The 288,358-nt window shown below is 42.5% G+C and overlaps 9 protein-coding genes and 1 long non-coding RNA gene across 17 annotated transcripts in view; 3 read left to right on the top strand and 7 right to left on the bottom strand.

Annotated features, from left to right (window-relative positions):
* The window catches only part of p3h1 (prolyl 3-hydroxylase 1), a 12,196-nt gene extending 641 nt beyond the window's left edge, over positions 1 to 11,555 (bottom strand). Inside the window, exons 1-15 of the mRNA XM_047584261.1 lie at positions 10,759 to 11,555; positions 8,280 to 8,432; positions 7,142 to 7,331; positions 6,909 to 7,040; positions 5,862 to 6,001; positions 4,996 to 5,085; positions 4,840 to 4,892; positions 4,620 to 4,747; positions 4,400 to 4,527; positions 4,205 to 4,300; positions 2,701 to 2,851; positions 1,555 to 1,672; positions 1,395 to 1,470; positions 494 to 634; positions 1 to 137 (exon numbers count right to left, since the gene is read on the bottom strand). The exon at positions 1 to 137 is cut by the window's left edge and continues 641 nt beyond it. Coding sequence (XP_047440217.1) covers positions 1 to 137; positions 494 to 634; positions 1,395 to 1,470; positions 1,555 to 1,672; positions 2,701 to 2,851; positions 4,205 to 4,300; positions 4,400 to 4,527; positions 4,620 to 4,747; positions 4,840 to 4,892; positions 4,996 to 5,085; positions 5,862 to 6,001; positions 6,909 to 7,040; positions 7,142 to 7,331; positions 8,280 to 8,432; positions 10,759 to 11,220 — 2,195 coding nt within the window. The 5' untranslated portion in view covers positions 11,221 to 11,555. The remainder of the gene's footprint in view (positions 138 to 493; positions 635 to 1,394; positions 1,471 to 1,554; positions 1,673 to 2,700; positions 2,852 to 4,204; positions 4,301 to 4,399; positions 4,528 to 4,619; positions 4,748 to 4,839; positions 4,893 to 4,995; positions 5,086 to 5,861; positions 6,002 to 6,908; positions 7,041 to 7,141; positions 7,332 to 8,279; positions 8,433 to 10,758) is intronic.
* A 2,088-nt stretch (positions 11,556 to 13,643) lies between these two features.
* Positions 13,644 to 17,281, top strand: c4h1orf50 (chromosome 4 C1orf50 homolog). Its single transcript, XM_047583548.1, has 5 exons — positions 13,644 to 13,812; positions 14,995 to 15,110; positions 15,205 to 15,291; positions 15,407 to 15,538; positions 16,793 to 17,281. The coding sequence occupies exons 1-5, from the start codon at positions 13,764 to 13,766 to the stop codon at positions 16,976 to 16,978; spliced, it is 570 nt and encodes a 189-aa protein (XP_047439504.1). The 5' UTR covers positions 13,644 to 13,763; the 3' UTR covers positions 16,979 to 17,281.
* A 517-nt stretch (positions 17,282 to 17,798) lies between these two features.
* On the bottom strand, positions 17,799 to 22,207 carry ap5b1 (adaptor related protein complex 5 subunit beta 1). The gene is made up of 3 exons (XM_047583546.1): positions 21,878 to 22,207; positions 20,317 to 21,111; positions 17,799 to 20,011 (listed from the first exon to the last, which is right to left on the bottom strand). Exons 1-3 carry the CDS (start codon positions 22,013 to 22,015, stop codon positions 18,101 to 18,103), a joined length of 2,844 nt encoding a protein of 947 aa, XP_047439502.1. The 5' UTR covers positions 22,016 to 22,207; the 3' UTR covers positions 17,799 to 18,100.
* Positions 22,208 to 22,657: 450 nt separating this feature from the next.
* Positions 22,658 to 29,549, top strand: nuf2 (UF2 component of NDC80 kinetochore complex). The gene is made up of 13 exons (XM_047581784.1): positions 22,658 to 22,934; positions 24,771 to 24,845; positions 25,136 to 25,212; positions 25,366 to 25,427; positions 25,683 to 25,780; positions 26,152 to 26,225; positions 27,449 to 27,542; positions 27,630 to 27,692; positions 27,774 to 27,911; positions 27,991 to 28,131; positions 28,680 to 28,855; positions 29,032 to 29,167; positions 29,258 to 29,549. The coding sequence occupies exons 1-13, from the start codon at positions 22,812 to 22,814 to the stop codon at positions 29,363 to 29,365; spliced, it is 1,365 nt and encodes a 454-aa protein (XP_047437740.1). The 5' UTR covers positions 22,658 to 22,811; the 3' UTR covers positions 29,366 to 29,549.
* A 192-nt stretch (positions 29,550 to 29,741) lies between these two features.
* cfap57 (cilia and flagella associated protein 57) lies at positions 29,742 to 39,711 on the bottom strand. The gene is made up of 21 exons (XM_047581783.1): positions 39,416 to 39,711; positions 38,952 to 39,265; positions 38,597 to 38,856; positions 38,062 to 38,236; positions 37,834 to 37,986; positions 37,590 to 37,726; positions 37,336 to 37,501; positions 37,117 to 37,230; positions 36,829 to 37,041; positions 35,727 to 35,900; positions 35,458 to 35,619; positions 34,306 to 34,461; positions 34,018 to 34,111; positions 33,745 to 33,935; positions 33,488 to 33,661; positions 33,164 to 33,322; positions 32,242 to 32,385; positions 31,254 to 31,370; positions 31,009 to 31,143; positions 30,340 to 30,483; positions 29,742 to 30,257 (listed from the first exon to the last, which is right to left on the bottom strand). Exons 1-21 carry the CDS (start codon positions 39,570 to 39,572, stop codon positions 30,084 to 30,086), a joined length of 3,513 nt encoding a protein of 1,170 aa, XP_047437739.1. The 5' UTR covers positions 39,573 to 39,711; the 3' UTR covers positions 29,742 to 30,083.
* A 1,135-nt stretch (positions 39,712 to 40,846) lies between these two features.
* On the bottom strand, positions 40,847 to 63,140 carry efcc1 (EF-hand and coiled-coil domain containing 1). Its single transcript, XM_047582727.1, has 8 exons — positions 62,406 to 63,140; positions 60,889 to 61,304; positions 51,210 to 51,358; positions 49,564 to 49,699; positions 46,831 to 46,987; positions 42,877 to 43,035; positions 41,767 to 41,836; positions 40,847 to 41,608 (listed from the first exon to the last, which is right to left on the bottom strand). Exons 1-8 carry the CDS (start codon positions 63,081 to 63,083, stop codon positions 41,475 to 41,477), a joined length of 1,899 nt encoding a protein of 632 aa, XP_047438683.1. The 5' UTR covers positions 63,084 to 63,140; the 3' UTR covers positions 40,847 to 41,474.
* A 159-nt stretch (positions 63,141 to 63,299) lies between these two features.
* On the top strand, positions 63,300 to 77,272 carry cfap92 (cilia and flagella associated protein 92 (putative)). The gene is made up of 16 exons (XM_047582306.1): positions 63,300 to 63,380; positions 63,966 to 64,234; positions 65,102 to 65,368; positions 65,525 to 65,727; positions 65,944 to 66,163; positions 66,252 to 66,338; positions 67,191 to 67,316; positions 69,059 to 69,243; positions 69,353 to 70,182; positions 70,305 to 70,499; positions 71,690 to 71,963; positions 72,043 to 72,207; positions 72,356 to 72,532; positions 72,792 to 72,942; positions 75,161 to 75,372; positions 77,103 to 77,272. The coding sequence occupies exons 3-16, from the start codon at positions 65,110 to 65,112 to the stop codon at positions 77,262 to 77,264; spliced, it is 3,246 nt and encodes a 1,081-aa protein (XP_047438262.1). The 5' UTR covers positions 63,300 to 63,380; positions 63,966 to 64,234; positions 65,102 to 65,109; the 3' UTR covers positions 77,265 to 77,272.
* On the bottom strand, positions 77,266 to 92,473 carry acad9 (acyl-CoA dehydrogenase family, member 9). Its single transcript, XM_047582728.1, has 18 exons — positions 92,198 to 92,473; positions 91,872 to 91,965; positions 91,676 to 91,777; positions 90,230 to 90,336; positions 90,052 to 90,152; positions 89,146 to 89,224; positions 88,402 to 88,573; positions 88,245 to 88,318; positions 88,073 to 88,148; positions 87,460 to 87,530; positions 87,250 to 87,369; positions 86,012 to 86,140; positions 85,520 to 85,599; positions 83,896 to 84,022; positions 83,735 to 83,812; positions 80,513 to 80,641; positions 78,129 to 78,201; positions 77,266 to 77,831 (listed from the first exon to the last, which is right to left on the bottom strand). Exons 1-18 carry the CDS (start codon positions 92,375 to 92,377, stop codon positions 77,731 to 77,733), a joined length of 1,893 nt encoding a protein of 630 aa, XP_047438684.1. The 5' UTR covers positions 92,378 to 92,473; the 3' UTR covers positions 77,266 to 77,730.
* A 4,611-nt stretch (positions 92,474 to 97,084) lies between these two features.
* iqsec1b (IQ motif and Sec7 domain ArfGEF 1b) lies at positions 97,085 to 275,732 on the bottom strand. 7 transcript variants are annotated; one of them, XM_047582022.1, is made up of 15 exons: positions 274,970 to 275,732; positions 183,972 to 184,025; positions 115,501 to 115,780; positions 112,130 to 113,382; positions 111,350 to 111,511; positions 110,341 to 110,463; positions 108,886 to 109,052; positions 108,297 to 108,436; positions 107,733 to 107,762; positions 107,444 to 107,569; positions 107,256 to 107,355; positions 106,167 to 106,328; positions 105,906 to 106,082; positions 104,689 to 104,738; positions 97,085 to 102,610 (listed from the first exon to the last, which is right to left on the bottom strand). In XM_047582022.1, exons 1-15 carry the CDS (start codon positions 275,245 to 275,247, stop codon positions 102,038 to 102,040), a joined length of 3,675 nt encoding a protein of 1,224 aa, XP_047437978.1. In that variant the 5' UTR covers positions 275,248 to 275,732; the 3' UTR covers positions 97,085 to 102,037. The 7 variants fall into 7 exon arrangements, with proteins under 7 accessions (XP_047437978.1, XP_047437983.1, XP_047437981.1 ...); XM_047582027.1 differs by lacking the exon at positions 274,970 to 275,732 and adding an exon at positions 218,739 to 219,049; XM_047582025.1 differs by lacking the exons at positions 183,972 to 184,025; positions 274,970 to 275,732 and adding an exon at positions 158,557 to 159,768.
* LOC125006206 lies at positions 130,195 to 131,379 on the bottom strand. Of its 2 annotated transcripts, none has more exons than XR_007112545.1 (2): positions 131,204 to 131,379; positions 130,195 to 130,981 (listed from the first exon to the last, which is right to left on the bottom strand). It is a non-coding gene; the product is annotated as an uncharacterized LOC125006206 (long non-coding RNA). The 2 variants fall into 2 exon arrangements; XR_007112544.1 differs by having other exon boundaries at positions 130,195 to 130,911.
* Positions 275,733 to 288,358: the final 12,626 nt, after the last annotated feature.

The following is a 288,358-nucleotide window of genomic DNA, read 5'->3' as shown; positions in this document are numbered from 1 at the left end:
TGTTTTTTATCCACTGGCTCCTGCTCAGCCTGGGCAGGAGCTTCTGGTGCGCCGGTGTCGGCCGCCTGGTTTTGGCTGAACTCCGAATTCACAGGGGTGGAAAACATCTTCAGCATATCCTCGGCTTGGATTCTCTCCTATAGGTCAGAGGGAAAAAAGCATCTATCAGACTACTACAACCATATGTCTTTATCAGGGGGTTCACAACCCCTAGAGGGTCCGCTGAGGTACTGCAGGGGGGGTCGCAAAATCTTTGGTTGATTAGACATTTTTATATATTTTAATTTTGCTTGAAATAAAAAAATATACATATTTACTGAACATTTTCTATGGTCATTGTGGAGAAACCACAACAGAAAAACACACAACTAAGACTTTTTTGGTTTATGAAATTACTCATCTTAACATGAAAACAAGAGAACACGTGGATAAACGGATATTATCGACCCTAACCCTACTTATACTAGCACCAGTCAACAGTATTCATCCAAACCTTCTCTTCGTGAGCAGGATCCAGGGTGAACCACAGCGCGACGGCACACCTCTGACCCTTGGTGACGGCTCTGACGCCGTGGGGGTTTTCTTTACCCGCTCCGAACGCGACCACACGGCCGCACTGCGGACGCACCGTAGCCTGGAGAAGACCAACAAAGAAGTCAGTGTTTATGTTAAACGATACGGTGGATTCATAAAGTGTTCGGACCGCATAGATTTCAATTTATTCATTCGGTCATTGGTATGTGGGAGAAAGATAAACACAGCTCCATGACTGATGAGGTGATTGGGCTACAAAGCATTTTAAAGGCTCATTTTACGTATTTAAAGTACGTAGACGCTGGAATATTTAAGTGAGGGCCTTTTACATACTGACAGATGCTGGCAATAAAATTCATAGGCTCGTTAATAGTGAATATAAGACATTTATTTCAACATAGTACATCCGACCCATAGGGTTACACTGTAGAATCTCTGGTGTATCTAACATGGCGCCTATTAATAAGTTGGCCAAACTCTTTCTAATATACGGCTCTGCTTCCTACTAAAACAGTGCAACCTCTAGTGGGCAAATTAGGAATGGCAGTTAATTGTATTGAAAATTTGCAGCTAATGCAAATTCATCCCACAGGCCAGGAGGCCCACAGGACGTATGTTTGACGCCCCTGTTCTAAGGGATTTAGTCCAGGCTTTAGTTGGACGACTTTAGAAGAGTTAGAGACTTGTCCTGAAGCCACTCCAGTGTTGTCTAGGAGTTTAATGGTGGTGCCAAACATCTGGTGTTTTCTGACCTGTTTCTTTTCTGTCCTAGATTTCAGTTTCCCCTTTGCCCTGGGAGGTTATAAACGGTACATTGATTGTATTTTTATGCTTCCAAATGAATGAAAAGATATATTTACCGTGACTGTTTTGGCGTCCAGCTCGGTGAAAATGAACTCTCCTCCTTCGAAGTCATCATTTAAGTAAAGGATGGCGCTGCAAGACAAATACATCAAGATGTGAGGTTGGTTGGCGCGAATAAGGAGGGAGCACGGCGTGTTACCGTGTGCGTGGCCTCACCTGTAGTCTCTGTGGGTGTATGCCGGAGGTTCCTTTATGCACTCGTTGATCTCCGAAACCAACACACAGTTGTCCACGTGAACGGGGTGACTCAGGTCCTGTCGGTCCTCCTGCAACTCTGAGCAAGCATCAGTGCAGACAGACGTTAGAACCCGTCCATGCCGTGGTCAGGTGGACATTCAGCTCATTACTTTTGGTTACACAGGAAGCAACTCCCTTCTCACAGACTTCATTCAGCTAAAAGTTTCTTAAGTGGCAAACATATGCAGCATTAAACACCAGGCTGGTGAACATAGTGGAACATTCAGCATCATGTGTGCATAGCCTCTGTTTCAGTTAACTACTAACGTCATGTATTAAATATCCAGTGTCTGCTACTCTAGGTGTGTAAAAGGCAGCTGTTTTTGTGTTGTCCTCTGCTGCCCCCGAGTGGTAAAAAACTATGCATGCAGCTTTAAATCTTTGACACAAATTTGATAAAAGGTTTCTTCTCTTCTTCTTTTGGTCAGAATATGCACCTACATACAGACACACGTATTTATCTACAGAAAGATTAGAAGATAATCAACAATATAAAAGCATCACATGAACTGAGCAGTAAAATACATGTTACAGTGTAACAATACATTCAGTATGTGGGTTTTTTAGGCAGTTAATATAATGTTGATGCATGTGCAAGTGTGACTTTTTTGAATATGTTTCATTTTAGTTGATGTGACATAATGGTGACCACGCGTTGCCATGTCAACCAACCTTACTCCATAAAGACCAGTAAAACCAATTTTTCAAAATATAAGCCAACGTTTCCTTGTAACTGGTGGAGGTAGAGCGTAGTATTAAGGAAGTGGGGACACATTATATTCATACAATCCATGGTTTAGCCATTAAGTAGTTAAAATCGACTTAAGTTAATAAAAGCCTATATAAATAAATAAATAAATAAATCAAATACCTTTAAATATGAGACACAAAAACATGCTTCCTAAATTTAAGGCTCTGCCCATTTTTCCTACTAAATAAGGCAGCAACTGTTCTTGTCGACAGACACCATACATCACTGTGATAGTTCATTACGAAAGAACAAGAGAGAAGACCAACCACCGTAATACAGTCCTTAGGGACAACATCAGAAAACAATCTGCTCACCATCGATGGTGGAGCGACACACCAGGTGGGAGTAGGAGAAGTAGAGCGGCGTCTCCAGACGGAAGTAGGACTCCAGCACCTTCTTCACTTTCTCGCTGAGGTCGAAGAACAGACGAGCGCTCTTCAGAGGAACTTTCCCCTCCTGTCCGAGCTGTGAGAGGCAGAAACACGACGTCAACAACTGGCGCAAGGACAGAACCGCTCAGAGTCAAAGTCATTAAATGTAAATACGCATATGGAAGAGTTAGCGTGCCAAAAACACTTTGAAGTCAGAGCGTCGACGAAGTTTACTGGTTTAACATCTTAATGATTTAGCCACAGAACTAAAGACTGTATGCAAAGACGGATCCCATGACAGTTCAGAATCAATCAATATATCAATATATATCAGGGGTCTTCAGTGTTTTTCAGGCCAAGGACCCCAACCTACTATATGTGTTCTATATTAAACTCTGCCTACTGCAAATTATAAATATATATTATTACTTTCATTTTTGCATTCAATATTAAGCTATTCAAATAATACACAGGTTCATATATTATTTTTATTATTTCAAACATGTGCAACAGTAGGGTGACAGATTAAGAAAACAATTGGCAGATTCAAGTTACAACTACAAACATAGCTAAATGTGGTGGGGACAGTGAATCACCAAAACATTTTGGCCTCAGTAGTTGGCTGATGAGAGCTAGCTGCACTGTTAGCTTCTCTTCGGCTAATATTGCAGCATGTGTCTGGGATTTCACCTGGGGACTGAATAGGCTCTCGGTCAATTGCGGACAGGAACCTGACAGAGTCAGCGTGTAATATGCGGCCTTGTGATTGGCTCAGCAGCGAAAGGGGGGGGGCCTACTGTGTCTTCGATTGACAGGTCTAGTGTGGCGCTCTTTTATCGCTGAATAAGTGAAGTGCTGACTGAAAGATAACGTCTTTTGCCTCCATTTATCCCTTTACTAAAACTTTAAAAATTAAGAATTGTGGGTGAAAATTTAAAATATATATATAAAAATGTCTAATCAACCAAAGATTTTGTGACCCTCCCTGCAGTACCTCTGCGGGTCGTGGACCCCCTGTTGAAGACCTATGACATATATCAATTGCTCACTAGTGTCTGGTTTCATTATATGTCTGTGAAGGTTCTCAGTCATCCAGGTCATGGTATACCCAAAAATTAATTGGAAGTTGGAGATGGAAATTAATTGCACCAGTTACTGATCTGCTGGGTTACACCCCAGGGTTCCCAATTTAAACCTCAAACTTCCCACTAGTCCCATAGAACTGCAGAAGCTACTTGGATGAGTGGCAAACGTCTTCTCAAAACTCTTTTTGTTTTATTATAGGTCATAAGCCCCACCCCCTCCATGTTAGTGCATGTTTTGCTTGCTTGCAATTTATGCCAAGATCACAGGATAGCAGCATCTGTTTCTACTAAGATACTCAGGCTTTAATCAATGAGAGGAGGAGGATACGTCTTATATCTTTATACGAAGTCTATTTACAGACCTTGACAGCCTTCAGGACGGTGACTCCCTGGAACATCTCATTTGGGGAGTGCGGTGATGGTCGCCCCCGGTATCCGTCGCCTTTCTGAGCAGCTGCCTGGGGAAATCAGAGCGACGTCAACCCACCGACATGACGAGCCGACACGCACAACGCGTACACACAGGACGCAAATACATTGATCAGCGGACGACTCACGTTGGAGAGGCGGTGCAGCTCCCTGCACTCGTCGTCGCTGATCACCCCGTCCAGCAGCACCCGCTGAGTCCCATTCAGCTGCTTGGACATCATGGTCACCTGGATGTTATCGTACAACAGAGCGCCACCTACAGCACACACAATTTAACACTTAGCACGGACGGTTTGGCTGCAGAAGACAAATGAATATCGGTTCTGTTGAGTAAATCATGCCACTCACCTTCCTGTGGCACTATAATCTTGGCCATTTCTGAAGAATCCTTCTTCTTGTCCTCAACCAGAGTCTCAATCTCCTTCATTAAGTTTCCTATCTCCTCCGTGATCCTCGCTGCAGTTTCCCTTTCGACCCTGAGACATAAAGAAAGAAGACGGAGGACGTGTTATAACTAACGGCGAGTTAAAGCCCTGCGGCCTGACTGGGGCAGGGTCTTAAACCTTACTTCTGTTTCTCTCTCAGTTTCTTAGGCATGACGTCCTCGGGAGTCCACGGGTCCTTAAAATAGAAAAGGAAATTCACAAGTTGAGCAGCACATTTATTTATTTATGCAGAAATAATGCAAAATTGGGAAATGATGGGAAGTGGTTTATTCACTCACTGGGTCGACAAAGGTGATACCAAAGGCTTCATATCCAAAGTAGAGCAGCTCTTTCTCCAGGAGAGACTGCTGCATGTACTGTTTCACGACCTGGGGTTTAAAATATGCAGGATGAGACCACAGCACGGAGGAAGCTCCTGTTAATTACCACGAACACCATCCTATAAAGACTGATAGGAGATTTATAGAGGGCTTCTGTCATCACCGAGATGTTTGCACACTAAGAGGAAGATCTGCAGATGGAACATGTGGTTCATTTATATTTTTAATTTTGTATGTACGTGGTATAATACTCTGTCATTTTTGAAGTCTGTTTAAGACCCATGTCACCTCCGGTTAACAAAAACACACGACATCATAAGATTTGAGATATTTTGTCAGGTTAAAATCTGACGTGACATGTCTTGATCATTTATTATTCCGTGACAGTTTGATATGAATGAGGATAAAGGCAGGATATAAAACCACGCTTTCTTTTTAAGTTAAAAACTACACCTGAAGCATTTATAACAGCACAGACTAGAAAGGACTTGTAAAAAAAGAAAAAGAAAAGAGAAATCTGCAGCCCAGGTGATAAGCACTTAGTCCTTAGTGCTTATTGATGAGCCCAATAAGCCACTGTAAATGGTGTATTATATAGACATTTGGTGGCCGGGGCAGTAAAATTCATACTTATGTGTTCTAGATAACCATCGGAGCCTTTTTTAATGCCTCTTGTGCCCTTGAGTCCATTTGAGCTCTAATGGAGGCCATTTTTCTGCCAGCACACATCGTGCAGGCTGATTTACTGCTGATCGTTACAGAGCAAGATAAAAATAACTGCTCTCACGGGTGAATGTACGACTAAATATAGTGTAAATCTGTACCTGTCTGGCTGATATGGGTCCGGCCTTGTCCTCACCCAGCACGGCAGAATAATAATTCAGGTTCTGGATCATCACCTCGTCTTTGGGGTGGAACAGCAGGTAGGTCTTGGCGCACTCTATGGCCTGCTCGTACTTCTCACCTGGAGAGAGGAGACGGCGGAAGCGATTTTGGTTGACAAAGTGATTCGGTTGACAAAACATTCGGTTGACAAAACATTTATTGGACGTACAGGATATCTACCTCCTCTTGAAGACGACTATTTTATGACCAGCAGCTAAAGTTCAGATATCATTTGGTTTTTAATGGTGGTGTCAAATTTATCATTTTCTTTAAGTTGCCAGTGGAGATAATGAAATAAGGGCAATAAATATATACATACAATGTCTTTTTGTCTATAATTTTAATGTGAGTTAACATTTGATATTACTATTTTGTCTTTTCACTAGTGGTTGGGAGTGTTTTTTATGTCCCATTGTGACCAAACAACTTCCCTTTGGATCAATAAAGTCTACCTAGGCCTATATGTAAAGTGATTTCACGGCAAACCAAACCTGATCGACATCTCTCTCATTCTTCAGTGTGAAGTACTTTCCGTCATATTCCTTGGTCTAAAGCTGGGTGCTGATGGTTGTTATGTAAATGTTTGTTATCACCTGATGTAAAGCTGTATTTTTGCATTTTCAAAGACATCTGTATGTTACAGGTGGTTTATACTTCTGTGTTACATTCACATAGAAGCTACACCGATAGTGCAGAAAATGAGCATTTTTATATGCACATGAAAAAAACGAATTATTGCCTTAATCCAACTTTAACTGGACAACTTAAACGCATGTTAACATGCTACTTTGACTTAAATCGCAGTTCTTCTTATCCGATTAAGACACCCAGATAATGCAATTGGAAATCAATTTTCTCCGGCATGTATACGCTTTAATCTGAGTTTAACTAGACAAATCGTGTGCACATGCTCCACAACAGCAGCGAATAAGAACACACATTCTGCACACTACAGGCTGTTGTTAAAGGGAAGGGCTGAGACTCACTGTTGTAGTAGGAGAACTGCAGGTAGTTGAAGTGTGAGGGCAGGAAGTCTTCAAAGGGCTTCTCTCGGCCAGGGGTTGTAGCTAGGTCCACCGAGCAGTGCTGCTTACAGTTCAGCACCTGCATGTAGTGGTCTGAGCCACACAATCACATTTAGACAAACTGTAAAATGCACATTTTAATTCTCACGTCTGTGAACATTTTCTGCTCCAAGTCACGGTTGTTACTGCCTCACCGGTCATGGTCTGGAACAGGTCCGCGCTGTACTCCATGTAGTTGTATCCATCGTAGTTGTAGGCCCCCTCACACAGAGCTCTGCACTCCTTATCGGCCGTGAAGAACTCCTCCAAGGCCGCTTCGAAGTGCTCGGCCGCCAGGCCGAACGAGTCGTCGCTGTAGAAGCTCTTCCCCAGCAGAAAGTCAGCCTGAAGAGAGAGTGTGTTTCATATAAAAATGTCATTTCACATCAAGTTAGTCAGGAAAGCAAATTAATTCAAGGTTAATGAAACTGATAGATAATGGTGCGTTCCATTTATACTCAGAAGTTGGAATTTCCAATGTTGGAATTTTCAACTGGAACGTCCCCGAAGTCGGATTTTATTCTCAGAAAGTCGTAAAATCCTCACTATCCACGAGCTGAGCTATCAAGATGGCCGCCATATGTGTAAACAGTTTTTAGAAGCTCCTGTAATATTCCGTTTATTATCACTTCTGATTGTTTTTTGTTGGACTAAACCGACTACACAGACAGTGTTTTTCCACATACATATGTTGAAATGCAACAGGAAGTGTAATTTTGTAGTTTTCCATGTGTTATATCGGAACTACAAGTCCATGTCGTGCTAACAACGGCTAAAACCAATAACCTGGTAAAACCAAAACAGTGCGAAACACCATCGTGGAAAACTGTGATTATAGTGTATTTTTATTTACAATGAAAACTTTTGGACATTTTTATAAATTTCTGCCTCGTGTGGTCTTGTAGTTTCATCACTGTAAATAATTCTAGTAAAAAACTCATGAGTTGGTTCAAGTTATCTGTTCCATTTACAACATTATAGCAATAATATTAGTTGTTAATGTCAAGGTCTTTTTTTTTTTTTCTTTCAAACTTTAATTTCACTCTACACACCAAGTTTCACCCAAGTTATATTCAGACAAGGCAAGAGCTTTCATGGATGCGGCCATCTTGTTTTCAGACTTCTGTAACTGGAATGCCAATAACTCAGGTGTGACGTCATTCCCAGGTCCGACTTCCACCCTCAGAGGTAAAAGGAACGCACCATAACTATAGATAATCTCCTCCAGACTGACCTGAAGGCCATTAGAAGCTAAGTGGCGTGAAACACATCAGAAAAGGAGTTTGCTCTCACCATGTGTGGCCTTGCTTCCAAATCTTTGAAGTCCTCCTTCTGAACTCCTGCCATCATCTTGTAGTACTCCAGGTTCTGTCTCATCTCTATGTGATCTGGGTTGGCCTGGAAGAACGTGTGGGCAGCCGCCACCGCTTTGTCCAGCTTGTTGATCTGGAAACCACAGAGGCGCTCATGTTATCGTCTCCAAATGAATTCACATAAGAGTAACGACAAGGCCAGTTATTTACTACTCTGTCAGGAGCATAAGTCAAAAAACAAGCACCACACAGAGTCCTGATATGTCGCTACCTTTCCAGAAAATAAATACCGACATACACAATGGGGAGGGTGCAATTAGTGATTTGCTGATTGGTTTAAATTTATACTAATTATTGATGTAAATTCACTTTCATTCATATGTAAAATACACACATACACATGAAATATACACCCACATGTGTAGTTTATTTTTATCATCACTTTATCATGTATAAACCACAACCACTTTCAATACGACAAATAAGAAACACTGAAAACATTTCGTATTTCAATATGTGTAGTGAAATTATGGAACAGACTGATGGGGGGACTAAAGCATGAGCAACTTTAAGCACACAACAAACAAACACATGGTGTTCACCAGGTACAGGGAGGAAGGACGGTCTGAATATGTCTAGATATACATGAAAAAAGAAAAAACACAGGAAGTAAATGAAGGATCAATTAAGCGTAAGTAGAAATTGTTCAATTTTTTTAGTTTTAGTTTTTGGTATTACATGTTTGAAATACAGCTTTCATTCATTCATTAATCTACAGTTTTTGTCACTTTGTTCTTGTATAGTGGTTATTTTGTTGCCTGTTGTCTCTGTCCTGTTTAATTACTCTTTGGTCACTAGTTTTCTTCTCGTGCTCTCTTCTTGGCTTGTGTAGCATGTAAATTTCTCCAATAGAGATCAATAAGGTATTATCTTATTATAAAGAGGCGTGGAACTTTGAGTAACATTTATTTTAGTTGTGGTAGAAGGTGAGGACTCAGGTGAGACTCGGGTGCTCTATTAACCTCATCATCTTTTGTTCATATACACTAGGACGACTGGTTGGTGCCACCTGCGTAGTTGTTTTTGGTAACACCTCTTAGTAGAAAAGGCAGCTGAGCCTTATGTTTCCTTCAGTATGAAGAAGTTTATTAGCCATGCCTAGTTTTGTTATATTACTTTCATTTATTTGGCATAACCACATGTTCCAATCCTTCCCCACTGTTTATGCTTCAAGCAGCAATAAATTCTGTTCTTTACATCCAGACTCGTCTAGACTCGTCCCTAAATTCCCCTCGACCTTCCAATGGACATGGCAACATATATTAATACGTATATGCATATATGGAGTCCACAAAGTGTTTAGAATTTAGCAGTAATGTGGTATATTTGGTATTTTTCCCAAAGCTGACTCTGGGAACTTTGCACAAGAATTCCAGAGCACCAGGAACTTTCTTATACCTGTGCAAATGGCAATAAAGCCTTTTCCATTATATTCCATCTCTGCCTGTGGTAGGGAAACTACCGTAGGTACAATAATCATTCATGCACAGCAGCAGTATTTGATGTATTTATATTTCATGTCCTGTTTCTTTCTGCATGAAGATTTTTGTGGCAGATTAAATTCTTTCAGCTTTTGTCACGGTGCCTTGAAGTTCTGTGTGAGGGTCACTTTGCACAACAAACTTCACAATTAGACAAAACCTGAATATGAAACCGTTTAAACGTCTTTGTGACCAATTTTGTCCCTTTTACAGATTCTTTTGCACAATAATCTGCTTTTTTTCACTGCCCACCTTACACTAATTTCCTCAATGTCCACATTCACCGATCCTAGCAATTATATTATATTCCAATTTATTATGATGATTATTATTATTATTAGCATTTTTGAAATTTCCTGCCCACACTGACTGTCAGAGTGCTGTATATTCTTTCAAATTTGATACTGTCTTTTATTGTTTTTATTGTCCTTTTATATTTCGTACGTGATTCTGCGGTACGGTAATTTCCCATACGTGGGATAAATAAACGTTTCCTTATGTCTTATGTTTAGCTGAATAAGGAAAACAAATGGTTTGAAATGATAAAAATAACTTTTTTTCTTATCCCACATCATTTTCCAGACAAAGTAATAGCCGGAGCATTTGAAAGTCGCACTTCAGGCCTGTAAAGAGCAATCCCCAAATTCTACGTCCTCACGTCAGACTCCACTGAAGCTGACTCCACCTAAAGACGTGGCACGGCTCTTTTAGTTTTGGGGGGTTGGGGCATTTACAGGACTCAGCTCTGAGTCAACTCAGAAACGACACCATTAAAAAAAAAAGAAAACGTGTCAAAGTTTTCACTTTGTGTGAGTTCTTGCGTAACACGAGAACTCACATCTGTGCAGCGTGCGATGCATTTCCAGCGGAGTTGCAGAGATTGCAGCTTCACTTGTAACTCACAGCATAGCTCCATACCTTAAAGTAAGCGGCTTGTAAGTAATTATAGGGGGTCCTCTTCTTGAACTCCAGCTCCACATCTTCACCGACTAGGTGCATAGTCTGTGAACCCAGCTTCTCCGTTTCGCAGGACTTCACGCAATCCGCCCGCTTGAGGATTTTCTGGAAGAAGCCCAGATCGTTCACGGAGCCGGCCCCCGGTACGGGTACTCCGAGGCCGGGTAAAGGCTCGCCGAAAGCGGTCTGGTTTGCGCAGCTCAGCCGGCACTGAGCCTTCACGTTGCGCACCGTAGCTTTGTTCCTGAGCGCCTTCTCCATGTTCAGGATGACCGACAACCAGTCCCCCTTGTAGTAGGCTTCCACCGCCGTGTCGAAGAGGAAATCGTAAGGCTCCAAGACCAAACGATTGCTCAGAGTAGTGTCCGATGCGCACCACGGCACCATAACGCAGAGACATACGAGCGCATAACGGAGCTCCATGGCGTTCAGTCGTCAGGGCTCTGCAGCGGGACAAGAGCCTGGATCTGAGCTTGGGGAGCCGGGACAGAGAGGGATTGCTACTCCTTCTGTGTCTGCCTGCAGGAACTTTTCTGTAGGTGGGGTTTGGGACTTCTCAGCCCCCGGTAACACGCCCATCCCATACAAATGCAGCAGTCACTATAATAATGGCCCATAGTACGAGTTGGATATAAGTAGAGGACGATGCAATGTCATCATGGTGAACTTAAATATAACATCAACATCTGTCCCTATGATTATCAACCCATCAGGGGCCTAGTGCGTAAACTGTTTGTTGGGCCCTAACAAACCTGGAGGGTTCATTATTGATGCTGCCAAACACAAACCAAATCTAGGGAACATAATCACTATTACTCACTATGAAAATGCTGACTTTAGAATATAAACAGGGTTAATTGTAAAAAGAAACAATAACTGCGAAGGTGCATAATTGCTGTGTTACAGTGATTCTTGTAACATGACCTTGCCTGAGGTATTCTTTATGAAAACAAAACGGAAACCAGAGGACAAAAAACTACCACTTTACAAGAAATCAGTTCATACTAGATACCTGGTGTAATGAGATCTCCCATGATAAGCAGTGAATACGAGCCAGAGGCGAACTGCCTCTGCCTGCATAATTATTCTGTTCCTGTAAAGCAGCAACACACTGGAACAAATTGATACAACAGTTGTTTTATTATGACACAGTTCATATGCAGATGTCTGTATTTAGTCTCTGTGAGATGATTATTTTTGGTCCTGGTTTAGCTAATATTTAGGATAATCATTTGTTGTCATTTCTAGTCACTGCGGTCCATTGTAGCACGATGAGTCACACAAAGAGACTTTGGCAAATTCCTATTGTCAAATACTCAGAAGGAAGCTGCAAAAAACTGCTAAAGAGAAAACAAAAAATCTTAAAAACAACTAGATTTCATACTTTCAGGCCTGTTATCCGTTTGGTGTTACATTAGAACCCCTTTCTCTAAACTACAATATTATAAAAGGCTTTTTATGTATGTACTTGACAGCTCATTTTGTAAACTAATGATTTGTCTCATAACTGCCCTGCACTAAATCTTCTAAACCTTCATCAAAGTTATGGTATTCCTGCTGAGTTTAAAGCAACTGAGAGAACTGTTTTAATTTTTTAGTTTTATTGATTTCTATTGAATTTAGCCGGTGGGCGAGGCTAAATAACAATTAAATAACAGATCATGCTGCTGAATGATCTTTTTCTCATGGTGTTTCAGAATAAACTTTTATAAATTATACTTCTATCATGCATACTTGTAATACAAATGCAACATCGGTGCATGGTTATCCAATAACATCAATGGGGAGTGTGTAGAGGTGGTTCAGACATTTAAGTAACAGGATCTTCATCTGGATCACAAACTGGATTAGTCAGACCCGTCTCTATTTCCTCGGGAGGCCAACATTGTTTAATACCTGCCAGAAGCTGCTGAACATGTTCTACCAGAGCATTGTAGCTAAAGTCTCAGTCCAGAAGAGTGCAGTCTCTGGCAGAGGGCCTGAATTTGAGGATGACACATACCACCCCGTGAGGGCGAGAAAGATGTTTTATATACCCAGATTTGTGCCTGTATCTCATCAATCTCTTGCTGTGATAGTAGTTTTAGATTACGGATGTTGGAAGTCTGGGCTAACAGCTGTTTCTTTGTTAGCCTTGAACCTTGTGGGTTTCAAAGTATCCATTGCGCCAACATTTGCTGCATGCATCCCGTCTCTCTGGGATTGCTTGTGTAGTAGCATTCCAACAACTCTGTGTTTTCCACCCTTGTACAGCATGGAGGAGGGTGACGCTGGACGCTGGACCTCACTGTTAAGCCTTTAGGTGTCGTAGCCTAACTTAAAATTTAATGAAACATCGGTGAAAAGAGGTGCCCACTTGAGAACCCCAATGATATGTCGCATACTGCCTACTAGCATTGGCTTGTTAGCTGGTGTGTTCATGTTAGTTGCTAGTTGGCAGCTGGCTGGTCAGTTTTCAGTTGAACTGTGCTTCTAAATGTGATGTGGATGTAACATAACACTGAAACCTAGAAATATACAGAAACTGCACTTCTTTTTCTTAGTCATTCATAAAATGTTTTGTGATAGTTTAGGTCATTAAATGTAAACACGTGCATGATGTTCTTCTTTGCACTAAAACAACTGGGGGAAAAAAATTGGATTTCTCATTATTTATAGGTTAATGTTAATACTGTAAGTGTTAACAGTGTTAACTGTAAGTGTTATAACACTGTCGTGGGATAACAAACTAGGCTGTACGTGCCCCCTGAACTAAAATTATTTAGTTTCTATGTATTTTTAAACAGGCACAAATCCGGGCTACTATTGTAGGCTAAACAAGGGGGTGGAGACTTAGGACCCACAGGAAGCTCCGGTATTTTTAGTCAGACGTAATCAGCAGGTTACAAAATCGGCATGTGGAGAGGCTGAAGTACGGTTGCATTCACTAATATCACCCGAAAGAGCAAAAACTGAATGAGGACAACATGGACAAGATCGTCAGTCTACCTAACCAGCCGGACAAAACCACCACAGGTGAGAAATAAACCCAGTAAACACGAAGTTGTGTTGTGACAAAGCACAATAATGACGATATATTAACCATAGCACTATAACACAATATTTACCAGCATGCTTCCTGTATTATATGTGGATATAATTACTTGTGGGTTATATATCTGTGGTTTAAAATACTGCACAGGTTAACGTTACTGTAACAGAAAAAAAAATAATCGTGTTATTGGTCATATAACTATGTCATGTATGATACGTAACAGTGGCTCTGGCTGTTGTTATACAAGCATGTCTTGGGTTGGGCCTACAACAGTATCATTATCTACTATCTATAAAACAAAATACTAATTAAAAAATAAATAAAAATAAAGTATAATTCTAGGTTTGGGGTAGGAGGACGAGAATGTGCTGTGGTTGTGTGCATTGGAGAAAAGTTAGAGAGGGAGAGTAACCCGCAGTTTATGCTTCTGCGTTAAGTTGACGCAGAGACCCTAACAACGTAGCTGACGTGCACCTCCCCAGAAATCTACTTGAGCAAACAACAAGAGCTGTGATTGCTCCACTTGGTAGTAGCGTGTTTCCTTGTTAGCATTTATGGCTGCTTCTCCAGCTGCGCAATTTTCGATTTGATTGTTTTAGATTAATAAGGAATCGGTAAGGTTATCGGAGGAGGTTTGGAGATACAGACGTTTGTGTGACTTCCAATTGTTGAAAGTGAAGTAGGAAGTAGAAGACAAAACTGCCAAAAACCACAGCGCTGACTAGTGTTTGGGTGGCGTTGTTACAGAGCGAGGCAGACTGATGAGAGCTTAAGTATAAATGGTTTCCACTGCATAAGTTACGGCGTCTAGGTCCCGCAGTACTATAAAAGAACCTTAAATCAGTGGGCATACAAGAGATTGCAATTATTTCATTTAAAAATTAGTCTTTTGTATAATTTTCACATTTCGCAAATTCATGCTGCAGGCTAGATTAAACCCTCTTGTGCTCTGTTCTCTCTGCTTGGAATCCATCCCTTTCTTTCTAGATTTGACGTGTAATCTCAGAGTACTGGTTAGTTTGTGGCTGAAAAAACAATTGAACCACTTGTGCAAAGGAGGGTCAAAAGGGTACTGTTACACAACAGTAGCCGCGATAACATTTGTAGCAGCAGTAGTAGTAGTTGTGATTGAAGCTACATAACTGCACAACTCCTCCTTGCAGTGAGTTTGGTTGAGAGCAGCAGCGCTCCCAGTGGTGTGGAACTGGTCAGCGCCTACCAAACCACCAGAGTAGGAGACCCCACGGACCTGGTGGCCCTAGCATCACAAGTACAGAAGGTGTGGACTTGAGTTTTTTTCTTCTTATTATTATTATTAACTGTCAGATTATTCTGGTGATAAGTTTAACACATTTTCTTTTCTGTGTTTCCAGGGAGATGATTTCATAAAAGCCAACGCCTGCAACAGACTGACGGTCATCGCGGATCAGATCAGATATCTGCAGGAGCAGGCGAGAAAGGTAGGCACTGCGCACAAATTCATTGTCGTCTTAACATGCAAACGCAAGCGCAAGTGGATTTTGGGAACATTCAGATCTGCTTGTTGTTGAATTGCGTTTGCTTCTTTCCCTCTAGGTCTTGGAAGAGGCAAAAAGAGACGCTGACCTCCACCACGCTGCTTGTAATATTGTCAAAAAGCCAGGCAACATGTACTACCTCTACCTGCGGCCCTCTGGACAGAAATACTTCTCCATCATCTCTCCTAAGGTTGGTGTTACACACTGATCGGAGACAGGAGAAGTGAATAATTGAACATCTCTGTGACCATTAAAGTCCTGCTTGAGAAAGTTGACCCCAGCCCATTCACTATGTGATGTTACTTACAAGTAGGACTCACTAACCAGACTAGGCACCCCCATAGCAAAGACACTCCTTCATGACACCACAGGACACCCTCAGAGGATCCATGTCCATTCTCGGATGAGTCACCACAAGGGAGAGCTACACAATATTAGGAAGGTGGTCATAATGTTATGCCTGATCGGGTATTGTCACTAGCTTCCGCCACCTCTAATGTTACGTCATCCCATGTGAACAGGGTGAGTTGCCAGAGTGCTATCAGTTATTTAACAGGCCCACGGGGGAGAGTCGCTTAAACACACATGAATGCCAAACGTGACAGAGCAGGCCTGTGAATGTAAAGCTGATGTTTAAAGTTCAAGTAAAACCAGAAGGGAGCTGATAAGTTACCAGGTGTCCTAAACTCAGGCACTTCAGTTTGGAAACGGGTGGTTACAGTGTAACTACATCTGTTGAAGAAAAACCAGGTCCAGGTTATGGAGTCATGGAGAATTGTAAAAAGTTGAGTGTGAGACTTCAGGTGCTTTTATGACCGAGAAATAATGAACGCAAAGGAACTGGCTGTAAGTGTGAAAATCCAAAACCAGCCTAATTGAGATAATATGAGTCAATACACGTCCCCCTGTCTATCCCAGTTAATTAAAGATTTTTGTCTTATCTTCAGAGTTTCTCAGACTGCTTCAATCAGGCTGGTTCTGGATTTTCACACTCACAGACAGTTCATTTGTTTTCACAGCTACATCTGTTTTGAAAAAAAAAAATCTTTTCACTGGTAATGAAATTTCAGGAATGTCGCAGTTAATGTCGGGGAATTTTGAACTAGTCGTATATCATAAAATAAAACCTTGCCAGTGGTGGATTTAGAAACGCTTTTGAAATATGGCTGCAAATCCTAGTTGTTCCTGAAGTGGAAAAAATCAGATGACGCCTCCCTGAAGCCGCTGAAGGAAAAATTCAACTTGCTTTTCAAGATATTTTGCTTCCTGTTACATAAGACCAAGTGTGTCTTAACTGCTGCAAAGACATTTAATTCCTACAATACGAACAATTGGAAACTTAAAATTCATGTGACTTCCTGCTTTGTGGTTCCTTAACTAAGGACGTCTGTAAGAATGCACCAAGTGTCATCGTGTCTTATCAATCTTCTCCTCCTCTTTGAAGGAATGGGGTTCAAGCTGCCCTCATGAGTTTCTTGGCGCGTACAAACTTCAACACGACATGTCCTGGACCCCGATAGAGGAGGTGGAGAAACGGGACGCAGAGATCGCCATCATGGACAAACTTCTCAGCCAGCAGACGGCCTTGCCTCCGTACGCAGGACCTAACTTCAAAGGCCTCTCTGAATGAAAGACTGATGGGACTGGGTTGAACCAGGCCCAAAAAAAAGGAAATGGGATTTTACAGAGGACACATGGTGGAGGGAACTAAGTCTTAATGGACATTAGAAATCCAGACATGGAATTGCTGTTATCAGTGTCGTTCTCACACTTCCTGGAGTGAATTAGTTTTCATCTGCGAACATATCAGCTGCTGACGGACACTTCTACTGAATAAAGTTTTAAATATTTTTGCTCGAGAAGCCTCATAATGGTCTTACCATTCAGGCAACATTCAACACAACAATTTAAAGCTGTGCAGTTTTCTTTTTCAGTCAGTGCTTCTCGGTTGCTGCGTTTCCATTCCCCCTAGAAATTACCTAAATATCGCAATAAAAACTGGTAATAGAAACGCCTACATTTTGAAAAACCTCTCAAATATCGCAAAAACACACATGAGGGGGTTTTTCAGATGTATGGATTTAAAAGTTTATCAAAAACTATCAAAAATGCAATGGAAAAACTTTTTTCCCCAACAGGGGGTCATGTGACCAGTGCATTTGTCTCGCAGGATGAGAGTTTAAGCATTATCGGATATCGCGAGACTTCATGAGAGTTGCAGCTCATTCTCAAAACACCTTTCAATGGAAACACGTACAAAGCGAAACTGACTTTATGGAAATTTCAGAAATATCGCTTTCATTTTGAGAAAAACTGTAATGGAAACGCAGATACGCAGTTAGGGAAACTACGAGGTACCACAACCAGTTGTTGACCAGCAGGATGTGAAGCTGCTGTGTGACAAATAAACTAGAACAACTAAAGGTCAAAAACTTTGACGAATGCCTTCGATACGTCTACAAAACTTTAATTTTGTATGTAAATGTTTTGTTCGTCTGTCAAGTGAGATCCAACTCAAATAAATGAATCATACTTTGTCTTGTAATTATGAATGTAGAAAAAAAATCTTTGCTGGCAGTTGAAATCAGTTATTAAGTGACAAAATATTAAATTTCACACATTTCTTTAATTATTTTAATTTAATAATACTTGAAGTCATTTAAAGTGCAGAAGCTTCATTTTAAATCAACAAAAATTAGATGTTAAAAATCAGCATTTATTTATTCATTTATTTTTTAAAAAAGTATCTTGATCAGTCGAGAGCGTCCTCCTGTGACGACGTGACTCTCAGCAGATAAGAATTAATGTGAGGCAGAAGCTGCCAGTTGTCTGTGGCTACGTCGAAGTGCACGGCGTCCTCCTCAGACCTGATCTTCATCAGCACGTGGGACCGTGGCGGGAGGAAGACCAGCACCTTGGACTCTTCTTTCTGAGCGGGGTCTGACGCGAGGTAAGGGAGGAAGTGCTCCTCCACCAGTTTCCTCACGGCCGCCTCCTTCAGCTGGCAGCAGAACAGACTGGTGACACTGTCCCCGCTCTCGGAGCAGATTTCACCCCACAGCCCGTCGAACACGCACAGCCTGCTGCTCCGCCCCCACGTCCGGGGTACGGGCGGAGGCGTGAAGGTCTGCTGGAAGGCCACCCGGATGTCCGGGAGGGCGGTGTGCCAGGAGAGCCCGTCCTGCGTGGTGAAGATGGCGCTGGCGCGGAGGGTGGTGGGGTGCGGCCGTATGGGCTTCAGCCTCAGCCGCACTACGGGCGCCGGCCTCTCTCTGAAGAGACACGGGACGCTGATGTCCTCCAGCTCTTCGTAGTGATCGTCCGTGAGAATGAAGTGGATGCGGATGCTGAAGAGCTGGTCGAAGCGGGAGTCGTGAGCCTGGGCGTGAGACAGCTCGTACTTCAAGGTGATTTCCGAGGCGAAGCCGGGGTCGCTGAACTGAGCTCTGTAGGCCTCCAGCGCCGCGTTCGCCTCCTCTGGACAGTTCCCTCCCTCCTTCCCGTTCGAGACCCCTTCTTTCGTTTCCCGCCGGGCCTCGGTCAGCCTGAATATCCCTTCCTCCGTCTGGTGAACGGTCAGCATGGTCGTCAGCCCCTCGCCCTCAGCCAGCACGCAGGAGAGGGATCGCTTCTTGATCTGCCTCTCTCCCTCCGCCGCCCCCTTCGCCAGCACCCCGGCCAGCTTCTCCCGGGACAGCGTGGTGAGCAGGGTGTAGTACAGGCGGGCGTGGTCCTGGATGTCCGTGTCCCCGTAGCGGCAGGCGAGGTGCTGCAGGACGTCCGCCAGGGGGATGAGCAGCGAGTCCAGGCCGGGGTGAACGAGCAGGCGGCGGCAGACCCCGAGCAGGCCGTTCCCCAGGCGCCAGTTGCCGCTCACGCACACCGAGGAGGGAGGCGACAGGATGATGCCGGAGAGGAAGCTGAGGGTGCCACCCTGGCGGATATCTCCTTCCTCTGCCACTCGGGCCAGCATCTTGAGGTGCCAGCTGAGGTCTTGTAAGGTGAGTTGTCCGAGCGGCGCCTTGGTGATGACCCTCTGTAAGGCTTTCAGCAGCTCCACAGCCCAGTTGGACTCGGGCAGCTTGTCCTGGGTCTGGTCGGCCAGGTTGATCAGGTGTGGCGCCAGGTGGGTGTGGCGGAGGTAAAGCTCGCACAGCTGCTCCGTCAGGCTCGTGGAGTAGCGCTCCACGTGGCAGAAGTAGAAGAGGAAAAGGAAGGTCGCTCTGAAGAAAGTGACGACGAGCTCCCTGCCTCCCCCGTTCTCCACGATGCGCAGCAGCGAGGTGAGGTGCTCGTGGAGGTAGGCCAGCCCCCGGCTCTCTTCCCCCTCCGCGTCCTCGGCCTCCTCCAGGCAGACCAGGGACAGCAGGTTGAGTCGCGACAGCAGGGTGGCGCTGCCGTTGAACACGGTGGGCACCAGGGCCGACGCGAGCCGCGGGGTCAGCAGCACGGGGAGCGTCTCGTCGTCGACGCTGCTGCTGATCGGCCGGTTCTCCGGAAAGTGCAGGATGCAGTCCATGTAGAAGAGCTTCTCCGGCACGCTCAGGAGCGGGTGCTGGGAGAGGACCACCAGCCGCTTCAGGATGAAAGCCTCGTCCTCGGCGCTGAACAGGCTGTCTGTGAACGCGCACTTCATCAGCAGAGTGACGTGAAGGAGGCAAATCTGTCGGGAGAAAGACAGAGCTCTGAATTCTGGAAACATTCAAATAATACAGGAAGTGCAAAATTCCACGGCACACTTTACACAATGTACTTACTCAGTGATATAACACATATATTGCATACTTTTCCATAGCTATCACCGCTGTCTCATTCCAAGCATCATGACTTATTCTGTTGTTTGAATGGCAGCAGGTAGCTTCACAGGTTAATTATTTATCTTCTGCCAGGCTACCACCAAGACCATCAATCACAGCTCTTTCTGAGGGAGGTGCATGTCAGTTAGATGTGTGTTAAATTGAAACAAACCTCTGCAGTCCCCAGCAGTCGCAGCAGCTGAGTTCTGAATATGCCCGGAGTAACACCAGGCACCATGGCAACCACCTCGGTCAGGCGATGTAACAGCGCAGCCTGACACAGAGGAGTGAGAAGGTAGGACTCCTCCAGCAGGGAGGAGAGGATGGAGCGCAACTCTTTACAGTCGGGTCCCGTCTGGAGTGTCGGCACTCTGCCCATTGGTCCCAGGATAAGAGAAGACAGTATGGCTGACTCCTTGTTATTCTTAACAACTGAGTCCTGGTCTGCTTCCCATACAACTGACGTATTTCCTCCCAGGATAGCTTTAAGATGCTCAGCGCCTGCTCCGGTCTCCTGAGTGAGCTGATACACAGCGTTTCTCAACACCAGAACGTGGAGGCCGGCAAAGTCCTGGTGGAGCCTGGAGGTCTCCTGCTGCCGGAGCCCGCCCAGGAGCTCGAGGCGCTGGGAGAGGAGGCCGGGGCAGCAGGCCTCCAGCTCCTGCAGGCAGCTGCAAGCGGTGGCCCGGAGGGAGCGCAGGGCGCCGTCGCCGTGGATGTCGCCGGCGTCCTGGGACACCTGGAGGAGCAGGTCCAGGAAGTCTTGGGACGCACGGGAGCGACCGCTCACGCAGGACGTGCAGACGAGCACGGAGGTGAGGGCCAGGAGGAGGTGACAGCGAAACTGGAGCAGCTTGGGAGGGCACTGGGCGAACACGGACATGAGCTCCAGGGCTGTCTCCTCACCCACAGAGTCGGAGGGGCACAGCAGAGTCGGGTGCTCGCACAGCGGGGACAACAGGAGGACCTGAGGATGGGAAAGGACAGAGGATGAAAACATTTGTGCAGGACTGCATTTATTTAAATTATAAATTACAGTGATACAGACGTTATGTGCAAATTGATTCCAGCCACAAACAACATTCAGTCTTGTGTGGAAGTTAACCTAATGTACCTTTACGTGACGTTTAGATTAAGATAAAGGTAGCGACAATTACCAGACAGGAATAACTGCTATTCCAAGGATTCACACAGTTTTAGTGTGAGCGGTGAACATAACACAACACTGAGACCCAGAACTAAACAGAAATTGCACTTCATTTTCTTCCTCTTCCTTCCTTCTACTTACATTTTCATTTCATCCATTTTTGCACCCAACTCAGAGGTTGCACCAGTTACTTTATGTGTATTTGTCATGTGTGGTAGTCTATGTCTAACATGGTGCACCATAGGCCTTTGAGGAAGAACAGTTCAATCCTGTATGTGTGTTGCACTTATCAGAAATTACAATTAAGTTGACTTTGACTTAAGAAAAGTCCAGTTGTGCAATACATGTTGTATAATAGTGCAGTTAACTGAATCTGAGCATTTTCATAATATACTTATTTGAACTAAAACAAAGGGAAACATTTGGAGTTATCGTCATTTATAGGTTAATGCGCTATTGTGTTACTGGTCTGGGCCGAACTGGGCTGAATGTGGCCCCTCAACTAAAATGAGTTGAACCCCTGGGTTTACAACTAATCATTATTATGTACACGCAAATATTACGTGCGAAAACGCTTTTTTTTAACCTTGACATTGTAACTGGCTCTGTCATCTCGGACTTCACGGAGCAGGTCCGCCAGAAAAGCCTCCGCGGTGGTCCCGGAGAGGAAGTGAGACGGGCTGTGGGAGAAAGCTGAGATCCTCTCGACCCACTTCTCCGCCATTGTCACTCAAATGCGAAACTCTGGCGGCCCGCAGGTTATCATCTCAGGAGCAGCCACATCCACCGCACCCGGGACAGTTCAGGTAAAACAACTCGCTCCTCGCTAACATCCAATATCCACGGTGGTTGTGTTGGTAGCGGTGAGGAACAGTACTTCCTTGTTGTGTCACGTGTTTCACACTCAAAAGTCACATGACCGCCCCCATCGACCCTCCATATCTATTATCGCCCCCTGCTGTTTCGGACGATCCAGCTCTAGCGGGATGTCCCATCAACAATCAGAAATCTTAGAGCCACCCATGAGGGAAAAATGAGAGGAGGTAGATTTTTTTCATCATTCACTTCGAGAAAAAAGTCGAAATACAATCTCGAGAAAAAAATCGAAATGCCGTGCAGACTGTTAGCTCACATACCAGTTGCCATGCCAACCGCTCTGTAAAGCGGTTCCGTGGGACAGAGAGATTTGCGAAAAAATATAACTTGAGATTTGCGAAAAAAATATAACTTATCTATCTATCTATCTATCTATCTATCTATCTATCTATCTATCTATCTATCTATCTATCTATCTATCTATCTGCAGTTAAATCACGATCCAGTTGGGGGCGGTAAAGTATCTCTAAGCTGATTTGTCAACCAACGTTCTAAACCAACGAGGAAGAAGAAGACGAATCGTCCAATCAGACGCGCCGCCTGAAAATCAACACGGAAGTCTTTTTTGGGCGCCAATTTGAACGCCCCTCTCTGAACTTAAAATATATTCTTTGTGTTTTTCGTACCCACTGTAAGCGGCGACAATGGCTGAAAACACCTTCCCCGTTTACACTGTGGATGCTATAGTGAATTTCTTTCGAACTGAAGTTCTCACCGGCCAAGAGGCGAAACACTTCACGAAGAGCGACTTGACTCCTCATCCCAAGGTAACGTCCGTGTAGACATCGGCTCAGTCAGTCAGTAGAAAACCAGAGGCTACCGTTTTTGGACTAAAATCGGACACTAATAATAAAATTTAAAAGTATTTTGTGGTTATATATAAAACTTAAGTCCAACAATGAAAATTTCAAAAGGTGTCCGTACTTTTTACAGCAGTTTGTATGTTTATAAATGTTTGTGACGTTAAATGAGAGCAAACAAACAAACAAATAAACAGGGGAGAAGACAACACTATTATTTGTGTATAGATGTATAATTATACATTTATAATATATCTATCTATTATATATTGCCTATTATATATATTAATATATATATATCAATTATAATTTATTTATTTATGTATATTTACATATATTTATTTGTGTATATACATATGTATGTAGTCGGAGAAAATTATTTATATATCCTAATTTATTGATATTTGTGACCAGCTAGTATGTAATGATTTTTTTTTTAATTTATTTATTTATTTATTTTTAATGATATTTGTTTTTCTGGTGAGATATGGTGGGATAATAGAAGGTGCCACTGAGATATTGAGATTTTTGTTGTGTCTTTTCAATTTGGGAGGACTGTCTTTTCAGCGATTGATTGAATTTGGGCTGTTCATATTTCAACTGCAGAGACGTCTCCTAGCAGACATATTATCTGACATATTAAAGTATTAATATGTGCAGAGCCAGATGGTGTCAAAGTAATCATCTATAGTGTTTGTCGTGCAGTGTGGACAGATGTTATTTTCTGTTCAGTGCAGAGTTTTGTGACACTGAGAAGGTGTTGATGTAGCTGCGTATCCAGGTTGTAATACTTTAATACTTTACTTTTAATACTTGTAATTCCTTTTCCCCAGATTGTGGAAGTTTATTGCCTGTGTTCATTAGGTGTTTGTATATCGCTGAGTAGCTAATCTTTTGTTTTATTTGATTAAACAATGGGGTTGTTAACAGTGTGTTATTTATTATATTAATTTTCTCTTTAAGACACTGTTTTCGTTGTGAATATTGCAGAAAACTGTTACTGCCAGTGTTATATTGCTGTTTTAGTGTAATATCATGGAGAATGGGGTGAGTCCTGATTGAATATGAATGTTTCAGATGTGTTATTCCTGCTCTTTTCCACGACTGAAAAGATAGGACTAGTTTGTGATTTGGAAATCCGGATTGTGCCAGACTGGGCTAAGTTTATTAGGGGGATGTGGAAAGTCCTATGATTTGGTCGACTTCATTTTAAATAGATGTGTGGAAAAGAAGATAATGTGTTGTAGTTGGTTCCAGTGTAGTAAAACACCACACTGGAATATTTCAGCTTATATGAAACTTTGCAGCTTTTACATTGAGTTGCCTTCCAAAAGGCTTTTAAAAGTAAAGACATACATTCATTAAGTTGAATACTGGCTAGACAATAAACTGGTTCAGCTCTGTTCACAAGGCTGAAACTTTGGAAGATGCTCACTTGCTTTAACTAAGTTGCAGCAGAAATCTCTCAGTAGAATATTCATTAGCCTCTGTTTCAATGTTCATTGAATTATTTTAGTTTTCTTTTGTGTATTCCAGCTGTATGATAATGTATATTTTTGGGTTTTGCTGCAGTTAAATCTTCTGGTCATTGTCCTAATTAATCAAATAGAGTTGAGTGATTACAAAACTTCTACTATCAATGGAGATCCATAATAAAAATAACATTTAGAAACAGGCCTAAAGTCAGACTGGCTTTAAAAAAAATCTAAAGTATGAAGCGTCTTGAATGGGTCGTATTAGATGACCGACTGTGTTAGGATGCTGTTGATCATTGAAGCCATTATTTTTTTATCACTCTCACAGCCAGAAACCGTTCAGACCCTCTACATGAGAGTGCTGCATCTCCTGTATCGTTTCAGGCCCGAGTGTCACTCCATGGTGAGTACTGCATCAGACTGCTACACATCAAATAAAGTTTAGGACACGTCAGTTCTCCTCTCTTTTTGACCATCTCTGCACAGAACTTCTCACATCATCTTCTAACATTCCTAGAGGGAATCAGTGACGTCTTTTCTATCCAATCTTCTTTATCAGTTCACAAAGGAATGTTTAATTTTAGTTTTTAATTTTCCAGTCTCCAGGTATTTATGCGTGATGCGATGTGAGACATGTTAGATGCATTCAATTTGACCTCATAAGGCCTCAATTTACCTTTTGTTCTCTAACAGGTTCCGCTTTTGGAGAACATTCAGTTTCCAGTCTATCATGAGGGGGCCACTGGCATCATGAGCGTCTACACACGCATGTAAGTTTTCATCCTGTCTGTGTGTGTCTGTGTGTGTTGTGACATGGAGCGATCATTAATGACAAGTTAACAGATGTGTTTCTTGCTGTGTGTTGTTTCATTTATTTTCTTTTAAGAACTCTGTGTATGATCCTATTTTATTTTTAATTTTAGGCGGCAGTTCCTGCCTATGTGCTTGGTGTATGATTTTTCATTGAATGACCTGCTTGCTCCAAGTAAGTGTGTGTATTGTATTTGTTTTTATCATTATTATTGAGTGAGACGCAGCTGATTTTCAAACTATTTGATTATTTTCTTCGGTCTAAACTGTCAGTAAATGGTGATGGATAAATGCCACTCGTAGTTTCCCAGGACACATTTATACGTCTTCCTTTGTTTGATATTTTGATCATCTTGATTCCCTACGTTAATGCTACAGATTAATTTTGATTCCACATCATTTACCACTGAATGTCTTTGTTTCCGCTCAGAGAAACAAAGGACTCTGACCATTCTGAGCGCCATCGTGAACTTTCTCCACTTCAGGAATCAGCGGATGGACGTGATGTTGGAGAAACAGGCCAAATTTGTACGTACTAACATTCCACATAAGTGATAACAGCTGGAGTGGCCTTATACATCTTGGGGGTCAGTGGTTTTAATATTAACTGTGCCTAATTTTAAGAAATCAGCCGCAGCACAGAAGCCAGAAAGTATTTTTAATGAGCATGTTACACGTGAGAAACCAGAAATGTTGATGTCACTGGTTGAATAATTTTGCTTGTAGATAATTAAATTTATCTGTTACACCATAAAGTTTGTAGCTCATCATCACTGTATCCTCAAAACTCACCATAATATCTCCTTGTTTTTATTGTATTTTATTCAGATCATCCTTCAGATTACAGTGGTAGAATAATCTGACGTCACTATACTGACTAACTTTTTATCTGTTGTCAGAGAGCAGACGTGGACAAACTGCAGGTTTACACACAAGGCAACGCAGAAGCAGAGAAGAAGATTGAGATGCTGACGTAAGTTTTGGATTAGATGTGTGTTTTTGTTTTATTGCCATAAAAGCTCCTTAATTCTGTTCTTTTAACTACAGAAAAGTAACGAGTCCTCGGACATTTCTTCTTGCGTTATTGAATTTACAGATTTTCTTTTTGTGATTTTTGAGCAACTGTGTGAAACAGAAATAAATCGAAGTTTTGAGATTCTGTATGAAGTCATTTAACCCTTTAACACTCTGCTGGGTCGTATAAGGGGCGGCAGTAGCTTTTTGAATCAATCAGAACTCTGTACACGAGTTGTGTTTGAGTAAATGCTGCAGTGCAATAAGTAATTTTCTTCTGATTTCATAGATATCGATTGATGACACTGAAATCACTACATCTAATGTGGACAAAGTTCTGCATGGATCAAATATATTAAATTATAAAAGATGTACCAAATCCCAAGATGACATACTATGTTTTTTGATAATTATTGTCTATAAAACAGATTTATATTTATTAATTACATTAATTTCAAACATCTTTTTGAATTTAGAAACCGAAGTTCTTGATTTTAACTTGCCACAGATGCACAAGTTTACTCCTTTAACTGTGAAGCACCTACTTCAAAAATGAGTTCTAACCTTTATAATTTTAAACATCTGAGTTCCCCTAAGTCGTATCAACTTCCTCTGGGTGAGAACATTTTCTGAATGCAGCAGAGAAGTTGATTGTTTTGTGCCTTAAAGAGTGGTTCTTAGTGCAACGATATCATTAAAGTATTTAATTTAATAAAGACTCGGTTTGTTGATAAAAGTCACTGTAGGATTCAACCAACAACTTCTGTGTGTCAGCTTTGATTACTGAAGAACAAAACCACTTAGAGTGATTCTGACTTTTGTGATAGAAACTTCAAAAGAGACCAAGAACATGCATGAGCTCCAAAATGTTCATGAACAGCATTAAATTTACTTTGGGTATGTCCTAAAAAGACATTTTTTTTTGCATAAAGGCTGGAATGATAATTAATGTGAATGAAAGTTTCTCCATAAGGATCGACTTCATTGGCTCTGATGTATTTCAGAGTTTAAACGGTCCTTGAACTAAGCACATTCGAAAACCCAACACACTCTAGACATTACACTCTGAAACCCAATGAGACAGAGTCATTTTGTAAGAACGTGTTTATATCTAGATCATCAGTAGACATGGGAGATAAATGTTTGCACACTGAGCCACAGGTTTGTCTCTATCTTCTTCAGGACCATCCCACCGGAGCAGCAGGCCGAGGCTGACGAGTTGGCGGCGGCTCTCTCTGAACTGCAGTCCACCACCATGCATGAATATCAGGAAGTGGTAGGTTGCGCTGGAACACGGTCACAATAACAAACCACGCTTCTACGCGCGGCCTCGTCAAAACCAAGTGCGCTTGTTTCCTTTCAGAATGCCAAAAACGACAGCATTGCAGAGTGGAAAACCACAATAGCGGAGAAGACGCAGAAACTGGTACGTGACCGTGGTGTAAATGTACTGGGTTTAAAACTCTACACGAAGCCTTTTTACTGAAAACAGACACGTGTGCGTTAGGCTCAGATGAAGGTGGACATCATCAGCCTGAAGGAAGACGTCGGCAAACTCAAGTCTCAGATCGTTGAGTCTCCAGAGGAGCTGAAGAGTCAGATGGAGAAGATGAAGGAGAACGTCAAAAACATCAAGAACTCCATAGTGAGTGGAACCGAAACGTCCCCAGAAGCTGTCGTGTTGGCATCAGATGTCTTCATTTTCATTTTTTCATATTTGACAGGAAGAAACGGACGAGCGTGTAGTGGAGCTTCAGAACATGGTGCAGGGTGTGACTCACACGGACGCAGAGATCCAGCTGATGTACGGCCTCCTGCAGGACATGGAGAGCAGCATGAACAACAGCAAGCAGCGGCAGGAGGAGGTATTCATCGCTTCATTACCACTTTATCACATGTGTTTTTTTTTGTAAGTATAAATGGAGGTTTGAGACTTTAAAAAAAATCAGCTATGTTACAGAAACCTTTTCCCACTGAGTGGGACATACATTTAAAAAAGCTGAATATTTGCAAATTATACATGTGATTTTGGGAGGATTAAGTTTGTAATGGACTTGGAGATATGAGAAGACACAAAGAGATTAAGAGGCTCAGTAGACTTCAAAATAGTTCTTCCCTCAGATTCTCTATTTGTGACAGATGAAGTGAGAAATCAAAAAAAAAGAAAAGATTGCAAAGACCCTCTGAGGTAGAAAAAGTATTAAAAGCCTTAATTTCAGCATGGTGAAACTGGTTAAGAACACATGGGCCTGCTTGCGGCCATATTGGCCTTCGTCAGGGTGTAGCAACAGGAAGTAGACTAATAATAATAATAATAATAATAAACACCAAGAGAGAGAGAGACACTTTTTGACACCTCTGTGTTCTGCAGTACGGCGTTCAAAGTCTTTTGCTCTGTGTTTGATTTCCCCAGCACCAGGATCTGAAGGCTCAGTACGATAAGAAGCAGAAGGAGCTGAAGAACCTGTGCATCGAGGAAGGTCAGCTGAAGCGAGCTCTGGGCATGAAGCTGGACAAGGAGTGCAAGCAGAACATCAGCAGACAGAAGAAGAGGGAGATGAAGGAGCAGCACTACCAAGATGTGTTGGGGTATTTACTTCAGTGACATGACTTCCTGTCATTTGCACCAGATGTAGAAAAAACAAACTGTAAAATTGTCAAACATATGTCACTTAGCTGGGTATGTGAAATTAATTTCATGTGAAAAAAATCGGTAAACCACTCAGCTCTATGTCATCTTAGCCTTTTTCCTGACTGCTCTGCAGGCAGTGTAACCAAATCCACCAGAAGCGAGAGGAGATGGCCGACAAAATCCAAGAGATCTCCAATGAGACGCAGCAGCTGAAGTCCAAGATCAAGAGCCTGAGGGACGTGTGCAGCAAAGAGACGCAGAAGGCTCAGGTAGTAAAACCACGTCCCTGCACGTCTGATTCACCGCACACAGCTTCACTCGCTGCCTGTGGATAACGTGCTTTACTCTCCTGTGTCCAGGCTCTGTACGACACCCTGTTGGATTCAATGGACGAGCTGCACCAGAGGATCGAGATGCGCATCACAGACCTGAAGCTAAACGTCACCAAGATGTCGCCAAACTTCTAAACTTTATTCGTCGTTTTTTTACTCCTACTACTCCAACTAATCGCCTTCTATCTCTCGCCTCTTCTTACCGTTGTAACATGTTGCCAATTTGGCCTAATATTTAAAAAAAAGTTTCCATATTAAAAGTGAATGCTGTAGTTGTCATCTTTGACCTTTGTAAATAAAACAGTCCAGTCACAAACTATCTGGTGATGACAGAATCCATATGGTGACTGACACCTGTTTGTTCTCAGGATGTAATACAGTAAATTAAATCTACAAATATTTTTCTAGGTGAGATGTAGATGTAGTTTTTTTTTTTAGCAAATATGGGACCAAACTACATTCATATCATTTATATGCTACAAAAAAACACAACACATATTCTCTTTTATCATTTATAAATACCTTCAAAGGTTTATTTAGATTCAGATAAATACATCTGCATGACATCTTGATGAGAGATTCAAATAAAAAGAAGAAAAAAAAAAGAAAAACGTTTATACCAATCAAAAACCAACGTACACACACAAGGTCATTTTATTTTAGCTGAATAATTCCCAGAACTGATGGAGGAGGTCATGTTTAATACTAACTAATATTCAAATTAAATGATCTGATAGTATTTTCTACCAGATCAGAGTCGTTCTAATTAACAGAATAAGTTTACATGTATGAACTTCACCAGCTTTTAAGACGTCGCTCCGTATCCTCATTGCTCGGACGTCGTCCCTGGAGCTCAGGCGACATCTTCCTGTTTGCGCTCCCTTCTGGGACCCAGGTCTGAGCTGGGCCGTAGCTTGTAGGACCTCTTAGAGGCAGCGAGCTGAGCTTTGTAATCTTTAGCCTGGATCTTCACCAAGTGCAGCTCCTTGCGCAGTTCATTGATTTCAGTGATGAGAGTCACATTCTCCTGCAGAGGCCACAGTCACTGTTATGATGCTGTTTCACTCAGGAAGCAATGGAGAGAAGCCGTTCAGGTCATGAAGAGTTACCTTCATGATCTTGACGTAGACTTGCTCGTGCTCCTCGGTAGACTTGGCCAGCCTCATCTTGAGACTGTTGACGGTTTTCTCCAGGTGATCTCGCTGGTGGTCAAACGCCTTCTGAATATCATCGTCGACTCTGCTTTTCTCCACCTTAAAGACACCACACGTGGTTAACAGCTGAACTCAATGAGCTCTGCTTTAGTCTGGGTTCCTACGCAAGTGTGGAAAAGTATGGAGTTTAATTTTATAAATGTCCAGGTCTGGAAAAGTGTGGAAGAAGAAAACTAGTGTATGAAAATTATGAATGGAATGAAAAATATGGATAGATCCTTTTTTTTTAAGGCGCTTGGCAGCACAGCTAATTGTCTGTGTCAGAGCACACAGTCGGCTACATAGATGATCACTTATGGGTGATTCATGTGCAACTTACAATAAAAAAAAATGTGCACTGAATTTATCTGGGTTTGTTTTCAACTTATTTCTATGAGCTACATTACCCAGTTACAATCTTCTGGAAATTATTGGGTGACATAACAGCATATATATTCAGATTAATGAAAACAAATGATTAATTCCATCATTTATTTACATGATTTTTTTACTGAGAAGTCTGGAAATTAAGGTCTGGAAAAAGTATGTAATTTTGACCTTGGTTAGTACATGAGCCCCTCTCACCCTGTCAGTCTGTGGGACATAGCGGGCGTAGATCCTCTGAACGCTGTCCTTCAGTTTTCTCGGCTCCTGGATGAAGCTGACACAGTTGTGGAGGTCGGCCTTGAGCCGCTGAAGATGTGACTCCAAATCTTTCACCTGGTCACAGAAAAGACGTTAAGGCGAAGATTTGTGTTTAACACTAACTGGTGATTACATTCAGCTTTTGTGTTGAATGATTTTTGTGTGGGTGTTTTGTATTCGCTGACTTTCTGCATCTCCTTGTGCATCTCTTTGTCCCTGGTCCTCAGCTTGAGCCTCAGGTCGGAGACGGTGAGCTTCAGCTGGGTGTTGCTCTGGTTGATTTTTACCAACTCCTCCTGCAGCTGTTACACAGGACAAACGGCACATCACTGTCATCGCCACGGCAACGTCTGTACCAACTATACCAACTCTAAATGACCACGTTTGCCTCGTCTATAATGAATGCATCATTTAAATATTCTCAGAGTAGGTTGGTAGATAAGTAAATAACTTCAGAGGCTTATGGCAGCAACACAGTCTCACTGGAGCCAGAGGTTCAAATCTGAAAGTTTCAAAATCACCAGTTAACCTAAGGAACATGTTTTTTAGACGGAGGGAAGAAGCCAGAGTATCCAGAGGGAACCAAACATGGATACAGGGAGAACATGCAAACTCCACGCTGATGCATTTGAACCCACAACCTTCTTGCTGTGAGGTGTCAGTGGTAACCACCACATGGGTTTCAGAGAAGGCCAGGTCAACAATGAACAATCATTCGTCATGTGATTGTCACAAGGCATATTCTTAAATTGGACTAAATATAGCGTAAAGTGACTTTTTCAATATAGACTGCACAGTTTTAATGTGATTTGATACCCACTAGAAAGAAGAGAGCAAATGAAACGGTGCCAGGCTCAGCTGGAGGGAAAGAGTCACAGAACACATCAGAGTGTGACGAAGAAAACCTGCCAGCGAGCAGATTCACGGAGCCAGTTACCATGGTAACCAGTCTCTGTTGAAGATAAAAGCAGTAGCTTCCCTTATGTCGGGGTCAAACTCGTAAGTTGTCACAAAATCTGTGTGAGCTGTTTTAGAAGTTTTCTAAAGTTAGTTCTAAACCGTTACCAAATTGGTGACTGTGAATCTTAATTAATGCACTTTATGATTGTAGGAAAACAGGAAATCCACTTTCTGTTTCCACTGTATAAAACGCGCAGACACACACACACACACCTGATGGATCCTCTCCTTCTTCTTACTTATGTCGTCTTGCTGAGGCTCGCTCTGCTTCTTTAACTCGCTCAGCTGGAATTCAAGAACAAACTTCAACTTCTCCAGCTCCTGGTTCTTCTTCTTCAAGCCGGAGATGGTGTTATCCTGCATGTGCACGAAGGAGATATCTTTACTCTCAGCTCGCTTACATAAAACATCCTGTGGAGCCATTTATGCTTAGCCTGGAAAACCCTCAAACCGCTAGGAGGTATGTTTCACCATGTAAAACCCTCTGGTGAGGAACTTTCAGAGGACCCAGGAACCTTTGGGGTTACATGCTGCTAAATGGTCGGAGGTTGTCTACAACAACAACGTGTTATGTCCAGACTTTTGTAATGTACTTTTGTAATGTTTGTGGACTAATTTGCTTAATCTTTCCAGGGTTTCGAGCATGCTCCATAAATGCATATAACAATGAGCATTGATCAAAATGAAAGTTCCTGGTACCAACTCATACTTGGTCCATAATCTAGTTTTCTGCGTCAACCTACACAGTCACATCATCAGGTAAAGTGAACATGTTGTGGAGAAATGTTTAGGTTTAAAAAGGAAATCTGACACAAATGTGGAGAGACACTAAAAAAAGACCCAATTTATGCCTTTGAAAATGAAACCTTGATATTAAATACTTCTTAAACCTTCTTTTCTCAGGAAGCTTGAGCCTGAAGAGGGCTGGACTGGACTCCAATGCACTGCACTTCAACGTATTCATGTTTATATACTTGTCTTTGGCTTTTAATTGCCCCTTGGAGATAAATAAAGTTATTTGAATTTAATTGAATTGAACTGAACTGAACTGAACTGAACTGAACTGAACTGAACTGAACTGAATTGAATTGAATTGAACTGAGTCGTCAGTGAAATGAAATGTGATCTCAGCCACCTTGTCCTGGCTGGTCTTTTCATGACCAGAGATCTGCCTCTTCAGGTCCTCGATGTCGCTCTCCAGGGAGCGGATCAAGCCCAGCAGCCTCTGTCGCTCCTGCTTCAGCGTGTTTATGTCAGTGCACCTGTCGTCAATCTGTCTCTGTAGAGTGTAGAACTGTGACGCACACCGACACGAACAAACACAAAGAGCAGGAAACGACACGAGGAAAAAGATGAAGAGTGAGAAATCAAAAATGACTCCTCCATCAACATAAACAGAATATTATGTTGTTGTGTTTTTGTGATGATAAATTCAGAGAATAATATGAGCTTTGGTCACCTTTTGTGTCATGATGCCAGTTTTTCCCTTCAGACTCGTGTTGGTCTCCTTCTCAGTGTGCAGTTTCTTCTCATACTTCATTTGGATGTCGTGGATCTTCCTCTCCTCGTCCTCCTCCACCTGTTTTATGATCTCTTTAAATTCACAGATCTGCCTCTGGGCATCCTCCTGGTGCTGAACAAAAGAAACAGCAGGACGGAATCAGTGGACGGGAGAGAAATAACTTTAACCTTTTCCTCTCGCTCCTTTGGACTGACCTCGACCAGGAGCCGAGTCTTCTCCTGCAGCTTGGCTTCGTACAGCTGAGTGAGCTCCTCCAGCTCTTGGGTTTTGCTCTCCTCTGCAGACTTCAGCTGCTCCTCGTAGTCCTCCTGCATTCTCTGATGTTTTTGCTGAAGATCCAGAAACCTCTCGTGTTCAACGATCAGCTTCTGGCTGTAGATTTCCTCTGTGTGTAATAAAACAAAGACTTCTCTGTGATTCCTGGTAGAAACAAACAGTAGCTTTGGATTGTGCTGACCTCTTCTTACCTAAATCTGTCAGTTCTTTGCCATGTTGTATGGTGACCTGTGCATAATTTTCCCTGCTTTCACGTTCCTGCTTCTCCATCTCTGTCTTCATGGTCTATAATTGCAGATTATGTCATGAGCAAACAACAAAGGTTTTAAGTTACATGATTCATCAAAGGCAGAAAAAACTCCTGCAGTGAATCAACAGAGTCGTCTTAACAACATACTGCAACATGTAATAAAATAGATAGTCGTGATAATAAAAACTAGCCACGTAGATGCTGAATATATCTGGATTGGAGCTGAGACCTCTTGTGTCTTTTTCAGGGTCTCTATCTGCTGGATAAACTTGTCAGAAATCTCCTTGAGCTTCTCGTTGTAGTTCATGTCCTTCAGGCGGAGCTGGTACTCGTTCTCCATCTGTAGCTCCTCCAGACGCATCTTCAGCTCCAGCATGTTCTGATTCTGAAACACAGGAACAAAGGATTATATGATTCACATTTCTAAACGGTCTTCATTCCCAACCTTTACACACCAGTTGTCCCTTTTGTTGCAGATGAGCAAACTCTCCCAGAATTTGGTAAAGTGTCCCCATATTTCTCCTGAGCAGATGACGTCTTTTTGTGACTAAATTTACATTTACATCTACATTTTTGCTATATTGTATGTAGCTAATGAGGAACACCTCCACACATAAAGTCCTCAGTCAGCTTGCAGGAACCTACAAATTCATTCATGCCGATAACCATTAGCCTCATTAATAATCTGTTGTGATGACCTGCCCCCAAACTGGTGCCTGTCTGTATTTTTTTTGTGTAGTTTTTCACCCCAGGGAGACAACAAAGTTTACTAAGACTAAGAACCCTCTCGCTGTAAGGAAACAGTGTAAACCCCTGTGCCGCCTCTATAGTGATCGCATCATAGCTTTTAATTTTCCTGCTTGTTGGAACTGAGTAATTGTTCCGTTACATATTTTCCCTGGTACACTCGGCTACTTAGAACAGTGTGCTCAGTGAAATTTAATTTCATGGAGAAAAGTAAAATGAATTAATTTAACATATATGGTTCAGTAAACAAATGTAAACAAATGTAAACATGTATTTAGAGCATTAGAACATAAATACTGATTCAGGCACTTGTCGACATTATCACATTAGAACACTTCTTTGTGGTACCTAATAAAGCATTTATGCTCAGTGTTCATGCAGAGGTGGACCTTACAGACCTGAGAATGTTTCTTGATCTTCTCTGATTGGCTGGGTGAAAACCACATGCTTCTAAACCTCACTGTGCTGAAGTTACCATATATGGTTCCTTGCCCCATAAAGGGTTAAGCAAGTGTAGTTGTAGTGACAGGCTACAACAGTAGGTTCCTGTACAATAGCCCATTCCACATTATGGACAGGGAAAATGGTGGCATGCATCTAAGAACAACACAGACACAGATACGTAAACACACACCTTCTCCTCCAGGTCTGACTTGGTGACTAGGATCTCCTCGGTGTGGACGATCTGCCTGTTGCTCTTCAGCCCTCGACCCTCCTTATCGATGATCTTCCACATCATCAGACACCCGTCTTCAGACACCGTCAGCAGGAAGCGATCGTCATACGTGATCACCATCTGAGGATGCACAATGACAGGTCATTAGTGTATTTAAATGTCATTCAAAGGATGACATGCATGTCTGCTTCTCTGTTAGCTTAGTGTACACGTCTACATTTATTCACCTTGGTGACGGGGCCACAGTGACCCTGGTACATGATCCATTCCCTCTGGAGGGGTAACGGGTATTTAATGGCCCTGACACTTCCACTGGAAGTTCCTGTGAAGACAACCCTGCCAGAGTGTGACACGGCGAGAGCAGTGTGAGCCACCTCATCAGCAGGAACCTCCCTGAGGACCTGCAGAACCAACGGGCAATAATAAAATACACACTCAGTTTGGGAGATAACAGGGAATTCATTTTTTAAAATGTATATACAGTATGTTCAAATACATATTTTATTTATAGTACATAGCACAAAGCATATTTATGTTATGTTTATGTTGTTCCACAAAAAAGGTTTTGTTCCTTTTGAGTTGTGATAGTGATGCATTACAGGATGTATGATTGCATGATAATTTGCATCTTAACACGTGGTGTTGCAATACAATTTAGAAATGAATTAATTAATATTTTCTATTATTTATTGAAGTGTCTAACTTTGCAGGTGGTTATCAAATGTTTAGGCTGGAATCTTAGGTCCTTAATCCCTAATGCTTCAAGCATTCAGCGTGAGTTTTATGTCCTTACTGAAAAACTTGTATCCTGATTTTTTTTTTCTTTTCTTTTCTTTTTTTAATTTAAATGTCCAAAAACACAATTTATAATGAAAAATAAAGATCATTTTTCATGCCTACAGTACAGTCCTACTATATTTTGAAATTTCCACTTGCATACCAACTAAAATAAAACATCTTACAACTGTAGTCCTTCAGAGTCAAAACTAACCAGGTCTGGTTTGACTATTTAAAACGCTTAAAATATTATATATCTCCTGATCCTGTGTTACACATTTTAGCCAAATTATGTTAACCCAAATGTACAATGGCACTAGTTCGCATTCATATAATGTCATGTGACTTGTACAACTGAAAAACCTAATCAAAACAGTAACCTAGAGAGTGAATAACATCCTCAAAAAATTCTCAGGTGCAGCTTTGCCACATTTGATGGAGCAGAAACACAACAAGTTGTTTTGTCTGTTTTAATCATACATCTTTACCTCTACCTAAGGAGACAGAGATGTGATGATGGTTTCGTAGGTAAGATAGATAGATGTCAGTTACCTGACAGTCTTGGATCTCCTTTAGTGTGAGATCTGTTCCCACGGCCAGAATGGTTTTACAGTCGGAGGAGAAGGTGACATCAGTGTAGCTGCAGGACTTGAGGACGCTCTCTGACTCCCGTTTGCCGTTCTGCGTGTTCCACTCGTACACGGCGCCGTCCATCCCACACGACACCAACCGGCTGTCGTCCAGGCTCCATTCAATGCCACGTACCTACACACAAAAGAAATGTATTAAAATAGAATATGGCTGTATCGTCAAATATGGTTATGGACCTTCCTGGCTCACCTTTCCGTTGTGGCCTTTAAGGTTGAGGATATTCTCAAAAGACGTCACGGAGTAGATGTGAATGATATTTCCATTGACGGCTGCAAACATGTGGCCACCGTGGCTGAAAGCACACTAAAAGTGGAGAGTAAGAAATAGATCCTCAGAGCTGAAGAGAGTTTTCTATAGCAGAGACGTTATATTTATTACTCACACTATCAGTACACATAAAGTATCTACCTCTCTGCATCCGCGCACAGTGAACTCCTTGAAAGTACGGAAGTCATCGATGACCAAGTTCATCAGCCTGAGTTTGTCTGTGAAGCCCACCAGGACGAAGAGGCCAGTGGGATGCAGAGCTACGCTGTACGCCTCTTCCTGGAATTCCTTGTACAGTTCCAACACTCTAGTAACAAAATCTAATTAATGAAAGAAGATAAATACATCACATGACACAAGACAATCTACCAGTGGGCCTGCGTGTGGATTTGTACTTCGTCTCGTAGTTCCAGATGCGGACGGAGCGGTCCAGAGAGCTGGTCGCTATGAGAGGCTTGCGAATGCAGATGGACAATCCGGTGATGGAGTTGGAGTGGAAGGACTGGGACAGGAGCTCAAAATGCGGCCGTTCCTTCAGACAGACAGACAGAGTAGTAAAGTTTACATCAATTTGAAATCAAATTGGTGCAAACGCATGAGGAGGGAGGAGCGGTGCAGGTAGATATGACCGTACAGCACCTTGTTCACGTCCACAGAAGACAGGCTGATGCTGTACAGCTGTCCTCGGTCTGTGCTGATGGCCAGCGTCTCCTCTGCTGGACTGATGCACATGGTGTTAATCTCCTGCATTTCTTCTGGAGTCAAATCATTGCTGCACAGATCTGGAGGGATCTGACACAAAAACGTCCGTATGTACACAAAGCTTCCAGTTCCACAGTGGCTTTGGTTTAGAGCTTTAATACTCACCTGTATCTCCCTGCTCTTTCGGTAACTGTCCTCCTCTGTCTTTTCAAACAGACAGACGGTGCCAGGACCCATGGAGCAGGCAAAGCCTTTGGAGTAGGAAAAGATGGCTGTGACGCGAGGCACAGTCAGACCTTCATTCACATCAGCGTCTTTGATCTTCTTCATATCAATTTGCCTGTGCAGTGAAGCGAGAGTTTTAATGAAATGGCAGTTCTGCAAACACATGAGTCCAAGATGTAATCACTCATCCCCTTAGCTCTTTGTTAAATTAACAACCTTGGCCTTTATGGATTTTAACTTGGGAGAAAAATACATGTCTCATCGAAAAGCCAGGATGAGACTTTAAATTATCATAATGAGCCTCTTAATCGTGTGTGCAAAACTCTCCAACCTTTGAAAACGAACAATTGGTTGCATTCAACCTGGGCCCAGATCCCAGCTTAAGGTCGCATCTAGCCTTTGGTACACATTTATTAGATGTAATCTATATGTTTATGCTAAAATAATCTGTGGAGGAGGTGGTATGACCGCTGACCTGTGAGGTTTCCCCTGCACAGCCTTAGAAGTCACGCTGATCTCTTTTCTCAGGTCTCCAGACTCGAACACCAGCAGCCTGCCCGTGTCCGTCCCAGCGACCACTCTCTCCTCTGACATCCAGGCGTGGCACAGGAAGTTGATGGACTCCACTTTTGCAAAGTTGCTCTGTTTCAGGGCTCCTTCTGAGTAGCGGAACAGCTTGAACACACCAGTCCCACTCACACAGAGCTGCGTATTGTTGTAAGGGTTGAAGCTGACCTGAAGGAACATAATCACAGGGACACATTTAGCTGTGTGTGTGCGCTTGCACATATGAAAGCTGCAGCTGCATTGATGCTGCACATATGACTCACCTGGGTAATAGGGTTATTTGAGTTAGTGGTTTTAACTGTTGCCAGGACTTTGTGTTTTTCCCAAAGCCAGAAGATCAGCGTCCAATCTGGAGCCCCTGTTTGTCCAATCAGGTATTTGGAATCGGGCGAGAAAGCCATGCACACAAACTCTTGAACAGGTGTGTCCCCTGCAGTCAGAACTTTCCTCTTTCTGCCCTGCTCATGCTGCAGGTCCAGGACCGTGATGGAGGCCTGGTCACCACACTCCGACACCGCCAGGTAACGCCGGTTGGCACTGATTGCGAGGTAACGCATGCCCCGACTACTTTCTGAGCCTTTAGAGACAACACATACGTAACTTAACATCAGGGATGAAAACAACATTAGGCACCAGATTCCTTAAGAGAAATACAGTGAGTTTGTTAAGTGTGAAGTTGTTTGTTTTAAGTGTCAAACCCACAGCTTGACAGCAGAGCGCAGCAAACCTGAAATGAACCGCTGGCATCTTTGGACGGTGTTGTAGCACACACAGCTGTTTCCACTGGGGAAGACGACCGTTTGCTCGTCGAAGAAACACAAATTGTTGCTCACACCTGCCCGTAGACCGAAAATGAAGTGCGGCTGAGCAACTACAGAAGCCATTTGTAAGTTGTCAATTTAGTTTTTAATCTTAGACGGACCTAAAAAATATATAAATAAATAAATAAAAAACTACAAAGACTGCCAAGACAACTTCCACTTAACTTATTTCTTTTAGCTAACAGTAGCTTTGAACGGCAGAAAGGAGCACACGAGACCGAATAAATGTTTATGTGCTCCTGTGGTTACAGTCGCTAGGCAACGCCGAAAATCCCGCGAGAACTTGAGAACTAGTTTTAAGTCGTAGACTGCACTCAAAAAGTATTTTTTTTTAATCTTGCTTTATTTTAATAATCTTGAACAGACATCAAACGACGTCCAATCCAATCATTTTCTAATATATATATATACCCATGTCTTTCTGCAGAATATTTTAGCTAGACATAAATTGGTCAGATATGTATGTCGTCGCTAAGCAACGCCGAAAATAGTTTGGAGTCGTAGTTTTTTGCCAATGTCGTAACATGTCATCCGTGGACTGTGTATGACAACAAAACAATATATATATATATATATATATATATTCATTTTATTTTGCTTTATTTTAATTATCTTGAATATACCTACTACCTAATAACGACATTTAAACCAGCCATTTAAAAAAGATTCAATGTCTACAGAATATTTTTGCTAAACGTAATTGTTTGTCTGTGGTTTAATTGCATCTATTCTCAGGTCCAATTAAATGATAATGGCACATAAAATACTTTGCCCTATAATATCAAAAAAACAAGTTTTAGTCTTTTAGTCTGCTGTTAGCATCTCCTGACAGTTATATTAATGAACTCTTGTCCTACAGACTATATCGTCTCTGAATAATAGCTCTTTAAGTGTGGTTTACAGGTAATAGTTATTTGAGTTAAGGTTACATTTATATACTAATAATTTTTGCACCACTGAAGCAATGAAATGAAACTGAAAAGTTTTACCTACTTACCTATAAAACACAGTTACTGTGTGTTGCCACAAGGTGGCACTGTGTGTGTATTATTCATTAAGTGCACACGTAAATTTCTAATACATTGTAACTTATTTTCAATCACTTTCTATATCAGTATTATACTATTAATGTTATTATAACCTTAATTTTTATTTTAACAAATAAAAAACTGAAAAAGCCATATCAGAGAAAAATTATGTGCCAATACATTTTTAATATGAATTGACTAATACTACACTATCTTAGTGATTTTGATAAAATATCCTCCACCGACTTGCTGTTGGGAACTATGTGGCACGGCCGACATGTGGACAATGAATAACGAAGCAGAAACATGTTTACTTTCAGTATTTACAAATTTGCAGTGGCTTTTTTTTTATTGGTTCAGTTCATGTGATGCATTAGACAGCGACAAATTAACACCTCAGCCAGATAGAGCATATATAAATCTGTTGATGGTCGCATGATACTTCCAGTTAACGAGGACCACCGGAAAGAACCGTGAACCGAAGGTACACACCAAATGTGGCCTCCGGCAGAACTGGTCTAACGTAGCCTTTCCATCTGAAACGCAGGCTCGTAGACTGAGATGTGGGTTTCTTTCGGTTCCAATAATCCAGGAGTGTTGTTCACCTGCTGAGAGATGTCTATACATTTCACAGAGCACTTTACAATTGAGCTTATTTCAACATTTTTCACATTAGCTTTTGTGAAAAAAACAACAAAAAAATATGTAAAAAGGAATCCATCAAAATGTTTGTGCAACAAAATATATATGACTAAAAAACTTCATTTGTATTTAATAACGCTCTACAATAACTCGAGACTAACATCCTTTAACAGATAATAGGTTAGGAGGAGGATATAAGATACAATATGATACACTATACACATCAATTAGCTTGATTTTGGACAACTGTTGGGTTTTCCTGACACGGGAACAATGCGTCAGGAGGCAGTCTGGTTTAGCAGGAGATGATTAGGGCATTGAGGGACTGCTGACTCTGTGTCCTCTCCAAAGGTCCACCAGCAGACAGTATCTCACAAGCAGCCAGTTCGTGATAGAGCGCGTTGAGCACCTCCAGAATGTGGGCCTTGCCTGCGTAAAAGCAGAGCAGATGTGAACTCGGGGGGGGGGTCGTCAAGAAACCCGATGAGAGCTTGATTTGATTCCTTGCCCTGAGTAACTGTAAATTTTCATTGCTGCATTTCACAGGACTTGTACTGATCTTTATGGGGCGCGCGAGCTCTACTAACCGTGCTGTGGGTCGCTGCAAGACTCCAAAGTGCTGAGCAAGATTTTCCCGAGAGACCTCCGAGAGACGTTCTGAAACGATGAAAAAACACAGTGATGAAAAAGAAAAAAGAGAAAAAAAACGACTTTTCTATCCGCAAAAGCTTTCACACATGTGTGACAGGTGACGTTAATTTGCTTGCTGTCCCACTGTTGGGATTAAGGAACAAAAGAACGGACAAAAACCCTCGTTCGTGTTATCTTATCTGAGGGGTATTTGCTCACTCAAGAGGTCAAAGCTTTTAAAGGCATTTGAAAGTCAAATCACTAAGTAAAGGCAGTACGGTCGTTTGTCCTCTATCAGTCTGACCAGAAAATATAATTCCAGTGCAGAGTAGGTGGATTTCTTGTCACTTTTGCATAGTTTTTCAGTTCACATGACTTTTTCATTGTAATAAAAATGAAAATTGTATAATTTGGGCTAGGGCCGGGTGGTATGACCATGCATAATACTGGTTCAGAGTGGAATTAATGCAGTAGATTGACTAATGACAGACTATCTTACTGTGAGTATGATTATATATATATTATTATATATTATATAATAATCCCACACTAGTAGAGACACAGGTTTGCGTGGCCCTGTATTAGCGCTGCCTGCTGATGTGGAAATCCAGGGACATAAAAAAAAAGAATTAAATGTCATCAATGAAATGAAGAAACAGGGGAAATAACGGTTTCATTTATTTTGACGTATTTATTCATATTTAAACTACTATATCTCTAATGTCAACAGCAGCACCATTGGCTACCGTAATAACTGTAGTCTGTGGGCAACATTTTTTTCTCATTCATAAAAAAGCTAAAATTAGGGACATTTCCTGGGGCAACTTTAGCCAGGGGACAGGTCATCCAAAATGGGGACTGTCTCTAGAAATCAGGGACGTCTGGTCACCCCCAAAATACCCCAAAGTACTAATTTTTTGTTCTTGTTTTGGCTAATTTGGCCTCAATATGGTAAAAAATCATGTGGACTACCTGCACAAAGCTTTGGCCTTCTGGAGATTTTTAAGTTCAAAAATCCCACCAGAATTAACCTCAGCATGAGTTTATGGTCCAGAACTATAACTAACCAGGTCTCTGAGCTGCTGGAGGAGCTGCAGGATGTCCACGAGCTTCTCCTCCACCAGCGACAGGCGAACCCTCTCCGTCTCCAGCATCTGCAGCTCCAGCTGGAGCAGCTCCGTCTCCTCGGCCTTCTGCTGCAGCTCCTGCATTAGGGAGTCCTTCATCTGGGAGGAAATAAGAAGAGTCAAAAACAACGGAAAGTGATCTTACTTTACCCGGCAGAGCGAGGACACATTTACATTTGGTTTATTTTATGCTGCTCTTTTAAAACATCACCGAGAACATTAGAGAGACCAATATTTTGTAATGAATTTGTGAAATGTAATCAGATAAGATGCGATAAAACTGTACCGATCCCAAAGCAGGCTAAGACAGTGTGAAAATACAAAAGTTTGATCAATAACAGAAATATAAAGTGATAAAAAACTATATAAAAATATAATAACATTAAAGGTCCAAGAAATAATAATTAATATTTAATATAAACGTGAGAAAACAAGTACGTGAGATGTACTGTATTGGATATTGCAGCACTGCAGCACTTTCAAATTGTGTTTTTATGTACTTTTAATTTTTTTATTTTGGTTATTTTCACTTTCCACAATTCATTACACAACTTAACATCTCAATCTTTGACCAAAAAAGGATTTAGGCAGAAACCCGAGGCTTACACTATCCTATATAATCAATCCAACTGAATATCTAAAGAAAATACAAAAGTCATATAAACTTTACAAATATAGAAAAACTAAATCAATTGCTTTACCAATTGCTATTGCTATTATAATCTTCAATCTCCTCACATTGTTAAATTGTTATAGAAAAACATAACATGTATTGTTTTATGACTTTGCTGTAAAGCACTTTGTGTACAATTCAGTTATTTTAAAGGATCATACAAATAAAATTTGACTGATTTGTATTTCACTAATGAGAAAACAAATATTACTGCTAAATAAGTACATTCCTGAGATGCACGTGTTGTCCAGAGGATTTATTAAAGTGTGGAGGAAACTCTGCAGCAGCACTAAGAAATGTTGACTTTAAAGAGTCTGACTGTCGTACGGATAAAGAACCTCCGGTGTCGGTCTGTGTGCAGCAGAAACTGACTAAATAGCCACCTAAGGTCCCAACAGTCTCATACGGAGGAGTGAGAAAACCTGTGTTGACACCAGAGTGAGTTACTCCAACAGTTTAAAGACCGGCTGTGTCTCCCCAATGGAGATATTTTTACGAGTTTCCACATTTTTTTGTGCTTGTTAGTTAGGACAATATTTCACAGTGTGAAGGTTGACACCGTGGCAGTGGTGGTGTGCAGGTACACAGGCTGCAGTCAAGATCTGTAGCGTTTCATTTGTTGTTTACGGCAAACAGAATCTTTTCTTCGCTCGCTTCAGCCTTTAAGGCGGTGTGTGCTCTTTTGTTTTTTGTTTTTGTTTTGTGTATGTGTTTCAGATCAAGGCCACATGCATGTACATGGACCAAGATGTGGTTCTTATCTGATGCTTGGCTACACAAGAGCATTCAGATTGGAATTTCTTTTAGATTTGTAACCCCTCATTCTTTGTGTGTGTGTGTGTGTGTGTGTGTGTGTGTGTGTGTGTGTGTGTGTGTGTGTGCGCACCGCCTGATGTCATCATTCAGCCTGTCAGAAAGATTTCGTACGCATGCAGCACACATTGCAGTAAAACCTTCTCACGTGTGGCCGTATAAAACCACAAACACCGACCGACGCCGATCCAGATCCGGCATGTCACTGACAAACATCAGCTTGATTTGTCAACGCCAGAGGACAGGATGTGACTAAAAACATCGGCAGTGGAACCTTTCTGGGAGATTTCATAATCTAAAAGTTTCTGTTGACACGCTATAGACTGTGTAAAGATGAACAGCTCCTCATTAAGTGAAGCCAAAGCAAGAAGAGCTCCCCCTGGTGTCTGGCTGCAGTATAGGTCATGAGCTCCCCCTCCTCCATGTTAGTGGATGCGACCTGAGCCACACTAAAACACTAAAATACACAACAAATATTTTTCTTTTTGGATGGTTTCAATGTGGTTAATGTAATGTTGATGTATGTTCAAGTGTCATTTTTTTTGTATAAGTTTCACTCTCACACCATAGTCTGTGCTGCAAATAGGATCTCACAAATCCTGCTATGGTTGGTTTTATGCGTGTGAGTGAGCACACTGAATGTACTCACTTAGAAGAAGCCCATTGTATTGTCAGTGTTTGTTGGACAGTTGTTAGAGCTATCTCCACTAGAGAAGCTCCACAGGCTCGTCATTGTGCTACATGTCGTCATCAGACGGCTTCCCAGAAGCTTCTCCTAACTTCATAAATTCACGTTCTCCTATTTTCATAAATTTACCCTCCATCTTTCCAAGTGACTTCAATGAAAAAACTATGCCTTCACGAAAACTCAGAAAACTCGACTTCCGATATCATAGCCTTATTTTTTATTTTCTAAGCAGTAATTTCTGAGTTTGAAAACTGAGAGCTAATTTTTTCCCCAAGTTGTCTTGAATGCAGCATCAGTTGCAGCTGGATCTCAACCAAACTTACTAAGACTCACCCCCACCCTGCTTCTGATTGGCCAGCGATGTTAGTTTGGAGAGGGAAAGCTGCGTTACTCTGATTCCATTGTTAGATGAACTCGACTAACTGCTCAAACTTGACAATATCCCATACCATTTTTTTTTTTCTATATCTTTATTTTAATCATGATCGAACGCAACACCTCGGAGATTTGACGTGGTGCTGCAAAACTTTAAGCCCTGCACAATACTGGTTAAAAACTGGTGAAATAGATGAAAACTGATGCTGAGCTCATACCTCTGGCGCCCCCCTTAAGGGGGTGCAGACCCCAGGTTGGGAAACACTGCCCTACTAGAGTAACCAATCTAGGTGGTTAAAGCACTAAACAACGTGTTGATCTAATGTTTTGGCTAATTTTATATGTGTTTTTGAACAACTTTTGGGCGGGAAACCCGAGCTTTTACACCCTGTACAGGTGGCCAGTCTATCACAGAGCTAACGCAGAAAGAAAAACAACCATTCACACTAACATGTACACCTACGGCCACATCAGAATCACCATTTCTGAGCTGAGCAGCAGGCACAGGGAGAAACATGCAAACCACACACAGAAAGGATTCGGACCCAGAGGAGAAACTGCCACCACTGTGCCACCCACACATTAAACAACACGTCAAGAATAACTCTTGCCGCCTGTAAAAGCAGCCGGATAAGTCACTTTTGGAAACATTTCACTATACGGGCCTGCTAAATATCTTAATACAGAGTAAATATAGCTGGTGTAAATGCATGTTGAGGCTTACGGTGAGTGCTGCCTGCCAGACGTGCTGGAAATCCCTACAGTGCACCTTTACGTCATAGCGTATTAAAGGACAAAGGTCTCGCCCCACACATCCTGCACATAAACAAAGTCTCACAGTAGGGACTTTGTTTGGTTTGAACTTTTCCTCTGCGAGGGCTGAGATGTTCTGGGAACACATTATGTCATGGGTCCCCTTCTGCACCGTCTTCCTGTGTTGTGAAAATACTACTCAACTGTAACGGGAGAGCTTTAATTCATGATATTTCTCAGCGTTATGCGGCAACAAAGGGGAGTGTTTCTGCGGCGAGCTCCAGCGAGGAACAGCTGCAATCACACCCACACTCGCAGAGTCTGGAGGCTCCGGAGCCGCCCGCTGCAAGTGGTTTGGTCGGGTAGAAGCTGCAGAATCGTACCATTTGCTGTGGCTTCGCCTTTGAAGCCCTCCACTTTCATAACAACCTTCACCCGTCCCCTCTAATCCAGTTTAACACTGTGCACGCTCCGCAAAACGACTTTAGGATGTAAAGCAAAGGCCGAAAACAATGTACAGACAGAACCTGGTCGTGTGCACACATGCAGACGGAGAGCGCTGCAGAAGCCCACCCTGGTGGGTTTTTTTTACCTGGTCCATGTCTATCTCTGCTTGGCTCTCCTTCAGCTCCAGCTGCTTGTGCAGCCTGGTCACTCTCTCCAGGAGCTCCAGCACGGCGCTGCAGCTCTCCTCGCTCCTCGAGCTCCCGAAGTGAGACATGAGCTTCTTGAATGCCCTGTCGTCACACCTGGTCAGGAAGACCGGAAGATCATTTAACTGCTGTTTTATAACGATCTATGCTTTGCATCTTTAATACAGATGATTATCATCATTATTGTTCTTGCTCATGAGACACACACCCACATTTTTTCCATTTCTACATTTTTGTTGTTGTTAGTCACCGTTCATTTCATGCAGTCGTATTTTCTGATTTTATTATAAGCACTGTTTCATTATTGTTTGTCATATTTTATGTGTTTTTTTTTTTTTAAATTGCGCAAAATAAAAAAATGTTAAAGAAAAAAATTAAAGACATGTGTGTCATAAGTCTATCAGGCTGTAAAATCTGATGATGAATGTTTGGGGAATGGTGTTTCTCAACGCTGCATCTCAGGGCAAGTCTTTTCTGAGAAGCAGTAAATACACAGGCCCCAGTTTGCTGCATGTTATTCACATTCTCTAATTGCATGGCAACCTTTTAGCGCACTGCTACAAACCAGCACGGTTGCTTGTTTGTTGCTTTGTGCTGACATAATCACTTTTACATGTTTCCATCCTGTTTCGGATCAAATATTGATCGTATTATTTTTGGTGAGTTTTATTCTTTCTTCTATCAATGAATCTGAATTTCTACGTGTCTGTCTGTGTACTAGTGTTCTGATAGATGGCAGAGAACCCGAAAGGCTCATAAGTCTTGAAATAATAAGCTACAGAAAAAGGCTAAAGGTCATTCTGTACTTTTGACTATTTCCCTTATTGCCTAATTACTTCCACATTGAACAATCAAATGCATGAAACGCACACTTATTAAATGAAATCAATATTCAGTGGACTGTGAAATTAACCGAGAAGCAAATCTTTATATCTCATTAGCTTTTTCATTTATTTTTTACTCACCCTACTTCCCCACCCTACGTGATTCTCAACCGGGGTCCATGGGTCCCTAGTGGTCCGCGGTGTAATTGCAAGGAGAATATAAAATATCATATGATCATATGACATTTATAGAAATAGGATTATTCTGCTCAAATGTGAGTGAGACCTTCATCTACATGAACTACAGAGGGCATAATTTTTTCTCTAGTTTCATCTGTTTCACCACAGTAATTTACTGTATTTTATTCAGAGATCTTTGTTACTGAAAGTTACTGCATGACACTATTAATACAAACTTAACACGATCTGCATCTATTTTAAATGATGAGGCCTCTACTGTTTCAGTGGACAAACACCATTCATTTCTTAATAATGCTCTTATTGTAAAACATCTGCAGGAAGGAATATCATTAACTATCAGCACTTAAATTAAAGGGAGCCCTGACTATAGTTACATGCAGGCTTCATTAGATTAATGTTGGTGTCAATCATATTAATGTGAGTCAGAAAATGTCCTTGATGTCTTTGTTTTTCTAAAATTTGAAAATACTCCTCGGTCACTGCTGTTGTTTACGTCGCAGTGCATTCTGGGTAATGACGTCAAATGTTCCCTCTGCTCAGTTTGGTCAGTTTTCTGGTATCGTAGTTGTGTCTTGTCTATTCAGCCTTTTCAGTTTGAACCTCAGCGCCCGAGCATTCACGAGGAGGAAAACACGAATAATAATCACAAAGAGTATTATCCTGGGGGTCTGCTCCTAAGGGTAGATTAAAAATATGAAGGGGGCCCAGGACCCCGAAAAGGTTGAGAACCACTGTTTTAGCTAACTTCACCTTCGATGTATTTCTCAAAAAAAGCCCAGACAATCCCACTATGCACTACCTGACCGCACCAAAATGATCAAATGATTAAACTAGTAACTAGCTAGAGAAAGAACGAAGCAAAGCGTTTATTTAACCTCTATTTAAACAGACGGATCCCACTGAGATCTGATCTCATTTTCAAGCATGAAACTTACTGTACATATAGAGAGCTGTATATATAGTCTTTAGGAATCTGTGACATAAACGCAACTTTAAATACATGTTTTTATACTTCCTAAGTCCTATTTATCCCAAATACCTTGGAGAAATTAAAAATACATTAAACAAAAGCTCAGGTCTCAGGAGATTAATATATATTTTTGTGTTTGATCTTTTTCTCTCTAGATCGCCACAAGTTTATTTATTTATTTATTTTTTTTATTGTGGTCCTGTTTGATAAATTCATTAACATTCTATGTGTTTAATATTCAGTTCCTCTCTCTGTTTTTCCAGCGTTGCGATGATGTCACTTCCTCTACTAATTGTAAACACCTGTTTAAATCAAGCAGTTGCTTGCAGGTGCACTCAAGTGTTTAAAGGAAGTCACACAACCATTGTAAAATGTAGACTGAAACAAGACCCAATAAACTGAACTTAAATGAGTTTTTACCATAAATAGGCAACTTTTTCCACAATAACTTTATCCACTGGTGTTACTTTAGTCATATATGTAATGTGTGCGACTTAAACATAATAAATAAATTCTCAGTCTTTGTGAACTTTTCGCTGACATCCTGTGCATCTCCTGGGGGCTAAGCCTCCCCCGTCCTTAAAAACCTACTGACGCCCCTGTAGACACCTACATGCAGTATCCTGTACGTGTATCCTTTTATCTGCTGGGTGCTTTAAAATGTGGATGTACTGTACCTTTCCCCACAACACGACAGTCTGGTCAAGATCCTCTTCACCTCGTCCACCTGCTTCTGTTGATCCCCCGTCCACTTGTCCTCTTCTTCGTCCGAGGCGGCCTGGCCCTCCACTGAGCGAAACAGCTGCTCCTCCACTAGACACAACACACCATCTGCATTACTATAATCATCACCACCGGTATTATCAGCGGCAGGAGGTCGAAGCCGGAGGTGCAGAAAAAGTCTAAATGTTCAGGGTTCAACGGGGTTATCCGTCTTCACCCGTGTGCAGTAAAGGTTTAGACGTTGTCATAGCCCCAGATTGTGCACCGAATTAATTAGAGTTGCAGGGTCGAGCATTTCAGAACAATAAATACACAGCGTTTAAAACCAGAGGACATTTGACAGCACTTAACATTGGCAAACAACAATATACTGTCCATGAAAATACAGTTTCTAGGGGAGCAAAAACAGTTGTTTTGGGCAATATCTCAAAAAACTCCAAAAATTACACTGCTTTCATGGCGGGAATGCGTGGGTGTTCGGTCGGATCAGGTAATTATTACGCTGCAGAAAATAACAATAAAATAAACGGAATGAAAATAGTGTAATTCAAAGCAGATCTCCGGTGGAGCGGCTCTCAGGTTTCTCTGAGAAAACGTACAATTTGAGAAAGGGGACTCTGTGCGCGTAACAGGCTGCATACATGCTTTTTATCCAGATGGTTAAAATAGTGGTTAGCGCTGCCTCACAGTAAGAAAGTTGTGGGTTTGAACCCACTGGCCCACTCTGCAGTTTGCATGTTCTCCCTGTGCCTGCGTGGGTTTTCTCCAGCTGCTCTGCTGACAGACAAGCACATTAGGTTAATTAGTGACTCTAAATTGGCCGTAGGTATGGAGAGTGAATGGTTGTTTGTCTTTCTCTGTTAGTCCTGTGATAGAGTGACTCAGCCTCTCTTGATAGATGTACCCTGCATCTAGGTTAGGGGTAAGTCCCAGAGCCCCCTCGAAGGATGAGCGGTAATGGATAGCGGACAGATGGTTAAAAGAGTCTTTGCGGATTCTGGAAATACCTTCAACGTCAGGATTAAGAGGGTACTGGAGGGGGGTTGCAAAGTTCATTTTATTTTCCCCCACAAATTTAAATTAAATTTATTATTAATTTTCTTTAAATGCACATTAACATGAGTCCAACATATTTAGGTAACTGGATAAATGGAGGCAGAAGACGTTATCTTTCAGTCAGCACTTCACTCATGGTTTCACACAGAGTCTCACACTAGACCTGTCAATCTAAGCCTCCTGTGCACAGTAGGCCCCGCCCCTATTGCTGCTGAGCCAATCAGGAGGCAGCAAATTACACGTTGACTCTCAGCTGCTAACTCTGCTAACGGGCCATCCTACTGTTGCACATGTTTGAAATAAAAAAATATATATATATTTGTACCTGTGTATTATTTGAATAGCTTAATATTGAATGCAAAATGATAATAATAATTTATATTCATAAATAACACTAGGTCGTTTAATATAGAGCACATATAGTAGCTTAATCTCTCCATCAGTTTAGGGGTCCTTGGCCTTACTGGACTACTGTCTCCTTGGTCCTGAACTAAGACTAATATCAGCATCACGTTCTGCTCTTGCGAGTGAAAACATGTCTTACTCTTGTCCGGGGTTGTCACCGCGCGTCCTGTCGGGGAACAGCGGTCGTGCTGAGTGTCCAAGCAGCACCTCTGGCCCGGCCGGCCGCTGACGCTCATCTGCTGCTCCGTCCCGGCGCTGCCTGGGAGTCGTAGTTTTGACACTTCTGACCTGAAAGAGAGCGTCGCAGGGTCAGTGCGTTGCTGCGAATGTCTCCAGCCAAAGGGTCTCAAACTTCAAATTTGCACAAATGAGAAAAGTTCAGTCCGAAGCAATTGCCAGCATCAAAGAGAACATCTCATGTAACACGAGGGAGTGTGCATTACGCCACATCTACAACCGCCATGATAATTTTATAGAGGCCTGTGATGTTGTATGCCAAATCTGGGTGGGGTAATTGAAGCCAGACATTGTATCTTTAAGGCATTTTTTACAGTAAAGTGGGTCAGTGGTAGAAATGCCGCTTTAGTGTGCAGGAGTTCACTGGCAAGATGTGAGGTAAAAGCGCAGTGAATGGGAATAAGTCACGGCTACATGTCTTTTACTTTTCAGATGAAAAGATACATAATTCTTTTTATTTTATACACCATGTATGTCCTAATGTAACGGTCCCGTCGTTCAAACGTTCCCCGCTGATAAAAAAAGCCTAAAGCTGCAGTTTGGGGCGGATCAATCCTTCTGTAATGGTTTGAATTTTCTAGGTTTCTTCTGCCGTCTGCTCTTTTGTGTTGGGGGAAATCCGATAGGGGGCCTTCATAAATCACAGAATAAGTGTTTCCAGATGATGATGTCTTGCCGAAGGGGGGGGAGAAGAAAAAAAAAAAAAAAAGGGAGAGAGAAAATCTCGAAAGATTTTCAGCAGCCCAACTCTGAAAAAAGAAAAAAAAAAAGTCACAGAGCACTCATGCTTATATCCTGTTGGCACGAGGCAATATATGCTGTAAGACTCGGCATCTGTGCACTACTTTAGCTTTCTTTGTGCAACGCCGAAAGAAAAATGACCGACTTCGCCGAAGATCAATAATTGCGGCTTGATTTCAGGCGATTAATCAGAAAGTTTTGTTTAAGTTACAGCGGGGGAGGAACGAAGGAGCGAGCTCCAGCCGGACCGACGTGTCCGAGGATGCGCACACAAAACTTTGCCTGTTGCCGTGGAGACGCCCGGACTCTGGTATGAGCTGGTGCAAACGCTTGCTCAAATGCGAGCTTCGGTGTGACTAATTGCACTTTAATTGACAGCGGCCTGGTCGAGAGGCCGCAGCCTGTGTCCTGTAAATTTCAGCTTCTGGATCAGGCCTCTGACGTACACAGAGGTTTACAGTGATTTTGTGTCTTTAAGTGGCGTCTTCTGACCGTCACATGAAAGCCATTTCGTTAAACGGCTACAAATGAGATGCGCGCTGGTTTGGGGAAGGCTCAGCGCCGCGTGATCTGACAGCGTGAGGCATCCCGGCGTTTCTGGTGGCCGGTGCTGACTGTGTGATTTCCAACTGGATGAGAAGAGACACCTGAAAATAGTCCAGGCTGGATAGACGTCAGGCTGCGGGATGCAGCAGACGTAATTGGATCATGGCTCTTGCCAATGTTCCAGCATTATGTGTTTGCCCTGCCAAAATGAAAATATCTATTCATTAACGTATTCTGCTCCGAGAGAGAGAGAGAGACAGATATATGTATATAGAGAGGGAGAAAGGGAGAGAGGGTAAAATGTGTGATATTGTGATATATCAATTTGTTATGTGAGAGGAGTGACAAAGCCCACACACAAATCACTCGCTGCAGCTTTACTGTTCTGATTCCCGCTCACTGCTCGAATCCGTTTGTTATTTCCAGTGAATGGAGTTTGGATAAACCCTCCGCTTGGTGCTGCGCCTTCCCAGCACCAAGCTGCAGACAGATAAGATTAGATTTGAACTCTGTAAACTTTCTATTGGAATACACAGATACACGTTGAATAAATCAAAGGAACTACCTGTTATTCATTAACAATGAAGCCAATTAGACTGAGCTTTATGGAGTGTGTCAGTTTTTACTGAAAGGGTTAATAAGCCACTGACTTCTCAGCACCAAACAGCCAAAAGAAAACAAGTAGGTCCTAACGGCACATTTAGCATCTTAACCTCCTGAGACCCTGCGTCCTCATATGGGGACGTTATGTTTTAGGTGTGTGTCAGCTTGTTCTGCTTTATTTAGACCTGTTGTCTGCCACGTACCAGCAGCCAAGGGTCAATAAACTCTTTATTTATGCTTATTAACTTTTCTAGTTTCATATGACAAGAAAATTTGACAAATTCACAAGTCCTCAATTGGACTTCATTGTTTTCGATTCTGCTTTTGCATTAAAATAAACAGTTTTTTTTCACATTGGTAACTTAAATTAAAATACTGAAATACTCTCTGTGTGCACATCATTTTTTTTCAAAAACTCCTTCCAATTCAAAAATGATGCTTATTTTTTCATAATTCTTGAGTCCTATTAATCCCAAATACCTAAAGATCTTAATCTTATGTTAAAGAAATTAAAACACATTCCAAACTAATTCCAACAAATTTATCTCAAGGTCCAGAAACAAGACCTAACAAGGGAACCCAAAAACATAATTGCGTTGTGCAAATAGGCAACTGCACTCCAATCAGGCATAACATTATGACCACTTTCCTAATATCATGTAGGTGTCTCCCTTGTGCCTCCTAAACAGTTGTGACTCATTAGATAATGGACACTGGCCTTCTGAGGGGGTCCTGTGGTGTCTGGAAACAGGATGTTGTTAGTTGAGGGTTATTAGTTGCTATGGGTTGAGGGGAGGGGCCTCTGTGGATTATTCCACAGGTGATCAGTTTGAGATGTAGTGACTTTAGAGGCCAGGTCAACACTTTGTGCTGTTCTTCGTGTTTTTTTTTTTTTTAATTTCTTCCTACAGCATTTTTGTGTGTCTGTGTCATTGCTATGGGGTGGGTGGTGTCTGGTCTAGGTGGGTGGTACATGTCTAAGTAACATCCACACTAATGAACGCCAGGTCCAAATGTTTCCCAGCAGAACACTGTATTGTCACAACGTTATTTGTTTGTCCTGCCTGTGGTTTTAATGTTGTGGCTGATCGGTGTATATATTCGGTGTATGGCATAAATCAGGCCAAGAATCAAGGCGCAGTTTAGCTGCATACATCTGCAGGAAACTTGAAACAGACCTCGTAGCTTTTGTGGACACAGTGTACATGTGGATCAGATAGATAGGTTAATCAGTTTCACATCTCCTTCTACTCTTTGTTATCAGATTCCTGTATCAAAGGCAGAGTTTGGCTCATCTCTAGCAGAAATTAATCTGGGAATGAGCTCAAAATGAAAAGAAAGTCTGAACTGAATGAAGCAAAGTAACGGAATGAGAGAAACCGAATAATGTCTGCGACTATCATGTGGCACATGACTACTAGATTAATACTGGTTTGATATTTATGTTCTTGGCAGTGGAAACGCTCTGGCGGTATCGTTAAATACATCCAAATAAACAAACTGAAACAAGAGCATCTGGGCTGGTAGGGTTTTCTTGATGTTTCAATCCTCATCCAAGTAGCTTCTTCAGTCCTGAAACGACCAGTGGGGATTTGGTGTTTTTCGAGAACAAAAGAAGCCACATGAATGAGTGGAAAAAACGTCTTCAGGAAACACTGTGAACCCGGTTACCCTTGTTTCAGCTGCTTTCAGTTTTTAGTACCATCACCTGGACGTCTGAGAACCTCCACAGACATGTTTAATGCATGTGGAAGAATTCCTTCATTCCTTAGCCTAATGTAGCCTAATTGCCTGTGCATTCCTAAAGCCACACATACAAGTAAAATGTTACATCGTCAGGGCATTTTCTAATTAATAGCATCCTGTATTCTCTTAGCAAGAGTTTAGAGGCTTTCTTTAGGCCTGTGGAAGCCAGTCCAGCTGTTTATTGTTAGAGCCAAGACACACAGAGTCCTCCCAGTGTTTATCACAGCGTAGCGCTGAAGTGAACTTTCCGTCAACACAACTCCCCCGTCGCTGTTGACCCTCCTCCACTCCCACAAGAGCAGTTTCCTCTTCCAGGTGTCATTGGTCAATGACAGTCTCTTTTCTCTGCTGAGGTTACAAATGAGGGCACGTTGTAAACCTGAGCCTGAACTTGAAGTTCACCGCTTGCCTGGTGCCCTGCAGCATGACGGAGGCGGGTGAGGGGCCTTGTTGACATAGCTGACAGTTATTAATCGAGTCCTCTTGGGTCGCAGGCTCCCAGTGAGGTGGTTTCAAATGAAGAGATACAAATAAAGCAGCTGCAGTGTTGCGATCACTGGTGAGAACCATAGACTCTACAGATATGGACCGAGTGTCCCCACTTCCTGGCGTATTTTCTCTGGGATACGGACGCCGCCATTATTCAGCTTTGGAGCCATATTGATGCCCCGTCCCACACTTCCCCCAGACTCACCTGCATTTCTTTTAATTAATACTTTGCTCTGCTCTACCTCCACCAGTTTCAAGGAAATGTTGGATTATACACTGAACGTATTTTTAAAAATAGTTTTTACAACTCTCAGCTTTGACAACCGCTCTCGCTTTACGGAGCAGTTGGCATGGTAACTGGTGGTTGCCACATCCTGTTTCTATAACAAACTTTTTAAAACGAAACTTGACACAAAAATTGACACTTGAGTATGCATCAACATTAAAATACATGTCAAATAATTTTTTAGGCAATTAATATAGTGTTTTAGTTCAACCCAAGTCCCACCTATTGTGTTTTTACAATTCCCACTGGCATTGAGAGCACCAATGGAATGGTTGGCATGGCAACTGGTGTCAAATCCTGTTTCTATAGAGTCAAATAACTACCTAAAATGAAACTTATACAAAAAAAAAGTCACTTGAACATGCACCAATATCATATTAACTACCTAAAATGACAGAACCAGTATTTTAGTGTTTTAGTTTGGCCCAAGTCGCAGCCACTAACATGGAGGAGGTGGAGCTTATGACCTATACTGCAGCCTGTCACCAGGGGGAGCTCTACTTGCTTTGGCTTCACATTAGAGGAGCAGGTCTGGTCTCCACATTTAGGCTGCATCCGGATCCGGATTTTTCAGTGACTGGAGTCACACCTTTTTCAATCCAGGTCCCAGGATGAAAAAGACAAATACGGAGCTCGTGCGGTCTCTTGTTTTCATTTGTGTGGAGCCCCTGGCGTCTCATAACAACAACAACAACAACATCAATGGCGGACTACAGGCTTGTGACGGTGCTGCATCAGGTATTGAACCTTGTTGGGTGGGAAATATACACTGATGATGCTTCGCCACAACGATGAACTAAAAAGGATTACGGACTCTAATCTGGACCGTACGTTTGTTGGAGTTGATGTGCATGCTCTCCCTCTTCTTCAGCACCACGCATAGGCCTAGGATCTGCACTACAGCCTTTCTACAACTAGATTCGGTTTCGCAATGGATCGAACTTTACGGGAAATTCTCGAAACGACGCCAAGGAAAACTGGAGAGAAAAAGGTCGCTTTGGTACGTGTGAACGTGGCCTTAATTCAAAAACCAGTGCCTATAACACTTACGTAAGGTGGTCAATCTTTCCTAAGCAAGCAAGAGAAACCCCAAAGTCCAACAAACAAGGATATTAAAAGCAGAAGAAATATACAGGGAGATCAGTCCAGTGATGGTGGGTGGCATACGTTTCTAAGATACTTTGTGCGGGATACATTTCTGCTGATCAGCATAACTCCAAACCAGACAGAGGGAGAGCAGGGCAGCAGTTCAACGTGGAAATGAGTCCACTTGGCAGTGCAGGGTTTTGAGGGCCGTTCAAGAGCAACAGTAAGGCAGAGGCAGCAGAATGCCCCGGCCCCAGACATGCCCTACTGTGTCCCTTTGACATCATTTAAAGGGTAGGGATGCCGTGGCAGCACCTGCTCCACACAATGCTGCGGCTCAGATTGTGCCGGGTCGGATAAATGCTCCGCTAGACCCTCCTCTCGCCTGCACTCTCAGGCACCACGCAGGGAGCATGAAAAGGCTCTGAGATTACGCCTCCCCTGGGACCTGCCTTCAGAGGGCCAGGGGTTAGCGCCACACGGAGAAGAAGTCCGCGGGCGTGCTGTTAAAACGAAAAGTGAGTTTTAAAACTTGCTCTCTCAGGACACATGTTCTTGGGTATTCTCTCAAGAAATCCTCAAAACTACACAAAGTGAGTCAGGAATCAAGGGGATAATGAAACTGAATGACCAAAGTTCATGTTTAATGATTCTGGCTCTCCCCTCCACGTCTTTTCTCTGGAAGACAAATAGAAGGTGGGAACATGAATGAAGCAATTCCTCTCTTGCGAGCCTCGGAAAACATGTCTGTCATTTCATGAACAAACAGCTGAGTGTTTGCTCCTTCCTCCAGATGGTACTCCGTCCACCCCCTCATTTCTTTTTGTTCCTCTCGGTGTGTTTCCCATTGTCTAATCATTCTGGCCCACAGAGCTCTATAGACTACAGTGACTGATTTAGGTTCCTTTTGCCTTCTGGAGCTAAAAAGAATTAAAATTATCATCTTGATGGTGGTGGTGGTGGTGGCGTTGGGGGTTGTGGTGGTGGTAGGTGGAGGGTGGGGTGGGGGTCCAGCTGACCCTCAGATTGCTCTTGCAATCCAAAGCAACCACAGACATGTTATGCAACAACACCCACACACACCTTGAGTTTCAAGCCAATACATTTTTTATTTTTCAAACTGACTTCAGCCGGGATGATGATGGAGCGCTGAAAGGGGATTTTCTACATGAGAAAACTGACCTTTACCAAACGCTAAAAAACAGGAAACTCAATCAATGTGGAAATCACACACGGGGGAGAGTCGACAATTTCAGGAAATTAGGTTTCGTTGTCAAGATTTACTTGGAGAAGCCTGGAGAACGCTGTAACGATGATTGTACGCTGAAGATGAGGATATCAAAACCGAACCGTTAGTGGTTAGATTGGCACAGCGCATTAATGGGAAAACTCGTAGCCTGGCTTAACCCCGAGCCAACACAACTCACCCCACCCAAATAATTCTGCAGCATAAAGTTAGTTTGGAGTCGCTCCATTGGGAACTGATTATACTCCAGCAAAGACCTGCCAGGCCAATCAAATCAGCCTCATAATGAAATGTAAATGGAGCTGGTATTTTTATAAGAATTAAGTCTGGCTACGAAGCCTAAGAAGCTCTACAGATCTTTATTTATACAGAAACATTGAACAAAAGAAGAAAAAACGATATAATATGCTACTTTAGCCAGGTCCACGTGTTTCTCCACGTTAACCTGCTGCTGGCTGAAGCTGCACATTTATTCTTCCAAAAGACTTGTGGTTTGAAAGCTTTCTCGTTTAATTTCTTATTACATGTGTCCAGATCTGTTTTACGCCCCACCTTTGTGTTTTCCCTCCTCTGTGAATGCTTTCTCCACCCTTATTAGTTTCACTTGTGTCTTGTTACTCTTTCGGTTTCCTGTGTTTTCACTCTGGATTCCATCTTCGCCTGTTCCCTCATTTATTTTTTATATGACCTGGCTGTTTTGCTGTTTTGAACCTGCCTCCTGGGTCCTGCATTTGGGCCCTTCTGTTTTTTTGAATTGAAATAAACTTATAAACGCGCCACTTTTTTTTTTTTTTGTCTTGTCCGAGGCGAAAAACAAATTTAACTCACGTAGTTTCAGAGCAAGACATCAAACAGGAAGAAAAGGCTGTCGTATTCAAATCTTTAAACTTAATAACTCACCTGACACATTCAAAAACAGCATGATAAGAAGTAACTGAGGAAGAGCGGAGGCTTTCTGTTTGAATATTCATGGGGCATGGTTGCTAAGATCCATAGGATCAGGGGTGCCTATGTGGTATTGTTCACTTGGGAGTGGAGTGAAAGAAGGGAGCGGAGATTGATGAAAACAGTCAGTCTGTTGAGGTTCTCGCTCAATGGAGCTCTCTCTTGCCTTTGTGCTGTTGAATTATTTGCCATTAAGGCATCAATGGAAGGGCTGTGAAAAGACTTTGGAACGCGGTCTGCATAGATTAGCGGAGTTTAGGGTTAAAGGAAAGGTAATGTTGAAAATTTAGAATCACCTAGATGCCGGCAGTAGTGTGTCTGGATGTCCAAGACGAGGCTCTTAAGACTAATATATAACACGATCTAAGAAACCTGCAGACGCTGGTTATATGGCTAAAGCGGAGACAAAAGAAACAGAGGTAAACATTAAACCAGTGGCTTTGTACTTTAAAAGTCAAATTACGCCCTTACTTCCACCTAAATGAATAGTTCTCAACGGTGGCGGAGCTCGGGCAGGACCAGCCCGCCACACACGAAGCCTGTTCAATAAACTAAAACACAACAAGGCTGAAAATTGGAATAGTGAACCACATCAAGCCTTCATAAATAGCATGGCAGAGCCGTGGAGGCATGAAGCCAGAGGTAAACACAGTCATTTCACTCTACTGCAGGGCGAATTATAATTCACTATGGTTGATTCTAGCCACAAAAGGCCCCCTAATGCAAGGGCCCTGCCAAAACCCACCCGTGTTTCTCATGGTGAAGAGCCAGACGTTTGTTTTGCTGAAGGTTTGACAGCTGACTGAACCGAGCAGGTAGGGTTATGTCTAGTCTATGTTGTCTCCCTGTGAACTTCAATGCATCAACCTGCTGAATGTATAAAGGCACCGTTCCCATCCCTAAAAGATAATTAGTTCTGATGGATCATCTCAACCTCTGACCAACAGGAATTTTGCAAAGCATTCCTTTCGCTGATTTTCTAAATTTTCTGTACTTGGATGCAAATGTTGGTATTGTTGTCTGGGTTTTTCATATTCCATTCATATTTTTACATTTAGTGTTGTGTATGTTGTGTCCTCACTGGCCCACCTCCCAGCGTGTCTCAATAATCGAGTTTGTATGACGTTACGTCTGAAGTCAAAACCCTTTTTATCTGTGCCAAGGAATGATATTCACAGCCTCTTCTCTGCATTAGCAGGGCTTAGTTTTGAACTAAGCAATTCATGGGGTTGTAAATAGCACAAACAAGTGGGGCCGAGTGGTGTGACCAGGAATGTATAACATGGTATTTTTGAAAATTGTGGAACATTTACAGCTCGGAGAAAAAAAAAAGTTAACTCACTGAAATTAAGTAACAGGGGCAATTACAGTGTCATCTATTTTGACATGTTTATTCATATTTAAACTGCTATGTCTGTAATGTCAATAGCAGAGTGACTGGCTACCGTAATAAATGTAGTCTGTGCGCAACATTTTTTTCTCATTCATAAAATGCTAAAATCTGTGTTATTTCTGGGGACAGGGGACAGGTCATACAAAACAGGGAATGACCCCACAAATCGGGGACATCTGGTCAGCCTAAAAAACTCAAACAACTGACACGGCTCCTTTTTTGGAACAAGTGCTCGTTGTTCAGAGGTTTTCATCTTCACCTCGCCTTGCTGTGATGGAAATGAAATTACTTGGATGAGTGGCAAATTGTCTTGAAGAAACCACACAAGTCCAGTTTGCCCTTGTTGCAGCTTGTTTTTTTCATGACCCGGATGAAAACCATAATGTTTTGTGATGTCCTGCTGAAAGTCAGGCTGTGTCTTACCATACCACTGCCTAACAGTTAAAACAAGTAGTATCTGTTGATGCTAAAATGCCAGATGTGAGTGGGGTTTTTTTTACCTGTAGTAGAGGAGCTCTGATTCCAGCTGGAGGACGTGTCTCTGCAGTGCTGGCACGTGTCTGGCCTTGGCTTCCAGTTCCTTCACTTTACCCAGACCGCTGAGCAGCGCCTGCCGGGCCTCCTCCACCCTTCTCCTCATCACCACCTGCTCCTTCTTCAGGACCCGGTTGCAGTCCTCCAGAGCGGTCACGGCCTCTTTAGAGCTCCACAGTTCCTGCTCCAGTCTCTGATTACACAGCATGGCCTCCTCCACCTGGCGGTCCTTAGAGCTACGCAACAGTTCTATCTCGTGGATAATGTTCTGCAGGCTCTTCAGGTTGCTGGTGGCCGCACTTTTCTGGGCGGCTTGTTTCTGGCGGGCGACAAAACAGCCTTCTTCTGGTTTATGTTTGGAATGGCTCTTCCACAGTCCAACCTGAGGAGAAGGCAAACGGGTTACCCGGGGACACTAGATCAATGAAATATGCTGAAATATGCATAAGCAAGTGCAAATGTAACCAATGGCTAAATTAAGAGATCACTTCAAAAGAACTGCCTTGGGGTTATTCAGGATGTAACGATATCTCTACCTTCTAATAACAGCAGTCATATATCATTTATCAAAGATAGGGGAATTCTCATGTTCTAATACCATAAAGTCATCAATAAAAGATCACAGACTTTTGCACCATTCTTTAATCTGGCACCATATAGCTAATGTTTTACTACAACTTTAATGGATGCCAGATCACATAGACCAGTTATAAATCATTTAAAAAGTTGTGAGATAGGCATAAATAGGTTGTGATCAGTAGTTAGTTTTAAGAAAGTCTTCAGAGAGTACCAGGAGTTTCTACATTGTGTCTGCAGTTATAATGCAAAGGTAAAGTGATGCTGTAATAGCAGGGTGATGAGTTTAAAAGTTGTAATGATTGCCTTAATTAAAGCTAACGAACACGCACTTATTTATACTTATAGATGTGATGGATTGTCATAAAAAACGGATAAAATATGTATGGATTAACCTTCTCAATTCTTTTGTTGCCAGGTTGTTAATCCTGAAAACCTGGGTACCTCTTTCTACTTGTGAAAGGTTTTAACATGCCAGTTGCCAGGTATGGCTTTATTGTCATTTAATAATGCTTTATACATTCTTTAATAAAAGCTTTGGGTGTTGGCGCAGCGGCCCCTTCTAGGTTGGTGAGAGGGGGGGAACCCAGGGGGTGCCCCTGTTCCCTGATATAAAGTGCTCCGCTACTGTGCGTTTTCAGAGGCTTGGATGAGCCAACTAAATGTCACACATAATAAAAAATAAATAAATTAAACCACAACCGACTTAACCCGCCCAGCAAAAATACTCATGTGCGTCCAAACAACGTCTAAATTTGGTTGAAAAGTGAACACAACACAATTTTCACCATTTTCACTGACCATTTCTGGACTAAATCAAGACTATGACGGACCGACCAGATTTAGCCCAAAAACCAACGTCCAAATGACGTCTGGTGTTTGGTGGGAAACCTCCAGTACCCCTCACCTGCAAAGCCAAGCAGCGGGCGTCGCTGCTCTGGAGCGCGGCTCGCATGTCCTCAATCAGCTCCCTCAAACTTGCGTTCTCATCTTCCAGCTTGGTTATCCGGTCCTCCGCTTCCTCCAGGGCCACGATCTCCTCGTAGCACTCCCTGGTGCAGGAGCCGTGCCTGCAGCCGGAGGCGTGCCGTCCCTCCGGAGACGGAGAGGAGCCGCCGCTCGCTCCCACGGACAGCAGCTTCTCTCGCCGCTTCAAGGGGCTCCTCAGGCGGATCTGAGTCTCTATGTGCTCGCTGTCCTTCCCGACCAGCAGCCGGCCGTTCTCATACTGGCACCCGGCTTTGGTGCTGAAGTACCCGCACAGTTTGGCGTGGAAGTGTCTGAAGCTGAGCTCGCTGGGTAAGTTTTCCAGCACGCCGGTGCATTCCGTGTCCTCCGACTCTTTGTTCAGCCCCAGAACTTCACACAAGATGTTGAAGTCGTCCACGGGGATTTTGCCTCCTCCTTGATAGTCCATATGGTGGAAAATCTCCTGCAGATATTGGTCCAGTCCGGTGGCCAAAACTATAATTTCGTTTTCCACCCCCCGGTCCAGTCCGTAATGGTAAGCCAGAGTGCTGACGATCCATTGCGTCCTGCGCGCTGGTCGGCTGTAAGGATCAAAGGAGTCTAGGGCATCCATCATTTGTTCTGAACAGCATCATATTTCCACAAACCGAACAGAGTTGTTTGTTTCTCCTTGCGGCATCCTGTGTGTGTGCTTGTGTGTGTGTGTGTGTTTGTTCCTGCTCTTGCTCTGTGCAGAAACCTGGAGCTGACTGGCGGAGCTGCAACGAGGCGTGCGTTAAAAACAGAGCACATTTGAATTTAGCACTGCCCCCAAAATCCACAACCAGGGGTCCCGGCCAGGACTTCACCAACATACACATAGCCTTCTATAACAGTCCTCCACTGCCGTTTGCCTCGGTATAATTGCCACCAGGTGTGTAAACTTTTGCCATTCACTTGGGTAAGACCTTGTTAAGATGTAAGATACCCAAGAGACTAATAGGTCCTGCAACAGAAGTATGCTGCCTTTTTTTTCTTCTTCTTCCAGTTAAGAATTGTAACAGTACTGGCTGTGTGCTGGGTAATGCACGCTTATATGTGACTTTTTTTTTTTTTTTTTGCAAAGCTTGAACCCTCCTTTGTTCTCCTTCCTGATCATCATTTTTAATTACCGATCCGCGTTTTGTCTGCAGCTTTATTTTATAGATATTTCGCTGGTTCCTGTTAATTTTTCAGTAAATACAATAAATGCAGTTTCAGTTGCTTTTTGTTAGTGTATTGATTCATTTCATTAAGATAAGAAGATTATTTGTCACATGCAGTTATACAAACGGTAATGCACAGTGAAGTGCAAAGTTGTATTTGCAGCCATTATTAAAAAGTATTACAGTATAAACAAAATAAAACATTAAAATAGAATAAAAAAATCTATTTTAATGAGTGCCCTGTAAAGGGTTAAGATTCTACTCCTTTTTTTCTTCTTTTTTTTGCTTCACTAAACTGATTTACTTGCCGTCAGTCCATACAGTTGCATCAGTCTGACGCACAGACGAGAAGTGAATCCAACTTCTCGCGTGTTTTCTTTCACTGGATGGGATTCCTCCACTGCCGTGGTTACCGTGGTTACCGTGGCGACGCGTTGTACCATGGACCACACATAGGCCGAAGTCATAGGCGAAAACTACTTCAGCAACTTCAACTTCACTCACACTCACGGCATGAAATGAAACGAGTCGACAACATTAAACTGCGACATCCAGTTCTCCAGCTGAAGTGACAAGAAAGAAGGTATGAACCAAGTGACATTTAAGTTACTCTGCTGAACTCTTAGACGAGACTTTGTCAGCGTTAAGCTAAATTGACTTAAATCACTTCTGACTGTCCGGGGACGGATCCAATGTTCTCTTAATATTATTATTTATACAAAAACAAAGCACACACACATACACAGTGGCCTTGCAGATAATTGTCAGCGATTGCCTTGTTTTGAGATTTTCCACAAGTTAATGGGCCTAATAAAAATCTAATTTTGAGAACACAAAATAGTTTCTTTTCCCCTTTTAAATTACTCAGTAATAATTATGTAGGAATATATTTAACTTCATTTAATTTTATTTAGCTATAACTTACGAATTGTGAGACAGTAATTTACTGCATATTTCTAGTAATATACTGTGATATATTCACAGTAATTTACTGTGACAAGATCTATGTCACAGTAATAATTACAGTATTATATTGCAAATATTATCTATCTATCTATCTATCTATCTATCTATCTATCTATCTATCTATCTATCTATCTATCTATCTATCTATCTATCTATCTATCTATCTATCTATCCATCTAGCAATTAAATTGAGTCAATTTAAGAAATATTTGAGTCCCTCAGTCTAAACCAGTTTCAAAACAGGTTCCCACCTTCACATAACAAGCAATAAGAATAATAAGCGGAGATAATTATTAAAATTGGATTTTGAAATTAAGGCGTTCGAAGGGATTTTGTTCCTGTTTCTCCTTTTCCTGCCAAACATCTTACTTTCAAGTGTGGATTTTTCAAAGGTTAACTAATTGACTTGTTGTTTCATTTTGGCTACATGACACACACTTTTACCAGCAACAGCACTGCTTTTTCATTTTCCATTTTCCTACAGTGATTATTATGGAAAGTGCTACAGAAGAAGCCGACCCCATGGCCAGTGCGCCGGATAAGAGCCTTGATCTTCCACAGCGAGAGTGTGACGATGGAGAAGTTGCAGACAAAAGGCAGGAAGACGTCCTTGTACCGGAGGCTGACTTGTTGTCTGAGGAACAGGGACTGGAAACTAGGTCAGTTCCAGATGAGGATATCACAGCACAAACAGATGACGGCTCCTATTACGTCACATGGAGCGTTTACATTGCCCTTGCTATCCCACAAGGTATGTTTTTCATGTCAAACATGTGACACAATTAATTCATTAATACTGGAATTAATATTAGCTGCATGGGAATCTCAGTACTATAAAGTAAACAAGCGGAGATTACAGCTAAAATTTTATTATTGGTCGGATTCATAAACTTGTGTCCTGTTTCAGGGGAAGATGTTGACGCTTCGGAAACTCCTGAAAAGGGAATGAAAGCAAATAAAGATTCAACCACTGGTTCGATGAAAGCACATAAAGCTCAGAGCAGCTTTCACATTGAATACAAGTTATTACCGGATGACACGGAGACAGCCAAAGTGGACGTAGTAGTGTTTGGTCCTGTCGCAAAAATGTACAAAGCAGATGAGTGCAAGGTAATATCGACCTAGTACATGTATGTGTGTCCACCTATCTAATGAAAAATTCATAAACATCCTGAAAGAATAAACTACAGGGTGTAGAGTTACAGTAAATAGTTCCCCCCTATTTGCACAGGAGTTATTTTCATGCAGATGTCAAACGCGCTTCAAAAGCTCCTGCTGCTGAATGAAATATTTGTTTCCGATGCGAAATGTGGATTGTTGTAACAGATTCTGAGAACGTGGCGCGAAGGAGATCAGACGTGGGTTGGCTGGTCCCAGAATTTCAACGTCAGAGTCAACAGGGACACGTTGATCAGTCTGCTCCCTCGGAAAATCAGACTTCAAATATGGAACAGCAAGGATAAACTGTCCAGCCAAGCCGGCTACGAAAGACTCAAAGCCCTCAGACTGCCTCAGGATCAGTCTGAAAATGCAGCAGATGTGTGCGGTGAGCGTCAGTTACTTCCCCCAGCGTGGCCCAATCACTGTACGTTTTGTGTTTGGCTTTCAAATGATATGATATGTTTTCTCTTAAGGTGAGATCAAGACTATGGTGAACAAGCTGAGAAGCATGAGGGAGAAGAAGTCAAACGCATCTAAAGCCTATCGCAAAACAGACAAAGGTGATAAATTCAGTTGAGAGTAAATTTAGCTTAGAGCTGGATGTATATTACAGTATTTATTTGAAAAATTCTGATGGTATTACGGTACTTTTTTTTTCTCATGCATAATAACATGTTTACAACAGTTCCTACTGGTTGAGAGAGTAATTAATGCATTAGATTGACTGAGGATGGACTATTTTATTGTGATGATGAATAAATATTGTAGAATAATCCCACACTAGTAGGAAAACAGGTTTATATGGCCTCGTGTTAGAACTGCCTGCTGATGTGGAAAGAGATTTCATTTATTTTGACATATTTAGTCATATTTAAACTGTTATGTCTGTGATGTCAGTAGCAGCGCAACCGGCTACCGTAATAACTGTAGTTGTAGTATGCACGCAACATTTTTTTTCTCATTCATAAAAAGCTAATACTGGGGACATTTTTGCAAACAGCTTTAGCCGAGGAACAGGTCACCCAAAACGGGGACTGTCCCCAGCGATCAGGGATGTCTGGTTACCCTAAAAAAACAAAAAAAAAAACTAAATGACAGCACCTTTTTTCTTCTCTTCTGCCACTTCCTTTTTCGGACCTTTCCATCGCCACTACGCCCAAGGGATGCAGTTGCACCATGTGTGTTTAAAAGCGCTACATTGAAAATGATCTATACTAAAATTCATATCATAACGAAAAAAATACCAATATTCAGTATGAACCAGTACTGACCAGCCCTAATTTATCTCTTCATTTTTTCCAGTAATGAAGTTTAACAGCACAATGTATCCTTGATGCATATTGTTGTCTGATGTCTCTGCCTAACATCATGCTGATGTACAGTAAACTCACATATAAATGTTGTTTTTATAGATGGGAATCTTGCACCACATCTGAAAAAAGGTCCTGAAAAACACACAACAGAAGTCTATGACCTTGAGGACATCAAAAAGACTGGCACAGCATCAGTTGAGATCAACCCAATTTGCCTGGTGGCTGGTGAGTCAACCATTGCGTTCATAGGAATAGCCTCAAAAGAAGCTACCTGCATGTAGGACTCTTCATTATAATATAAATACAGTACATGTACAGAACATCTCCTGGTTGTGAGCGGCTCAACCCCAGAGTCACTCTCGTCTCATTTTTACAAGGCCGAGCAGATAAAATCGCAGAGTAATTCACTTTGGAAAAAGCAAATGAGATGGAAGTGGAGGTAATTGAGACGCTGTGTGATGCTGTCTTTTACAGTGTGACATTATTACTTTCACTTCAGTAAAGGATCTGAATCTGTCTAGCAGAAACCTGGTTCCTCTCCAGTCGCCGCCTTTCATATTTATATTGCAAGCCCACATGGTGCAGCTGTGACAAAGGGGCTTTTCTTCTCTACACATTACATACTCGCTTACTTTCTGAGGTTAAGGAGTTGCTGTAATTGAGTTATAGTCATATGATGCCCTGCAAATGTGGAACAAAGCTGTTGTAGGGCAGTCATTTCTTTTCAGATATACTCAGATGACACCATTAAACAAGTCTTTTCCCTCTCAGGCAGTGCAGAGGTGCAGCATGATTCTTTAGCGTATATCCAAGTTGACAATTAAAAACTTACAGTGTCGCTTAAAAGTATTTGCACCACTTGGAATTTTCTACATGTCTGCACAAAAATGTCTCTAAACATGAGCAGATATTTAATTCTGAAAGTGAATGAGATCAATCAAACAAATGAAATGGAAATATTAACATATATTTACTTGAAAAAATGCATCATGTGCATGTACATAGATCATCTGTGAGGTGCCAAAGGAAGTGAACCCTTGTTTTTAATATCTGCTGTGACCCTCCTGTGCAGCAATATCAGCGTTTCTAAAAATTTCTAGTAACTTCTCATCAGTCGCCTATAGCATTTTGGAAAATTCTGCAGTCCAGAACTACTTCAGGCCTGAGATGCTGGTGGGGTTTCTTCAAATAAACTGCTTGTTTCAGGTTATTCCTCAACATGACTTGGCCATCCCCAAAAACATTCATTTTGTCATTCTTTTCTTGTTCTTCTTTGTAGAATGGCTTGTGTGCTTGCTGCATGTTGCATTTTCCCTTAAGATTCAACTCAAAGACATTTTATTTTAGCACTCACTGGTATGAATGAGAATTTAGTGGTCCATCAATAATCACTCTGGCCCAGAAGCAGCAAAACAGCTTTTCTGCAAAAACAAACAAACAAACAATCTCGAATTTGGCCTTAAAATTAACTTTTAATCCTAGTAGTGCACTTTCTTTCGCAAGTCACAGATATGTAATTACTTTCAGGACTTGTGTGAAAATCGAATGATGTTTTGAATCGTTTTCGTGCAGAAGTGCAGGAAATCCAGATGGTTGCATGAACATATATAAATGTTTGTAATTAGCAATAAAGTCAAAATACAGCTGTGGATGATAAATGAAAATTCTGGGGTTGTTACAGTTCATCCTGTGGAACATTGAACGTCTGAGCACATGTTCACAGCTATTCCAACAGTTCAAAGCCAGTGTGAAGGTTATGATCACAGAGTCACAGTCTTCAGAATTCATGGACGCCTTTGCAGATCTTTCTAAACCTTTCTTGAGGTGCTGTATGTCAGTCGTGGACCTCACTGCTACGTCTTGAGGCTTGTCGCTAGCAAGATTGATACGATAGCAAGGTTTAAACACTCAGACGTCATGTTATTCATTAAAGGAAACGTTTTGTCTGTTATATCTGTGACGCCCAGGTGACACCTCATTGACTGAACGCTTCCTGGTGTGTTCTTCTGGTGTACTGGAAGTCATGTGCAACATTTCTCTGGATAAACCATTGATGTCAGACCAGCTGAAGACTGAACTCAACCCTCTGGTCATCACAATTGTGTCAGCCACTTCAATGCCTTCATCCCCTGTGCCCTTCCACGTCTTACAGGTGCAATCTTGTGAACTATGTGAATACATTTCCCAACAAAATGTAGATTTTCTGATTTTATGCAGTGGATTTAGCTCTAGTCATTCTGTGTTTTTGTTTCTTTCCTCAGGAGAGATGCATGCCTGTATATTGCCAGTATAAGTTCGATAACTTCGAAGCACACAGGACCAGTTACCACAAGCATGATACTGACATCTACTTCAAAGACGTCAATGTGATCCTGACCGGCTTGATGAATCTCGAAGAGCTCCAAGAGTTCTTCTCCGGTCCTCCGCTGGAGATAGAGGTTCATGATCGTGACAGAAAGTCGGACGAAGCAGCAAAATCTCCCTCGTCATTGGGCAGTGGCTCAGACAATGCAAACCAGCGCCGTGCGACATTATTAACAAAGAAGATGGCGGCCGTTAACACTCACGGCGTTGCGTGCCTAAACCTCTCGGATCTGCTACTTGGAAAGAAAAGCCTAGAGGTGTACTTACCAATTAAAAGCCGCCCTCCACCTCTGCTGCTGGACAGGGAGCGAAGCCGATTGAAGAAGACGATGACGGACGCTGCAGCTCCCGTGCCACAAGGCCATTATTATGACGCCAACTCTCAACTGAAAGTGAAGGCCGAGATAGCTTACCCACTCAATTGTAAGACCGACGCTCCGTTCGGGCGCATCATTTACCAGTTTGCATTCAACAACTCCTCTGCGATGACCAAGCTGAGGTCAGAGATCCTCCAGATCAACGCGGCAGCTTTCCATCTGGGCTCACGCTCACTGGAAAATATACAGACAGCCCTATCAAATTACAAAATGAATTTTAAGCACGAGAAGAGCAAGGATCTGGATTTTGTAACAGGGTTCCACGTGCTAGATACAAGGACACACATCTTTGTTCTTGAAGGGCTGCAAGAAAAAGCAGTGAAGAGGCTTTGGGAGGCTGTACCTATGAAGTAAGCCCACCAATGTTATCTTACCCCAACAGCCGGTGTTAACTCTTCACAGCTGAGCCGCCTATTGGACAGGAGTGTTTAGGTTACAATGAGAGTCTTGTAGTTTGTGTGATGTTTTGCAGGCTAAGCGGGAGTGAGGAGGAGCATGTCATAGTTCTCTACAACTCCAACCTGGGTTTCTTCAGACGCATGTACGACTCATTAGATGTGGGCTTGAGTCCTGTCCACCTATGTGAGCCTCTGAAGACCATCATGAGAAAGCCTCTTATCTACATTCGAGGTGTGCTCCCTCAGCCCTGCTTCCAGGCGCTGTCCAGGTACTCGTAAAAGGAAATAATTGCAGCGGTATTAAACTCGAGATGTTGCATGTTCTAGCACATGTACAAAAAAGTTGATAGTAGCACCATGCTGTCGTGTTGTGAAGCAGGTCTGGCCCATAAGCCGCTGCAGCAAATGCTCCACTGTGTTTGCTATTAGCCAGGTTTGCTGCTCTATTATTTGGTTCCGGCCAGGTAGCATACGTTTATCAAAGCTGTTCACTGAAAACAGCTGCAGACTGAGGTAAAGGAGAATGAACCAGAACCGTGAACCCGACGGACATAAAACCAAAACAGTGAAGTGAAAGATGGTAAAAATTATCTCAGACATGACGAGGACTTCTGGGGCTAGATAATTCACCTCGGGTTTACCACCATGACCCCCCACAGACACTAGCAGTCAAAAGTTTCTCCTTCAATTCAATAAGGAAGTGTGTCCAAAAGTTTGACTGCTAGTGCATACCTCTACACATTCACCATAGTATGCTGCAGTTAAAAAAAAAATACTCAGACTATATTTGAAGAGTTTATACTGCAGTGTGCAACAATAATTTAACAAACTGAAAACATATTCCATATTCTGTTTCACCTTTTCCTCAACTGATTTGCATGTTAGAAACACGGTACAGTGGTGGAAAAAAAGTGTTGGCTTTATGTAGACACGAAGCACGGAAACAGAAAAATCTGTCTTTTAATAAAAAACAAACAAACATGGCCTTCATTAGTGGATCACTGGTATCACAATTTCTTATGTATTTTTATGGAACTAATCATTTTTAATTGTCCAAAAAAAATAAAATAAAAAATAAAAAAAATCCACCACTGTAGATGCATGGCTGCTTGTAATGGTAGGAAAAATACGTCAAAAAACTTCCAACTTTGTGGTCTCAGCTCCACCCAGTGACTTTGAGGTTGTTCATGTGTGATTCATCAGTGCTCATGCAGATACACACATAATATTTATACAGACATTAGAAACTGTAAAATACCTTGATTCAAGATTCTAGGTACCTTAGTAATAAATAATAATCCTCATGACTGACACCTCATCGATGTCTCAGTGAGTGAAGGTCTGAAGATCCTTGGGTGAAGAATCGAAATTATCACGTCAAATTATTATAATATAAATTTTACATACTGCACTTATTTTTATATTAAAATGAGCAATAATCACATGTATTTTTCCCTAGGTTGAGCCAGCTTTGTCGAGTGAAGCACCTCAAAGAGGTGGTGCAGTACAACCTCTTCCCCTCAGCTGACATGATCCTCAGCCTGAACGAGGAATATGGCACACGTGTTGAACAGTGGGAGCAAAAAGCCGGAGCAAACACTGAAAAGGACCTGATCGCTCTACCTGTCAGGATGAAGAGACACGCACCGCTCGACACGCACAACAAAGACTACGACAGATGGAAACACAACAGCCGGCAGATGGCACAGCAACACACGAAGAACTTCATCCAGGTCTGTGTTCCTACAGCGAATGTTTCCACCCGAGTTTGATTTATTAACAGAGCCACTCATACGTGTCAGTATGTTCCAGGAAAATGTTGAAAAGGTACACGAGGAAAGCGAGCAACTGCAAAAGCCAGACGCTGCGGTATTAAGGATAGAAGAGTCTGGAGGCAAACCCGCACACAACTACAGCATCCAAACCTTCAACTCCAATGAGCAAAACAAGGATCTGCTCCGTACAGAGATGGCCAAGGTTTGTACAGATGGTTTTACTGCTGAGTGTTAATGGAACTTAGACAGCAAAGAGGGAATACATTGACACTTAGAAATATACAGAATGTCACATCTTTCAAGCTGGTACATAGATGAAGATAATAACGATGTCTGTGTGACCGTCTCAGGTGCCGTGGCGGAGGTTCACCTACAGTCAGCAGTACCACAGCGCAACGGTGGATCCCGGAGATGTGACTTTAAGATCCGACTCCGCTGCTGCCTCCACAGTTTGGGTCACGAGTATGAACAAGCCCAAAGTTCACCCCAGACATCCAGATGAAGCTCGTGTGGAGGAACTGAGGAAGGTGACTTCACTTTACTGGCATTCCCATGGATCTTAGAGCAGGGACAGCTTCTTTTTTTTTAACTAGTATCTTTAGATTGGGTATTGAATAGCGCGTAATATGACGTGACTAATGATATTAGTCCTGCCGTTGCTTCACACAATTATTTACTGTCCCAGAGGCAGTAAAGATAATGTTCTAGGAGTATTTGAAGCATCTGGCTAATCTCCACAGGTATCTGATGATAGTTTGTGTTTGTGCTGCTTCATCGCACTTACAGCCATGGAGAGAGAACGTCCTTCATGCCAACACTCTGAAACCCACACTTTCACGGGACATGTGGGCCTGGGATCAACGCTCGATGGACTTTCAGCTCTGCGGCAAACCGACCTCATTCTTCAGCACACCTCCTATGACCATTCATCTCACTGGTATGGACTTAATTAGGGAACTTTCATTTCTGGAGAGTGTAAGAACAGCTACAGGAAGACTAAACAAACTGACTGCAGCAGCAAAAACGCAATAACCTCCACTAATTGTCGACAGTCCATGAGTTGTTATATCTCTTGGGCTTCTATAATCTCGTTCTCATTAGTCAGAAACTCCTGCACAAGAAAATGTGTTTGCAGTTGTTGTATTAAGACATAATAGGTGAGCAAAAAAACAAGCAAACTTGTACCAATCAAGTAGCATCTTGTACTGTTGAACCTTCACAAAGCACAAGCTCCTAAGCGGCAACTTTGATGACTTGGAGCACTCTTCCTTTAGAGTCTCACTGTCTCCTGTAGTGGAAACTACATACTTTTGCTCCATTTGTGTGTCTGAACTGCCAGGATATTTGGTGTCACTGAGTGATAACTGCTTTATTCACTCAGCTTTCTAAAGCAGGTTACGACAGGCAAAACCCAAACTTGTCCACTAAAGCTCCTCACTAGACGTCTAAATTTACCAGCGTGTCATCAAGCAATAATGTGCCAACGTAGTTAATACTTCTGCAGGCCACATGGCAGAATATGGGACAAGGCTGCTCCATGGCTTTTCCAGGATTGTATCCCAGAGTGCTGAAAAACGCACCCAAGAGTTACGGCTAAAAGCAAATTAGCACACACCATTACAGACAATATGTTAATGATCTTAAAGGTCTTAAAGGTGCACTTTTCTCAACCTTAGCTACGTGTGTTGTTTACTGGTAGTAATTTAGATGCAATGGATCACTGGGATCATGCATCCCAGCATGCCAGCAGGTTGTCAGACAGAAATAAACAACATCAAATGGAGCCAGTTAACTAAAACCACAACATAGCACAGCACTCAAGGAAGGTTTTACACATCACCAACACAGGGCTGCGTCTTTACTTCGTTTTTCCTTTCAGAACTCACTACATGAGGGAACCATTTCTCTACGGTACAAACAGTTTTTTCATTAAGCCCGTGATCTTTCCAGCTAAAAACATGATGCAATGCATTCCTAGTTACTATATAATCAGAAGTATTAACTATGTTGGACCTGACAGATGCTCAAAACATACAAGATGAAGAAACGCACATATATTGATATTCAGAATTAGAATTTTGATGGTGTTATGGCTGACGCAACTATTTGGGCCATTAATCGGTGTAGAGGATTTAGTGCGTCTTTTGGTGTGGTTTCACATTGTCACTTACTGAATGCTCATCTCTTGGTTTTGACCTCTGGCTGCTGTAAAAACTATGGAAGACCAATCTCTAAAGCCAGTGTAGAAAGTGTAGAAATGTGTTGGTACATACATAGAGACCCCTAAATCTTACATCTTAAATCCTAATCCTAAATCTTCCACATGCTCAGAGTTACAGACAATAATTCCCTAGGTTCGTATAAATACATATATATTCAACAACCCATTGCAAATCTCAGCAAATCACATATAATATTGTCATATTATACCGATTATAACTTGTCAAAAGTTGACAGTAGTACCGTCTGGGCTCTTGGTCATTGTGCCATTTGCCTGGTGAAGCTCTGGGAGGATCGACACGTTCACTCATTTCAGTCTAATAAAGATTTTATGGGAGCTCTGACCCACTTTCTCTGTTCTTGCCACGCAAACCGTGCATGTGCCACTTGATTCCCTTTTCATGATTGGTGAGTAAACCAAGCTCATCTGACAAAAAACTGGTACCATTTAGTCTCTCACTGCTAAAACTGCTTTCTTTAAGGAAGAAATAAAAAAGAAATAGAGCATACCACGGCTATTAGACACTAGGCAGTACCTAGCACCTAGAAAAAATGCACTAAATTTAACAGTCTAAGCAAATCCAAGAGTGGATATTTTCCTATAACTGTCTGGGCTCAAGCTTTTTTTTTTCACCACTGAAAGCCAATATTGATATGTTTTGATGGAAGCTCCAGATGGTTGATATTTAAGCCACTATAAAAGTCGTTGCTGCAGAGTAACGCACTCCCACACCAAACTGAGGAATAGATTTAGCCAGCAAGGAACTTAATTTATATCAGTGGGGTACGACAGCTACCTCTGAGTGTCCTGTCATGCATTTCTCTCACCGTTGTGTAAAAGTAAAACCGCCTCTTGTGTTGAGTTTGTCACTCGTACGAACGTTTCAGAGGCTTTTTGATCCAAGGACATAAGTGGGTGTGCTGTCGATCCTCAGGAGAGTCTCTGCAGCAGGAGCAGCTCCGAGCAGCCAGAGCTCAGTACGACCGCTGGCTGAAGAAGCTGCTTCCTGGAGGCAGCGACCCACCAGCCGACGGCCCCGTCCCAGAGTTCAAGTGTCACATGAGAGGACACTCTGAGAGGCTTCAGGATCTGCTGAAAGACGAGCCAAGGAAGTATTCACTGAGGAAAGCAGGCATGATGCTGGAGGTACACGGCTACATGTGTAAAACAGATAAACCGTTCGATATAATGAAATACAAAGCAATCACACAGACAAAGCAACACCTGAAACTAAAACCGAACATTACAACCTTCACCATGGAGGATTTACTGCAGAGCTGCTGTATTTAGATGGAATTGGAATTTCAGCTACGTGTACATAGATAGATACTTTATTTATTCCCAGGGAAATTCTGTGTCTAGTACCTTCATTAGTTTCTTTCTGAGAGCCATCACCACCCTGAACTCCCACATGAAACAATCTACGTAATATAGGATGTGCAGTGACAAACTTCTAGCTACATTGATGCTATTGTGTCTTGTACTGGCTATTCTAAAAACTTTGTGCAATATGTTTACACTTTTACAACTGCTGCTATAAAAAATATATTTTATTTTATAATTTCTTTATATTTTAAATGTTTTTAGTATTAGTAATTTGTAAATCATTGTAAATAACACCTTCTTTGCACTATTTTGTATATACTTACTAGTGAAAAGGAGAAGCTCTCCGATCTCGTACACTGTATAATGACAATAAAGAGCATTTTATTCTATTCTACACAGAAGCAGATATGAAAGATATTTAAGTTATATAATAAAATAAATATACTGTATAATGCTGTGTAAAACATATACAGTAGGAGCAACAATGAGGCACAAGGAGGCGTTGTCAAGTTTCCTCAATGTGTCTGTGGCCAGAGACAGGAACCTGTCCCTGAATGAGGACGTACTTCCACTGAAAGAGCATGAAAGTACACATAAGTACTTTTAACGAATAAAGACTGGATGTTTATCATATAATTATTTTACAGAACACAAAGTGATGCAGTTGCCTAGAAGTAGTGAAAATATATACTAAATATTCATATATAAAACTCGTACTAATCAATATTGTGTGTCAAATAAACCATACGAAATTTTAGTTTGCAGTGAAGACAAAGTTATTAGCCTCCTTTGCCCTCCCAGCTTTTCATTCTCTTTCAGGTTTGGTTTTATCAGTTCATAATTTCAGTTTTAATTTGTTTAATTCACTCATGAACTACCTTTTCTGCTGCCAGAGGAACATGAATCAATCCCACCAGCAAAAAGTGGTTGAAAAGACATTGAAAAGACGTCACTCATGTGCGTCTAAACAACGTCTAAATTTGGTTGAAAAGTGAAAGGTGAAAAGCTGTCACTTTCATGTCGTTAAAAAGACACAACACAATTTTCAACAACTATGACGGACCGACCAGATGTAGCCCAAAAACCAACTTTGAAATCTCGTCTGGTGTTTGGTGGGAATAGATGCAGCTACAAAAGCTAGTTTTTCTGTATTTGATATTAGGGGTGGGTATTGGCAACGACTTCACGATACGTATCACAATACTTGAATTACGATACGATACATTATTGCGATATCATGATATATTGCAATATTCTACATAATTCACTGAGAAATTTTAAATGCAGCTTAAAATACAGGTGCTATATATGCACCTCAGATGACAGTGATAATTTAATGGCGAACTGAGTCAAAAAACATTATTAATCCAAATGATCCACTTCTAATTTATTGCATTTGTAGAGAAAAAGCGGTGGTGGACGTGTGGAAGTCATTTATGATCGGCCCAAAACATGATTTTTTTTTTTTAAATCGATATTGTATCGGAAGAAAATGTATTGCAGCGATATATTTTTTTCTGCTATTCTACTGCTGTATTTTTCTGTCGCAGCCTTTTCCTCAACTCTCAGTGATGAACTTGGGTGAAGGCGCAGCGGAGGAAAGGATGAGCGTGGCTCTGGCTCCAGGCGACTGCACAAACTGCAGCCTCAGCAGCAAAAACAACGTCATCCCCAGACACGCCCCTCTGCCCAGCAAGTGCCACCACACGTGAGTTCAAGTTCAACCGCATTTATTTTGAAAAAGTCATCAAACGGTAGACACCGGAGAACATAATTAGTAGGTCTGTGTGCTTCCTTCCTGCAGCAGATTTAGCAGGCCGCATTCGTTCCTGTACAAGAACAACGCGCCGCCTCTGACAGACGACGAGAGGAAAATCTTTGCTTTACAGAAGAACGCGTCCAACACGAAGACACATACTACACAGCCTTATCGGAGCACCGCAGAACCAGGAACCTACATAACCAGATAAGCTCATTAAAACTGATGCGAGTGCAGTAGTTCATTGTAGCACTAAGGTTAAAGAGCACTGGGGATGCAGCTTCATGAGGCCTGGTATCCATTAATCTCAGGTGTTACCGTGAAGCCGTGGTTAATAAAATAAACCGCTTAATGTATTAATTTAATGTACAAATAAGTACAAGACCGGGAGACTAAACGCTACAGTCCCAGAGGAGACATCAGTATGTTCTTTCAAGAGGGTGAGAGCAGACGTAGGCTCTGTTGTCCAGGACCTGCTTGGCGATCTTCTTAATGTTGGCATCGTCGTTCTCAGGAGAGTCTGGAACACATTGAGACGGTGAGAAAAAATGAGACGCTTTAACAACATTTTTATTTATTTATTTTTTTATCAGTCTGGATCATGTCACTGGTTGAGTCTGGATTTCGTACTGTATAAGGTCATTAAAAGCGCCGTACAGTGTGAAAAGGAAAAGCAGCGGGGTTTTCAAGTGTTGGTATGCGGGCTTCGGTGTGGAAATTCCGCAAACACATGCAAGTCTTTTGTACCGAGATGTTGTTAAAGAAAAGCAATAGCGCAACAGGGCTGTTCTCAATTACCATTTTGTGTTGTACTTACGTTTTTGCAACTGAGTCATCCAGTAATTGTTCTTGAAGAAAGCCTCGCTGCAGAATGTGCTTGCGAGCAGCACCTAGAGGAGCGAACACACACACACACACACACACACACACACACACACACACACACACACACACACACACACACACACAAGGGGGTTCATTCATGAATCCCACGGGAAAACACGCTCGGGACAAATGAAAGCTAAATACGTGAGGCCGCTGTAAACGTTTGTCACCTAAACAGCTTGAACCTGTTCACCACGAAAAAAAGGACAAATTGATGGGAACCAAGATGATTGATGTTTCTTAATGTATGCCAAACACGAACCAGTGCATGAAACTCAACATTTTTTTATCTGTAGCTACAGAGAAAAGAAAAACTGTGGGAGAAAAACCCGGGGCCGGCCATCTGAAACACAGAGCAATGTTGCGAGAAAGGATAATAGAAAACACTCCCGGCCTTCTTTCATGTCTTCCTGGTAAGAGTTAGTTTTGCTTTGACCCTGTTTCTGATTACACACACACAGGACCGTTGTACAGTTAGCGTTTACATTCTGCCATCCCGTGTCCTTCACTAGATCTGCTCTGAGGAAAACCAAGCCTACGCCTCCATAAAACAGCAAAGTGAAAGTAATAAAAGTCACCACCGACCCTTTAACAAATCAAAGCGTGAGCTGATAAAAGGCCTACTTTACACATGTTTGCAACTAAAAAGAAACCATAAAATAAGAAAGCAGAATTAGACGTGGGGCTGGTCTCATGGCTCCCACTAGATCCCAACTTGCTGCTGTAAATGAGAGAATTAAACGTGTGGTGAAATGAGTCTGATAACGACGCGGATTTGAGTCTTTCTGCGTCGTTAAGCTGATGCTACACAAAAACTAATGATGCAATCAAGTTAATATTTTAGATCAGGGGTCTCCAACGTTTTTCAGGCCAAGGACAGACTGATATAGAGATTAAGTAGGGACCCGTAGGGACATTTGTGGCCTCGTGATTAGCAGCGATAGGGGCGGGGCCTACTCTGGACAGGAGGCTTAGATTGACAGGTCTAGTGTGGCTGTTGAGAGTCACTGAATGAGTGAAGTGATGACTGAAAGATAACGTCTTCTGCCTCCATTTAACCCTTTAATAAAATACGGTAGATTCATATTTAAAGAAATTTTAATTTCTAAGGGGAAATTAAAAAACATATAAAAATATCTAATCAACCAAAGACCCCCTGTGGACCCCCTAGAGGCCGTGGACCCCCTGTTGAAGACCTATTTTTTAGATAGTTTTGGTCATAACCAAGACTGATTTGAAAAAAATGCCCCAGAACCCCCAACATTACTTTTTGGAAAATAAATAATTTTTCTTTTTTTTTTCCAAAAAACAAACAAGCAAACAAACAACAACAGTGACTTTAAGTAATCAAACTGGCATTTAAAGGGTTAAAATCCTCAAAAATTATTACATTTTTGGTAGTTTAGTAAAGTGCTGAAGCAGTTTAAGAGATTTATGCAGGAAAAAATATTAATCACTTAAGTTTTTATAGCAGTTTTTTGACAAGGATGTTTATGTCCACTAAGGTTCCAAGAGAGTAAATTAAACGCATGCCTGAGGCTTAAGGAAATGGTGATAGGGGACGGTATTCGACTGCTAACTGGCTAAATAATTTAGAGCACGAGTAGAAGAAAATACTAATAAATAAAACACAAAACAACTGCAGTCAATATGTTGCAAGACAGAAGCGACAACCTAAGCAACCAACATGGCTTTTAATATTAATATCAATATTAATACAATATAATAGAATAGAAACAGCACAGTCCCTCAATCTAGGGATGAATTATTAGAGGAAATTATCACACATCCGTGTCGTGTACTGCATTAAATAAGAGTGCACAGTCTGTCCACCTTAATCAGATCAAATAATACTCGTTAATATTCAAATACAAACTGATGACAAAATGCTGCTACGCTACGTCTGGCAATTTTCTCCCAGCATCTACGGCTGGAACTTCATGATGAAGAGCAAAAAGAACCTGAACAGACAACAACGTGTCAACAGTGATGACACATTATGGTTTTTATCTCCAGCTGTCTGCAGCCAAGTGGCACATGATACTATTATGGTATCAGAAGGCTACTGAATTTATATTATACCCGAACACATCATGCAATTCTCTTATTTTCCAACAATATCATAGTACAGTATTGATTGAGAACTGTAGCCTATATAAGGACAGGACGACTGATGACTGCTACATAGCTAATGATGTCAGAATACAACGGTAGAGCAACCTTTTGGTTTTAGGTAGTAACTAATCTGGCTGGTGAATAACTTTAAGTTAATTTCAAGCCCTGTGTGTGTGTGTGTGTGTGTGTTACTGAACACACCTCATGGTCGTGATTTTTGAGGCCGATGCTGATGGAGCGGCTGGCTCTGGACAGGACGGCTGTCATGGCGTAGAGGTTGATCAGCACATCTGCTACTCTCTTCAGGACGAGCTGTTCATCCACTATGGTCTGTTGGTGGAATAAAAAAAAAAGATTAAAAAAAAAAAACACAGGGGCACTTCAAATTTCAATCATCTGCAATGCCAGCAATTATTAAAGCAACCCCTACTCGGGTTTCTGTAGTCTGACGGGAAAAGATTGGCGATTTGAATCATTTTCCTGCGAACGCGGAGCCAGAAGGCACTAACGCAGACTGCTCAAAGGGAAGCTTAGGAACCAGTCTGATTAATTACTTCCTGTGTTTGGAGACCACACAGACACCAGAATTATATCTGGGGCAATATTTAACCTCTATGCTGTGCATGTCTGTGGGAACAGGGCGATCTTCTCTCTTGGCAGGTTCAAATCTTTATGAGGATTAAGATGGAAACCGAGCTCTTGGTAACGGTCGCTCATAATAACAATGGGGCCTGAAACTCGTGGAAATAGAGCTGTTGAAAGTTTAGGAACACTTACAACTAGTTGATGCATCCGCTTCCTAAATTTCTAATTTAAGTCGACAAACACCACACAAATGTTCTTGAGGGTTTAGCTCTTACGTCCTGTAGACAGCCTGTGTAAATATTTAGACCAAGTCATTTATACTTCGCGAGAAACTCAAGTGGCAAATTCCGGGGAAGTCCTCAAAAGCCCCCCCACCCCACCCCACTGCAGCACAAATCACACGCGCTAAGAGGCACTTTAATCATTATTTACGGATGTCTATCAGTCGTTTTGACAAACGCATCCGTCGGATCACACCGTTCATTCAGCACCCACACACAGTGTGAAGTATTAGCATCTGGGAGCTCACGGAGATGTAAATGGACACCACAAAAAAGAGACACAAGAAGAAACAAAGCCAGAAAAAAAGTTCTGTGCGGTTGATGCGTTGAGAACACAGTATAAAGACGGAAGGGCAGCTAACGCAAGTAGAGCTCCCCCTGGTGTCTGGCTGTAGTATAGGTCATAAGCTCCGCCTCCTCTATGTTAGAGGATGGGACCTGGGACAAACTAAAACTCTTAAATAAATGTCAAATACATTTTCTTTTTCCAAGGATGTCATTTCAGGTAGTTAATATGATGTTGATGCACGTTCAAATTCATGTTTTTGTGTAGGTTTTGTGTATTTGACGCTATAGAAACAGGATGTGACGTAACGGCGACTACTAGTTGCCATGCCAACCACTCCGAAAGGCCATCCCACTTTAAGTAGATGTGTAGTGAGCGTATGATCCAACATTTCTTTTTTTTTTTAAACTGCTGGAGGTAAAGGAGCGCAGCAGTATCTCAGACTCTGGCTAAAAAGTCACAAGATGGTGTCGCCCGTCAGCGGCAACACGCCATCTCCATATTTATATACAGTCTATGGCTGAGAACAAGCCTTTAAAGATGCAGTATATGGTGAAAACTTACCTTAATGATGCAGATATATCTTAACAGATAATTCTTGCCAGTTGAAATTCAGTGTTATTTTATTATTTTCTTTGAATTTGACAAGTTTGACAAGATCAAGAACTTAGGAGGAATTTTAAACAGATTATACTCTTAACAGTGCACTGAGCGAATAACTCCCGTCACTTGTGAGTACCTGTGTTTATCATCTCTTTGTTATGAAGGTTTGCTGTGCTTTCTCTCCGGTCTGAGTGTAATGTTAAGACAATTGGGGGAAACCGTGGTCAAAAGTACAAAGACAGCAGAAGGAATGAAAACAGAACGAGGCTTTAATGCTTCTCTGAGGTGTCCTGGTGGCACGGTGGTCAGGGTGTGTACCGTCTAATTACAAACTTCCTGGTTCTGTCCTGACCAGATACATTAACTCCCCCTCTCTCTCTCACACACATGTTTCCCGTATGTGTCTACCCAACTATCCAGAGTGTGTGTCTGTGGGGTCAGCAGAGCTTTTTAAAGATGTGGATACGAGCTCGTCCACTGCAGCATGTTGTGTTTTTCAAGTATTTCATCAGCAGGTTCTGGCAAATTAGCTATTCCTGCTTTGTGAAATAGAATTAGGTTTTATTTTATAAATTAAAAATAGAAACAAAGTGCACAGAGCATCAAGTTTATGGCATTTGAGTGAATAATTGTGCATCATGAAAATAAATTATGGAATTAATTGTTTGTTTTCATTATTCTGAATTCATATGTGGTTATGTCACCAAATAATTTCTAGAAGATTGTAGCTAAGTAATGTAAGTAGATCATAAGTTAGATAGATAGATGATAAATTCAGTGCACTTTTTATTATTTTTTTATTCTAAGTTGCACATGAAGAGATGAACAACCTGATGTTACAAACATCAAATAAGTATTCAAATACTTTTTAACAAGTAACTAAATTAAGTCAAATAGAAAAATAAATTAATTAGATATTCATAATTTTATCTTTTAGAAAATTGAACAGTACTAACAGGCTGGGTAACATTTCATTTTCATTTTCAGTATTTTTTCAGACCAAGGAATTTATAAAATCATATTCCACACTTGTCCATACTTTACATACTTGTGTAGGTTTCCTGGAGGACACAGTTCTTATATGATCTGCTTTTCTGATCGGCTGCTGTAGAGGTCGCCAATCAAATTATTTAGGAGGGAAATCAGCCGATAACGAGTGGAGCACTCTTAGTGATGAGACACTAATAATAATTTTGTGTTTCCTCTTAAGAAAAATGCTAAAACTTAACAACTTACAATTTCCGCCTCACATACACATCAGTGTGTTCATTCAACTTTGAGTGTGTGTTCACTTCGCACTTTGAACTTAAATGTTCAAGGTCTTGGCACACGCTCGAGTCCGAGCGCTGGGAGCCCTCTGAGGACGCTTCTTGTGTACTGGATCAAAACACAGTGTAATGACACAGGAAGTGAGGATTTGGAACGCTGACCCGTTTCCAAAACGTTTACGGCTGCTTTGGGAAAGCTATGATTACAAAAGCACAGTCTGAGAAGAAATGGAGAGAAACACTCTGGAGCAGATGTGTAACAGGCCGACACCACCTATCACCACAGAACGACTCGTACGTTCAGCCTTTGAAGACAAATGGGAATTTTTGTTCGTACGAATTGGAAACGTCTGAGAAGGAAAGTCCCACAGCTGCTTTTGGAGAATCAATCAGTTGTTACCTTTCCGTATCTGTAGAGCAGGCTCTCCACCGTCGCCCCGAACAAGTTGACGTTCTGCTCAAACTTCTTTGCACTGTCCTGCAAACAGAAAACATCTGAGAGTCTAGAAAACAAACCAGAGCGTCCGGAAAATGTTTGTCTCCAAGTGTTTTAGTTCTTACTTCCAAGCTTGGATGCACAACGCCGTCTTTTCCAGTCAGGCCCAGATCCACTGAACCTCCGAACGAGGTCCACAGCTTCTGGCCGACCATCCCCAGAGCAAGGCCTATGTTCCCTTTCTTCATCTCTCTGCAGGCAAACAAGAAAGACAGAGGGAACTCAGACAGACTATTTACACAAAGTCGGCCTAGTGTCACCTGAAGAACATTCTCAACAGGACCTTTTAAAGCTTAACCGTACATTTATCACATGTAGACTCGTTTACTGTAACAGTGTCTTCACGGATCTAATTAAAGAAATAATTCAGAACTCTGCTGCATTAATCCTCATTAAGACCAACAAAGTAGATCAGTCCAGTTCTGAGGTCGTTACTTTGGCTCCATGTTTGCCAGAGCCAGAGATTAAGCAGTTTCATCTATACATGAAACATATTCAGGGTTTAAAGTAAAAAAAAAACATTTATTATCATTTAATATTAGTTATTATTATTATTTTATCTGTAGTTAAATTTACTCGCCATCTTTCCAACAACAGTGACTTCAATGAAGAAACGGCTGCTCAGTGATGCCTTCATGAAAACTCAGAAATTCCAGACTAGCGACACCATAGCGTTCACACTACAGGTTAACTTGGAGGAGAAAATAACATAATAATAAGTTTGGTAAATCTTTACCGTTTGCTGAACATTACTATATTTGCAGCGACTATTTTTAATTTTGTAAGCAGTAATTTTTTATTTGAACAACTCAGAGTTCACTTTTTTCCGAAGTCGTCTTGAATGCAGCATCGGCTGCAGCTGGATCTCAACCAAGTTTTCCGAGACCCACCTCCACCCTACTTCTGACTGGCTAGTGATGTTAGTTTGGAGGGAAAGCTGCTGACAATATCCTGCGTTAATATTAATTTTCTAAATGTTGATCATTTTTTAAAAAAAATTGCGATCAAACACCACACGCTGGAGAACCAGTACTGATGGTGAACTCAGATCAGACGAGTTTTGGCGTAACCCCTGTGACCCCAGGTTGGGAACCAATGGATAGATTTTAAAAGTACTGCATCAGTGACCTGATGCTCCACATATCTGGAACAAACTCCCAGGAATCTGAAGATCAGCTGAAACTCTCAGTGTATTTAAATCAAGACCGTTCTCAGCTGCTTTTGACTAAATCAGTTCATCAATAAGTTTAACTCAAGTGCTGCACCGTAAATTTTATGTTAGATTTTATTAACTTCTGGTTTTAATCATACATTTTAATGAATTGTTTTAATTTTAAATTTGGTCTTTAAATATTTTTTGTTTGACACATTGTTTTAATCTGACACATTATTACCTCATGACTTACCTTACACACAAGTACATGAATAATGTGGCTGTGAGTTTATAAAACTATTCAAAAGGCTGCGTTAAGAACTCAGAAAAACTAAAAGTTACCCCAGTCAATATTTGTTCCACCTAAAGTCCAAACTTCCCACTTTTCCAGTGACATAAACACACCACATTTGTAGAAATACTCATGAATAGGATTGACTATTTTTCTATTCATTTAATGTTCACTGCACATTTCCCACTGTGGCATAAATTAAAGGATCATCTAACTGTCGTTATTTATAGATGTATCGTCTTACTTTATTTTCCCAGTGAGGACTTTGCCAGCGTACTGCATCCCAGTGAGGGCCACGTACATCCTCAGGATTTCATTGGTTCCCTGTAAATGGACGACAGAATTAAGTTATACCATAAAAAACACAGGTGTGTGTGTGTGTGTGTGTGTGTGGGTGGAGGTGTGTGCTGCAAAAAAACAGGGTACCATGCTCTTTCCATAAAGCACCAGAGGGCCTTGCACATGGAAAATCACATTAAAGAGAATTTCCTTTACACAGTATACACAGAAAAACACAAAGAAATGACTGTTGAACAAGTCCTGTCATGGTATGAACTATACACAGCTATAAATGAAACTGAATTTAACTTTACAAACTTTATCCGTTTGTGCCACCTGGTGTTCAGATAGACAATATTACTATTTGAACAAATCAAGTACAGTTCAATATACTTAGAAATACATGATAAGAATCAGTCTAATGTAAAAAACTACGGCCATGATCATGAATGAATACCTCAAAGATGGGCAGGATGCGACAGTCCCTGACGTAGCGCTCGAAGGGGTAGTTCTTCGTATAACCCAGACCCCCGAGGACCTGAAGAGCCTCGCTGACACAAATCCAGCCTCCCTCCGAGCTGAACACCTGAAGAGATGACGAAGAAATCAAACTTTATTCATACAGCACTTTTCATACAACAAAAAAATACAGCCCAAAGTGCTTCACACAAATAAAAACATTAGGACAGGAAACAAAATCAAGAAGCCCATATATACACATACAGACACATACATGTGCACACACACTACACATACACAGACACACACATGTACACACTGACACCCATTATTAGTGCTGGGCTGTATTATTGTGTATTGTTTTTCAGTATTTTCATCTTTTTGTATGATATCATTTGTTAATATACCTGCCTACCGGTGTGTTTGATCACCAGGGTTCAGAACGCTGCACCGCAAGACACTGTTTCAGACTGGACCATTTTCAATGTAGCGCTTCTAAACACACATGGTGCGACTGTGTTACTGTGAAGGTGTGGTGAAGATGGAAAGGTCCAAAAAATGAAGCAGGAGAACGAGAAGACATGAGCCGAAAAAAGGCGCCATATCGGTTGTTTTTTTAGGGTGATCAGATGTAACCGATTTCTGGGGACAGTCCCCATTTTGGATGACCTGTCCCCTGACTAAAGCTGTCCCTGAGAATGTCCCCAATTTTAGCTTTTTATGAATGAGAAAAAAAAAATGTTGCACGCAGACTATAGTTATTACGGTAGCTGATCGCACTGCTATTGATGTTGCAGACACAGCAGTTTAAATATGTTTAAATGTGAATAAATATGTCAAAATAAATGAATCCGTAATTGTCCCTGTGTCTTCATTTCATCTTGACAACATTAAATTCATTTTTTTGTAAATGTCCCTGGACTTCCACATCAGCAGTCAGCGCTAACACGGGGCCACGCAAACCAGTTTTACTACTAGTGTGGGATTATTCTACAATATTTAGTCATCATCACAGTAAAATAGTCCATCCTTAGTCAATCTACTGCATTAATTCCTCTCTCAACCAGTAGCAAATGTTGAACAAATGAACATGTGATTATACATGAAAAGAAAAATACCATGATGTACATTTCTCTTTATCCAGTAAAAAAAGGTGATAAAAGTAAAAACAGTTGGATAAAGGTATTAAAATAACCAATAACATATAAATAAGATTAAAATGAGACGACTGCCAACCTTGACCATGGCTGCCTCCAGAGAGCAGTCCGGTAGCCCGGGTCGGTCCATCATCCCTGCGGTCAGGTACGCCATGCTCTCCATCACAAAGGAATTAACGGCCATCAGCGCAAACTTCTCCTGTGGTGACAAAATAAAAAAAAAAAAACTTCTGACCACCAGACCGAAAATTGCACCAGACTCCAACAATAAGAGCAAACTTAACCGTACCTGGATCATACCAAATTCAGTCAGGCTTTTGTTAAACTGCTTCCTGGCTGCAGCGTACTCAGCGGCCAGTTCTAGAAGAAGAGGAAGAAGAAGAAGAAGAGGAAGAATAAGAAGAAGAGGAGGAAGAATAAGAAGAAGAAGAAGAGGAAGAATAAGAAGAAGAGGAGGAAGAGGAAGAATAAGAAGAAGAGGAGGAGGAAGAAGAAGAAGAAGAAGAAGAAGAGGAGGAGGAAGAAGAAGAAGAAGAAGAATAAGAAGAAGAAGGAGGAGGAGAGAAGAAGAGGAAGAGAAGAAAAGAAGAGAGAGAGAAGAGGAAGAATAAGAAGAAGAGGAGGAAGAGGAGAAGAAGAAGAAGAAGAAGAAGAAGAAGAAGAAGAGGAGGAAGAAGAAGAAGAAGAAGAAGAAGAAGAAGAAGAAGAAGAGGAGGAGAAGGAGGAGGAAGAAGAAGAAGAAGAAGAAGAAGAAGAAGAAGAAGAAGAAGAAGAAGAGGAGGAGAAGGAGGAGGAAGAAGAAGAAGAAGTAGAAGCAGAAGAAGAAGAAGAAGAAGAAGACGACTTAGACTCAGACTGACTTTAACGATGCACAAGGAAAATGATTCTAGTGAGATTTTTACCTATGAGTTTTTTAATCATTCCAGCGGATGAACTGCCCATACTGAACCTCCCTGAGTTCAGGATGTTCATGGCAATCTGTCCCAACACAGAAGTTTACAAGTTTACCTCACAGAGACAGAGACAGAGACAATCATTTACAAAACTTGAAAAGAAGTTTAAAATAAAACTTACCTTGAATCCACCGCCTACTTCTCCTATAACATTCTCCAACGGCACTGGGACGTTATCAAATGACACCTCACAAGCTAAATAAATAAATAAATAAATGAATAAATAAAAGGTTTAATCTCAAATGTCATTAAAAAAAAAGTGTTTACGAAGCTCTTACTGTTTGAACCCCTGATGCCCAGTTTGTCTTCAGGTTTGCCGCTGGTGATTCCCCCAAACGCCCTCTCCACAATAAAGGCAGAAATCTTGTCCTTCTTCACACCGTCCACCTCCACCTCAGTCCTGGCGAACACCGTCATGATGTCTGCGAAGCCTCCGTTTGAAATCCAAATCTGACGAAACGAATCGAAAGACGAAGGACATTCAGTCAAAAATAGAATATGAAAGAGAAGAAATCAGGAAATATTCAGGGCACGTTTATTCAGAGGGAGGGAAGATAAGAGTTTAACGGGATAGTTTTATTTTAAGAATGTAAACGTGAGAACAACATGGACAAGATTTTTGGTTTAAACTGTCTGAGTGATGAACTGAAACAATGTCCAAACAAAGAGCAGTTTAAGAAAAAGTATAAAAACATGTTGTTGTTTTTTTTAACAGTACAAGGATGAGATAAGTTAAAGATTATGACGGTTGACATGTTGTGATCATTATTATTATGTGGAAGTGGGTTAATTATTGATGACTTGTGTAACCTAAAGGGGTGGGACTAGATAAGTTTCATCTTCCTGCCTCTTCCCTTTCGAACATGCAAAGGACAAACTTATTTGGTTCTTTTTGATTTGTAGTCTTTATTTTTTCATATGTTTAATTACTTGTTCATGTTCAAAATGTAAGAAAATAAATAATCTGAGGCTAAATGAGTCATTTTAAGACGTAGGTTTGAAGCCTGCTTGATTGTTCTCACCTTGGAGCCATTGATCAGGTAATGTTTCCCGTCTTCAGACAGGGTGGCACGCGTCTGAATGGAGGCGGCATCACTTCCACTGAAATAATCAAAGACGAGTATAAGTGAAGGGAATCCAACCGTGTTCTGTGTGGACGCCACTGACAAACATGACTTTTAACGTGGCCTGGTCATCGTACAGTCACGACCTTTGAGCAGTGACTCCAACACTTACTTTCACCTGGACAGTTTGTAAACAATGTGATGTTTTTTGAGGGGCGGGGCTTAACTGGAGGCAAAACATCTCAAACAATACAGACGGTTAGCTTATTTCAGGAGACTGTTATGGCAAGAACGGACGCTAAATAGCTAAATTAAACCCGTGAATAATAACCATGTAGCCTGACATAAGTCATTAGAAGCTCTGACTCTGTTGAGGCTTTTAAGAAGCACCTTAAGACCCATATTTATTGTTAAATATTGAGTGTTAAAAGCTTTTTTTCTTGATTCATTGACGTTGATCTGTATATACACACACACACACACACACACACACACACACACACATATATGTGTATATGTACTTCTTAGGTCCTACTAATCCCAAATACCTAAAAATCTTAATCAAACTGGGGCAGATTCCAAACAAAAGCTTGGATCTCAGGAGGTTAACTTGTTGAATGATGAAACAAAAAACTATCCTGGGAAGATTTAAGACACTGTTGTGACAGTGTGTAAGAGTGATACTACACTCCGCGGCGTCCTGATGTAGAAATGTCCATTAATTAAGTTTAGCCGGAACATCTGGTGGTGGGTTATGAGGTGAACATGACTGTCCAACATAAACACAGCTGCAGACTTTACCGTCACCACACAGTGAATGAGACAATGCAAATAAATAACAGGACGGGGTTCGTGTGTCTTTACCTTCCAGGCTCCGTCAGACAGAAAGCAGCGACGTGTTCTCCTGAAGCCAGTTTGGGCAGATACTTCTGCTTCTGGGCTTCGTTCCCTGCGATCAGAATCCCCTGAAACCCCACACTGCCGTTAGGAAATCACCTCAAACTACTGACATTTCCGGAAGAAGCAGCATTTTCTTTTCTACCTTCAGCCCGATGGCTTGATGTGCAGCCAGGGTTACAGCAATAGAGGCGTCTAATGAGGTGATCTCAGCCAGTCGCGCGTACATGGTGTTGGACAATCCGAGACCACCTGGACATAATGACACAATGCCTTCAATTCAAAATGTACTAGACTAGAGGACTTTTTCTGTGTTGCATGGATGTCGCCGTGATAAGAACATAGCTCATGTTGGTTGTCTGAAAATGTAAGCAATTTCTTTAAAGCTGAACTTCAAGACAATGACATGACACAGGAGACTGTAACTACATCAAATATACTGTACAAGCCTATATATAGTTTATATATGCAAGATGTCAAAATTAATGTGTTAATAACATGTAAATTCCTTTTAACTTCTCCTCTTTACACATGATTAACACACACACATTCTGTTATTATGACCTTGGCCCAACTCTAGTTTGGACAACAAGGAAGAAAACAGCATAGACTGTATAAATATGGACGCGAAACAGCTCCTCTAAAGTGAAGCCGAAGCAAGTAGAGCTCCCCCTGGTGACTAGATGCAGTATAGGTCATAAGCTCCACCCCCTCCATGTTGCTAAAACTGTAAAATACACCCAGAATTATTAATTATTATTTCAGGTAGTTTTTATAATACTGAGTCAAATTCAGGTGGTAATTTTTGGATATATTTTGTTGTACTTAGTTATTTGACGCTATAGAAACAGGATGTGACATACAGGCAACCACTGGTTGCCATGCCAACTGTTCCGTAAAAAAGGACCCGTGGGGCAGTGAGAGTTGCAAAAAAAATTTAAAACAAGTACAGTGTATAATTCAACATGTCCTTGTGACTAATGGAGGCAGATCAGTGTAGTAGTACTAATTAGATAATGAATGTAGTATTAATTAAATGGAAACGCGAGTCAGTCTGGAGGAAGTTTGGATTGGTCATCAACAACGCAACGTCTCGTTGCTCTCGGGTCGTACTGATCAGGCTCTGGCTCCGGCTCCAAAATTGACCGTATCTCCATACACATATTAAAGTCGTCAAATGTTTGCACTAAAGTCCCTACGGTGTCTGTAATGACAGTACAGGCCGACTATTTCTTTCCCCCCCCCAATATGGCCTGGTCTAGTTCAGTATGTTAATATTAATGTGGTTATTGTAGCTCAAAGGGTGATAACATTCATCATTTGCTCAAACAAATGTTTGTAAGGACAGATATTGGCTCAGTTTGCTCTCAGCAAAAGACAATGATGTCAAAATATCTTTATTATTAATATATTTATTTGTAGGATAAGCTGTAGTAGAAGATGAGATGAGATATATTTATTTGTTTCACTACAGTGTCCTTATGTATTGCAGTCCCTAAATAGGCCTTCCAGGACACCGTATGAATTCGACGTGCATGACACACAAATGCAGTATTAAAGAATACAATAATCCAGGATGCAGACATCTCACCATACTCCTCAGGAACCATGATTCCAAACAGACCGAGCTCCTTCAACCCCTTCAGAGTCTCTGGGGGGATTCTGGCTTCCTGGTCAATCTTTGCTGAGTCAACTGAAAGAATAATGTGTATATATATACTGCACCGTGTCATTTTCAATGTACTGAATTACTCAGAGGCAACAGATTCCTAAATTTATACTCTCACCTTCCTCATTGAAGAATTTTTCCACCGGTGCAACCAGCTGCTTGAGCTCCTCCAGCTCTTCATTTCCAATTTCTGGATAAGGGAAGACTTCAGCCTGGAATGCATAGAAGAATCAGAATCAGAAGGAGACAGGTGAAAGGTGAAATGAGAAAGGAGATACGCGTCTTCTCCGCGTTATAAAACAAAACAAACACGGGTTAGCATAGGTGGTGCATAGTTTAATTCACATTCATATTATATATATAATTTACATTTATAAGAAAGAGAAAACATTTCCATTAGTTTACTCCACACCCAAAACTTAAACGACGTTAAATTTGCGTTACCTTGTTCACCTGACCCAGGAATAAATCCTTAGCGTACGCGAGGTTTCTTGAATGTGTTTTAATTGACCTCCGCTGCTGAAGCTGTAGCGCTTCTTTCCCGACATGCCTCACACGACAGTCAAGCAGACGCTTTCCAATTCGAAAAGTTCTAGATAAGTCGGTAAATCTATTTACATTCATGGTTCCTTGATTATGAAAATCTCTATTTCGCGTACCCCAGCCGTGTATTACCGCTGGATAAACACACAACCTTTCACCCGTTTCTGTCGCATGCTGATGACGTCTAGAAAGATCCGAGAGGCATTCAGGCCCCTCGGAATCAAGGGACGAGTATGAGAGAAAAATCGTAGCCAACTAAGCATGAGACTGAAACCGTGATACAACAAGTGGACTGTAATTTGCTTTCACTGATAAACTATTCTGAATATCTGTGAATACAATGCGTGTCATTCTCAATTTAATTAATTATTTTTTAAATATTATATACTGTATATGTGATAATATTTATTACAATATTTCTATGATTCCGACGCTTATTCTTTAAAATGTAAGACCGTGATAGTAAAGTTAGTCACTAAAAAGTTTATTTTAATTGTTTTCTGCACTGTCTATGTTAAGGACGAGAATTACAAAACGTCGGAATCTCTTTACGTAACGCTTTTTCATATTTCCCGAGAGCCCGTGAACATTACATAGCAATAATCCCAGTACTCCGCTCGGTGGCGCAATGTGCAAAGGAACAACTAAACTTCTAAGATAGGATGGAAAAAGAAAAGTGCACATCTTAAACTAGTTATTGTGGATGCAAAATATATGCAATAAATTCAACGACCACCAACTTATTAAAGAGTTATTACAAAAAAAGTAAGTGAAAAAGAAAGAAAGGGCCAGGTCACTTGCACTTTTGTAGTATCCTATTCAAAGTTATGGAACATGTCCTCATGACAAGGCTTGATACATTTCTACTTACATTAGATAATCAGTTTGGTTTTAAAAAGAAACATGGTATAGATATGTGTATATTCACTATAAAGGGAATGACTGCAAAATATGTGAGTTTGAATACCATTGTATTTCTGTGTTTTAAGATGCCTCTAAAGCCTTTGATGGTGTCGAGCATGGGAGATGATTTCTAAAACTGCTGCAGAGAGGGGTCCCAAAAGTCATACTTGGGATATTAATATACTGGTGCAGTAACCAGACAATGAGGGTGAAAGGGGTTGTGCAGTACTTCCCCTTTTTCTGTTTCAAACGTTGTATGTCAAGGTGTATTATTGTCCCCTGCCTTATTTAATGTGTACATGAATGATTTGTCAGTTCAGTAGAGTTTGTGTACTAAGGGCTGCCTGGTTGGTAGCTCTCTCATTAATCATCTCATGTATGCAGATGATCTTTGTTATTGTTAGCCCACAACAGCTGGTTCACAACAGCTACCTAAAGTATGCCCACAATATGGTTTTGAGTATGACATTAAATTTAATGTGGAAAACAACAAGATAACGATAGTTATAAGCCGGGGAGATTAAAAATGTATTTTATTTGTGTAATACTCCACTCATGGTGTGTATAGAAGTAAAATATCTTGGTCGCATATTCTCATATGATCTTAGAGACAAAGATACAGTATATATATATATACCACCAACACTGCAAACTATATGCTCAGGCTAATATGTAACTTCACAAGTTCAGTGTGTGCTCTTTTAACAGTATTCCTTGTTTAAAGGATGTTTGTAGACAGTGTGATGTTTTTTGGGGGGCGGGGCTTAGCTGGAGGCAAAACATCTCAAATACTATAACCTGTAAACACCAGATGCCATATTTCAATGCTTTGGCAAGAATAGATGAGGAAAACACATATTTTTGAGAATATACTAATACACCTACTCCCAGAGACCGTGAGTATTATTTTAAAAAGTTGACTCTGATGGGACGATATTCACCGACCCCTACACTCTGACTCACTGGATGGATGATTTGACCAAAGGACGAAGCATTTGTCAAGTGAAGTCTCTCCTGCAACAATATTACAAGAAGTGGAATAACTGTAGAGGGTAAATGAACGTAGTAAATGCAACTTCTGCTTGGACACCACTGAAACACACAACTAACTTTGCGTTAGCTAGCGGTTAGCATTAGCATTATTCTGTAACAAGAATCTCCCAAATAATGATTAACTTATTCAGCCACAATTTATTCTAACCCATAACGTTATCCGGGCTGAAACTGATGATGCCTTACACACTGTATTAATCTTATCTGATTTGAAGTGTGCACGTTGGTGATTGTCTCACGCCAATCTCTTCTTTTAACCGCCTAAGCAAAACCAAAGTCGTGTACGACTGGCAGCGGCTGGTGTGTGATAAAACTTCAAGTTAGTGTTTGTAATTTTTCAGTTTTGCCACCAAAAACACAGCAAGATGACGTTTTCACAGTTGACCGTGTCAGTGTTCGCCTCAAGCTTCCCTCTGTTTTGCCTCCAGCTAATGTAGTGACGTCACAGTGACGTAGGCAAAAAAAAAAAACGTCACACTGTTCACAAACTGTGAAGGGGTCTACACTGCTTATTTGTGGTGTAGATATAAGAAGAGCAGCTTATAGAAGCTTACAGTGTTACCTATAATGACTCTATGAGGCTGTGGATGCAGATGGTTCCTGCCAGTTACTACTTTAGTTTGTTTTAGTTGTTTGAGAAATTTAATGGGAGGTTCTCCTATATATCTTGAAATTTTTTAATGTCCTTATTCCGTTTTAGTCTACTCGAATAAGAAAGAAAGGAACATTTTGTGCTTGTGTGTCTGTGTACTCCTATAATACAAACCATTCTTTGCTGGAAGGAGAAATAAGCCTTTTACCGGGTCCCTCTTAGCCGCATGATGACGTTGTCCTGCTGACACTGAGGATGTGACCCTCAATGCCGGGCTCTATTTTTAGCTCCAACCTCAAGGGCCGGACAGACAAACAGGGCAAACTGTCACTCAGACCACCTGCCACACTCGGGCAGCCTGCCAAGGCATGCTGGTTGCACAAGTCTGAGAAAAGAATACGAGTTGTTGCCGCTCTGACCTTCATCGGCTTTGACGCTTCCACAGAATTTTGCCACATGGAAAACAAAAACCTCGCTGTCCCTGCTGGCCTCCTCCGTGTTTCTCGACAGCTAAAGAGGGAGTAAAACACAAACATGTATGTATGTAGCTGGTGGGCAAGGTCATGTTGCTGCTGCTGAGGACGCAGATGTCATGTATTGTTTCTGGGAATGTGGGGATTTTAAAGGGGAATTCCACCAAGAGTTGAGGTCGTTTTAAATGTCAGGGGGGGAGTAGTTTGTACTCATCACATGTTTATAATATCTCCTGTGACATTGTAGCTTTCTCACATCTAAGAATAAAGACCAAATGATGTATTCAGGGTATTATTTATATATATATAAACCAAGGGAAAAGTATGTTGCTTATCACATTATAGAAACGATTTATAACCCACTCCCACTGTTAATAACTTTTGGAGGAATTACCATTTTGCAAAGCCACAGTTTTTTGTTGTAGATGCGATATTAGTTCAATAGAAAAGGTAAAGTAGATCATCTTAAAGAAAGGAAAGAAACTATTTTGTCCACATTACAGCTGTCACTAGTCAACTATGAAACAGCTGTAGATCTGCTCCTTGCAGACCTACATCTAATCCTTGTCTAGTTCTATTCTTGGTGGCTGTAGCTTAGCACCTTATATTTGGAGTACACTCTCTTCTGTGCACGGTATCTGCTTTTTTTATGTGCTTAAAGTTTATTTCATGAATCTTGATTATTGGGAGGCAGCCGTCCAACATGACACTTCTCTGTCCTCGAACGAAACCAAGACTGAACTCAAACCTGCACAGAAATCAAATGAAAAGTCCAAAGACTTTCAGACTTCATTGTCTACAGTAGAATCACTTACACCATAGGTCTTCAACTTCAGAGGGGTTGCAAAATCTTTGGTTGACATTTCTTATATATTTTTTTAATTTCCCCCACAAATTTCTTTAAATGCACGTTAACATGAATTCAACAGGATGCAGAAGACATTATCTTTCATTCACTGAGTCACACAGGAGCTCAACTTCACACCGTTTCACACGGAGCGTCACACTAGCCGAGACCTGTCAATCTAAGCCTCCTGTATTTACTGTAGGCCCCGCCCCTGCCGCTGCTGAGCCAATCACGAGGCCTCACAGCATGTCCAGCCCCCAGGTTAAATCCCATACGCAGAAGAGAAGCTGATCAGCCAACTGGGCCTAAAATGTTCTGGTGATTCTCTGTCCCTGCTGCATTTAGCTGTGTTTAAAGTTATAGCTAAAGCTTGAATCTGTCAATTATTTGCAGCCTAATGTTGCACATGTCTGAAATTATAATAATAATAAAAAGAATATTCAAACCTGTGTATTATTTGAATAATATTAGGGCCACTGGTTGGAATAGGGAAGCTTTCTGTAAGATTTCTAGGCTCTCTTTAAGTTAGAAAGGTTCTCCAGTTGTCAGGCTGCTTAAAGTTTTGTGGGTAGGACAATATTAATGTTTGGCTAAGTGCTGATACGACACTAAAAGCAGCGTTAGGTAGAAAAGCCCGGAGGCACTAAAGCACTAAATTGCTAAATGCATGCACTATATAGTGTCCTTTAAGGAAACTGATAAAGAAATATATTCCAGCTCACATCTCTTGCTTCTACAACCCTGACAATACAAGGCACCACATTTTATAGAAGCCAAAATGACCACTGCACGATATGTAAGTATTCAAAGCATAAAAGTGCAGTGAGTAAGTGAAGAAGGTTTATAACAACGTGCTTCCTGAACCTCTCCAGTCATTCAGGTGAGACCAAGACATACGAGTCGGGACACTCAGAGGCAGCTCGGGTTTTTTAACTGTATATCATTTTATTTTGCGTTCTCAACATTGTCACAGTACTAGTTTTACATCAACAGGGTTTTGTCTACTTAGAAACAGAATGCATAATAAAATAAGAGCACTCCTCCCTTCCCTTTGACTTCAAAAGTGGACTGTGAGTGTGAGAAAAACGGGAGCATCACAGGAAAAGTCAGAAGCAGCGTTTAACCGCGTAACAGTTGTTCATCTCTAGATCCTATGATAATTCAGTCCTGTCGGAGGCAGAGAGAAGCAGTTTAATGATTATGTAAAGATCAGAGGGGAGCAGGAATGCACCTTCAATGTAACTGTCGACATTGAATAGTAACAATAATAATAATAATTATTAATAATAATAATTTACAGGCTATATACATATGATTCTTATTCTTAAACCACCCACCTGCCCTTAACGCGTTTCCTCTATTTCAACGTCGTTCCTTCATCAAGTTACAATAGATTTCCCTATTTACACTCAGCAGTACACTGCCTTTGTCTTTATGCTGTACAGTGAAAATAGAGCTGAAATGCATGCCGGAGTAGAGTGACACGAGTTTCAAAATGAAAAAGACACACTAACAGGCCAGAGATGATCTAGATGTAAACAAGCATCAGTCAGAGGAAACAAAAGCTACGCTGAAGGTTTAGGATCAAGCGTGCGGCTTGACAGAACAAAAAGTACAGTTACAAAAAAAAAGTGAAGAAGAAGAAGAAAAAAAGAGAGACAGTAGGCATCAATGGCATGCAACAAAGCACCTCACATGGGATCTGGACACGTTTTACAATAGATCAGTCTTCTAAATGAACGGGAACGAGTTAAAACTCTCTGATGAGACGTAATGAAGCTAACGTTGTGCCTTGGCTGCAGTCTGCACTGTCACTGGATAAAGTCTGTTTAGTAACCAGAGTCTGGACTGAGGACAGAAATTATTTGATCATTTGCAAGATTGTGGTGGTCGCCAGTACATGTGTTATTAAACTGGTTTAAAATGTAATGATGGTGTAAATATTGGCACTGGGACGTGAAAGGGCTGTGTTTGAGAAATTCAATATATTCAATTCTACAGTACGTTACAGTACATTAAGTACAGTAAAATATATTTTAAATCATGACAAACATATTTAAACAGATTCTAATCTGTAAAAACCTTATAGAGGTTACAATAGAGGGTATGGACGTGACGTCACAGCTACCGAAGTCTCCATGGTAACGGCCACTGAGTGACAAAACGTGACAGTTGAACATGGAGATTAGCAGCATTAGCTTGAATCATAGACTTTAATAGCGTCTAAATTGTAAAAAATAAAAATTATGATGAATAACTGTTTTGCGATTGACTGAACCAACAGATTTGAAAATCAGTCGGAGATATATTTTTTACGGATGTAAGTAAATGGATCGCCGCATTACGAAGAAACACCTGGAATCCAGGTTCACATTTAGTGTCAGATAATATTAATTTATGCCGTATTTATTTTTTTTATTTTTATTTTTTTGATGAAGTCAAACCTTAAGTTACTTCTTAAGTTGCGTTCTGGAGGGCTGTCAGATAAGATTGTGGATGTTGTTGTTGTTGTGTAGTTAGTGCCGACTGTAACTATTTAAGTTCCAACAATAAATAACAATAAAATAATAAACGGAATATTAGCGACCACTCCTCGTCATCCTTTTAACGCTACAGTATTATATGACTAACGTTACTTCTCAGTAAAGCTCTTAGCGTTAGCATCATTTATTTAGTTACATTTATCACAATGAAATGACGTAAAACTCACTGAAACTGAAGCCAGTCGACTTTTCCAAATCCATATTACCTCGTATGGATCATTATTGAGTCCAGTTGTCCTTAATTTGATCTGATAATCCACATTTTTCCTGGTCTCTCTGTATTTACTGACACATTTTACTGTGTTTTTGCCACTCAGGGGGCGTGGCCCCAGGTGGCAGTGACGTCAATGCGTACCCTCTATTGTTAGGTGCTGATTAATGGAAACTAAATGCTTTATGAATCATTAACAGTAGCTTTTATGAGTTCTTTAGGTTGTTTAAATATACCTGACATATTGTGATGACATAGGCTCCTCCATCATCTCATGAGAATCACGAGAAAAAAAAAAGAACTCAAAAAAGCTATCACATCATAGACACTATGGACTTTGCTGTTTTAACAATATTTAGGTTGCCAGGTTGTGCACTTGTTTTTTGCAGGTGTTTGTACTCCTCCCTGTATTCCTCCTGAATCCTGACTGACCTGTAATCGGTTTAGTTAAAGGTCTGAAAGTTAACCAGAGTTAATAATCATGCAGCGTTAAACAAACAAGCGCCAATTTAAACTTTTAAACCGAGTGCTTTGTGTCTCTGTTGATCAGCGGACAAGTCGATGTCCGTATCATCCTCTGTGTGTGCTTGTACCTGCGTGTGTGTTTAACTTGTGCGATTACAGACCCACTCATGTAAATAATGCTCCTACTAGTGGAGGATAAATACTTAGACTTGAGAAAAAGACTCAAAATCTATTCAGCGATAATGTTTTAAATGCAAATTCAATGGATTACTGGATATAAACTTCAATGAGAACTAAGTATCTTATACTATAATTGACTTCATACTGAGGATAAACACCAGACAATTTCTTTTTCAGCACATGGCAACTCAGAAATATGTTAGAAATGTATTACTGATATTAAACTCATCAGTTCAGAGTGTAATTGAATCGAATCGGTTACGACTTACGAGCCATCTATAAAAGGTGTCTTATTTGGAAAGAATACTGATCTATTGGTATTATGTACGCACCACTGACAGAGACAGAGACAATGTGAAGACAAGAGAGGACACTCAGTTACCACTTTGATTTTCAAATGACCGAGCACATCTTTCTCGTTGCGTCGACTCTAAACGCCGGCAAGAACGCTCCCCCTCGCGGCCGTGATAAGACCCGGTTAGAACTACGGTTGTACACTAAGATCCAGTAAACTACTGCACTGCATGTGGATCAGAAAAAAAAAAAAAAAGATACAGATTTGGTTATCGTCCAGAGCGACACAAAACACGTAGTTGACTTCAGTTAGCTGTAGTTGAAGAACTATTCTAGCATTCATTTTAAACAACAGTCAACTTGTAACACTGATATAGTTTGGAAATACACAATAGTCTGAAAAGAGCCTCAACATACACCGTTACATGCAGTCACTGTCTGTGTTACATTCTTTATTAGTGTGAAAGGTCCAGTCCTTCCAAATCCACGTGGGATACCTGCACTTCACTGAAACACAGAGGAAAGGATGACGAAGGGGGGAGACAAAACTAATAATAGTGAAACCAAACAAACAGCTACCAGATTGTAGTTGCTCTAAAACCAAAAGAAAAAAAACAAACAAAAAAAACACATATTGCACAAGTAAAAAAAAAAAAAAAAGCATCTGATAGTCTTTAAGCAGGTACATACATGACGTCTGCCACTGATATCAACTAAGTAGAACAAGTGCTGTGTCTATTATCACTCTGAACAGAAGAAACGCTCCGGCCGTCCTGCCTCCGCTCTCTCTGCACACGCCGCAGACACTGTGCGATGGGATGACTCAGAAGAAACAACCAGCCGCCCCGTAATATGTCAGAAAGATGATTGATATAAAACTGCCATTTGCACGGGTGCCGTCGCCATCGCAGAATGATAATTAGTGATTTGTTTTTTTTATGTACTGCGGCGTCCGTGTGGCTCAGAGGACAACGTCACGGTGTCGTCTCGCTGCTGAAGAGACACACGGTGAAGCCGAAGAGGGACAGAGCACGCTCAGCCAGCTGAGAGCTTCCACCGGTCGGGGCAGTCGCGTCGCCGTTTTCCCTGCTTCCCCCCTCGACGACTCCTCCAGCCTCCACGCCGAAAATCCTCGTCCCGCAGAGCAGGTCTGAAGCTTTCCCACTAGGTTGCAGTAGAACATTTCCTATTCGTATTGTTTGTTGGACTACAAAAATAGTTTAAAAAAAAAAAAAAAAATCAAATAAAGCGAGGGTGTAGGCGAGCAGCCGTTACTGAAGGGCGGACATTCAGAATTTCATCTGCTTGCTCAGCGTGTCGCCGCAGCATCGTTTTTTTTTTTTTTCCAGAGCAGGAGAGACGACTCCGATCAGAACCGATGAAAAGTGCAGTGGATGAGACTGTGGGCAGGCCGGCGCGCACCGGCCATGAACAATCTTCAACTGAGTTCTAACTCAAAGGCAACCATTTACAGTAGTATTCCAGCGTACAACTGCCTGACTAATACAAGCTCCGATTGGTTTCTTCTTAACAGTGAGAGTACGGCACCTGTGTGCGAGTATAATACTGAGAGTTTTACTTGATGCCGTTTGTTTGGTAATAATAATTCGAACGATAACAGCTGATATTATTATTTTTTTTTTACAAAATACTATGCACAATATACATTTTCTTTTGTGACTAACTTATTAAATGCTTGAATAATTGGCACATTTATCACTGCTAACAGAGATATCACAGTGCACTGTGAGCTACCGCTACATTAAATACTTGTACAGCTACTGCCGAGCCTGACCGCCTGCCTGTGGATCCGTTCAGCCGACAACAACCCTCGCACTGGATAAAATCACTTCTTCTTCTTCTTCTGTGTAATATTAGGAAGCGAGATATTTGATTGTGTTCCTTTAAAGTACTGAGGAGAAACAACAGTAGTCGTGGTCGTTGTGCATGCTCTTGCGTTGCCGCCTGTTGCTCCTGCAGCAAACAGACTTGTGACAACTGGAAAAGACGTGTCGGATGAAAAAGAAAAAAAAAAAAAAAGCTGAGGAGGCACGGGATCTCGTCTGGCTTTTACATTCCCAGACCAGCGATGCACAGTGCGACCGTCTCGTCAGCCGTGACAGCCAAAAGAATTCGAAAGAAGTCCAGTCAGAGTGCGCGGGGAGGCCCCCGCGTGGCCCTCACACCACCGTGCTGATGCCGCTGTGCTTGGGCTTGGTGCTGCTCTGCACCTGGGAGGAGGATGGCGGCGGCGGGCCGTGGTGGTGGGGGCCGTGCGCGGGGTGGGGAGGGTGCGCCTGGTGGCTCCCGTGGCCGCCGTGCTGCGCGTGAGGGTGAGGCGGGTGGGGCGGGTGGGGCGGGAAAGGCGGCTGCTGGCTGCCGTGCGACGGGGGCGGGTGGTACTGGTGCGGCGGGTGCTGCAGGTGGGCCGGCGGGTGGTAGTGGTGGTGGTGGTGGTAAGGCGGAGGGTTCTGGGCCACGTGGCAGAACTGGGCGTGGTGCGGGTGCATGGAGGCCGGCGCGTCCGTCTCGGAGCGGGCCGTGTGGTGCAGGTTGGAGGGGTGCGGGGTGTGGGAGATGAGGGTGGGGTGCGGGGACGGTGGGGTGGGGCTCGGGGACTTCACCCGCCTGGTGCCGAACAGAGATCCGAGCAGCGAGGAGGAGTTGGGCAGGGACTGGCCGCTGTGGCGGGACGGGCAGTCGCGGCTGGAGGGGCCTCTCCGGCGCATGTGGGGGCTGCTAATGATGGACCCCTGCAAGAGAGACGAGAGTCAGATCGCAGAAACAAAAAACAGGGGATCCAGAGCACCTCGAACAGCTGAAACTGTCTGCTTGGCTAGAGGGATGTAGCTGACACGCACGGACGTGGAGACTCCGCCGCAGTGTGCACGGGCCTTATTGAATTCTTTTCACCGCAACGCCGACTGCATGACCAGCTACAGCTGAGCCCAGATCCCCCGTGATTGGCTTGTGTTGCCTTGTGGAAAAGTGTCTCCATTTCCTTTTCCGGTTCACTGCCTTTGTTTGTCTACCCATGCTAACGTTTCATGGTCGACTCTCTCTAAATAGTCCGGAGGCTGAGTTTGCCGAGCCCGTCAGAGCCTGCGGTATCTGCACTGTCACGAGCAGACAAATAGCCTCATGCGGATTTATACGCTGTTATTATGTGGTTTTCACAGATAACAGTGAGTTCTCTACTTTTTTCGCTCGACCCCGCTGTGGTGCGGGGACAGAAGCCGCAGCCTGTGGACTGGACACTTGACATATTTGCGTCTGATTTTTTTCCAAATTTCCACTCAGCAGGACAGACAAACAAATTCACACTTTTATAAAGAAGTCAAAGCTGTGCAATGCGAACTAACAGGATAAATACAGAACAATTAAAGGAAAAGAAACAGGTCTTTCAAAGCCATGCATAACATGCAAACGAAACCATTCACAGAAAATTCCAGCATCTGGTTAAACCCATAGAGCGCTACTACTTGGTTGCTTTTAGGAGAAGGAGACGCATGGTTTTTCTTTATTTTTCTTGTTGTTGGGTACTGTACATCAAACCTGACGTGTTTTTATGACTCTATGATTCCTTTTAAATGAAACAAATGAGGGTAAAATAAACTAATAGGTGTATTATATGTTCAACTCAATGTTGCACATGCAGCCTGAAAGTGCTAGCATCCTACAAATGGAACACTGGCCGTAAAAACATTACGTTTAGCTTTATAATGAGTATCGATGCAAAATTTTCCAACAAGAGATGGTACTGGGACCAGTTTTCTTTCAAGTTAATTATGGCAACGGTAGCCAGCTGACAGCTAGTTGGATTAAAATGAGTGCATTTCAGGTAATGACCCATATGTTAAAAGATGTTTTTAAAGATTTACCGCCTCAGTAAGAACTAGCGTCTGTAGACCATGGGTGATTTAAGGAGAACTGCATGAACAGTTCATTGAAATCAGAGCTGCTCAGGTTTATTGTTTACTGTTTATTGGATGGATCCCCATTAGCTGCCGCCTTGGCGACCACTAATCTTCCCGGGGTCCACAAAGGACATAAAGGTTCTGCTCTAATGAGAAATTTTCCAGCTTCCTCCTTGAGTTATCTGGCATTAGCGTAAATCTATGTAAAGCTGGTAGAGCGCTCGTGGGACAGAGAATCCCACTGAGCTGACTGACTTCTTATTGGTTTCCACAACTCATGAAAGGGGTAAAATAATCACATGCCTTGGATCATATTCTGATGGTGACAGTCAGAAAGCAAGTTTGAACCAGCATAAGCGGAAATTAGAAGTACTTCCTCAAAACCGCACTTCAGCGCAGTACTTGAGTTCATGTACATGTTGCACTTTACACTGGATAAGTGCGACAGCGAAAAGAGAAAGGGTAATAACTTCTTGTCAGGGTCAGATGAAGGAAGGGAAGGAAGTGATGTAATTGAATCACTTCAAATTGTGTTAGCATGCAGTAGCCGGAACAGACGGAGCGCAGTCGGGTTCACTGTGAGTTAACTGAAGAAGGACAAAACGCTAACCCACTACTACGCGAGTGAGGATGGCTCGGAATTAAGAGTCTAACGTGAACGGAGAAGCCCCAACATGAGTCAGTAGTGTTATTAGTGGTATCATGCTGTGTACTGTACATGAAGGGTTTAACGTGCCAGCCACAGCGTCATTCTGGTGTAGCCTGGTGCATGCACAGCGGCCAAGGTGTTCACAACAAAAACACCACCAAAACAGAAAAGAACACTACAAAGAAACATTAAAACAGGGATTTGTAGTCCGAGTGAGAAACATAAAGTCGGAGGGCAGCCCCGGCATCAGTTGCGTCCTACTTACTTCCATATTGCTGTCTAGTGATCCTGCACTGCTGCGTCTCCCACGCTTGCCTGCCCAGGACATGTAACATGACAGATTAGACACACCTGGTTAAATGTGGAGGTGCTCTTTTGCCTATTACGGGAGGAAACTAACACGCTAAGGTGGCACGACTACCCAGCAGCAGACTCTCTATGAGGCAGAGGGAGGCGGAGAGGACTAAAGGAAAGGGTCCTGAACAAGGTCAGTCAAGGTTTCTTCAGGCGGCTACACCGCAACTGCTGGCAGGGGACCTTACCATCAGCAAAATAACTTTAATTCAGCTGCATTAATTGGATGCTCCAGCAATTTAGCATTTCACGGCGGATGAGATGAAACACTCCCAAGAGAGATTTAAAAAAAAAAAGAGGAATGACTGAAATCGAAACCCAAGATATCAACAAGTTTTAGGCCTGAGTCATGCTTTCCACAATCTAATGCAATTACCTAGTCAGTTAAAAAACTGGCTGCCTTCCCAAACCAAGTTTACTCCGAAGACTCCACCGTGACAGCATAGTGATTATTAAAACAAAGCTTAAAGGCCTCCGAACAACCGAGTAACCTTTCGTAAGACTGCACATCTACGAAATCTGCAGCGTTGTCCTTCGAATGTACAAGAAAGTCTGCCACTTCTTTGGATGGTTGCGTTTAATTCAAAAACCATCAATGACGCCGAGCAAAAAACAAACACTGCAGTTCATTCTCTGGCCTTGCTTCACTAGTCTCAGGTCACTGGATGTGTATGTGCACAACAACTCTTCGGTGTGGAGGCGACACTCTGCGAGCTGCCTGAATCAACAGCGTAACATTAATTCCTCTTACCGCTAAGACGCTCATATTGATCGCACTGACCTACATAGCGCTCCTACTCCTCCCCAACCCCCCCTCTCCTGTGGGTGCAGGATTATTAGTTGATAGCCTCTAGTAAATTACACCTGGGCCCATTAGTAAATGCACCCATCTCTATGTCCTTACTTCACCTGCCCAAAGACTCATTGCATTGGCGGGTCAGTTGCCTTGGCTACCACCCAAATTGGAGCAGCATGGGAACAGGAAGGGGGGGCTTCTTCCAAACCAGGTAACATCCAGAAGGAGCGAATAGTATCATGTCAGGATCTAGCTCTGGTAAACACTATACTCTCTCTAGCGGGGGGCTAAGACATGAGATAGCAAGTTACCCCGGCAACCCTGGACTTTACCTGCATCTGAGAGGTCACGTAGGGAGCTGCTGAGGGCCGTTCTCTTCAGGCCTTCACCGATGGCATAGCTGTCGTCGAGGCTAGCTCGGCTCAGATTGCCGTTTCCTGTGTCCTTCTTTAAACTGGAACTCTGGGACATGCTGGGCCTCACCACGCCCTTCTGTTTTTCCAGCTCAGCTGCGCACAGGACACATACGCAGAGTTAATTCAGTCTCTTTGGTAACTTAAGAATAAAATGTAGTTTCTGACACTTGTACTTACATTCTATCCGGTACTTTTCCATCTCTTGGACTTCTGCAATAGATTCTCGCAAATCGTCAGTGAACTTTTTGCGGTCCTGAGGATTGGGTGCATTGAAGTTGATGAGGACTTTGATGTCAGCTCCAGGAATGGCTGAGGTCAGACGGACTCCATTGGGATAATCTAAAGAGTGACAACACGTAAACACATGTCTGCATGAAATGTAGGAACGTTTAAGGTAGTCTGTGCCACTTAGTATTGTCTTAATACAGCAGCTGATAGAAAGGACGCTAGAGTTGTAGGGTGTAAGCACTTCATCATAGAACAACTAGTTATGTACAAATACGTTCAACACCGTCTAATGTCATCATACTTCCTGCGCTTACTTTTTATGTTGTATCTTAACCCTCTCAGTTTTCAACCTCCACCCACTCTGCTCCATCTAACCCTAACCCTAACCCTGAGTCTCATGCCCCGGGTTCCTCTACCATCATCTATCTCCCGTCCCTCATAACATCCCTTTAACCTCACATCCCTTCTAGCCCTCTCTTCCCATCCCCTTTGACCCCTCTCACATCCTGTCCACCAATAAACGTCATTGCATCAATTAAGGCAAAGAAGTTTGAACCACTATCACTACTCCACCTTTGGTGTCAGACTGTAGCAGAATGAGTGTGTTCATTCAAAAAAAAAAGAAGCTTAAACGGGTTCAGATGGTACAAACTAGGCAGTTTGTAGCAACATGCTGCAACATAAGCTGTGTTTCCATTATAGAAACGTTCTCATGGGATTTCCCCTTCTGGTTTATTTTACAGGAAGTCCCAGGGAGATTATTTAACCCATAAAAGGTCCCAGCTCAAGTCAGACTTTCTAAAGATACAGTTAGAATGAACTGCCTCATGGGCCAGTTGGAGGGAAATCTCAATCAGCAAGAGAGGGGTTGCGTTTCATAATAGGATTCAATAGTCTAATCAGTTGAATCAGAAATACTGTCCAAGCGCATACATAGTTACATAGATAAAAACTGAAAGAACACAAACAATTCAATGTCTGTCCTTGGGACCAAGGGTGCTGTTGCCTTTATAAAAAGCCTATGCTAATCCCACTTACACTGGTTCTCGAAGAGCAACACTTGCATGCCATATAGCGAGAAGGACTGTCGAAAACTGTAGGTCACAGAGTTCTTCTTCTTCTGGAAAATTTTTGTAACCTGCGACAAAAAGCAAAGCGTATTACGCTTTTTCAATGGTATGCTTATGTTTTTTCTCCGTGCGATAAAAGAGCAATGTCTGCCATACCACGAGCAGGTCATTGAAGAGGAAGATCTCTCTTTGGTGCAGGCCCAACTTTTGTGGTTTGTTGGGGTCGGGCACTTCAAAAAGTCGACAATAACAGACCAGTCTACGGTGCGGTAGGGACAGCACCTGCACAATATAGCATCATTTCTGAGTCAGTCTCTTGTTACTTCACACAGCTTTCAACATGTAATTTTACACAGTCTAACATCTGGTCCTTAAAGATTTGGAGTATGCTACAAATGTTCCCACCCAATGGTAAGATAAAGATAAGAGACAGATTTATACTTACACAGCCTAGGCCGTGGTGTAAAGAGCCGATCTGTAGATTGAGAAAAACACACAAGAAAGAATTATATGTCGAGGATATCAGTGAAGACATATAAGATACATCAAATAAAGGACATCACCAGTAATGTTCAACAAGAAGTATGGGCCAGACTAGCCCATTTTTAGTTGTGTCGACCTTAACGGCCATGACATTGTCAAGATCATTGTGGAATTACTTTTGTTTAGAGGCCATTAAACGACAGAAAGGAATGGAGCAGTTATAAATAAATGCCTTCACGACCACTTAGTGTGAAGCGGTGGCGAAGCTGGTCAGTCAGAACATTTTTATTTTTTCATTTTTTTGACGCTCGGGGCAAAAGACATATTACAGTCATTCAGCATGAAGGTCTCTGGCCCTGAAGAATTGAAGTGTCACACAGTGAAGGAAGTGAGGGCAGGGCGCTCTCACATTTCTGCCGGACATGAATGAGCCAAGCACTCATGCTCATTTTGGCTCCTGAATAGAGAGGAAAATAAAAGCAGTCACACTCTACATGCGGCAGCCCAAGGGCAATCTCAGACTTACCGGCTTTTTGCCAACAATCAGTTTTTCCACTTTCTGAACCTGGGACACGTGGTCTTCATTTGTCTTGAGCTCTCGCTTGCGAATCCTCTCATATATTCCTACCAGCATCTCTCTGGGGATGTCTTCCCCATCATCCACTCCTGTCACGGGAGAAAGAAGAAGGAGTAATGATTACCTCACAGATTTATAAGACCCCTACATTTACCTGCATACTGCTGCATCTCACAGTGAGGACAGAAATGTCCTTCATGAAACCACAGAGGACGGCGCATTTCTCTTCCTATCAATACTGTACTTTAATTACTGACACTCCAGTAGACAGAGAAATTAGTTATTTGTGCCATAAAGCCTTTTGCTAATACCCACAGAATTTGTTGAGGGCAACCACAAACTTATTTGCTTCAACAGCAAGCTTTCTTGGCCGCGACTTACAAAAAAACAAATATGTTATTGACACAGCAATTAATCAAGGCAAGGTGCATGCACAAACCTTAACTTGAGGTGTACAGAGCAACAAAGTAATCCCTGAGGGATGCACTGCTTTTTGACAGCAAACTGGCTGTGGTGCAGAAAAGGACAGAAAAAGTACCTCGAAGGTTCTTGACAAAGTCCTCCAGCTTCATCTTCCTCTCGGGCTTGACGTTGGGACTGTACATGTCAGTGTTGAGGAGGATGATGGCAAAAGCCAGGATGAAGATGGTGTCGGGGTTCCTGAACTGTCGCACCACGCCCGGGTTGCAGATGCAGTAGCGTTGGCTGCCAGGACGACATCAGACAGTAAGTAAAACTGAAAAGCTCAAAGTTAAGTTATTCCACCATCAGCTGTTTCACCGCCTTCATCCCTTCCGTTGTGCCCCTTCTCATCCATCCACTTCAACCTTTCTCATCCACCCCCTTCAACAGTTTTCATCCAAATCTTCCCATCCACCCCTTCAACCCCTCTTGTCCCTCCATCCATTCCCCTCACATCCTATTGACGAATATGCCTTTTTTTTGCATCAATTAGACTTAGACTTAGACTTTATTTTGCATCAATTAAGGTGTTTGTTTCCAGGACAAACCCATCGCTTTGGCCCATTTGCAAAATCAGCACTCACTCTGGAATCTGTGCACTAGCCAGAACCTCTTCTCTTAATAACAGCAGAGTGACCCAGCAGGCTAGCAGGTAGGCTAACTAAGACTATAAATGACTTTTAAGTGTCATTGTGGGCTATAATATCGAAGTAGTTTGTAATCAAGACCCTGAACATGATAAGAAAAAACAAAACAAAGAGAAAGCATCAATTTGAAGACTTCCCTTCAATGCAAAATAAGCCAGTAAACTTCCCTATTAGCAATTAGTCCCACTTCTGGGCAGGGGTGTCAGCGTGGTTCCCGACATTACCACTGAACACTACTATCTGCTCTGTAGTCAACAGTTAAACAATGCTTTACAGCCTCTCATAACAATGACCCAGTACCAATAGAGTTTGTCAATAGAGCCTGCAGCTGTCAAACAGGCTATTGTGAGTCACCATGAAGTCAGCTTGTAATCATATCTGGCCTGGGCTGCAGGCGTCCGACAGATGATCAGTTATCGCTGTCTACACGGCGTAAAAGTGACTCCGGTGTTTACCGAGGCCGAAATGTCCTTGCTCAGTGCTGATCGAAGCAAATTCTCTGTGGGCATGAAAGCACCTTTCTACCGGAGGTTAGGGAAAGTAAATGAGGCAGAAAGCACATCCATCAGTGATCCCGGGTTTTCCTCAACTTTTACAACAATTTTTCTATAAATTTGTTTTCCCACTGATGCAGTCGAATAAAGTCTGGACCTGAAATGGCTTTGTACTTCACCTTTGTTCGAGAGGATAATGGTGAAGTGGCTCAACGGCAACTTGTGCTGTCGACTGATTGTACCTACGTTGGTGGTAAATGCTACACACGGCAACAAACCCCTTCATGACCATCCTGTCGCATGGTCTGAGCAAAACCATAATTCTATCCCTTCTGTTGGTGAAGAAGCAACATAACTTGCATTCTCTAAGCGATTTCCCAAGTTTCTTACCTGTAGGCCTCTATGAGCCGCTCAACCTTCTGGGCTTCTCCCTGGACTCTGATGTGCGCCTGAAATTTCCTGAGTGCCTCGTCCAGCTCCATAGCTGAGAAGTCCATCTCATCCACCACACAGCTGGTGAAAAACACAAAGCAGCATTAAGTTTTAGGCTAAATTCAACATGGCATACACCAATTTTTAATTACGTTTGAATCAATCAGGGCTGGACGAAGCTCAACATCACCTGCATTCGAAATAAGTAACTGAGGCTAAAAAAACAAGCCAAAAGAGGCTAAAAGGCCATTGTCCATTGAAAGTTCTCTCTGTTTTCTTTGTACTTTTACTTTATTAGAAAGACATGAACATTTTTTTTATTCTCCATCGACAAGAGAGAGGGCTGTGTTTCATCTCTCCAGAGCCTGTGATACCTTGTATGTCAGGATTTATAGATTTTCTCAAGGAGCCCTTTAGATATGCCTGTCAAACTGACACTGGCGGGCCTTCGCTGGCCTTATCCTCCTCTGAATCTCAATGGACTCTGTGTGATAGCGATAAGCCCATCCAGTCAAACGGATTAAATATATGGGGAATTTCAATGATGCAAATGCTCAGTACTGGAAAAAAAACATAAAAGGTATTTATGACTTCCTTTATTTGCTAAAAAGCACTGAACTACTGTATCTTTATATTTATCTGAGCATCACAGCAATTTCCTGAGCGGACTCTATTTCTGTTTTTTTTTTTTTTTTTTTTTTTTTTCCCGGATGTAACTTGAGTCATTATGTTGTTCTCAGAATCTCCAAAGCTTGTGTGAATGTGGGTAGATTGCAAACTGCCAACCCTATTTGCAACTAAATGTGTATTTATGTCCCTGGGAGTAAATTAAAATTCTGTGCACTGGCATAGATGGCGAGTTAAATCAAAAGCCTGGAATGATGCTGCTGCACACACACACACACACACACACACACACACACAAATGCGCCACAGAATATACAGATACGAAGGGCTGCAAACTCACTCGAGGACATCCCGGTTGAACTGCTTCTGTCTGTTACCCAGGAACTCGCCAATCATCTGCCTACTCAAGCCTTTCCTCTGCAGCAGGAAGTGGGCCACACCCACCGGAGTGTCTGGAACAAAGTTTCGCTCTATCAGATACTGGATGCCTTTCTCTGGTTTCCTAGAGACATGGCGAAATTGAAAGAGAGAGAGAGAGAGAGAAAGATGGGGGAGGGATATGGAGAGAGACAAAAATGGAAAGCGTGAGGACACGGTCCAAATCTGTGATTATAACACTGCACTCCTGCTACTGATCAAATGTGTGTCGGATGAGGAAGAGGATTTAGGGATGCAGAGAGGGAAGGACAGGGTGAGGGCTGAGCCCAGAGAGGAGGGGAAAGACTTCTCTCTGCAGCGTTGCTCGCAAATGATTAACAGAAACTTAATGGCCTGCTCTGAGAGAAACCAAATCCACAATCATCTATGATTAAATGAAATCACGCAGGCCGAGATGAACTGCTCAGCATGAAGCAGAGCAGAATGAGTCCGGGGCTCGTTTGCAACTTAAGTAGAACAGTCACGTTTCAATCAACATATTGCTGCATATTTATTATATACTGGAGATTTGTGTTGGGTCCTTGAACTAGAAACGTTCTCTAAATCATTAGTTGTGAACTGCATCTAATTTACATAACCTCCGGTATCAATCTTCAGGCGTGCAATTTGTGATCGTGAAAGTTCGAGGACTAAAAGTCCTAACGGTGCATCAGATGACTCTCGTGTAGTGGACTGTACGTACTTGTTGAAGAGGTTTAGGCCTATGCGGTAGTGCCTCTTGCGAATGATGTCGTTGCTGAAGGCAGGCGAGTCCCAGCTGTTGCGGGTCTCTTTGTGGTACGTCTGCTTGCTGAGCGTCTGCTCCCTCAGGCTGTCCCTGGACGAGGACTCGGAGCTGCAGTTGATGGTGTCATTGGAGTTGGATGTGCTGTTGATGCTGTCGTTGTCGCCATCGGAGAAATCCGACTCTGACTTGCTCTGCCGGTTCGCCGTACCGTTGATGGCCAGGTGCGCCTCCAGCTGTCGGTGCCGATGGCGAGGGGCGTCCTCTTCCCTGGGAGGTCCCCGAGGTGGCAGGCCGTGGCTGATGTGTTTGGGGCTGCTCTGCTGGTTGCGGTCGTAGGCGTTCTGCCTCTTCAAAGAGCTGCGGTCGGAGCGATCGCTCAGGTCCACGGAGCTGTCGCTGGGAGGCTCTATGGTCAGCAACGGTAGATGGTCGACTCGCAAGCGCTGCTCTTGGCATTCTAGGGAAGGCGTGCTGCGGCAGCTGGTGTCCGTGTCCCCCTTTTCGTCCTTGTGAACCAGGGACCAGTAGTCCTGGGAGGAGTTGAGGGAACGCTGGCGCAGGTTGGACTCTGTGCTGGAGGGTCTGTCTACGGACTGAGACAGCGTCAGAGGCGGCGACAGCTCCTCTTCGTCGATGTAAAGGGTGACGTCGCTGTAAGATGCCGTCATCTCGTCCAGTTTGCGGTGCTCCGAGGCGCCGTGGGAGGGTTTCACCTGGCAACTCACCTCCCTGTCCATGTCCTGGTGACCTCTCCCCGTCTCTGACTGACTGTCTTCGCCGTGTAAGCTGCGGCAGTTCAGAGCGTCATCTATGGACTCGGCTAGAGATTTGACCTGCCTGGAAAAGGCATCCTCTAGTTCCGTGATGGCGTCTGTGAAGTCGCTCTGCGTCGTGGGGGTCTTGGCCTGCACCCCCAACTCCCCACCGTGCTCCGACTGTACCAGCGCACCGATTTTGGTGCCATCGTCTGTTAGCGAGACCTGCTTTCCCTCGAAGTAGGAGCTGTGGACTTTTTCAGGTCCTTCGAAGGAAAACTGCATTCTCATATTGGACAGGACAATCCGTCTGGACATACGATTCTCAGACATAGAACTTCTCAGACGCTCAAAGTTCTTGTTCATTTGGTACTGGCGGAAGGCTGTCTGGATGGTGCGGGCAGCATGCCGGGTTATGAAACGCCCCCCATATTTACGCTCTAGCATCTCCACCTGGAGGAGGAAAGAGTAGGGAAAGGTGGGGTGAATTTCCAAAAGACATACTGCAAATAACAACACTGGGTACCTATGGCAATACAGCAGTGATGTATGATGGAAGATGAAATGGTATTTCTTCTAGACCTATTTTAATATCAAGTGTACCTCCTTAAAAGGTTGCAGGAAACTGAGTTAGGTAGCTAATTCCTGAACTTTGTGGAAACAGTAGTTTGTCATGTGCAGTCTTGTGATAAAGAAGCCGTAACATAACCTAAGAAAACGCTCACGCTTAACACATGTGATGAGAAAAGTCAGGTGTATATGTCCTCCTGCATGCTGCTGTAAGCTAAAAATGACTGAAGTGAATTGCACTTGCCCTTTCTGGCACTTTTGCACACTGACCTGAATTTCCACCTTTAAAGTCACGGTGTGAAATGACACTAATCAGGTTTATGCACGACGTGAGGCCTGTGGAGGCACTTTAAGTTGCCACATAGAGCATGACAGAGAGATTCACTGCCAGGCTACAACTGTTATTGCTTTACAATGGGCTCCTGGGTTCTACCCGCGCGGTCGCAAATGTGTGGCCCCGAGGCCGGACTGGACCACTGTTATTTCAGGAAATTGAGCCTAATGGCAGGTGGTCGAAAGCGGTGGTTTTAATGTCCTTCAGAAGATGTGAGGATATAATGATGAGGATGTAAATGTGTTAGACTGTTTTCAGGAGGTCTATTACAATGGCAGTTTAATATAATATCAAATAAGTAAGTAAAGGTTGATCAGTAATAATATTATATATAACAGTGGCATCAGGTTCCAGTTCACTTGGGGAGATTGTGGATTTAGCTGTTTTATAGCAGGTTCCCATTGTTTCCTGTTGCTCTGTCTGGGTGGATCTGATAGATTGACTGATAGATAGTTGGGATCAAAGTCTAATTACTCCTAGGTGTGTCTATTATTGTCCATTGTTAGTACCATTTGTTGTTTTTTTTTGACATGTGACAACCTCTTCTCAGTAGCTCCTAAAAGCAAGATAACAGGGAAACGTGATGCAATATACAGTATCTCGACAATGTGGGTGTGTTGTTTTAAGTCCAACTACTACTTTGGCTAGCTTAGACACGGCTTAGACAAATTTAGGCAAAGCAGTTGATGTTTTCATGAACATTTATCCATAAGATTCAAGAACTAATCACAAATGTTTCGTGTAAGACTGGAGACATGATTGGCCCAGCAGATTTTCATCCTGACGTTTCTTTACTGTACGACACACTGCGACAAAGCAACCGAACAACAAACTTACTGCGCAGTAAATGGATATCTGCTTCTACTCGTGGTGCCTTTGTCTTATACGAACAAGATGTCTCATCAGGGAACCCATAGTGAATTCATACCAAGGAGATGGTTTGCATTTACATCTCATCAGCACATTTCTCCAAAGTGCTGATGTCGTGTAAATCAAACACTGTCCATTTGCATCTCGGTTTCCCCGATCTGGATAACACCTCTAGCATTTAGCTAAATAATACTGGATTTTGTGAAGCTGTTTCTTTGTCTGTGTCTGTGCAGCTCTGTCATGTGTGGTACGGAAAAGATTAAGAGGACTGAACGATCATTTTACAGAATACTGCTCTCTACTTAAAGCTGAGCAAACAAGTGAATGCAACCAGACTGCGCAACGGCAAACACGGTTCAAAAATAGCCACTGTGTTACGCACTCAGCAGATACAGAGGATGCATTAATTTGTAGTTTGAACAGTTTTTTGCTCTTGTTTTGGACCCCACCCATCTCTCTCTCTTTAGCCGCTGACTGATCCACTCTGTTCTCCAGCTAGCTGCTGTTTGCTTATTCTTTGGCATGATTCATTATCAGAGGTTTGCAGTGAGATAAGGTGCCCTGCTGCTGCCAAAAGTACTGGACAACCAAAACATTAAAGCCCTCAGTGTCATAGAGGGGGACTACAAAGTTGTGCGATAACTCTTCTGAGTTTACCATTAAATAAGAAACTAAAAACACAGAGAGTTGGAGGCATAAAGTTTCCTTTTGGCGTTCTATATCAGGACATATAGAAAATGTATTCGGAAAATATTTCTGTTCCTATTGTTTAAAGCCTTGTGTCCCGGCGCTCTCACCTGCTTGTCCTGTAGGTCGGACGAGAGCTCATAGCTCTCTGACAGCGAGCGGGAGCGCTTGATGGCCTCCTCCTCTGCCTGCTTGCGGAGGATGGACTGGGAGTGCTGGAGCTTCGGCCGGCGGGGTCGCAGGTGGCCCGGCAGCAAGATGTGCCCGTAGAGCTGGCTGTCCAGGTGGTCGGGCCCAAGCCCGCCACAGTGGGTCACTGGGACGCAACTGTAGCCGCCGCTGGGGTCCAAAGAGGCGCCCACCTCGCTGCCTGGAGCATCACCTTCCACACTGCAGTACAAAACACACACACACAGAGCACACTGACTTAGTCTGCTGAGTCATTTTCCTGAGAGCGCACACTGCCCTGTGTGTCAGCAACAAGGAACACGTGACAGATGGAAAATGTGAACTTTGGTACTGCTGGCAGGGTATAAATACGAGTGAGAGAATTTATAGCAGCAGTCTGCCTGTTACACATATTCCCTTTACAGTGCAGAAACCACCCCGGGGCCATCCGAAACAACAGCCACATCTCGACTGGAGAAAATGAAAAGCCTATAAATAAATTATGAGTTATAAAGAGCCACAAAAGGCTCAACAAATACTAGAAATCAGTACAATGTAATCAGCAGCGCAACCTTTCAGCAAAAGCGACACAGTGTCAGGAACGACTGAAGCGTACCTTTGTTGTTAAGATGTAAATATTTGTCTGCACTCGGCAGCACAGTCGCCGGCCCGGACAGCTGACTGGATAAAGCGGCAGCGTTGAGCAACGACTGGCTGCAAGCAGCTAAATGTCAACCACAGATCTGTTCACTTCCTCCGCCTCGCTTACCCTGTTGAGAGATTGCTGGGAGGCCAGAAAAAAAAACTAAACTGTATGCTTTGGTAGTGGCTACAAAAAAATCAAATGTGTTTTACTAGAAAAAAAAGGCAGCACCCTGATCTGGCTGCTTTTTGAACTGAATGAGTGAAACAACGAACTGTCCCTCTTCACTGACAGAAGATTTGATTTTAAGAACTTAAGCCTCTTTTTTTGTGCAGAGGCAGGACTGGGTGCCAATAAGCAGATTAGATTCATATTATACTGCATACAGGCATTTCAATTAAACTCTTTAAGGTCTATAAACTAGAAGCCAGCTCAGCGGAGAAGAACTGCTGACGTGAGAACAAGGATGGCATCTGAATACGTCCTAAATCAAGATGCACTGCCCACACAAGACGCACACTTCATTTCTAGGTCAGTAAATCTTGAATTGAGCTCCCCAAGTTACTTCTTATTACACAAATCATTAAGTATGGGTGTAATATGAAAGGACAGAGTCACGCAAGACTTACATCAAGGTGCCTGGACTATAAATTCTTAGTACACTGAAAAAAGTCGATCTAAGAATATGCAATTTTAACATAATAACGGTAAAAAACTAAGTTTATGTTTTGATTTGTCCACATTTGTTCAATCACAAGTCATTTTGATTTGTTTAACGAGCTATATGCAAGTGGCTCAACAAATCTTGTAGACACATAATTTATTTGTTGTATTTACTCTGCTAAACTGTGCCACGATGCAGCTCTGCAAAAAAAGAAATTGGAAAACGTGGGAGACTGGAGACTTCAAGGTAAGAATTAAGTTAATGTTTGTGATATAGTTGGTTAATTACTGTAGTCCTTCAGGTTTTATATTGCTGTGGAAATGAATAAGTAAAATAAGTGGAGACTCTTAATGTAATTTGGAATTAACAATAGCAAGTGGCTTCAAAAGACTTGTTATGTGAAACTACTGTTAGCAAGTTGTTTTAAAATGCTTGATTTATTTAATTTTTAAGCTAACGTTTGCAAATGACTAATTTAAAGCAAGCAAAGATGTGTTTTTTTTTGTCCTCTACGTAACGTTAGCTTACGGAGCTAACACCGGTTAGCCGTTAGCAAACGCCGGTTAGCCGTTAGCTAACACCGTTAGCTAGGGGTTTTAGCTGTAAGTCGGTTATGCATTGGTAAACATACAGTGCTCCATCTACTTGATAAAAGTAAGACAACTTTTGGCATCATTTCAGATCAAACAAGAGCAGTCTTTGTTGGTACAACATTAATTCTGTAAGTGAAGTCAATTTACTTTTGCAGATGATGTCAGTTTACTTTTACAAGTTGACTTTACTCACAAAAGTGAGTTGAAAAACTTACTTTTGCCAGGAGTGAGCTGATAATACTATATTATTTGTGTGGTTGTGGAGACAAAAGTTGAAAATCAACAGCCAGATTTCCTCCGCTTCATTTCCTCCATTCCACTTTCAAACAACCTCTTTTTCTTTATAAGATCAATATCGTTTCATTTTGTTTTTCATCAGCGTGATGGATGAAGCGGCAAGCAACAGAAAAGGACGTTCATCTAGAGACCATCTATCACTGCGTAACCCCGTCAAATATCCAAACCTCTGTGGGGGAATGTGTCAGAGTCAGATAATAAAGGCTTAAATAAAAGCTTCAACAGGAAAGAGATTTGACGGCAGAGGTTCATAGCAGCAAAGTATGAGTCTGTCATCGTCCTGTACCAACAACATACCAGAATGTGCCATTTAAATCAATTTATATTTAATCTGTACCATTCATGCAAGAAAAAATAATCAACAGGACACGAAAAGAGAGATTTTGTGACTTTTCTCTAATCCAATCTCTCCCCATATATAGATATATACATATTCCACCGGGTTTTATGCACACAATTTGTGCATGAAAAACTGATTAGCGGCTGCGCTGAGGGGATGTTCAAAAATGATTAAAAGCAAAGTGCAAAACACTGCAAATAACCGACAGCATCCTGCACATTCATGGCAGAGACAATACAAAAATAGACAAGCTGTAACCAAAGCTCTGTAGTGGTTCAATGGCACTTGACTGGAATAGTACCACCAGCTGTCATGTTTGTATGACACTCGGCATCCATTCTTTTATTCTCAGAAATTGGATTCAGCTTTGGATGGTAACCTTGCAATTCTCGAACCAGGAAGTGATTACAGTATCAACACCTGGATGCTGTGAAATATCTGTAATTCCTCTCCTTAACTGAGTAGATATGAAGTAGAAAAGAAAAGACCACAAAGTCCTACGGTGTTACTTTGAAATACTCGACTTCTGTTGCCTTACAGTCAAGTTACAGTGAAGTAGCCTGGACATCGTCTGTCATGGGATAACATCTCTCATTACAGAAAATCTTTCTCGTTCCAGACTGGACGCTTTGGAGCTCAACGTAAAAACCCCCTTCCGCATCTCCGTTCACCTCCCCGTGGATCCTCAACACGTTTTAATTTTAAAGGGAACTAATCTAATCAGACAGAGAGAGTCCTTTAATTAGACAGAAGGGTGGGCCGTAATACTTCTGCTCCGGCAGCGGATGTTTAATTGGAAATATCCATTTGATTAGATGGAAGAAGAGCTTAGTACGCTTGAAATGTGGCTCTCAGCTCAAAGCAATAGTAGGAGAAGGGCTCCAGGAATTGAGACTGAAAGCATGATATCACTTGAGGCTTTTTACGTCATCGGTTAGCCAGTTATTAAAGTTAGTAAACAGGAGGCTTTGCACTGCAAAAAGGACACTTAAAAAAAAAAGATGAAAAAAACAACTTTATATTTTCAATATTTATGAATGTACTCTAATACCGCACAATAACACAGAGAGAGATGACACTGGTCAGAAACGCCAAGTGGGGAAAGTTCTTCAATCTGCAGCAAGTATTTATTCAGCCTCGTTTAAAGTTTATTCCCTTCTAAAAACCATGTTTTAAAGCAGTGGAAAAATTCACAAAAAGGTCACAGGAGCTGAAGTCCAGAATTTTTACTAGACATTGACACAGACGTCACTCTGAAGCCACTCGGGCGTCACCAGGAGGAAAGACAACGCAATAAACGACTGTAATGAAATATGTTCAGAATATCAGAAGAAAATGTGCTTATCATTCATTCTCTCACATCAACACAAAACTAGAACATACACAGATCAGTCATAACATTATGACCACCTTCCTAATATTGTGTAGGTCTCCCTTGTTGCTCCTAAACAGTTGTGACTCATCAGAGAATGAACATGTGTCTGCTGACGGTGTCCTGTGGTGTCTGGTGTCTGAGGTCCTGTGGGTTGAGGGGAGAGGCCTCTTTTTGTGACTCATCCCAAAGATACTTGATCCGTTTGGGATCTAGTGAATTTGGAGGCCAGGTCAAGGTTGTTTCCTAAACCGTTTTTGTGTGTATCAGTGGTCATAATGTTGTGGTGATCGGTGTATGCCATAAACCAAAGTTGGAGGTAAGAGTTCTTCTTTTTGGAGTACATAATACCGTACTGTTATCTATAGATCTGTATGCAAACTTTAGACCGGTAGCCTATAGATGAATATCATCTGGTTACTGTGTAGTGAACACACATTGCAACTACTTACTAAGAGGAACTTTACTACCTGCACGCAGACTGCTTTTGTGTTCTGGAAGAAAATCCCTCTTATTGAGTTTTGTGTGTAAGCTGCTCCCACTCAATACTAACCAGCGTAGCAATCTTGGTTCTTATCAGAATATGAGTCCGCTAACAGTCCATTGGGATTTCATTATGCGGTGTGCTTCAACCGATATGGAGAAGAAAAAAAAAAAAAAAACACAATAGGAGCGGTGAAGTGTGCGGCATTATGCGACTCTTGACAAAAGCCTTAATCCCTGTTAATTGTTCGTGCTTTAAAGTTGTTCCACTGTCAATATCTTTTGCAACAGACACTAAACAGCTCGCTCCTCCGACGGCAGCTACACTCCTCTGTCCATCACGTCATAAAGACCACACAAATTATCTGATGGGCCCTGAAGATCTTTGCCAGACCAACTTTCAGGAACAAAAAATGGCTTTCAGTTGAAAAATATCTGAATATTTTGCATCATATATCATTATCTGTAACTGCTTCTCTTCTGGAGGGACTGGAGCCTGTACCAGCTGTTGTTGGGCACCTTTGAACCAAAGGAACATGTCTTTGGATGGTGGGAGGAAGCTGAAGAAAACCCAAGCAGCTACAGGGAGGACATGCAAACTCCACACTTTCTATATTTTTGCAAAAAAAAGTCTGGAAAGTGTTCTGAGGACAACCAGGCTTCAACTGGACCATTATATGGAAGACTTTCTCCTTCATTTGCTGTGTACTCTCACATCAGACATCAAATAATAATGTGCATACCGTGACTCTTTCCATCTGGGCATGTCCGAGTAAAGCCGCAAAGAACACATAAAAGTTACCCGAAGTCGAATAACACACTTTAACAGATTTACAAACCCGGAAAGTTACATGAAAAGTCGTTTCTTCGCGGTCGGCAGCCGCCACCACCACTGGGGAATCCAGGCATTTCAAACGAGGAACGTTCCTACACATCCCACAACAATACGCCATAGCATCCGCCTCTCAGATAGAACTTCTCCATCCTGAAAACATCCACTTCTTCTTCTTCAGATCCAGGCTTTCCATTTATTTTAAAGCTGCAGCCTCCCAGTCCAGATAAAGATCGCTTAGGTTATGTCACCAGTCAGTTTCCCAGACTTGACAAAGCCCCTTGCGCAGCCCCATCGAGACACCGCACAGCTATTTTTCACAGTTTCAAATATTAATCTTGTCCTTGGAGTTAGAGGCTTCCTTCGAGCTGCCTCTAAAAGTATTCCAGAGATTACAGGCACTGTACCCTATTTTTTATGCTGAGCACCTCGTCCTCTCGTTTCATTACAGTCACCTTTCCAATTAAAAAAGAAGTGCCGCGATGTCCTATGACAGTGCATAAATTGCCGGCTGATACAATTTTAATTGTGTGTTTATAGCAGGGCCCGCGGTGACGGACGGCAGGGGGCAAGTGACGTGAGGACAGCTCCGGCGTCCTCCCTGCGCTGCTGAGTGTCTTCTTCAAACCGGAGCCTCCTCTCACTGTGTCACTCTGCAGCCATGAATTAATTACTCCAACCTGCCACTCACACGCAGCCGGCGTCTTCTCCGGGTTCGCTTTTGTTTCACCGTGAAGCCAAACACTTATTTTTTTTATTTTATTTTTTACAAGTGAGTAACTCTCGAACTGAAGTTGCGAGTTTTAGGAGGGTTCTAAGTGAAGAACATTAAAATGTCACTCAGAGGAATTCACTTGCCTGGTGCTCAGCGGGAAAATCAACAGCTCAGACGAACCGTGCTCCCTCCTTTAGAAGCTGCAGCTTGGCACGAAATCCACCGCATTAAAGGCAAACCATCCAATGAGCACTAACAGCAGTTTTGTTGGACATTAATAAATGCTTTCTCAATTGAGCCTGGCAGTCGTCCCTGAATGAATGGCCAACCGTGAGGAAAATGCACAACCTCTGCTGCGAACACTGCCCTCGGAGCCGAATCGCAAACTTTGAACAAGATAAACAACTGTTATAAATAAGTATCGACTCCTACAAGCGGCGCGCAACTTACCAGCTGTCTGACTCCAGCTCCAGTAAGGACTGGGTCCTATCAGAGGCGCACTGCAGACACCACATGTTGCCCACTAAGCTCCTACACCGGCCTCCACAATCCCCCCGGTCACTCCATCCCTGGGCTAAATGCAGAGTTCTGAAGCCTGACAGGGAAACGCTCCCCTCTCCTTGGACGCCCCTTCCAGCTCTGGCCCTTCTTCGGGGACTTGCGAGGAGGGGCGTTCGCAGGAAGAGGGAGGGAATTCCTCCAGAGGAAACTGGGTCGAGTGGCAGCGGGAGCGCTGGTGTCCCACGGATCTGGAGGGTCTCAAACAGGAAGGAGCAACAAACCGAGTAGTAGAAATGGGAAAGGGAGGAACAGCGTTCTGGTGGTGGTGGTGGTGACGAGACCTTATTAATAGCGTGAGAGATGGCGGCAAAGGATGAGGCCATGATGCACCGTTATTTTTTTAAACGTTTTTGGAGCTGGGGAGGTTGAGCTTCAGCACTACTTCCCTCAGATGTCAGCCATCAGCTTCACGTGGAAGACATACGTCTTCAGCGTCTGACGATCGCCACTTTGCGACCGCTGATCAAAGGCCTCCCGAGATGGAGCGCAATGCAGCGAAACGATACGATCACCGCGTCCTAGCAGGCGCCGCGGAACGAGTAACAGCTGCCGGGGGCCAGCTGGCCCGCCGAGCCGTCCTTTTAAACAAACATTCATGCGGCGCATGTGACTCAAATCTCCCATCTCGGCGCTGATGTTTTGGGTGATTCCCCCCCTCACGCCGCCGCTCCTAGTCGCACTCCAAAGCCATGCGGGGCCTCTCTATTTCCGTCAAATGACATCATTACCAAAACAATGGGCGTGTATCAAGTGGAAGAAAGATTTTATCGAACCGAGACGGCCTCGCGGAGTAAAAGCAACAGGACGGGTGATAGGGCTCTTCTGTACCTCTCTGGTGACGCATATACATGCAAGCTTCAAGAAAACAAACTCTCAATGACTCTGTGAAAAGTAATCATACTTACAGTATAGAACAGGTACAACCGAAGAGGGAGTCAGAGCCGTAAAAAGGAGCAAAATGTCTCCCACATGGTGGAGGTTCAAGTAAAGTGCAGCACAGAGATAAACTGAGAATTTAGAGTTCATTACGGCTAATTGTAAAGCGAGTTAAGATCGTCTCTCGGAGGACGAACGCGAAACGATCCGGGCTCTGGACATTCTGTAAAGTGTACACAACGCTAGCCATGTTTCTCTGTGAGAGCCTCCACAACAGAGACAGATTAAAACATTCAGTCAAGCCCCGTCCGATACTAGAAGAGCTCCTCGCTTCCCTGAAGCAGCAGCAGCAGCAGCGGTTCACACTCACTACATCTGTTCGAATGCAGAGATAGTCGGGGACGGCCGCCTTTGATCAGACCTTGGGTTATTTTTGCCCCCTGTCGTCTCTATCTTGACAGTGATTAGCCAGACATTACAGTAGCTAGACGAGACGGGATGTATTTTGGTCTTAAATTGCGCCGGGGGGAAAAGGACTCGTCGGCGAGGGATATAAAATGCTTCGCGGAGAAAACAAAAAGAAAAAACACAGCCTAATAAACAATGAACCTCACATCTCGGCGGGACCATGATTGTAAGGTGAGGGCACCACTGCAAAACATTTTCACCGCAGTGACTAGAAATCAAATGGGCTGTGACTGAAAAATCAATCTAGATTACTCGCTGATTGATGCACCAGCACAATTGGGGTTGAATTCGTGCCTGCTCACAAATCGTGTGAAGAAAGAAATAAGCATTTCTAGTGTTTATAGTTGACTCTTTCAAATATTCTGATTTATAATAGGCAATAACATGGCACAGTATCTTTACTTTGCCAGGAAGCCAAGATAAGAGTTATTGTTGTAAGTTAAGGTGGTAATATATTAAGGAGGGTAGAGGCAGCGGTGTAGTGGTGCCTGTAGAAATACATTTATATCCCTAGTATTTTATAGCATAGAATAAAAGCAGAAAGAATTCTTTGGAGTAGCCGGTATTAATGGAATATTGTCACTTAACTTCTGCTACTTGACTTGAGGCAGCAGACTAAGAAGAGGGGCCTACTTTTCAACGACACCAGCCCATAGATAACTGAGTGAGGCAACTACTGTACATACAGTAATTATTCCTTTATCCCTAATTCATGTTACCAGTTTCAATCAGATTAGCACACAGTCAATGTTAAGTCCACACTTCCAAGACAAAAAAACACATGATTACTGAATTTAACCTAATAAGATCACCATTTTGGTCCATTTTATTCACATGAAGTGGGGGCATTACCTGGTCTCATCTGCCTCTTTAGATTTGCTTCTTGTCTTAACCCTAATATTGTCATGCTTGAACCTGACTAACCCTGATCAGCTCGGCGTAGCACAATACGAGGAGTGTCTAGCTGGTTTAATAGATGGGTGCGGACTTACAGGGTGTTATATGCTGTAAATGTTCCTTTCATCAGTTTATCTGACTGTTCTCTATGAAAGCCAAATATAACATTATATTCGTGCCACAATTTTTCCACGTCTTTAAACTGTCTCGTTCTGCAGTTTTTATTATTTAATTTGGCTTTTTACCAATTTCCTTGTCAACAACATTTTTTTTTCCTAGCGGAAAGTTATGTAACAACTATTTAACCAAGACTTTATTATTCACAATCTAATTAATTCTATGAGGAACCTTATTACTTTGTGCAATCAATTCCAACATTTTTTTAACCATTATTTACTCAGTTGTTTCAACTTTCATTGCTTTCATTGTACAGTAAGGTTACGGTTAATCTAATACAGTACGCTGCTTAGCTGACGAGGTCAACCTTGAAACCTTATTAAATCGTAACCGGTATTCAAAGTTGTTTTAATTCTTCCCCATATTTCTAACCAATTTTCACGTTTGTTTAGCTTTGTTGAAGAGTTGCCTAACTACTACTAGTTAGTTACTGCTTTTCAAGAACTCAAAGACACTTAAACACAAGATAAAAACAGAAGAACACACTGAATAAAATGTAAAATAAAACAAGTATGAAAGCAGCTTTAATGAACAGTGTAGGTCTTCAACAGGGGGTCTGCGACCCCTAGGGGCTCTGCAGAGGTACTGCAGGGGGGGTTGTAAAATCTTTGGTTGATTAGATATTTTTTATATATTTTTTTTTTAATTATACTTTTTTACAATTTTAAATTTCTTTAAATACACATTAACATGAATCCAACACGTTTCAGTAAAGGAATCAGTTCCAAACCAGTTGCCCGGTTGCTTGAGATTCTCTTTCTCTTGTAGCGCCACAAGCAGCTGTAAAAATGCTCGGGCACAGGTGCCGCTCGCTGGGAATCGGTGATAGAGGAGAATGAGAATTCTTCAGCATCAATCCTTATTACTCACTGGGCTGCGTGTGACACGAGAGCTGCCAAATGTCATTCCAGTACAGCGGGTTTAATGAGATGAAATAATATTCAGCGACTGCTAACTGTGCAGCTTGTTTTTCATCCCACACCACTTTGCATCAGGTTCCCCCTGTGACCCCCTTTTTCGAGCTACGTGAACGGAATCACAACACTCGAAGGCGCCAGACTGGTCCGTACGTGACGGGAATCACAAAAATATATTATGTAATATTACGTGAGACACTTGACATATCGGTGTGCGCATTTGAGTTAAACACTGTCTTCACTTGATTACAAATGACATTTATTATCTATCCATCTGACTTGAGAAAAACCCACCAAGGTATTTTCTAATCAGCTTGTCCTTACGGGGTACATGTCCAGTTTCGAGTAGGTGCTTTCGAAGTGAGTTTGTCGAGAGACACTGCGGCTCTATTATGGTCTTGTGTTACAGACACACCTGTCGCCCTCTGTCTAGACTCCTGTCGTCCTTGTATTAATCCCTGCATCAGCTCCAGTTCCTCAGCGGTCTGGGCAGAGGTGTCACTACTCTGATCTAACTATAACCTCCGGTCACTATCACTCAAGGCCCACCTCACTTCGTCACCGAGGTCGACGACACGCCGCCCCCCCGCCTGCCCCCCCGCCGCGGTGATACCTTTCTGCACGGAGCTAGTTCTCATTCAGCAGCGGCAAAAATAGAGTCGTGACAGACATTGCATTTTCTGCTTGGCTAGGTAAGTAAATTGAGCAGTCTGCGTAAGTGGGGGTAGCTGGAGACAAATGTGTCTGCTCGTCCACCTCCCCAGACGCTACGGTCTGCGGCTGGAAATGACAGCGTCGCTGATCAGAAACGCGGAGGGAGACAATTTCACCGCGAGCTCAGATAAATACGCAGTCACCTGGCACCAAATCATCAAAACATTCACAACTTCCAGCTCCACAGAGCTGACGACTGAAAGGCTGAGGAGCTGGTCTGGGGTCACTCCTTTGGGAACTGAAGACCACATCCCCACGTCTCTTCCCAAGGTCAGATGATGGAATTAAGGTCCGTTTCTTTTACATGCTTCCTTACGCACTTTGACAGACCATAAACTGGCACCAGATTTAACCGTGGCGTCCTCGCGGTGTGAAGGATGCAAACGATTTGTCGCTTAATGTGATTCAGGCAGTAATAATAGCTCCGGGGCTGGTGTTTGCTGCGGCCTGAAATATGCGATTATACTTGACCTGATTCTTATTATAATCCACTTCACTTTAATTACTAGCCAGAACTAAATGGACCCAAACAGGTAACCAATTTATGCAACAATTTAGCACCGTTTTCTAACAACTTGGAGCGAAGCATTTCACAAGGTGCCAGCGCACTGGAAAAAGTCAATCTAAGAATGTGTACTTTGAACACAATTACGCCTGTGATTGCACACATCTGTTCAAAATACAAGTCATTTTGACTTTTTCCATTAAGTGGCTCAACAACTCTACTCATGAAGACACACAATTTGCTTGATGGAATGAATTCTGGGTAAATCCCACCAACCAACCAGCTCCGCAAAAGAAGAAATTGGAAAAAGTGGGAGACTGGACTTTAAGGTGAGAATTATGTAAATGTTAGTGATATAGTTGGTTAATTACTGCAGTTATTCAGGTTTTTTATCATTCTAGAAATGAAAAACGAAAATAACTGGAGACCCTTGATGTAATTTGGGAATTAACAATAACAAGCAGCTTCCAAAACCTTTTTATGTGAAACTAATGTTCTCAAGTTGTTTTAAAACACTTGATTTAAATTTACTTTCGAGCTAATGCTTCAAATTTAAAGTAAAGCAGAGATGTATTTTTTTTCCCTCTACATAACTTTAGCTTATTAAACTTACAGAATTAATGTTGTACTAACGAAGACTACTCTTGTTTGACACTTTTTTTTTAAGTAGATGGAGCACCGTATTTTTTTCAGTGCACATTTATATTTATCTCCTTCGCCTCGGGTCCTATTTTCACCGGGGAATCATAAAGTTCTTTGTGACATAAAAACAAAGGGACTGTGACAGCCTTCACGATCTGGACGAGCTCCAGTTGCGTTACACTTTGGGCAAACCCCAAAACGAGCGCAGCCTCGTAGGCACTGTCTGCTGTGGAGCTGTTTGTCGCCACAACGGCCCCATAATCCCCGAGCTCCCACCCACGTGGGGCCTTCGGAGGGAGGGAGGGGGTGGGCCTGCCCCCTCCACCCCCCCACCCGCTCTGCCTCAACCTCTCCAGCCAGGGAGACGCAGCGGGAGAGAGAGGATTAACTTAACTAAACACTGGCTTTTATAATGCACAGGCATGTGCAGAACACTTAGAGACGCACACCACAAGGCCTCTCACCAACTATCAGTCACCCACACATCTGTGCAAACAATAAATGCAATCGTACATACACACGATATATATATAACAAGCGAACTGCAGAGCTGGGATGAGATGAAACCACGCGATGACCATTGTTTATGCTCTGCTGTTGTGGCTCACTTTTTTTTTTGAGAAAGAACACTTTCTCAGCTTGTGTCTGCTAATCCTCCAGCCGTAACTCTTCCTCCATCCAGTCCCTGAGCTCTGCCCATGAGCTCTAAACTCACTCCACTGGTGAAGTAGATACTGAGCAGGCTGAGGGTTAGGTTTTATTTACACATATACTATTTTATTTTATATGTATTTTCTCTAATAACACTAATACACCAGAAAACAGGGGACACAAATATAGTGTAAGTATAGTCAGTCAAATATGAATCAGCGGGGGGATACACATATCAGGCATAACATTATGACCACCTTCCTAATACTGTGTAGGTCTCCGAAACAGTTGTGACTCATCAGAGAATGGACATGGACCTTCTGAGGGCGTCCTGTGGTGTCCGGCAACAAAATGTTGTTAGTCCGGGATCTTTGGGTCCTATATGTTGAGGGGAGGGGCCTCTGTGGATCATCCCACAGATACTTGATCAGTTTAGAATCTAGTGAATCTGAAGCCCAGTTCAACACCTGGAGTGTCATTGCTATGGGGTGGGGGTGTCTGGTTTGGTCTAGGTTGGTGCTACATGTCTAAGTAACATCCACATGAATGAATGCCAGGTCCACATGTTTCCCAGCATTGGTTTTAATGTTGTGGCTGATCGGTGTATATCAGGTAGAAGACAGGTTTCTGTGATGAGCTACAAGCAGAACGTGATTAAATTAGCTTAGCAACCCTGCATCTCAACAACACATGGTCGGGCTCCTGTCATGAGGACTTGTTGTCCAATGAGTTTAGACTCTCACCAAGAAAACAAATAAGAAAACCGATGTCCATACCTGACACAGGTTTTTACTCAATAGCATTTGGGATTCTACAACCAGAGTGATGTCCAAAACGACTCAAATAGAATCTAACCCAGATTGATCCTTAATCCGGGCAGATTTAATCTCAGCTAGAGTAAATGAGGTATGGCTTTGACTCAAACTCAAAATTCAATCAGTGTCCCTGCTGCGTAGAGATACTTCCACCGTGTTCATTTTGCTTTTTTGTATTTGAGACCCACAGCGGGGTTGTGCTTTTATCAGCGGTCCTCATCGTCGCTGTTTTGTTATTGCCAGGTCTGAGCGGCGTGCAGACAATCCTGATGCTATCTGATGATTCAACACAGGAAGAATTTATCAGATGTCTTCCATAGATACAGGGGGACGCTGCGTCACCCGTTACTCGGCGCTACAAGGAAAGAATAAAAAACCTGGGACCCCGTGTGATGAGCACAGGTCCTGGAAGAGCAGCCTGGCTGAGTGTGTCTGAGAGTGTCTGGATCCAGGTCATGTGTGAAGACAGGATACAAAAACACAGCGACGTAGATGTTGAATTAAACCAAGAACATGAGTTACAATTTTATAAACACCACTAACACAGTCATACTTATTATTTATCTTTTGTATGAGACCAGAGTGGATTCTGTTGCCCAAACAAAGTTCAGATTGTGGGTCTGTTGGTCGGCTGAGTAACTCAAACCAAGCAGAGCAAACTGTCTCTGCATTAGTTTACCACAGAGAAACACTAAAACTTTTCTGTAATAGCAATAGTGTGATTTTAATGGTGAGTTTTCCCTTTTTATTGCTTGATTCCAGGGGATCTTAGGACTGTAGTTACTTTCTGAATAAATATCTCAATAGTAGCAGATGGATCTTTGGTTTCTTGTCACCTCTGCTTGTGTATGTACATGTGTATCATCCTGGAACCTGGTGCATCAAACTGTTGATGTAAAACTGGATTTAACCCTCGGGGGTCTAGAGTATAATTGACCGTTTTTTGGCTTCTCTTGGTTTTACCTTCATTTTTAAAACTGTTCACCTCGTTGCCTTGTTTGGTATCATTGGTTTCAGCACCACCTCACACATGTGACTTTACAGTTATTTGTCCATTTCTACATATTGTGTTGGACACATTGGACCGAAAAAAGATTTTTCACTGTGAAAACCATAAACATGTTTAACAAAGCACTTTTATAACTTACAATGAAAATCTGAACTGTGAATTTCAAAGGCTTATGTGCAAATTTAGAAAAGTTATTTACAAGTACCTACATTAACCTTTTGATCTCCACACTAAAAATAATCAATTTTTAATGCATGTCATCATTAAAATGACGATTAAAAAAACAGTTGTACAGATTCATACAATACAAATACTGAAGCTGTATGATGTTTATTTTCGAGCTGTGGTCATATGTTCAGAAACGCTATAGCTCAAAAAGTATAAAAGCCAAAACTTAGATATTTGTATATATATAATGTTTTCACACAAATTTGTGTATCTTATAAACTGAATGACAAGCAATGGTTAGAAAATGGGTACAAATAAGCATTTTATTGTACTACTACTACAAAAAAGCTCAACTGTGTGGTTACAATCCCGGTCAAAGGGTTAAAATGCATCAAAGGCATCGACTGCAGAGCTTTAATTCTAGGAGGAGTGGAAATGTTCAGTGGTTTCTTTCCCCTGAATGTTCCACATAGTTCTGAAGAGACCCGTCCTCAGACAAATAAAACCTCAGTTTACAAAACTGAGGGATCAATACCGAGTTAAACATGACACAAAGGTGGTTTAAAACCCGCTCACAGAACAAGAGACCGTGTCCTTACACGAGGCTGACCTTCCAACCTAAATCACCACCAGGCAGATTGAAACAGGGAACAAGGGAGAAACTGACAAAGGCTAAAACTGCTGCACAACCCTCTAAAAGTCCTCTCCACCTCCACCTTCTCTCTCCCTCATTAAGCCCCTCCGTTGCCATCCGTCGCCCGTCGCTGGCACCGAGTGGGCAGCGCCGCCGCCACAGTGACTGATGGGCAGCACCCTCCGCTGTTTGCTCTGAGCAGGACAATCAGGGCGAAACGATGCAGCCTGAGATCCGAGCCGAGCGATCGTGACTGAGGCTACGGATCCGCTTTCTGCCCCTTGCGGCTTTCAAGGGCGTTTTTTTTATCCAGATGAGGGGAAGAGATTCGGGGGCTCGGGGGGGAGCAGCTGTACAGCCGTCAGCCGAGGGGCACGGGGCTGAAAATTGAAGGCGAAGGTATCTGTTATCTACCTGAAGAGGAACAGATGAAACCCATCTGGTTCGGGCCTAACGGTGTAGCCCCCGAAATGTCACAGACAGGACGGGGGGAAGAAAGAAATGGAAATAAGTGACGCTTCACACTGAGAGAGAAAGAATAAAAAAGCTAGTTTCTTTTTGAAAGTGTGTGAAGTGATGCAGACAACGTGTGGAAACATCACAGATTCCAGAGGTTTCAAAACAAACTAAAAATCAAACTACAGTAAAATTACAGTTAGGACATTAACCTACCTTTACTACACAGCGATAAACAGCTGATCCCAGGCCCGTGTCAAACCCAGCGGAACCTGATTAAAAAGGTGTGAAGTCCCAGACGCGTCTCGCAAAACAGGCAGTGACAGCGAGACTCCGCTCCCCAGCGCTAACGTACTTCCAGATGAGCATGGATCTAGTGCCGGTTAGTGTGTGGCTGGTTGGCACTATACCTCGCCCCCCCCACCCCACCCTCCAGCTCCCGTCCCGCCCCCCCCCCCCCTCTCTCTCTGTGGCGTAGCGCGCACACACTGAGGCTACTGAAGGACAGGCAGCACCTCTGTCTGTACACGCTGGCTCTGGGCGCTGTTGATGTTGGCATCCGCAATGAAAGGCTGCCTTTCTCTTTCCTTGCCTTTCCTGCCGAAAGTCTCACCCCTGCCAAGGAGAGCTGTGAGGGCTGCGACGGGAGAGAGGGTTGCGTGGCGGCGTCGCGCCGGCTGTGTGTGCGCCTGCCCGTCAAGGGAAGGGAGTGGCAGCGTGGTGTGACACACTCGATTACCCCGGCTGATTGGGGATTATTTTCAGCTTCCACTGGAACCCTAATAGAAGTGAAACGACGTGCTGTGTTTTCTCCTATAATTACCCCGTCCGGGCGTCACGTCGGGTTGACTGACGTTCATCTCGCACCAAGTAGCCCTCTGCTTCTTTTAATGGGGGAAAGAAAAAAAAAAAAAAAAACTTTGTTCCCGTTAGTCAACACCATAGAATGAAACGGGGAAGTAGTTCAGCGGAAACGAGAGAAGGGTTTTCCCTCTGAGATATTGTTAAAGGAACAAAAGTATCATTTAACAGTATTAAGTATTAATAAGTAATAGAAGCATGATGATTCTTCATGATTCATCACTGATAAATACTCAGAAAAAGAAAGCACTCGTTCTCCTTTATGTTGCCTGAAGCTTCAATTTCAATAGCAATCCTACCTTCAATGTTACGTCACTGCCACTATTGTGTTACGATTAGTTTTGAAAGACCTGTCGACTTCTACAGGATGTTTCCAAAATAGGCTGTTTCTAGCCTTAAAGCTGCTAAGCTAAGAGCTGAGGAGCTGTGAAAAAGCAAGTCATCTCCAATAGAGACAGTGATATGAATCAACAAACTAACCCCCCCCCACCCCCACACAGACATAACAACGACACAAACAAGCTCTTGAGCAACGCTTAGCATCGGTGACTGCACCTGTCCATGTGTGCCTTCGCATGCAGGTTCGCACACCTTTAAACAAGACAACAAACAAGACGAGATGGTACCTGAATGCACCTGAATGCACTCAGCTAACAAAATGCTAACGTTAGCGAGGGCCGCTGGGGGCTAAATGGAAAAATGAACCCGATGGCTGAGAGCCAGGGTGATATCAGCTCTGCACCCGGAGCTGACTCGGAAAAGATATTTCACTGGCCCAGTTTAAGCCGTGTGAAGCGTTGCTTTTCTACGGAGGAAATAAAGTCACGAAGAAGAAATTAACCAGGTTCACAGCGTCTCGTTAGATCTTAATGGCCACGAGCGACGAGCTCAAAGGACGACCTGTCTACCTGAGAGTACGACGGAGCATGATTCAATATCAGCACCAACGCACAATGCTAAATAAATAAATAAATAAAAGCTGTCTACTGTGTGAGCCACTGGGACCCTGTACGGTGTTAGTGCTGTATGTATATATTTGGATTTCAAACTGAAAAAAAAAAACATTTCCTACAAGAGCCCTAACATCTGCCCTGAGTCACTGTTATCTTTGTTGATAATGCTCATGCCTTGAAGCATTATCAACAAAGAGCTTACAAGCCATTACACGATTTACACGCGCATAAAACTAATGCTGCAGTTCACTCGTATAACTCTCATCCATTTCCTCCCCCACACTGAGAGTAATGCCCCAACAGTCCTAAAAGAATCCTCAACCATATGTTCGAGTCAATCTCCATAATTTATTTCACATAAATTTGCTGATGCAGGCTTAGAAATGGCCACTTTAAATCATACCCGGTCACGTCAAACGGCTTTTAAGCCGGCGGAGCACGTGTGTTTCTGATCTAACGCTGCCTCGCAGTGTAGGCTCTGTAGAATCTGTAATTCAGATAAATGTGAACGAAGCCGGCCAGAGAGTCAATACGAACAGGTCGGACGTATATCGCGTGAACGCAAACTCAATTTTGGTCCGTGCTCCTGCAGTTAATCTATGCACAGTTTACGCTGTAGCATGAAACCATTTAAACCCGTGAGCTTGGCATTAAAACGAGTGTGCAGCATCACATTGGGGCTGGAGCTGAGACAGAGAAGACATCTGGGTGGACGGTGTGTGTGTGGGAGGCTGAATAAGGGAAAAACACTTTCTGTGCCACTGAGAGACACAAATGAGGAAATACATTTTGACCGGTCACAGCTGTTGCGATCTGCATTGCTGGAAAGTGAAGAGATGTTTCCAGGCAGGTGCACGTGAGGTCAAAACGGAGGTTAAAGCAGATCCACAGTCTATCTACGCTATAGGAGTGATGCACGACCATAAATCTGGCTTACTAAGGATAAATTGGGTAATAACAACACTCTGTTTTTGTTATTTTGGCCAGTCCACGCAGATCAGGAAGATTTAAAAAGAATCCCTCTGATCGGTTCTAAAGCTCATCCAAGAAGAGTTTAATCAGGATCCCCCCCAAAAAATACTTACTCTGTCTTAATATATTATCTGTACTTAGAGCTTTCAGCGCTTCGACCTCTGACTGACCATTTCTGCCCCAGAGATCAATTTTCCCTGACTTGGAAAACTTCCTCCACGGATGGAAACCTCTGCTAACCTCTTGAACCGGCGCTTCCTCTGCAAATACCCTGAGCGAGGAGTCTTCCCGCTACGCAGGCAACGTGTGTCAGCTTGTTTCACTCGGACGTCTAAAATGACACTTTCGGTAAACTTCCAAAAGGAGCTGAAAGAGAAACCTGAGCAGACATCAAGGGTGTTGTTCAAACACGGCAAACAGTCACGCCAGTGTAGCACAGAATAAACCAGGCACGAACAGTAAACGAGCTGACGTAACCGGCTGCGAGAGGTGTGACGACCGCCGCTGCATTCTTCAGCTCCATTCACCTGACAACGATTTTCATTGTCTGCTGACAGGAAACATGCAGCATGTGCATGATGAGTAAACGCAGGGGTTTTAACCCATCTCATCCTTGAGTGAGTGCGGTAAGTAACCCTGGAGGTCCTCTAACGCCATGTCTCAGCACGGTTGAAAGGATTAGTTTCATTTATGTCTCGGAAGAACACTAACATCTCAGCAACTTTTCATTCCACTGAAATATGATTTGGACAGTCAGCAGAAGTTACAGTCTTTCCTTAAGCTAAAAAAAAAGGACGTCATGAAAAGGAAGGATTGGTAATTGTTTTCAAGGATGAATGTGAACAGTGCAATATATCAAAAGGAACGGGAAGGGACATTTTTGTACTCCCTTGAGTCATCATTTTCCAGAAACTGCTTTTGTTGAACTCAATTTCAAGCATTTGCCGGTAGTTTTTACAGTGAGGTGAGTGGCCTATAAACTATTTGACAGCTTGAGTTCAGATGTAGTTGGCGGAGGATTGGAGAAAGGGACCAGAAAGCATCCTGGTGGTGGCTGCACTATCAGCTGGTGTTTCCCACTGAAGCTAAATGGTTTATCATCTGGGGTTCAACTGCAAAAGTTCCCTGAAGACTATAATTTAATTTCTTTCTCCCGAGGGGATGAATGTGTCTTCTGAATTCCTACCAAGTAGGGAACTAAATGGCTAAATCTCCTGCCAGTTGCTGTAACTGGTAGGCAGGAGTGTTTCTTCTCTTCTCTGAGTTTTCCTACACACCTAAAACAACATGATGTCTCCATTCTATGAGTTATCTGTGGGTAACGGCTTGAGCTTCATAGTTGCCTTGGTTGCCAGTTTGGTGTTGAATTAGCTATGGGCAAAGAGGTTGTGGAGACCCAGACATCTTATACTCTAGATCATAAAATGCAAAGTTCCTCACACAAGTAGTAGAGAAAAAGTCTTATTTCTGTTCCGTTTATTCAGAGCAAATTCAAAAAGTGGTTATTCACTGTGGACATCTCGGATAACTTCTGCCAAAAGCTCTGTTTACATTTGACTCAGGACCTCACACACACGGCCTTGTGAATTGTGAACCACCACACGAACCCACGAACGCAGCCTCCGATGACACATTTCACGTCACTGCAAACCCTCGTGGACATTCGGACACTTGCAGATGCGGAAAGCACAACGGGAGCATAAGAATAAATCACATTTGCATTCAGGAAATGAAGCTGTCTTATTAAGGCATACCGTACGAAGGAAATCACTAATGCAGTTTTTCATCTCATCTCAGTGGGAAATGGGAGAAGATTCAATTAGTCTGTCTTTTAAACAAATGGGAATCCCGGGCGTGGTGTATTCTCTCTTTTCACATTCCAGCATTTGGAAACTGAGGATCTTTGCCTCTGCAAGTGTTTTCCCTCCAGTAGGAACATGTGGAAAAAAATGGCAGCCAAGCCACAATCACCACGAACCATCTGTCTGCAAATATGGAAAAACCCAACTTTATTATGACACTACTTTCACCATCCCCTAGTACATATAAACCAGTCACAAATTATGATGGGAAGTGAAACAGGAGAGAGGCAACTCTTCCTGGGGATGTTGCACTGTATGGTCAGTGACTTAATCATCGACCATGAGGTGCACCTCAACTCAAACACCTGTTTATTGAATGTCTGGCTTTTACAGAAGTCGTTCTTTTAAACCGAGTGCACAAGTGATCCTGAATAAAAACCACAAGGTTCGTCCTGAAACACAAGAGACTTCATATTTTATGGTACACAACAAGATCCAGGAGAGACTTTTCCACAGTGCAACGCACACACGCTCCCGTCTCCATTTTCCTTGGCAGGAAAAAAGGGTGCAATGAAAGCGCCATTCAGTTTATGTGCACAAAAACACAGAGGCACACTGTGCAGTTGCTTAAATGCATCTCACTGGAAGGTGTCATTAATATTCACAAAAACAAGATTTATGTACGTGTATGTCGTTAAATTTGACATGCATGCGTGTACCTGTGTAACACATTGGTATGCCTGGATCGTCTTATTTCAATTGAAAGCAAGAGCCACAATCACGGCCGGGTTGCCTCGATCTAAGGTCACAATCATCTCTTTCACAGGAGGAGATACGACAATCAGCGTCTGCAGACCCAGACTGCACATGCAACACATGCCGCATGAGATCACCGCATCCATATCACCGAATTTCTCCTTTAAATTTCACCAGGATTACAGTAAAATCCTGCTTTCACTTCATAAGAAACCTGCAGCCCATTCAGACCAAATAGTCTGAAACAGACTAAGCATCCGAAACCTGTAACGACATGTAAAACATCCTCCCGTGTGGCGTCTTCGCCGACTTCTGGCAGCTTCAGTTTGTGTGTAACCACCGCCACGAGGTAATAGTGAAACTAAAACACTATGACACACCCTCGCTCGCAATGTACGGCATGTCCAGACTGCCTGTTATGTCTCCTGACAGTAATTGTGGTAATAACTGGAAGAGACAGCGCGAGCACCAGCAGAATAATCCCCCACAGCTTTTGCCTGCCACATGTTACCAGGCCTTATGGCAGCATGTTGACACCAATCCCATAGACCGAGCAGGCCAGCGCGGGCCATACGTAAACAGCCTGTAATCCGCAGCACACACTGGCTGAACCATACCTCTTATCTCTGGGCATCTGAGGGCCAGGAAGAGGATTCTTTCTGTCCCATATTGACGGGCACGTGCACAATTTGACTACGGCTGGAGCTGTAAATCAAAAATCGCTTTCACAGATTTCAAGTCGGAGATGATCTGGTGATGCAGTTGAATTTAAAGTGAAGCAGCCATCGTTCAAAGCATGCACATGAGCACTAGCGTCGTTAGGCATATTTTAGGGGGGGGTTGAAGTTTCCCTAAAAAAGTGAGTTACATGAGTAAGAAATTCAGTCCATCTTTAATTCAGTGGTATACTGAGTTGCTTTCTGGTTCAAACTCTGTTTTAATTTCAAAAAACCACCGTCAGTAATTACAAGGACTATGTATAAGATTCATGGAAATACAGTTTCCTGCAAAGCTTTTTCAGTGTTACAATAGAATCACCACAATCAGAGGCTTTTACTACGAACCTTGACACACAAATCTGTCAGTTGATCAGCTGCCAGGAGGGATTTATTTGTAAGCTGCAGGGCTAGATATTATTTTGAAACGTTTGTGAACACGAACTGAGTAGCATTACCAAGACCAAACCGATACATATTTTTGTGTGGAGAACTGTTTAAAACAAAATAATCAGAGGTTCTCAAATGCTACATGTTGGAACTCAAACGGGGGGATGTTATGGTTCCAACCACATGAGGAACAGTCTAAAATCCAAATAATCGAATGTTTACTTGTGAAACACTAGTGTGCAGGATTACAAGTCTAATTTGGGCTACCGAGAAGTTTCGGTTAGCTGCAGAGAGTCTGCTTAATGGCATCTGACAGCAGCCATTTTTCATTCTTACAAAGTTTAGCTCGGGCAGCATGAAGCCTGCTAAGATTCAGTTAGCATCGCAAACACAGCGACTGAAATCAGACATTCCAGCAGATGTTCAGATTGCGAGATGAAAGCGAATGCCACACGGAAGCTTTGACGACCCTGTTATTTCTTCACCAATCTCCAATTTAGAAGAGTGGGACTGAGTGTCCTTCACCAAGGAGACTCCTTGGTATGATCCAGGATGACGGGCCTCTGTCCGGCCATCCGGGCCCATATCCAGTACCTTTGAATTGCAAAGTGAGATGAGTCATCAGGCGCTTGTCACGGCTCCCTGGCTCCCTCTCGCTCGCTTGGAGCCGTCCTCTTATGAGCCCATTATTTATTTAACGCAGCCTGATGTATTTTGCATTGAAAAGCCCGTAAATGCTCCAGCTAACTCCTCGCTGGTGCGAATGACCCCTGCTGCAGTCATCTGGGTTGCGTTATCCTCCCTGAGCACTTTTTTGCATCATCAGTTTTTGTTTTTCACCCGGGCTGCAGATTCAAAGGGGGCATGAAACATTTCCACAAACGCTGGACGTTCGCGTAAAATTCTTGCGGGGGAATGAAAAAACAGCAGAACTCAACCCATTTAATTCATAACCACAGAGGATTTGAGCATTGTAGAATTATCTGATACCAAGCAGCTTAATGCCGCATAATCTACCCAACCTGAAAATCCTGCCCCCGAGGACATAAACCAAGAACCGAAAAAACAGATCAGGCCTCGGAGATGAAATTATATCCACCAAGATCACACAAGTCACATATAATCCTGTGCCACGGGCCGGAGCCCCAAACTCATTATTGATGAATTAATGTGAGCTTCGCTAAAACCTATTAAACTGTGTTAAGATATGCGCGACGAAGAGGAGACGCTGGAAGGCAGAGGACTGACTGCAAGTGGACCCTTCATCTCTTTCGCGGTAATGGGGAGCGCGGCACAGAAGCTTGTCCACTTTGCGAGCTGAACGCTGTCTAGGTCAGCAGAGAGCAGCATGATGTAATGAACTATTCCTGGGTCTGTTTAAAGGATCAATAGAGATTCATCACGCGGCGCCCACTGTGTGCTCAGCAGACGAGCGACCACGATTCAGCAACAACAAAAAACAACAACAACAACAAACAAATACCGGCAATGAATGACTCCCCCTGGTCAGCAAAACTGCTTGGGGGACACGACAGCATGAAGGCAGAGGAGAGATGTGAGCAGGAACAACAACAACAACAAGTCCTGGCACCGTCTCGGAAGTTGAAACGTGCCCTCAGCGCTAGTTTGCCGTGAGCCGTGGCGCAAACATCAGCTGCCATGATATCATGCTACAGGACAGAGCGGGAGGGTGAGGCGTGGGGGAAGAGGGTGGTGCTTGGGAAGGTGGGGAGGGAGGGAGGGAGGGAGGGGAGGGGAGGCAATGCCGGCGCAGCTGCTGCAATCATCTCTGTCAGGCACCTGACCGGACGCCTGGGGTAAACAAGAGTATGTGCCGCCCGCGGGCCCTCTAATTCGTCCGTTCTCACCACAGCTCGCACATGCCGAAACAAAGCAGAAGGCGGGGATGACAACACAGAGAGAGAGATGATGACAAATCACGAGGAGTGAGAAAGCGGCAGCCCTACCGCCAGCGAGAGACAGCGGACGGCCCGGCAGACGGTCGGCACTGGCGGGAGGAGAGCGTGGGACCATCCTTGCACATTCACCTCCAGCTTCAGAGGAAGAGACAGGCAGCTTGGGCCCTCGCCTCCTCTACTCTGAGCCCACCCCAGCCTCTCTGTCAGTTTCTCTGCCCCTCCCCGCCTCTCTCTCTCTCTCTCTCTCTCTCCCTAACCCCCCCTCCCCCCCCCCCTCCTCCCTCCCCTCCCTCTCGGCAGAGTTGTGTCCAGCCTGATGCAGCCGGCCCGAGTCCTTGTCCGCTTGCTGGCAGCACTGCAAGGTCAAGGTTTGCCTCTGCACCTTCATAGAGACACGCAGCGCCGGGATTCAAGCGTGCACAAGATTTTTAATTCACTCATTTCACACACTGGCTTCTGGCTCCCTGGGTAGAGGTGTGGTAATTAATGAGATGAGACCTATTTGCCAGCCAGGTGGGGAAATAAAAAAGGAGGGTTTATTATGGCTAAGGCAATCAAGAATTGATCATCCTTCCGAGGAAGCTGAGCTTTAGAGTCTGTTTTTCTTCTAGCGCAGCACAACAAATGATTCTGTTGAATAAGCTGGACTTGGTTAATCAGGAGAATCACCATGATTATTAAAGTAGGGTATTGGCAAGCACTTCACGATACGATACGTATCGCGATACGATACGTATCACGATACTTGAGTCACGATACGATACATTATTGCAATATTATGATATTGCGACATATTGCAATATTCTACATAATTCACTGAGAAAGACATATTGTATGTATATCAGATGACAGTGATAATTCAATGGACAACTTGAGCCGAACAACAATGTTAATTCAAATGATCCATTTCCAATTTATTGCACTTACGGGCCCAAAACATGACCTTTCCTTTTTCTTTTAAACTCAACGGTAAGACAGTAAAAATCAATATTGTATCAGAAGAAAATAATATTGCGATGTATTGCCATATCGATATTTTTTCCCACCCATAAAGACATGGTACTAGTGCCTTGTTTTAGATATGACTGACAGTGCAGAGTTTATTAGAGATACAAATCGCAAAATCCTCAAACAACTCACACTTCTCAAACTTTAAATCCATGTGCACCGATGAGCCAAAAGATTACGACCGTTCAAAAGTGAACGGAGGAATGATGTCGGGTTTCAAACAATAACGATGGGCAGTCTGGGATATATTAAACGGTAAGAAGATGGTTGGTTGGGCAGGTGGAGAAGCTTTGTCAAGGGCCAGATAAATCCAGATAATGGGTCTTGTTATAGGGCTTGTTGTTTCTGGGATATAAATGATGCTTCTTGGTGCCAGGTATGTACCTTCAGAGGCATTTTGGAGATGCCACCTTAGTGGAGCAGAGCACATTTGGCAGCTTACGGGACATTAGACAAAAGCAGTGCTATTTTGTTGTTTTGTTTTGGCTCATCAGTGTCCCTAAACTAAATCTAGAACTGGTGAAATTAAAATATAAATCAAGAGTTTTAGGTATTTGGTATGACAGTTGTTCGAGCCTGGAAGCCAGACAAACTTCCCGGCCCACACGTTTGTTTTGTGTTTCTAAAGCATGTCTCGAATTTATTCTTTTAGAAACTGATTATTCTCGGACAAAGATCACCAACCAGTGCAATGATGAGTAACAGAGACACGTCATACATGTCATCTGAGCACTGTGGAGTGGAATTACTTAACATGAATGTCTCTGATTGGTTGCAGGACTATCCAGATGCATGCAGAGATATTTTAGTGTGTAACAGACAAGCCAGACTAATATTGTTCAGTACTCTACTAAAGAAAGTTGCTTGACTTTGTTCCAAAGAGACTGTGCATTACTCATTAATGACTAAAACAGTGTGGTTTAGCATAAACCACATTCGCTATTGCAAGTCTTATGTCATGTTCTGCTACTACTTATCCTCACTAGGGTCGCAGGGGGGCTAGAGTTTATCCCAGCTGTCATCGGGTGAGAGGCGAAGTACACCCTGGTCAGGTCTCCAGTCAATCTCAGGGCTAACACAGAGACAAACATCCATTCACACTCACACTCACACCTAGAGTCAGTTTGGAATCACCAGTTAGCCTAACAAGCATGTTTTTAGAGGTGGGAGGAAACCGGAGGCACAGGGAGAACATGCAAACTCCACTCAGAAAGGCCTGACCCGGACACTCTCACTGGGTGCTAACCGCAAATCCAGTGTGCCGCCCTCCAATTGCAAGTTAAAATTAGAAATTATCCTTTTTCAGGCAGATTTTTGCACACTAAGTACACTAGCGCTGTTGCTGCTGATGTTAACATTCAGAATATGACTTTAGCTACGTATCCTCTAAAAGAGCAACTCGCACAGCAGCAGCCTGTGCAAAAAAAGAAGTCATATTTACCATAGAGTACGCCGTAAGCCACGCACACAGCCCCGAATCTGACAGCACAGGGAAGTCAAACCAACAGGCACGCAGAGAAATACATTCCTCGTGAAAGCAAGCACGACATCCGCGGATAAGACTTACTGTTGCGGCTGTAACCTGCAGCTAGCATGGAGCGGCATTAAAATCCTGAGCAGGCCTGGCCTATCCACCTGGGAGGAAGTTTGCCAGGGGTCGTGCCCCCTTCTGACGCTGGCACTCACGGGCCTGTCACCACGACGACTGATGCGGTGGCACGACTGTCGCCGGTGCCAGCAGGAACAAACGGACGGAGACGGAGGGAGAGAGAGCGGAGACTAGTCGCTGCGCTCTTACCACTGGGCCTATAGGATTACTGGTAATGGGATTTCCCACTAATGGCTCCTTCTGACAGGTGGCGTCCCCGTTTAGCTCAAGTTCAGCTTTGGCTAAAAACATCACCAAGGTTCAGAGCTTTCACCTTCACTGTAAAAAATATCCACCTTAGCTGTTTACACCGGTGTCGAGGCTGAGCATACTTTCACGGCAAGTGTTAAAAAAAATTTTTAAAAAATACAAATAGGTTCACTTCCTGCAAACAAGTGACAAGACACAGAGGGAAGACATCTATACTCACACCTAGATATATTCTGACTAGACACACAACTGTTTTATGTACAAGATCTGATCTTTATGTGTCCAGTCATAGGTCTTCAACAGGGGGTTCGTGGCCCCTAGAAGGTCTGCGGAGGTACTGCACGGGGGTCGCAAACTCTTTGGTTGATTAGACATTTTTATATATATATATAAATATACATTAACATGAATCCAATATATTTTAGTAAAGGGATAAATGAAGGCACTACACTCATTCACATTCATATGATACAGGAGCTGTCTCAATAGCGCACCGTTTCACAGAGAGATGCAAAAAGTATATGATACCACCCACTATCTTTCTGATCCGATACTGAATTCAGGCTGGTATCGGCCACTACCGAGTTTATTTTAAACTCTGAAGTATACTGAGGTAATCGTCTCATTTACTATATAGCCGAGCTAATACAACAACAGAAAAACTGAACAGAGGACACAATCATACAAAATATGTGAAAATGCTGTTTCAAACACTAAACGAAAAAAAGTAAAAGAAAAAGACGATTTAGAACTACTATAAAATTAAAACTTGCATCTTAATTCTGTCCTTGTTCTCTCCTCTTCTGTCCTCCTCATCATTAATGTCTCGTATTCTGTGTTGTGGTTTAACCTGAGGTGTTTTTGTGTTACCACAACTTAATAGTTTAGTTTCCACAGTATCGATATTTTGATTTGACCTGGTATCGGAAGTATCGATATTTAAGTCGATTAGCACATCACTAGCAAAAAGGCAGCAAGTGACACTTCACAAGCCAGGAAGCTAGGAGCGTTTTATTCTGTCTTCCTTCTTTCCTTGTCCATTATGATTTGATTGTGAACAGCTACTGCCTTAATTGTGTGGCGTGGCTTTCTCGCATCATTTATTTACGAAATGGCTTTAGCTGAATTTATGTTAACTGTTAGCCTGAAGCGGACATCAGTCACCATCAATTGACGTGTCCAGGGTTTAGCGGCATCTATTAGACAGCAATGAAATGTAGCATTTACAATCATGAGTTCATAATGGAGCCTTCGTATCGTATTGTAACGACCAAGGATAAACTGAACACAGACGGCCTTTGGCATTTTTATGATGAAGTGACAACCAACGCAGGTTCTCAAATATTTGCAACATTTACCTCTTTATTTCATTTATACTGTTTTTTGTTGCTGTTATATAAAACAACTAAAGGACTAAAATTAACTGGCAGTACCTTCATCTTGAGCAGATAAAAAGTAGTCTTAGCTTAAATCACTTCTAGTGAGACAGGGCCACAACAAGAGGCTCTGACGTTTCCTCAATTATTTCTCTTCTTTCCTTGCCTTCATTGTCATTGATTCAAATTCTACCGAAATTCAACTTTTCTGGGAGTTGCCACTGGTGCCAAGGTAGGAGACAGGAAGGGTGACAGGAAATGAGAAATGATCGTTCCAGAAGTTTAAAATTATTGTATCTTGAGGAAAATTATCATACATATCCGATTTGACGTTGCTTACGACCATCTGCTACAGTAAAACATTACCTAGACCATCTAGTAAAGCTTATAGTGCAGTTTTACCTTTAAATACATTAACAGCACTGTTTGTGTTTGCTAATAGCCATGTACTGAAGGGGTCAAATTATCGTACATTATGGGATTTTTGGAAGTATTGATCGTACAGAGGGTGATATTATTGTAAAAATACGATAATTGTCGTACGTCTGGCAACGCTGGGGCAGAAAAACAAGTGAGACGGAGGGAGAGAGGGCCGGACACGGAGAAAGACAACAATAGCTGGAGGCCACGTCATAATGTAATGATGCTAATGAGGATAAAGCCGCTTGTCACCTTTTCCCCATAAGCCTCTGAAAGCGGGACAGCTTGTGACATCGCAGGGATCAGCAGCACTGTTTCACACTTCGCAACATGAAGTGGACGTGTTACAGCCGCTCTGATTTCCTCTCTCTAACGGGTTAAAAAAATTCTCACCAGCATTAATTAATTAATGTCGGCTTCGGATAAACGAGGTGTGACACTTCACTACATACTGTACAATCAGTGTGTCAGACTGCAGTTCATGATTATCTACGCAAAAGGAAGAAGTTCACCTCTTTTGGGCTGTAAAAGGGTTCTTTGATTATAAAGACGTTAGAGGTGTGTGTGTGTGTGTGCGCTTTGCTGAGGTATAATAACATGAGGTAGCAAACACACACATGGTTTCAGTTTAATTTAAAAACTGAAAGTTGGGAGATTTGAGTCATTTAAATGTGTCATAACGGTTAGTCAACAAGGCGTTGGTTGCATTCGGTTGTTACTGAATAAATGTAATTTAACCTTTTACAGGGCGAGGAACCATATTTGGTAACTTTCCCCCGGTGTCATAAAGGCGACATTCTCAGGTTAAATCAGGGTCAAATGTGGTCTACAAAATTCACTGCTTCATTAGGTCCCATGAAGAAGTGTCCTGATGTTGTTTTAAGTGATTATGTCTGAATTAGCTGTTATATTCTAATGCTCTAAATACATGTTTACATTTGTTTACCACTTAAGGCCAAGGAACCATATACAGTAACTTCACTGACCTTGATTTTCTACATAAAAATAAAAATGTGACCTATCCAGGATGTAACCCGCCTCTCACCCATTGACATCTGGGAAAGGCTCCAGCCCCCCCACGACCCTTTGGAGGACGAACAGTTACAGAAAATGAATGAATGAATCCAATAAAAAAGTTTGAAAAACTAAAAGAAAGTAAAAAGCCCTACAATAATACTTTAGGTTTGACATAAGTGCTCTTCAAAGGGTTAAACAGACTGCATAACTCAAATGTGTCAAATAATGTGAGAAATCCTGCCGAGAAAAGTTTTACGATAGACTAAAACAAATCAAGAAATCTGTGCACATAAGAAGATAAGGGGAAAGCTTTAAATAAACAACAGAGTGGTGTATAATTAGATGTGGACAGATGTAGGAGTTGCATAACGGTGGTGCAGCTTTGAGACGTAACAGACAGATGTTATTTTAATTTATCGAGTGAAGTGTTCGACACGAGCCCCCAGCTTCACTCTCTCGTGACGATTTGATTAATTTTTTTAACTTAAAACTTAAAGCGCTTGGTTTTTGCATCTTCAGAGCTCCGGCGAGACTTTGCTCCCGTAACCGACTGCTGTGATCATCTTAACTCTGACTTTATGCGCAAATAAAGAGACATCACAGCTAGTCTGAAGTTAGCCAGGATGCCAGGAACCGTCATCTAGACACGTCACGTCGAGAGAGTGGAAGTCAACAGTTCATTCATCAGAATGAAAATCATCATTGATTGCTTCTTATGCTCACACATACAAGGCATTAGTCTTTCTGCCCGCAGGCAGACATTTGACTGATGGACTAAATGACTAATATGTTTGGATGATCAACAAAAATATGGACAGACCTGTCTTTTTTTTTTAAAGATTTATTTAATTATACTTACAAATGGTTTTATTTATCTTTTCATCTAACGCCATATGTAGTGCATTCATTCATCTATAATCAACTAGTAATACTCTTTTTTTTTTAACATATTCTTGCTCTGTTGCCAGCTGACCAGTAGAGGGCGTCATTATTCCAGACATCTTTACATCTCAAGCGCTGGAAGAGAACTCGGAGCCAACCCCTCTGATCAAAACTAGGTGGGAAAGCAGCAGATATTTGGCACATCAGATTCCTCCATCTTCCAAAAAGAACACCTGACTCCTCTCACTGCACACATGTCCTTCTCCTCAGGCTCAGGCCACATCCTATTCCACGGTCCTGAGCCAGAGATTATAATTAGAGTGAAGGGGCTTGCATTTAGATGAGGCAGATTTTTATTTTTTTTTCTTTCCCCACTTTAATTTTGACCAAAGCATTGTCTCCTGTAATTCTGAAGTCTCTCTTTCTTCTCCCACCAATTAGAGCCCGGCGCTGTGAGTGAGGGGGAGGAGAGAGGACGGACCGTCTCCATCAGCCTGCTAACCACTCAGGGGAGCTCATTAGAGCCGCCCTGTAGCCCAGAGGCTTGGCGTTGCGTTGGCACCACTTCTGACACCACATCAGTATCATCGAGGTTCGACGCCACTAAGAGAAAGAGACCGAGCAAGAAAGTCGGAGGAGTCGTGTCTCCCGTCAGCCTGTCACTTCGCTAAGGTGTCCCGACGTTTAAAACGCCGCCGGTTCTTCTAAGAACAAACTTTCCACCGCAAAGAATAAAGCGGCTCAAGGTGGCAGCGGCTACATAAATCTCTGTTGTGTGAAGCTGACACATCACACACACACACCGGATTAATGTAATCACTTACTTTTTTTTTTTCTTTAAAAAAAAAATGACACTTGCAGCAGCACGTTGAAGCAGAATCTGAGCTGAGCGAGATCCTTGAAAATCAAATCCTGCCTTTTCCCCCGAACCGTGATATAAAAGCTAGGAGGCCTCCGCAGGGAAAAGACGAAAGGCCCGGCTTCTGCAGCGTGAGGGCTTTTATCTGTACATTTAAGCATCGGTGTCCTCACATGCGAACAAACGGGCGGGCTCTGAGCCGGATCCAGCGTATCACACGGCTTTCAGCTTGCTTTGGTTACCCGGGTTTGGCTAGCAGGCTAGCAGGCTAGCAGCGGCGGCGATGCATGCCACGGTGCCCGCTCTGAGAGACGCCCGTCCGTGGTGGATGAGTACAGTACGCGATGGATAGGGTGGACTGACTCAGAGCGGCAACAGACGGCAGATGTTTGTTTGTGTGTGTGCACACGGAGCCGGATTTAATGAGTGTTTACCGCCTTGTGTGGTGAGACACTGGCCACATGCTGCTGTTAGGCTGCTCGCTGCCAAATAATGAGCCAGACAACATGCATGACTTAAAGAATGAATGGGGATTAACTGACAGTAATAACAGTAATAATGATATCCCCGCAGACGGATAGACTTATGAACATACAATGGGCAGTTCAACGCCTTGTGCTGTTCTTCATGTTTTTTGAGTTGCTCCTAAACCATTTTTGTGCATCTGTCTGTGTCGGGCTGCATCCTTTCAGTGTCATTGCTATGAGGTGGGGGTTCCCTGTGTGGTCCAATTGGGTGGTACATCCACATGAATGAATGGCAGGTCTAAAAGTTACAGAACACTGTATTTTTACAAGATGGTCAATATCGTTCACTTCTCCTGTCAGTGGTCATAATGTTGTGGCAGATCGGTGTAAAGTTCCTGTTCCTGTTCCATATTTCGTTTCCGTGATGACACACACACACACAGACAGACAGAGACAGAAAGCTGGAAATGAAAAAGAATGGAAAGAATGTGGGGCAGGGGCGTAGCACAGGGGTGGAGATGGGGGTCAGCGGCCCCTCATCGCTCCTGTTTCCAGCCTATTCACTGCCCACGGCCCAGACTTCACACCTCAAACTGGATATTCATTTTGATTTCAGCCGCAATCGCCCAGAGTTCTGTGTGTGGTATCTCGGACGGTTATCACAATCTCGTGCTGACACGATGTCTGACACTGTTGCGACAGGAAATAAGGGTTATACTGGCAGTCTCAGCTCGACAGTGGCTTTTTAGCACAACAGCTGGGTTACAGGCGAAATGTGAAACAATACTGGAGGGTTTTCATGATAAGATTCCTGCAAACGAAGATGAATGGAATGACTCATTCAATAACTGGGGGGTCTACTGTCGACCACTCGACAGGTTTGGGTAGAAAGTCAGACAGGACCAACAAGAAAACCAGCGAGGTCAAAATATGATCAATAAGAAAGAAGCAGGGGAAGCAAAAGAGAAGTAAAACAGTAAAAAACTGATTACATGATACAAAAGTTCAACTTTTAATAGGACTTTTTTTTTTGTTTGCTTCTTTGAGTTTTATTATGTCATCTACCTACTATATGTGTTCTATATTAAACTTTGTGTTCTATATTAATAAGATGATCATTTAATATTCAATATTAAAATATGCACCTGCTAATATTTCACTTGGTGTCTAAATAAGCTCTCAGCCAATAGTGGGGAACCTGAACAGAGTCAGCGTGTAATATGCTGCCTTGTGATTGGCTCAGCAGGGAAGGGGCGGGGCCTACTGTGTACAGGTCTAGTGTGGAGCTCTGTGTGAAACGGTGCACTGTTGAAACACCTAATGAAATGCTGACTGATAGGTAACGTCTTCTGCCTCCATTTGTCCCTTTACTAAAATATGTCAGATTCCTGTATGTGTATTTGAAAAAATATATATATATTTGTGGTGAAAATTTAAAAAAGTATACCAAAAAAATGCCTAATAACCCAAACATTTTGCGATCCCCCTGCAGTACTAGGGGTCGCATAATTTAGGTTTTGCTTTGACTGTGATTGTTTTTAAGTGACGCTCAGTAGCAAATAAACATGAATTTAAGGGTTAAACAAACCCCTACAAGTACAAAGGTATTAGAAATGTTAACAACAAGACTAAAAAGCATAACAAGCAAAATGCATTGACCCCAACCTGCCACAATCCGTCCAGCTGACATTTAATATTTTTCCAGAATTTCCAGAACCAACACGAACAGCTGTTTGTTTACAACACAAGGCACATGTCAGAGTCCTGTGCAGATAAAGCCGAGCCTCAACGCACAGCCGCCACCCCCCACCCCCCGCAAACGTTCGCTTCTTCTTCCAAAGTCGTGACAAAATGACGAGCACGTGCAGACAGAAATGACACTTGTTCCGACACGACGTGACACGCACAAAACACAGGGTTGCTTTGGACCCGCTTCATGAATACTTCAAGACGCTTTCAAAACGTGCAGTCTGGGATGAAAAGCACACTGACTCACTGACACTCGTGATAATGTTCTTGTCACACGGTGAAAAACAGCGAGAAACTGCAGCAAAGATAAGAAATCCCTGGAATAAAAAGTCAGTGGATCGTAAATACTGTCTATGTCTGGGACGGAGGAAGTGTTTCTTCAAAGGCCGATACACTACGAGAGCTCATTTCTACAAAGGAGCTCTTGTCACTGTGACTTGAGAGACGGGATCATATGAAAGCTGCCGGCACAAAGCCAAAACCGAACAATGTGATTGTTAGCGGCTCTTTGAGGGATTGTTGTTTTCAAGCCGGAAGAGAAACAGAAAATGAGCAAGGTAAAGCGTTTCAAACGACAACATAAAAAAAAAAAATATCAGACAAAACTGCTGGAAAATTTGAAACCGCAGCCATTACGTCCCCGACGTCCATTATCGTTTGATTTGTGTGCATAATCTGCTATGAATTTATAGTGGGCCCCGGTCTCTCCTGTGTCATCAAATACTTTATCACAATCCATCAAACAGACGCCTCTCTGGGCTCGAATTGAGATCAAATGGGGAAGACAGGAAACTCATAAAACGGCGCATATAAACATGCAAACACACACTTATGAAGATATTATTGGCCTCCAGTGCAATTATCTCCACCTGGATCGTTTTGCCCTTCAATCAAAATGAACACGTATCTGCACACGGCCCCCCCCCCCTCCCCCTTTCCCAGTCTCTCATATCCAAACCACGCCCTCTCCCGCAGAGTGACATTAAAAGCTAATCAGATATTGAAAGGCTTTTCATTAGGGCCGGAGGAAGACAGACCGGCGTGTGGGGACCACTGACCGAGCAGCAGCGCTGCCCAGTAATTACCACTGGTCCACCACCTGCCCCCCAATCACACGGCCATCTCACACTGCTGCTCATAAAACATGCTTCCACACAGCTGTGGACGGTCCGCTCGCTTCCTCCAGCCGTGGAGAATGGGCGGCCGGACGGAGAACAGGAACGTAACAACCAGCTCTTCTCACTGCTGTTTGTGGTGGTTGGGTGTGTTTATGTGGTGGTTTGACATCTGTGATCACATCAAGTCGCCATCGGAAAGCTGTTGTGGCCATTTTGCATCTACTAGTCATCGTCCTTGCCTGTTTGTCACCGGTTTGTGTGTGTTGGGGGTGGTGTTTTCTGTCTAAATGAGGTTCATTTTGGGTCAATGTGTAGTTTTTGTGTAGATTGTGGAGCTGCTTAATGCCCTTTTTTATTTTTTAGCATTTCTATGTTTTGATAGAGTAGGATGGAATAAGATAGAATACAATATTACACTATACTATACTATAATGTATTGTACCATGCACTGCTGTATACTGCCATACTATACTATACTATACTATACTATACTATACTATACTATACTATACTATACCCTCTTGAGACCCAAGCATTTGTTTGGAATACATCTTAATTTCTTTAAGATAAGATTAAGATCTTCAGGTTTTTGGGATTAGAAGGACCTGAGAAGTAGAAAGAAAAGAATCATCTTTGAACTGGAAGTAGTTTTTGAAAAAAATAAAATAAAATAAAGTATGTGGACACAGGGATTATTTCACTGTATATTACAATTTAAGTCACCAATGTGTAACAAAATATAAAACTGTTCATTATAATGCAAAGGCAGAATTGGAAACGAAGAAATCCCCATGTCTTGTGAGTTTGTAAAATTTGCATGACATATCTAACTAGAAAAGTTAAAAGTGTAAATAAACTAGTGTATTTGCCTTTGGCTACTAGTACACAGAAGACGAATGTGTCTCCTTATGAGGACAACATGTCTAAATAAAGCAGAATAAGCTGTGACAAACCTTAAATGTAATGTCCCCATATGAGGACGCTGGGTCTCAGGAGGATATAATATAATATAATATAATATATGCCACAGTATGCAACACAACATGACACAAAACGATACGTAACAATACTATACTACATAAAAAAAACACAAGGCCTGGATGAGCAGCATGTGATAAACCATGGAGCAAATACATGACAACTAACACAAACATATACACACATACAGATTAACTTCGCTCTCTCTGCCAACTCCCCTTCCCCCCTAAGTCTCCGCCGCATTAATTATGACACTGGTAATAAAGGAAAGTGTTTAACGGGGAGGAATTGCAAATAAGTAGGAATTGATTGGGCCTTCTCCTGCACTAATTGATTGGAGACTCCAGCCCGGAATATTAAAAGCGGAGGAAGAGGAGGAGAGGGAGAAAGGAAGAGTATGAAAGTCAGCCAAGGGGGTTAAAGGCTGGCAGGCCAGAGGGAGACGGGAGGAGAGTGGGAGGAAAATGGGAAAGCAGAGGTTGAATAAGTAACAACCAGTGCTAACGTGCTAGAATTACTGCAGTGCTTTGCAGCAGCTAATGAACAAGTCAGAACCGTTACTGCACCGACTCCTTTTTAGAGGGATCTCACTGCGTGTTGGCATTTGAATTAATCGACTAAACACATGCAGTGACAGCACGCAATCCAAACACATACAGTAATATAATTCAAGTCCAACTTCCTTTACAACCTTTACACACACAGTGTTTCCAAACTCAAATCACTACCAACAACATGAATATCTCCCACAGATGAGAGTTCATCTACTGGCTGCACACTGCTGCTCCTTGCTTTTACACGGACAAAAAAGTATTAAAAAAAAAGGTATAGAGGGTATGCATGTGATGTCACAGCAGGAAGTCTCCATGGTAACGGCCACTGAGTGGTAAAAGGTGACAGTTGAACGTGGAGATTAGCAGCATTAGTTTAAATCATAGGCTTTAATAGCGTCTAAATTGTAAAATTAATTAAAAAATGGGAAGAGCTGATTGACTGTACCAACATATCTGAATATTATATATATTTTTACAGGTATCTGCCAAAGAAAAGCGAAGTAAATGGATCGCTGTATTACTAAGAAACATGGAAACCTGGTGTTGTGGTTCACATTTAGAGTCAGGTAATATTAATTTATGCATACCCTTTATAAAAAAAAACCTCTACAAATATATAATGACACACACAACAATCATAAATAGTAAATAACTAGTTCTGGATTAGAAATATCAGCTTGATTTACTGGCAGTGGTGTTTTGAGAAACCATATAATACGTGGTCAGTCAGATGTTGCCAGCGGCGCCTGCTCTGTTCTGTGCTGAGATAATGAAGGAACCCACACGTGCTGTGGTTTGCGGTAGTTAAGCTATACCCACAGCCACAATCTACTGAGAGTCACGTCCCGCTGCCAGGTGGAATTTAGCAATCCTCTCTGAATTTACAAAGACGGAGGCGGAACTCTTCCCGAGGAGAAAATAATGCACTCGCTGATGCCACACTGGGAAGAAACTATGTGGAGGAAAAAGGTCACGGCGAATTTGTCCAGTAGCTTAGATTTTAAGTGGTTCCTGTAAGAGCAGGAGCTCTGGCTCTAATCTGTCAGAGTGCCATTAGCAGGTGGCACATTGGTTTTTATCAGAGTCGGGGTGAAATCAGGCTTAAAAGGGGGAGCCAGGCTTGGGGTGGAGGTGCCCCCTCTTGGACCGCTGGCAGTCCGGGGTCAGGGTTAGATTGATCCAGGCTCGGGGGCCGTCGTCGCGGCCATTAATGTTGGATGAGATTTGCCTCATTGAAATACATAAAAGATGAGGAGGGGACCTCAGGTGGCTGCGGGCGTCCCCGACCCCCCCAGTCACTGTCCGGTCACTATTGACCACGCCACGGGTCACTAATGACAACACCATATGGTAATTACAAGACCACTCAGCATCGTCTAAGCTACAACAATAAGGAGTAATTTGGAAGACATTTTTTTTAATCTTTATGGCAATTTACACCCATTAGAGTCCAGTTGAAGCATGTATTGAGTGATAAACTCTTCTTTCTAAATTATAATTAAAGATTAGTGACGTGCAGATCGATACTGAAACATCGATACTTCCGATACCAGATGTTATTGCTCTAAAATCGATTCTCAAATCAAAATATCAATTCTTCAGTCATTGGAGGCAATGTAGGAACACAGTGGAAAGTAACTAAATATTGAGTTACTATTGGTTTTAATGGGCTTATTATTTTACTTATTCCTTTTTTTTTAGTATTTGAAACAGCATTTTCGCATATTTTGTGTGATCGTGAAACCTCAGAGTTTAAAATATATAAATACATTACTCTGATGTCTTGTATTCTTTATGAAGCTATGATTTGAATTACACTATTTTTCTTTAGGTTTACCAGACACATTAGAGTGTATTTACACAAAGTATCGTTATTGGATTGGTATCGCCGATACCAGCCTGAGTATCAGATCAGAAAGGAAATCGTTGGTATCGAACATCACTATTAAAGATTATAACTTGTGTCATATTTATAGACCATAACTAACAAATTGGTACTTTTTGATTTCATGAAACAGTATCAGTATCTGCAGTAACGTTTAATTTTTTAAGCTAAGATAGATTCCGGTTTTAACTCACATTTGTCTACATGTGTAGCTCTGCACTGTGTCTCTGCAGGGCAATAAATCCAGTTTAGTGGTTTGTATTTGCTGATCATAGGCAGGACAATGGGTGTCACTTTTTGGGCAAAGTTTATTTCAGTTCAGTTAAGGTTCCTTTATTTAGTTCCCCCGAAACTTAAACAATGGGCTTGTGTTCATCCATTCATTCGCACACTGAAAAACAAACGGATAATAAACACAATAGGAATTCAATGGGAGTCAAAGAAAGAACACATGCATCAAATTACAGGTGGAAATAAGACACCGTCATGCTGAAGTATTGAGGACGGTTAACACACAATGTCGGCTTCCTATGGAAGCCCTCAGCGGCCACTGGTTCACATATTAATTTTTTCGTTTTCTCGAGACCTTGAGTTATTTATCTTGTTGATAAAATGAGATAAATAACTCAAGGAGAAAACAGAGCATCTGAACTATCAAGGGAAAACAGAAAAAAATAATATGTGAACCCATGGCCACTTCCTTAAAACATGATGGAAAAAATGAATTCACATGATTGGGAGATACCTTCTGAGAAATTACAATATTTACATGAAAAATTAATAATAATAATTAGCAGAAAGGTAAATGTAGCCACTGAACACAGCTCAGTGTCCAGTTTGTCTGTAGCCTCATGGTAAACTGCTGATTACACAACAACACCGGATCCAGCAAGTCAAATCAGGATGAAAGGAATTCCTTCCTCAGTAAAGACAACAAAGTGTGAAATTGCAGAGGAATGGCAGCTGAAGTAAAGTGACCCCACAATCAATTGAAAACGCTCAAGTTTCAACAGCCAACCACCCAGCCGGTGCAAAGAGAACGCAGAGGTTTCTCAGCACTCACATAATTTTAGAGCCAGTTTAGGTCTAATAATATCTGTGTTTCCAAGCCCAGGCCCTTTCGGCTGAATCAGACCGTCACTCACCACGCGCCTCTCTCCGTCCCCGTCCTCGTCGCCCAGTCCGTTCGTCTCCGTGTCGTCCTCTCTGCCTGCCTCAGGTGTGCTACAGCCACCTACTCCCGAGGCTTTTCTGCCGTTCTTTACCAGCGACGGTACAGAGGGAGGTGCTGTCAGCGAGCGCACGGCTCAACAGCTGACTGACTGTTAGAGGATTTTCACCCAAGGCCGCTGAACTGGTGGACAGATATGGTTTCCCCCCATTTAAAGTGCAGCCGTTGTGGAAGGCCAGGTATGTCCTGCATGCATCATAGGAAAACAAACAAACAAGCCGACACCAGACATCTGCTCGAATGCAAATCGCTGGCTGTCATCTGCTGCTGTTTGTGCTCGTGTGCCAGGAAGCTGCGTAGGGCAGAAATAGTCCCAGAGTCACCAAAGCATTTGTTGTTGAGTTCAGCAGGAAAACTGTACTTCCTCCCCTATGGGAGATCAGGAGGAAGACAACCAGACACGCACCTTCAGTGTGGGTCACCTCGAACTGGCAGCTGCAGCTCCAGTCCGAGTTAAATAAATAATGCCTTGCGCTCGCTTTGCTTGCAGTTGAAATAGCCAGATCAGGTTTGCTGGCTTCTACTGTTTCACTGGCAGACCTTCTTAAAGGGCCTGCATGCTCGCAGCCTTGGAACAAAAGTACTGCGCAGTCTGCTGAGAGTTCAAACGGAGCCTTTGCCGGTAAAGCCGGGCTCTTTAAAGGGGGATTTATTACACAACAGCACCAGCAGAGCAGGTTAGAAATTCCTAACAGATAGTGAACGTACACAGACACACACATTCACAGATGGGGTTGGTATGTAGTCAGGCATTAGCTGGGAGAAAAAACAGAGGAGCAGGGTCAGTGCCGAGCGAGACCTGCATGTGCGTGGAGGAGAGTTATGGAGGTATGACTCCTGTCCTCAGGAATGTTCTGCAGACAGACGACACCGGTGTCTTCTCTCAGCGCCCAGAGACGAGCGCTACCAACGGGTCGGTCTCAAGTATGACACTACTTTTTTTTTAACATATTTTTTGTGCAATATGCACAAAATGTGCAACACTTGTAAAATGTATTTTGACACTTTTTATGTTATATTTTACATTTACTCTATTCTCTGTAATTAGTACCTTTTACACTATTTTGTATGTATTTTGTGTCTGCACTGATAAGGTGAAGCTCTTCAATCTCTACACTTATACACGGTATAATGACAATAAAGGGCCTACTGCCTATAGAACCCTTCATGGCCTACGTCACGGTGTTAGCTGGAGGCAAAACAGAGGGAAACTTGAGGCGAACACTGTCACTTTCAGCTGTGAAAATGTCGTCTTGCTGTATTTTTGGTGCCAAAACCGAAAAATCAAAAACACTAACTTGAAGTGTTATCACATATCAGCCACTGCCAGAAGTAGACAACTCTGGAGTGAGACAATCATCAACGACGTGCACACTTCTTAACAGATAACATTAATATGTAATGCATCATCAGTTTCAGCCTGGATAACGTTACGGGTTAGAATAAATTGTGAATGAAATTACATTAAATTAATGCTTATTTAGGGCATTGTTGTTACATGTTGATGCTAATGCTAACCGCTAGCTAATGCAATGTTTGTTGTGTTTCACAGGTGTATTTACTATGTTACCCTCCACAGTGGTTCCACTTACTTCTTGTAATATCTTTGTTGAAGAGGCTTCACTTGAAAAAACAGACCAGACTTCGTCCCCTCTGTGTCCTCCTTTGGTCAAATCGTCCATCCAGTGAGTGAGAGTGTAGGAGTCGGTGAATATAGTCCCATCAGTCAGAGTCAACTTTTTACACTCACGGTCTCAGAGAGTGTATTAGAATATTCCCTAAAATACATGTTTTCCTCGTCCACCTTTGCCAAAACAGTCTTTTTAAATAAGCTAACCGCTGTTATAATGTTTGAGATGTTTTGCCTCCAGTTAAGCCCCGCCCTCACAAAACATCACATTGTTTACAAACCATGAGGGGGTCTATAGTGCCTCTCCAGTGTGCTGAAAATGTATTACATGAGTTGTGACTGACTAAAGGGACACAGTTTCCAAGGTAAAACAGTCCTGGGCATTTTTTTTTATATTTATATTTCAAGAAACACAGAGTACATTGTCTGACTTTATCACTTCTTTCTGAGGAATGAGTGTCGTAAAAAATCCATCAGATTATGTTTGTTTTTGATTTTACACTTTGCCGACTCTGGCTTGAAAACTGATTCTCATCTCTACCAGCTCTGTCTTCACAGCTGTCTGCTCATGTTTTACCCACTGTTAGTTCACGATTATGGCATTTTTGGCTACACTCTCAATAAATTAATTCCACAGCCACAGTGAGAAATTGCTGTAAAAAGCTAAACACATTACATGTGCAATGCACATTACATGCTCAGCATCACAGATAGAATTCACTGCTGTTCTGTTTCAGGACCTGCTGTGGATTAAAGCAGCTAAAAGGAAGGAAAATATGGGAAGTTTAATTGTCAGTTAGACAGAAACACAACTTCAAGTCAATGCTAATGTCTCCATGTTCATGCTTGTGGTCATGTTATCCAAAGCAGCATGAAATTAAACTCACTGATTGCAGCTTTAACTAGATCCCAGAGATGTTGTATTATGTCATTTTCTTCTGCTGCCACCATTTACTGGGATACAGTAGCAAAAAAAAGACTGTGACGATAAACTGCATATAACAACACGGCTAATTTAAGTTAGCTATTTAAAAATACCACGTATTTGACTTCAGACCCTGGGATCCTGCGTGCGTATGTGAGTAACTGTGTGGTCATTTTTTTTTTTTTTTTTTTTTTTTTAGCAGGCCAGACAGTGGGGACTCCAAGCCAAGAGGAAAAACCATGTAACTGTGGCATTCATGACAAATCAGCAGAGATGGAAAATGTCTGATCGCCAAGTTACACAAGAAGTTGAGTGTGCGCCGTGCCAGACATGGACCAAGAAATCCAATAAAGCCCCTGGACTCTGCGAGAGTCAAGGGAGGAACATTTCTGTATTAAACCTGGAGCTCTAAGCTGTGGCTGCTGTTCCACAGAGACTAGAATTACAGGCCAGGGCAGTTTATGAATGGTGATTGGCTGCTGCTGACTCAGGCTGCTCTAGCCACACTGGCCACTAATTTTAGCCTTGCTGTGGTGAAATCACAGCGTGGAACCATTAATGCTTTAACCCGCCTTCTGCAGCATCTCCCATGGATCTGGTATACCGTTCTAAGCAAAACAGCGGGAAGGCACCACATGGAAACGAGAAGTGTAGAAAATCATCACCCAATGTCCTGCATGGACAAAACGCATCAACAATTTTCATGAACAACACAGTGGTTCCCAATAGAAGTTTTACTACTCAGTTATGGTGCCGTGTCTGACTTGGACCAATCAAAATTCAACTCAGACCAGTCAGGTCCGGATCATATTTCAATTATCTCCAGTACCCAAGTTGAACTGAGTTGGCCCAAGAATGCTGGTCTTTCATTTAGTTTGGGCCAACCACATTTTGGATTGTATCTACTAATCCTAGGGTTTGGATGAATATAGTTGCGATACCCTTTGGACCAGATCCCTCTTTCCTTTGGCGAATGAATTTATGCAATCTAGTTTACCAGTTTGTAGACTTCCACACCTGTGGTTACAAGATAAATGCATACACTTTGGTGTCCAGTCTTCCCCTGAATGTTTAACCTCCTTCCCTTTTCTTTTCAGTCCATGCGAAAAACGTAGCTTAGTCCTAAATACAGGTTTTCAAACATATTAAACAGCGCCGTGAAAAGCCATACGTAAAACCACGCTGGCTTTTCCAGGAGCGCACCAGCATGCTCTGGAGCTCTGGAGTAACAGGATTCACCCACCTTATCGTCCGCACTGAAATGCAGTACTTCCACATTAGATTCCACATAACCCCGACATCCTCTGGTTGAAAACGTTAGATCTGGATGAATTAAATTCTCTGGTGTGAGGTCCAAACGCTTTTAGGCAGCAGTCTGAAAAGCAGCCTTCGTGAGACAGGAGCAGAAGCTCTTCCTACCAGCATCCACCCATGCCACTCCTCTCTCTCCTCATTTGACCACGAAACAAGCACTAGTCTTTGCTTACTCCTAAGAAAAAATGACTAATTCCCCCTCCTTGTTGTTGGGTTTCTCCAACTCCTTGCTGAGTTCCCCATTTTTCTTTGTTTAGTCTATGTAAAATCAGTCACAACAAGCTGCCCTTGCCCAAGCAGAGACTTATCCAGCATTGCAAAGTAAGGGCAGCTACTAAATGGTTCGGGACATGGGGTAAAATCCCTCCTTGGTTTAGTGTGTAACACTAGCGCATGTTCACATTCCACCCAGCTGGCTGCTGCCCCTTTCTCAGCAGCCTATCACTTACCGCTGCCACACAATCTCCCTTAAATCATCCGTGTGCAGGAGGAGCAGAGGTTTTTTTTAGGTATTGTTTGCTCTCATTGTATCGCTCACGTAGAGCCAAGTCTCACTCTTTTTTTCACAAACTCTCAGTAGATTGTATCTGACCTCGGCGAGGTGTGAAACACGCCTAAATGGGGGCAGTCGAACACTCCAGAGTGATGGGTAATTTATCAGCAGTCTCCAAACAAAGTGCGGAAGAATAAAACACCACACGCACGTGATTCCCAACAATGAGTCAGCACAGTGGAATGTGAAGTAAGTCTTAAGTTGGGAAAATGTGATATACACTTTGTGATGTTTCTGGAGGGGAAAAATATCCTGGTTGTGGTGAGATGTTGGTCCATTTTAGACCTGCAGCATATATCACTCTTATAGAGACACTAAGACACTAGTAACATTGCTTTCATTCAGACATGCCAAGATTATTTATCCATTTAACGTAGCCTGATGTAGGCAGACTCAGTTCTCAGTGAGTAACTTCATTATGGGGCGTGTTTCAGCCAAAACAGAGGAAAAAATACCTCTGCACACAACTGGACTGTCCACAAAACCGACTCCATGGTGACTCCAGATGACGTATATGTCTATGTTGTTGTTACTCTTCTGTCGATTACCACAAAAAGTCCACCCAAATGATATCACTAGCCCGGCCCTTTGAGAGACCGACTTTTCCTAAATTGTCATGGGCAGGGTGAGTTGGGCTAGTTTCCTAGTTTCCTCAAGTTTTTCATCAAAGAAAACAGTATGTCATGGAACAGGATGCCTTTTTTTTTTAAATGTACTGGCTGACTCAGAGCGATTGACTCTGTTGCAAAGGTGAGACCAGCAAGGAATCTGTGTGTCCATGTTTCGTATATGTGACCCCCTACGCTGAATGCACCCATGTTTAATCAGTTAATAAGTTATCTTAGCTAGAGATACTGAATGTCCCACACAAGCAGCATGTGAAAAGCTGCGCTGACACATAGTAATGCAAATCCTTACAGTAGCACATGTGAGAAGTCTGCCTTTGTTATTCTAGAAGTTTAAGAATAGCTAAGTATCTTCATTCCCAGTTGACCCCCGTGGCCTTCCTCTGAGCAGCTGCCAGACATTTCTCTCTCTTTCTGCCTGTGACCCCCCCACTCTCATGGCCGGGTCGGCTATTAGCTCATATGCACATATGAACACGGTGGAAACCTCAAGGGCCTAAAGCCTCTGTTTCATAAAGTCACTGCTGTCGTGTCCCCTCCAGCCATATTCCAAATACAGTGAAGAAACAAAAGCAAGACAAGCTAAATTGTGACAAAAAAATGAATACAAACCAATTAACTAAGGAAGAAGCTACGGCGTCACGGTGACAGAAGTGAGCACGCACATACCGTCCTTGTACACGTTTACGCAGCAGATCGATTTGACAGGGCCTTCAGACTTTGATGTTTCCATTTCACGCCATGAAGAAAATCACCAAACAGAGCGGCCGACTCTAAACCGGCCGTTACAAGCCATATCTGCTACAGGGTAGTGCAGCATGTGTTAACAAGCTGTGTGCCGCTGAAAGATGTTCACTGGCAGGCTGGAAAACATCAGAATGTGCACACTTCTTTTCTACAACGGAGCTGAATGAGACACGGCGAGCGCTCAGGCGCAGAGGCGGGCGTCACCATCTATAGGGATTTATCCCAATTTTAAACTGGCAATAGATAAAACCCAGATTCCCAAATCGACATCAATGAAAATTAAACACAGTTCAGTTTCGAGAGCGCGAATAAATGTAAATAAAGTGACTGGCAGAATACGATGGAACAGTAGATACTCCGAGGACCAAATTCTCAGGCTTGTGCCCTTTGGCCCAAACAAACAAATACATCAGCACAGTTTCCAGAGTATTTTAAAGACAAAATTTCACTACGTTTGACGATCACTGCGCTTTATTCTCCAGTTTCTTAAGAGCCAAAAAAAAAAATCCAAATCCAAATTATGGGCATTCCAATTATTTTGGTTAGTCCGTCTGAATCCTTAAAGCCTCTGGAGATTTATCTGTGATTTCATCAACATTTGTAAAGACTTTGGGGGCAGCTCCGCTGGGATCAGTCGGAGTAACACCAGGGATCTGATTCGCGCCTTTAGAAAGCCGTTTGATGTCCTGAATTTAGCAGAGACCGCTCCCTCGCGTTCACGAGCACTGAGAGATATTAAAGGCCGGGGCTCTTTCTGTTAACGGCGGAGATAAAACACTGTAATCAGATGAACCCTTGAGGAAAAAGGGCAAAGCCTCAATTTTTTGTACAGTGACAAGAAAGCCATGAAGGAGCCACTCTGATGTGCAATTATTTTGTCAGGAGCTAGTGGTTGCTTGTGCCGCGGCTCAGGTCAGGTGTGGAGGGAGGAAAGCGGAGGAGGGGGAAATGTGGGCGTGAATGATGAAGATGTCGGGGGAAGATGTGTGAGCGTTCAACGCTGATGAGGTGCTACGATCTGATATGAGCCGACGACCCTCGACAGCAGAGCTCCGCTGAACAGTTTTTCTCACCTTGCTGCCTTGACGCTAGCTCTGAGAGCACCACAATCACAGGTTCCCCCTACGTGTCATCAAAACAATGGGCGTTATTGTGAGCCACGGCTATTAGCAGGCGGCTAATGCTAGGGTCGACAGATTATCAGCGGGGTCATTGATCTTCTGGAGTCGAGAGGAAAACAGAAAGACGTTACTACAAACACAAATCAGATGTCACCCTTCCTCAGCTGTAATTATGTACGAACGGAACCTCTATTCTGTGTCAGCTCCTCTCCAGCTTGATGACCTGCCTGCAGCAGGCATCGACGCTGATTATCGAGTGTACACAGAGGAGTTTAGTGCCTTGTGCGAACTGAAATGTACATGTGCGTCTACTTAGCGCGCCGCTTGCCTTACTGCTTTGAGTGATTTGTCATGGTTTTGATTGCTTTATACTGCAATCAAATATTAGCCTGGCACCTTTCTGATTGCTTTTCTCCTTGTAAACAATAAATGGCGTCTAGGCATAACAATCTTGTTGGCTTGTCTCACAACCCAAAACAAATTAAAGTGAGCCAAACGCTATTTGTGATGATGATCACTGTGAGCTAGCAATAAGTTCCCCACAGTTTTGTCAGGATTTGTCAGCATTTACCTCTACTTTCAACTTAGACAGACTTTATCATCCACAAAGGAAGTTACTTGGTCATAGTAGTTAGTAGGAGCTGTTATACAGATGGATAGAGTTTGGTATAAAAGAAGTTCTGTAGCTTTCACTATGGGAGCAGAGCTGAATCATTCTGCTAGAGAATGAGCTCCTCTGCCCCTCTAATGTTTGGTGTATAGTGGACCCCTCACTATGACAAACATCTCCAACACCCTACCAATCACATGTCCAACTGGTCCTACTGATGTCTTTTCTGCTGGTACTACTCCCCCAACAAACCACAGCAAAGTACGGGACACTCACTACAACAGACAGCCAGAAAAACTCTAGTAACTTGCTGCACACATTGAAAGAGAAAGTAGAGTCTACCCAGGCTCTTCTTCTGCACACATGTGGACTCCCAGGTACTGGTAGAAGACCACTACTACCACCTCCAGGCCTTGGATAGTGATGGGCTCCACTGGTGTCCTCTTCCTCCTGAAGTCAATGACCAGCTCCTTGGTCTTGTCCACATTCAGGAGTAGGTGGTTTACTAGAGACCACTCCACAAAGCCCAAGATCAGTGTCCTACACTCCACCTCCATCTCCATCTCTAATACACCCAACCACTGCAGAGACATCAGAGGACTCCTGCAGACATTTAGGCTACATGCACCAATATATACACCTATGTACAGGTTTAAAGATCTTTAAAATACTGCAACCCAACTGAACATGATACTAGTCAGCCCTGAAAAGTAACTTTGCTGCAGCATCAGTTTGGCCAATGCAGGGAAGTGGCAACACATAGTCCATATTTATACAGTCTATGGTCTGTATCTTTAGAAACAACTGTCTTTCTATTTATTTCTAAATAGTCTTCAACACAGATCAACACCGATCTTGTCTCGTCCCCAGTAGATTGCTGATCTCCTCACGCGATCTCCTGATCTCACAAATCCAGCTGCCTTAGTACTGCTGCTTTGGTCTGACTCTGTGAGATAAACCCCCCATGCCCCTTTCATTTGCATATGGCAACCGCTCAAGTTTCATGGAGTGCTCCATCCTTGGCACCGTCACCTTCATGCCTGCTCTGGAGGTTTCGGGCCAGGTTTTGTAAAGCGCCTTGAGACCATTTGTGTTGTTATGGACACATGTATGAGTGAAACTGAATTGAATTGGATTGAAATAAAGTGCTGGGATGTGGCATAAGAAAACAAAAGTCCCCTGAAATAAATGAAATTTGAATTACAATTTTAAAACATACACACATTATTTGATTATTGAACTATACTGACTCATTTACATATTTATACGTAGGATTATTTATATATGTATGACCTTTATATAATTACATTTATAAAAATATGTATTTTTAATGGTTTTACATCTGTGTAAATGTTTTCACTATTTCTTTGTCTTTATAGCATAAACCAATTAATTCAATTCTTAACACAAGTAAACATGCAGTATTGCCTATTGGTTTGCCATTGATATTCTAGCCAAGGAGACAACAACAGTAAGCAGAGATCTCAAACTGATTACTTTGTGTTTCCCCCAAAACAGAGCCCAGAACCCCCAAATGAACCCTCCCCAGTTCCACCATGCTCCAAAACAACACAGTTGTTGAGTTGAATCATCCTCGGCCTTAATGAAATGAGTCTCCACCATCCAATCCCTGACTGGTATTTAAATTGAAAACAGTCTTGCATGAAGCCGTCTTTGATGAAGCCCTTGGAGACGTGGCTGCATCAAAGCCCGAGCGGGGGAGGGGGGATGGGTAGACTCATGTAAAAAAAAAAAAAAAAAAAAAAATGGCCTGGAGGTGTGTGACAATGACATTTCATCCTTTGAGATGTTGCACTCCACATCACATATTTCTCCTTTTTTTTGTGTGATTACCGTTTTCTGAACCAAACCAAGAGGTTGTTCACTTTGACTGATCCCACGGGTGTTTTCCTTGCTACAAGAGGAGAAGAAAGATTCTCAAATCGATTCTATCATAGTTGTATTATTCCACACTGTAAAACATTTTATTTCTTTGACAATTTTTTTTTTAATTGATGCAATTGAACATCTGTAGACAAACCGGTTTTTGCTTTTGTATTAGCTCTTTGTGCTAGCCTTAGCTCAAACATGCACATTGTTATCATGTGCTCCCGTCTTAAGTCTTCACTCATCAAAGCAAAACACGTTCCTAAAGAAAAACCTTTTAGACAATATTTCTATTAAAATTATCCCCTTTTCTCTTGCTCCTGTTTTATTGTTGGGCAAATATCTACATTTATTGTTATTGCAGCAGCTAGCTGAGCAATCATGACACAGTCGCCGGAAAACTTGTGTGGTGTTTGACTTGTTCCTCCCACATTAATGGGCAATTTGTGGCACTAGCATTAGCCCACACATCCACAGATCACTGAACTGCTGTATCTTCATCAACCACCATAAAGCAAAGGATGCAAATTGCTGCGAAAAGCACTGTTTCGTTGCATCTATCTTGCGCGCTATTGCTATTTGCATCATGATAGCTAAATGGATTCACAATTGAGATGTAATGTCTGCATGTTCTTATAACCCAACAGTGCACATTTTCCCCTAATGCGTAAAATACAATGGGGAGAGTCGGAGCAGCGTAATTACCCTCATTAAATCATCAAGGCTATTTAGCGATATTGTTGCGTAGTTGGCTGAACTGACTTTGATGTGTGAAATCTGTGAAAGGGCTGCATTAACTTGGGGATAAGAAAAAAGGGGAGCTCGCCACGGACGCGTCACCCATTTGCCAACTTCCGTGCACGAGAAGCAAAAGTGACAACTTGGAAAAAAAACTGCCACATAATCCGACGACGGGAGGAGGTTCTGACTGTTTGATGGAACAACGTGGTGGGCTGCGGAGCACGTGTCGCCTCACGCCGCTGAGCCAATAACTGTGAGTGGGACCACACACACAATGGACTGAATGCTGTGTGAGAGCTTGTCAGGGGCAAACCACAACAATAGTGCTTCCTTTCAGACCAGTTGACCTCGCTGACATGTGGGCCCTTTGTCCCGTTTTAGTCCCCGCTCTGTATAAAAAGCTCAGGGAGCTGGAACGCAGTGGCTGTCTGTCTGTCTGTCTGTATATATAACCGTGGCTGCTTCCAGATTTTTATAATATCTAAACAGAGCACCTTACCTGTTATAGAAGCCGTGAAGAGGCTGCAGACAGAGGAACTGCCAGTAATCCAAACAAAAAGCTTTGAACTTCAGCATTTCGTCAGTTATAAAAAAACGCTCAGATCATAAAAAAAATATTCTGCATGAATATAGAAATAGAAAAAAAAGTGTTTCCTTAAAAAAAAAAGCGGCTCACGAAAATAAAACAAGTCCTGCACAGATTAAGGCTGTATGGGAGCAACACTGACACCCCACATGGTACAATCCAGTCTCAGCATCCGTCCCCGTGTGTCCGGGCCACATGGAAAGGGCTGAACCTACATCCCTCTGTTGCCTTTGTTACGCAGTCGTGCCCTGTCCCGCGCTGCCCCGTTGGAAGCTGTCATATACTTCCTTGATAAATACGTCAGCCGCTGGACGCCATGTCTACAGCTGCGGTTGCTCCTCGCTCCGACGCCCGTCCTCCGTTCCACAAGAATCCTGCCCTGCTCCTTCCCTCCACGCTCCCTCATTCCCACTCAGTCAATAACGAGAGGAGGTTCCCCCCCACGTCTCCATCATCTCTGCCCCTCGGAGCTGAGCTACAGCTGCTCCCATTGTCTAAAGCGGCCACACTGACAAGGTCTGACTCTGCGCTGCGCCTCAGCGGGCCAACAAAGCGCACAAAGGCCTCCCTCGGTGGCCGTATCAATTAGGCTTTATCAGATGCTGCACAGCCTCAGCCAACCCCGGCCCGCTCACTAGACGAGCTAATCAGCGCGAGCACATGGTGCGCGGAGGGGAGGCGGGGAGGGGGGCGAAGCCGGCACCCGTGAGGGCTAGCCTCGCGCACATTCATGTGGACATAAAGCCTAGGGCCGGTTGCCAGGACGACCCACAACACTGCACTTAGAGGTGGCGACGGAGCCTCCACCGATTGGATGAAGGTGAGGAGAACCAGCGAGGCCTGCGATCAGAATTTTTGTTGCAGACGAACCGTTTGTTAACAGAGGAGTGCAGATGAATTAATGAATTAATGATGAATGCAGAACCACGTGTCATCAATTGTTAATGATTACACACAGGCCGTCCCCCGAAGTATCTGCAACAAATTACAAACGTGCTCAGATTTCGTATATTACGCAGTTTTCTATGAAAAAGAGTGGAAATATTTTCTTGCATCCTTTGATTTAACTTGGAAAATGCTCGCATACGCAGAGCGCTTCATATCAAAGACAACTCTTCAGTTCAAACTTCACCCGTGCACAACAAGCCCCCCGCTGCGGTGCCGTGGTCGCTCTCCGTTTAATACAGACGTCCCCGCTGGATGCGTGGCGCGGCCCTCTGCCACGAGGACTCAGCTGTCAGTCTCGTCTTGGCAAAGATGTCGAAAAAAAAAAACCAGCGCCGCTGCGGCTTTTCAGCTCCGGCTCCGTCGGCTCGGAGAGGCCAGGTGGGGAGCTGCGCGAAGCGATACGGCAATTATTCAGGCCGACGCGCCGCTTTGAAGTGAGTACAGACAGCATTTTGTAAAAGGCTGTGAGTCACGGACACGCAAGAGAAAGTACAGTGAGCGGCTCGCGGAGGGTTGATGCTGCACAAAACCTCCCGTTCTACGTGTTAAACGGCTGAATCAGTTTTTTGGGAGCCCGCGCTAATTAACCGAAAGGAGTTTGTCTGGTAACTTCTGAAATCCTGTTTTTTCACAGTGCTGTGCGGTTCCAAAAACTTTTCTTCTGATTACAGAGGCATTATGTTTTCACACGGTCTTAAGGGACTTCGCTGACTGCGTCACTAGGGCCCTTATTTTGAGAGTGCAAAACAGAAATCAGCCGCAGATAATCTACGTTCAGACTCAACACACGAGCATCTTGCATTTAAGAGCCCTGGTCTTTCCAGCTTCAGGCCTTCAATTTATACAAAGGTTTTCCTGATAAGAAAGCACAGTATACACCTCCTGATGACTGTGGACCACGGATCTTCAACGTTTTTCAGGCCAAGGACTCACAAACTGATGGAGAGCTTAAGCAGGGGCCTTGGTCTAGTGCTATTCATAAATATACACTATTATTATCAGGTTATGTTCAATATTAAGCTATTCAATTAATACACAAGTTGAAACATTATTTTATTTTTTTATCCAATAGTTGTGTGACACGTGGCCTCGTGATTGGCTCAGCAGCGGTGGGGGCGGGGCCTACTGTGTGCGGGAGGCTTAGATTGACAGGTCCAGTTGACTGAAAGATAACGTCTTCTGCCTCCGTTTATGAAATATTGATGTGTGTTTAAAGAAATTGTGGGGTAAAAATTAAAATGGGTGGTAAATATTATAGAAAGGTGAACGACTGTTGGAGTTTTCTTCAGCCAGGAAAAAAAACATGAAGCTCATTTGAGCCAAGAAAACAGAAGTTAAATCTGACTCCCAACTGACTCTCAACAAATGAGCCTTGAATGATGTTACATGCTCCGCTAAAGGCAAATGAAAGCTAAAGGTTTCAGAGCTGAGGGAAGAGAAAACACAGTCTGCACCGTGTTCAGTTTTCTTTTTAATCCGTTTGTGGCTTCGTGCCAATGCCAGCTGAGGCACATGAGTATTGTCGTCTTTAGACCCAGCGCACTGGACAAAACATATTCTCCCAGAGCTATAGCTGAAAGACAGGTGATGCATTGTTTAGGGGGGAGTCCAGTGGGTTAATGTTGAGCAACACAGGCCTACAGGATAGGAAAAGCATCTGTCCTGCAACATCTATTCTCACAGTGCTCTCTGTGACAAGTTAATGAACACGCTATTAAAAATAGAGCGCCCTTAAAAACTCTCATTGCGTTATCCAGTTTGAATTCACGCCAACGTTAACGACGTCTCTTTCATTCACTCAGTCCCACCAGAGGACACGTTAAGGACTGGGCCACACATGTTCCTCGCCTTATTAAGCACCAGTGTAAACACTTTCCTTTGTGCCAGAGATAGTCTGTGAGGGGGGGGGTTGCGTTAAGGCGGGCAGCACATTATTGAGCAGACGGAGAACCAAATGGGAGCCCATCTATCATGTGGTTCTCCGGCCCGTGACGTCCGCGTGCGGTGCAGGCGGAGTAAGATGTTCACCCGCGCTCGGTCGCCTCCCTGCGCGGCCTCTTTTGATTCGGTCCCCGAAGGTTGAGGCACGCCCACCACACGCGGTTTATCAGGATACGCCTCGCAATATGACTCGCATCCCAGAGCAGTCGGCGCGTCAGGAGAAAGGATCTGAAGCGAGATGGACTCTGTGAGGGGCGGAGCGGGCGCAGCTCTTCCTGAACCCAGCTGTGGGCTGGAGTGAAATGAGATGGTGGAAAGCATTATGGTAATAACTGCAGAATCCATTTGGCACCTGGGGAAGGACGAGCCCTTCACTCCAGCTGAGCTTTTTTTTGCATTTCACAAGGCTTGGGTTTGGAATTAACATACCTCCAGCGGGTCATGGACCAAGCACTTAACTTTAGATTTCCTGTTTATTATATTCTGAACATAAAGACTCCCATGATAGGCTGCAAATTTACGAAACAACACAGTGTTAGGTGTTAGGTGTTGCTCACAAGGTCATGTTCTAAATGAGTTTATTATGACTGATTGTGTATGTACGTATGGTGCAGGTTTTTTGGCCTGTTTTCAGGGCACTCCACACCAGCAACACCACTTCCTACATTGCTCTTGAACACCAAAATGAATATGCAATCCCCAGAGACTCTGGTCTGTGTGCAGTATGTGACAGACACAGCAAAGACTCCTAAAGATCTGGACTGAATTTCTTATTACGGTCGTCAACGACACTAGCTTTAGTACGAAAAATGATAAATATCAGACATGAGAAATGATTCCAGGCTGCACCCGTACAGTTTGCGTGCACGAACAAAACTTTGAACCCAGCAGCAAGTGACACAAGCAACTACAATAGGCATCAGTCAGGAGTCAGGCAGCAACATTTTATTCAAACCCCTGCTGGGCCGTGTGAAATGCTCATTAGGATGATGTTGATGAGCGCTTTGAGCCCCCCCTCACCCTTAGAAACCACTTTGGAGAATATGACAGTGTTAGTTAGACCAAAGGCTTCTTAGCAGATGGAGAAATGCAAAGTCTGAAAGCTTAAAGTTTTATTGCGTCCAGCCGTTCTGGAAAAAAACCTACGTAAGTATGATTCTTCCCACACGTCATACACTGAACGCTGGTTTCCGTCCCGCTCCGGCGGGAAAAGGGTTGTTGGAATAACACATACGGTTTGTATTTCCTCAAGAAAACCAGCTGAGGAGACAACTGCTGACTGACTTGGCAGAACATATCTCATTATCTTTGTTTATCCTCATGGAAATTCAACACTTGACCTACATTTTCTCATCAGAATCAGGTCCTGGACAGGCAAGTTTAGAGGGAGGCAGATATTTGTCATGTGTTCCCCCTGTATGTGTTTCACAGGCAGGACTGAGAAAGCACGAGAGAGAGGAAGACGCATCGATGCCATTATCTGAGGGCGGGCACCTTAACCTCGACCTGTCCTCCTCCTCGCAGTTCATTAAAGGCCTCGGCCTCTCGCATCGCGCCTTGTTCTCTGCTCATCTCCGGCGCTTCGACACTGTGTTAATTCCCCACTAAGAACACGCCGCTCTCCCTGCAGAATTGGCAGCAAGTGATAAACGGCCAGCGCTGGCGTTTTCATCACCTTTACAGTCCGAGCTCGGGAAACCAATAAAGACGGCCCGCGGCGTCCACGCTCGGCCCTAACAGCCCCCACGAGCCTCCTGCCACCCAGGGGACCGACACCCGTGTAATTGCAGCTATTGTGAGGCCAAAGGGAGCCAGCTGAGGTCCGGTGCATTACGCTTTCACATGGTTCACACTAGACACTGACTGATGGTTATCTGTGTCAGACTCTGGGCTCTTTTCCTGAAGGCGTCTCTGATTCTCACAACAGGTTCTGGGTTTTAGATTCCTAATAGGTCTGGCTCATACACTGTATAATTCCTGGCACTGGCCAAATTAACGCTATTTTCCCAGGGATACGGGCAGCATCTGGCGATTCTGGAGCCAGAGTCTGCGCGCTAGGGGTGGCTGATACTGGGAATTTTGGTATTGATCCGATACCAAGTAAATACCAGGCTAGTATCACCGATACTGATACTTTTTTTTTGAAATGGAATGATCATTGAATAAATTTGTAACTTTGCCTTATGTTAGTTGATTATGATTATGATAAAATACAGGACAAATATTTTACTCAAATAAACCTGTTTCTATTAACTAATTACAATATAAAACAATTAAACAGTATAAAAATTAAATAATTATCCTTTGACTACATGCAAAAATATAAATATAACATAAAATATAAGTATAACACTGTAAACAACACAACAACAATGGAATATAAAGTCATTAACAAAGTTAGTTGAGCAAATAAGTAAACAAAAGCAATAATGTAATAATAAATATGAAAATTGCTCTGAGAGGGAATCACTCCAATACTGATTGATATTTAGATCGATACACACTAAAACAAAACTTATCCAAAATATATTACACTTGAATGTGCATCATTATTATATTAACTACCTAAAATGACAGAAACCATCCTTGAAAAGAAACTATATGACGTGTATTTTAGTGTTTTAGTTCGGCCCAAGTCCCATCTACTAACATGGAGGAGGTGGAGCTTATGACCTATACCGCAGTCGGTCACCAGGGGGAGCTCTACTTACTTAGGCTCCACTTCAGAGGAGCTGTTCCACCTCCATCTTTATACCGTCTATGGTCTGGCTTGACACTCTCACTCAAGAAACAGTCGTCACAGACTGAAGGTGCTAAAAACTGTGCATCCGTAACTTTTCGTGCAATTTAGGATTCAGTGTTAAAGATAGTTTAATACAAACATTTTCACTCCAGGAAAAACATTTTATCAAATCTGAGTATGTCATCCATGACAATTCATTTCAAATGTAACTACAAATTGAATCTAACATAAGCATTTTTTTTTAATATTAATTTTGACAAAATGTGTGTTATTCAGTGAAAGTACTTAATGCATTAAATTATGAATTGATGTATTACATTGATTTGAAGCAAATTATTACTGGGAAAATTCCTATGATGAAATCAATCTGAATGTTCCTCAACAAAATAAATAAATAAAAATTCTGTTAGCAGAGGTTTTTTTTTAGCTGTTGTATGGGTTTTATGATAATGGCTTTCTTTTATGACATTTTTTTTTATAGTCGCACAGCAAATCCTCAAGAGAAAATGGCAAAGGAAATGTCTATGAGCAATACTAAAAGCTGTGTTTTCATGACAGCCAACTTATTTAAAGCAATGTTTTATCTCACTCACTTGTACCGAGAATCAAAGTCCAGCCCCACAGGACAAAACATTAAAGCATTTCAACCTTTCTTTTATGTCTTAGAAAAAAAATGGTCTGGGCTCAGTCAGTCGCTTCTGTATTTTCCCGAACTCTCGCTGTTGTAGGATTGAATTAAAGCACATTCTCATCAGTGATGAATCTACTGGTAATAGATGAGTTATGTTACATATTGTGAAAAAAACAAACAACAATGCCAACCTTATAGAGTAACTATAAAATGAATTTTAGCATTTAACCTATCCATTTAGATTCACACAGAGTAGTGAGTGGACATAGAAGGTAACCAGGGAGCAGTTTTATTGGTTTCTAAGGGCACATGAGCCATGGATGTAGAAGGAACCACTAACCATACAGCCCCACTTCACAAGCCCCTATCGCCAGCACTGAGGCCTAAAAAAACCCAATCAGGAGCGCACTTAACTAACTATCAAAGTAGTTTTGGATAAATGTTGTGAGCCTGAATGCCAGGGTTAGAGCTATTTCAGCTTCCCCCTGTGGCATAAATTAAAGGATTATCTGAAGTTATTACATAATTGGGTATATTGCATGAAATGAAAGCCTGAAAATGACTAATTTTAATTACACATTGTACAAACACCAGTTACATAACTTCAAATAGGAACTTAAATTGACCAAACCAATAGACCCCATCGCAATTTGTAAACAGTGTGATGTTCTTTGGGGGGCGGGGCTTAACTGGAGGCAAAAGATCTCAAACACTGTAACCTGTAAACACCGGTTAGCATATTTCAATGGACTGTTTTGGCAAGAATGGACGAAGAAAACGTATATTCTAGAGAATATACTGATACACTCACTCTCTTGACCAAAGGAGGACACAGAAGGGACAAAGTCTGGTCTGTCCTTATCAAGTCTCTCCAACAAAGATATTACAAGACGTTAGTGGAAACACTTTAAAGGGTAAAATAGTAACTTCGACTTAGACACCCCTGAAACATACAACTAATGTTGTGTTAGCTGCTAGTTAGCATTAGCATTAATATGTAACAAGAATCCCCCAAATAATGATTAACTCAACATGATTTCAGTCACAATTCAGTCTAACCCATCACATTATCTAGGCTGAAAGTGATGATGCATTACATATTATAATGCTGCATTATATTAAATCGCCAAAGCAAAGTTGTCTACGACTGGCAGTGGCTGGTATGTGATAAAAGTTCAAGTTAGTGTTTTTGATTTTTTAGGTTTTAGCCACCAAAAGACGTCATTTTCACAGGTTGAAAGTGAAAGTGTTCACCTCAAGCTTCCCTCTGTTTTGCCTCCAGTTAACACCATGAGGTCACCGTGACGTAGACCATGAATTGGTCTATATTCCAAAATAAAAGAGAAAAGCATTGCATGGCATCTTTACAGTGGATAACTTGGAAGCAGAAACAATTATCTCCACACTCCTCCCATCACTAGCTCCTATGATTGTGCTTTTTCTTCTGAAACTTCTACATCAACTCGAATGACTTGCAGTGAATAAAAGCCACTTCTGATCTGATTTCCACCACTCAAACTTTTTTGTGACCAAAAAAGCAGTTTTAAGAGTTTATCTGTATTTTTAACTATGTTAAAACTTTCAGTCCAGACTTCTCTGTGTACCTTGATGACACATAACATACACGATATGGAAAACAGGGAGAATAATACTTGAAATTTGACCGGATCTATTCCCCAAGACTCTTATTTAATCAACAACTGGTCCAGAGATAACATATCATTTATTTAACACACGATACCACAGTTAATCCCTGAGGAAGTCCTCAGTCAGCCACAACGTTGAGGAGTGTATGCTGCTCTCTCCTAAACTCTGCTCATTACCATCGATCGCTGCAGCCTCACAGTTCTCAGCACCGAGGATTAATCTGCTCGCATGAGAACATTAGCAAAGACTTAGAGCTGTGCTCCCTCTAGTGGATTCCTGCCCTAAAGACCAACACTGGTGGGTGAATACGTCGGGAGGAGTGTTTCTCTTCATGCGCTGAACGACGCTGCTGCTAAATACCAGAGACAGACTGTGTTTTAGTGACAGCGTTAACTCATAATGAGTCCGGCTGAGTGATGCATCAGCAGGAGCTCCACCTGTTTTTTTACAGATTTATTGTTAATGGGACGTATTTTAACAGGTGAGCAATTTGTGACGGCGCTTACGATTTTATATTATTGCAAACTTAATGTAATTTGTTAAATTTGTGGGGTTTGCACATTTAATAGTCATTCAACTTGCATTAAATTAAACTGACTGGTCCAGTTAAATTTAACGCATCTAATTCCTCCAAATGTGTTCACGTGAAACCTGATCACATCAGTTGAGCTTTATTATGGCCTCAAGACAGATTTTTTTTTCTTATCATTGCTCTTTAAAACCAAACAAAAGAAGGTGGAACACTTTAGGCAGTCAATAAACCAATAAATGGGATATATGACCTGTTGTTGGAGCAGCTTTTTGGATTATTAAGATAAAACCAGCGTCCTCTCAGTTTTTTAGACAAACTTTAAGTGCCACACCTCAACATCTTATGTTGTTTTCTATTATTTTATACACAGGTCACGCTAGATTTGCACCTCCCCAGTTGTGTGGTAGAGATTCAGACCACTTTAAAAGTGAATTTGACTTAAAGTAAACACAGAATGTTTCCTGTTTTAATACGTGCATTTGGGATAAGCTGAAGGTTGAACTAATGCATTAGTGGCACTTAATGGTAACTGATTGATTCATTTGATTGATTCATTATGACTCATTTGAAGTACTTCATATTACAGTGGGTATTTGGAGTGGTAACATACTTATACAATCAACAAGGTAGAAAAAAAAGGAGATAGCTGGCAAAAAAAATAAAAAAGTGCTGATACTATTCTACTATGGCTGCCACTGTATACTGCTGTACACTTGCTGTATACTATATAATTAGAGTTAGATTATTAACCTCCTGAGACCCTGCGTCCTCATATGGGGACATTCAATTTTAGGTTTGTGGCAGCTTCTTATTCTGCTTCACTTAGACTTTTATCCTCATAACTAGATACTAGTTGGTGTAAAAACATAATGTTCATTTAAGTGGTTTTATTCTGCAGCCGATCACGTAACAAAAGTGGACAACATTCAAAACCTCATCAAATTTTACAACTGAAACTTGTTTATTTATGCTTATTAACTTTTCTAGTTCAATATGAAACAAATTCTATCAATAGTAACAAGATGCAACTTCGCTAATTAAAAAGTGCTTGATTAAGGACGTTGGGATTTTATTATTTGCTTTTCTGCTTTTGCCACAGCAATGTTCAGACATGACCAGTTTGATTTTTTGTTACATGTTGGTGACTTTATTATAATACTGAGCGAAATAATCCCCATGTCCACACATGAGGACATAAATCCTTTCCAAAAACTACTTTCTGTTCAAAGACAATGCTTAGTTTTTATAGTTCTACTAATCCCAAACAAATAGAAAAATGGAGGAATTAAAAATGCGTAGCAAACTAAAGCTCAGGTCAGAGGAGGTTAAGGCAGCTGTGGATTAATCAGCACGTTGTCTACAAACCAGAGGGTTGGTGGTTTGATCCCCTGTACGTGGACCGCGCTATACAAATACCATTTACCATTATTACAATGAATGTTTTCGGAGGTTTCATTTTCATAGTTTACAGCAGTCTCCGGCCTGTTTGCCTGCGCTCCCATCCCCTCTGGCAGGTGGAGCTGGAGCCTCAGCGATCTGAGCCCGTCTTTGAAGTGCTTTTGAGTGGCAAGCGTGTGAGGCGATGTCACAAACAGGATGAAAGTTGAAGCAAAATGTCAGCGCAGTCCCACTGTTCGACCTCTTATCAGTTATCTGCTGTACTGACGCGGCTGCAGCCGAGGGCGACGACGTTAAGGAAGCATTAATTAGGGCCAGGCTGTTTACAGGTAGCTGGGAGGACACACGGTTTTGAATTGATTTCTCTGAAATGTCATAAATCATATAGGCCGGGTTAAGAAGGGAGACAGGGGTGTCATTTGCTGTTTAATGAACCATGATCACCACACAATGGCATGTGAAAATGCATTTTTTTTATTTCCTTTTTTACATTTTTATGAAATGTTTAAGGCCTCTTCATCCAGAGTTTTATTTTTTTTTTTTTTACTATTTTCTAGAGGTGAAGACATAAAACTATGTCATAGCACATATGAGCATGCAGCACTTCATTAGATACACAAATGAAAATAAATGCATTCTAAGAAAACAGTCTTAAAGTCGATCTTAGTTTCATGAAGGTTCTGGTATTCAGCGTTTGTTTCAAATAACTGAGAGAGAGCTATTGATCGAACTGCGTTTTCATTCTGGAGGCTGTGATTTGTTGAACTATTGGATTTTCTCGTGGTGTGCTCACACATGTATCTGGTGTTTTTTGTCAGTGGGTTAGGCTAAATAACAGAAATCAGTTCAATCCAGTTTAATATTAATATCAGAAACAGCTGTGAAGGGGCGACGACCGCCATGTTAGAATGCATTCATTTTCACTGGTGTACCTAATGATTTGGCTGGTGGGTTTATATGCGGAGCCACAGCTACCTATGTATTTACCCACACATGCTAGGATTTTATAGTGACTCGAATTCCTGTTGCAAAATATGCGGGCACACAAGCGTGACTCTCATTTTTTATGCTGACAAAATCAATTTATTTCTGCATGATTTCTGAGAGCGATAAAGATCAGTTTTAATCTCCGAAAACATCCCGCTTGCTCATCAGGCAGAGTGCACTGTAAACACTGGCTTTCTCTTATATCTGTCCTCTTATTCCTAATGCTGGTTCTGTTTTAGACCAGGAGTGTGATAGGAAAAAAAAAGACGTGACGCTACCATGGCATCAGTCAACAATAATAACTTTCTATCCGCAAGAAGTTTCAGCGCAGTCTCACCTTTTCGAAACAAACTTTCACAGCTGGAGCCTCAGCGAGCAGCCAAATTGGACGCCCCAAAATGTCAGTGTCTCCCCCCATCAGGACCCCGGCGGCAGCATCACAATCAGCTCTAATCTTCAGATAGCGGAAAAACTAGGAAACAGATTAGTCGCGGAATCTAATCAAGCAGACGCCCATCTATGTGCCAAAACTCAAGTCAAATCTGTGCTTAACATTCAGAGATAAAAAGCAGAAACACAAACCAAGTCCAGAATGTTTTCCAAAAGTCAAAACGGAGCAAAATAAAATAAAAAAATAAAAAAAACGCTAGCTTCGGGCTATTGCCACAAAGTATATCTCCGCGGGTCTTATTTAGATTATGGATTGTTTAATCTGTAAAGTATCAAAAAAAAAAGTGAAACATTTGAATTTTGCTTAGCTACGCCTACAATGCGCCTTTGCTAATTCACCTAAAAATGCTGACCCAGAGTCCCTGTGAGTCCGCTAGCATTCTGGGAATCAGAGTAGTACAAGTGTAACTCGACTGTATCTAGTTTGGCAATTGCCATCTCATATTTACTTACTTATTTATACTTTATAAATAAGTAAAAACTCAAAAAAAAGTACATTGTTGCCCCCTGCTGGTCATTCAAAAGCATGCTATTTTAGAAATTTTAGTTTTTGCACACAGCAGTTAATTTCACTTCTTTTACACAGTCTCACATACTGTGTAAAGCAGTGGTTCCCAAACTTCTCAAACTCAGGGCCCACTTTTAAGCCTCAAATGCTTTTTTTTTTTGGAAGACTGAACATAAAGGACTCAACTGCATACAGGAGAAACATGTTAGAAGCTCCACGGTCGCTGAGACAGTATCTGTAACACGTTGCAACACCTTCAGCATTACAGTTTTCCATCAGCACCACACAGACATCAGACACGACAAGCAAGGGTCTGTCTGTAACAGGCTAATTAACAAACCATTCATAAATAACAGCATATACCCGATATGAAGATGATGTAAATTCTGCTCGGGTCTAGCCAGATGAAACTTCAAAGAAATAACATCAAAGAAACAAAATTTAAACATTACCCTCTTACTTATGACTTTTTCCTTCTAAAATAAAATCCGCAGTGGATCACATTAAGATGTCACCAAAACCCAAATATCAAAGCAAGACAAAACACATTTAATTTCCAGAGGATTTGACTCAAACTCCACACACACAAAAATCACATTTATTTTGGAAACGATTTTGGCGGCCCCCTTGCAATACCTTCGCGGCCCACCAGGGGGCCGCGGCCCACAGGTTGGTAATCACCGGTGTAAAGCAGGGGGAGTCTCCGACGTTTTTCAGGCCAAGGACCCAGAAACTGATGGAGAGACCGACTGGGCAGAGGGTCCATTCTGGCCCGTGGGATGAATTTGCAAAAATGACACTGAAGATATTGGCTGAAAATCTTTGATAAAAATAAGAAATTGCACTTGCACCTTGCACTTCTTCAGGCCCCTGAACTAAAATGAGTTTGACGCCCCAATGGGGTTTCTCTTTCACTGTCAATTATAACAAAACATCATGTAAGCAGAGTGTCAGTGATAAATGGCTCAGCGCAGTCACTTTCTTCCAGTCTGGTGTAATTCACCTGAGACCAGTATTAATGCAAACCTCATGTACGCCGTTATATTTTATGAGGCGCGTGACTGAGTTACAAGTAATTTCCAATCACTCTGATTCCAAGTGCCGTGGCCGCGTGCGCAGCTCTCAGCTTTATAAATACACATAAATAGCTCACATTACAGCGATATAATTTACAGTTACTTTTTAGCGTCCACTCCAATTAACTAATTAACCCCCCTCCTCAAGTCCTCAGCAAATCAGATTTAACACGGCCGCTCTCTATGTGACGTCTAATGAACACTTGCGCCTGAGAACAGGCAGCAGTAAAAGTTGCCTTTTCTTTTTTAAGCCACTAAATCAGTTAATCAAGTTTCTGGATCATTTCGCATGCAGATGCAGCCAACAAACGACAGCTTGAGACCCAAGGGGACAAAAAACCAACAAAGAGCGCCACCATTAGATGAGTGACGTCTGCGGCGCGGACACAGCTCGCGCACTCGTCATGGCCTGAATTTGCATCCATGCAGATTTATGGGAAAGTGAGCGTGGCTTTGATCTCCGATACTCTCCGCTGCGCTGCCATGAAAGAGACTTTACAATTAGATCGATTCAGCGCAAACAGTGGTGGCAGGCGAGCGAATAAAAAGCCCGATCTATTTATGGCTTCTCCGTGCTCGATGACAACGCATTACACAGGGCCGCGCTTAATTAACTGGAGTGTTGGTAGTTTTATGTACCACCTGACAATTTCCAGTTGTAATTACTACCTCCGTACTAAACGCAGTTGTGCCCCCGTGTGCTGCAGAGCACTTATATCGCTATAGCCAACAACAACTGCAACGCTGCCCGCATATTAAACGCACACAGACGCCCTTTACAGCGCGCTCTGAGTTCTTTCTAGCTCTTCACCTTTGTCTGTGAAGCATTAAAATAACAGAGTGGATGGAACCTGGTAAACAACAGGGTTTAAAACTGCATTGACACCCAGGATTTAGCCGTTTTTCCTATAGGCAGTTTAAATCAATTTACAAAGGCTGGATGACACCGTCACAGTCATCTTTCAGTGTGTAAAGGTGCACGCTGAGTCAAGCATTAATGTTTAACAAGAAGAGCTCCTTAAATATTTCAGTGGCCCATTCATTATAAACGTGCGGGCAGGCATCTTCGGATAGATTTACCTTTGCGATAACAGTATATGGGGAACAACGGTGATACCTACAGGTCCTGTACATAAAAAGAAAAGAAAGGATTTTAAACCATGCAGATCAATCTGGAAACCAGTGGTGCAGGCGGCTCTCGCTCCTTTATTTGATATCACTGTCGCCCGGAGAGATAAATGTGTCCAGGCTAATGTACATGCACACGCGGTCAAGACAGACAGCGAGATGAACGAGGTCTGAGCCGTAGCCCCACCACTCCCTGTCAGACGGCACAGTTTATCAATAATTTACAGCTATTCGAAGATAATTGTTAGGTTCTTCTCAGAAGAGTCTCTACACACTATACTCATTCCTCTAAAGATCTATATTAATCATTTGTAATTTCCTTCAGCTATATGGGACAACCTCACGCTCAGCTATTAAACCCTGCAATAAAATATATTTCATCATATTCGGTTTTTACTGTTCATGTGCACTTTGAGAACACTCCTTCACTACTTCTATTTTACTTCGAACTCCAGAGCCAAAACTCACCTGCCACTTCTTGTGGTGAAGCGATCTCCGGGAGCTCAATGAACTTCATCTAATCAAATCATGCCACCCAGTCCATAAAATTGGAGGTGATATTTACTATACCAGGTTTTTAGCTTGTTCCAAATTGTTGCAGCTTTGAGAACAAACGTGTCCCTTTTTCCACTACTTTCTATTTTACTTCAGAACTGGCCAGGAAGCCAGAAAAACTTCACCTGCCCACAATTTCTTGGTGGTGGAAAGTTGAGTCTGTCCATCGGGGGGAGTGTGGGAATTGATTCATCTCTGGCAAAGATCTGCCGTCCCAGTCCCATAATTCTGGGAGGTTTTGATTTGACTATCCAGTTGTACGCAGATGTGTTTCTATCAACTCCGATAACTTGGCCGTCCCCACCGTGGACTCATTCAGGTTCCTAGGGTCAACTATCTCACGGGGCCTTAACTGGAATTCCCACATAGACTCACACGTGAGAAAAAAGGCCCAGCAGAGGTTGTATTTTATTTCCTGCATCAGCTCAGGCCCATCCAGGACCTGTATCGGTCCAGTGTCAGGAAGTGGGTCGGTAAAATCTCCACGGACCCCTCACACCCGGGACACAAAAACAGCTTCTGCTCCCGGGCTGTCGCTCATAATCAGAATCAGAATTACTTTATTGATCCCAGGGGGAAATTACTTTTCGTTACAGCAGCAACAAAGAGCAAACAGAATAACTTAGAGACAATAAGAATAAATATAGGAAATATATATATAACAACGTGTGCAAGTACAAGCAAAGTGAACCTGTGTTCCGAGTTATTGCTCTACAGTGAAAAAAATATTAAAAAAATATATACAAGTGCATGAAAATAATGAAGTTAAGCATGTGTCAAGAAGAACTCACAGAGAGCGTGACCATCCACACAGTAACTCTTCATTAATTATCAAGTTCGTTGCATATATCTGCTTCTGCCCCTTTATTGTTTCTCTAAATTCTTTTATTCTGGAAGTCTACTTTATGTTGCACCGTGTTCTATTTTTAACGCTTTTATTTTCATGCTTATGTAAGTGCTTCGTCTTGTACCATCGAGCAAAGTGACCGGAGGCGAATTCCTGGTGTGTGCACACATACTTGGTCAATAAAGCTGATTCTGATTCCGATAAGAATTGAGTTTACCTCGGCCGGGCTGATCCAGAACACTGAACAGTGACTTTTATTTTGTTGATTCAACTCACTCAACATTCATAGAAAGGTAATTTTGTAATTATTCCCTTCTTTTTGCTTCTTTCCCTGAATTTAAGATGAGTCAAACAGAAAGCTGGATGTCTTACTTTATATTCAGAGTGCAGTTTACTTTCGTTCACTACAGACAGTTTGTGGACACTGAACAAGCAACTTTTATTTGAGCTTTATTTTAGCCACGCATGCGTCCGTCTTCACAACAGGCAGCGAAAACACAGCGCGACAAATGCTTGTTCATGTACGCATGAGCTCACAAGTGCCTCAGAGCTGATGGAGAGTTGCCATTTCCACTGAGGTGTAGTTAATACGAGGTGGTCATGCAAGTGAGGATCAGATTTAGAGAGAGATATCAGAGGTTGTGGGCTTTACTGAAAATGAGCAGCTGGGTTTATTCTAAACAGATGCTCACAGGAAAACTAGGAAGTGGCAACAAGCTGGTAGACTGAAGAGCACAAGTCTTGTGGCTGAGTGGGAAATCATTTGCATAATGAATCAAAGCCCCTTTATGACTGCATGGCAAGTCAAGGATGTTCAACTCAGCCACCAGCAGAAGGCGTCATGGGCTGAACCTCAGAGGACTTAGCTCGACATCTAAAGCCCTGAAATGAGTAGTGGAGCAAAGTTCTGTGGGCCGATGGATCAAAAATATAAATCTATTCAGATCATGGAAGGAGGAAAGTATGGATTTGCGGTTCTTCTGTTACTGGTATTCATGACTCCTAATGGAACTGGGTCTCTGGTATTGGATCTGGACCGCATGTGATCAATGCAAATCACCAGCGAAGCCAAAAGCTTTTCAGGGTGAGGCGATCAATTGATTTCACTTCAGCTGCTGGAGTCCAGATTAAAATTAGCTAGGTCCCTCTGAAGGCCTCTGCAGTGAGGGTCTGAGAGAGCATCACCAGGACCACACTAAGCCCGCTTCGTTTGGGCAGATATGAAAGCTCAAACAAACTCCGGTGCAGACCAAAAATGGAAACATTGGGTCTAGGTTCGCTTGGAAGTGAACTCTGGTGCGGTTCACAGGCAGTGTGAATGCTCACCGGAGTAAACACGGGACCAAATTCAGGAAGCGATGCAGTACACAGTTATATTTAAGCTACAACAGGGCTTGGGCTTGCTAATGGCTAACCTCCACTCTAGAAAAACCTCCACCCATGTAACTTTTGTTTGAAAGGCGACAGACACACATGTCGGACCCAGGCATGTTCTGTTGTCGTCACATAGTTCTTCCTTGGTCCAAATCTACTCAAACTAAATCACTTTAATAAAGTTTCTATCGTCTTTAAGACTGAATAAGATGAACTTATCTGGATTTAGACTTAGACTATAATGATCCACAAGGGAAATTACTTGGTCACAGTATGTTAGTTGCACATAAAAAGAAACACTCTACAAGTAACATAAAGATAAAATAGGATTAGATTTAAATAAAATAAAGGAATAAGTAATATCTAGTGGAAAAAAAATAGAAAACAGTTTAATCAAAATATGAACAAATTTGCGAAAGCAGTTGGCAAAACAGTGTCCAAGGTGATCCAGCTGTTTGGTCCGTTGCATAGCAACAGTGGCATAGTACGACGGAGGCATCAGCTGTTTAACACCTGCAGCTGCTAAGTGAATGGAAGCTCATAGAAGGTCTCACTATTCTCCAAATGAAATTAGTTTGTGCCATCTGTGTATTTCAGTGCTTTAAGCAAACAGTGCAAGTCGCTGCGTAACTTCAGGGGATTCGACACATTGCGAACACAGAGCTGCCAGTGACCTCGAGTTAGGTCGGGTCACACCATAAGCCATCACCACCACCCAGCTCCGAACAAGCCCGGGTTAAACTCAGTTTGGCGCCCCGCGTGGGACAGACAGAGGCTCCTTCCTTCTTATGCAATCTACTAGTGAAGCAGAAAATATGACTTTTATGTGACTCCATGCACGTCAGGCGAAATAAAGAGCCTCGTGAACATCCTGGGATGGATGAGAGTAGTTGGCAGATGAGTAGGGGGACTCAGAAGAGGTCAGCGCTGCACTCCGGCTGCCTGGTTCTGTTGAGGCAGACACTGAGGGACATCTGAGTCAGAGTCACTACGCAGTCATTTTAAATGATGTGAATGTGACGGTGCAGATGCATGCGACGTACAGTATTAGTGTAGAGTCTGCACTTAATGCGTCAGTCGTTCCAGATCTTGCTTTTTTCTGATTTCTGTGTAGATTTTAGCTTATTTCTTTATCTAGCACGGCGCACTGATTTTCGATCCTGGAGTCACATCTTCTGTTATTTCTAATGCCGTCTGTGGGTGTTTATGCATGAAGTTGGCTTTGTGTTTGCAATCAGTGGCTCAGAGTGAGATTAAACAGGCTGAGAGAAGAGCATGCACTCGTGAAAAGGCGTTGAATAGTAATAGCGTTCTAGGAAGGGTGGGGAGGGGGGGGAGAGAAAGAAAGAAAAAAAAAAGCCAGCGTTCATCAGACCCCATTGCTAAAAATAGCTCCAGTCGTGTGACATCATCAGTGCCACGCAAATACCGTCCACCATTCATTCTGTTGGTGCAGCAGAAAAAAAAAAAAAAAAAAAAGTCTGCGCGGAGTCTGTTTCAGCCTACGGTAGCATCATCCGGCTGCACACGCGCACGGGACCGACACACGCAATTTGTTCCCCGCAAATTACTTTCCTCCGTGAATGGAGAGGAAATAAGAGCCGAAGTTAAATCCGCGGACGGATTCCAACAACTCTCAGAGTTCCTCAATGAACACTACGTTTCCCCCTGAAATCCCTCAGCATGCAACATTTACGCAAGTACTCACGAGTGATGGTAGCGTCTGTGAGCCATGGCAGATCTGGAGACCTCTGTGTCTGGTCTGGGGGAGCAGAAAGCAAAAAGGTTAGGCACACACACACACACACACACACACACACACTGACTAACATGCAGTGAAATCTCCCACCTGCTCTTACACACACACACACACACACACACACACACACACACACACACACAAACCCAGACTTGGCGTGGTGCTCATTCAAGCTTGGTCACAGCAGGGATGATGGCACAGGCAGCCTCGTGACATAAACAGACAGGCGCATCATTTTAGCAGCACAAACTCTTTGCATTTAACCGACCTCATCTACTCATACATAGACTTTACAACATATATACATTGAGTTTACTTAATCCTATATATATATAGGCACGCCTGTGTTGCCTTGTGTTTGCCCGGCACTATTTTTTTGCATGTTTCTCAAAATGTCATTCGTAACGGGTCAGTTATAAAATTTGAGGCTTATAATTGCTCTAAATTTTAGTGCATTACGACCGCATTTATACCAAACAAGCATCTCAGCGTGTCACCGCCACCCGTGTCCGTCGGCTCGCATGGGGCGTCGACCAAGCACGGATAATCTCGGCGCAAAGGGGCCCACATAACATCCTGCGCGATGGATCACTGTAGTACAGTGCAGAGACGGGGAGAGGGGATTGGTCTGCCGGTCTCCATGGCAACCGCTGGCTGCGTTGAGGGCAGGTCCGCGGAGGGAAAGGCGCCGGGGAATCAAACGGTTTCCGTGCTCCTCATGCGGAGCTAAAGAGTCCTCTCCGCAGCGAAACGACACGAGCTACAGGTCTCACTCTCGTTCATTACTTCGGGACGCAATTTGTTCCGGGCTCAGCGAGAGACGGCCGCATCAAGGAGACGCTGTAATTACATGGTGTGTGATAAAATACCTGAGATTCCTATTGTGTTTAAGGCTAATTAGTAAATGGTAGCTTTTTTTTGCCACCTTTGTTTGCTCGTTTCCATCAGCTGTCTTCGAAGTACACCAACATCAGCTTAATATTGAAACTCATTTTGCTACAGCCTCTCTGATGGACCTGTTTAGGACGGAGAAATAAACCGGTGGCACCTTGCAAGAAACAATAAGAAAAAAATGACTTTTCAGCAATACGTTCCGTGAGTGATGTTGTGCAGCCGTCTGTAAGATGCATGCCCTAATCAGGCAAAGGGAAGGGAGGGTGGAGCCGGTTACACTGTTGTGGAATTAAAAAGGGGCTGTAAACTGACAGGGAGGATGGACAAATTGCTCAACAGCAAAACAAAAAAAAACCTGGGCTGTCACTCAGCGGATAAACGCGGCCGCGGAACATTCTCCGCGCGCGTCGCTCGGCCGAACGGTCCTCGCACTACACGCACACTTTGCAGGAACGACCGAATCCCACAGGCACGACGAGAGGAAAGGTGGAGGAAGGCGTTGCGACAATCGCCGACAAGGCCTTTACAGTTGTCATGACAATAGCGATGAGTGAAAGCAAATATCCTCTTCTTCCCTCCTCGGGGGACATGCTGACATTCAGCCCCGGTCTGCTTAGACACAAACCGAGAGCGATCGCGGGGGCCACGGCTGCAGGTCCACCAGCCCCTCCTCGCACGGGGGAAACTGTCTAGTATTAGCAAACGCCATCAATCCAGGAGGGAGATGTTTTTAAGCCTCACAATGCACCGGTGGCGGTGAATTGTAGCTCATGTAATGTACGGCACACGTAGCACGGTGTACACTTGGTTTGCTTAACTCCTCCCTCGACAGCAGGGTTTGAGTAAATCCCCTCGGGGAGGCATCCTCTCGCTTCAACAGTAGATACATCTTGCTTCTTGATAGATAGATATACGCCGGGGACCGGAGAAATGGCGACGGCCACGTCTCTGTTCAGATTTCTCGTGAGAATTGGAGTTGATGCAGATGCAGATGCAGATGAACTGTGACCACAGCTGCCCATATTGTTGTTATACGATTATTCTTGCATTATGTCTATAATGCTATAGCAAATAAAGGGCTTTCTTTGGAAAACACTGGCGTTTAGTGTGAGAATTCACCAGATTGGAAAACGACCTCTTTTAATGGAGACGAGGCATCGGTAGCAGCTGCTAAGAGCTAAACAAAAAAAAAAAAAAAAAAAGCCTGAACCAACAAAACCCAGCAAATTATCCCCAACTCTGATTCAGAGGGGAAAGGTCAAACAGCAGCGTTTCTGAAGGCCGGAGACGTCTCTCAGTGCCTCCGTCTCTCACCGAGATATTTTCTCTCCGCTTTTAATCCTTGGGCAGAATGAGCCTAATGGTCCATTATGTAACAGACTCACAGGGAGGAGATGAGTTTATGATGAGTGCTGCTGGACATGTCTCCTGGGATACTGTCAATACGGTCTGCTTCCTGTCCGTCGGTACATCGATTTGAAAGCCGCATTAAAAAAAAAAAAAGTTTACGTCACGTTTCTCCGAGGTTTGGTTACTTGAAGAAAGTTTTTCATTACCTTGAGTCGAGAGCACAAGCTGCAGCTTTGGTGCAGGGCGCACCGTGGAGCCATATTGGTAAAGCGTCAGCTAAAAATTAGGCCCTTCCCGGCTCGGGCTCACAACAGCAGCAACAACAACAACATCACAAAAACACATCACACCAGTCACTGGGCTATTCTGCCAGTAGACAGGGGAAGCACAAGAAGCCAGATTGCGAAGAGGCTGTAAAGAGGCAATCCAATCATGAGCTTGCTCAGCGCAGTACATGATGTGGCAGCTCATTGAGCGTGAGTTTTGTGTGACGGAAGTCATCTTTCAGATTGTCTATTTGGTTTGCTAATCACTTCTAGGCAGCAACAGTAAGGACAAGAGTGAGTAAGCAGCTGTAATGGACTGTGTGTGTGTGCATCTGTGTGACTGACTGACTTAAAGTTCTTTAAAAACCACTCCTATCTCTGTGGTCAGTGTCTCCCTCCTCAGGCCGTCCAGCCTCACGTCTGCGTCAGACCCTCAGAAACACCACAACAGCCAGGTTCAAGTGACTCTTTTCATCACAGTTGGCTGCCGTTTTTTACCGTGACCCTGACAAAGTAAAGCACTACAGCAAAGCTATTGTCAGACAGCAGACTGTAAAACAATATGCACTCCTTCTCTTCCGCTGATCAAACTGACGCTAGAATCCTCGGGTTACAGGCGACGCCATCTCGTGGACATACGTTGGGTTTTTTGGAAGCTGGCACAGAAGAGACGACATCAAGTCTCTGTTTTAGTTTGGAGCAGAGTGCAAAAATTTTTTTTTAAAGAAAGATGAAGTGATTAACCCCCAAGGAAGAGGTGGACCGATTGGCCACGTCGAGCGACCATCCCTTCATCACAACAACAATGGCAGTGGCAAAGGGTTCACGTTGGTCATATATACATGGCAATAAAATAATGTGAGTGTGGGACAACTGGCTCTAGTGTGAGTGCACCCTTATTAAAGCTGGACAAATTGGTCTCACGCTAACAATTTGGAAGGTGAAGGCTGTAATGTTTTCACTCATTTCTGTAATGGGCTTCATCTACAGCTGCTGCTAATGGTTTTTCAAGTATCAGATTGTTTGTGAACTCAGGTGTCGCAGTGTGATTGCTGGAATAGGGCGAAATGGGGCCGATATATAGACGTGACTAATAAATTTTACACAAAAAAAAACCAAAACAACAAATGTTTATGGCTCAGATCTATAAAACACCAACAGCGTTTCAGCAATTCGAACCACGTGCTATCACTCAGTCGTTCTGCTGAATCTGCTGAAAAATGTTTGCTATGCATCCATCCGTCAGACGCACATGCCTGGCAGGAATATTCAGTGCGCACAAATGATGGCTGCACCACTACAGTGCACAAAAATCAAGCAAATAACTGCCTGGCCTCCACTTCTAAGACGATCAATTTCACCGGACTGACCCTGTCACTAATATCCTCGGAGTGAAAAGCTCAAAAAAAAAAAAAAAGATTGTGAGCCTTCACATTCAGGTGAGTGTGTGAGTGTGTGTGTGTGTGTGTGTGTGTGTGTGTGTGTGTGTTCACAGTGTGGAGCCGGTAACAGTGGCCCAACAGAGGGCAGTGTGTTTTCACTCATTGTGGTGTGTCCCGTGTGTCCCGCGCGTCCCGCTGGCCCTCCTGCTTCGGAGCGAAAGGACAGTGTCGACAGATTGTTAATCTAAAATCTACTTTCATCATGCTTCACGTCGGGTCAAAGGCACACCTGAATAATTCATTTTCAGTCCATCCGCGACTGCTGCGCCAGATTTGCTGCAATCCGACACTCCCCATCTAAGGCTTGGTTGAGACTTTATTGAATTTCTGCGTTTCTGGCACAGCGGCCTGACCTATAGGAGGGTTGTTTGATTGGAAGGGTCTCGCACAGCGGGAAGCATGCTTCTCGAAGCTCAGAAATAGCTCGTATTTATGAAAATGCCGGTAAATGTGTATTTAATATGTAAGATCAGCATCCAAACACAGACCCAGCACCAAACTTCTAAGGGTCTGGGGGATGTATGTGTGTTCGGCTTGTCACAGAAAGATGGTGATGTAATAACTGTTGGCTGCTAATTACCAGGAGGATGCTAATTGCGTGCCTTAATATTAATTACTACTTCAGATGCACTTCAAAATACATGGAAAGAAGCGCCCGTGCTAGTTTATTAAATTATCTCCGCAGGTAAAGCTCCAGTGAAGTGTGAAAGATCAAATGAACACGGATAGTAACGTTTGCCGGGGTAAGCAGTGCGCTCGCGATTACGAGAACGTGAAAAATATCATCAAAAACGGGAAGCTTTTCAGTTTAACCCGCAGGACACAGTGACCCACTGACACTGGAGTAGTGTGATAGCGATGGCGTGAGTCTGCCGCCTCCAGCGAGCACAAGCATCTTGGGCCTGTCAGGGCCACAGACACTGGCCTCCACACAATATTACCGCATCCTATTAAAGTCATGTCACAGCCAGACAACAATGTAATGATGATTAAAATGATACTCGAAATAGCAAACGGCGGCCATTATCATTACAGTTAATTATCTCCCATTCTGCGGCGCACAAAGTGTGACAGGGAGCTGCCTCAGCCAAGCGAACGGAGAGCGGAGCAATCACCTGGGTCAGAAGAATGGAGGCTGCGCCTCCGCGGGAGGCACATCTGAATATTTCCTTCTGATTTTAACAGCACGAGGTTTACACTGATCTGACTGAACGTCTCGGGGATCCTTTAATGCGCAGGAACGATTTGAAAGCACTCGCAGCCACAATGAGATTTGCTTGTTGAAGTTTTTGCAATATGAAAAAGGCTCTGTCTGAGATAAAAATGAAGCCTTTTTCATGAGAATGGCAGTGGGATGACATTCACAGTGTGAGCTGGTGCTGCTGTATATCCATTACTAGTGTTACAAAAGGAGACGAGGAATGTGTTTGCAGCCGTGTTTACGATGATCAGTCAACAGATTGTATGTGCTTCAAATTGAATCACAATTGAACGATCCCCAAGGTCAACGGCAAGAACAACTCCATCTGTGGAGAATCAAATCCAATTTGGCCTTGACTCCCGCCCTCTGGCACTCGTGGAGTCTTAGTGAGTGATGGGGGCCATCGCTACTCACCTGGTAACTCTGTCAAACTATCAATCTGCCCGTGGACCTGGGACAGCCCCACTGTCACTCTGTGTCCTGTTTGTGAAAGGCCGTGGGCGGAGCTCGGATGACAAAGAGCGGTCTTCAATTTAAACTGATGAATGTTGCATCGCCCTACGGCCAGATAAGGCTTAAAGGCAGGTAAACAAAATGGGACGCCATACAAATAAGTTTCAGTATTACCCCTTATTTCCAAATCACACAACAAGCAGGGATCCTCAAACTTGTCGTTTCTTTGACCCACCCAAGGCATGATTCTACAACACTCCTGAAGATAATAGGATAATAATAACAATAATGACCTACTCCGAGGTTAGACATCGTTTGCTCAGCCTCCTACAAACCACCTACTGAGATGTCTTCTCTCTCTGCTCTGTTTTGCGATAATTTCAGCAGAAGTTACTGTTGATTCACATGTATTATCTCCAACTCCAACATGAGGCCAATGTGTGAAGGTGCAGAGTCAACACAGCTGACCACTCACTGCCTGGTATGTTAGTGGCATTATGACCCCCCTCTGGTGTAGGTTTTGCATTGACTGTTAGCAGGAATGTAAATTAAGCAATATTAATAATATTAATAATAGTAATATTGCGATTATACAACAATTACCAACAAAATAAAGGGTATAATCAAATATATATTCATGTTGATGGACATTTTGCTTTCAAAATTTTAAGTTTTTTGTGAGTGTGCTTCCCGTTTCCATGTAAATAAATGGGGTCTGACTAATAACTGGAACACAATCACATTATTCTCATCCTCCTCCAGCCATTCATCAAAACTGAGACCACCAAACAAATCGAAATTAACAACAAACCGCTACCGTTTTGTTGCGTATTTCTCAGACGTTTCCTGCTCCAGCTCTGACAGTTACAGTGTTGCCATGGAGACGGATACAATGTTGCCACAGACTTGGCGGAGCAACATTCAAATCTAAATGTCTTATTGACCAATCAGATTGCTTGGTTGGAACCACTTGTTGTATAACTAAGATTTAGAGCCAGTGTGTCGTAGTTCTGTTGTTGGTGCCACGCTCAGTGGATAATAATCATCCTCAAATGCTCTTCTCTTGTAAATGTGGTTTAAGAATACATAAGCAGTGCAAAAATGTAGGCTTTCAAAACATCCACTTAAGCTAGAGTTACACATACATTTCTCCTGAAAATAGTCAATTCTGCACAGCTTATAACATCTACTCTGGATACGTAGCTTTAGCGTTAGTCCATTGGCATGGTATGTTGTGCATATTTCTTGTCATGGTGGGGTCTGTGGCTAGCAAAGCAGCTTTGGGACAGAAGGGCGATAGGTTTGAATTCCCTCGTGTCCATGGCTAAGGTGGACAAGCACGTAACCCCCCAATTTGCTCCTGAGGTACACAAGTGCCAGCCCACTGCAGCACGACAAAGGTAGCAGACTCAAGAGTTTTCTCTATAATTTGAGCTTCCACTTTAAACCAACACATGCCTTGACAATACATGCTTTTCATGATGGTAAATCTTAGCCAAGCAGAGCCCGACTCAACCACTGGTTTCAGCATGGGGCATGTTTGAACCGATACAGAGAAAACCATATGTTTGTTTGTGGTCGATTGCAGCTGCAAGATAGCGGTGCTCTAGCACAAATAAGAATGCACACATGACTTATGACTTATACATCTCTTGCCTTGGAACCATGACGCAATGAAGATGAAGGGAGTCTAAAAAGTAAAGCAATGATTGCTTTAGATCTGCCTTTCAAAGGCAAACTCTACAGAAAAACGTGAGCTTCTTTCCACGTGGGTTGGATCTTTGCTCAACAAAAAGAGGTCACACTGTGTGCACAAAAAAATCAGCTACTGTGCATCAAAACAAGTGATTTAGAAGTAGGCTAATGAATGCAGAGCATTGGAAAAAGGCTCCTTTATTTCTCTCAGCATTACTGTAGATGTAAGAGCTTTGCTCAGAGTGAATCAAACGCAAAATCGTTTTGGTTTCTTTCTCTCTGCTCAAGCAGAAACACACCCACTGATTAATTTGCTCTGACTCATTATTATTTTAATGCAGCGCTAAACAAGACAATAAGCTCTGCCTTTGTTTATATCTGGCTAATTTCAAAAGTTGTACATTCTTCTCCACTTCCAAGTAATGGGCCCTGTGACAGTCAGTGAGTTCAAACAACAACCAGAAGGATAATAGTATAGCTTCGTAATCTTGGTACGTAATGTGCAGACTACTTATGGTGCTAGAGTCAATTTATGGCTCCAGACAGACATTCAGAACAAAACCGCCAAACACTATTTGTATTATCACAGATCTAGGGATCTTACAATATGTCTGTAGAGGCTAGAGACTTGAATCTACAATGGTCAATAGCAGAATTACAAGCGGCTGAATTCCATTGTGGGCCAAGTATAGCCAGGATATAACAAGGAAGAAGACTGCATAAAATGAAAAATAAAATCAAATAATGTTTCTGCTGCATCTACTGTATTTTGTCACTTTTAGTTTTAACTTGTCCCTTATGATCCTGGTGAAAGAAGTACTCTTTTAATTCAGTCTGCAAAATTCTGATTACTCTCTGATTACTCTTTGAATCAATGACAATATCTGACTTGTGTGAGGTGATTTAGAGGTCTGGAACCAGGCTGAGATATTTATAGTTGTTCAATTCTGACAAATGCATAATTTTAATAGTGACAACAGGTGCACAAACTCTGTGTAGCTGCAATTTGTGTAGAAGTACGAGCCTCTTAGGACGGGGTGGAGATGTGATGATAACACACGGAGAGTGTACCTCCTGCTGGACACTCCACACTAAAAGCTCCAGCTTGACAGAAACCGACTAAGAGAACTTCTCCTTTAAAGAAGATGATGCAAGCCTCTCATGTTTTAATCCTGAATTTCTATTTACGATTGCAGTGACAGACAACATTTTAACGCTGACATTTTCCTCCATTCACTTTGAAATCCACGGCGGTATTACATATCTTGTTATTGAATTACTGTGACGTCGCAGTACAGTTTTTGGTCCCGGCAATGAATGGATCTACTTCATGCCCTCTCTTCGCAGATGAGTCAGTGCACTCTACAAATCTATCACCACATCCTCTGCATTCAGTAGGTAAAAGTAGAGCAACTGAGAGCTTAGATGTTGGCAATAGAAGAAGAGGGAGACGGAAGATAAAGAGAGAATGGGGGCACTTTCAGTAGCAGCACTGCAGCATCAGAGCAGAACTGATCACTCTTCATCTTAATTAGGAGTGAACATGGAAACCATAGACCCGTTCACAGCTTGTAAACAGGGTGACGTATTTTGAGGGGTGGGGCTTAGCTGGAGGCAAAACATCTCAAACAGGCTAGCTTGTAAACGCCGGTTAGCATATTTCAATGGGCCGTTTTGGCTTTCTGCCCGTCACCGTGAGTGTTTTCTTAAAAAGTTGACTGTTTGAACTACCCTGACCCCTACACTCTCAATCCCTGGACGGACGATTTGATTTGACTGCCAATCATGCAATGGCGTTGAGAAACTGAGTGTGTACATGAAAGAAAAACTGAAGACATACAAAACGTTAGACAGAACCACTGTGGAGGGTAAAGAAGCAAATGCAACTTCTGCTTGGACACCCCTGAAACATACAACTAATGTTGCGTTAGCTAGCGGTTAGCATTAGCATTAACACGTAACTAAAATCCCCCAAATAATGATTAACCTAATGTAATTTCAGTCACAAACCCATAACCAGGTTGAAACTGATGATAACATTACATGTTAATCTTATCTGATATGAAGTGTGATGATTGTCACACTCCTTTTTTTTAACTGCGTTCAACCAAAGTTGTCTACAGCTGGCAGTGGCTGGTATGTGATAAAATGTCAACTTTGTGTTTTTGCTTTTTCGGTTTTTGGCACCAAAAATACAGCAAGATGACATTTTCCTGATTGACAGTGACAGTGTTCACCTCAAGCTTCCCTCTGTTTTGCCTCCAGCTAACGTTGTGACGTTACAGTGACGTAGGCCATGAAGGGGAGCTACCAATGGGGTTAAACAAAGAAGGAAAGATAGATTTATAAGATCTTATTGACCCCAGACACAGCAAACAGTGGAATATGTACGACAGTCCAAGAACAGAGGCATTTCAAGGAGCCTGCAGCTCCATATGCCAGTATATTTTGTATTGGTGCAAGCTGCTGCTGTTAATATTTCCCAAAAAGCTGCTGCCAAAGCATTAAGGCAAAGCCATTGTGGAACAAATTGACCCCCACTCTTTAAAATCACTCACTTTTTCTCTCCCATCATGTGTGAATAACACTAGATCTATTCAGAAATATCTGACTTGTGTGTGGTGATTTATTGATCTGGAACCAGGCTGAGATATTTATTGCTGTTCAATTCTGACAAATAGATGATTTATCGTCTTTTACTAGAACGTGCTCACAGATGTGGCTGAGAGACGCAGAAACTCTGTGTAGCTCCAAAGCCATTGTGGCTCAAATTGACCCCATTCTTTACAATCACTTGGTTTTTCTTTAGTGTTGTTATTTTTCTCCCAAAAAGTCCTATTCTTTTTTTCTTTTTTCTTGCAGCAAGAATGTGCTGACGGTGATCATGCGGCTCACAGCTGTGATTTGGAGTTTCTGCGTAAAGAGTGGACTGTGTTTTTTCTCCAGATGGTGTACGTTACGTGAGGAGTTAGACCAGCAAAGCCCTCTCTGGATACCTGCAAAATCATGTTTTGGTCAGACGAAGGTACATAAAGCCCAGAGAAGCCCATGTTTGGACAAACTGGTGTTTCCTCTAAACTTGCTTTTGGTTCCATCCTAGATAGCAGGGCACTCAAAGTGGCTCTGATGAAAACCAAGTGGTGTCATCACGCCTCACTTCATCTATCTGTATTCATTCATGCATGCAGATAATTGTGCAGAGACACACAGATGTCATCACTGCTACAAAAAAGCATCAACCATCGGTTCTAATGGATGTCTTTTTGGTCATATTTAAGGTGGTTATGTGTCCTTAGCTAACTACTGTTACATTAATCAAGTATATCAAGCTATTTTTCCCAGTTGTTAGAGTGGGTAGAGACCAACGTCAGAGCTAAAGAGAAAGTTTCTCCACATAATGTTCCTCTGTACATTTCACACAACAAGAGGATTCTTTAAACTATAAGTAACAATATGCTTCAATTTGGAGTCTTCTTATCTCACTATAGCCTTAATTACTATATACACCAATATACAGATCAGCCACAACATAATGACCAGAGACGGGAGAAGTAAATAACGTTGACCATATTGTGACAATCCAATGTTCTGCTGGGTAGGGGTAGGGTTAGGGCTGGACCTGGCATTGGTGTGGATGTTACTTAAGACATGTAGCACCCACCTAGACCAAACCCCCACCCATAGCAATGCAGCCTGACGCAGACACACACACAAAACTGCTTTAGGAGCAACTCAAAAAAACAAGATCAGCACAAGGTGTTGACCTGGACTTCAAATTCACTCTATCCCAAACTGATCAAGTATCTGCGGGATGATCCACAGAGGCCCCTCCCATCGAGGCCCCCACTAACAGCATCCTGTTTCCTGACACCACAGGACACCCTCAGAAGGGGCATGTCCATTCTCCGAGGAGTCACAACTGTTTTAGAAGTCACCAGTGTGAGCTCTACTCGCTTTGATTTCACTTTTGAGGAGCAGTTTCATCATCCATATTTATACAGTCTGTGGTTTACACAGTAGACTCCAGATAGAGTGGTGGCCACAGTCCAGGCAAAATGACACATAAAAAGCTAAAAGTGTGTTTTAGAGGACATCTGGGGTCTGTAAGGGTTAAGAACACGAAATACCAATTACAAGTTTAAGGATTACAAAATGAACAAACTAACAAAGCTGAGACTGCAGGAGTTTAAAACTCCTACCAAATATTGAAATCAGGTTGCATCATCACGCGGTGTATATTGCAGTATTCTTTCATCTAAAAGCTACACACTTTTGAATTTGAAAATAACAGCAGAACACACACCACAGGATAGAATTTATTTCATACATACACACCACATACATCAAGACCAATGAGCAGTTAATTCGCCACCTCATGTCGTCTCCGGTGGATGTAAACAAAACTGAGGTGAAACAACGTGCTGTTCATCTACTCATCGACAGTCCAGTCCGGTAGGTGGTAGCTGGTTAACAAACTCCCAATCAAACCAGAAGAATACAATGAAGAAGCAAAAGAACATTTTAGAATCATATCTCGTATCGTTCTACAACCACTTCTCCTCACTAGGGGGAGCCTGTCCCAGATGTCATCGGACGAGAGGCGGGGTCCACCCTGGACAGGTCTCCAGTCTATCAGAGGGCTGACATAGAGACAAACAACCATTCACACTCACATTCACACCTTCAGTCAATTTAGGATCACCAATTAACGTCTTTGGACGGTGGGAGGAAACCGGGGTACCTGGAGAAAACCCACATAGACACAGGAGGAGCATGCAAACTCCACCCAGAAAGGCCCGAGCTGGACTCAATCCTGGATCTTCTCCCTGGGAGGCATCAGTGCTAACCTTTATAATCATATGCAGTGAGACACAGTCATCGTGTTAGTTTCAATATATAGTGGTATGCTAGTTACCGTTAACCAAGAAAGCTCCAGTGCTCAGTGTTGTGCAACGTCACCATCAGGTGTTTGTCTCAAGTTGGTTATTCAGATATTCAATTCTATGTGTAAAATAGCTCCTAAGCCCGACTCAAAGCCCTCGGAGACACCATGGGATCAACTATCACAGCTTCATAAGCTCGCAACAGTTACCCGCCATAGAACAACTGCTGATTACGAGCAAACAATTTACAATTTATGAGTAAACACAGAGAGTAATCAGTTAAACAGCTGCTGGAAATAACTGAATAAATTTAAACGGCAGAAAATGTTGCGAGTCAGAATGCAAACCGCAGACGGTCAGAGAGCACAAGAATCATCCATTAACCAGACCATTCACCGTGCCCTCGCTGCGGCCTGCAGCCTCATTACCATGCTGGCCTTCATACAAAAGCAAACCCTACATATCGACAAAAGAAGAGAATAAGAACTATATTGTATGTATATTGTATGTATATAACATGTATTGCATGTTATATACTCTCCAGGAACAATCACCAAAGTCTGATTTTGGATGGAAGAAAACTGGAAACATTTACTTACTTTAGGTTGTTAGATTGACCTAAAACTTGACTGTTGTTCACAAGGTGGATGATAATTACTGCAAACTGATGGAAGTCACGTATAAAAAACTGACTAAACTAACTTCTCAAAAGTAGTTTGAGCTGCTTTGTGCCTATGATAGTGACATGACTAGATGGTGGCTTGTCCTATTAATTGTGCTTTTGTGGGGTTTTTTTTGTGCTTTTGAGCTACTACCACGTAAATTGATCCATGTGTCTGCATCTTATCACCTGCTGTTATTAATGCAAAGCCCTGTTGAATGCTCTTGTTTAAAAAGAACTTATGTTCAGGGTCAATGAGTCTCTCATGTTATCTTAGCATTGTGCTGCAGTACGACAGTGGCAGGGTCGTACCCATGTCTTTTAATACATACAAACATCAATAAATCCATAAATGACCAATGAGTCACATTAGCCATGCTAAGCCATTCAATTAATTTAACCTCCTTTGTATAACCATGAATAAATGAGATTTTCTTCATGATAGGAGTCGCTGGTATGAATTTATCTTTTGAACAAAGTAGCTTTCTTGGTGACGTGTGAGCTATGAACGTAAACAAGTTCATTTTAACATGTGTGAAATGAACTGCAGCAGCAATAACCAGGCTCTTCTGAAGTATGAACTTGCCCATTATTGTTCACAATCCGTGGGTAATTCAACTAGTTCATCTAAATGGAAACCAGTTGTTTTCAGTGTTATTGATTTATGGTTTGCACAAAGTCTACACCATAAAGCTAGCAACTTACATTTTTAGGATTAGATAAAAGCACTGGTTTCACACTTAAGCCTCATAAGGTTGGACTGATAGTAAATAACCTTTGCATCTAAGTAACACAACTTCCCGGGAGGGATGACTGGTGAGAGGCCTGCGGACAGTGGCTGCAGCAAACATGTGACGCTACATGTTGGCGGTCAGTAATTAGCTGATTACAAATGCACCAGATAATCTAACTGATGCCATACTGGGCCACTACCCCCTTTGGCATGAACTAACCTCCAGAGTGGTGGCAGAGGACTGGATCAATATGCACTTGCACACACAATCACGCTGATTACAAGGAGATGCTAAAAGACAGACATGTGCAGCACTGTGAACCCGTTTCCAACTGCATCCCTGGAGTCCGTCCAAGTCCGGCAGTCCCAGCGTTTTTGCTGCATGTGTGCATGGCTGCGTAAGCTTACAGCATGTGTTGGACGAGTGTGTGTGTTTGGGGGGGGGGTTGCTTTCCCTTAGGCACGAGAGGGGTGAGACATCAATCTATCAATTACAGCTTGGCGCAGCCCCTTCTCTCCTCCCCGAGGGCATAGCAAGGCACATTTTAACGAGATCAACAACCCTCTCTCGGAGATCTGAGGCGGAGACGCAGCACAAAGCTACCGCCTTAAACCGCCTCCCGCCGCACACGGGGAGGGATGCTTTCGGAGCGCCTACTGCTGCAGCAATATCTACATCAATATGTAAGGCCCAAACAGCTGCTTAACACCAATTACAAAGATATTAGCCTCGAAGGCAAAGCACACTTGCTCGTTCTCTCTTTCCCTGAAATACCCACATGTGTTTTGTAAGGGAACAAATTGTTCTTTTAATGAACAGGCTTCCGTAAATCTGCATTCAGCAGTTCAGTGAATCCCCATTCAGTTTCCGATCATACTCCGCAACGACTGCTCATGCTCTTTACAGTTTGCAGGAATGTTTGCACTCTGAGTGCCAGGCCTTGGCATCCTCTGTCCTCAGGGCCAGTTGGTCATGGAGCGCCATGTGACCAATATGAGCTGGCTGCCTCCGAACCACTCGCCAGCTGTGTCTCATTCCCCATCATCGACTAAAGGCACACGGCCGAAGAAAGATGCACTGCGCCACCGCCCGCTGGCTCTTCTGAGGGTGAAGCAGCAGTGGACTTTTCTTTGTGCGAGTCGTACCATGTAAGGCAGTGTTTCCCCAACCCTTTTCATCCATGGCACATATTTTACTGTAGAAAAATCCCACGGCACAGCCCTGGGTGACAGTCACAAAAATGAAATAATGATCATCTACCCATCACCTATGGGTGTTTTGTTTGGAGATGGCGTTTAAGTTTGCTTGAATACTTTTCCAGTATTTATCCATCGCTGTCACGGCTGCCTCAGTCCAAGCATCATGACTTATTCTGTTGCAGGAAGATAGACAGGTTAATTATCTTCCTCTATTGGAAGAGTATTTGGTTGTTCGACCTGTCATTATATGACGCTGGCATGGTACAGCTCGTTGGGAATCCCTGATAAGATAAGACATGATATGAAAAGACACGATATGATACGGTACAATACGATACGATACGATACGGTACGGTACGGTACGGAACGGTACGATACGATACGATACGATACGATACGATATGATATGATATGATACGATACGATACGATACATTACGGTATGATACGATACGATACGATACGATACGATATGATACAATACGGTACGATACAATACGGTACAGTACGATACGATAAGCCTTTATTCATCCCACAATGGGGAAATTCTCACTGTGAACAGCAGTGGAGACATTCAGCTATCACACAGACACACAGAGAACATAAGGCTGGACTGAAGAGTAAAAATAAAGAGTATAAAAAAAGATATATTACAAACAAACAAGGCATGATCCCATGTAAGGGACCATCGGTAAAACACAGCCATCAAGTTAAGCGGCAGCAGGTACACTATTTTATTAATCCCAAAGGGAAATCACAGCTTTATAGGTGCAAGACGGAGAATGGGAGTGGAACAAGTGGCATTCTCCCAGCTTCCAGAAGTTGCATAGCTTGCAGAGAAATACATTTTCTATTGTAGAGGATCACAGGTAAATCCATGCTTACATTACATTACAGCCACTTTCATTTTTGAGGCGTAGAACAGGATTCACAGTTCACATCCTCATGGAAAAGACTTCTTTCTTCATCTGGTGCGAGGTCATACGGCATACGAAAGAAGCCACCAAGTAGCAATTAGAACCGTTTCAGCAAATACCAAGCAGTTCTTTTTTCACGTCTGTTTTGATATTTGCGGTGCAACATGAAAGGCAGTGAGGGATCCAGGGGGCCGGGACTGAAGCGGAAGCCACAGAAACAGGAAGCAGTAAGACAGAAAGGACGATCCGAGGCTTTGTCAAAAAAAAAAAAAAAAAAAAAAAAAGGCAAGAAGACAAAAATTAGGTCCGGCCATGCGGAAAAGGTCATTTTGGCAGGGGTTGGGTGTAATGTCACATTTCATATTCAAAATCTTGTTCGGAGAGTGAAGAATTTCTTTTTTTACTTTAATTCACAATGTGCCACGAAGTGTTAAATTGCTCCTATGTCAGAAAATAACAGCCCTTCACACTGCAACACACGCCCTTGTCATTAGGGGGAGGCTTGTGCTGAAACCAGCGGGAGGGACGTGTGTGTGCAGGGGGCTTAGGGGTGGGAGTCGAGCTCTTTCAGGAACACCCTCCCTCTGATAAACAAGGCATCACTAATTAATTTTGACACAAAGCGGAGTGCAGTAACGGTGCTGATATGATTGAGCTCTTTGGAGGCAAACTATGACAAAAAAAAAAAAAAAAAGGATGCACACTGCTGCAGACAGCCAAGTGTAACCTGGAAGTGTTTTAACGGCTGCAGACTGACCTTTGCCACAAAGAGCAGACAGCAGAGCAGCATCAGTGATGGTATTAACCCTGGATTAACTAATGAACATGTCCACATTGATTTTACCCTCATGTCTGCTGTTAGCTCAGATCAAGCTTTCACATGCAAATAAATTAGTTCTCCACAACATCTTCTTCCACTTTAGGCTTTGGAAAACTGTGTATAGTTTTGTTTCAGACAAGCACACCGGGGAGCTTTCATCGCTGTCATTAGGAGTCGTAATCTTTGACGTTTCAGCGGTGATTCAAATCAGATTTAGATTTTGTTTCCTGAATGGTGAATGAAACATGACTGACAATTTAGCTAACGGGTATTGATGAGGGCCACTGACAAACAGGACAAAGCAGAGAAAGGGGAGAATATGCAGCACTGTAAGATGAGACACGCCGGGCAAAAACACCTTTTTTCTCCCACTGATCAATTTTGAGATTTTTTTGCTTCATCACATGTTCTGTCATCTATTTTTTTTTAAAAAAAAGAGGTCAAAATGCACATTTAGGTGTTCATTTCACTTCTAAACCGTCTCGTAGCTCTGTGAGCCCCGTCTCTACCCCGACTTTAAATGTATTTTTATGTCAAGTTATTCACAGCGTCCCTCTTCTATTTAAGTTATTAATTCAGCCAGACGCTGCTTTTGTTTCAAGATGAACTACGCGATAACTCAGATAGGGCTGATTGTCTCACTGAGCTTTTCCATACTTCAGCTTAACTCGTGTTATTTGTGAACAGATTCAGGGCTGTTAAAAAAAAATCACAATTCTTGAAAGATTTTTTTCATGAAGCCCCCCACAGAACTACTTTTTTAATATTTGTCTGCCTCTTATCGTGTGCTATTACTAATGTAAAACCATGTTACAGCAACAATTTAAATGTGCTTAAACATGTTTAAAAAGGATTTATGCTCAGTGACAGATTGGAATAAAGTAAATCTTTGTGCCATCGACCAGCACAGAGCTGAAGTGAAACCAGACCTCTGCTGATCCCATGCACGTATTCAGAAAGTTGGATGCTGGATTCACAGATGGCACCTACTCCCCTGGTGCTTGAGGTCAAGAAGTCTCACATTTTCATCAATATAACTTATGTTTGCATTTGTGAACAGATAAAATAGTGTAACCGCCTGGCTCAGGGTGGTAACAAACAGGGAGATACACACAGTGATAAAGTCAACCAAATGTGACTTATTTAAATTAATCACAGAAATGATCTAAAAAGATGAAGTGTGTAATTATGAAGAGGATCAGTAATGTAAAGTGTGGATGGCTGTTGAAACAAATGTAGAAACAAACCACACCTAAACCAATATAGAAACCATTACTGACTGTTGAGATATCAGCTCAGTTTTAACCACAACCGAACAACGAAACCTTCATGAACCTAGGATTTACTGCGACTGCCAACTTAACGTTCATTATGGAAAGATTTTGTAGATGTTTCCCGGCGTATTTTCTCTTATTGTGCCCTTTATTAAGGAAAGGAAAGGAAGTCCAAAATGACGCTGTTCGCCAGTTAATGCAACATTTTACCTGTTGCAAACTTTGACATTAAAACCACCAATCTGTCAAACGCACCTCGGTGCTGTAGCTTGCAAACTGGGGCCATGTGTTCCCCAGATAGTCGATGCACACGCATGTGGCCATGCCATATGGTATGAAAGACAACATAATTCATCAAACCGAGGCCAACCATTGCTCTGTGGTCCAGTTCTGATGCTCACTTTATGTAGTTTCTTCCAGTAGTGGACGGGGGTTTGCATGGGAATCCTGACTGGTCTGAGGTTACACTGCCTCATACAAAACGAACTGTCAACGAAGGGTCAGCAAAGCCTTCTCTCTGGCCTGAACTTTATCAAAATCACTGATTTACATTTTAATATTTTCCCATTAATCTTATTAAATTATTCCCAATAACCTATTTCTTCAGTTTACGTCTTGTCTGTTCCTCAGCTGTGGTGCTTCTGGCAGTTTACCTTTACATTAGAGTTTTTATCTAATCATATTTCAGACATCATGTGTTGTCGGAGTCAAAGAATCTGCCTGGGAATTCACAATTAAAACTGCAGGCACTGAATGACACTGTTCCTTTAACCAAGCGTCCTCTGATTGGATGATCGGACAGACGTTCTGTTTAAGTCAAGCTAGCGGCTCATGTTCATCTGTTGCGAGCTGCACAAGCAAATCGTTAGCGTTGGTACAATTGCAATTGTACCAACAAATGTACAATTGGTGTTTTGCAAATGAGCTGTAACTCTCTCAAAGTCTCATCTCGCAATATCCCACAGTTCTCGTCACGAGAGGAAGATGGACTTCAAATGAAGTCCGGATAAACTTTTATATTAATATGTCTGAAGAATCACCTCATGACAGCGTAAAAGTGTTTTAGTGATATTTGAGACTTTTTCAAAATGTAGGTCTTTCCATTACCAGTTTTTTATTGCGATATTTAAAGTTTTACGCATTTCCAGGGCTAATGGAAAGAAAGCAAGTGATGCTTCTGGTGGATTTGATGTATATGGCACTGGTGCTGCAGCGAAGAGGTGAATGAGAAGAGACTTTTTGAATTAGTAATGGCATTCATCTCACTATATGAGATACCCATCTACGATGCAACGTCCTGATTTATTGTGTCTATGTTGATGGTTTATAGCAGTGCTGGTCATAACGATCGTATTAAGAGGCGTTTTGAATAAGATTGGAAGGCATTGAAGTCCTAGGTGGAAAATGCACTTCCCACACACCGCTATCCCTCTGGGTCGTTGGTGAAAAATATTTCATTGGTAGCCTGGACACAAGCCCAAACATCCCTACCCACAAATTATTTACAATCAAATTGTGTGGGCTTCATGTGGTGATGGATTGAAGAGTAACGGCGCCACAGTATCGGTTGTAAGAGTTTCCAGTTGCATGCAAACACATTCCCAATGTCGTGTTACATTACTCATACTCTGATTAGAATTGAGTCTGGCAACGTCATTGGTCAGATTTGCGTGAATGATCCAAAGTGAAAGGTGCTTTTCCAACTATATTCCCTTCAGATTCAGGAAGTATTTGCTACAGTTTTCTTTCAATGTTGCTTGTTGGTTTGGTTCATGCACAGAAGGCCGTCGAGACAGAGCAACCTTAACACTGCATTCTTGTAAACGGTTTTGTGATTGGTCACAATTTAACCAAACAATTGGATTTGAGAAAATCAGGAAATAACTGCGTCAACAGTGGAGCATCAGCAGCGAGTGAGGGCACTGGCATTTATTGCGGTTCTCTGTTTAGCGTTCCGGCGTTCTCTGAGCACGTTCAACTTGATTGAGCATCCATACGCCAAGAAGCTGCACTGCTGCCACCAGCCACCTCCAAAGAAGGCGACGCGCTCTGGAGGCATACAACGACCTATTCCACATCTGGTGAACTGCTTGGTTAGATAATTATAGGCTTATAAATAGAAGTCCTGTAGTTCCGTGGGTCACTTGTATTGTCACTGCAAGCTTATTGCTATGGGATGCTGAGACCAGCCTCTCTACGCGGCCTTAGCTTGGTTGAGTTGTTCCAAAAGGAGAAGCCCAACACCCCTGGTTTCACAACAACAGCCTAGGTGTGAAAACACCCTTACTTTGGTCACATAACACCACCACTGGACTGTGTTGTATTTCATCATCCATTTGAAGATTTTCATCACCAATGGGTCCATGTATATGCTCCAGAAATCAGTCCTGATTCTGCTGCTGAGTATAAAGTCAGTGGTTAATAAACATAGCTCTAATCTGCCTTAGGCTGCAAGCAATGATTAATGTATGAGGAAATTACTACCGTCTTAAGACAGTGTTTCAAAGCTGGGCAAAAGCAATTCCACCATACTGTACAATGTCCCTGGGCAGGATATTATAGATACCTCGATGACAAAGTAAAGGCCATGTTAATTGCAATATCACGTAATTTATAGGTTAAACATAAGAACAAGGGTTTTTTCCTGTGAGAATTACAAGAGAAAACAAACCTGTAGTTCCTCCTCAACTCAGTGCTGAGTGGTTACACACAACACAAATACCTAGTAACCTTCTCAATCAAATATAATCTACCACTACCCTGTGGTTTTCGCGATCAGATCGGGCATCTTGAGACTAATATTATTCCCTAGTCCGTTGCTGCAGACACACACACACAATCAGATCTCTTGAAAGACACAGCATTAAGGCAATCAATAGCTAATTTCTTTGCATTTGGGCAATCTTCCGTGACAAATAATCAAGCCCTCAAAGTCTAGCTAAGGTCGGTATATTCAAACACTCTTTCACTCTCAGTTACAGCTAAAAATTATTTCCCCTTCTGTATCCATTAGTGATGCTGAGTTGCTAAAAAAAAAAAAAAAAAATGATTAGGCCACATTTTCATTTACTGAAGGGGATACATGCTGTTTCTTCAACCTAAAAGCCCTCACAAAGAGGCTATTACTTCTTGATAAGGACATGAAACTGCAAACTTTTTTTTTTATGGAAGGTTCGCTGGCCAAGAGTTGTACACAATTTTAGATTTTTCAAGTGTATCTAATACAGAACAGACCAATACAGGGATGGATTTTAACCTTCCTGAACAAAGAACGTTTTTCTAAAACCTAGATCTCCAGATCTTTTCACTCAATTTCAAATTATGGCAACAATCATGGAATCACATGCTTAACATAAGGTGGAGCATCTGAATGACATCTGACACTTGCTAGGCTACACCTTCCTAATTGTATATTAGATGATGCACCCTGGCCCAAAATTCCCTTTCCCTGCACACAATCATTGGATATTGGTTGCAAAATACTGTGAGCATGTGAGAATGTTATGTGAGTACATGTCTGAGAAGTTTTCATAGTGACAGTCTGATGCATTCGATCCAATAACATCTAATTTGGAAATTGTGCACAAGATTTCAGAAGTGACCTCCTTTTGACCCAGTCCATAATCTGCATAAATATGGAAGAGGAAAACGTCCTTAAAAGTGAAGCCAAAGCAAGTAGAGCTCCCCCTGGTGAATAGTTGAAGATATAGTGCATGATAAGCACCACCCCCTCCATGTTAGTGGATAGGACAAACTAAAAGACTAAAATATACGTCATATTTTTTTTTCAATGATGATTTTTGTCATTTTATGTAGTTAATATAATTTTGCTTTGGTTATTTGACGTTATAGAAACAGGATGTGATATCATGATGACTACAAGTTGCCATGTCAACCGCTCCATAAAGCAGTCCTGTTGGACTGTGAGAGAGAAAAATAAATAAATGAATAAAAAAGTACAGTGTATAATCCGACTCCCTGTAGCTTTACTCTCGGACAGTAGTGCACAGACTCTGACACTAAAGTCGCAAGATGGCACTGCAGCTGTGGCAATGTGAAGCTAATAGTTATCCATATTTATATACAGTCTATGCACCAGACCTGCAGTGTGCAGACCAGAATGAGGTGTAAAACAAACACTTTTTTATTAAACAGAATAGTTCCTACAGAATATTAACATACCATAACTACATTCAGAATCTACATTTGCATGCAGACCTGATTCAACTTACAAAGAGTTTATGGATATTTGGATGCATGTTAACAAGCAACGTGATTATCTTTTACAGACAAACAGGAAAATTGGTCGTATATTTGGCAGGATGGGCTTATAGTTACTGTGCTGTACTGTTGTCACTGTGACGGTAAAAAGCGCTTTGAGTACCAATAGGTGCTATATAAAAACTAGGGCATTTACCAACCAAGTTTCCAGCTGAATTAAAACCCCAGCTATTACTGGAACAGATCAACCAAAAAGATGTTATTGATTGCCTGAAGCGAAAGTAGGAAAAAAAAAAAAGCAAATAAAGCTCCATCTCAGTGGCACAATGCTTGTTTACAATAATTAAACTAATGAGTCCAAATAACATGGTAATGATTTGTTGACATGTCACCCCTTAATGAATGTCTTAAATTGAAGCAGCCTGCTGATGTCGGCACCTGTTGTAATTTACAAGTAGTTGTCCCTGCGGAAGCAATTATTCTTACTTCATTGTTTGTGTTTCTGCGTGAGACATAGTTTGGCAGCTGAAAGATTTAGTTCCAAACATCTACATGCCCATTCATTATTTCAGAACTCGTAGCGTTACAGACAATCCCTCTTATGGGAAGCGCTGGCAGGGATGCAGCTAATGGCCGTTATAAAGGGGAACGGAGCTTCCAATCGGTGCAATATTGCTCCGAGGGCCACTGAAGTCAGAGTGAAGAAAGGAGACATTAGAGGCATCTTCAATCCATATATCTAGCTGACCACCGGCGTTATCGAACTGATGCTGGACGTTATAAATTTCCGTCCGTGACGACTGCATCCGCAGCAACGCACCGCCATCCACCAAATAAACCTCGCCGACAATCTCTGACCCCCCCCCCAGCATCGCAGGAAGTAACACACCTTGCCTGCAGGAAAATCCAATACGCTGCCCTGTTCCAAAAGCTGTGCTGAAACCGAGTAAGTGAATACGCTGGGATTACATTTCACCCTTTAACCTCCCACATGGCCCCTAATCTCAAATTACAAATCACTTACAGACAGAAAAATAAAAGAGTGCTGCTGAGGGATGTTTGTGCACACACACACACAAACGCACACACAGACCACTGCCAAGAAAATCTTAACAATGCATGAACAAAATGAGATCAGTTATAACATGGACGCAGATCAATCTGTCTGATGTCTCCTTCCTATCGTCATCGCTCACAGAGAAAACACGTTTTCTAAAACTACCTTCAGCTGCAGAAATGTGCATCACGGTGGGTGCGTTCAATAGCTTGCAAGAAGGAAAATAACATCTTTTTGTTTTTGCAACGCAGTTAGAATTTAATAACAGCGGCGAAAATAGGCTAACAAGTCGAAATTGATGTAATATTAAGCTGATGGTTTATGTGGCAAAGAGAAAACCTTTTTTTTCTGCTGCAGCCACGAAACAATCTGAGAGCAGACGAACACAACAAGTCGCCAAATTACATTCTCGGCTAGTAATTGCTTTTTATTTCCCAAATATGTTCACACGGCTGAATTAAACAGGAAAAAATGTTTTACTCGTTTAATGTAACCCAAACTGACTTGTGTGGCCAGCAACAGTTTCAATGTGGGTGGTGCACATATTGTCAGAAGCAGCTGGGAGTTTGCTGAAAGTCTAGTAAGCACCATATTGCAACGTCTAATTTCATAGAGCTCTTTTGATGTGGAGAAGTTTTTTTTGTGTGTGTGTGTGTGTCATCTGGTTGGGGCTAATGAAGAGAAAGCTGGGGGATCGATGTCGCTGTTGCTGCTGCTGTTGTTGGCCAGCTGTGCAGCTCACCCTGCAAACACACTGCGGCGATGCCAGCACTCAGCCCAAAGACTGTGTTCTGACGCTGAGAACTCCCAAGAGGAGACCAGAAAAACTATCCCGCAGAGCCAAATACCCAATCAGTTGTGTTCTCAGAGAAAGAGAGAAGGGAGAGGGGGACTAGGCGGCCGGAGGTTGGTGAAAACATACAATGAAATATTCACATCTTCTCTCATGTTATGTATGAAACTGTCAAACTCATCAACTAATGAGCTCTATCACTGAGATGTTTACGTTTTTAAACCATGGAACAACACATCAACTAGATTAACAATGATACTTCCTATATGATGATATGATATAATGCATTGGTTTTATGTAGTTCTTTACCTTAGACACTCAAAGACACTCACACAGTCACCCCCCAGTGGTGGTAAACTACCTCAGTAGTCACAGTTGCCCTGGGGCAGACCGACGGAAACATGGCTGCCAATTCGCACCTACCGCCTTTACGACCACCACCAAACATCATGCAATCATACACCAGTGGAGTTCACACTGGGGGTGTCTTGCCCAAGGACACAACAGACAGACTGGGGATAGGGTGGAACTGAAGCACGCTTTTGGTTATTGGACGACCACACCACCTCCTGAGCTACTAGTGCCCCCAAGGTAACCTAATGTATGGAGTGACATGATGGCTTACGTTTTTTTTTAAGCGTATTAATCACTCATTGTGGCACCTTCCTGTCCGCCAAGGAGCAGTCGCTGTACCAGATGATGATTTAGGATGTCAGTGTGTTCTCCACCACACAGAAGGCATCATGACTGAGGTCAACCCGCTTCAGCCTCCTCAAAAAGAACAACAATTGTGGGCCTTCTTTGTGATACTGGCTGTGTTAGTGGTCAACATGAGGTCGCTGGAGATGTGCAAGATATTTGCAGGTGGACACCATCTCCACAGTCGTTCCTTTGGTCATGAGTGCACGACAATCTCTTTAGTCTTCTCCTCATTAATGCAGAGGTTGTTGGTTTTGCAGCAGTCCACAAGTTCTTTCACTTCCTGCTTTTTCACTCCCACCAGTGACCCTTCTAGTCCAGCCTGGTCCAGCCAAGACACTTTAGCTTCCACTCTGCTGGGCCCCTCGACTCCGCCCCTGAGACACCCAACTGGAGCTCCGTCGACCTGCTGTTGGTCTTATTGACCGAACCCTGGCCAGTCCTGGCCCCTCTCATGGGACACTGCTATAAATACCCGGACTTCCTGGCACTTGAGGAGCGACGGCATTAGGATGTAGGGATGCCCGTCTAGGTGTACACACATTGTTCTTTCGTTTGATTGTAATCAGATCCTTTTGTTCTTTTTTGTTGTTAAACCTCCCCCAGTAGCGGTGATTCTGATTTGCTTGGGGTTGATTTTTACCTTTAGGTTTCTTAAATGCTCAGAAATAGCTGTATCTCTTCTTAATTCCCCTAGTTCTTATTTCTTCTGTCATCTTAACCAATTGGCCTCCGTTGGAGTCCATCTTCTGTTGTACGCTAAATGTTGAGTTTTGTATTCTTTTCACTAAACGCCTAACAATAATTGCCATAGTTCCTGAAAACTATATTTTGTGTTACGTCTCTTTTCCCTACACAAGCTGGGTTGCCTGTTCAGAGACTCAGCTGCGTCATCCACAAATTTCACAATATGACTGCTCGGGTACCTTGCAGAGCATTTCTCATAGGTGAGGAGCAAATACAACAGGGGGCACAGGACATGTCCCTGTGGGGAACCGGTGCTGAGTATGATAGTGGAGGAAGAAATGCCATGGATTTTAACAGACTGTGGTCTGTTTGTAAGAAAGTCCAGGATCCAGCTATATAGAAATAGCGTTAGTCCCAGTAGCAGCAGCAGTTTATTGACAAAAGTCTGTGGAATGATAGCGTTAAAAATAGAATTTCTTGCCCTGCAGATGAGTGACAGCTCGTCACGCTGTTAATATGTCTGTATAGTGAGACATAGTGGTGGTAGTATACTATGATATACAGTATCGTATCATGGCTTACTTTAATGTTGGAAGACAAGCTGGGGGAAAAATACAGAGAAGTCCTTAAAGAAAACCTTCTGTAGAGTGCAGAGACCCAAGACTAGAATGATGGTTGACCTTATAATAATGACCTGAAGCAAACGGCCGAGACAGCACTGCAGTGGCTGTTCCTGACTTCTGACTGTTCCTGAGTGGCCCCACTTAAGACTACATTTAGACCTCACCGAACAGTTCAGGCAGTTCACATCTGCTTGAGAGGATCTGGAAGAAAGGGATGAGCTGCCCGAATCCAGGTGTACAAAGCTTTCACAGAGTTACCCGAGAAAAGACAAGGCTGGATTTGCTCCTTTCTGAAGCTACTGTACTGCAAGCTCACCAAAAAGATTAAAGCAGCTTTAAAGAAAACACTGAGGACTTAAACTGACCTTGTGAGTCTGCATCTAGCCAAAACTAAGGTCCTCGTCGGTGTGTGCAATAATGTAGTTGTGTTTTACAGTACTACTGACTGCGCAGTTTTCTGGTGCAATGTATAATTCCCATGTGGAGTATTCCAGCCTTATATATTACTCTGTAAAAAAAATAAAAAATAAAGTTTCAAAAGTACGAGATCAAAGCTCTGTGATTTAAGGATACTGAGCCTGATAAAGCAGACGAGATTAGTCTCCGTTCCTCCTATTTCTGTCTCTCACACTTTCCACAAAAAAAAGAAGAAAAAAAAGTGCTTGTTCTTGAGACTTACTCATTCTAAGATGTTTCTGTGAGACATGGACACATTTTTCCTATTTTTCCTTGCACATGAAGACAACTCAATTCAGAAATGGAAAATAACTGTGAACTTTTGGATGCCGTACACAAAATGTTTGCACAATGGAACTTGCAATTAATCAAATAAAAAATGGTATTTAAATAATGGCAAACTGAGCAGCGTAAATAAGTAAACTTTGGATAAAAGCTATTATGTACTGGTTGGAATAATTTGGCTGAAACAGCCATTAGAAGACACAACTCTAACTGTTAAGCACTTTCGCGCATCTGCACACAAGACACTTTAGCTAACTTCATACCAAGACACTTTAGCTAACCGTATACTGAGACATTTTAGCTAACTTTATACCAAGACACTTTAGCTAACCTTATACTGAGACACTTTAGCTAACGTTATACCAAGACACTTTAGCTAACCTTACACCGAGATACTTTAGCTAACTTTATATTGAGATACTTTAGCTAACTTTATATCGATATACTTTAGCTAACCTTACACTGAGATACTTTAATTAACTTTATATCAAGATACTTTAGCTAATCTTACACCGAGATACTTTAGCTAACTTTAGAGTGAGACACTTTAGCTAACCTTATACGGAGACACTTTAGTTAACCTTACACTGAGACATGTTAGCTAACCTTATACCGAGACGCTTTAGCTAACCTTATACTGACAAACTTAAGCTAACCTTATACTGAGATACTTTAGCTAAAATGTTTTATTTACTGTATATCCCATGTAAATTGAATTATTATGTTTTTTTTGTTTTTGTTTTTGTTTTACTTTTACCTTATTCTTATTTTATTGTATTTATTTATTTTATTATTTTATTCTTATTCTTATGTCTATGTCTTGTTCTTTTTTATCTCGTGACTCTTGGACAAAATAATTAATCCTGCATGAATCAATAAAGTGACCTTGAATCTTGAAGACACGTCAGGTCTAAAACCAGTCTCAGACCTCTGAGAGAATACCTTCAGAAGTTTGGCTGTGAGACAAAAAGAAACACAGCACGTCTATTCTCTATTAAACTGAATATTTTACTCACATGAAAGAAGTGGAAGTTGAGGGAAGCATTATGAGAACAATCTGAGCATTTATCTGTGAGGATGCAGCTCTGAGCTGAGCAGAACAGTCCTCCAGAAATTCCCAGTGTGGTTCCTGCCGGTGAGCTCAGCCTCCCAGCAGGGCTGAGGACTGGACTTCACATCTCCGTCGCAGGCCCGTCGGCGGAGCTCGCATGCGTACGCTCACAGCCGATGGAAAGTTAATTAACTGCCTTTTTGAGGCGGCAGGCCTGTGATAGCCCAGTCACTGACGCGGCCCCATTACCCAGCCTTTAACAGTGATGAATTAGCAATCCTTCCCTGCTGCCTGCCTCCCATCATCGGCGACTTTAGCCCAGGGGAAGGAGCGCTATAGGTTGCTCCTGCACATTGCACATCAGCTGGCTCCATTGCTTGCAGGAGGCTACAGTTTGGGATATTAGAAGAAATTTAACAGACGTGGAGCCTTTAACTGAGGCAGTGCAAACAAGCCCATTAGCAAAAATCAAGAATGCTTGTTAGTTTCTCTTACTTCACGAGCACAAACAGAGCAGCCTTTGTTTCCATTGTGCTGAGCTTGTGGGGAGATAATGATGATGCAGCTGCAACTGAGTAATTATTGTTGTTATTATTCTTTTTTTTTTTTCATTCTGGCAATGTTCCATTCTAGCCATTTTAAAAAGGCTAAAAATAAAAAAAGAAAATCACACAAATGCGAGTGCTTGTTTTTCAGGGCTCAGCTAGTTGAGGGGTGAGGCCTCGACAGCTGGCTCACCTCAGTGTTTTGGCAGAGCAGGAACCATCTGAGATTTACAGTATTATCTCCTTTCTTTAGTGGACACAGAACCGTGTTTAGAGTGACAAACATGGAACTAAGAAAATAAGAATATGAGGTGTGCGGCAGAGACATAGCCGAGACTTAGCCAGCTGCAGTATTCTTCGGCAGTGACTGTCGTATAATTTCGCCGCACTACATACAAAGGAAGGGAGAACCCAACAATTTCCTCTTGTTCTGGGACAAAGCTGAGAGATGTGACAGCTTAAAAAAAAAATAAAAAAATTGTCAAAAGCCATTTTCTTCAGCCTGAATCTTAATTAGACGTTTCTTTATTTCATTTCATCATTTTTTTCTTTGCATTCATGTTTCCAAAGAATCGCTCATGCTCCTCTCAAAAATTGAATTTACTTTCAATTTGTGTGCAAATATGTTTGTTTTTACATTTAAATTGTCCTATAATCAGTTTGTCTGCCGTGTATTCAAGCACTATGAATTACTTTAACCTGTCTGAAATAAAATGTGAGTTTCTTTGTTTTGCAGGACGAATACAGCACTTAAAATGATAAAATTATTGGAATGCCACTTTAAAGCAGAGTAATCATCATTTACACTCTGCTTAAATTAAGAAAACGATTTTATGACTCAGTACAGTACAATCAGGGACTAACAGGAGAATAACACTGGGAATAAGCAAAATACACTTTGCGTAATTAGCACTTAACAGCACTAAAGACGTGCTCAGTAAAGGCCGGAAAATGTATTTCTGTCAACGCCCGCTTGTGTTCAAACGAGTGTAACTGGGACAGAGTATTGAAGGAAATCTATAAATGTTCCCCCAGCTCAAATGACAGGCATTGTGGTTATTTATAAGTCCCGTCGGACTGAGTCTCCTGAGTGCTGCGTCACAATCCCAACAATCATGCTGACCCACAAGAGTAATTTGCAACTTTTTCCCCAGCTCCAGAACCGTACAGAAAACTGAAGATGATTTTAATTACAAATGAAACAATAGCTGTTTCCGAGACAAAGTGGGGGCGCATGGCTCTCCAATCCCACACCGTAGATGCAGAAGTGACCCCAAATATTGTCGTGAATGACTACAGCAGAGTCGGCCGGTAATGACAAGTACGTGAATGACAACTGGTGTTGCAGCAGAGATAGAGAAACTACAGAATGGAAGCCACTGACAAGTTTAATGACGCAGGGTTTGAGATTTGGGAGGGGACGGATACACCAGCGCGCCTGTCGACATCAAAGCGCGCCAAGATGAAGTGAAGGCACGGCCGACGGAGTGGCGTGAGGCTAACTTTGCCCGGACGCGGCCGGCATTCTGAACACGCGTCGCCACTCCCACCGCACTTCAGAGGCGAAGCGGCGCAGCCATTTGTCAAGGGTGTTGTGGGTTGAGTAAACCAACCACTCACTATGCATTTCAGCACAAAATAACGCCAACGTGAGCCTGGGGCAAATTAATATTTTGTTGCATCAGGCCGTCCGTGCATGGAATAAATGCGACGCACCAACTGACAGGAGGATTTTTGTCTCAAAACAGGCGCAAACAAAAGCCCTGGAAGACAAGGTGAAAAAACTGCTGATTGTTCCTTACGTTATCACGGTGAAAGTCAGAAGCACAGCACTTTTTTTTTTTTTTTTTTTTTTTAAAGCTGACTGTCAAGACTTTTGCTTGTAAGCCAGAATGGAAAGGAAGGGTCTCACAAGGACAAAATGCTCACATGCTAAAGGTGATGAAAGGTGAAGAAAGAAAAGCAAACGATCACTTTTGAATGATACACCAACTTCCAAAGCTGTTGAGAAAAGTTCTATCCCAGGAATTAAACTCCAAAGACCTCTGTGTAAAACAGCTTTGCCCGTAGCTCCTGTGCTGTGTTGTGTTGTGTTGTGTTGTGGTCCTGGTGGAATATTTTGAGAAGTGTTTGAGAGGATTCATCATCTCAACAACCGAGGCCTTGTGTGTTAGGTTTATTGCCACCTACACCCACAAAAAATTCTCTGTCCAACTCTTCCCAGTTTACACATGAATTGTCTAGGCGCCATCTACAAAGAGTGTTGTCTCCATGCCACAGCACAAAGTACCAAACCACAGAGAAGGGATTTAGTTGTTATACAACAGGAGATGAGCTCTACCACCACACATAACCATCCCTGGCTATTCATTCTAAAACTAACAACCACTTAAATATTCTCTAGCCACCATGACGAGGATGACTAAGAATCTGGACACGAGCTGTACAGCATTGTGTACAGCATCAATTAACACCCATCCTGGGTGTTGTCCTGGCCTGGATGGATGTGGGTCCGGCTCCAGGGCTTTAAGGCCGTCGTGTGGGCCCCTGTCCGTCTGGGTCATGGGTGGTTTCTGTGGTGGCGTCCCAAAGAATGGTGATTCCGCATTTGGTCCCTCAGTGCTCAGCCATATTCTGTTTTATCTTAGGAGTGGGTTAGGAAGGGCTGGAGGTTTTGCGTAGGTAGTTTGCATGAAGCATGAAGCATGAAGCATGAATAAAGGTATGGGCTATGGGGGTTAGAGGTGTTGGTTTTTAATGTAAAGCACATTGTGTTGCATCTTTTATGCATGAAAAGTACTATTTCAGACTCAGAAACAGCTCCATTTCAATGAAGCCTTGAATGAATAAAGTTTGATTGACTGACTGACTGCATGGATGGATGATTGATTGATTGATTGATTGATTGATTGATTGATTGATTGATTGATTGATTGATTGATTGATTGATTGATTGATTGTTGGTTGGTTGATTGGTTGGTTGGTTGGTTGGTTGGTTGGTTGGTTGGTTGGTTGATTGTATTGGATTGAGATTGATTGATTGATTGGATTGATATGATTGATTGATGTTGGTTGTTGTTTTGGTAAGAAAGGGGACGTATCTGACCATAGAATCTAGACTGCAGGTAATAAGAGAATTCAACTTTGTTTGATCTCTGCTTTAAGGCAACATATTTCAAGTACAAGAAGAAACATGACAGCACCACAGGTTTACCAGAGCGTCCCGTTGAGGACAGGGACAAAGTGACATGTTCCAGCAACAAACCGTCCATTCTGGTGAGTGCAGTTGGTGGAAACTGGATATTGAGGTTTACAGAAAAAGCCATTTTCATTCACAGATCTGGACCTCACACAGCTGGGCAGAGACCATATCAACAAACAACAAAAAAGGCAAAAGACAACCAGAGTAAGATCAGGCTTTGGAAGGCTTGGAAAGCTTTTAACGCCTGCCGTTTCCCTCACTGAGCTTTTATGAAAAAAAGCGAAAGAAATGTACAAAAAGAAGAGCAGATCAAAAGAGAAAGCAGACCACAGTGCCAAATGAACATATCATCTTCCAATATGTGGCTCTGTGGAGTTAGGCTGATTTCCAAACAGAAATTACTGTTTTTCAAGCATGGCAATACACTGAGGAAGAGCCTGGTTTATGTGAGAGTGCAGTTTGGAAAACACTAGAAACAAGGGGCACACCTGTACATTAGAGGGTTCAAACAGTTCATACACAAACAACTGCTGACGCACCCATTTATGGAACCACATGAACTGCAGGAAAAGTAGTTTTTCACTATTTTAATATAGTGTATTGTTACATATTTTTAGAGAACAATGGACAAATGATTTCTAAAGAACAATGAAGTGCATTGTCTGTTCAGACCTGTTCAGACCTCGCATAACATCCATCCAGCTTAAAGCACAAGTGTGAAGACAGCCTGGATGCACTGAGGACACATTTGTTATTTATAAATGATCGCCCAAAAAAAAGCACCATTCAGGATGTCTATTACTTACTTAATGTTGGAGCTATGTTTAGTTAAGTTATGTATTTCCTCATGAATCACCTGTTTCTGTATTACCGGAGATCTTTCTGTAATTATAGTGAACACAGAAGTTTTTAGAATTGGGGTTGTAATCTCAGCTTTTTGCAAGTCTCTAAACAACTGGTAGACAGGCGGACGTAAATTATAATAAATAAATACATAATAACATAATGTGTGTTTTCAGTGAGAGAGCTTGTATCAGAATATGTATCATTACTCCATGTCATGTCCATAGACTGTATATCAATATGGACAATGTCTCGCCCCTTCCTTGCATTGGCCAAACTTACGCCACTTTACTGGGGATACGGGCGACGCCATCTTGCATTTTCATTTAATTAACACTACTCCGGTTACAAGGAAATGTTGGATTATACACTGTATCAGTTTTTGTTTTTTTGTTTTTTAAATCAACTCTCACTGTCCCAAGGGGCTGTTTTATGGAGTGGTTGGCATGGCAACTGGTGGTCACCATTATATCACATCCTGTTTCTATATCATCAAATAACTAACTATAACAAAACGTACCCAAAAAATTGACAATGAACATACATCAACATTATATTAAATACCTAAAATGACAGAAACCATTCAAGAGTTTTAATTTAGACCCAAGTCATTGTGACCTATACTGCAGCCAGACACCAGGGGGAGCTCTACTTACTTAAGCTTCACTTTGAGGAGCAGTTCTGCTGTCCATATTTATACTGGCTATTGTCATGCCTCACGCAAATCGCACTATAACTGTTGCAATATTCTGTTGCATCCCAAATTTATTTCCGTACATATCGCTAAATCGAGATCGGATCTCAAGTGCCGTACTTAAAGCTTGCCTCTTGCAATCATCGGATGTTAATGTGAGGGCTGAATGTGGTTTTGGCAACTAGGCAACTGTTTGCTAGCGCAACAGTGTAGTAAATAAGAATCGACTTTTCTCAAGAGGTCAACAAAAGGTTTCAATGGAGCTTCCCAGAAATTATGAAGGCTACTAACTACATTTCACTTGTGAATCTACTTAGTAGTGTATACATTTTATTTCTAGACATAGGTCTAAAGTAATGTGTCCTTTGTGCATTCTTACGTTTAAATCTCAAGAAAGCCATCAATGATTGATCTGTATTATTTTAAAATGAAAAGAGAAATGGAATGACATGCAATAAAAACCAGGGTAGCAGTGAGTCCACCAGGGAACTAGAGAAGTCAACAGGAAAAGAGTAAATGTATCTGTTGCTGTCACATTCTCCTGCTGCTGCTGACATTTTTAATCTTATATCTGCTGCCACATGCAAAATCCAATAATCTGTGATTTTACTTGCAGCAATGTGTCACTTCCTCTGTGGTTTGGCGTTATTGCGTTCATTATACGATCTAAACACCTACTTCCTATTGTAAGTTCTAGCTTGACCCAAACATCATTCAGAGCACAACTCCCTGGGCAATTGTAATTGATGTGCACTTGTTTGTCGTGTTCTTCAGCAAACACTTGCTAATGGAATGGGACAGCTCAAGACCCCACTGTAATCACAAGTGTTTAGCTCTCATTCGTTGTGCTCTCTCCATCTCCACGCCTAATTACAATCAATAAACATGTGGAGTCAACACGATTCATTAGGATTTTCACTATTACCTTACGCGGGAAAAAGACCACAGGGTGAGATTTTTGCTAGCTCGCCGCCACCCCAAAAAAAACCTGACTTTAGAATCGCTCTCAAACCTCAGTGCTGGATGTGCGATAGATACAGCGAGAGCGCCGTCAAGAATAAAAACCCTTTGAAATTGCCATGAAGCTTTTGAAGCCTATGTCCCACTGCTCGGCGCTCTCAGGGTTTTCATCTCTTTCCATCTCTTCTCATTTGCAGAGGAGCTCTCAAGGCCTCGCTGAGCAGCTGTAATGAACTCCGAGGAAAAAAAGCATCCACAGAGAAGAGGACTGCAACGGACGGCCAGACGTTACTGTACTCGGGAAAATGCAGCGTGAAAACACGCCGCTCGCCACACTCGGCAAAGTTGAGGCTTACCGCTCATTTTCTGAGATATCTGTTAACAATAGGCACAAACAGGGATCAAAAGGGAGAGATGCTTGCCCTTTCTATCTCCCAAAAAACTAGTCTACCCCCACTGAGCTTCAGTTTCACAGCTTTGGTCGTAATGGACGTTGTTCATTTTCTATCTGAGTGGATTTGCGAGGCTGTGGAGGCCACCTACCAGGGTGTACGCAGTAGGTGGTGGGAATCTTCGAAAGCAAAAAGGAAAAAGGCCGACAAGCAAACGAACAAACAAACAAAAAAAAGCACTCAACAGCAGTACGGCGAATGGAAACACCAGACATGAGATGTTTTATCAGTCTGATAAAAAAAGAGCAACTCTATAAACTAGCACCATGGCGGAAACTGCTGTAATGAGACAGACTGTCAGGAAATGGGTTTAGAAAGTTGTGGTCTGATGAATGAAAAAAAAAAAGCCCTTTAATTTACCCAAAGGATGCAGACTTCCATTTGCGACAGGGATAACTTCTTCTATATGGAGGGGCAATAAGGTTTAGAGGGATCTCAGAGACTTCTACAGGCAATGAGGTGTATCGCCTGCAACATAAAAAGAGAGAAGCACATTGTAGGTGTTCATTTCAAGAAGTTCATGAAAATGTAGTATATTTTTATTCAGAATCAGACGGCGAGTGATGCATGGGCGATGTCACGTTGCAGCGTGCACGGGGTGTTGTGTATACCAAGAAGGGCACCGTGCTAAGCTTGAATGTCGCGGTTGGCAGAAAGAAAGATTACTCCAGCCCACTGCCTACAGCATTTTAATGCCTTCAAATCAGGACCGGGAACTTTCATATATGCATTATCACAACAGCTGAATCAGCATCCAGCTCAGTGCCAGGTAGAGAGAGTGGAAAGAAGGGAGGAGGAGGAAGAAGAAGAGGAGGGGGCGGAGGGAGGAGGAGGAGGGGGAAGGAGGCAGAAGATGAGACAAAAATCAGAACGTGCCGGGCTGGATGTAATGTGAGACGACAGCAGAGGCTGTGGAGAACAGATACGGACAGGAAGGAAGCCCAAGACAAGAGGAAGCAGATTCAAATTACTTTCTGTTATCTAAGTTGTTAGCATCAGTGACCTTCGCAGCTCAAATCTGTAGTGTTCCTTATTGCCAGCGGTACATTTTGTCATATTCTGAAGGACAAACGACAGCAAATCATTCAGTACTTAGTCCGATAAAGTTCGCTTCCTGGTTCCAAAGTAAGTTAATGTACATACATTAAGTTAATTTCAACTCCTTCTTCTAAAAACGATGTGCAGTAGCATCGGCCTGCGTACTTTTACGTATTTCATGTTCGCTTTATAATATAAAAAATAAATCAGAGTTTATTTGATGTTTCATTTCAAAGGCAAAAACTAAAATATGCTAAATAAGTAAAATGTAAATTGTGTCCTCGGAAGAAAGACCAGAACGAGGGAACAGATTTGATTCACATAGACCCCTTTACGATTTGTAAACAGTGTGACTTTTTTTGAGGGGTGGGGCTTAGCTGGAGGCAAAGTATCTCAAACACTCTAGCCTCTTAACGCCAGTTAGCATATTTCAAGAGACTGTTTGGCAAGAATAGACGAGGAAAACGCATATTTTACCCCTGACTAATGTTGAGTTAGCTAGCAGTTAGCATTAGCCTTAACTTGCAACCAGAATCCTCCTAATAACGATTAACTAGGGTGACCAGACGTCATCTTTTTCCCTGACACATTTTCTTTTTGAGACCTAAAAATGTGTCAAACTCAAACTTTGAATTTGTCCAGGATTTTGTTCTACTAGAGCCTCAATCACGTTTACATCAAATTTGCATTGCAATTTGTTCCACCCGCTGAAGGATCTTTTTCAAAACTCAAATCTGGTCACCCTAGATGAACTTCACATAATTTCAGTCAGAATTCAGTCTAACCCATGATGTTATTCAGGCTGAAACTGACCATGTATTACATATTAATCTTGTAATCTTGTAAGTGTGCGCTGTAAAAGTGAGCGTTGTTGATGATTGTCTCACTCCAGCCTTTACTTTTAATTGTATTCAACCAAAGTCTACCACTGACAGTGGCTGGTATGTGATTAAACTTCAAGTTAGTGTTTTTGCTTTTTCAGTTTTGGCCCCAAAAATACAGCAAGACGACATTTTCACAGTTGAGAGTGACAGCGTTTGCCTTAAGCTTCACTCTGTTTTGCCTCCAGCTAACGTTGTGACGTCACAGCGATGTAGGCCAGAAGAAGAAGAAGAAGACGAGGATGAATAAGAATAAGTTGTCAGTGATATTTTGAACTCTGTACTAAAAACTTTTCTACCGGTCTAAACGGACCACGAGGAAGAATTTGGAGCAATATTCACACGTAACTTTAGACTTTATAACACAGAATATGTCATTTAAATTTATCTCGTTTGTCTTCTGAATAGGACAATAGGACAGTGGATCTGAAAATGTTGTGCTCCCGGACTACTCACACAAAAATCATGCTATTAGAAGATAAAAAAACTTAACACCACAAATACCACAACATGCACCGACTATCGCGCTATTGCATCAAATACTGTAGGGTATAACTAATGTCTAGTTGTTATTCGCTCTCTGACTTATAGTTACTGGTTTGCGTGAGCGAGCAATTTGAATAACAACCATATTAACTTTATTTGAGGGGAGTAGCCTACTTTTAACTAGACGATATTTAGAAAAATATTTTAATGAAGGCAGCACTCTAGTAAAATTAATAGGACTGCAGAGTCTTTAATAATAAAAGAACAGTAAAACAGATCATTTTCAAAGATGAACTCGTGTTTAATCTTCCATCTCTCTGGGCTCCACACCAGAACGCTGACAGTTTTTTAGCTTCACATATCCCCTGATATGGAGGGAAAGTTTATTAACTTCAAGGTAGTTTCAGAACAGCGCGGAGAAAAGAAAAACATCATGGATTCAGGCTGGTGTGAACCGTAAGAGCTGAACCTAATTAACTGCTCGTCCAAATTACAGCACATCCAAATTACGGTCACTTATGATTACTGCAGTAATCAAGCCACCGCACAGAGAAACACCAGGTGACAAATGCTGGGACCGACTAAAAAGAGGCCCGCTTTGGGCTTTGGGAATTATAACTAACTCTTGAAGAAGATTCAAGCCTGAATTTGAAATGAGCTGTTTTGTTATAAGGATGTTAAGCATCGCTTAATGATGCCACAATCCTAAAACCTGATAGTAACTAAATTTAAAAATGGTTGCTTTTGATGGGTCATCTTGACTGGGAAATAAAAAAGAAACCAAACAACCAGAAATGAATGTATTTTCTTAAATGTAAACTGTTAAACCTCAGTGATGTAGCTTGCAATAGGAAGACCCTGCACAAACTGTAAATATAACCGCAGTGTGCCATGTGGATAAACGTGCCCTTCAGCACAAATGGGTTGTGCTCCTTTGCAACCAGGAGCTGCGAGTAATAATCTCTCATCCACAGAGGTTAAGTCCCGGATGGAGATTTCCCACCGCCTGCCATATAAGCCTCCTGTTATCACTGCAGTGCAGGTTCCACGCTTACACAATGCCGGTTTCTCGACACACTCGCTCCCAAAACTTGTAAACTCTCGGAAGGCTGGGAAAGTGGTTTCAAGGACTAATTGAGCTTAATAATGGAGCGCATGCTGGAAACAACACACCCACACGGATAAACACGGAAAGTCAAAGAGTCAAAGTCGGCTCAGGCAGACGCATCGCGCCGGCTACGCTTCCAGGAAATGCCCACCGCTACAGCTAGAGATATACGCCCAGTAATGTGTTCAATACGTTATGTTTAGGGTTGTAAAGTGGAGCCAAATCACTTAACTCTCAAATGCACGGGTCATTTGTCTGCGCTTACAGCAAGCATGCACAAAACCTTTCTTCCCCCTCTTTTTTTTTACTCCATCCTGTCTCCATCACTTTACGTCTGGCTTCATGCAGATGGCTCCTGCCATATGGGCTGGGTTCTGCTGGAGGTTCCCTCCTGTTAAAAAGTCATTTTTCCTTGCCACGGATGACCGGCGCTTGCTTTGGATTTTTTCAGGCTCTGGCTTCTGTAAAGCAATTTGAGGCTACTTTAAATAGCTATTAATGCTGCATAATTTTAATTGAACTGGATTGAATTGAATCGACGGGCGTTGGAACCGACGCGGCCCACCCACCCCCCCGCGCTGCAAACTCGGATGCGCTGGTGTCAGTGAGTTACTCACTTTCGCTCGCGCAGCCGCGCTGTCATTACACTAAAACAATCATCCGATTTTGGGAGCAGGCAGCTGGAACAGGAGAGGGGGGAGGGGGAGGTTGCGGAGTGAACTTCCAGGGGTGCCAGTGCTGGTGAGGAGTCAATACTCTATGCTCCCGCTCTTAATCAGCGCAGTACAACAAGGTCAGTTCATCTGGAAACAGCCCCCGCGCTGCTCCACCGCAGCCGCACCAGCGCCATCCATCACGGCCTCGGCAACACATCACAAGCAGCAGCAGCAGCAGCAGCAGCAGCAGCTTCCAATATAAGAAACAGAGGTGGTATCTAACACACAGCACCGAGCTTTTTATTTGTGTCGACACAAATCTCGGGGACCGACCACAACTCTGTCTTTACTTTCTCCTGAGAGACGTGTAACGTGCACTTCCTCCGGTTACGTAACGCAGAGTCTGCTGTGCGCCGCTCTAGTCAACAAGCTGGGTTTAAGCGGTTTTGCTTTATATAATGCTGAAATCCAAATCTCTCTCTCTTTGCGCTAGATACAGTCGCTGTGAGCGTGCGCGCTCGCCGTATTAACAAACAAAGTGCGTTTTTTTCCGCCTTTGTTCTGGGAAAAAATCGGGGGGATCAACGAGCCTCCGGTGTTGCACAACGGTCTTAGAGGCCGCGCTGATAGATTTATAAAGTTGTCACGCACTGATTATGACAAGATCAGGCCATTATTTTCTCCAAAGGAGAAAATTAAAAAAATGTCGTATAAGTGGTGATCTGAGAGAATGAAGCATCGACCCACAATATCATGTTGACAGAATCCAATTAACCTTTGCCGCTTCAATGTGAGACCTTTGGAAATCGGCTTTGCCGTGGCGCCCCTTCCTCTATCATTCCCTCCATCTCTTTTCTCTCATCAGCATCACATCATTTATGTCTGCGGGGAGGGACGTTTACAAGCTGAGAGGTAAATACAAAGATTTAATTATGCATGGTGCCCGGCTCACACCATGTAATGAGGCATCCCTAAAAGAAGGAGGTAAATTCTTGATTAATTATTGCAGCTTATCACGCCTTTGAGGGATGCGCGCTGGAATATGTGTTACAGTGAAGGCTTTGTGTTGAACTGGGCCACTGTGCATCACCACCACCACCACCACCACCACCACAGGCTCAACAAACCGCTTCATAGCGCGTTCATGGCCTATATCTCCTCATCCCCCAGGAGCAGATCAAGGAATCGAAAAACAAACACAGGCCTTGTAACACATAAGCATAATCAGGAATGTAGGGCCTGGCTTCGTCTGTCCTTAAGGATATGCTGACATACTGCAGGGGAACGCTGGGTAAAGCAGCTGTGCCAAAGGTTCGACCGTTAACAGTTTCCCCTTTCTCTGTCAAAACGGAGCAGAGCCACACCTTTCTGTTTCATTTACACGGCACTAACTGGTGGCGTTGTGCTAGTTCACACTTTACTAGCTAGCTCAAAGTTCAGATGACACAGATTAAAACGAACTCAAGTCATGTTCACGGTCCTCTATTTACTTTACACTGCCTAAAAAATGAAGCAGTTTAAAATGAAAAACAAGCATTTCCTCTCCCCAAAGTGAATGAATCGCTGCGTATTAGCACAGACACCGGTTACCTTGAAAAGCTAATGATGTTAGCTGCCGTGTTACCCTTTCTTAAATGATTCAGGCTGGTGCGCTCCTCTGGCTCCATGTGTTGTTTCAGATTTGTCACTGATGTGGCTCATTTGCACAACTAAGAACCGACTTCAGCAGTAACGGTCACGCCAGAATTAGTCAGAAAAAACATGAGCTGAAGTTTTTGGTGCAGGCTGTAGCGTGTCAATAAAATGTATAGACAGAAGTCATTGTTGCTTTTAGTCCTGTTTAGATCATAACAATCAACAGCCGACACCGGCAACTACTATTAGGTTGATGTTCAGTGTCACACTTGTTGGTACAAAATATGTAAATGTGCACCGTATAACACAGACCTAGTCTAATAATTCCCCCTGTGAAATGTTTGACTTCGGGTGATGATGTTGCCAACTTGTCATCTCCAGACTCACTCATGTTTTCGTTTAATTCATAGGCTACTACATTCTGCTCTTCTATTTCCAGTCACGTGGAAATGTTGGATTATACACTGTACTTGTTTTTAAAAATAGTTTTTACAACTCTCATGGTCCAACGGGACCGCTTTACAGAGCGGTTGACATGGCAACTGGTGGTCGCTATTATGTCACATCCTGTTTCTTTTACTTCAAATAACTAAAACAAAACTTATCCAAATAGTTAACACTTGAACATGCATTAATATTATATTAACTAGCAAAAACTACAGAAACCACCATTATTTGATGTGTATTTTAGTGTTTTAATTTGGCCCAAGTCCCACCCACTAACATGGAGGAGGTGGAGCTTATGACCTATACTGCAGCCAGACACCAGGGGGAGCTCTACTTGCTTTGGCTTCACTTTTGAGGAGCAGATCCGCCGTCCATTTTTAAACAGTCTATAGTCTAGAGTAATATTTCAACATGAACCCAAAGTCCTATGTCATCCTATGTTATGGATGTTTTAATAAACAGTCTTAGCTTAGTTATGATAAATTCTAAGAAGATGCATTCAGCTCAGGAATCCAAAGATATGATCAAGATGTAGCATGCACAGTGACAACATTTACTGTTTAAGTGAGAAGCGTCTCTTCTGCAGCGGCTGATTAGATCTGAACCAGACCACAGTCTTACTCTGTCAAAGCTTCAGGACATTTTTTTTATTTCATTTATTTTTTTCACGCAGTTGTGCCGATGCATACAACGTGAAGGCACGAAGCCGCTGGCTTCTACAGCCCAGTTAACCGCGCCGTGCGTCTTCTCACACAATGCAGGGTTTGCCAAGAGCAAACCTAGCGGAGCACGTTACAGCTGGAACAGTTTCAAAACCGAATGCAATACATCAATATGGCATGTGTTAAAGCGGCCAGCGATACCTCGTTCAGCTCTCACTCTGTGGATGCGGACAGACGAAAACGACCGATAAACAAAAGCCAACGAGAGACACATGTAAAAGAGTAAGAGAAAAACTTAAAGTGTCTTTAAAAGGAAGCAAAAAGAGTTTAGACACAGACACTAAATTACTAGGAAAAGAGGTAAAATGACACCAAACGCCACTATACTGAATCACCAACATATGACAGCACATTCTGAACACATCAGCCACCTTGGTCTCCTCAGTCTCACTGGTAAAACGATGTTGTGTTGTAATTACAGGTCTATTAAAAATTAATTATGAAACAACTGGGGGCAGCTGAGAAAGCATCACGTACAAGCTGTTAACATCATATACAATTAGAGTTATTCACAACTAACTGTTGACGTATCCAGATGCAACTATTCTCCTTTTAGCTCCACTTTGGTCCTCACCACCCACTGAACTGAAGGTATTATCATGCGGTTGATTTTGTTCACCAGGTAGATGCTAATTGCTACACAAACTGCCACATTGAAGTTTTTATCTTAGATATTTAATGTTCTAATATCATTATTTGGAAAATGGATGGAAGATTTAAGTATAATATAAATAAGCAGCATCATAATTCTCAGGGGCTTCTGCCCCAGAAGCAACACCTTTAATTCTACACGGAGAAATTCATCAACTCTTGACACCAAAACACGTATTAATGCGGTTTTAAAAAAATCTAAATTTGCAAACAAAAGGCAGCGAGCATGGCCTGGAAAGCTGCTGCGCTGTATATTATTGTCACAGAAAGATAACTGTGACAATGAATCCATTTCTAAGCCAGAGCAATGTAGAAACATTGAAGGTTTCAGAATACTAAACCATTTGACTGCAGGTCATACTCCCATGCATTATTAGTAAGCACTGCCATTTTACCTTCCCAACAAAGGCAACAAACAAAATTAGAGTTTGTTACTCGGGGCTCTCATTAAATTGCAATGAAAAGTCAGCAGGAGTTTTGGAGGGCCTAGCGTGAAAGCAATGGGAAAGGGAGCTCGGCGTTAACGACAAATTGAAGGAACGAGAAGCAACCTCATTTCCATACACTGCATTACAGAAATGAAGTGATGTGAAACTCTTTTTGAGTAATGTCACAACAAAAAAATGAGCTATGAAGACTGGGACTCTCTCTACCACAGCTGTACAGCAAAAAGTGCTGGTACTGTAGCAAAACAAATACTGTATGAGACCAAAAACTGCCGTGTATTTAAAACTATTAAAAGAGTCGTATCAGTGAGGCCATGTTGCAGCATGTAGATGCCATCATCCGAGATCCAGAATTTTTTATGGCAACTCTGGAAAGTTATTACAAATGGTGAGTACTTGGCACTTACACAGTAAAAAAAGAATTAATTTAATTTAATTTGTGCTTATTTGTATTTTAACTGACGATAAATTGTAGCCGGAGGCACCAGTTTGGTTCAGACCGGAGGCTGTTACTTCTCATTTAAGATGCAACCAACCAAGTTGTGGCATTTACAGAGGACTGAGAATGGGAAATAATCTAATCACACAGGTGACCAGCTGCCAAGCCGCATCCCTGAAAGGATAGACGTACACAACCATAACATTAAGACCACTGACACTGATCAACATGTGACAATACAATGTTCTGCAGGGACCTGGCATTTGTGTGGATGCTACTTAGATCAGACCATAGCAATGACACTAGACTGACTGTTCTCCAAACTGATCAAGTATCTGTGGGATGATCCACTGAGGCTCCTCCCCTCAACCCATAGGACCCAAAGACCGCCCACTAATGGTGCTTTCCATGACGTCACATCCAATTTATCTGCGTTCCAGTTACAGAAGCCTGAAAACTAAATGGCCGCATCCATGAAGCTCCTGCCTTGTCCAAATATAACTTGGTGGAAACTTGTTCAACTTTTTTTGAAATTTTGAGTGAAATTATTATTATTATTTTTTTAAATAAATCTTGATATTCATATTATTGCTACAATGTTAAAATAAATTCAGGCTATTTAAGTTACACAAATCAATCAAATCAATCAAACAAATAACTTGAACCAACTCTTTTTAGTTTTTTACTACAATTATTTGCAGTGATGAAATTTACCACATGAGGCAGAAATTTATAAAAGTATTCAAAAGTTTCAATTGTTTAATTTAAATGCAGAAAAAATAAAACACTATTAATCACAATTTGCCATGATGGTTCGCACTGTTTTGGTTTTACCAGGTTATTGTTTTTAGCCATTGTTAGCGCATTGTTAGACTTGTAGTTCCAATACAACACATGGAAAAACTTAAATTACACTGTAACAGCATTTCAACATTTGCATGTCTAAAAATACTGTCTGTCTGATCAATTTGATGCAACAAAAACTAATCAGAAGTGCTAATAAACGAAATATTACAGGAGATGCTAATTACTGTTTACACACGGGGCGGCCATCTTGGCCTTTACTTTGAGGAACGTTCCAGTTGGAAATTCCAAGTCGGAACTCGTAGATTCCGACTTCTGAGTAGAAATGGAACGCACCACAACAACATCCTGTTACCAGACACCACAGGACGCCCTCAGAAGGCCCACGTCCATTCTCTGATGAGTCACAACTGTGGAGTTGGAGGCACGAGGGAAACCTACACAATGCTAGAAAGGTGGCACTCTGAGATGATCTGAGGACGTAAGGACTGGCTACTTTGTTAGCGTAGCTGTAGAGCTTCAGACTAGCTGCCACTTGTTTAAATTTAGTTTGAGCTAAAATCTGCTTGTTAGAATTTGGACACGCCTGCTCCGGAGGTTAAACGGTAATAGATATTCAATGAATAAATGGAGGATATAAAATAAAAAGATTAGATGTGACAGTCTGTGGTATTCTTAGTCCTAGTTAGCAGAACTGTCGGAGTGGTCGGTACATTTTGTACAACTTCTGCAGCCAATGAGTCGTCATTCAGAGTCACCATTTTCCTTGTTTCATTAAAACGCAGCTGCAATAAAAGTGCGAGCAGTGAGACACTGTGTCTGGGCGTCTGACACGAGGGTCTGCAGTGGAGACGTGTGAAGCAGAGCCGTACAGTACACCTCTCAGAAGCTGGCGGTGATTACCATAAGACATCACACGCCGGTGTCACGAACCATTTTCTGCTAAATTGCTAATTGCTGCTACTCGAGGTAAATCCATTTGTCCGGCACCATGGAGTTCTCCGTTATTGCTTTGAAGGCTGTTACAAAACTTCATTATCTTTCCCAGGCATAAGCTCATGAGAGTTTATCCTTGACCAGATAAAGAGTGAGGCTTTTACTATGTCAACAACGCAGTCCTGTGAGTCAATCCCGCTCCGTAGGCTGACAAAATCTGCCTTCACTGTTTCCACAGTACTTGGTTTTTACTCTCAGCAAGAGGCCATTAGTATCTGATGACACTAATACCTAATAACTCGGGAAGCTCTGTCCTCTACCACTCACAAAGTAACGATATGCAATTTATCGTATCCATGATAGCAGCTGGTGAAAACATAATTACACCTCTTGCACCATCTTTTGCATCATCAGTTGTGATTGAATGAGAAAGTCACAGACGGAAAGTGAATTACAAAGTATAAATAGAAAACAAGCTACTGAATGTTGTAAAGTACCCGTGTGCCACAAGTTAAGACTAAATCAGAACACATCATTGTCAATACAACACCTCGGCAGCCAGAGGTGAATGGTATGAGTTAGGTAATTAGGTAATGGGTTGTGTGGTTGGATGTGCGCTGGTGTGTCTGTATTGTTGTGTAATTACTGAAACACTAGCTAATGCCTGGCCAGCTGTGTCGAGTTTCCACTCTGCACTTAACGCAAGTCAAGTCAAAGTCAAAGTCAGCTTTATTGTTAATTGTGCCATATGTACAGCACACGCAGAGGATTGAAATTGGGTTATTCAGAGACCCTAGAGACTGGAAATATAAACATCTGAGATAAAAAAAGAAGAAGAAAATGAGTTGATAAATATAAGAAACTAAGGCACATATCAGACTGAAGTGAGTCCAATGAGCGAGTGGAACTGAGCAGCTCATGATGGAGTTGAAGTAAAGTCAAATCACATACAGTAGAGAAGATGTTTGAGTAGACAGCGAATTCGAGCCTGAACAAAGGAGAACTCGTCCGGCCGCTGAGTCACGTGAACAAGGAAACGCATTTCAGACCAATCACAGTCACTATGGCCCATGTCACTGTGGCGGACAGTCACATTTCTGGGGAGGTGCACGTCAGGTTATGGCGTTTAGTCTGGAGCCCCATCCCGTGTAAACTAAGCCTTAAGGAGCTAAGATTTAACTTTATTAATTTGTTCATTGGTCCTACTAATGAAGCAATTTCATGATGTCTCAACAACCAAATTTGAAGAAATTACATAAAGGAATTCTTGAGATATTATTTCCCGAGAACGGGATGTATGAACGTCCAGGAACATGATGCTCGTGTCATGAGAGGGGCGGCAGCATCACTCTGTTACTTGTTCAGTTTTGTTTTACCACGTCGCGTTCCATTAATGGTTTATGCGCATCGTAAAATGCGACTCGACAACTTTGACCCCATCGTTATAGTCAAGAGTAAAACATGAGAGCAATTCAATCAACCGGTTGGAAAGGAGGGAATGGCACCGAGGATGGTGAGACAGTTTAATCCCGCATCTCCCACAAACATCAGCATGAGGATGTTGTTAGAACACAGTGACGTTACTGTAGCGGCTTTGACGCAGTTCTCCAAGGCTGCAACATACTGCATGTTGCCGTCAGTCGGCTGCAGTGACTGGGAGCATATTCTTTTGCAAATGTGACAGATCACCAAACCCATTCCAGCTTTTGACACTTTTTTATGCATATTTAAACGCGTCTGCTGGCCCAAGGGTCACCGGATAAAACGGCGTCTTCACCTTTTTCTATTACTGATCAAATTTGCACCAAGAAAGTGGATTGCTCTTGTTGATAAAATCACCAAAGTGCATCCAAAGCAGATGTGTTACAAAGGGCACACAGTTAAAGAAGAAACATACATTTTGTGCAAGATTGGTGCATATTTTAGAAAGTGCTCTGACAGACTAGATATGCAAGTGAAATATGGAGAACGTAAGGCGAGGGAAAACTGCATCAAACCAATCAGGAGCTCATTAGTCTGAAAATTAGTGATGCCCACCAAACAGGAGAAGGCTGTGAGAAGATAGATGGGCATTTAAGAAGCAGCAGTTAAGTTTATGAGACAACAGCTTGGAGGGACTCAGACAAAACAAACCCTCCAGGAAGATTCGGCAGACTCGAGAGTCAGAAGCTGGCAAATGAAAATCTAAACTAGCCAGATGCATTTTGGAACCGAATCCCGTGGAGTTATGAGGTTAAAACAGCATTTTCTGGACACAATGGGCAAATGGAAGTTTGGAGGAACTAAAAAGGGTTGCCAAACTTTCGTAAAACTGCCAAAGTTTTATGGAAGGAGGCGGGTCGATGATGGCTTGGAGCTTGTGCTGCAGTCAGAGCGGAATATTTTTGCTGAAAGAGGAAAGAATGGATTCTGTGAATGGTAATTCTACACCAGCTCTCACAGATGAAAAGAAAATGGCTGGAGCAACAAGGTAATGTTCCCGAACACAGTAAAATAAATCCGCAAAGCACAACATTAAGCCCTTGACGTCCCACACAAGGAAGAATGGGCAGCGTGGGCTGAGCCTATTATCTGATGTGATCTGGTGTAATTGTGAATTACGTGCAAACCGTATAAATTCTGATTATATATCAATCAAACTTAACACCAGAAACTTTCCGATATGTAGGCAAAATGTTGTATTTCCAGTATTCTGTTCATCACACTGTTAAGTGCACTTCTACCTGCTATCAGAGCTGCAGCCACACACAGACCCGTCCGGCCGGAGCATCTATCACTGTGATGAAACTGTTGTTCTGCCTTGTGATTGACTTGGAGAGAACAAGGCATCTACAGTGTCTAACTCCTGCATCGCTCAGGAGCCTGGCCCTCAATTCATCACCTCTCTGACACCTCACTTTGTCTCTGGAGACTGCGCGGCATCCCTGTCACCTGAGGTGGTCAGAAGAAGTCAAAAGCACACAAAAATATGGTGGTTGGGTTTGGGTTGGGTCGTGTTTATTGTGAAGTCGCGCTTTATACGAAGCATTAACACAAAAACAAAGCAAAAATACAATCAAATCAAGGTGTAAATGTGCCCAACACATATTAAAGAGACCACCATGCACTTTATACTGGATGAAGTTGTACTGGCCCACATTTACAACAAACTCTTAAGAATTTCTACTCCAGATATGAAAAAAAATGTGATAATACACCCATACCAAAATTCCATATCTAAAAGGATACAGTTTCCCCAGGTAAGAGGCAAAGAGCCCTGATTTTAAATTCATCCAAGGAACACACCAGCGAGACTGAATGCCTTACTTGCATACTAATAATCATGATTTCACAGTGAGACGCTCAATCATAAGGAGATGTTTTAGTGTCTGCATACCTTTGCCTACACAAAATACAGCATCTCCCCCTACTCACCTACACCATTACATCCCACTTCTTACACTACAGAAGACGACTAATGTCCCATGGCCGCGCGAAATCAATGTGCTGTGACTAGGAACCAAGACACCGTTTGGATCTCCTGGAGAAAGAATCCATCAAGGAAAGATGAAAACCGCAGAGAAGCGTTTTAAGATCTGGCTCCTTCCCGCAGGTAAACTTTAGGCTTAAGTGAGTAGTGTGGCGCTGAAAGATGAGAGCACGCAGTAGCAGGAGTCCAGGCGGGCTCAGAGAAAGCTGAAGACTGTTCGTTGGATGAGATGTAACTGGGAGTAGTGTGGAGGATGAAATCATGGCAGAACAATAATAAATGAAAAGATGGAGAGGCGACCATTGACTGTATATATTATGGACAAACCCACTGTGACGTCACTCATTGGATTCTGAAGCTCAAAAATGAAGCCCAAAGTGCGCAGAGCCCGCGGGACGCCATGTTGGATGAGCTTTACTCCGCCCACACTTGGATACTCCAAATATGGGAATGGGGTCATATTGGAGCTAAAGCAGCTTGGACGTTGAGACCCACCAACCCAACTCCCCACTACCCGTTAGCTTAGTGCTACCACCTGTCACTCAAAGCAGGAATGTCCTTAATTGTGCAGAAATTTACACCTTCATAAAAAAATAAATGAATGACTTATAACAGGGGTCTTCAATGTTTTTCAGGCCAAGAACCACCATACTGGACCCCTATCGAAGACCTGAGACCAAAATAGTTTTTCGTAACAGGCTGTAAACATGTTAATAATGCTGTTAAGCTGGTCTTTTTCACATGGGCGTCTATGGGCATTTGTTTCATTTTGGAGCCTCAAGTGGCCACTCGATGAACTGCAGCTTTTTGCACTTCTGCATTGTCTTCGTCGTTCAGACCCGGAGGTTGCCGTCTGGACGTGACACGTACATGACACTTTCAGATCAGTAAGTGACTAGGACATCAATCAGAAGAGATGAGGGAGGAACTAACGGCAGAATACTGCACTGCCTCAAATAAAAAGTGGCCTTCATTTATTTTGCAGTCTCCGAAAATCTTCCCTAATGACAGGAACTGTATGAAAGTGAAAGTCATGATGCTGCGCTTCTGAGAGGGTCAAAATGAGACATGAAACTGCATCAACAGTAAATGACGTTTGGCTAAATAACGGTCTCATACATAACCGGGGGGCAATTCGCTGCAAAGCTGAGCTGCCAATTAAAGTAGTGAAACTGCCTTCCTTGCTTTTCCAGACCAGTAGGTCTAGGACAGTTAAATCCCAGCGGCCGGGAAGACAGAAAAGCTGACCATCAAAGACAGAGCATCAGAAATCCACCACAAGTTCTTACATAAGGCTTATTTTATAACTCTGATTAACGCTCATTTACAAGCAATTTCAATTATTCATGAGGTTTACCTTAGCTGTGCCTCGGCACTGTCAAAATCTTCCTCTGACACCTTCAGAGCTGTTTGAGCTTACATCAAACCCAAACATTGGGGGGAACCTGTTTCCACGTGCTCCCGTTTTCTAGCCGAGAGCACTCCTTCGTATGAAATGAACAAAAGCTGGCAAGAGAAGCTTTGTCTCCGTGCAGCTGATTTATTCGGCTTACGACATGCATGCGAATGTCATGTCTGATACCAGCGACGCGTAAGAGGACAGATCCTTTCAACTCACGGGAATAAAGTGAGTGGAGGTGGGAGTGGGGGTGGCATCCATCAGCGTCACTCAGGAAAAAAATATGTACTTAGAATTTGCCGGTGCTGGGACCAGTCGAGAGCGTAACCAGCCAACCTTAATTAGTTTGACCGACTCCTTCATTAATCCAGCTTGTCTTTCATAACCTCCCCATCCAGCTAATAGGGCTCTTGTCTTTCTTAGCTCCCTCTTCAGCAGAAAAGTGTCAGCTTTTTTGGCTCCCGGTGCTCAATACTCAGCTAATGAGAGTGATCTATCAGCTGTATTGAATTCCACTCGGTAGAGGTGGCTGAAGCGAACGCTGGCTAGAGGTTAGAGCTCTTTGACACCTTTATCCACGCCGTGTTTTCTCCCGGACAAAGCCCCGGAGCATAACAAATTCCTCGCTAATGGCATGATGACGCCCGGTCTGTACAGAGCGGCCCCGGCCGAGACACTTCTGAACTTCACATGTTCTACTTTGTCACTTCTGGTTTCAGATGACACGCAGATCGAGCGAGTGCAGGGAGGGAGGTGGTGGAGGTGCGTGGGGATGGGATGGGGTGGACGGATGGGATGGATGGATGGATGGGAGGGGACGGGAAGGAGCAAAGTAAGCAAAAACTGATTGAAAACAAGACGACGTGCCCAAAGGAAATCATAAGCTGTCAGTGTGTTGACCAACAAAAAGATTAACTTGTCCTTTGTCAAAGCAAAATCAATGGCGGATCGTAAACAAGGAGGCGGCAGCAGGGAGAGCTCCGGCTGGCTATCTCAGGAGCTGTCAGCATCGAGGGGGATCGGGAACATGAGCCTCCCATTCGAACCGACTGACAGATGTCAAAGAAGGGACGGTCCCAGGCAAAGCCGAAGACTTTTCTCGCCTGATAATATAGTCCGAACACGCAGGATTCTCCACTTTTTCCCCAGAATTTTTCCTCCAGTTACTAAAGAGGACACATCACGAATCAGGACGTGCTGCAGTTGTTGAAGAGCTGCTTCTCGAAAGGTTTATGGGCGATACTCCCATCTGTTTTCTCTTTGGCTAAGAGTTTACATAGGTAACTTCTTTTGGTCTTAATTAAGACTTGCTATATTTAAACTTCGTTCTGAAGGATTCCTTGAAAGCAGACGTGCGACACAGTCGTCAGAAACTTCTGCCAAGAACGCTGTTTTTCTGTTACAGGAAACCAACTTGCTGATAAAATATTTGTGCCTAAATCATACGTCTTACTGAGAATAAGTCGAGTTTCAGTCAAGTCAGGCAAGTCTAAGTATAAAATACTGTGAGGTTATGAATAATTATGCATTAAACCCCATCTTCTTCTGTACCAGTGGCTGTATCGATGATATTACCGTTCCTGCCGCCTGTCTGTCACATTTCTATGCGCTGTTCTTGGTTTGGTTTGTTTTCCTGCCACCGTTTAAAGACAACTCCTCCACGATGCGGGTACGCCTGCATGTGTACATGGTTCTCAACTCAGTGATTTTTTCAAGTTGTTTTTGTGCTTTTATTGGACAGATCAGCAGAGAGTGAGGGCATGCCATGCAGAAAACGGTACAAACCCTCAAACCGCTGCACTGAGGACTGATAGAGAATCAGTTATAGCAGCAGCCCTGTCGACTCTGTGATTGTTACGACTCAGAGTATTTCTCTGTGTGTGTGTGATCTGCTTCATTCAGGCCTGGACAGCTTCGACTTCCCCTGTCCATCTTCCATCTCCATCCATCTGTCCAGTGCATGAGTGTCCATGCTGAATGCTGCCTCCATTAGAGGAACCAATTAAAAGCTTGAACTGCTCGACTTTGTCATTAGGAATTGTTATAAGTTGGATGTTTTTGCATCTTTTTATTGGGCTTTCGTTATCAAGATCAGAATCACTGAATGGCTCGTATCGATTCTTTGTTTGGTTTTAATAAAGACTCGCTCATTTGTTTTGACTCCAGTCTGGGAGGATTCCTTGAAAGCGGACGTACGACACAGTAATCACAAACTACTGCCAAGAACACCGTCTTTCTGTTATGGTGCCTAAATCACACGCCTGATCAGAAACAAATCGAGTTTCAGTCAAGTCAGGCGAATCATTAGAAGGTTGTGAATAAACTGTTGCTAGTTGATGGCATGAGTTGTGCAGTCAGGCATCATTAAACCACTGCACTGGTAATCTAAAAGGGAACCAGACAGATCTCAGACTGTTGAGAACTTGATGGAAATATCTATGTTTGCTTCATATAACTCTGAGGGGAAACTCCCTATCGGTTCCCACAGTGCTCACAAGTTTATTTCGCACGGTTTATTATTTAAGTTTTCCAACATTTACTTAAAAAAAGAAGTCTTGAGCACAACTCACCAACCTTCCAACGACTAGTTTTCAAGCTGTCGGTGTTAAAGAGTAGTGGTACGCCATTTTTCATGTGATTATTTATGGAAGTCCACATCTGGAGATTATTTTAATTATCTTGCACTGCTGAGATTATTCCTAGTAAATCTCAGTCTACCATACAATCTGTCTACGTCTAAAGACGAAAGCACAGCTCCTCCTGTGTGGTAGTCAACACTGTCACAAACAGCAGCATTCCCGCGGGATCTTCCTTCCTAATGGATGGGTCGTCAGGGCGTGACCCCCTTTGTTCAAACAGAGGAGCATGAAAAAGGGCAGCGTGAAAGCACAGGATGTCACAGACAACACCCACCATGTCGGACTAATTGGAAGGAAACGGAGCCATGTTGCCTCAGCTGATGGCTCCTAATGGAAGCAAATTAATAGGGTTGTTTGATTTGGTTTATTAACAAAGAGAATGTGGGTTAATCAATCAGGTGTCTCCTTCGATGTGTTTTGGATTGTATCATGTGGCTGAACGGCTGCAGAATATTAATGAGTAATGATATTAACTTAATTTATCATTACTGCCAGTGGCTAGTTAACATGTTTATACACGTTAAACCACTTTTTCTACACAGCTAGAGACAAAATGTAATTGTCATTAATTAGGAGTCATGTTTTGGCCTCTTGATGAATATAGGTTCATTTATCCACTTCCCTTTTATCTCTGTTTTTGGTCTCCTCCTTATATTAATGAGAACACATGTTGTGACCAAGCATCAAAATCCACCAGTGAACACCTGGTCATATACAGGTTAATATACACTGATCACTGTGCATATTAATAGATTATGTAAACTTAACAGTATGCAGAGCTGGCCAATCAGAAGCGGGGTGGGGGTGGGTCTTGGAAAGCTTGGTTGAGATCCAGCTGCAGCTGATGCTAAATGAGCTCTGAGTTGTCGAACTCAGAAATTACTGCTTCCAAAATAAACGTAAATAGCTGCTGCACATATTTTAATGTTCAGCAAATGGTAAAAATGTACCAAACTTGTACATGAACGCTATGATATCGGAAGTCGGAAATTTCCAAGTTGGAATGTAGAATTCACAAGTTTTGATGAAGGCATCTTCTAAGCTGTGTTTTTTCGTCAAAGTAAGTTTTCCAATAAGAATTTTATCTGTATGTTTTTTTGTATAAACTGAAACTGAATTAAATGGTCGAATTGCTAATCGAATAATTCCTGCTTCGTAGCATGGGGTAGAAAGACTTAATACAATAATATAGATATAATATAATATATAATAATATAGACAATAAATATAAATAATAAGATCTTTGCTGGAGCATAATCAGTGACTTAAGACTTTCCACCACAAGAACTTGGTGGGCAGTGAAGGTTTCACGCTGACTTCCAGATCAGAATCACATCCACATCCATTCCCAACCATTTCCAGTGGTTTCCTAATTCCACTGCCGTCATTTTGTTAATAATTTAAACCATTAACCTTCTTTTTATCTTCCAAAACCTCATGCTTCTTGCTCCGTCTGATTCCCAGTCTATTAACCTGGTGAAAAAATGTACCGTAATGTGCCATATTAAGAATAATGGTGGACGTAGTAGAATGAGACAGTTGTAATAAATTGTATTCTCCTTGACTAGGAAGCAGATATGACTAGCAAGAACAAATAACCACAGCAAAAACATGTCCTCCACTTCGATATGAGTAATATCCAGCAGGCACAGACTAGATTACTGTAGAGATTTTCCCACAATGACAATAATACCACTGTGTTGAATTGCTTTCTGCTTCGTTCTTCAACACACAAATCAATACATCCAGTCCTAATGAGGTGGAAAAACAACCTGATGAGGAATGAAATGCGCTTGAAGAAAAACTGCAGTACCAGTACGTTATGAGGCGCGTTCCTCCCCGACAATCAACCGAGCTCCAGCGGCTGTCAGTCCAATCAGAGCCAGGATTAGGATAATTAACATTTTCTAGACCCACTGAGTTTTCTAATCAAGTATGAAGTCTTAATAGTCGCAGAAGAACGGGGGCTTCGGGGAATTACGTGTCCCACTTGTTCAAGCTCCTCTCCATCCACAGCCTTCCGCCGCGAAACACATTTCACCTGTGGGCAAATTACCTACAGTCTATTATCTCTTGATTCGAGAATAAAATAAAATCTAACTCGATACGAAAATAAATAAATAAACAAATACAGCACACTTGATTCTGGCAGGGTGGGCACGAGTTACACACTAGGAGAACATGCGAAGATTTCCCAGCAGCAGCGAAGGGAATCGCAGGAATGTCCGGATGGCAGCATGGGCAAACGGGATCCAGGCGAGAAGTAATGAACTGGCAAGGAGCTGCAGTCGGGCCAATTAAATGATATGAGCCTCGCAATAAGTGGTTTTCATTACATGACCTTAAGAAAATCAGGGAAACCAAATTTAATCATCGCACAATGCACTGGTTATGAGAAACCTACATGCCTTCACACTTCTTTAAAAAAAAAAAATTACAATTCCCATTACAAGTTTCAACTCGCACTTTCAAAGATGTGCATAGGGGTAAGGTGTGAGAGCTAAAGTGCCTTTCCAAATTTCAATCGCTCGGTTCCTTGAGCGCTTGAAGCATTGAGTAGGAGAATGCAATTTAACTTCAAAAAGCGTGAATAGCCAATAATGTGATTTTTCCCATATTTCATTTTCTTTTAAAGCGCCGTTGCCCCTCTCCTTTGTCAGTCCCTTTGGCTGGAGAGCGTTTTGGCCCGCGCTAAAGGCTGACTCCAGCCAAGTTTTCATTTTCTTCAGTGTTCCTGTGTCAGTTGCATCTGCAGTTGTTAAACCAATCAGTGTAATCAAATTAACCTTTACACATAATACAATTTATCACAACCAAAGAGGGCCGGCAGTGAGGGGAGGGCAGCAGAGGCCGACTCCGTGCAGCAGCCCCCGGGCGCCCGTGGGACAACATGAAAGCCAGGCTAGAGACACAAACACACTGCGTTTCCAGAAACATTAGACCACAACGAAAGCCAGCTACGACGCTGCCTCATGTTGTCTTCATCTGGACCAAAAATACTTGTTGAAGATATGAATATGTAAAACTGCTGACCATCTGCTTGATGTGTCACAGCTGTAGACTGTATATAAATATGTATGCGTCCTTGTATTGGCCAAACTGACGGTATTTTTCCGGGGTTACGAGCGCCACCATCTTACGAGTTTGGAGCCAGAGTCTGATCAGGAGAGTGGAACCATGCGGAGCCACGATATTGATGACCCGACCACACTTCTGCCAGACACTGTACTTATTTATTCAATTATTTTTTTTTTGCGACTGCTTCGGGGAGAAGTTGGACCGGCAGCTTATAGTCATCATGAGGTCACATCCTGTTCCTGTAATGTCAAATAACTAAATAAAATGAAAGTTATCAGTAAGTGGACACTTGAGTATGTATCAGTATTATATTACCTACTTAAAATGAGAGAAAGCATCCTTAAAACATCTATTTAGATGTGTTTTAGTGGAGCTTATGACCTATACTGCAGCCAGACACTAGGGGGAGCTCTACTTTAAAGGGGTCACATTCAGTGCATTTACATGCACAGCTTAATCGAGCTATGCTCTAAATTCAACTTTCTGAATGCGGCTCTTGTACCAGTTTACATGCAACAGAGAAAATCGAATAACTGACGGGAACATGTCCTCCTCCTCCACACTAGGTGGCGACATGTGTCTTGTCAGCGGGTTAATACAGCAGCATGAACCAGCAAATATAAATACAGTATATCAAAGAAATAAAAGAATGTAATGCAAAATATTTCACAGAGTTAAAGCCAAGAACAAAACCATAAACAGCAGCTGAAACAGAACAGTCCTGCTGCACCGGGTACAACACTTTAGAGACATAGCCCTGCTTTGGGCACTGACGCCAGGGTATGCTGTCGACATATTTTTTGGAGATAGACTGCATTAAGGAGAAAACCTTGTAGGCAGGCAAAAGTTTGTGAGACAACTTGTTTGTGTTTCAGAGGAACCCAGCCGGAGCCGGAAAGTCACGATTCATCAACATCTGTGAGAAAAGTAGCACATTATTGTCAACACTAGTGAAAGCACGTAACACGCAGCAATGGGTAGTTACTGTGTGTCAACAGAACATTCACACTTAGCGGCTCAAAGAGTTAAAATAGACAAAAAGTGGAAAGGAGTGTTCGCAAACACAAAACAGCGAAGCAGAGAAGTTAAATATTTTGTTGTTTCAACAACTTTGCAGAATGGAAGAGCTTTGCTGGATGATGTGTGAATGCATGCGAAAAAGAAAAAAAAGATGCAAAATCTTTGGTTGATTAGACTTTTTTCATGTGTATATTTATTTTTTTATATATATTTAATATATATATATATAAATATATATTACTTTATTTAAATGTCTTTAAATACACATTAACATGGATCCAACGTATTTTAGTAAAGAGATAAATGGAGGCAGAAGACGGTATCTTTCCTTCAACACTTCATCCATTCAGCGACACAGTTTCACACAGAGACCTGTCAATCTAAGTGTCTGTGAAGGTTCTCATTCATCCAGGTCACAGTCCAAAAGGTGTTGAATAAGGGAAACTGGACTTGTAGATTTTTCTGGAAGACACTCGCCCCGACTTGCATGAGTGGCGAAACGTCTTCCAGAAAATTCAACAAGTCCAGTTGCCCTTATTCAATGCCTTTTGGACTGTCAATCTAAGCCTCCTGTACACAACAAGCCCCGCCCCTATTGCTGCTGAGCCAATCACGAGGCTCCATATTATACGCTGAGTCCGTAAGGTTTCCCACAATTGGCCGAGATCCTACTCAGTCCCCAGGTCGAATCCCAGACGCAGGCTGCTACGTTTATGTCAAGTATGTTTAGGTACTGAACCTGTGTATTATTTGAAGAGCTTAATATTGAATGCAAAATGATAATAATGTATATTTATATTTAAATAGCACTAGGGCGAGTTTAATATAGAACACATATAGTAGGTAGGGGGTCCCTACTTAATCTCTCCATCAGTTTGAGGGTCCTTGGCCTGAAAAACATTGAAGCTGTAGAAAAAGAGACATGAACGTAATCTCCTCACTACTGCCACACACACAGCGGCTGAGAGAAACCGCTTTTGTACGAGTCAATTATTTTATAAAAAAAAAAATAACAATAATAATAATATTTTTTGGAAACATTTGCACATTATACTTTTAAAGATGTAATAAGTAGGAATGGATGGGGCTAACGGCAGGAGCGTCTTATCTCTAAGCCTCTAAGCCTTTGAGAAGATGCTAATGATGATCATCCATTAGTCCGTCGGTTGTATTACAGCTAAAAGGATATGATCCCTCACTGGCTTCCCACGCAAAACAAGCTGTTAATTGCTCTTCATAGAACACTCGGCCATGTTGGAGGAGCCTGCAGAAAGGATTTCAGTGGCGCCACCAGCTACGACATGATGCTTAACTCTATGGGGCAGTTTACTTAGCCTACTTATGCAGTCTATATAATGTGCAGTGCTGTAAAGTATATGTGAGCTTTTAACGAGAGCTTGTTTTGAACCGGCGCTCGTACAAAGCCTGCGCCTCTCAAGCTAACCTTGCAAAAACTTTTGTTTTCCTTCTTTTTCACCTTAAAATAAATATAAATAAATTAATCCTGGCTCCAACATTTTGTAAGATATTAACAGAAACCACAGGCCTCCCAAAGCAATAATGCAAATCCCTTAACTACGAAAAATCAAGAATATTTTATTTTCTATAGAGGGGTATGCACGTGACCTCACAGCAAGCGGACGTCTCCATGGTTACGGCCACTGTGTGGTAAAGTGTGACAGTTGAACATGGAGATTAGCAGCATTAGGTTGAATCATAGGCTTTAATAGCGTCTAAATTGTAAAATTAATTATAAAAAAAGGGTGAAGAGCTGTTGTGCGACTGACTGAAACAACAGATTTGAAAAACAGTCAGAGATATATTTTTACAGATATCTGCCAAAGAAAAGAGAAGTAAATGGATTGTTGCATTAAAAGAAACAACTGGAATCCAGGCACAGAAACCTGGTGTTGTGGTTCACATTTAGTGTCAGGTAATATTAATTTATGCTGTATTTTTTGATGAAGTGATAACTGAAATTACCTAAAACTAACTTAAACTAACTGAAACTGAAGCTAATCCACACTAGTTCGTACGGATCATTGTTGAATCCAGTTGTCCTTAATTTGATGTGATAATCCACATTTTGTCAGTCTTGCTGTATTAACTGGTACATTTCACCATGTTTTTGACACTCAGGGGGGCGTGTCCCCGGGCCACAGTGACGTCAGTGCACACCCTCTGCATTTCGAAATCATGAGCTGAAATCAAGCCAAAATAAAATCACTTGTGAGAGCCAACTGCTGCCAACAGAAGTCAGATAAAAAGAGATGAGAGATTGGGTGGCAGGTAATAGCAGGAACGATATTAGCCCCACACTGGCCTCAGTTTACTATCTACGTAACAGAATAACAATGAACCCAGAGTCTTATTAGAATAAGGCATCACTCCCCCTGTTAGCAGAGTAGCGAACAGAGATATGGGCAGTCTGCCAACAGGTAGTGTAAGTGTGTGTGTGTGTGTATGTGTGTGTGTGTGTGTGTGTGTGTGTGTGTGTGTGTGCGTAAGCCAGGGATATGGAGACAGTTGCGTAGAGAGGTTGCACTCAGTTTGAACTCCGTGGGTCAGCCCGGGCCAGACAAATATGTTAACAGCGCGGATGACTTACACTCCCTGCTCCTCCCGAGTAAAGTGAGAGACCACTTCAGGTGCTCTCCCCCCTGCAGGCGCCTCTTTGCCAAATTTCTCCGCCCCCACGCGGAGCCGCAGCACAAATTATCCGACGGGAAACATTTGCATCAAAATTGCAGGATGGAATTATTCCATTTTTGGAGCCGGATGGAATCAATCTATCAATCTAGATGGATCGAGGAGAACGGCGTCTTCATTTCAATGCCAGCGGATTTAAATTCGATCTCTGGGATATGACCTCAGCATGTGAATAAAGAGAGGAGGGGGAACAATCTGCATTCAAGTTAGTGAGGTGACATTCCTATCATTTATGAGAGACAACTGCTCATCTTGATCACGTTTAAGTGCTTTGCTTTCTTATAGGATGTTCATTTAATTCCCTTTTACGAGCCCCATCCATACTGTGCATACTGTTTTCTCTGGAGGAACTATTTTATCTTCAGGCTTTGCGTTGCAGGATGCTCGGATGAGGAGTCGTCCTACGCTGCACAGCAGTTCATCAGGGTAAAACAATGCAGTGGCTGTCATCAGTTATTCTCCATTACAGCTGAGTGCTGGGAGGGAAACTGCTTCTCCCCGGAGCTTAAGATGCTCCCTCAACCCAGCGGTGACATCGTGGGAAAAAAACTAAACAAAACAAAAAAAAGAAGTAGCACAGCAGACGTCTGGGGCGTGAGATTGTATTGTATTGCACTGACCTGGCAGTTTAACGGGGTGAGCAGACCAGTTTGTAGATTTCAACAAGTTCATCGACTTGTTGATTCCGAGGGGAAAGTAAATCAACACAAATTCTGCTCCAGCTTTTGGTTAAGTCCGGCCTGCTGCCGCGCTAACAAATCTGACTCACTCGCCGCTTCCGCTGAAAAGTCCACTCAGTAGTGGGCAGGGGATTTCAGGCGCTTACTAATCATCGCCATTTCGCATCGACGCCTGCAGCTGGAGATTTTGGCACACTGCATCGTGGGATTGTTAGCATAAAACAACCGCGGACACTGTCATTTCCCCTAGCATAACTCGCAGGTTTTAACTCAAATTGCCAGTAAACAAGTCCACGCAAGAGCTGTGTAGCTTTGTAGATAGGAAATGAAGGTACAAATGCGTCTTCAGAAACAAAACTACTGCTGTCCCATTAGCGGTAGCGCTGTCGGCGCCAACGGAAAGGAACTAAAATGCACAACGCCGGCCAAAAGATGGTCACAACAAAGGTTAGTCGGTCCAATCGAAGCAAACAAGTCAGATCAGGGAAATGAGGAAAAAACAAACGTAATCCAAAAACACAGGCAAGCATTACGACTACAAACAAAGATTTGCAGGAACACTCGTCACATGGAGCAAACACGAATGGACAGAGAGGCAGAGAATAAGCACAGACAAGTACACAAGCAATCAGCGGAGCTAGCAATCAGGAAGGAGAGACGCTGACGCACGAGGGAAGAATCTGGAACGACGGCGGACGGAAACAGGAGCACACGACTTAACTGGAAGGAACCGATGGAAAAAAAACACCATTAATCTTCATTATAAATGAATAAAACCAACACGGATCCAATTCGCCGTGTCACACATGAGGTAAAGGCTTCACACGCGGCCAACGCGCCAACACACCACTTGTAATCTGGCAACCCACAAACCCCAATACAAGCGAGGGGCGTGTGCACAGCTGCTTTCTGTGGACGCACCGAGGCCAAGTGAGCGCTCGGCGTGTTACAAAGCGCATCGAAATGCGCCCCAGCTCGTTTCCCCGGAAGAGCGAGACCTAAATGCTGCGAAATATATGAATATGCTCAGAAAGCAGGGCGGCAAATCAATAAAATAACAGAACGCGCTGGAAGAGGCTCGCAAACGCCGTGCACAATAAACTTCAAAGACGACGGAACGGTGTGATACTTGGAGTTGGTTTCTTGAAATAAATGCCACGTTCATTAAATTGTCAACATTTCTTTGTGGCGATAACAGAGTGTAAGTGAAGGAGAAGCTCAGCTGGCAGATAAGGGAAAATCAACCCCTGGGATTTTATGCATTTACTCCCATGATCCCACAAACTTGGGCATGAGCGTGTTTTTATGTTTTTTTTTCATTTTACTGGCGTAAAATCTTTGTTCTCGTTTTCATCTAGTCTGATTATAATATTCGTATCCGTTAGCCTAAATACACGGGTTCACCGTGAGTTAAAATCAATTTCCTGACAACAGACACCCGCTATCAGGATCGCTTTATCTGCTTTGTGAGGCACTGGCACCACTTCTGCTCGAGCGTCAGCCACCGTTCAACCAAATCAGCGCATTGTTTTTACAGTGTATAAATAGATGCAACGTGCAGGGATTTCTGCCTTTGTAGCGCAGCTTTCCTTCATTTGTCATCTTCACAGTCTCATCTGTTTTTTATTTATTTATTTTTTTCCCATTACAACAGGACAACAAACTGAAACCACCCAAGTCGTCTGGAACTTTATTGGCCTTTACTTTTATATGAAATGGAAAAGTTCCTCTGACTCTGGCAATAGAGAGCAAATACTACTGCAAACCCCACACTAAAGACACTTACAGACAGACAATGGGTTGGAGGGATGAACACAATGAATAAATAACAGCGTCAGCATTCCGCTTGTGAGAATTAAAATAGCTATGTGCGGTCGGGAACGTGCAAGTTTTGTCCGTGGATCGATTTAAAGAGTCCCTTACTGAGGACGGCTGCGGCAGACGGAATAAATGGCTTTCTGTAGCCATTCTTCGTGGCCGTTGGTGTGGCCGGTCTGCGGCCTGAGGCCAGTAGCTGGAATGCTGAGTGGAGGGGATGTGTGAGTGTGATCCTGATAGATGTGGATTGCCTCTTTTTTTTTTTTTTTACTGTCGCCTGTGTATGCAAGTCCTGGAGTTCTAGACTGTTCTTTTGTTTCATTGTGAGATTCCCATACCCTGCCACCATGTTGTAGGTTAGGATACTGACATATCGTTACTTCCGATATATGATTGGAATCGATTATCAGACCAAAATATCGACACTTTTGATACTTCTGTCACGTAATGTAGGAACACAGTGGAAAATAACTATGTTATGGAGTTGTGGCAACACAACAAACTTTGTGAAACACCACAACATAGAATATGAGACAATTATGATGAGGAGGACAGATGCAAGTTTCCATTTTATAGTAGTTAAACAATTTATTTTAATGGTCTTGTACTTATTTCTTATTTAAAGTGTTTTAAACAGCATTTTCACATATTTTGTATGACTGTGTCTCTGTTTAGTTTCTCTGTTGTCGTATTAGCTCGGCTATATAGTAAATGAGGCCACTACCTCAATATAAATCAGAGTTTAACATAAATAAATTACTCTGTATTCTGTATGAACCAGACACATTAGGATGTATTTACATCAAAGTATCAGTATCGGATCAGTATCGCCGATACCAGCCTGAATTTAACTCGGTATTGGATCGGAAAAGAAAACCGGTGGTATCAAACATCACTACTGAGGAGTTCATAAAAAGCAACCTGAGCAAACCCAAGTTGTCAGAAGGTGGAGAGCAGCAACAAAAAAGCATTTTATTTTCATTGCTTGCTAAGCACCAAACTAGTTCAGAATTCTTAAAAACGTACTCGACTTGGATGTTAACAGCAAAGACTCATGTCCTCGCTTGGACCTGCACCCTTTGACCTAAGAATAAGTAGTTGGTATAACAACACCAGAATCACAAGGCAACATTAATTAAATTTCACTGACAATAAGTGATATCTGACTGTTTATCATCCGCTCGCTGTGTTTTTAGCCTGAGCCACGAAGCAAAAACAAAAATACCCGTCCAGTTCACCGGTTCTCCCTCCAACCAGCCTGGCACAGGGTTCCTGCTTTCAGCGCGTTCTGCCACCAGATACATAAACATGGCTAATTAATACAGCTTTAACTGGACAGGTGAGGCAGGGCAGCACCTGGTCATTTCAATGAATAAATGATTGCCTTTCATCAGCTTCAAAGTTCAGCCCTTTTAAATAATTTAACGGTTATGACTGGAGCATGCTGCTCTCAATTGCCTTGGGCAGGTAGCTCCGGGCTACATAAACGTGACTGCTGCTGCTGCTGCTGCTAGCGCGCCACGCCCCAAGCACTGCCTGTTAGCGGATGGTTAGCAAAAAAATACCAAAAAAAAAAGCATCTTCTTCTAAACATAGTGTGAATAAGTTCTTTTCTGCAGCTGAAGCACCTTCCTATCAATCATGTGCCAAGGGACAAGCTATAATGTTGAACTGTGCGCACACCGAGAGGTGATAAGTTAATTAATAGCCTGGTATTAATGGCTCCGGCGTTTTAATTTTCTGTGCTATAATATGAAGCAGTGGCAGCATTTCCACAGCACATTGTAACCATGATTTGAGGTGTGAACGCTAATGCTTTCAAGCCCCCAGGAGAGTATTTAATATGTGCCAGCATACTGCACAGATATTATTCCTCATTACATCTGTGACCACGGGGGAAGTTAGAACCACATGAAAGAAAAAAAAAAAAAGACGCTAACGGCTGCTACATTAAAGAACATGGATTATAAAAGAGGACGGCTGATCTGAATCTATCATCGGCGTGGCCCACAGACGACAGCATCAGACGTATCACCATCAGCCTGCCAGTGCAGCGACAGCAGCTTCACAGAGAGGCGTGCGCACGAGACATCAATTATCTTCCGGGCCTATTTTGAGGCGCCTTGCAAAAAAAAAAAGAAACAAAAAAAAGAAGAAGAGGCCGGCGACGAGAGAGAGCGGCGATGTTTGCGACCGCTCAATTTTTGTTATTGACGTCGTGTTTGCTCCGCGTCACGCTGCTCGTGCTTCCAGCCGCCGCCGCCGCCGCCGCCTGCATGTGTCAGCGGCAATTACTCACAACAGAAATGTTCATCTGAGGGAATATTTAGTGGCCATTATGCACGTGCCGGGCTGCATTCCTAGGATCGCTTAACTGAAGCGCTAACGCACTGCAGCGTACGTCAAACGGGACGGGAGCTTATTATTACCGCATTCTTTCCAGCGGTAATAGACAGCGAAGTCAACGCACAATGCCCGTTGCATATGGCAGCATTCCATGTGTCTGATGTTGGTATGAGGCTGATGATTGTGCTACACCGAAAAAAAAAAAAACCCCAACGCGTCAGTTCAACTGTTGTATACAATCAATTTAATCTATTTAAGAAGAACAACAGCTCAGGCAAACTATTTAAGGGGGTTACGCGGAGTCTTTTACATCAATAAGTCATTTGGAGAAATTAGTATAATTAGCAGAAACAAATGAGACCACCATTGAGAGGGAGGGGGGGGGGGGGGTCTGGCAGCCTCTCAGCTGTGCGCTGCATTTTCACTTTTTTTTTGTGCGCCACCACATCAGATTTGGCTGGAAATCTGTTGGATTGCCGGTTCAGCACAAAAAAAAAAAAAAAAAAGGACAGAGATCTGCTGTTGTGCCAGTGCAGATGGAGCGAAAGCTGTCAGAGTTTGGTGCCAGCGGCAGATGGCGGAAGGAGCAAAAGGCAAATTGAAAAGTGACTCCTAACATGTTTATCCTCTTACGTCAGGCCAGAGAGAAGAACCTCTGACTGAAGAGGGAACGTCTCCTGTGTGACGGGGAACCGACATCGCCGTGAAGGGAATGAAATTCCAGCCGGGGACGCATTATTGTTGACAATAGCGCTGGTGCGTTACAAGCCGTTAGCAACGGTGACTGCTACGTGTAGCACCACCTTTACAAGAACAAAATCACATTAAAGCGTAACGTAATCAGATGTCGGGTGGTGGTTAGCGCTGATGCCTCACAGCAAAAAGGTTGTGGATGGTGGGGTTCTGGTGGGTTCCCTCCAGGTACTCCCACTTCCCCCCCAATGGGTCGTAGGTGCGAGTGTGAACGGTCGTCTGTCTCTCTGTGTTAGCCCTGAGACAGACTGGAGACCAGTTGAGACCGCTGGGAGACGCCCAATGACAGCAGTAACCGTGACCCTCCAGAGGACAAGCGGTTATGGAAAACGAATGAATAATCGCTTTTTGCTTACAGGGATTCTAAATAAATGCACCAATGATTCACGAATGTTACAACCACTCACGGATAAAGTGGATATCGTTGACTATCCTGTTGCAACTGTGCATGTCCAGGGCATTTTTAGAGAGAACCTAAAAAAGTTGATTAGTCAACATGGATGGATGTGGGAGAAGTAGGCTGCTCTAAACACCTTTGCAACTTTGACTTTGGACTAATAATCACGTGCGGGAGAATGTGTTGGAACCAAACTGATCTGTAGAAGCTCCAATTTACAGCTTAGAGGACATGGGCTGGAGAATCTGCTGCTAATGTCTCGGTACCAAATACCACGGGACACCATTAGAGGTCTTGATTTGTGTGTCCTGTTCAAAAAAACTTCCTCTCTTACTGTTGTGTGTTTGGCCGGTCTTCACTTTGGCTTTGTTTTGGCTTTAAAGGTTAAAACTCAGTTTTAGGGTAAAGGTTTCAATTAGGTTAGGATTAGGATTAGGGTTAGGCATTCAGTTGAGATGATTAGGGTTAGGGTAAGGGGCTAGGGAATGCATTATGCCAATGAGTGTCCTCACAAAGATGGCCAAACACTGTGTGGAAACACTCATAAACTCCAAATATCAAATGTTGTAATGGGTAAATGGTGCAATGTGGTAATCAACAGTATATTTGTCAAATTTCAGCCCTTCTGAACTGAATGCATTGTTATTTAGTGGCATGTCTGTGCATTCAAAAAATGTAGTTATAATAGGAGTCAATGCGGCAAAAACAGCCACTAACAGTATGAGAGGGAGTTTTAATGAAATTTTGATGTTGTACAAAAACTAAATCTGCATTTAAATGATGTCACTACTCTTTGACATGTCCAAGGCTGTGATAACAGGTAAAATCTCCTGTTTCCAATCAGTTTTTATATTGAGAATACGTCAGGAGATTTATTTAAGATTAATTAGGGACCCCCTACCTCCTATATGTGTTCTATATTAAACTCTGTCTAGTGCTATTTATATATTTATACATTATTATTAACATTTTGCGTTCAGTATTAAGCTATCCCTTATCACTTCGCTAAAACATGTTGGATTGATGTTAATGTGTACTTAAAGAAATTTAAATTTGTGGGGGAAAATTTAAAATTTATTTATTTATTTTAAAATTTAAAAAATATATGAAAAATGTCTAATCAACCAAAGATTTTGCGACCCCACCCCACCCTCGTAACAAAAAAGTAATTTCCCCTTGAGGTTAATAAAATGATTCTGATTCCGATATCTGGTCCCGACGTTTATTTTTTGGAGCAAGTTACTTCATGTTACATGTACACGAACAAAGATCTGTACAGATAACTTTCTAATTACTTCCATCATCAATCACTAACACAGCTACTGGCAACAGCAGAGCAGTGAGAACTCTCCTGAGATTATTTCTGGCAGTCGCCACCGCCATGAATGTCCAGCTTCTCTTTGCCTATCAAAAGCAATTGAACTGATCCAGGGCTCTGAGCTTTGGGCATTTTGGAGCTAATACAACAAAAAAAAAAAGAAACTTTGATGTCTCGCAGCGGTGGATGAAACAGAAATGATCAGCAGTGTCCTGTTTATTAGCGTTCAGAAGATTGTAATTATGGACACGAGGGAGGGGGAAAGTAGCCCTCTGAAAGCTAACTGATCCAAAGACGAGCGCAGCCTCCACCCATTCAGCTTAACTTGTCAGCTTAGCCTTTATCTGTGCTTCCGTCCAGCTCTGGGCTTCTCCACTTCTGCTGCTTTCTAACTACACAAGCATTTGGACGCTTACACGTGTTTTTGTCCTCCCGGCTCTATACTCCTGCCCATTTGATTTGAAATGAAATGATTTAATTTGACTAGAAAAGACAGGGTGGGAGATGTAAAAATGCTCTTTTTTTATGACACAGCGACCAACGTTAAGGGTTTGAAAAGGTGTTTTTAACATGGGTTGACGTCTCGTTATGAATAATCAGAGATTCTGCTCATTAGGTCATCTCTTGATCTTTGAAGAGGAAATATTTTCCCAGTGTATTCCGGAGAATCTTCTCTGTGATCATCCATAAGACTTGTGCTATTCAGGCTCCCAGCTTGTTTCACATTCAACATGAGACGTGGCCTTTTCATTTGTGGTGAAGCACACAGCAGGAAACTATCCACATATAATAATGTGACGTTCACACAACTGCAATGAAATCAAACAAACCAAATATCCCCCCAAAAAGTCATTTGGTTTTTGGTTTTGCAGCAACACTCCCAAGTATGCCACATGTGGTAATGTGTACAGACTTGGTATTAGAAACCAGAGGGCTGTTTAATAATTTATAAAGGGTTTTCTTTGGAGAGTGTCATTCAGAGACCATCTCTGTTCTGCCTCCCCCGCGCGGGTGTCAAAAGTCAGAGTTGAGACAGGATTCTCAAAGTATCGTCTTCCTGTTCCCTTATCGCCATCTCCTCTTTGTTCCTGCCATTCAGACCTCCTTCCAGAGCCACGCTGCAGCTCCGACCTCACTTCCTCAGCCGCTTCCTGCCTTTCGCCGCTTCTCGCCGTCTCTACGCCCGCGCAAGTGACGCACTTTTATTACATCACTGTGAAAAATCGCCACTCCATTAGTGAGTTTTTTTTCGGGGTTTTTTGAAGCGTCCCTGCATGGCTGACTTGAAAAAGACATGAGACCTAGGAAATATATGGAGATCGCTCTTTGAGACGTAGCTTGTCCATTGGCGGTGTCCATCTGTGACTCAGGGAACACGGTTTGTTTCTGTAAACTACACCTGTACACATTATGTGGAAATAAGTCAGCATATTATGGGAAAAAAATAGATGCTGACAAGTCTATGTGAATAAAAACAGAAGGGAACTCTTTATTGTCTGCGACTACTTTCTGATGTCCAACAACTCCAAGTAATAAGTAATAACCTGTTTCCAAAGCGTACAAAATGCCTTTAACCCATGAGAACATTGTTTTATCTCAGTCAACGCCACTCACATTCATTTGTCTGATCACTTCCTTGTAATTATATATATGACTTGACTTAACTAACTTATTTTTTACTAAATACTCCAAATCTTCCATCACTGCACTAGTTAATTCTGCTAGTAACGACATGTAAACACAAACTAGCTAATCTCATGTTATTTCATTCAATGGCCAGATGATGGCTGGCTGCCCATGACACAGTCCTGATGAATCACAGGTGAGCAGTGTCACAACAACAGCCTCAAGTAACTGGTTAATCATTCTTTCAATCTTTTCCACCAAGGGAAGTCAACTCTGCCTGGCTTCCCTTTGGACAACGGTGCAATACCGTATTTGGCCACATAACACTTAGAGGGGCGCTGTTTCGCACACTGTGAAATTCGCAATAATTAGAGACGAGAAATAAGGAAGAGACAACAGAGAACTACCGAAACTCTTAAGAAGACTGTTTTTATTTAATGGCAGCTACACTGATGAAAAACGAGAGGAAGCATATGCTTCCCTTGGCCTCCAGGAGAAAACGCCACTGTTTAAATCCAAAAAGGAACAATTGAATTCTTTAAAAAAAGGCCCCGGTTCATTCCTGAGCATTAGACATTTGTTCATTATCATAGTGATGAGACAAACATCACTTAACCTCAGCACCTTAAAAAACACCCATTTCACCCCAAACCGTTATGCTTTCCTGAACCTAACACATCATATCTACACCGATCAGCCGCAACATTAAAACCACTGACAGAAGAACTGAATAACATCGACCATCTTGTGACAATTCAGTGTCCTGCTGGGAAACTTTTGGACCTGGCATTCATTCATGTGGGTGCTGACATGTAGCACCCACCAGACAACCAGAGCAATGACGCTCCTTTGATGGCAGACGAACAGCACAAGGTGTTGACCAGGCCTCCAAATTCACTAGATCCAAAACTGATCAAATCCCCCTCAACCCATAGGAACGGAAAGATCTCCCACTAACGACATCCTGTTTCCAGACACCTTCAGAAGGTCCATTCTCTGATGAGTCACAGCTGTTTTGGAGGCACAAGGGAGACCTACGCAACATCACAGCGTCACTCCACTGGGTGCGATTCGAGGCAAAGTGTTTTGTCTTTTAATTCACTATCTAACCAGGCAGCGCGGGGACATTTTTCACCACTTTTTATATCAGATGAGTACGGCGTAGCGCAGCTGTAAAAAGAGAATTTGGCAAAGCTGCAAATCAGATGAGAGCAGCAGCGGGAGCCACAGCCGAAATATTAATACTTATTCCTCTGATGGAATATTCAGCTTCGAGTGATCTGCATGTGTTTATGTACTGTACCGCTTCTCAAGCCAAGGCTGTACTCGCTGAGTGGCTGGCCAGCAGCGTTGGGAGGGGGGCGGGGGTGGAGGGTTGGGGGTTGGGAGAGCGCGCACCGTCATTAGCAGGTATTCCAAGCAGACAGACTGTCCCAGCTTGAAGCTTTCCCTGGAAGCCTCAGATGAAATGGCACAAATAATGAGGCGCATTATCAATCACGGGCAGGGGGTAGCTGGTTTAGTGCATATGTGCCACATGCACGCACACATTTCACCTCTGTCACTGACACACACACACACACACACAGACACACACACACACAGCCTGAGGCTAAAGGAGGGGAACAGAGGAGCGGCAGTAAAGCCCAGTTGCTGTAAAGCCCAGAGATCATTACCAGAGCTGCGCTTTTACTCAGGTCCTGGCTGCCTTGCTGCAGATTGGGGTATTGCAACCAACACAGTGTCCAGCCAGGGGCGATAAAAGCAAGAAAAGGTCAATGATACAGTAATAAATACAGGTGTCACACCACTGCTATTAAAAAAACGAAAACAAAGCAAAACACAATGAAGTAAATAAACAAGGCGCTGAGGGATGAGTTTTGTGCGCCTGTGCTTTTTCAAATATATCTCTTCGTATTATTTTACCGTTTTTTTCCTTCAGTTTGTTTTACGAGGACGTAAGTCCCACAGGCCAAACAGTCTGAGCCTCCTGCCAGCAGTTTGTAGCCAGTTAGCAGAAGGTGAAGCAGATGTAGAACATGCAGGAGGAATGTCGCTCCCCCGTGAAGGACTGAATCCCGCAGCAGAAATAAACCGACAGCAGCTACGAGAACGTGCACGACTCGTGATGGTCTTTGCGTCCTCGCAGGACAGCCTGCCTTTCTGCGCCGTTTCAATATTTAAACAGTTGGCTGAGGATTTGCCTCTTTTACAGATAATGAGATAACTTTTTCTGACATCCATGGCCGGAATACCAGAGACGTGCGGGTACATCGCTCAAACCGACCAGTTGTTTTTGCGCTGCCTGACCCCACCCATCCCATACCATGTAGGAGGTTTACAGCATCCGTAGCAGGGACGCTGTGAGACTGCTGAACACTCACGCACAATAATTAAACTCTCATCTATGGACTGTTACAGCCTGCCCCCTTCCCCCTGCACACCCCACCCTCTATGGGATCCTCACAGGACTATGACATGCTGCTACCAAGTGGCATCCTCCAGGTCTGAGCGATGAAGCCCATGTGGAAGTGCAAAAAAACTGTAGTTCATCAAGTGGCCACTTGAGGCTCCGAAAAGGAGCAAATCCCCATAGACCCCCATGTTAAAAAGCCCAACTTTACAACATTATTAACCATGTTTACAGTCTGGTTTAAAAAAACGATTGTGGTGTCAATAGTTTATCCTATTGAGGGTGAATTTTACTTTTATTAAAGTTTAAAATTCTGCATAATTGAGAGCAATAGCCTGAGCTACTAGTAGCGGAGAGTTGGGTGGGTGGGCCTCATGTCCATATTTGGGATATCCACATGTGGGCGGAGTAAAGCTCATCCAACATGGCAACCGCAGGTTCCGCCCACGTCAGGCTTCATTTATTAATGGTTGAAGTCACGGTGGGTTTGTCCATAGTATATACAGTCAATGGCTGCTACCTCTGATGACACTTTATTCTTTATTCACCTTGATACTCTGAGTAATTTTAATTTCTTTTTGTGTATTTTAGATAAATTGTGTCTAATCCACTGTGAGCCAAGTTAGTGAAATCTCATTTAATATATGCGCCAATAATGTGTTTGTTGAATGACAACAGAGAAAGTCTTATTCTAAGTCTTGTTCTTTAACCTCCTGAGATCCTGTGTCCTCACATGGGGACATTAAGCTCTTCATTCTGCAGCCAATCACAGGACAAAAGCGGACAAGGTACAAAACCTCATCAAATTCTACAGTTGAAACTTGTTTATTTATGCTTATTAACTTTTCTAGTTTGATATGACGCCCAAATTTAACTAATTCTGCCAATAGTAACAAACCACTCGTTTGAAGACATTGGGATTTCATCACTTCTGTCTTTGCGCAGCAATGTCCAGGTATTAAAATAAGCAGTTTTGTGTTTGGTTACACATTGGGTGACTTTACTGCAACATACAGTGAAATAATCCAAGTGTCCACATAATATTTTTTTCAAAGATTTCAAAGCTTAGTTTTTATACTTCTTAGTTCCTACTAATCCCAAATATACCTTGGAGAAATTAAAAATGCATCACAAACAAAAGCCTGGGTCTCAGGAGGTTAATCCCCTTTTTTGCTTTGACTTTTTTTTTGGCCAACTGGAGGCATTAAAGCAGTGTGTGAAGAAAAAGAAAAAGTTTTTATGGTGGACCCATACACCCCCATCATTAGCTGCTAACGCCCTCCAACTTCCAATTAACATGGAGTGGTTTTTCTGAGCAATAACCTCCACATTACGTATAGTCCTTTAAGCTGAATTGAAAATGTTATCTCATGTAGCTTTAACCTGACTGGAATGCTCATGAACATATACTGCTGCACCATTCAGACGAAGATAAAACACACCAGACTAAGAAAGTTTGCAATGTAATTTCTGTGCAGGCCTTGGAATTATAATAACAGCAACGATGCCGTATTATGTAACTGTGGCTGTTGGCGCTGCCATAATCTCCTCCCTCCGACAGCAAGTGCCTAAATCTAGAGCGGCGGACTGGATTTACAAGTTCACTGGAGTTCAAACAGACCCGAGCGGCTCGCCCGCGGCGCGGCGTGGGAACTCGCGGGATTAAAGCCACAACGGAGATTACACCGGCTACAATGGCGCGGCCCGCACATCTGTGACCGGGCGTCGGCGGAGCGGCCAGGGATTGAGTAATGCGCCTCTTCATCCTGACGTCAGGAACATGACAAGAGATCACAGGAAATGCCTCGGTGTTCTTTCATTTCCTCTGCAGGGTAAAGCGCTCGGATATCCCTCCATCTGTCTGTAGCTGTTATATAAAAGATATGCAATTTCTCCTCTGTGACATAAGCACCGCTGTAAAAAATTAAATTAAAATACCGGTCGCACAAACCTACAACATTTTGTGATTTATATTCCCAATAACTTCTTCTTAGCCAACCAATTTTTCTTTTTTTTTGCGTGTTATTATATTCTTCGCTAAAGATGTTCGGTTTCATTTAATACATATCGAAGACGGATAAAATATTATGGTACATCTCATATCACAGTGGAAATCTAACTAAATAATTAAAAACACATGTGCAAATAAAATAAAATACGAGTTTTAATAACGCCGGACGGTGGTAGAACGGAAACCAATCTGTCTTTTACCGCACAATCACAGATGGTCATAGAGAAGCAGATAAATACGCAGCAGAAGCCGCCATTGACAGAGGATATACATAGTAAACATCGCATTTACGGGTTTCCATCGTCTCGCGTCTTTGCACTGAAAGAGCTGAAGTGGAAGAGGCGTGTGATGTGAAAGCCTCCTCGAACGGTCTCCATCTATGAAAGCATTGCAGGCCTGGCAAAATGCTTTGTGATTACTCAGGAAGAGCTTGAGGCTGGGGGGGGGCAGAGATGTTGGGGATATCACCATATTGGAATCTTAGCCGCTGAAGAGACGCGCATTATCAGCAGTTTGTAGAGACCACAACAGAGCTAAGAACTTAACTCTTGGATGCACAAATATAATGGTTTTGTAAAGAAAAGAAAAAAAACATCAGTCCAAATCAGGACTTTTTATTTACTACCACTATCTCAAACACACAACAGTGAAGGATTTCTGTCGCGCTGTTCTGTGCAGTGTCGCATTAGCAAAATATTATCATTTCGTAATCAAATATAGTGTTATATAATCAGCTGATGAGTGTGTTATTCGGCGCCATGAGCTGTTTGCTAACATCCAGAAAGCAGGGCCGAAGTTACATTATTAATTACACAAGAGATGGAGGTGACAGCTGATTAACAACGGACCCGACTCACTCTTCAAATAATGGCCGGAGATTAAGTTTTCATGTCGTCACGGCTTCACTGAGCCCAGATTTTTGGAACAAAAGGATACCGAGCGAGCAACATGGGGTTGATAAATTAGCAATTCGAAGGCCATCAGATCTCCCTCAGAAGCGCAAAGTACAAATCATCCGTGGAGATCAGTCTCCATGGATGACATTACTGACTTGTATGCAAATTATAACCATTCATCAAAGGCTAATTACACCATGACAAAAAAAAAAAAGGAGAGCCAGGATACCGGGAGGCTGTATTTAAACTGGTTTTTCGCTGTTCTTGGCTCTGACCAGTTGTTGGACGGCCTCCAGGGACAGGCTTTGGTCTCGTGGCTCCTTAACCTTTTGGCTTAAAGAGGCCGTCCACACGGCGCAGTTCAACCGTGGAGGCTGAAGTTAACCATGAGGTGGGAGCACGAGATGAGTTGGAACTATAGGGAAATGCACAAGTCTGCAAATAAATAAATAAATAAATAAAATAAGAAATGAGCTTGTGTGTTCTTCATTTTTCTGACACTAACAGTTTCATGCAGGTTATTGGTGCCACTCGTCCCGGGTGGTCTGAGATCTGTACTGTATTTGAGATCAGAGTCCTCAAATAACCAGGACTGAACAGAAACTCGGTTCCAAATGCAGCTGTCCTCTTAATAACACACTTTATAATGCTTCCACGTGACATATAACCCTAACCCTAACCCAGATGATTAGCAGTCTGCTTCATACAAAACAATTCAAAACTTCCAGATCTCTGCTTGAACACAAAAAAAGGACCCAAGGAGACGAAATGGCAAAGACCTAGTGGAAATGATCCTGAATGAAGTTGCAGTATGGATTGAACAAGAGTCACCAGTTACCGGCTCGGAATCAGTGGACAAGCAGAGAAAGAAGAAGGGAGACGGTGGCAGAGACAAAACATACGCTGGTTATCATCCACCACCACATACAACACGGTGAAACCCTCTCCATTGTTAAGAATATCACGATTTCTTAACATCAGCAGCCTTATTTTAACCCCATGTGGTGTGCAGATGCTGGGGTGAGTCATTTTTACTATTGGGGTGTGTTCATCATTGGCGTTTTCTCCTGGAGGCCAAGGGAAGCCATTCTTCCTCTGTGTTTTTATCAGACTGTAACCGACATTAAATAAAAACACAACTCTCTGTTGTATCACTTCGTCTCTTCCTTATTCCTGTTCTCTAATTATTGAGGATTTTACTATGTGTAAAACAGCGCCCCTCTAAATGTTATGTGGCCAAATATGAAGGGAAGCCAGCCACCCTTTGGCTTCCCTTAGCCTCAGGCTAACATAGCACCCTCATCATCAGGCCATTGAATGAAATAAACATGTACATTTTTTGTCTAATTTGGCTTCCTCTAAAAAAATCCCCATGCCACGGTACTGACGCTAAGTCAAAAAGCAGAAACAATGTTGATGCCACAAAAAATGTTGTTGACAACAATGTTATGTTCTGTAGTCCATCAGTGACGGGAAGAGGCAAAGGAAACAGATGATGCATTAACTTCAAACGTGCTTGTGAGACGTGAACACATCGTTCGGGTTAAGGTTATTTATGTCTGCTGTGTTTCTGCCCACTGGTCAACAGCTCGGAAAGTTTCACTTTGGCCTGAGTTGGGGGCATTTTCTTCCTCGATGATGAGATAAAATATGGACTTTTCTTTAGCCATATCATATACTGTTACAGATTTCTTATTAAAAAAGTAATCTCTCAGTCATATTGCTCTGTATGAATAAAAGCCTAGAGGTGAAGTACCTGCACAAAGGACAAAATGCTCCTCGTTGGATATACATCATTTCCATGGATGAGTAGAAAGTGCACCTATTATGAGACCAGGTGTTAACTGCAGCTTTTGCTCTGAGATTATACTGGAAGTAAGGCAGTTGAACAACAAAGAGGAGATGAGTCACAGTGATGTGACACCCACTTAAAAAAAAAAAACCCAGTTGGGTTAATTTGTCACGGAAAACTGTGAGGGGCTTCTCACCAACATGTAGCATTCATTAGCCCGAGAGCACAGTCAAGACCTCTTCACCTACAAAGAAGCTGGAAAAATAAATCCGCGAGGCTCGGTAAGGTAAGGGTGCAGCTGGCAAAGACGGGTCCACGGAAGTCAGCGAATAGGTGTGGTATAAACTGCAGATGTTTGCTATAATAAACCCGCTGAATGCTTTAGACGATGCCAATTATAACTCTTTGGAGGATGAAAATGAGCGTTCTGCCGACAGTTGCTATTTAGCATTCAACTGAAGTCTATTTGGGAAAGGCTATAAATGCCTTCCCTTGTGGCAAGGCTTTGTAAAAAAAAAAAACTGCTTGATCTATTTCAGATAATTCTAAGGTGAAGCTGGTAGTTAAGAGGCAGCTTGGACAGTCTTAAAGAGAAAAAGACAATCCAGGGATTTTTAATCAATGACAGAGTCCTTGGACTTGGAGGGTGTTTGAAACGTACTGCCAGCATGCCTGCAAGTTTTAGTGGTATGGATGGCTAATGCCTTCGTACGGGGCAACTACAGGTCACTTTTCTATCTAATTACTTTGCATAGATGCCTTTCCTATTAGCCTAAATGGCACATGCTCCATCAGGAGGCAGCGCATGATCATACCAGGCATGTAAATTGAGTTTTGGATAGTGACAGGGCAACAGTGGAACATAAAAACGCATTCGTTACCCAGATCATGTAGGCTTAAAGTGATCTGGTTAAGGGATGCATTGATTGATGCATGATTTCCGCCCTAACGAATAAGCACCAGATTATCCTTGCCTAAACATATTACATATGTGATTAGCGGTTAAAAAATGAGAAACATCAAAGGGCCTTTAAGCCCCATCAAGGGCCACAAATAATCTTATTTTACCAGTGGATAACCTGAACAGAACCTTTACATTAAAGTAGATGCTGTAGGCTACTATACGTGAGTGAAGCATGAAAATGTGAAGGCTTTCACTTCACTTTTCACTGTAATACTGGTCCTGTAGATTAAAATAATAAAGATATACCTCAGAAGACTATTAAAATATAACCTGCACACATGGAAACACTCACTGTCATTTGAGCAATCGGGTATGATCATTGACTAGACTCAAGAATCTAACAATAAAATCCAGAACCTTACTTCACAGTTTTCAATCTCCATCTATCAAACCAGATTTCACCAAACATGTGGACCAGCACCCTACTGGCCCTGAAATGTTTTGCCTCTGACATGCAGCACTGTGTAATGTAGCAGGCTGAACCACAGTCTTATGATGAAACCTAAAACTATCCATCTGGAGAACGTGTCGAGGTTCTCAGTCATCCAGGTAATTGGACTTGAGGGGTTTCTTAAAGATGCCTCATCATCCAAGTAGCTTCTTAAATTCTAAGAAACTAATCCCTAATGACACCGAGGAAGGTAAACGGTCATATGCCAGTGCAGTGGTTGGGGCGCATGCGCCCACGCGTTATCCGGTTAAAGTCCAATTAAGCACATACATGCCGAAGAAAATTGATTTCCAATTGCACTGTCTGGGTGTCTCAATCAGATAAGGAGAACTACAATTTTGGTCAGAATAACATGCTTACATGGACTCAAGTTGTCCAGTTAAAGTCAGATTAAGGCAATAGGCGTACATCAAGCTTGGGTTGCAATTAACGCCCACCTCACACAACTCCATACTATAAACTCCATCAAAGACAACCAGGCAACACAAATTCAAAGACATCTCAGCTAAAAACAAGACAATTGAGAAGAATTTGGGTGATTTTGTGATAAACACAACATTGGGTATTATCAGGTCTTTTGGTCCTTCATTCCTAATGGTACCACGGCGCACTCAAAACACCAGACAAAAATTAAATGGTGCCTTTATAGCAGAAAATGGAACATAATGGCAGGTGGCCTGGGCATCCAAACACCTCATGGAGGCTTTCAGAGTTGAAGCTGTAATCTCAGTCCTCTTCAGCCTGGGGACGTGTCTGTGTCTTCTCTGCTGGACCAGCAGTCAGGGACCCTGAAGGCCTTTCTTCACCGTCCCACCGAGGGCCTTGGCAAGGACGGGATGGGCTTGCAGTTTGCGGAGCCATTCTGCAACACCACAGAGCCGTGACCAGCTGCACCCGAGGATGTATCAGACACATTTGCAACAATTTACCATAAAAGCCGCCTTGTGGCAAAGATGGCGAACGATAACAAGCTTACTTAAACACACATAAGTACTCTAATCTACCCATTTAGCCCAGGTCAATGAAGATGTGATCAACAATAAGAATATTTACATACTGCAGCTTCAGCACAAACCAAACCACGCATGAAAATAAGTGAACTCGAGGGTAACAAAAATCAGAAGACGTTTTGTGAACTCTCTACAATATGGAGTCTAACAATGTTTGAGCTTTTAGACATTTAAACGAGTAAAAAGGAAAGTAAAGTGAGTAAAATAAATAATAATATTTGTTGTTTCCCTTATCAGGTAAAGCCAGAGTGTGAAATATGGAAAAACATTGTGATTTTTAAGGATTTACAATATGTTAACTCACACAACGTACACAGTGAATGTAAATACCTGCTTGATGCCAAGTGACAAGTTAATCAAATATGAAGGATATGTCCAATAAGAAAACAAAAGAGACAGTGTTCTTTTTTTTCTTATTTTTTTTTATTGACAGCATCTGAGTGCCTTCTTTTACAAATTTAATTTGATCAATTAGGAAAACAATATCTCAAGTGATTAATTATTATGTTGTGGTGCATCAAACTGTCTCCAAGATCTAGATGGGCACCTGGATTAGCCTTTCATTTCCTTACTCGTTGTAGAGTGAACACATGCTTAACATGAGGTGCAAGATAGTAGGGAGGCTGTATCAATGACTTGTAGACTTTGCTACTTAGAAATTTTCATATTTGATATTTCATGTTGGTTTCTTTTAAAGTAATGCAAAATACATTAACAACTAACATGTTGGTCAGTGCACTAAATAGTTTTATTAAAATACATAATTTCATGTCAGTCAAGAGCCATTTCCAACATGTTTTTATCAGTCAGTCTTTGTAGGTCTAATGTTGTGCGTCTAATGTCCTGTGTGTGTGTGTGTGTGTGTGTGTGTGTGTGTGTGTGTGTGCATGTGTTTGTGTGTGTGCATGGGTATTTGTGAGTGTGTATGTGTGTGCAGGAAGCGGGAAGGGTTCTGCAGGTTCGTTGTCTGTTTTATATGTGAAGCACCTCGTGTCGTAATGTCTTTGTATGAAAGCTTGATTTGATTTTGACTTGAATATTAAATTTCACACACATTTTGTGTCAGTCTGTGAGTAACAGCTCAGTGCGTCACGCCACACATCACGCCTTGTCCTCACAACAACCAGCATTAATGTCAAATTAAGACACAGCCTTCCCAAGTACAGCATCCAGAATAAAATCTGAATACCAGATAAGCATTTCATATAAATATGTGGCAACCAAAAATCAGGCACTAGAAAACACAACCGTAACATTATGGGCCAACATGAAACTTCATTTATTTCAAGCGAACTTTGGTCAGTGCAGCACAGAAGATCAAAATCCAGACCTGTATCTAAAACGATTTATCTGTGTGTGACACTTTTAAAAGACTTAGAAGATGTCGTTTTCGCCAACTTTTAACAAACACTCAACCTTTGACAGCGTCTGAGAAAAGCTCCAGGATCCAACTGTATAAGCTACGAGTGGAAAATCTTCGCCTCTAGAACGGCTCCAGTTTTCAGTCTGATAGCTGATGTGAAATGAAATGGAACTCACCTCTCTGTGCTGTCAATACGTCCATATTGGCTCTGTGGCCTTTAAAGATGTGCTTGGCCCAAAGCGCAAGCTGTGTAGGTATCACAAACACTTTCAACATTGTAGTGGTATGGGACAACATTTGCAAAAAATAAACCAAAAACCAACACCTGCCAAGTTCTCAGAGTCAACATTTCACTTTGAATAGAAGTGAGGCACGAGAATAATTTTAGGCATTTTTTTTCCCCCCATTTCACTTTAAATCCCACCATGTGGCTTCACAAGATAACAGCTTTCCGGAATTGCTGAAAATTACTGAGGTTACACTTGATCACGACAGGGGGTGTCACGACAGGGGGGTGTCACGTAAACCCAACAAACTTCCTTCTTCTCTGAGAATGTGAGACACATTTGTGATAGTCACAAAGTCTTTAAACTTAGCTTCAAACAGACGAACGTTTGATATCGTCTAAATAACGTGCCATTTGTCTGTGTCAGAGTCGTTCGTGCATGGCGCCTTTCTCCAATAACGTGAATCAGCATATTTGACAAAAACAGAAACGCAAAACAAACTGCGCTGACTGAAAATGCCAAGATGACTCACAGAGGAATTTACCAAAGTAGTTTTGTGAGTAGAGCTGCAGGCGTCCTTCGGTGAGCTCATTTACACTCACACCTGACATTTAGACATTATTCCCTGTGCCACAGAAAACATGTATTTGATCACTAACTGAAAAATGCACATTTTATATTTGATGGACAGGAACAACAGATGAGGTTTCTCCACCAGGAACTGGATTATGTGACGGCGGTTTAAAGTTTTGCAGTCACCCTCATATTGCCGTCTAGCTCTAGTCAGTTTAGAAAGACTGTTTGCTCTCTATTCCAACGCCCTAAAAAAGTCTAAAATTCTACTCACACAGGATTAGTTTTACCTGAGGACGTTCTGTGATTCAAATGTTAACCCCCTACATTTGTGTTTCATGTGGTGCATTCACACGGGATAAACAAACTCCGTGTTTCAGTCAAATTAACATTTCGTTGTTGTGGCTCTGCTACTTTCCATCTGTTCCACTCTGTGTCAGAGACAGTTTTAATAACCTTGGATAATAAAAATATATTTTTGATGCTTTTTATCCCGGGGAATAAATTTACCAACAACCTGGTGGAATTTAAATCGGCTCCACCTTTGTTGATGAACACATGATTTAATGATTTCATCCGTCTACATGGGTGAACAGTTCGGCGACATCTCAACTTCGCGCCCTAATATCTGTCCAAAGTTTAAATTGCAGCGCATCCTTTAAAATTCTTAAGTAACAAGGGGCAGAAAATAGCCGCAAAGCAAACAAAAGTCGCAAAAAAGTAAAAATTCAACCGTAAATCAGAGATGTAACATCCTGGGTTACATTAAGGTTTGCCTTCTCAACAAGGGGTGCTCTTTCATAAACAAGGTTTTGCCTCATGAAAAAAAGCACCTTAAAACGAAAAGCACAGTGATGGACGTCTATTCCGTCAAATAACGTCAACAACTAACGAACTATTACCGTATTTCCTCTAACTGTGGCCAGAATACCTGGCTGTTAATGGAGGTAGGCTTTTATTTGTAATTCCCTTTGTTCATTTGTAAGAACCAATATATTTGCTCAAAGTTTTCCTACCATTTACTCTGCTATTTTTTTACTTTAGCAGATACAACATACACACAACAGCAGCCTAGAAGACCACATTTGACCCTGATTTGACCTGAGAACGTTTCCTTGATCTTCACTGATTGGCTGAATGAAAACCACATGCTTCTAAACCTCACTGACAGGGACACAGGTGCAATTTAAGATGTGTGCTGAAGTCATGAAATACGGTTTCTTGCCCCATAAAGGGTTAATATTTATTATAATGGCTGCCCTTTATCACCCTACCTTTGACAATTATGGTCACTGTGCCATCATCCGGTAATGGTTCAGCTCATAAATACGCTCGTATATGCTAAGATAATGAAGCCATTTGAAAGTTAAAAATATATCATATTTTCCATCCAATCATGCTAATGTCTTACGGGATCCAGGGATCAAACCGAAAGGTCTATTAAAAGGATATTTAAATATTTGCTGCTTGGATCCTGGGAGGGATCAAATAAAATATCTTTCTGTCACTTCTAATAAGGATTTCTTGTGTTCGTCTGATACGTGGCTGCATATCAACTGGAACCGTCAGCAAACGTGCTTGGAAAGCAGCGAGTATAGATAGTGTATTGTTTCATAGTACAACGGACGTACAGCGCAGTCACATCTAGCAGCCAGATAATAATGAAGTGGAGTGTGATGATGTGTGTTATACCATTATCATAAGAGCTTCCTCATTTGTCACGGTATCTTACAGCGATGCAGAGGAGTTAATACTAGCTGACACTTTCATCTTTCATTCACCGCTAAACCACTAAAAAATACACAGCGTATCGACACACGCCTTCCCCCCTAACATCTGACAAGGCAGGTGGGGTGAAATTTACAACTCCAGGTCGTTCAACAATGAGCCCCTAGGTCCACTGTTACGTAATGGATGAGCAGCGGTCAGGTATATCTAAAAGATAGGGTCCTGGAGCTGGCGGAGAAATGGCTCCAGCTCAATGATAGATGGCCTCCATTACCCACCTGATGAAATCCCAGAGAAAAATGTTATCATCTGCTCTAAAATAGACGACGCCACGGGGAGTACAGTTTGATGTGGTCCATCCAGGCAAATACCAATACTGTTCTATGCAGTACAATGAGTGCTAAGGGCTAGTGGTAAAGAAGTAAATAAGTCAACAGAGGGGAAATGTGCATGAGTCAGTGTGTCTAACAGGATACTGTGTTTTTTTTGTTTGTTTTTTTGTTATTTTTGCCCAGTGAGGCTTCAAGCAAGGCATTTTTTGTTATCTTAAATTTGTTTTTCTGTGGTGTGTGCTCATACAAGTTACAGTCCCCAAACTTAACGGCACAGTCCAGTCATATAATCACCACCCAGGGCAAAGGTCTTCAACAGTGGGTCCGCAACCCATAGAGGGTCCGCGGAGGTACTGCAGAGGGGTCGCAAAATCTTTGGTTGATTACACATTTTTTATATATTTTTTTGGTAATTTTCCCCAACAAATTTAAATTTCTTTAAATACCCATTAACATGAATCCAACATATTTTAGTAAAAGGAAAAGGGTTAGCTAAACACTGAACCCAAATGATGATAATAATAATGTATATTTAACTTGACCCCCTGACCTAGGGTTTGATGAAAATGCATGGGCATGTGCTCATTCCCACCAGTTTTGTCATTGTCCCTAAAATGGCACAGTCACCAGTAGACTACGGAGATGTGAATAGTTCAGTTTGTGTAGCGGGACACAATTTTCCATTATTTGTGTTGGTGTTAATTCATTCTGTGTGAGCGGCTTTGCAATCAGCCATGTGAGAAACCGAATGTGACCTTTCTTGTTTTGTGTTTTTGTTTTTTTTAAAAAAAGTTTTCTTTCAAGAATACAAAAAAAAAATAAATCAGATTTACAAAAACCACTTTAGGATTAAAGTCGGATCATTACATCTGAGTTTCTGCAACCAATTTCAAACCAGGAACAGCTACACAACCGTACGACCGAAAAACAAACAAACAAAACAACGGGTTGTGTGGATGAGAGAGACTTTTTAAATACACAACGTCCCCTTGTCCACATCAGCGCGCCAGAGGAAGAAATGAAAACTATGCTCCGGATTGTAGTTTGTGGTGTGAGATTTAATTACTGGGATGCACTCGACTGATTTGTGAAACCTTAAGCAAAGATTGTTTTCAGTGCTATCTCATATTTGACTGCTGGTGCCGAGCTTTATTTTTTGTGCACAGTCACATTCAGGGAAACACCAACATGAGCTATAGAAACGAAGACGTTTGACAGTGTCCTTGCAGAGAAAAGGTTTGTTAAGCGACGCAAAAAAAGAATACTAGGAGTTCATTCAGAGGAAGAGTTACAAAGCACTACACTCTACATGCATAAAAATAATCTTTGTCTTCATCTTCTGACATTAGTCACCATTATAAATAAATGCTGACTAACGTGGAGCTCCAACGACTGCAGCCACTGCAAGAAAACATGGCAAGACGCCGCTTGCTTGCTGTCATTGTCGAAGCCGATTTAATTGGAAATCATATCTGATTGACATTAAAACCGACGGTGAAGTAATTTTAAGTAACAAGCCAATTCCTGTTCATTTGGAGGTTAATTAACTTTTCAGTTTCACATCACGATCTCACACCAGGGGGCAAATTTAAAGCACGGGATGTTTGATAAATAATAATAAAGCGGAAATAAAAAATAAAAGAGTTTATTCCTTCGTTTTGGGTTCGCCAACACATCCGTTTCTCATTAGCGTCTGCCTTCCAGTCTGCACCTCACCTGCATAAAATATCAAAGACACTGCAACAACGAGCTCTGTACAGTATATAGCATGGTACATATTTAGAATAAACACAGACAGAACCCTATAAAGTTGCAGATTACCGTTACCTCACAAACACACTCCATGAATATTTAATTCCAAAATGTGTTCTGATGTGTTCTGAAAGTTTATTTATTCTTCTCATCTCCTGCATTCAAATGGCAGCCTGTCAAGACCACCCTCGGGGTTCAACATCCACACTGTTCTCTGTGTGAAATGTATTTCTACTTTGGCTTTAAATGCATCGCAAACAGTGCGCACTCCGCGGCTTGCCCACAGCAAGTGTGACATACGCGCTTATTTAAAAAGTCGGAACTTTATTATATTTATATTCCTGACCAATTTTCATGTGTCCTCTGGCAGTGTTCACTTCCCTGACCTCTGATTCGCTGCACCCTCTGAGCTGCTGACCAGCGAGCTGTTATTTCCTGCAGCGCTGCACACTCACATGTAAACACTCTGGACCCATGAAGCCTTGAGTCCAGGTCTGAAATAAACACCTGCACTTGGAAAAGTGAAGGCCACACAGAGATTCACTCGTTTAATGTTCCCATGTGTTGATGCAGTGAAACGGAAAGTTCCCTCAGTTCAGCTTATACAATGAGGCTGATGTGCTCTAAATGCAGCATGCTGTTATTTTCATTAAAGTTGTTCAATTTCTCATTCCTAGATTAATTGTATAGTGTGTAAAACCTATTTAAATATTGATTGAATACATTCCCATCAGTTTCCCAGAGCTCAAGAACTTCTCATCAAATGTCTTGTTTTAAACTGACATAAACCTGGTTGTTTTTGGTATTTTTCCATAAAGAATCAAAAGGTCCCTTCCATAGACTGTATATAAATATGGACAACATCAACCCCACTTCCTTATATCGGTAAAACTGATGCTACTTTCCCAGTACAGGCCAATAAATGCCACTACAACTGGTAAAGACATGTAAATATATAATATGTGTTTATTTCATTTATTTATTTACTTCCTAAATAAGTTTTTTATTTATTCAATATTTATACTGCTTCACGGAGCGGTTGGCATGGCAACTGGTAGTACGTAACTAAAACAAAACTAGTCAGAACAATTGACATTTACACATGCATCAGAATTATATTAACTAAAACGACCGAAACCATCGTTGGAAAAAAAAAAAGTTACCTGAGGTTTACTTTAATGTGTTAGTTTAGCCCAAGTCTCATCCGCTAACACAGGGGAGGTGGAGCTTATGACCTTTACTGCAGCCAGACACCAGGGGGAGCTCTACTTGCTTTGGCTTCATTTTTCAGGAGCCGTTCCAACGTCCATCTTTAATGTGAAGTCTACGCCTTCTAAATGGTTCATTGAGGCTAATGTGAACAGAGCAATCGCACTCTGTTCCACGACAAATCAGATGAGCTGAAGCAGGTTAAAGAGAGTGATCTTAGTCTGCACATACCCCCCCCAGAGTTATTTGTTTGCAGTGAGAACAGACATTACCCATGGACCCGTGCAACTATTATATAATTATTCTAATTACATAACCAACCAGTTTACCTGACGAGAACCTGTAAGGTTAATAGGTTGTTTTATGCCTCCAGAGCGCACGGCACAGCTTATAATACTGTTGTATATGTGTAACCTAGATGCTCCTTCAGGCTGAAAGCGTTCACATACACAGACCACAGGAGAGCAATAAATGCTAGTGCTCACAGTCGCTGCTGATGCTCCATGTATGATTCAGTTATTTCCTGAAACCCAAATTTCCTGCAAAATTGACCCATCGCAAAAACGCTTGAAGGCAGCGTGTTGACGGAGAGGCAGATCTTTGGGCCCGGTTGCTTTGTATGGATTTCCACGAATGCTACAAATTGTAAAGTTGTAGCAAATGATCACTTACTCTATTAATCAAAAAAAAAAAAAAGAGATATACAGTAGTAGGTGTAAGAGCACTCTAAAACAGCTGAAAACTGAAAGTGAGTGCATCCACTGCTTGAGAGACAACAGTTTCTCTCCTTCAACAGGCGCATAAACGTCAAAACAAGATTTAACACCTCCACCACACACAGTCTACACTCCTTAGTCTGATCTATTTCGTCCCTTTGTCCAAATATGGAACAACACAAATAACCCAGATGTGTATCAATCCACAGAAGAAAACGTTCCTGAACAAACACACTCTTATCTCTTGTCTCAGTGATACGTTCTAAAAACTGGCTGTAAAAAAACATCCATAACAGAACGGAACACTTCAAAAGATTTACATCTACAGTTGGACGTAATGGGCTTGAGAGCAGGGGAAGGGGTGTGAAGTGAACTAACACTTTATTGATTTCGGTCTTAATGGGATTAGTTGACAAATGTATGCTAAAATCTGAGCTAACTAAATAAAGATGTGTCCCTCAGTAAGACACTGGACCCTGGAGTGTTTACCACTAATGTGGGAATCTGTGTGTGCATGTGTGAAGCGGCTTAACCCTTTAAGACTGAACGAATCACTGGCAATCAGTTAAAGCTTGCGGTTTTTAAATTACCGTAACTCACAGTAGTTTGGGCAAACGTGTGGCCGAACACTGAGAAGTTGTGCTTTTGTGTGGAAGACATTTGTGACATTTCAAGGGTTTAACTAACTTTGTTTTTACCAACAAACTCCTCCAAACAACGCTTTCTTCCTGGTGCTCCCCGGATCTTGCGTTGCTCTTCAACCTGCAGCCGACAACAGCGGCGCGTCATCATTACCGTAATGGCAGCTTTTTTTTTTCCAGAAAGTGCAACTTATGAACTTTGTCCACTGGTGAGTTATGGTAATTCCGTAGTAAATACTGTGTGTGTAAAAGACATGTGTAAATATCACTCACCATCAGCCCAAACTGATTAAAATGATCCTACATACAAACATACAGTCGTGCTCTTTAATCTCACGGACCACATTCTGTTGTTGCGCCGTGTCCTGAACACTAATGACGCAAATGTTTGCAAACCAAACAGCCAAAGGAATCTTTTTTTTACGCTGTTCCAGGCAACATATCAACCAACACAAACACCATCTGACCTTGATAAGAGCTACGCACGTCCGTGCCAGTGTTGAAATTTACTCGGTGGACACGGGAAGGCAGCGACTAGCACGCGGATTAGCTCATGGAGCAGACTGTGGCAGGAACAGCACGCTCCCACCTTATCAGAACACGGACTGGCTGCGAGCGGCGTTCTCCCTCTAACTTCACTCATTACCTGGTGTAACGACGGTGACGTGTCTCGCTGCATGGTGATAGGCTAACATTATGCTGTGTGCATGTGTGTGTTTATGTGTGTGTGTGTGTGTCAGAGGGCCTGGGAGGAACAGAGCTCCCCCACTGGTCCTCTAGTCAAGGCCGGGACTGTATGCTGACTGTGGTCAACACAAAAAGAACAGCTGACGTGGCCCCAACGTGTTGACAGAACACGAGGGACACGGTTCCCTCTCAGTTGTGCGTGCAGAGAAAGTGTTTTTAAGTTTAAAATAAAAAAAAAATGTTGTATGATGTTTGATTTTTTAACCACATCCGAATGCTAATCTCTCCAAGTCAGGTGACAAAGGGTCACGCCGGGATGGAAGAATCCCAAGAGACGAGTTCAAACCCTCTGCTCTGCACAAATAACTATTTATAGCCCCCGTGTGAATGATGAGCGAGCGAATATGATAATGATGTCATAGGTCAAAAAAGACCTCACAGTACTGCGCTCAGCACAAATAAAACCGAAACCAGGTTAGCGCTGCAGATGCAGCTTTTTCCCGAGCAAAACTACATTTTTGCGAAGGCGGTATTTTCAGCGGGAGCTCCAGCTGCAGCCGAAACCCGGAGCGGCGTCTGAAGTTCAAACTATCTGCGAGACTGTGGAGCGGATCGTTCTCTGCTGGAGACGCTGCAGTTTCATATTCACAGAGGCAGGCAGGCGGGCGGGGAGACGGGAGGATGGAGGCGGCGGAGGAAGCTCGGATAGCGCGAGGACTGCCTGACTGCAGTTAGACGGCAACACAAGTCTGTCATGTGTCAGAGAGTTTGCCGTTTCATTTTTCCCTTAATATCCCTCTTTGTATTGTAACGAGCGCTGGAAATGCAGCAAAGCAAGATGCTTTCGGTGCCATCCTGGAGTTCACTGTGTTTTGTCCAAACAATAAGTTGCCACCAAAACAAAAAGGTCACACAATCTAATATTTCATCTTTAGCTTTGACTACAGCAGCATTCACTGTGGCATTGTTTCGATAAGAAGCTTCTGCAGCGTCGCAAGATTTATTTCCATCCGATGTTGTGTTAATTTCATCGATTGAGTCTGACCACAATCCATGTGTGAAAACGATGCCTCGTGCTCCCAGAGCCACTCTTTCATAATTTGAGCCCCACAAATCCTGGTATTGTCATCTTGGAAAATGCCCGTGCCATCGGGGAAGAAAAAAATCCATCGACGGAACAACCTGGTGGTTCAGTACATTCAGGTAGTCAGCTGACCTCGTTCTTTGGGCAGAATGTTGCTGAACCTGGACCTGAGAACCTGCAGCAACTAGGACTGGGTGTTTTAACACTTCATACTAAATACCGGGATTTTCTTCGTTGAAGTACTGGTGTACTTGATTACACGGCGTTGGGAACGTTGCACCACAAGACACTGTTTCAATGTAGCTTCAATGTAGCGCTAAAAACACGCATGATACTCCTGTGTCAATCCAAGGCGTGGTGAAGATGGAAAGGTCCGAAAAAATGAAGCAGCTGAACAAGAAGACGTGTAGGTTGTTAGAGTTCTTTTTTTTTTGTTTTGTTTTACAAAAATCCGATGTTGACCTAAAAAAACATTTTTTGCAAGTGTTGTCGGGCTACAGTTGGCAAAACAAACAATGTGGTCCATCCCCTTAGACGCAAGCATGTCTCGGAATATCAAGAATGGATGAAGTTAAGGTCAGAGACCTCCACATCAGCAGGCAGCGCTAACACGGGGCCATGGAAACCTGTTTCACTACTAGTGTGGGATTATTGTACAATATTTACTCATCATCACAGTAAAATAGTCCATCCTTAGTCAATATGCTGCATTAATTCCTCTCTCAACCGGTAGAAAATGTTATATACCATCAGAATTTTCAAAAATATCGTGCTCACACCGCCCAGTCCTAGAACACAGCACTGCCCCCACAGACCATGGTTCCCCGTTATCCGTCCAGTCTCCTTAGATGTTTTCTCTGCTTGATGCATGAAAGAGATTTGACCCTCCTCAAACAGACTAACATCTTTTCCATCGACATGACTGTTTAAGAAATGAGAAGCTACTCATTGCATCATTTGGGGTTAAATAACTTGTTGCCAGCTGAAAGGTAATCGCCCATCCACCTACTTGCTTCGTTAAATCCAGGTGGGGACTTTTCTTTGGCCAGGCGGTGTGTGTGATTTATCAAATTGGATACGGTCGTTTTTAAAGCTGAAACTCAGCTGAGTGCTCTCTTCTTTTCTTTTTTTTTACAAAGTCTGCAGCCGATTGAAAGAAGGGGGCTGAGATGGAGCTGCGTTATGAGAAATGCATGATTCAGCTTTTTAAACACTTTAAACTATGCTAAAATCTTACAGGCAGCGCTGCTTTTAAATTTAAACACTGTGACTTCCAAAACCGCACAGAACACCTTCAAGGCGAACAGTGAGTGGTACGACATGAAAATGAGAAGCCATCGCGGTTTTATCAGTATCCGGCTCTGTGTGCTGTCTATCTTTCAGAACTCGAACATTTAAGTCAAACTGTTTGTACTGCTGAATAGCAGGACATCTTTCCACAAAGCAGCAGGCGCATTTAAAGTAGCGCAACACAAATGAAAAGGCTCCATTTCGATTGAAGTCAGGTTATACTATGAAGAACCAACACTGTCTTTCTCAGCCCCTAAGGGTGGTTTGAGTTCATGCTGTTGTCATTTAACAAGGTTTATATTAACAGAAAAAAAAAAATCTTTTCTGTTGAACAGAAGTAGTCCGACATCCAGCTCCCATCTATTTCACAGTAAAACACGTTCCCTACAAACCATTGTCACAAATTTTGCGCAAAAACAGCTTTCTGTTGGACTCGGCTACGTTGATTCTTTACACTTCATGTTTTGATTGAAAGGAGGAAACGCTTCAGGGTCATATTATGTCCGGCTCAGACATTCCCGACCTCCAGCAGGAATCGCCACTAGATGATCGGGGCCAGTGACTAGATAGTGTTATTGATCGGCTTAGGGCTGCATCTCATCTCGTACGAATCTTTTACGTGACAGAACATAGAGAACGTGTCTAATTAAATGTCATTTCCAAATTTGCAATTCCTTCCAACAATGAAATGACTTCAACTGACTTGGAATAGTTTATCCGAACCCTGTGTATTCCCCATTAATGTGATGTTGAGGATCTAATGGTTCCCTATGCGCTTATAGCCAAAATGTTACAATGCGCCTGGACCAGATCCCCATGTTCACAGTGTAAAGTTAGCAGATCCACAGTGGGCGCATTAATGGAAAGCTCATTTATGCCATCTTTACAGAAACCAGAAGGCCTGGGTGGAGTGCAAGAGAATATTTGATAAAATAGTTTACATTCCTGGACGAGAGCTTCTTGAACTGTTGAGTGGAGACGCAAGAGTTCACAAAACTGTGATGAATTTATACATATTTCATCTATGTGGCCCATCCTACCAGAAAGGCTCTGTATGGAAAGGTTGACCAAAAAGTTCTGCTTCCTCGTAGCAGTAAAACATAACACATTACTCACAGATGGAAGAATGTGTTTTTATGTGCTATATATTTATATATATATATAAAAAAAATAAAATAAAATAACAAGCCACAGCCCACGTTTGTTCTCCCACCGATAAAGCAGTTAACCTTCCATGTTTTGGCAGCTTTGATGGAACATTTCTGAGTAATTCCTGATAGTGGCACCGGGCTTCTCTCCAAACCAACTGCGTTGTTTCAAATTAAAAGCCTTGGTATAGGGAGGGATAAGTCCAAATGAGGCGAGAGAGTGTTCACAAACTATCTGGGAAATACAATAACCGTCACAACTGTGCGCATAACAAGAAGATGTGCGAACTCGAATGAACAACACGGCTCCTGGTTTCATCTCCCGTCGAGATAATAAAAAAAAAAAAAAGAAGAAGAAAAAAACACCAACCAACCGAGACCCGTACGCACCACGATGGTCTGATACAATCTGCGCCGTACACAATGTGATTTGCACTGTGGCATACCGAGCAGTGCGCCTAGCAGCAGGATCCGTTACGCAATACGCGTGTGTGGAGCTCGTGGAGCTCGTGGAGCTCGCATAGCTCGAGCGCGCGTCTGCAATAATCCCCGACAAGGTACAAATTACACGGGCGGTTAAAGAAGCGGATCCGTGACAAAGTGGCGGAGAAGCGGGCGTTTGTTTGTTTTTTTTGGCGGATGACTGACGGTGGCACCGATGAAACGCGACGCGGAGGAGGTCTCTCTCGCCACGGTGGCTGTGTAGTAAAACGACCCGGTGACACAAGCAAGCACAGCTGTAAACTTTGACAGCGCACGGGCTCAGGCAAACCGAGAGCGGCACCGACCGACGGAGAACTTACTTTTCCTGCGCGACGTTCTCCTTGATGGCCCCCAGGCTGGAGTGGTTGCCCTGGAGCCTGCAGGTGGCCAGGTGCCGCTGGTGCTGATCTTTCAGGCAGGCGTTTTCCTTGCAAAGATCCGTCACCTGGAGCTCCAGCTCCTCGATCCGAACCCTCTGCTTCTCCAGCAGACCCTGCTGGGTCTCGATGATCTTATTCAGCTCCTTTAGGTACTCCGCCGCTTTGCTGGGGTTCTCTGCCGGGTTCTCCATCTCGTAAAAGCCCCGCTGCCCGTCCATGAAGGCGATATCCACACACGCAAGCGGGAGGGACGCGAGCTCCTTCCTCACACCTCGCACCTCGCACGCTCAGGAGGAGTAGTAGTAGGAGGACTGAGCGCAGTCAAATCCAGAGATCCTCCTTCGCTCCGACATGGCTGGTGCGTGGTTCTGTAGTGGCGGCTTTGCCGTGAAGTTGACCGGGTCTGGTGCGCTGCCGCACGGAGCCGCGTCCATGAGCTCTGCAGCACAACAGCCTAACTAACCTCCAGTCAGCCGCTCCGTACATGGGGGAAAGCGTTTAACTCTTTCGGGGCCGAAGGTTCTGCGCTCAGCGCTGCGTCCAGCCCTCTCACATTTACTAGAGAGGAAGGAAGAGAGAGTGCGTCTACTCCACTCAACAGGTAGCCAGAGTATCCGCTGAGCCAAACCGCGGGTCTGCACTCACCTGGACACCAGCGTTCCTCCCTGCTTAAAAATGAGCCACTGAATATGTTCCTCCACCTGCACGGAAAACGGCTAGAAGGAGAGTGGGGGGGGGGGGGGGGGGGGGGGGGGGGCATCACACCGTGCTCACTCCCTGTTCACAACACTCAACAACAAACCCTCCCAGACCCCTTCCCCCCTCCCTCCATTCCCCGAGACACCAAGGCAAACATTTCTGCATGCACCATCCGCAGCAACAGCTATTTCTCGCCTGTTATTATTCCGGCCATTGCATCACAGTATATTTCCATTTTTATTTTTGAAATTGTATATATATTGTTTTTTTTTTCAACACAACCGATATCTAGTGAGGCCTTGACCATTTCATTTCAATGTGCAACAAACTAGGTCCAATTTGCAAAGTGTAAAAATTACATAGGAGACTTCAGTATCAGAATTACTTTATTAGTCCCAGGAGGAAACTGCTATCCCTAATTTACACCAGGTAAAGCTTGAGAAACGATTTAGTACTTGTAGCTTTTTCGCTGTAAGGTAACAAGTTGACTGTGTCTCACACAGATGGGGGTGCAAACACTTGGTCATGAACTACAGAGCTGGACAAACTGCTGTGCTAACTACATGAGTTAACTAATGTCAACCATCGAACAAACTAAAGGAAAATCATAAATGAAATATTGAGAGGCTACCAGAAGTCATTTTATTCTAATGTCTCTCCCCAAGAGTTGAGGCTAGACCACTGGGCTACAGCAGCACCGTGTCTGTCACATCTTATTGTCTTTTCCTTTGACACTTCCAGAGGGAAAACTTCTTTTCATTTTGAACACACTGCACACTACACGGCTGTACTTTAAAGTTTGCCAGCTCTCGGGACCCCTTACTGGCCTCTCTATTTCCATCGAAGCAGGGTCAGCATAGCAAGCCAGGGATGCAATGAAGACAAAATCTGAGTTTAAGACACAGAGACACAGTCCTATTCATCTCTGGAGTCATAGATAAAACTGAGTCCATCTTCAGTCTCCTCACTGAGAAGAGCCGGCTGTTTTTTTTTTTTTTTTTCGCTGAACAGCGCGATTATTTTCTTTTGTAGCCTCCTGCTGCTGCTGGAACCAAGGCCAATGAGAGACTATACCACAGAAGTAAGCTGGCAGAGTGAGCGAATGTTTCCCTCAACCTTATTGGAGCTGCAGTGCCAGATGAGAATTTTTAGTCAGACTATTTGACCTATTTTTTATTTTATTTTTTTAACATAAAATAATGACTAGAGAAGCTTTAATACTAGCTGTACTAACTGAAACAATAAAAGGAAAAACACCTCAAACCAAGAGCCAAACGGTGAATTTGAGAGACAGCTACTGACTTAAAATCATGAATGTTCATGATATGAAGTACATTATTTTTTGATGATTTCATATTCTTGTTTTAGGCAGATCAGTCACTTCGCTTTTCTCATCATCATCCCATGCATGATCTCTGCTTTAACTGGGCACAGCTGCAACACTGTTTAATGCTGCATTAGACTTAATTAAAGGCAGACTATAAGATTCACATTAAAATGCCATCAGCATTAGAATATTATTAAAAAAAAAAAAAAAAGCTTCCAGTGGGAGAACAGGTATCATGACAAGGGGAGCTCATTAGAAAAAATATGTAAAAAAAAATAAATAAATAAATAAATAAAAGAAAATTCATCAGGGATGTTTTCATGGAGGAGGAGGTGGGCACGAGGAAAGCTGCTGCAGTGCCTCAAAAACCAAAGGCCTGACCTTTGTTACACATACAGCCCGTGTCTCCTCCCCGAGGGTTCGCTGTGTACAGTCAATCAAACACATATGCAGCAGCTGTCTTTGCATTTTTTTCCCGGGCCGTCTCCCGGTGCTAATACCCCACACACCTGACCTTTGGTGGGTAAATTGCTATTCTGGATGGTGTTGCGTACCCTGCAGAATGCAGAAAGCCTGCCCCCCCTCGTCCCAGCGTCCCAGCGTCGCCGTTTAAGAACATCAAATAGCGCACATGCGATGGTGAGTCTGACCTGCTTTACCGGAAGCGGCAGCTGCTCGTTCTTCCACCATCACGCTGACGACATCACTGATGCTCGACACGTCGCAACCGTGGCATTTCAGGGACTCCAGCGATTCACTGCAAACGCAATCAACGGATTCGTGGACATTAAGAGATAATTTTCATTTAATGCAAACATTAAAAAAATATATATTTTAGTCAAAAGAAGGAGCAGCGTGACGTCTCTGCATCACCTCAACACACACACACTTTTGCACGAAGCCTGTCAAATTAACGCAACGGCAGCAAAATAGATGGCACGCGTGATCTTTCGGTAGCTTTCTGGTGTTTATTTTCACAGCTGAGCTGACAGCGCAGACTCTGAAGCATCAGTGGGACGGGACAACACGCCACGCGACCACAGTCCTCTGTGCTGCACATTCACATATTTCAGTGGTGGCTTCGCTGCAGCAGCAGCTTCAACTTCCATCTTGGCCGCGGGAATGAATCGCTGCAGAACTCCAGGGCAAACGAAACGCCGCTCTCATCTCTCGTCTGAGAGAGAAAATGTGATCACTGGAATTTGCATATGTGGTTTTAGATTAACTGCTTCTCACGTCACGGTGCATCGTGCGGCGTGAGACAAATGCGCCCGTTCACTTTTTGTTCCTTTGCAAAGCGGCACAGCGTACGCAGATGTAACTTCACCGGCTCTGCACACCTTGACACGACGTGAACCTTGAACTGCCTCGTCTCGGTGGTGATGAAGGGTTCTAACTCGACTGCGATGAGGAGAAATGATGTTTTCCAGCTGTAAATCATCTCAGCGGCTGAACTAAAGTCAGACTGCTTTGTTTCCCGTCTGCAACACTGGGCTGTTTGCTCTCATGTAGACCACATTTGAAGCCATTCATTACCCACTCACACGCTGGAGCTGCCGTTTGGTTCTCTCACACAGTCGTTGCCCTCTAGTGGCCTTGCGGGTTCAGAACGTACATAATCACCAAGCGACTGGGGTTAATGATGTTTGACAACTTGAAATCTTCATTTCTCTTCCCACAGTAACCGACTGGTATAAGCAAATTCGCCGGGTCACGGAATTAACTCAGCCTCCTCCAGGGTTTTGCAGGAGTCACGCTCGCTCACACTGTCCACTGACAAACGTGGTACAGCTGACTAAATCCTCCCCGCCATCACCTGCCAACCGCTTTGATGCATTGCACCACAGCTCAGATGAGAAAGTGGGGAATGATAATGTGCATAATTCAGTGAGGAGATTCTGTGATCCTTTGCTTGTGGAAATCTTCAAAGCGTGGAGGAGAGTGGAGGCAGCGTGCATTGTAGAGAACGGAGATTTTTTTCCCCTCTTTCTTTTTTTTTTTTTTTTAACCGAAGTTATATTTAGACACTCGGGGTATTCTTTGCCTTCCGATGATGAAATATATCCGTCTTGTGCTGGAGCTCCGTGGTCACAGCACGTGAAGCTTCCTGCTGTTGGCAAGTTCCAGCTGATCCGCGGAGTTGTTTTCTAGAGCTCCAGCTCACGTCACGTCTTCAGCATCGTCTCACAAAAGGCCGTCGTATCAAAGGTTGCTACAGTAACACTGCCTGCAGGAGCTCTAACGCTAGATCCCATATGTGTCCCGAGATGAAAGAAAGGCAGACTGAAGTGGCTGAAGTGTCCACCTCACACTCCCCGCAGATGCAGATAAAGCTAAATCTGCGATGGGCTCCGACTTGTGAAACCGACATTGGGAGTGTCTGTTATTCTTGTGAGCTTCACAGCGTGTGACACAACGGCGTCTTTCTCCGTGGTTTGAAATGCAGGTTTTACAGAACCTGCCTCTGCGCCTCTCTGCAACAACAAAGAAGGTGCCATAAGAAGAGAATATCTTCCGTTTCTGAAAGACGCCGCGGACCTTAAACTCCTCGAGACAGATTTGAGAGGGATTTAGAATCGTTCAAGAGTCTGTCTGTAACATTGCAGACACATATCATCACATGTGAAAAGTGTCTCCAGCTGAAGAATAAATGAAATAGGGTTACGTTACCAAAACGAGGCTCAGGACAACATCTAAATCTCAAATTAAAAACGCACCAATGCACAATCCACAGGTCACTGTGAACCATGAAAATACCTGCTGTATTTTTTGATGCCAAAACCAAAAAAGTAAAAATGCTAAGCTGAAGTTTTATCACATACCAGCCACTGACAGTTGTAGGCGACTTTGGTTGACCCCAATTAAAAGAAAGCTCTGTTTGCAGTGCACACTGATATCAGGTCAGATTTATATGGATTAGATCAAGTTTCACCCTGGATAATGTTAAAGGTTTGAATAAACTGTGACTGAAATTACGTTGAGTTAATCATTATTTGGGGGAATCTTACTACATGTTAATGCTAATGCTAACTACTAGCTAACTCAATGTTAGTTGTGCGTTTCAGGGGTGTCCAAGCAGAAGTTGTATTTGCTACCTTAAGTCTCTTTGTATGCCTTCAATTTTTCTTTTGTGTAGAGGCTTGGTTTCTCAACTAGGTACGTGTAACTGTCTTCTCAAATCATCCATCTAGTGAGTGTAGGGGTTGGTGAAAAAGACATAGTTAACTTTTTAAAGTAATAGGGAATGAGTGTATGAGTATGTTCTATTATATTCTATATTCTGTGTTTTCCTCATCCATTCTTGCCAAAACCGTCTGTTGAAATACGCTAACTTGTGTTTACAAGCTAGCATGTTTGAAATGTTTTGCCTCCACCTAAGCCCCGCCCCAAAAACATGTCACACTCTTTACAAACTGTGAAGTGGTCTATACACTGCTCTGTGGCCCCTAGATTTGGTATCAATCCGATACCAAGTAAATACAGGGAGAGTATCGCCGATATCGACACTGATACTTTTTAATAATTAAGGCGGATGCCTTAACTAAGTTCGAATTTCTTTGATTTCGGCACAGTGGCTCAGTGGTTAGCGCTGATACCTCCCGGGTTCAAGTCCAGCTCGAGCCATTGTGGGTGGAGTTTGCATGTTCTCCCTGTGTCTGCATGGGTTTTCTCCAGGTACTCCGGTTTCCTCCCACCTCCAAAGACATGCTCGTTAGGCTAATTGGTGACTCTAAATTGACCCTAGGTGTGATTGTCAGTGTGAACGGTTGTTTGTCTCTGTGTTAGCCCTGCGATAGGCTGGCGACCTGTCCAGGGTGTACCCCGCCTCTCCAGCAGCCCCCGTGACCCTAGTGAAGATTTTGTCTATATCAACCCTCATCAATCACTGTATTTGGAACAGGATACCAACACACGGCCTCAGTTCTGGGTCGTGTGGACGCCACAAGATAAGACTGAGGGAGCGCGCCGCTGACATTCTCCTCCATGTTGACACGATTGCATCACATCACATCACGTCTGTGCAGACCCTTGCTGTCAATCTCCCATCGTACCACATCACAAAGGTGCGCTGCATGTGGTGCCTGAGGAAGCCACTACACCCGTGGTCACGTTCATGGAGCTCGGCCTGACATTGCTTTTGCTTTTGCACCTTGCCTTACCACGAGGAAGAAACCATTAGCCATACTTGGGTGACAAGTAAGAAAAGTAGAACAAGGAGTAAAGCAAAACATTTTTTATCTTCCACTTAAAGAACTCAATGAAGCTCAGCAACAAGAAAACATCTCCCGCACCGTTACACTGCTACTAGTATTCTGGACTGTTGACAAGGCAGGTTGAGTCCATGATGCATCATTTTGTGGTCACCATCTGCTGCGTTAGTAAAAATAAATAAATAAAATACATAAATCATCAGACCAGGCTACTTTTTTTTTTCTGTCCATATGTCACGTTTTAGCCTGTGGCCGGTGCACATCCTCAGACACCTGGAAATGCCACAGGATCATTTGGTTGATAAACACTCAAACCAGTCTGTCTGGTGATCCGTCTGGCACAGTCAAAAACCCTGGGATCACATTTTTACTCCATTCTGATACTGTGCTGTAACGAGGTCAGAACCATTTCACTTCATCTCCATGGAAACACATGAGGTTTTTAAGTCCCGTCTCACACTGCATTCCATCCCCATGAGGTCTGGCAGCTTTGCAGGCTTGACATGGGGACAGTGAGCATATGTAAAAAGCAAAAGCCTGTGAGGGCCTGCAAGTCTGGACCTTGGACAATTTTGGACAATTGATTTCAGCCACAGGATCTCGTTGCAGCCTGTTTCATCCTCGGCAGGGGTGTAGCTGTGCCCGAAATTAATTCAGGCTTTGGTGTCAGGGTTTTTTGGTAGAGCAGAAAAAAAAAAAAAAACATTATGAAATTAAATTAGCTCTAATCCTTTCTTGTTCATTCTCACAAGACTAAAAAAAAAATGTGTTACGACAAGTGATTACGAATAAGGAACATGTTCATAATTAACTTAAATTATGAATTAAAGACAGATGTGCAATTTCAGCTCTGGAATTTCACAACATTTTACAGAGCTCTGGGCGTCACGTGACTTTTTTTAGTTTGCGCCGCCATATTGGCAGGAAAACTTTGAGGAAAAATGAGCGACGCCAGCGCTGATTTGAGGCCGTCAGAGTTTACTGCACTTTAAACAGATTCAAAATGACGAGTGCAAAGCAAAACTCCACAGGTTACATATCATATCTTGACAGCTTACAGCCCCAGGTGTGCTTTTTTGAGCATTAAAACAGTACCTGGATATATAGATTTACCTCATTAACTTTCACTGAAAGCACACAAGAGCCTGAAGGGGCCCAGATAGACGCAGTCAGGCTTCATGATGCACATCCAGCTTTGGAGGGTTTTTTTTTTCGGCTAAAAACAGCACCTCTTCCTCATAACGGCAGCACAATATAACGAGCTAATCACTGAGTTAAAGAGTTTCTGTCACATGCTGATCTTTTATTAAGCAGTGATGCCAGTAACATAACATAACAACTTGTGTCTCAGGGAGTGACGTCAAGTCACGTTTTCAGTATGAGGACAAGTGTAAAGTGTAATACCACGCAGCATCACATACATAAACAACAATGGAGGGAAGAGAGAGATGAGCGTTTTCAGGCTGGAAATACCACCGCAGAGGCACAGCTCGGAGGCTGAAGGGTCAGAGGTTCAACAAATAAAAAATAAAAAAATAAAAACTTTAAAGTGAAGACTTTGGAGTAAAACCAGTGAGTTGGGAAGAGTTGAAGAAGTTAGTCGGCCAGTATGTTGTTGAGGAAATGCAAATAACTTTTAATCTAACTTAGTTAGTAATCAGTAAGGTAACTAAGTTACTTTTTAAAGGAGAAATCAGATTACTTTTCAAGGTAACTATGGCAACACTGTAGACAAGTGCATTGTACTGTGTACAGTAACATAATCCCAATAACAAGTAACTGTTTACCTCAAATTTTTTCTCATTGTGAGTAGTCTGATTGTTTATTGAATGAGCAACATCCCTTTGTAATCCACGTTATAAACATTAGCCTAATTTACCTTTATGAAAAGAAATCTGTTTGACATCATGTTAAAACATGCTAAATAAACACTGTCGCTGATAGAAAGTAATCGCTACACATGAGAAATCTGTTTCTTGAGGGATCTCACCGCTACGTTTTCTCGTTTTATTGCATTAATCCACATCTGCCGTCTTGCAGGATCTTTGAGAATCCTATAAAACGATCTTCACCCCCCTTGTCTCCGACTATTCTGGCATCCTGGGGCACAACAGCCCCAGGTTAATTAGTTAGTTGCTCACAGTTGTCAACCAAATAGTCGTTAGAAAACACGCTTTCCTGCCAATATGGCGGCGTTGTGATGAACGGCGCAGAGGACGTCAGCTCCCGGAGCTCTATACTAAAAAATGGACACACAGTAACTGGAACCCTAGAGATTATAGTCAGCGCATACTTACAATAGAGCTTATGTTTTGGTGTGTGAATACGTAGATATGAATTGTGACAACTACGTCCAGAAAACAGTTTTCTGCAGATATGTCAAGATGCTCAGACAAACACTGGATGATCTGACTGGTGTTGATTAACCATCGGTCTTCAGTAAAAGAACTGATTTATTGGTTCTGTAATTCTGTTTAGACATGCATTCATTTGACCAGTGCACTGTAAACACAGCCCAGTGTAACCTGCCAGAGTATTATTACCACACAGTTATTGAAAATTCTTTTTGTTTTTATTAGAAGCAGTGATTCAAAGGTGATTTTCCACACTGATTGCAGCTGTGCAGTTTTGATAGAGTGAGACATATTGGCAAATGTGTGTTTCCAGTTAATACAGACTCAAACATCATCATCACATTTCCTGTCTCTGCACACAAAGTACACAATGACTAATCAGTCGTCTAAATTGGTCGCTTGGAGAGGCCGTATTTTCGCCTGTTATTCGTAGTCTGACATTTAGTCAGTGAAAAGTTCAGACAGACTGCTATGTTGATTTGTTGTCCACTAGATGGACGGATAACATTATGACCACCTTCTTAATATTGTCTCCTTGTATGGGATGTCCTGTGGTGTCTTATAACAGGATGTTGTTAGAGGGGGCCTTTGGCTCCTATGGGTTCAGGAGAGGGGTCTCTATGGATCATCCCACAGATACTTGATCAGTTTGGGATCTAGTGAATCTGGAGGCCAGGTCAACACCTTGTGCTGTTTTTCATGTTTTTTGAGTTGTTCTTAAACAGTTTTTTTGCGTGTCACTGCTATGAGGTGGAGGTGTCTGGTCTGGTCTGGTCTAGGTGGGTGATACATGTAGAAGTAATATCCACACGAATGAATGACAGGTTCAAAAGTCTCCCTGCAGAACTTTGTGTTGTCACAAGTTGGTCAATGTTATTCACCTCGTGTGTCGTGGTCATAATGATGTGGCTGATCAGTGTAGATTGTATAGAGTATACATTATATACAATGCGCTAATGTGGGAGTAAGTAAAGGATCTTGTTTTATCATATGTGCAAATATAATAATATGGAATAAACATGACATATTGTACATATAAATATAAATAACAATATCACACATTAAGCGCATAATGTGTAATATTTACCAAACAGAGTGGCCCTGCTGTAATCTTTGCTGCTGTGGATGTTCGCTCTGAGCCATTATCTGGCAGAAGCTCAAGTGGGAGCTGGACAACAGGCAATTAATATTTTTTAAAAGTGAGCATCATGCAGCGCTACTCAAAAATAAAAAATGTGGAGCTGGTAAATAAGCATAAAGGCCACCAGTCTTTGGCCATGTTGCTAAGACAACAGCAGACAACCACAGTCTCAACCCAAAGTCCTGGCACAGTGTATTCCAGTTGCTCCAAAGTTCTATGTTGCCGTGTCACGGATATTTATTTATTCACGTCAAGGATGAATTAATTCATCCAACGTTTACCAGCAGCAGCAGTGATAGTTCATTCGTTGTCTGTATTGGTTTCGTTTATGCCACTCACATACAAACAGTCCACAAAGTGCCTCGCTAATGAAAAGAAAATGAGCAGGAATTCAAATAGACAAACAACAGAGAACAACAAACTAAGCATGGATGAGTATAACCTAAATGAACACCCAAAAGCACTCGGTAACATCATTAATAAATTGGTTGCGATGTAGACTGCAAAGTATCAGCTAACAATGCAGTATAATATACTTGCTCCGTTCTGTGAATCATCAATAAGCCCGGGGTGGATACGTGCATCTTCACAACATCTTCACAACATCCTTCACAACCCTTATTTCAGACTAACTGTACATTCATTTAGTGCAGGGAATTTCATATGGAGGTTTGTGGTGTTTCACATATCAGACCTCAGGGCTGGATTCCTACACTGTGAGCGTACCAGTAACATAACATCTCGCCCAATAAAACAAAGCTCAAATCCCAAGATTGTGTTTTAAATGTGTTTTGCGGTCAGAAGTAGAGAAGGTAGTGTATTTTATCGAGCTTACTGTCCCATGGGAAAACAGAGTTGAGGAGGCTAATGAGCACATGAGAGCTAGATATGCAGAGATGGCAGCAGAAGCTGAGCAGCGAGGGTAGAGCAACAACGTGCGGTCAGTGGAGGTGGATTATACACACTGTTGCTCTCCTCTGTGAGCTGGGCATTCACGGGAGAGAACAGAGGGTCACAGTAAACAACCTATCTCTAGCAACAGAGTGAGCAAGTGAGTGGTTGTGGGTAAGGAAGAAACATTCTAGCTGGGAAGCATGCTAAAGGTAGGGCCAGTTTTTGTAGTAGGGCTAAGCTAATCTCTCAGATGAAAGTCACATGGTTGTGTGGTTGCTGCATGGAGAGGGGTGGCTCCAGGATGTTGGAACTCACTGTTAAGTCTTCTTGAGGTGTTGTGGGCCTAACTTAACAAAACTTCAGTGAAGGGAGGTGCCCACTTGAAAACTCCAATGAGTGCTGCTGTTGGCTAGGCTAATTAGCGGGTGTCTTCTTGTCAGGCTAGCCTGCTGACGTTTTGTGTTTTGTTACTTTCCCCAGTTGGACGGGGCTTCCAAATGTGTCTTGCCCCAAATCTTGGCACAAGAGAGAAGTATTGGTTGACATGTAGTCGCATATCCCATCACAGCCTAGCTAGCTAGTGTCTTCTTGTTGGTTGCTCGTTGGTAGCCTGCTGGTCGTTTTTTCAGTTGGACTCTGAATGTGTTTTGCCTTGGATCTTGGCACAAGGGATTGTAACATTTCATCCTGTGTAATGAATTGAACATCACATGAGACTACTTTGTAGAAGGACTCAGTTTAGAACAAAATAAAGCAAAAAAAGAAAAACACAATAGGAAATAAGCATTGTTGTGCGGTACAACCTTTACCTAACATTCTCAAGCAGTGCTACTGTATGTCTACCATGTATATATGTACACATAGGCCTGGGCTGTATACCAGTTCATACAAAATACCAGTATTTTTTTCATTATGATATGAATTTGTAATATAATACCAGTGTATTTAATGGCACAGTGATTGGAACGCAGCGCAGCGAGACACTGTTTCAGACAATTTTAAATACGCATGGTGTGACTGTGTCACTGTGAGGCGTGGTATAACAATAATAATTATTCTTATAATAATAACAATAAATATTTTAACACACAAAGGATGAGCACAATTGGTCTTGAAGCCTTTCATATATTAGATGAAGTTATCGACACGCCTTGTACTACTTGTAGTAGTACAGCCATACTTTTGAAAAGCCATTTTACAAGCCACAACTGTTGTTGCGGTGGTGGACCAATCATATTGAGCATTGAATCAAAGAACGCTTGTGGTGATTGGCTACAAGCAAAACCATAGAACATAGTCATTTTATTTCTAGACTTGGTTCCAAAAAGAAGTAATCGTCAGTTTCAATACTACTCGGTACTGGGTTGATTCGGTTGATACCTAAAAGGTATTGAGTACCAATTCCCAACTGTAGTTGTTTTTTGTTTTGTTTTTTATCATTGTTGGATGAAATGCCTCTGAGGTTTAATTGATTCATGGTCCCCTGTAGCAAAAGGTTCAGCATGTCCTCTTTGCTACTGTTGGAGACGTTCGCGTCCATGTAGAAAGATCTATGAACAGCTTGTTGTTATCATACATCTTATTGGCACATACTCTTTTCTCCCATCTCTTTGTCCTTTGTTATTCTGATATATATTTCAGATTCCATGTTGACTAAAGCTGACTTTACGCAACTTCTTCTGCACTGTGTGTTCCGTTGCCGATCACGGGACCGTGCCACATCCCAGCTTTGCCCTAGGTTTGTTTTTGAAGGTTATGCATCTCCACCAATTACACGAGGGACGGGGCATTTCAGTATTATATTTCTAGGAACTCGGAAAGCTGTTTACCGCAGCTGGAGCAGGAATTCAGTCAATTTCTTTTCTCCTTTCTCATTTGCTTATTGATATTTAGTCAGTTTTTAAACGCAGGATGTATGATTTATTTGATGACAGTTTGGCACTCCCTTGCATTCTCGTGTAACTGGTGTAATTATCCAACAGAATCAATATCAGCACTGTATGCAAGGTGGGAGTAATGATTTTTGTACAACTCCTAGGCCGTCTTTAGATATAGAATGGACAGCAGGCATGGGGAATACAATGCATATTGAGAATATATGCATTGTCTATTCTTTGTCTGGCTGACAATGCTGTATTCTCGGCTGAATGCAGTGAGTTCTGACAGCCCTTGCGTGTTCAATACTGAGATCCATCAGTGGACACCAAACAGGGTTTTATTTTTCTGCATCCAGTGTGTTATCAGCCCGCCTAATCGTCTGCCTCTGATAAATGTGCAGGGAGTTGGAGTCAGCAGCGTTAACACTGACATGCTAACTGACATCTGTGATGGGTTTGTCAACAAGATAAAGACATTTGCTGGAAGAAGAAGGGGGAAAGAAAGGGCTTTCACAGCTAATCACCAAAAACAGTGACAATGTGTGATGCTTTCTCCTCTGAATGTCATCCGTTGAAGTTGGACTGCAAAATAATAAGCACAAAAACTGATGCGTACAGAGAGCTCAAGCGGATCATCTAAAATTACCAACCTTTAACAAACATTATCACTCCAAAATGGTCCCAATTCATTATGCCAGCGCTGCACTGCATATTGATTTGTCTCCGAAATCCTCGAATAAAAGCCTCATTAATTTCACAGACATATGAAAAGAATACTAAATGTGAGATTACACTGAATTAAAGAAGCTAGTGAAACGAGCATTGT

Source organism: Mugil cephalus, chromosome 4 (genome assembly GCF_022458985.1).
Source record: "Mugil cephalus isolate CIBA_MC_2020 chromosome 4, CIBA_Mcephalus_1.1, whole genome shotgun sequence".
NCBI classification, from domain to species: domain Eukaryota; kingdom Metazoa; phylum Chordata; class Actinopteri; order Mugiliformes; family Mugilidae; genus Mugil; species Mugil cephalus.
The sequence above is the reverse complement of the archived record's forward strand: the minus strand, read 5'-3'. Positions and strand labels throughout refer to the sequence as shown.

Bases quoted from the DNA above. Each gene is read 5' to 3' on its own strand.
- ap5b1 (XM_047583546.1), bottom strand. From the start codon at position 22,015: ATGGCGGAGAAGTGGGTCGAGAGGATCTCAGCTTTCTCCCACAGCCCG. The intron at 21,112-21,877 runs GTTAAAAAAAAG...TCCCATCCTCAG, and splicing joins GAGCCAGTTACAATGTCAAG to GTCCTCCTGTTGTCCCCGCT. The intron at 20,012-20,316 runs GTTTGTTTCAAT...TTCTCCCGACAG, and splicing joins GACTGCTGGGGACTGCAGAG to ATTTGCCTCCTTCACGTCAC.
- efcc1 (XM_047582727.1), bottom strand. From the start codon at position 63,083: ATGATGGATGCCCTAGACTCCTTTGATCCTTACAGCCGACCAGCGCGC. The intron at 43,036-46,830 runs GTAAAAAAAACC...ATTTCCTCCCAG, and splicing joins CAGAGATAGACATGGACCAG to ATGAAGGACTCCCTAATGCA. The intron at 41,609-41,766 runs GTTAGTAGAGCT...GCTTTTACGCAG, and splicing joins TTGCAGCGACCCACAGCACG to GCAAGGCCCACATTCTGGAG.
- c4h1orf50 (XM_047583548.1), top strand. From the start codon at position 13,764: ATGGACAAGATCGTCAGTCTACCTAACCAGCCGGACAAAACCACCACA. The intron at 13,813-14,994 runs GTGAGAAATAAA...TCCTCCTTGCAG, and splicing joins GCCGGACAAAACCACCACAG to TGAGTTTGGTTGAGAGCAGC. The intron at 15,292-15,406 runs GTAGGCACTGCG...CTTTCCCTCTAG, and splicing joins TGCAGGAGCAGGCGAGAAAG to GTCTTGGAAGAGGCAAAAAG.
- iqsec1b (XM_047582022.1), bottom strand. From the start codon at position 275,247: ATGGACGGGCAGCGGGGCTTTTACGAGATGGAGAACCCGGCAGAGAAC. The intron at 113,383-115,500 runs GTGAGAGCGCCG...TTCCTCCTCCAG, and splicing joins CCGACCTACAGGACAAGCAG to GTGGAGATGCTAGAGCGTAA. The intron at 106,329-107,255 runs GTAAGTGGGATT...GTCACTCTTTAG, and splicing joins GTTGCTCTTCGAGAACCAGT to ATTATCCCAATGGAGTCCGT.
- nuf2 (XM_047581784.1), top strand. From the start codon at position 22,812: ATGGCTGAAAACACCTTCCCCGTTTACACTGTGGATGCTATAGTGAAT. The intron at 26,226-27,448 runs GTAAGTTTTGGA...TATCTTCTTCAG, and splicing joins AAGAAGATTGAGATGCTGAC to GACCATCCCACCGGAGCAGC. The intron at 28,856-29,031 runs GTATTTACTTCA...ACTGCTCTGCAG, and splicing joins CACTACCAAGATGTGTTGGG to GCAGTGTAACCAAATCCACC.
- cfap92 (XM_047582306.1), top strand. From the start codon at position 65,110: ATGGAAAGTGCTACAGAAGAAGCCGACCCCATGGCCAGTGCGCCGGAT. The intron at 66,339-67,190 runs GTGATAAATTCA...TTGTTTTTATAG, and splicing joins CTATCGCAAAACAGACAAAG to ATGGGAATCTTGCACCACAT. The intron at 71,964-72,042 runs GTCTGTGTTCCT...AGTATGTTCCAG, and splicing joins ACACGAAGAACTTCATCCAG to GAAAATGTTGAAAAGGTACA.
- cfap57 (XM_047581783.1), bottom strand. From the start codon at position 39,572: ATGGCTTCTGTAGTTGCTCAGCCGCACTTCATTTTCGGTCTACGGGCA. The intron at 37,727-37,833 runs GTGCTGTACGGT...GTCTGTCTGAAG, and splicing joins CTTCTGTGGACGTGAACAAG to GAACGGCCGCATTTTGAGCT. The intron at 37,502-37,589 runs GTACAAATCCAC...TTTTGTTACTAG, and splicing joins ATCTGGAACTACGAGACGAA to AGTGTTGGAACTGTACAAGG.
- acad9 (XM_047582728.1), bottom strand. From the start codon at position 92,377: ATGAATGTAAATAGATTTACCGACTTATCTAGAACTTTTCGAATTGGA. The intron at 87,370-87,459 runs GTACGGTTAAGT...TTGTCACCACAG, and splicing joins CTGAATTTGGTATGATCCAG to GAGAAGTTTGCGCTGATGGC. The intron at 80,642-83,734 runs GTAACAACTGAT...TTCCACCAACAG, and splicing joins TGCTCTACAGATACGGAAAG to ACCATAGTGGATGAACAGCT.